General features: G+C 42.3%; 6 protein-coding genes, 2 non-coding genes and 1 pseudogene across 19 annotated transcripts; 3 read left to right on the forward strand and 6 right to left on the reverse strand.

Moving 5' to 3' along the window:
- Nucleotides 1-336: 336 nt before the first annotated feature.
- Nucleotides 337-107,089, forward strand: EYA3 (EYA transcriptional coactivator and phosphatase 3). 5 transcript variants are annotated; one of them, XM_036256720.1, is made up of 18 exons: nucleotides 417-441; nucleotides 36,834-36,934; nucleotides 41,790-41,833; nucleotides 45,188-45,267; nucleotides 49,680-49,746; nucleotides 54,148-54,284; nucleotides 62,678-62,815; nucleotides 68,806-68,891; nucleotides 72,652-72,835; nucleotides 76,044-76,183; nucleotides 82,578-82,661; nucleotides 84,388-84,477; nucleotides 86,546-86,604; nucleotides 89,062-89,222; nucleotides 91,425-91,539; nucleotides 92,969-93,090; nucleotides 99,502-99,602; nucleotides 103,387-107,089. In XM_036256720.1, exons 2-18 carry the CDS (start codon nucleotides 36,902-36,904, stop codon nucleotides 103,465-103,467), a joined length of 1,722 nt encoding a protein of 573 aa, XP_036112613.1. In that variant the 5' UTR covers nucleotides 417-441; nucleotides 36,834-36,901; the 3' UTR covers nucleotides 103,468-107,089. The 5 variants fall into 5 exon arrangements, with proteins under 5 accessions (XP_036112616.1, XP_036112613.1, XP_036112612.1 ...); XM_036256719.1 differs by lacking the exon at nucleotides 417-441 and adding an exon at nucleotides 34,556-34,592; XM_036256723.1 differs by lacking the exon at nucleotides 62,678-62,815 and having other exon boundaries at nucleotides 337-441.
- Nucleotides 73,707-73,814, reverse strand: LOC118627317. The gene has a single exon (XR_004959080.1). It is a non-coding gene; the product is annotated as a U6 spliceosomal RNA (small nuclear RNA).
- Nucleotides 107,090-110,877: 3,788 nt separating the features above from the next.
- XKR8 (XK related 8) lies at nucleotides 110,878-118,502 on the reverse strand. Its single transcript, XM_036257186.1, has 4 exons — nucleotides 118,443-118,502; nucleotides 117,481-117,839; nucleotides 115,235-115,431; nucleotides 110,878-112,398 (listed from the first exon to the last, which is right to left on the reverse strand). The coding sequence occupies exons 2-4, from the start codon at nucleotides 117,771-117,773 to the stop codon at nucleotides 111,689-111,691; spliced, it is 1,200 nt and encodes a 399-aa protein (XP_036113079.1). The 5' UTR covers nucleotides 117,774-117,839; nucleotides 118,443-118,502; the 3' UTR covers nucleotides 110,878-111,688.
- Nucleotides 118,503-118,582: 80 nt separating this feature from the next.
- SMPDL3B (sphingomyelin phosphodiesterase acid like 3B) lies at nucleotides 118,583-142,040 on the reverse strand. The gene is made up of 8 exons (XM_036257187.1): nucleotides 141,667-142,040; nucleotides 131,125-131,338; nucleotides 128,117-128,214; nucleotides 125,129-125,272; nucleotides 123,930-124,102; nucleotides 122,674-122,854; nucleotides 122,457-122,590; nucleotides 118,583-118,969 (listed from the first exon to the last, which is right to left on the reverse strand). Exons 1-8 carry the CDS (start codon nucleotides 141,725-141,727, stop codon nucleotides 118,604-118,606), a joined length of 1,371 nt encoding a protein of 456 aa, XP_036113080.1. The 5' UTR covers nucleotides 141,728-142,040; the 3' UTR covers nucleotides 118,583-118,603.
- An 11,064-nt stretch (nucleotides 142,041-153,104) lies between these two features.
- RPA2 (replication protein A2) lies at nucleotides 153,105-178,514 on the forward strand. 3 transcript variants are annotated; one of them, XM_036255934.1, is made up of 9 exons: nucleotides 153,105-153,154; nucleotides 153,413-153,519; nucleotides 160,320-160,421; nucleotides 160,517-160,630; nucleotides 165,651-165,725; nucleotides 166,430-166,546; nucleotides 174,379-174,486; nucleotides 174,665-174,759; nucleotides 177,349-178,008. In XM_036255934.1, the coding sequence occupies exons 1-9, from the start codon at nucleotides 153,145-153,147 to the stop codon at nucleotides 177,431-177,433; spliced, it is 813 nt and encodes a 270-aa protein (XP_036111827.1). In that variant the 5' UTR covers nucleotides 153,105-153,144; the 3' UTR covers nucleotides 177,434-178,008. The 3 variants fall into 3 exon arrangements, with proteins under 3 accessions (XP_036111827.1, XP_036111828.1, XP_036111829.1); XM_036255935.1 differs by lacking the exon at nucleotides 165,651-165,725 and having other exon boundaries at nucleotides 153,130-153,154; nucleotides 177,349-178,514; XM_036255936.1 differs by lacking the exons at nucleotides 153,105-153,154; nucleotides 153,413-153,519 and adding an exon at nucleotides 159,751-159,769 and having other exon boundaries at nucleotides 177,349-178,030.
- On the forward strand, nucleotides 177,168-177,263 carry LOC118627427 (annotated as a pseudogene).
- Nucleotides 178,515-182,237: 3,723 nt separating the features above from the next.
- THEMIS2 (thymocyte selection associated family member 2) lies at nucleotides 182,238-200,801 on the reverse strand. The gene is made up of 6 exons (XM_036255937.1): nucleotides 200,692-200,801; nucleotides 197,839-197,979; nucleotides 191,119-191,529; nucleotides 186,059-187,122; nucleotides 183,516-183,675; nucleotides 182,238-183,085 (listed from the first exon to the last, which is right to left on the reverse strand). The coding sequence occupies exons 1-6, from the start codon at nucleotides 200,783-200,785 to the stop codon at nucleotides 183,033-183,035; spliced, it is 1,923 nt and encodes a 640-aa protein (XP_036111830.1). The 5' UTR covers nucleotides 200,786-200,801; the 3' UTR covers nucleotides 182,238-183,032.
- Nucleotides 200,802-226,196: 25,395 nt separating this feature from the next.
- On the reverse strand, nucleotides 226,197-245,989 carry PPP1R8 (protein phosphatase 1 regulatory subunit 8). Of its 6 annotated transcripts, XM_036256983.1 has the most exons (7): nucleotides 245,886-245,989; nucleotides 243,683-243,743; nucleotides 237,587-237,740; nucleotides 236,084-236,304; nucleotides 234,257-234,401; nucleotides 230,254-230,318; nucleotides 226,197-227,643 (listed from the first exon to the last, which is right to left on the reverse strand). In XM_036256983.1, the coding sequence occupies exons 1-7, from the start codon at nucleotides 245,939-245,941 to the stop codon at nucleotides 227,290-227,292; spliced, it is 1,056 nt and encodes a 351-aa protein (XP_036112876.1). In that variant the 5' UTR covers nucleotides 245,942-245,989; the 3' UTR covers nucleotides 226,197-227,289. The 6 variants fall into 6 exon arrangements, with proteins under 6 accessions (XP_036112876.1, XP_036112881.1, XP_036112879.1 ...); XM_036256988.1 differs by lacking the exon at nucleotides 236,084-236,304 and having other exon boundaries at nucleotides 226,199-227,643; nucleotides 245,886-245,963; XM_036256986.1 differs by lacking the exons at nucleotides 236,084-236,304; nucleotides 243,683-243,743; nucleotides 245,886-245,989 and adding exons at nucleotides 236,349-236,527; nucleotides 240,480-240,974 and having other exon boundaries at nucleotides 227,280-227,643.
- On the reverse strand, nucleotides 240,776-240,941 carry LOC118627421. Its single transcript, XR_004959166.1, has one exon.
- Nucleotides 245,990-250,282: the final 4,293 nt, after the last annotated feature.

A 250,282-nucleotide genomic window follows, 5' to 3' on the forward strand; every position in this document is an offset into this window, starting at 1 on the left:
CTAAATCTACCAAATGCATTTCTCCTCGTTTTCGCTTTAGGGAGGCAGGGATTACACGCATTTTAAGAGACCTTATATAAAAATGAGTGCTGAAGTCCTTTTTGCCGGGGAACCCGAGCCTGGGCGCAGCAAAATCCAGCCTATCCGCCCGAGGTACCTTGGAGGCACCAAGAGAGGCGTAACCAGAGGCGGGGCTCGCCGGGGTGGAGGAGTGGGCGGGGCCTAGACTCCTCTGCCCCGCCCCGTGAGGCCTGACACATGCGCCCAGAGGCTTCTGGTGGAAAGAAGTGTGGATTGTGAGGTGACCCTGGATGGTGACTTCCGGTTTCTAGGGATGCGCATCCGGGTCACGCTAACGCCGCGGTTTCCTCCACTTGCTTGGTTCTACTGTGGGTCTGGACGGGTCCCCATGTCCTGCTGCGGGGCCTCTGCAGCCTTTGGGTGAGTCTCCGCTGTCGTCAGGGTCTGAGTGCAGTCGGACGAGCACAGCCTGTAGGGGGACGGGTCAAGAATTCTGTCCCGGTCCCTGTGGGTGGAGGTTCTCTTTGCCTGTCCCTTGTCCCTGCTGTGCTTCCCTCACTGCAGCCCTTTGCCTCACGCTGGCCTCGCTTCTTTCACCTCAGCCTATCCTTTCTCGCCTCCGCGCACCTTTCGCCTCGCTGTTTTTCCTCAGCCTCACCCGCTCCTTACAAGCCCCGGCGTCTTGTCTTTTGCCTCAGCGCTTCCGTCCGCCTCTGCCTCCGGTTTCCCCCCTCTAGCACCTCCCTTCCCCGACCCCTGATCCCGGGATCTCGCCGTTTCACCCAGCAGGACGGCCCGCCGCTTCATCGTGGTCATCCTCCTCCATTGCGGAACAGGGTCCTAGGTACTTGTCCTCCAACTTTCCTCACTTTTGACCCCTCCCTTAACTAGTAGGTGACATTTGTGCTTCGCCTGGGCTTCTCCCGCCTTTTCTTGGCTGGCGGAGGTCTGTGCTAAACCCCCAGTCTGGGCGGATTTACCAGGACTGGGGAAGTTTCGCCTTGAGGCGCTGGGTTAGACTGAACTCCGGTAGCTTCCGTCGTTGGGGAACAACAAAGGCGTTCCCAGTTCCTCGCTGGAGCACAGTTTTGGGGGCTCGCTCTAGAATAGGCTAACAGGTAGCAGGCTCACGCAGCTAGCGATGGGGCTTGAGTGATCTTGTTAATTGACAGATGGTGAGGCCGTTCTGTCATTTTGGTGTTTTCTATTCCATGAGAACGGAGACGTGCACCCCTAAGGCAAAAATGCCATGTTCTGGGACGATCAGCTCAGTTTTCTGCATGGACTTTACTTACAGGACAGTTGCTATGAGTTTCTTGGGAGATTACTAGCCCCAGATATATAAGTTTATTGCCAAAAATCTTAGTGTGTTGTTACTGAAACATTTTATGCTAAAGAGTTCACTATAATAATTTCAAATTCCTTTTTTTTCCCGTTAAACTCAGTGTGCACGTGCATCTTTATCCTTGCCTCCTATACGTTGTTTCTTCATTTTTTACTGTATTGACACTTTTCTGTTTTCCTGTTTCTTCATAAGCCAGACATTACAGTACTTTAGAATATTCTTTTTTTTTTCTTTACTTTTTCCATCTTAGACTTAAAACCATCTTTTTCTCATTTTGAGACTTAATTCTCTCTTAAATTTCTAAAGTTTTTCTGGAGGCATTTAGTTATCTCTAAAAGGGAGGGATTGGATTTAATAATTTAGTGTCCTGTTTCCCAAATTTTGTGATCTGAGCTATATTTTGAGTTACAGGATTGGATAATTTTTGGTTTTGTTTTTCCAGTCTTTATGGTGTATAGCTAGCATTTGATTGCAAATGTTTTTGTGTGATCAGTTTCTGTAATCATATAAATTGTGTTCTAAAATTTAGTACTTTGGTGAACAGCATAAATACAGCTTTTAGCATCTGCTTCTCTTTGACTAACGAGTTATAGAAAAATCTCCTACATTATATGATACATATACATCTGTGAACATAGCATAGACTTTGGCTTATTCCAAAATTGGGCTGCTGCCTTCATCTATTTTTAGCAAAGGACTTTGGAGCTTGGCCATATTAGTCCTAGAAGCCACAGAGAAGTACCCTTCTGGTTGGTTTTCAGGACTTATTTAACTGCTGAGGGAAGACCCTTTGAAAGCTCCTTATCAGTACCTCCTCCCCAGCAACTACACTGGAAACTCTTAGCTTCTGTTCAATGTGGTCTCATCATTTCCCATCCTTAAAAATTAACCCCAATGAATAGACTGTCTAACTGCTTCCTTATCTCCATGTTTGTGAACTTTATTTGGTTTGATGCAAGGTCCTCTTTTAACCTTTTTCATTTCTGAGCATTTTATTTCTTGTCTAAGTCTAAATCTAGATAGATTTCTACAGTTTTCAAAGTTCAGACTTAGCCCTTCATTTTATAAATAAGGGAATCAGGGCTTAAAGAATTAGTGATGATTTCTCCAAAGACACACACACACACACACAAATAAAGAAGTCCTGTATGTGCACACAGCGAGGGGGTTTTAGTTTCATCAAAGCTATAGGCTGGAGAACACAATATAGTATTTAGTAGTTTATTTCAGTAAATTTATGTCATAGGAATAGAAGTTTTAGGGTAATCTATGACATTTTTAAATTCAAAGCTGAAGTCATGTTGCCTTCAAAGGACTCTAGAAAGAAACTGTTGTGCAGAAGTAGAAGTTGAAAGTCTTGGGGAGTGTCTTTCTTTTTTCTTCTAAAATCTCTTCTACCTATTCTGATACAGATTCTGCAGAAAAGCCTCTACATGAAGTGAACATCCTATAGTCTCTTTGGAACAGTTGTATTCATGCTCCCAGTCTTTGTAGAGAACACTGATAGACTTTTTAATTACTGAAAAGCCTGCACTTCTAACCTAGCTGCCAAACAACAACAGAAAAAAAATTACTAGAGACAGTTTGGTGTGTACAGTAAGTCCTCACTTAACGCCATTGATAGGTTCTGCGACTTTAAGTGAAACGACATTTAATGAAACCAGTTTTACCATAGACTAATTGATATAAACAAGAGTTAAGTTCCTGTGCATCTCATCAGTGATAGAACCAAGTGACATTATTTGAGGACCAGCTGCGTGTGTTTTTAAAGATAAGGAGAGGACTCACAGGCAGTTTTATATACAAATTTCTACTTTAGTTTAGCAGTGTTAGTTTATAGCCCTGAGGGTTCAATTTAAAGTATATTTTTGCATATTAGTTTTGTGCCTACCAGTTAGTTGTTTTGTTTTGATAATGGTTTGCTTATTTTTTTGTTATCTTTTGTCATTTTACTTTCTTCTGTATTTTGTTTAGCATGTTTTGAGATTTATCCTTGAGCCGAGGATATGTTTTGAGGAAAATGCAGTTTTAAAAATTCAAGAAACAGCACTGGCCGGTTTGGTTCAGTGGTTAGAGCGTCAGCCTGTGGTCCAGAGAGACCCGGGTTCAGTTCCTGCTAAAGGCACGTACCTCGGTTGTGGTTTGTCCCTGGCCCTGGTTGGGTTGTGCAGGTGGCAACCACTTGACGTATCCCTTTCACATCGATGTTTCTCTCTCACTCTCTTTCTTCCTCGCTCTCCCTTCCACTCTATCTGAACAAAAAATGGAAAAAATGCCCTCAGGTGAGGATAAAAAAAAAATTAATAAACAAATTACACCTCTACCATGTCCTTACCATTTGTACCTTGTGTTATGAGTTTCTGTGATCTGCCTAAGACACTTCACAGCTCCATTCTCTTTGTTTTGCTTACATATAAAAGGCTCATAGAACTTCTATTTTGGTAGATTGTATAAAAGATTTTTGTGTTCTGCATATAAAAACGGGATATTTTTGCCCTGGCTGGTTTGGCTCAGTGCTTAGAGTGTTGGCCCTTGGACCGAAGGGTCGAGGGTTCGATTCCCAGTCAAGGGCATGTACCTGGGTTGTAGGTTCAATCACCAGCACTGGTTGGGTCATGAGGGAGGCAACCAATTGATGTGCCTGTTTCACATCAACATTTTTCTCTCTCCCTCCCTCACTCCCTTCCCTCCCTTTCACTCTATTAAAAAAAAAAATCAGTGGAAAAATATCATTGGGTGAGGATTAACAAAAATAAATAAATAAACAGAAACAAAAACATTTATTATGTAAATAAACAAAAACATGCTATTTAAATGGAGTAAGAATAGTTCAAATTAGTTCAACGTAGAGATAGTTATTTAGGAATATTAGGAATAGTTCAAATTAGTTCAACGTAGAGATAGTTATTTAGGAATATTAGGAATAGTTTATTCTTCCCATACATTCACTTAATTGATTTATACCAAGGGGCTGAATTGTTATATTTATAATAAAGTAGAAATTAAATGGGCTTTCTATCTGTTGATTAACTTAAAAATACAAGTGCATGTTCTTGTACAGAATATATGGCTTAATATAAACTGACTTACTGATATGTTTTATTGGCAGTGAACATAGTAGATGGTGGAACATCAGCCATATCATCCTGTTGATATTTTTATTTGGTTCCATACACTTAAGTCTTGGAGTATCTAATTATTAAATGTAGAAATAATTAGGTTGTTTTCTTTGTTACCTATATTAAAAACCAGATAGTTGAAATATGGGCTTCATAAAATTTATCTTTATTGTTTTCCCCTTTTATGTAGTAGTATTTTAAACCAGAAAAGGAAATGTGTAAATAGTGCTGACTTATTGTAAGTCAACAGATCAACCCAAGGCAGTAATTACTTAATATCTTAAAGATCTTACTACAGATTGTGATGGATGCACTTTAACTTATTAGCTTGGTTAATATTTGTATTAATTAGAGTTCTTTTTATTCACCCCAGAAAATAGCAGTAATTTTTGTAATACATTTCTTTCAGCATATTTCTTTTGGATACCTACTATGTACAATTATAATAATGTATGAATAGGCTATACATGTGAAGTAGATTATACAGGGCTGACATTTACATTTAGATACTGAATTTGGTTTTATTTGTACATATCTGAATTAAACTATAAGACCTAGTATAACCTGCATCTCCGAGGTGTAGCAAAAAGAGACAACATAATTAGAATTTTAAAAGTTTCGCCCTGGCCGGTTTGGCTCAGCGGTTAGAGCGTCCGCCTGCGGTCCGGAGAGACCCGGGTTCGGTTCCCGCTAAGGGCATGTACCTCGGTTGCAGTTTGTCCCCGGCCCTGGTTGGTCGTGCGGGTGGCAGCCACTCGATGTGTCCCTTTCACATCGATGTTTCCCTCTCTCTCTCTTCCTCTCTCTCCCTCCTACTCTATTTGTACAAAAAATGGAAAAATGTCCTCGGATGAGGATTAAAAAATAAATAAATAAATAAAAGTTTTAATCCTAAGAAGTTATTGCTTCTTATCAATGTCAATGGTGTATGATTTTTTAAAGCTAGATTTTATGATTTTCTGTTGTTTTCAAAACACTGATTTCTCATTATTATTTGAGTTTAATTAAGGTTCTTGTGTTACTCTGCATCACAGCTTAATATAAAATTATGCTCCTTATAGGTACAATTAAATAATTTTCATTTAGAAAATTTTTTTACAATTGAACTCTACAAATCAATGATTGTAAACAGTAAAAATAAAAGCCAACTCTACATAGCACTTACTATGTGCCAGAAACTATTCTAAGTGGTTTATATATATTAACTTTAAATCCTCATGACCCTATGGAGTATTATTCTTATTTTCATTTTATAAATGAGAAAATGAAGGCACAGAAGTTACATAACGTGCCCAAAGTAACAAAGCTAGTTAGCAGGAGAGCTGGATTTTGAACTTAGTCTTTCTGGTTCCAGAGTTCATGGCCTTTTTGTACAAAGTTCTACTGATTTAGTGAATACCTTTATAGGTTAAGAGAAAAATCCAATTTCTCTGAAACAAAAAAGACTACTGCTTCTGGTTGGGAATCTTGGGGTGGAGGTGGCAGTTGCCTGGTCTTTTTATTAATGCTGGCTTAGGGCAAATAGCAAACCCTTTACTACCATTTTTTAGATGGCAAAATCATGTATTAAGAAAGCAAAACAGGACAAGATCCTTCACTCTTTAAAAAATTACCTATGAAAGTTCATTACTTTTGTGTTATTTAGAGAACAGGCAGTATAAGTGAAATGTATTCTGTATTACTAAAATGACATTGATTTTCTTTTTTTGATTTGTAGAATATTAAATAACTTTATGCAATAGTTTTAAACTCTGGTGCTCGTTTTGACAGCACATATACTAAAAATAGTTTTAAACTCTGAAATATTAATGTTTTCAATATGAATTTGACAACTTTGAAATATAAAAAACAGAAGACTGAAATGGAAATCTTTGACTTATCTCCATTCTCATTTCCAAATTTGGAAATTGCAAAATTAAGTACATTAATCACTTTAGGACTACCATGTCTAGAGTAATATATTTAAATTAGTGTTTTTATTTTTACTTTAGAAAAGACGAGGGGACTTTTCATAAACCAGTTCTGTTTAAAATTAAAAATGCAGATAGTGATTTAGAATATTATTCATCATATTAATATTCTTTTATGCTTCTGTTGTTTCCGAATTTTAAAAATTGTTGCACCTCTAAGGAAAGGAGATGGTTTGATATTAATTGAGGTGCACTTAATGCAAGAGTCGGGAACTCAGATGTGATAAGAAATTATTTTTACCAAGTATTTTGAAAACAATTGAGAGTTATGGAATCTGGTTAACAGAAAAAAAATAATTATTTCTGGTAAGAAGTGACATTTGGTTAGGGATACTACTTATTTTAATTCTTATATATAAACTTCACTTAATCAGACATTAAGTACCCTGTTTTTGTTTTGTTTTTAGTATCCTGTTTTTTACATTAGCTTTGGTCTTGTTTCCCCTGCTTCCCCTCCACTTGGTGGGAAAAGTATTATATGGAGCTGAAAAGTATAAGCTTTGTTATGATGGTTTACTTGTTGGTATTTAGAATGTTCTTTACTTTGATTTAAACATTTAATTTTTGTTTCAAAAGCAACTTTTTTTGTATGTGGATTTGATAATCAGTTCATGTTCTAAAATTTTGAGTTTTCTTTCACCTGAAATTTAATAATGTGGCAATTACTGAATTTAAGAAAATTGGTAGTTTATTGCTATCAGCACCGTTACTATGGGAATAAATTAGAATGATTAGCTCTTAGGTGGAATTGAACTTTATTCTTTAGTTTCCATAGTAGTTGAAAAGATTTAGGTCAGATTCATCTGCTGTTCCTCCTTTTTTCAAAATAAGAGGGAATTTTAATTTAGCACAATGATATTAATTTTTTTTCTGTTAGATTGATGATCATCTCACCCTTTTTACCGACACATAATCCAAAATGTGTATATGATTTTTTTCTTAGAATATTTCAGAATTAGAGAATATTAAGAAAATAGTACATACATGTTGTATAAGAAAATACCCTAGTAATCAGTGTGTTATTGCTAAACTGAATTTCCCAAATTTACTTTTCCTTTTCACCAGGTCTTTACTATAGATTTGGAAGCAGTGATTAGATAACACTGATGAATAAGTGTTCTTTAAGGTGAGAATGAGAGCTTTCGAAAAGAGGATAGGTCATCTCTCATATTGATGTGGCATTTAATAGCTACATGAATTGAAAATCTTAGCTTTATCTCATTTCTATGTATCTCTTGTTAGTATATATTTATTTAGTTTCGGTATTTCACATTCTGTGAAATTGTTTATTTGGATAACTATGTTAAACTATTGATTTTTACCCAGATGGTTTCCCTTTTTTTGCTGTTCTTTTTCAGAAGCTTGTCTTTAAAAAACTATAATTTAGAGAACCACCCAAACTGCAAATGTTATTTTAAATAGTTTCAAGTAAATATTTTCCTTCTTTACAATTGGCCAGTTTTATATCTTCTGGCTTTCAAACTTTTTTCATGCACTATAAGATGCATTTTTGTTGTTACCCAGTATTTGAACACACATACTGTATGTGCATATTAATATTTAAAATTGAAACAAGTTTTATGAAACAATACTTATCTTTATTACTGGTGATACATTGTAATACTTTCTATTCTATTTTGCTTTCTTGTATTTCATTCAAAAATTTTGGTATACACTAAGTTGATACAACCTATTACTAATGTGTTTTCACCTGCAATTTGAAAAATTCTAGTGACTGCTAGATTTTTTTCCAATTTTGTCTTCTTTGAATAGAAAATATTTGAGTTTGCTAGTTTCTTCCCCTGAAATGTATCTTGATTCTTTTAAGCTTTTAACCTAAATAATTGCAGAACAATTGAGAGAGGGTGACCCTATTGCTCTGATTATTGTTGCTGTCATCTCTGTTCTTTACTGTGTCTAGATATATCATTTTTAAAACTGCAATCATCGAATCATGAGGTTGAAAATGCTCTCTCATATGCAGAACTTTTCTCATAATTCTTTGCTAGTTTTCATCTAACAATCAAAGTTTTAGCTGGTTAAGTTGCTTTTCACAAACTTTGCTTCTGCTTTTGGCAACTAGTCAAAAGGTTACAAAGCTGCTTTTATTCTTTCTTCTGGCTCCAATCCAGTCTTTGTAAATCAAGAAAAGAGAAGTGAGGAGTCAAGAAGTATGCTCCTGCCCTGGCCGGTTTGGCTCAGCGGTTATCCTGTTATCCCGCCAAGGGCACGTATCTTGGTTGCTGTTTGTCTCAGCCCTGGTCGGGGTCGTGTGTACCTTGGTTGCCGTTTGTCTCAGCCCTGGTCGGGGTCGTGCCGGAGGCAACCGGTCAGTGTGTCTCTCTCACATTTTGATGATGTTTCTCTCTCTCTCTCTCTCCCACTCTGTCTGAAGATAAATGGAAACATTTCCTCGGTGAAGATAAAAAAAAAAGTTTGGTCCTGTGTATGTGGATTATGGTCAGGTGAAAGTAACAGATTGAAGAGTAATTTGGGTTTGTTACAATGGACTGCGTGTATTGATTGTCCTGATTCATTTCCTGTTGACAAAGGGGAAAGGGGGTAGAGATATCAACAGTTCCTATATATGCAGCCATTAGACTAAGGCAGGGTCAATAGGCATACTCTACTATTTTTACCACTACTACCTCTTAACACAAGGAGCACTTACTATTTGCCAGGCACTACTTAAAACATTTCACTTGTATTAACTCATATTTACTTGGGAGCCTAGGAGAAGAATGAAAATAAAAAAGGATAAAGAAGAAAACTTGACTTCTTAGTATCTTCTCATTACTCAGCTTGTGAATTCTGGCTGTTGGTGATGTAGCATGGCATGGCACACATTTTTAGCTTCATCAGCTTTTTAAAATCATCAGTCCTCACTGTGATGTTCCATATTGAGGCATGCACTCGTGGTTCGAGACCTCAGGCTTTGAAGCTAAGCTGCCTGGGCTTAAGTTCTAGGTTGGTGACTTACTAGATGTATAACCTTGGGCAAGTTACTCTCTGTGCCTTAGTTTTCTCATCTGTGAAATGGTGATATTAATAAATAGTACCTCTCTTAGACTCATTGAGAAGGATTAAATGAGTTGATATATGTAAAGTATTCAGAACAGTGCCTGAGTCATAAAAAACATTCCATCAATGTTAGCTATTAATAGCTCATAACTCACAGTTGGATCTCCTAAAAGTGTTTGCGACCATGATGTTGCATATTTGCTAAGTAAGAGGATGTTATTGACAGTCAGTGTTATATTGCCCAGAAGTTTGAAAACAGCTTTCCTTGAGGACTTGTAGGGAAAGTTCTTGTATAGAGTATTTAGAGTCAAAGCCAACTGACAAAGGGTATCAGAGCTATAGACCCAACTTGTTTGATCTCTCACAGGAATCTTTTGTTATTCGGACCTTACCCTTAATGATTTTAATATTTTGCCCTTTGAAAAACTAAGAGGAACTAGTTAATGAGTTGACTTTTACTCAAGACCAGATTTCTTTGCTGAGTCTATCTTATGTATAAGATACTTATTTTGTTTTTCTTTAGCAAATAGTGTGTCATGCATACTATATGTCAGGCACTATTATTCTAAACTTTACAAATATTAACTCATTTAAACCTTATGACAAGCTTATGAGAAAGACACTATTATTTTTCCCATTTTACAGATGAAGCACCTGAGACCCAAGAAAATTAAATAAGTTGTCTAAGTTCCTGCACCACTTGTCAGTGGTGGAGTAGGGATTTGAACCTAAGTAGTCTGGCTCCAGAATTAATGCTCCAAGCTTGCCAAACCTGCCCCTTACAGAGATTAATTATGTTGAAAAGGGTAAAATAACAAGTGTTAAAATTTGCTTCACTATTATTCACTCTCTGTGCTGAAATGACAGCACTGAAATTATGGGTGATGGATTTTTGAAGGAGTAAATAAATTTGGAGAAATAAAAGAGTAAAAGAATTGAACCTAGACTTTTTTTTTTATCCTCACCTGAGGATATATTTACTGATTTGAGAGAGAGAGAAAAAAGAGAGAAGCATTGATGTTAGAGAAACATGGATTGGTTGCCTCCTGTACATACCCTGACCAGGGATTGAACCTGCAACCTAGGTATGTGCCCTGACCGGGAATTGAACCCACAACCTTTTTGGTGTATGGATGACACTCCAACCAACTGACCCACCTGGCCAGGACAAACCTAGATTTTAAAGTTCTTCTGACAGCTAACGACATATCAAAAGATTTCTTTCTGTTAGTATAGTATATAGCAAATTTTATCCAGATTACTGGAGAGCTGATTGATATGTGTAGAATGATATATATAATTTTGACTTTTAATAAATGGATGAAATAGGGTACAAATAAAAATATATTACTGGAAGCAACACATTTCTGGAATATTCATGTTGAAGTATACCATATGTCAGGCTATAGCACCTACAGAAAATATTGCAGCTCTTGTAGAAATGTTAACTTCACAGATTAAAGGAAGATGAAGATAAAGTTTTGGAGGCTGGGAGTTCTGTGGAGTCTGGATCTCCACACATTAGAGAAATTCTTATGCTTTATGACTGACAAGTTAAAAAGTAAAGAGAAATGGCCAGCCAGTGTGCCTCAGTGGTTGAGCATTGACCCATGGATCAAAAGGTTGCTGGTTTGATTCCTGGTCAAGGCACATGCCTGGTTTGCAGGCTCCATCCCCAGTAGGGACATGCAGGAGGCAGCCAATCAGTGTTTCTCATGGATGTTTCTATCTCTCTCCCCCTCTCCCTTCTTCTCTCTCTTAAAAAAAAAAATCATTAAAACATATTTAAAAAGAACACAAAAAACTGAAGAGAGGTCTGCCTAAGAAGGGTTGGAAGGAATGTAGTAGAACTGTTGCATTATTATTAATCTCACTTTGACACATCTAATTCAGATGAACTCATTCCTTCTCAAAACATTTTACTGTGGCTTTGGAATTTTTCCTGTGGAACACATCTCCCTATTTTAAAGAAAGCTTATGGGGGAAAGTGTTTGTTAAAGATTAGTTTAATAGATAATGTGAAAGGATGACTTTCCAAGAAGTAATATTAGTAATTATAAAAAACAATTCTACTTAGAGAATTTATTCCTCATGAAATATTTTTCCTATTAAGAATTTGGTACAGCTCTGGCCGGTTTGCTCAATGGTTAGAGCATCAGCCTGCAGTCCAGAGAGACCGGGTTCGGTTTCTGCTAAGGGCATGTACCTCTATTGCAGTTTGTCCCTGCCTGGCCCTGGTTGGGTCGTGCAGGGGGCAGTCACTTGATGTGTCCCTTTCACGTTGATGTTTCTCTCTCTCTCTCTCTCTCTCTCCCTCCCCCTCCCTCCCTCCCGCTCTGAACAAAAAATGGAAAAATGTCCTCGGGTGAGGATTAAAAAAAAAAAAAAGAATTTGGTACAGCCTAAGTGTATTTTTTCTCAGTAAGTTCTAATAGTGTTCTGTTAAATGTAAAGTTACTATAAATATTCCTACAGCTGCCCTGGCCAGTTTGGCTCAGTGGTTGGAGCATCGTCCTGAGGACCAGAGAGTCCTGGGTTCAGTTCCTGCTAGGTGCGTGTAACAAAAAAATAAAAGTAAAAAAATATATTCCTACAGCTGACAATACCGTATGTTATCAGTCATGCCTCCCAAATAAAGAAGCTAGAAGAATTTATCAACTTTACCACAGTCAGTTGACTGGACTGTTTATTTATATGGAAGGAGTTGTCCAGTATGGTGATGGTTTTTGCCTGTCTGCAGAAAGTCCAGCAGGGAAGGTATAGTTGGTTGCAACTTTTTTGGCCACAGAAATGTGATTTATGCTGATGCCTGAATTATGAGAACTAAAATGTTCTCTTAAAGTCACTCTTTAAAAAAACGAACCTTAAGGGAAGTCAGCTGAATGTAGATCTGCTGGATATTTGTTTGTACTTTAGCAGGACTCTTGAGTACAAAGGACTCTTAAGTAAATTGTTAGTAGGTATGTTAGATGTTTTTTTAAAGGTGGCAAATAAAAAACAGTTGCCATCAGCTGATAAACTTTAGTGAATTTTTGAAAGATAAACAGGTTGGATTAGTAGACAAACTAGGAGTAGAAATCACAGCTGAAAGTAAGTGTAGAAGTTTCAGAAATGTACTAGACTCTAAGTAAACAAACATGAAGAATGGAAGGGTGCTTGGAGGATTCATCAGTTTCCTGGCTCTTGCTCTCAATTTTGATCATCTGATATTTGTCCCCTGAATAAAGCTCAGAGAAATGCTTTCCAAACATTGAACAATCTTCCTGGAGAGGGCATATATTTCCTTATAGTCTATTCTCCCCACAGTAATTAGTATATATAAATTAAATTATGTTATTCTCTTCTTGAAGCACCCATCGCCTTCCTAAACTCTGTATTGTATTTTACCAGGCTGTGTGATCTGGCCCTTTGCCTACTTTTCAGGCCTCATTTCCTACCCCTCATTCACTTGCTAACATTGACCTTCTCAGACATGCCTAGATGCTATCCTTTCAGTTTCTTCACACTTGTTATTTCCTTCTGAAAACCCTCCTTCACATCTTTTTTTAAAAATCCTCATTGAAGATATTTTTTTCATTAATTTTTAGATAGAGTTGGGGCGGGGGGAGAAAAAGAAAAAGAAACATCTATGTGAGAGAGACACGTCAATTGGTTGCCTCCTGCACGACCCCGACCAGTGCCAGGAATCGAACATGCAACCGAGGTACGTGCCTTTGACTGGGAATTGAACGCACGAGTCTTTGGTCCATTCTAACCACTAAGCCAAACTGGCCAAGGCCATATCTTCTTATATAGCTCTTTTCATTATTCAGATCTCTAATGACATGTTACCACCTCAGGGATATATCACTCTATCTAAAATACCTTCTCTGGCCTGGCCGGTGTGGCTCAGTGGATTGAGTGTTGTCCAATGCACTGGGAGGACCCAGTTTGATTTCTAGTCTGGGCACATGCCCGAGTTCCAGGCTCGATCTCCGGTGGGGGTGTGCAGGAGGTGGCTGATCCATGTTTCTCTCTCACATCAATGTTTCTATCTCTTTCCCTTCTTTTCTCTCTAGAAAATCAATATTAAAAAACATATTTTCAAAAATAAAATAAAATACCTTTTCTGTAGTCACTATTCTTTGTTTTATTTTTCATAGTAGTTGTGAAATTATATTACCTTATTTACCTTATATATTTATCTTTCTATTAGAATATAATTCTCCTTGAGTCTGGGGACTTTGTTCATCACTAAATTCCCAGTTTCTAAACTAGTGCCTGGCACATAGTAGACACTCAATAAACATTTTATAAATGAACGAATGAATTTTGAGATTAGAGAGAGTAGCAAGAATAGATTGATGCAACTATAGACGCTATTACAAAAGCAGAGGAAGCAAAAAGCAAAGTGAATTTCTAACTTCAGTGCTTTTCCAGGATAAAGCTCTGATAGCTACTCTCTCTGAAGTCAAAGGCCTGGCATAAAAGACCAGATATATCCCTAATAATTTATATGATTTCAGAACAGATAGGGATTAATATCCAGAAAGCACATTACCTGCAGATACTGCCTAACTGCTTATTTCACCCCTCTTCCAGAAGCACTAGAAGTAGATGTATATAACTAGAATCTGCATATATCAACAGATGAACAAAGATTTTCATCCACTCTGAGGAAAAACTGTTTAGTTGAAACTTCCAACTACAAATATGAACTAATAATCTAGATTAATTAGTCATTTGAGAAAAATTAATACTTTGAGAGGTACAAATGCAATCAACACTAAAGGAAATAGTGAATAGTATAAACTGAAGGAAATTTTAAAGATAAGCATTATTAGTGATTTCAGAGGAATTAAGAAATGTAAACATTGAAATTTTAAAGATAAACAATTGACTGAATAGCAGATTAATAAGCATGAAGACTGAGCTGAAGGAGTTTCTCAGATTTGATGCAGAGGATATCAACAATGATGGCAGAGTCCAGCCGGTGTGACTCAGTGGCTGAGCATCGACCCATTCACCAAGAGGTTGCCGGTTCTATTCCCGGTCAGGACACATGCCCAGGTTGTGGGCCCAATCCCCAGTGGGGGGCATGCAGGAGGCGGCCAGTCAGTGTTCTCTCTCAATGATCTTTCTATCTCTCCCCACGCCCCTCAAATCAATAAAGAGCAAAAGAAAATTAAAAAAAAAAAAAGGCAACAACAATGATGGCAGAGTAAGAACCTCTGAAAATTTTCTCCAAGAGCAATGAGAACACTGACAAAAATAGAATCAACTTTTTCAGAACTCTGAAAATTAACCACAGGCTTGCAGCAATCTGTGAACATTTATCAAGAAAAATGGCTGAATCTCAGCAAAAACAGTAAACTTTGTACAGCTTTAACTTGTTTTGTTTCCATCCCCCTCTCTCCAGCTCCACAGTAACCCTGAAAACCAACTGTCCCCAATTATGATGAAAACTAGCAGCCCCTGGAAACCACTGGAAATGGCAGAACAAGATTGGAACTCCAAAGCCCCATTCCCAGAGAATTGTCATTACTTGACCTGTCTGGTGGTTCCTTGAAAGACCTCATTTGCAAGACTGTATTTGACCTGACATGGAACTCATCCTGTATAAATAGCCCTTTCCCCATCTGGTTTTTCACTGAAAACAATTAGAGGCAGTAGTTGAATATCTTCACTGCCTGTGACAGTGAATAACAGTTGGGACAAACAACAGGCTAACCAAAAAGCTTAAAAGGAAAAGCTGAGGAATCCATAAAGGGGATTTGTGAAGCTCTGATATGTTTCTGGGAATCTAGAAGACTACACACACGTAGGGCTGTGTGAATGTTTAGGAAAGATCTGAGAAAGCCCCAACCTCTCAGTTCTGGTTCATCTTGAGACGCTGTGCAAGCAGGTAGTGAAGGCTAAGGCAGAGTTGTAAACTGACTGGCTGAGTGTGCCCTAATATACATACAGAGCCCATCAGTATAGACTGGAAGATTTATTGCTTAGACAGGCATCTAAGCAAATTTTGGTCTAATCATTAGCTGACCATTAATATTAATAGAGACTTTAGTGGCCACATGACAAAGAATGCAGACTCTATATCAGTGGTTCTCAACCTGTGGGTTGCGACCCCTTTTAGGGGTCAAACGACCCTTTCACAGGGGTTGCCTAAGACCATCAGAAAACACATACTATTTCCGATGGCGATTCATAACAGTAGCAAAATTACAGTTATGAAGTAGCAACAAAAATAATGTTATGGGTGGGGTCACCACAACATGAGGAACTGTATAAAAGGGTCGCAGCATTAGGAAGGTTGAGAACCACTGCACTATAGAATTAGTTTCTCTATTTGTTTGCCCTATTTTATTTTTCTCACCACTGCTTGAACAAAACTTGACTGGTTAACTGTCTCTTCCTTCCAATTAGAATGTCAACATGATGAGAGCAGGGACTTTTTTTTGCACAGTCCTTTATCTCCAGTGCTTAGAACAATGCACGACACATAAAATATTTCTTGAAATAATGAATAAATGAATGACTCAGATATCAATCCTCTATCCACTTTCTGTCTTCTAAAAATTTGAGTCTTTTGTTCCCTAAAAACACTGTTTTTATTTACTTTAGTCATGTATTTTATCTATTTCATTCCTTTACTATTTTTATGGGGTGGACAGGGAATGTAAATGGGTATACTTTGTTAGCTCTCTTGAACTATAGTGTTCTGATCTCTGATTTTGATCAACAGGAAGGTCATTGAGAGTAAACTGATTGGGATGAAGTTTAGGTTATTTCTTGTGAAATAACCACACACACACATATGTATCAAACCCTATACAAATGATTTTGACAATCTGGATGAAGTGGCTATTTTATTTTATTTATTTAATTTTACTTTATTTTTTAGATTTTCAGGTTCTATTCATTACTCTCTCTTACTCCCATGACACTTTTATTAAAGTTAGGCCACACATTAAAAAAATTACTTAGGCCCAGTCACAAGATAGGTTATTTGCTAAAAGGAGAAATTATTTGCTAAAATTTTATTTGGGGAGGTGTGGGTAATACTTCTTTATGTTTGCTGTAAGGTTTTAAAACATGCATTGATTGGTCTAATTAGTTGATTTTTATTTCTACAGGCATATGTGGTCATACTAAAAATGTGATGTTATAATTGCAATGACTTGGTGTATCCTTCTTTTATAATGATTGTTTTCTCATGCACGAAGTGGCTATTTTAGAAAAATATTACCAAATTTGATCCCAGAGGAAAGAAATTTAATAGACTAATAATAATAATGAGAATAAAGTTGTCTAAAGACTGCTCTATAAAAACCTATAGACCTAGATAATATATATTTTTTTAATTTCTTATCCAAGGATATATATTTTTTCAATTTATCATCAGATAGAGTGGGAGGGAGGGAGGGAGAGAGACAGAGAGAAATATCGATGTGATAGAGCCACAACTGGGGCTGGGGATCGAACATACAACTCAAGTACATGCTGTTGACCAGGAATCAAACCCGTGACCCCTTGGTCTATGGGCGGATACTCTAACCACTGAGAAAAACTGCCTAGGGCAAAAGTTTACAATGCTTTTAAGAAAGTCAAGGAAATGTTAATTCCAAAACTTCCTGGACAGCACAAAATACGAAAATATGGGGAAATTTTACAAATGTTAATGTAGTTATCTTAAATTCAGTACTAGAAAAAAGAATTCAAAAGTACATTAAAATAGTCTACAACCCCAGGGTTTCAGTACTGAAATAAATGCATATGTGGTTCAATATTAGAAAATCTATATACATGTTATATTAATAGGTGAGAGGAAAGCCACATGATCATCTTTTTGATGCCAAAAAAGCATTTGACCTAATTAATATCAATTCCAGATAAGCATTCTCTGTATAATTAAAACAGATGAATTCTTATTTCACATGATTAACAAAACGTATTTCAAACCAAAACCACTGTCATGCTTAGTGAGTGGCATGCTAGAAGTATTCTCATTAATGTGAAGGACAAGAAAAGGATGCCCAACATTTAGCACTGTTGCTTAATATTATAGTGGAGATTTAAGCCAGTATTCTTAGTGAAGAAGAAGAAATGAAGAGGTTAATACTGGGGAAAGAGGAAGCAAAGTTTTTGTGCAATAGGGGACAATGTGTACATGAAACTCAAGGATCAAACATCTTACGGCACTCATTGTTAGAAACAATAAGAGACTTTGGTAATATAGCTGTTTACAAAATTAATGTAACAATATAAACAGCTTTCCTATATATAAAAAACAACTTATTTATAAAATATAATAAAAAATATAACAAACAAAAAGATAAAATATCAACATAAATAAATGGAGAGGCTCTACTAAGAGACATTTTTAAAAGATTAACTGGAAATACATACTGTGCTCTTAGGAGAGCTCAATTTTGTAAACATTGCCCTGGCTTGTTTGGCTCAGCGGTTAGAGCGTCACCCCACAGACCAGAGTTCCGGGTTTGGTTCCTGCTAAGGGGCACATACATTGGTTGCAGTTTGTCCCCAGTCCTGATTGGGGTCATGTGAGTAGCAGCCACTTGATATGTCTCTCTCACATTGATGTTTCTCTCTCTCTCTTCCCCCTTCTCTCTCTCCCGGTCTATCTGAAAATAAATGCAAAAATGTCCTCGGATGAGGATAAAAAAATATATATATATATTGTAAACATTGCTTTTCACGTAATTATTTTGCTTAATGCAATTTAAATTAAAATATTAGTTTTTAAAAACTTGACAGCATTACTGTGAAGTTCATTTGGAAAGCATAAAATAAAATAAAAGATAATAAAGAAGAGAGTATAACCTTTTAAGTATTAAAACACATGAAATAAAAAAGCCTCTACAACATGTTATGAAATTATAATAATTCAAGTTGGGTTCTGAGAAAGTACCAAATAGACTATGAAACAAATAGACTAGTGAACAAAATCTAGAAATTGCATATATACAGGAATTTTAGTTTATGCATTGTAAAATTGGCATTGCAAATCCTTGGAGAAAATGGCAAGATTAGTCAATGGTGTTAGGACAAGTGGTTAAGTATTAGGTAGATCAATCAAATAACACCTAACACTTATGCATCAGGGTTACTATTTTAAGCTCTTTACATTTATTAACACATTGAATTCTCCCAACAGCCTTGTGAGATAGATACTATTTTGCCCCATTTTATAGATTGGGAGATTGATGCAGAGTCACACTGCAATTAAATGGCAAAAAAGTAGGGTTCAAATCTAGGCAGTGTGGTTCCAAGGTATGTTCTCTTAATCACTATGCTGTTGCCTCTCTAAGCACATATGTGAATGTAAATAATAAAGCCATCAAAGTTATAGAAGGAAAGATGAATGTAATTATTTATAAGTTGGTCTTGCAGAAGCCTAAAAATAGGGCACAAAACCTAGAAACTGCAAAGGAAAAAGATTGACAAATTTTATTTCCTAAACATTATAACATATTTGGCAAAACATGCCATAAACAAAATTGAAAGACAAACGACAAGGTGAGAAAATGTACATATAAGTGAAAGGGCTAATTTCTATAGTTTACAGTGAGCTAATACCAAATATTAACAAAATGATCAGCAACCCTGTAGAAATTGGCAAAAGATATGACTAGGCAATTTACCAGAAATAAAAGTCAAACAACTGAAAACACTTATTTTTATTCATTTATTTAATCTTTATTGTTGAAAGTATTACAGATTTACCCTCCTTTCCCCGCCCCCCCATTGACCCCACTCCTCCCTACTCACACTCTCCCAACTGCCTTCCCCACACTATTGGCTGTGTCCATTGGTTATGCATATATGCATATAAGTTCTTTGGTTTACCTCACCTCACTTTCCACCTCCATTCCCCTTCCCTCTGAAGGTTGGCAGTCTTTTCTTTATTTCCATGTCTCTGTATCTGTTTTGATCATCAGCTTATTTTGTTCATTCTATTCCACAAATAAGTGAGATCATGTAGTACTTGTTTTGTTTAGCATAATACTCTCCAGGTTCCTCCATGTCGTCTCAAAGGATAAGAGATCTTTCTTTCTTACAGCTGCATAGTATTCCATTGTGTAAATGTACCATAGCTTTTTCATTCACTCATCTACTGATGGACACTTGGGCTGTTTCCAGATATTATCTATTGTTTGGTTTTTGTTTTTAAAAATCTTACAGATTTTTAAATAAAAAAAATTTTTTTTTCCTTATTGAGTTTGAGAGAGAGAAAGGGAGAGGGAGAGATAGAAACATCAATGAGAGAGAATATCGATTGGCTGCCTCCTGTGTGGCCCCCCACTGGGGATAGGGCCCCCTACCTGGGCATGTTCTCTGACCAAGAATTGAACCGGCGACCTCTTGGTGCATGGGTTGATGCTCAATCACTGAGCCACACCAGCTGAGCCAGATCTTAGCTAATTGTAAATAACACTGCTATGAACATAGGGGTGCATATATTCTTTGTGATTGGTGTTTCAGGCTTCTCAGGATATATTCCTAGAAGTAGGGTCACTGGTCAAATGGCAGTTCTATTTTTAATTTTTTGAGGAAACACCATATTGTTTTTCTTAGGTGCTGCACCAGTCTGCATTCCCACCAGCAGTGTACTAGAGTCCCCTTTTCTCTATTTCCTTGCCAGCACTAGTTGTTTGATGATTTGCTAATGGCAGCCATTCTGGCAATTGTGAAGTGATACCTCATAGTTGTTTTAATTTGCATCTCTCTGATGAGCATTTTTTTTATGTTTCTTGGCCATTTGTCCTGTTTGGAGAAGTGTCTATTCAGGCCCTCTGCCCATTTTTTAATTGGGTTCTCTTCCTTTTGTTGAACTGTATGAGTACTTTGTTTATTTTGGATATTAATCCCTTATCCAAAGTATCATTATTTTTATTTATAACTAATTATATAGAGCATGCAATTTGGGATCATGTTTTACTTATTACATTAGGCAAACATTTTAAAAGATTGATGGTACTGCCCTGGCTGGTTTGGCTCAGCGGTTAGAGCATTGGCCTGCTGTCTGGAGAGACCGGGGTTTGGTTCCTGCTAAGGGCATGTACCTCAGTTGTAGTTTGTCCCTGGCCCTGGTTGGGTCGTGTGGGTGGCAACCACTCGAATGTGTTCCTTTTACGTCGATGTTTCTCTCTCTCTCTCTCTCTCTCTCTCTTTCTCTCTCTCTCTCTCTCCCATTCTCTCTCTCTCTCTCTCTCTCCCCCCCACTCTATGTGAACAAAATATCAAAAAATGTCCTTGGGTGAGGATGAAAAAAAAGATTAATGGTACTTAGTACTAGTTAAGGCACAAGGAAGTGTGCACTAATTGTTGGAGTCTTTTCTGTGGGTTTTCAGGGTTCCTTCAGTCTGGCAGATATGTCAGGGTTCATCAGAGAATTACTTAGGGGAAAAAAAAGTACACATATATACGGGTGTGTGTATTTATATAAGGGTTAAAGGGCTTACCCTTGTGGGTGAAGAAGGCAATTTTCAGGTATCCCAAAAAGAACATAGTACAGATGGGGCATTCTGTCTGCATCATCTAATCCTGCAGAAAATACAAATAAGATGTGGACTGAGAACAGACCATTAGTGAAAAGTCAGTTATAACTTCCATAGAAAAAAATTTAAAGCTTTTAATTTTGAAGTCAAATTTATCCTTTTCCCCCTCTTTTATGGATTTGCTATGGTGTCATACCTAAAAAATCCACTGAACTGTGAATGCTTTATGGAAATGGTCCTGATTTATTCTTCCACTCTTAGTGCCTAGCAAGATGCCTATAAATGCAAAGGGGACTAACATTTTTGGGTACCTATACTATATTTCTGGCACTGTGCATGGTACTGGACTCTTTTCCTAAATATTCACTGATTGGATTAAAATAAAATAGGATAAAATGAACCTGTGTTTACAAGAGAAACTAAAACTGATTTACCCAAGATTTTATAGCTGGTAGGTAATAGAGCTGAACCCTTTTAACCCTGAAAGAAAATCTCATCTCTTTTCCTTGTCCTAACTTGCCTCATTAATTAGTCAGCTCCTATAGTGCATTTGGAATGAGTGACTTTATAAAAATGTGATCACAAACTTCTTAGAAACATGTCTCATAAAGCAAGGTTGTTTAACAAGTTTTTATTTCTTTTAATCCTCACCCGAGGACACTTCTCCATTTTTTGTTCAGATAGAGTGGGAGGGAGGGAGAGAGAGAAAGAGAAACATCAAAGTGAAAGGGACACATCAAGTGGCTGCCACCCATACGACCCAGCCAGGGCCGGGGACAAACTGCAACCAAGATACGTGCCCTTAGCGGGAACCAAACCCGGGTCTCTCTGGACTGCAGGCCGATGCTCTAACCGCTGAGTCAAACCGGCCAGAGCAGCTTAATAAGTTTTTGCACCCTTTTGCTATTTTGCCTATAAGCCCTTTAAATATTTTTTAAAGAAAACAGTGCTATTCAATGTTAACAACTATAATGATACTCAGTCCTGATGTGGACTTTTCGGCAACTTTTCTGTTTTAAAACTGAAGAATTCTCTTTGGGATTTTTTTTCCTCTTTATTTTTTGTCACATAGATGTTTTCATGGTATCATGGGATTTACAAGGTATTTTGCTGTAGAATAATTCTTCTTGCTTGATAAGTCTATATTTGTTTTGCAGAGATGTCTTTTAGTTGGTTCATTTTCTTTCTCAAGTTCTTTTTTTATTGATATTCTTTCATCCTTTCTCGCTTCGTCTCTCTTTCCTGTTCTCTCTTTCTCTGTTTTCCTGTCTTTCAGTAAATATCAGCTATTTTCAGTGTCATTGCTTCTGAATTGTATATTCTATAGATCTACCTTTAGTGGATTAGAATATGAGTAGAATTCTTCCATCACTCCCATTTCGGTAGGGAAAGAGTGTCTTTTTGAAGGTAGTAGCATTTAAAATAAAATTTTAAAAAAGAATTTATACAATTTGACCTTATTTAAGTCATCTAACTAATGGGAAACTCTTCTGTTACAATATCAAGTAATATAGCTAACATTTCAAATCTCTGTATTCATAAATAAACTGTTGATCCAACTATGTTTATAATTTTATTAGCCAACATTTCAATCTGTGACTCAAAAATAAACTTTATTGATCCAACTATGTTTATAATTTTGCTTGTTTATATTAGAATTTTATTCAACTTCAGGTGATTCATTTTTGTTTTAAAAAAATCTAAAGAGATCCTAGTATAATTTTTAGGTATAATTTACATACTGTATATTCATCCTTTTAAGTGTACAGTTTTGTGAGTTTTATGAATACATGTAATCATGTAAACTACCAATACAATCAAGGTGCATAACAGTTCCATCACCCTAATAAAGTTTTCCCTCATGCCCCTTTGGAACCAATTCCTTTCCCAGTCCTCAGCACCTGGCAACCACTGATCTGTATTTTTGTTCTTGTAGTTATATAAAGAATGTCATATTGCCCTGGCCGGTTTGGCTCAGCGGTTAGAGCATCAGCCTGCGGTCCAGAGAGACCCGGGTTTGGTTCCCGCTAAGGGCACATACCTCAGTTGCAGTTTGTCCTTGGCCCTGGTTGGTCGTGTGGGTGGCAGCCACTCGATGTGTCCCTTTCACGTCGATGTTTCTCTCTTTCTCTCTCTTCCTCTCCCTCCCTCCCACTCTGAACAAAAAATGGAAAAATGTCCTCGGGCGAGGATAAAAAAAAAAAGAATGTCATATTAATGGAATTTTATAATATGTAGACTTTGACCCTTTCCTCTCTCTCTCTCTCTCTCTCTCTCTCGTTCATAGAAGAGATACAGTAAAAAGAGTCTGACTTTTTCTATTTAACATAATGCATTTGAGATTCATCCAAGTGTTCCATGAATTGCTGTATAGAATTCCATTGTATAGATGTATTGCAGTTGTTTATCCATTCACCAATTTGAGGGACATTTGAGTTGTTTCTAGTCTTTGGTGTATGAAAAAAGCCTCTATGCACATTCATGTACAAGTTTTTTGGGTGAGCATAAATGTACATTTCACGCTCTGGGTGGTATTGCTGAATGGTTAGCGTGTTGGCTCACACAGTGGAATGTCTCGGGTTTCATTCCTGGTCAAGGGCACATTACCTGAGTTGCAGGTTCTATCCCTGGCCTGGTTGGGGCATGTGCAGGAGGCAACCAATTGATGTGTCTATCTGTCTCTCTCTCTCTCTCTTCCTCTTTTCTCCCCCTCCCTTTCACTCTCTAAAAATCATTGGAAAAATATCCTTGGGTGAGGATTAACAACAACAACAAAATTTACATTTCACTTAGGTTGATACTTCAGAGTGGGATTGCTGGGTCATATTGTAAGAGTATGGTTTGATTCCAATCAAGGACACATACCTCGCTTACGGTTCGTTCCTGGCCCTGGTTGGGGTCATGTGGGAGGCAACCAATTGATGTGTCTCTCTCACATCCGTGTGTGTGTCTCTCTCTCTCTTCCTCCCTCCCTTCCTCCCACTCCATCTAAGATAAATGGAACAATATCCTCAGTTGAAGATTTTTTTAAAAAAGAAAGAATCTACCAAACTTTTTCATATAGGTGTACTACACCTTTTTGTCTTCATACCAGCAATGTATGACAGTTACAGTTGCTCCAAATCTTGGTCAACTTGGCACGGACCGTTTTATTTTTTTAACCATTGTAGTAAGTGTGTATTACCTCATTTTTTTAAAGATAAGCTTTTTATTATGGAATAACTATTTTGTAATAATTTTAAGTAGGATATCATATGATAATATTCTGGAATAGAGTTCCAGAACTGTTTCAAAGATAGAACAGAAAGTTTCCATATACTCCTTACCCAGTTTTCCCTCTTGTTAATGTTTTTTTTTTTTTAATCTTCACCTGAGGATATGTTTACAGAGAGGAAGGGAGTGAGAGCAAAACATCAATGTGAGAGAGAAACATAGATCGGTTGCCTCCCATATGCACCCCAACCAGGGATCAAACCTGTAACCGAGGTATGTGTCCTGACTGGGAATTTAACCCACAACCTTCTGGTGTACAGGACAAAGCTCCAACCAACTAACCCATCTGGCCAGGGCTTACATAACTAGGGGTACATTTGTCAAAACTAAGAAACCAACATTGGGACATTGCTACTAACTAAATCCAGGCTTCACCAACTTTAGCTTTCACTATTTTTTCCACTAATGTACTTTTTCTATTCCAAAATCCAATCCAGGATACCACGTTGCATTTAGAATACTTTAATTTTTATTTCTGGCTTTAACATGTTATATCCAAATTATAAGATACCACTGCTCGTCTTTGTTCTGTTTATTGCAAGAATATAGGTTTCAGCCTGGCCGGTGTGGCCCAGTGGTTGAGCGTCGACTCATGCACCAAGAGGTCACCAGTTCAATTCGCGGTCAGGGCTCATGCCCAGGTTGTGGGCCCGATCCCTAATGGGGGGCATGTAGGAGGCGGCCAATTGATCTTCTCTCTCATTGATGTTTCTCTTTCTCCCTCTCCTTCCTCTTTCTAAAAATTAATAAAGAAAAAATTTTAAAAAGAAAAGAAAAAATACATTTTTTAGTTCATATCTATTCCAAAATGCCATATATGTCATGTACTCTTCTTTTGGCGAATGAGTTTAATTTGCATATAGTCCTTTTTAAGTTGCAGTTAGAAGAGATTCCAAAGTTTGAGACTGCTGGCCTCTAGATTTGATCCCTTCCTTTTAGACCAACCAGAAAATAATATCAAGAACCTCTGGGAAAATTGTTTCAATTAAGAGTCTTTCTCAAGAAAAAAAGTTCTTAAAATTTACTATTCTCATTTACTTTCTTGCTTGAAGTTAGCATTAACAGCTTTTTTGTTGTTAAATTAGCCAAGCCTTTATATTTTTATTCTTTTTAATCTATACATTTTAGTGTTAAGTGGGATTTTCAAACAGCAGCCAAAACACACGAAGTAATTATGATTTCTTTCAGAATATGTCTTTAATACCTGGTATGTTTTATCCTGTATTCTATTTTAGTGTTTTCATCCTTGTTTGAGATATTCTGTGAATATTTAGTGTTTAGAAAGAATTTTAGGGCTCTATTTAAAACATACAAAAAAGAAAGCCCCAAAGGAAGAAACACGCGCACACACAAAAGTCTTTGCTGAGTCAGAAAAGTCACATTTGTTCTAATAACAAAAATTTCTGATGATTACTACCATTCTGTGATCTGTTTATAACATTCTTGGTACAGTGCTTAACACAATGTTACAAAATTTAAAATGAAATGTTCAATAAATGCTTTTATGGAGAAGCATAATACTCTATAGATATTAAAACATGACTTTAAGAGAGAAATACAAAATAGGAACTTCACTCGAAATAGAAAAATATGAGCTTCAATCTTGATGCATAGTTTGCCTAAGATTGTTAGTTAAGATCATCTGGAAAGGAGGACTTGTGTATCTTTCAAATTTAACTAGCAGTAATTTTTTTTTCTAAGCATAACACATCAAACAATATAGTGATTGTATCCTGATTTTAAGTGCTATCTTACAAATAGTACAGATGCTTCTCGATTTACGATACAGTCACATCCTAATGAACCCATCATAAGTTGAAAATATCATGTCAAAAGTGCATTTAGCCCTGGCTAGTTTTGCTCAGTGGTTAGAGTGTCAGACCATGGACAGAGGGTTGGATCGAAGGGTCGTGGGTTTGATTCCCTGTCAAGGGCATGTACCTGGGTTGCAGGTTCAGTCCCCGGCCCTGGTTGAGGTTGTGCAGGAGGCAACCAATCAGTGTGTCTCTCTCATGTCAACATTTCTCTTTCTCTCTCTCTCTCCATCCCTCCCTTCCATTCTGTCTAAAAAAATCAATGGAAAAATATCTTTGGGTGAGGATTAACAAACAAAAAAATGCATTTACTATACCTAACCTACAACCTCATAGCTAAGTCTTGCCTACCTTAAATGTGTTGAAAACACAATGTCTTAAAAACACTGGCAACATAGAGTTTCAGTTCTTTACCCTTGTGATCATGTGCCTGACTGGGAGCTGCTGTTACCCAGCATCACAAAAGAGTTTTGTACTGTGTATTGCTAGCCTGGAAGAAGATCAAAATTCAAAGTACAGTTTATACTGAATGTATATTGCTTTTGCACCATCATAAAGTTGAAAAATCGTAAGTTAAACCATCATAAGTCAGGGACTGTCTGTACTTGAGTTTGTTCTCAAGATATTAGATCACTAAGGCTTCTCAAGATCCATGAAACACCTGGGACTGCCAGTGTTATTACTATGTTAGCTGGGAATTTCTTCCTCTATAAATTTAGGATTTGGCCCAGAGTGAAAACATGAGAATGCTAACTTAGTAGTTATGTGACAGTTCTGTTAGGCAAACTGTATATTTGGAGAGTTTTTGAGTATTTTATGTTTACTCTATTCTTCTTAATGTTTGGGAGCATTTTTGCAGCTGTATGTATAATCATGTTCTGTCTTATTTATGTACTTTTCTTCATTTCTCACCTTTGTTTTCAGCTTGTGTATTTCATTCAGTGGCCAGATGGCCAACAAACCCAAGTAGAGAGGTAATAGCAAAAACGAATAAAAAACAAAATAAATTTCTATGCTATTTGTATTAATTTCCTGTGACTGCCATAATAAATTACCACAAATTTGGAGGCTTCAAACAACAGAAATTTATTCTCTCACAGTTCTGGAGGCCAGAAATCTGAAATCAAGGTGTCGGCAAGGGTGTACTTCCTTCTTGGGCTCCAGGGGGAGAATCTGTTCCTTGCTTCTTCCAGCTTCTGGTGGCTGCTGGCAGTCCTTGGCCATATCACTCCAACTTCTGTCTCCATCTTTTATTTCGCCTTCTCAGTGTGTGTGTGAGTTAATTTTCCCTCTGCCTTTCTCTTCTTATAAGGACATGAGATGGAATTTATGACCTACCTAGGTAATTGAGGATAATCTAATCTCTGAAACCTTAATTTAATTATATCTACAAAGACTCTTTTCCAAATAAAGTAACATTCACTGGTTCTGGGAATTAGGATGTAACTATGTGTGGTGCCATTTGGGTACTGGAAATATCAGGGGGAACACTTTATAAAGTATATGATTGTCTAACCACTATGCTATACATCTAAAACTAATACAAAATAATATTGAATGTAAACTGTAATTGAAAAAAAAAAAAAAACCTTTAGCCTATTAATAAGGAGGGCAACCTAAGGACTCCTAGCCTCTAAGTAAGTAGTACCTGTGCTGTGATCCTTTGTTATAGATATGATTTTAAAATTTGAAATAAAGTTTATCATTCCTTGCTTTTTTTGGAAGGGAATTTTTCAGTTAACACAAGCTTCAAAATGATGTTTTTCAAACCAGTCAACAAAACCTTGTAAAGAATTAAAGTTGTGATTTTAGGCGTCCCTGGTGAGAAATAGGAAAATGGAAGATTTTAATTTTTTGTGCGTCTAAATATATTGAAGGTTTCTAATGAACTGGTTTAAGTAAATGTTTAGAGGAATCAAGAGCCTGCAAATTGTGTTTGATTGAATGAATACTTATTGAATGCCCAGTGTGTACCATCAGATTCTAAAAAGAAGGTGGTATCTGCCACTGTGGAATTTAGGATCAATGTTCTACAGAGTCTTAGAACCAAGGGAAAAATGAATAGTTTTTACAGAATTAGCTGCCAGATATACAGACCACAGTCGAGGTCAAAGGAGTGAGTAGTTTTGAAAACTTCTTAATTATTTAATAATAAAGCAGGGAACTCTCACTAAAAACATTGAGGTTTTAGTAGGTTGGGAGATATTTTGGCTTTCTAAAATGATGATGCTCTTATCTCTGACTAGAAATGGTAAAAAATTTTTTTCATATACTTTGTAATTTAAATTACCCGTTTCATTAACAGTAGAACAAAGTCCGTTAATTTAAGACGTATAGTTGTAAAGAGAAATCAAATTGTTTTTGTAGGCTGTACAAGTTTTAAAAACTAGCATAAAAAATACTCATTTTAGGATTTTAAAGAGGTCCTTAAAGTGCCAGATAACATTTAAAAACAAGTTTTAAGTTTAAGAACGTGTTACTAAACCACAAGGTCAAAGTAATATATCAGAATAGTTGGAGAATTAATGAAAGAAAAGGAATAAATAGCCTAAGGTAATATTAGGAATGTAATTTTAAAAGAGAAGATTGTATGCTCAATTCTACAGAAAGGGAAAAGACAAGGGAGTTCAAAATCTTGGGTTCCACTACTGGTTCTTCTTACAGACTTCATGAAGCAATGCCTTCACATCTTTGGTTTTAGTTTACTCAACCTTAAAATAAGGATTACCTCTAACAATTTAATAATCTGTATTCCTTGTAGCATCATATATTATAAATTTTCTTGCATTCAGAGTGAATAGTTTCTGTCCAGAAGGGTAAAATTGAATGTGAAATGTTTTCTGATACCAAATTCTTTAATTATTGGAAGTTGAATGCTTTTGCTCAGAACCATAAAATGAAGCAACCCTGGGTTTGTGTGCAGGAGATGACAGAACAAGAAAATTAAATGAGTCTTTGTGTTATCATGAACTTCTTTAAGATTTGGGGGTAAGGGAGGATCACTGCAATTTAAATTGCTTTTCCTTCAAAAGTAGTTTTTTTCCTGAGGAAAATGGATGAGCGAGAATGTAGAATTTATGTCTAATTTTAGCTTAATACTTGAGGAACATTTTTGTAGAAGCATTTTTAAAGTAATGTACCTAAACATTTTACTACACAAACCTTAAGCATCCAGGATTGTATTCCTTTGTATATGCTTTTGATTATTACCAAATTATATTTAAGCTATTATTATTCTATAATTAGTGTAAAATCTTACATTTTTTTCATGTTTTAAATGAGCATGTATTGAAATAAGTTATAGTTTTCATTTTATTTTTAAAATTTTTTTTATTAATTAATTTTTGTTACAGATGTTTCTCCTTTTCCCCCCACTGATTCCCCCCTCCCCCATAGTTTTCATTTTAATATAGAACGTTCAGTTGTAGAATTACAACATAGGTAAACCATTCTCCATGTGTTGGTTGTTTCTAATTTTTCATTTCTGTAAACAACAGACTTTTTCTTTTTAATATTTTAACTCTATTTGTTAGCTTCTTATCCCTCTTTAATTTTAGGGAAAAAAGAACAAGAAAAATTATTCAGGCAATTTTATTACCTCTTTTATACTCTTTAACTGGAGAACAGTCTGATTTTAAAGCTGTGCCTGAATATTTCTTGTCTTTTTAAGAGTCCAGATAACTCTAGGTTTTTTGTTTGGATTTATTTTTGGTAGTTTAATAGGTGTAAAGTGGTATCTTAAAAATATTAAAATTTATTTAGTTAGTAGTGAGACCCTTTTTTCCCAAATGCTGTTTGATCTTAAACTGTATCCTTTGATGGATGTGTATGTTAGTCATTGTTTGCCACATAACAGATGATTGGTAAATGCTGAAATGGTTGGGTTTATATTGTAGACATTAAGCTTTATCAGTTGTAATTATTGCAGGTATTGCTTACATTTATTATACCCTTTTAATTTTAGGCTTGTTGTTTTTTCATTGCATGAAAGTATATTTTACATAACCGGATCTGTTGATTAGTTGTTTATGCTTCCATTTCTCAAAAAATGTATCTCTTTCTACAGATGAGATAAATATGCTGTTCTATTTTTTCCATTTTTTAAATGCTACTAGTTCTTCATATATTTAGAATTAATTATAGTGTATGATGAGGATATGTTTTTCTCATTGCTATTCAGTTTTTCTGACAATATTTTTTTTAATTGATTTTTCTCCACTTATAAAGCACCTTTCAGATTTGATCATTGTTTTGGTATTTCTAGTCTCATGGTTTTTTTTTTGTTGTTGTTGTTGTTTGTTTGTTTTAAATATGCTTAACAAAAACTATTTTAACCCTTTTAAAGTATACTATTCAGTGGCATTAAGTACATTCACAATGTCAGCCATCACGACTATCCTCTAGTCTCTTTACGTGATGTATTTCTACTTAAACCTGAGACATGATTGCTATTATTCTCAGGCAAATTGTTTAAATGTCTGAATCCCAGTTGCCCTGTCCACAGAATGAGGATGATGCCACCTGTGTCTTAGGATAGTTGTGGTGATAAAATTTGGTAAGACAGCAAATATAAAAATACTTGGGCCCTGGCCAGTTTGGCTCAGCGGTTAGAGCATCAGCCCGCGGACCGGAGAGTTCAGGTTCTGTTCCCGCTAATGGCACGTACCTTGATTGCAGTTTGTCCCCAGCCCTGGTTGGGGTTGTGTGGGTGGTGACCACTCCAAGTGTCTCTTTCATGTCGATGTTTCTTTCTCTCTCCCTCCCTACCTCCCTCTCTCCTTCCTAATAACAAGAAATAAATAAATAAATTCTTGGTATAGTATAAATGCTTGGTAAATTATTAGCTCTCTTATCCTCACTATAGTTGGTTTTAAAGATTGGTGTAATGCAGATATTCCTCAATTGCCTCTATTATTCCCCTCCTCCAAGATACTCATTGTTATTTCTACCTTATTTTTAGTAAGACATTTGTAGGTATTGGAATAAACTTTTGTTTACTTATTTGAAACCTAATGTATATGTTCTATAGTTTATGAAGTCCAAATTACTAATTAGTATCATCCCCACCAACACTTACTGCAAATAAGCACTGTTCTGAAAGAGACCACAGAAATGTTTTGAAACCATTTTTCCTGACATCTTTCTGATTTTGCCTTATAAGCTTCCTAGTTTATAAATTAGAATTTATTTTGAAGAGATACCTTTAGGCTTTATGTTTGGTACTTTGGGTGTTAGGACACTTGCTTCTGAATTCCTTAATAGATCCCCTTTAGAATAGATCAGTTATTGTTGAATAACAATACTTGAAAGCAGTCATCTTAAAGCCAGTAGAAGAGGGTATTTTGCTTTGTTTTCATTCTTGAAGGCATATACAAAATTATATTTGAGGATACCATGGCAAACATTTGCTAAGTACTAATTTTTTTTTAATCCTGAGTCAATCCACATATTAATAAAACTCTTAGGTGGTTATAGACCACTTTTTTTATACTTCTTTAGGCTGCTATTGTTTATAACTATTACTGCTGAGATATATTTAATTTTGGGAGGGATGCTATTGTTTTCTCCAGGAAAACTTTTGTAACCTTTTCTTTGGTGTATTTTGAAAATATATATAAGGTTCTGGAAGTTGTAAATAGACTTCTAAAATACCGTGTAGTTGATGATCAAATTTACGAGCTACCTGTTCTACTTAGAACTGTATCAGAGATATTCAGTTAACTCCTGAATATCTCTATGAACACCTAGCCACATGCAAGTTCCCCTTCTAGGACCTGTAATCAGACTGTTTTGCTCTATTTAGACACTTCTTTTGATGTTATAATTAAAAGTGATATATACTGTGTTTTCACTGAGAAAAAATAACCTTCATACCGTGCTTTAAAATATTTATATAATTTCCCTTTCTATGTTTAAGAGTTATAATAACACATTGTATTAACCTAAGTTCTTGATTGTGGCCCTTTACAAATACAGGGTAAATAGTATGTTGAACTTAGTACAAAACAGAAATTATGATGTTGGACTCTCATTAGAATTTTGAAGTAAAATATTTGTCACTAATTATTTCCCTTCTAATTTCTAAGAATTAAACATTATGGCTACCATATTACAAAATGATCCTGCTTTTATTTATGAGCATGTGAAGTAACAATATTTAAAATTGCATGACCTTTTGAATCAGACCAAAGTTCCTATTTTTTCACTGTCAGCATTTGCAGGTAGGGAAATACGATTTCTGTTCTCAATTGTAAATTCTCCCAGATTTCTGTATATGAAGGCACATAGATACTAACAAACTCCAAAAAAAAGGAGATGAAACAGCTGTATCTAGAAACCAATTATAAAAATTGAAACTAGAAAATTGTGAAAAGACATAACTATCCAGATGCCTTATAAAGGTGCTTACAACAAAAAACGATTTCAGAGTGTTTTGTAATTTCATCAGCTGTTTGGCTAAGTTGTAATTATATTCATTTACATTACATTAAGAATCCACTTTCCACTCCTGTGTCATGTCATTATATTAAACTCTGAAACTAGTACGTGGAAATGAGAATACTAAGATTTGTATCTAATTTCGTACTTTTTGTTATTATCAAGTATCAATCACAGTGTCTGTGTTAATATAACACTTTCATCTGGTTCATCGTAAACTCGACTTCTGATTGTAAGTATGTGACACTGTATAAAATGGTGTAAGATCTTAATATTAAAAGTTTTAGTACATTGATAAAATGCTAGGAACATGGTAAATACTTGCATTCTTGTATTTAGTATGTTCTTATATTTCAGATCTTTTAAATTACAAATATTTGGAAGGAAGGAAGAATACTGTGTTGATGGAAGGTAGTATCTCAAATGCATGTTGCAATGGAATTATGTGATTTATGTCATTATTAGTATATTTTATATACACATGTACCAGAATGTATGTTTGCATACTTAATACATATCACACATAACTAGAAGAATCCCAGAAGATTTCGTAAGAAATCATGTGCTTTGCTTGTAGATTGCTTTTTTGTTGTTTTAAAATGATCTAAATTATTGGTGACTATTGACCAATTACTTTATTTTTAAAGTTTTTTTTCTAAGTATAAAAATTATCTGTCACTTTTATTCCCGAGAAAATAAAGGTAATTTTAAGGATGGAAACAACAAAGGATGCTTCTTTTTACAGAAGAAATAGGAGAGGTAGAAAGGAATATCTTCCAATTAGTCTCTTAAAGAAGGTTTTCTTACAACTTACCATAGAATTTATCTCGAGAAAAATAGAAAATCAGTCCATTTCCGTAATAAAATCACAATAATATCATATTTCTAAAAAACAAAATCCAAGAATTTAACATTGTTTTATATGGCTTGAAAATTTATTTCCCCACTATTAAGAGTAGTATTTCTTAACTTTTAAAACGCATAACCCATTTTGATCAATAAAAACCTGTTCTTTAATGTTGTTCATATTTTTAAAATAAATTAGTTTTTGTATTTAAAAACAAAGTACATGTTTTTGAATATCCTTTAAAAAAATTTTTTTCCCTTACATTCCTCTTACCCAGAGATAGATTTTATAATGTTACATTTTTAAGACATCACATTTTCCTGGTGATTTGGCCCTATTTTGCTCTTCCTTATTATGTGTTGAAATCATAGATGTACATTATGTTCGTTTAGGCAGTATTTCAATCTCATAAAGTAAAGACTTTTCAATTTAAAACTAAGATAGATATAAATTGGTGAAACATAAAAATGTTTCATCTTTCATAATTGTGAGTCAGTTTCACGTCACATTGATTATGCTATTCTGACTAGAGCAAAACAAACGCAGGGAAGATAGCACCTGTAAGCTTTAGTTATTGGACGCTGTAATTCTGCAGCACTAGTTACCTACGTCAGGTAGTATGAGAACTCAGCTTTTGAGGCTCCGTGAATGAGCTACACGTGAGTGCATTGAGCATCCAGTGCTTCTGACCTTTAAACTTATTTTTCTTTTGACATTTTAGATCAGGGCAGGGAATAAAGCTAGGTCAGGGTTGGACATTTTTTAATCTAACTGTCTCCCTTACATGTGTTTTCCCATGCTGGAGTGTAGCTCTAAAAGTGTGTTGTATTGCACCAAGACAGAGCAATGGACGTGCAGTGTTGGTATATTGGCATAACTGAAGTTTTTCATTTCCCTTTTCATGTTATTGATCTAATTTCATTACTTCTGCAATAAGATTCTATACTTGCTTTAGCTTTATATATTAAGTTGGTTATAGGGGATTGCTAGAAATGAAAACCGGTATGACCTTAATTAAAAACATAAGCAATCACATCTGTTTTGGAGAAGTGCTCGTTTCATTTTTGTCAAATAGTAATAGAGTTTTTCTTTTTTATAATGTATTTAAGTTTTCTAAAGTCTATCCATCTCTCTTGCCAGAAGGGCACAATAAGGTGTTTTTACCAGTAAATGTGTGGCTTAGAGTCCTATTTTTTTCTTTGTTAGTTTGAAAATCAGGACAGGAAGAACAGGATCTAAGAAGGTAAAGATTTTCCTTAAATAATTGACTAAGCAATATATTTAGTGGAGCTCATTATTTCAGACTAAAATTGGGTTCCAGCCCCTGCTGGGTGGTTCAGTTGGTTGGAGCGTTGTCCCATACACCAAAAAGGTAGCCAGTTCAATTCCTGGTGAGAGCATATGTAGGTTTCGGGTTCCATCCCTGGTCTGGGCTCATAAAGGAGGCAACCAATTGATGTTTCTCTCTCACATCTTCCTCCCTCTCTCTTTCAAATCAGTAAAACATATCCTCAGATGATGATTTAAAAAATAAATTAAATTGGTTCCCAGCTTTACATAATTGTTTTTCCTTAATTCTAAAATGCAAACTTTTACTTATTTATTTGTATTATTAAAGTAGATCCAGAGAATTGAGTTTTTCTTTAAATTAATTATATATACAGATAGTTGGTTGTGAATGTATTTAATTGATATTTCAATTTGTTATATTTAAAGTGAGTCTTCAAACAACAAGTGTTGGCGAGGGTGTGGAGAAAAGGGGACTCTAGTATACTGCTGGTGGGAATGCAGACTGGTGCAGCCACTATGGAAAACAATATGGTGTTACCTCAAAAAATTAAAAATTGAACTTTGATTTAACCCAGTGATCCCACTTCTAGGAATATACCCTAAGAAACCTGAAACACCAATCAGAAAGAATATATGTACCCCCATGTTTGTAGCAGCTCTTTTTACAATAGCTAAGATCTGGAAACAGCCCAAGTGTCCATCAGTAGATGAATGGATAAAAAAAGCTGTGGTACCTATACACAATGGAGTACTATGCAGCTGTAAGAAAGAAAGATCTCTTATCCTTTGAGACTACATGGAGGGACCTGGAAAGTATTATCCTAAGCGAAACAAGCCAGAGAAAGACAAGTATCATATGATCTCACTTATTTCTGAAATATAATGAACATAACAGTCTGAGGAATGGGGTAGTCCCAGAGACGTGGAAGTGGGGTACAGACTGACAATCCTCAGAAGAAGGGGTGGTGGGAGAGAGATAAACCACAGATCTTATATGCATGTATGCATCAACAATGGACATGGACAACAAAGCTGGGGACAGGGCAGGGAGGGAGAAGGAGGGGGAATCGGTGGGGGGAAAAGGAGAAACATCTGTAACAAAAATAAATTAATTAATTAAAAAAATAAGTAAAGTGAGTCTGACACCCTGGCAGGTTTTGCTCAGTGGTTAGAGCGTCGGCCTGCGGTCTAGAGAGACCTGGGTTTGGTTCCTGCTAGGGGCACGTACCTCGGTTGCGGTTTGTCCCCGGCCCTGGTTGGTCATGCGGGAGGCAGCCACTTGATGTGTCCCTTTCGCATTGATGTTTCTCTCTCTCTCTCTTCCTCTCTCTCCCTCTCACTCTATCTAAACAAAAAATGGAGAGATGTCCTCGGGTGAGGATTAAAAAATAAAGTGATTCTGACCTGGAAAGTATTATCCTAAGCAAAACAAGCCAAGCAGAAAAAGACAAATATCACATGATCTCACTTATTTGTGGAATATAATGAACATAACGGTCTGAGGAATAGGGTAGACCCAGAGACGTGGAAGTAGGGTACAGACTGACAACCCTCAGAAGAGGAAATGGTGGGGGGAGGGAAGAGATAAACCACAGAATTTATATGCAGGTACGCAATCAATGGACATGGACAACCAACCTGGAGACGGGGTGGGGGGGATGGGGAGGAGGGTGTCAATGGGGGAAAAAAGGAGAAACATCTGTAACAAAATTAAATTAATAAAAACAAAACAAAATAAATAAATAAAATTTTTAAAAAATAAAGTGATTCTGTGTGTCTTTTAACAGTTATGTAAATGTTCCACATGGGAGCAGGTTAGATATTATCATAACTTACTGACTTGCTAGGCTAGTTTTTATCATTAAAAAATGTAACTAATCCTAAAAAAAATTGTCCTAGTTATCAGCACATTGTAAAATGTTTAATGCATTAGGCACGATAGTAACCATGTTTTAAGTACAGCAAGTTCCACGTGTTGGCTTTTGCAAGATATTATAAAAATCATTGTGTATACCTATCTTGACTTGGTGTAGCATGTCAATTTTGAAAAGCCATGTGCAAGTTTGAGATTTTGAGATTGGAACTCACGTGGAAAGCTTGGGGTAGCAAAATATTTTAAAAATTATTCTCTGATGGCCTGAATGATAATTCTTTAAGAGTACATAAAACGCTGAATTCCCCCTTTTTTAAACAGACTGTGAAGAGTGCTGAGAGGCACTTGCGATCCAGTCACATAAGTGTGATAAAGAAATATTGGTCCTCATGGAAGAAGAACAAGATTTACCAGAGCAACCAGTAAGTATTTTCTTTAACAATTTAAAGTTGATTGTAGAAAAGCTAATCTTAAGTGATTTTAAATATTATTTGGTTATACTACAGATTCCAAATTAGAAATAAAAATAAGGAAAAGACCCCTTTATACTTTCCTTCTAAGAAAACAATTCTATATGTTCTTAAATGCATAGTTTGTTAACAATGCTAAGGAGTCTGCTTAGAAAATTCAGCATTACATAGTTAGCATCGTATTTGGAAATGCCATTAAAAAAAAAAATCAATGGATGTTTCCTTTAGAATAATTGCTGAGTCTGATCTGTGGCCTGGGGAGCTGTTTGGGAAGGGCAGAACAATTGCCCTTAGTGGTAGGTGAGATGGCTGCAGAATGTGCTATGGGTTTCAATTAGTTGTGGGACAGACCAGAAAAAAAGAGCATCTATTTACCAAACAGTATACACCACTTGTGACAGAAAATTTAGTTTTATCTTACCTAAATTTTCCTACTTACCTAATTTTTAAAGAAATTGTAGTAGTTGAAGAAAGTATATTCTGATCACTAGCTAATTCTTTAAAAGATTAAGACCCTAGAGACTAGGTTGAATTCTTAATTTCTTTTAAGTATTTAATATAAATAAATAAATAAAATCATTTGAAATGTCCACAAGTGATACAGATTTACTGCCTTGTCATGGCTGCTGCTTCTTTTTTTTTGGTCTGTTTTTTGATTCTTAGCATTTAAAAAAGGAAAGCAATAATCATTCTCTTAAGATACTTTTATGTTAAAGAATCTTTCCTTTTTATCACAGTTTTTTTTTCTGAAGTTAGATAAATATTAATTCAGTTTGCTATCTGGAGTGAGCCTCTTGCATTTCATATTAAAAGAGAATATAGGGTGGTACATTTTACTTTTCTTTACGAAAATCCAACATAGAAAATTTTGAATTTTGAAAACAGGTAACGGTATGTTTTTCATGTACAGTACTAGATGTATTCTTTACATTGCAGAAGGATAGACACCAGCTTCCATTTAACTATTAAAGTCCTATAATATGTTTTTAATGTTTTTCTTTATATTGAGAAATGTATACTGATGATTACTTTGCCATTATATTTTTAGCCCTCTCATTTAAGGTAAGTATAAAACTAGGAAGACATAAGCAATTGTTAAGACAACCTTTTGAAATATTTGGAATGTCATTCCCTATCCCTGATGGGACATTAAAAATCAGGAAAATGGTAGGGTTAAAAATCATCCTCAGCATTGTATCTAGGATATACACTATAAGAACAAAGAACTGAATTAGAGATACTAAATGTACCAAGGAAAATTATGTAGTTGCATGAGGTTTGAATGTAGTAAAAGGTCTAGTCAGAATTTCAAAACTTATATAAGTTGTTGAAATGGGTGTTGTTAGTTACTTCTTACTTATTTAAAGTTGTGAGAATTGTGAGGTTGACCTGCTGGTGGGTCGTCTTCTCTGCTGTGCTTCATTTCCTTGCCATTCTTACTCAATTTCTGTAACATAATGTATAAAACTTGATTGTTACTTCAGAGGAAGGTGAGAAATTAAAGTACTTTAAAAACAAATTTTCTGCTGTCTATAAATGGTGATTGTCTTGGGGCATCGTTTTCTTACTGATTTGTGCCTGGGTTTAATTTATAAAGGTGACTGAACGACAACACTGAGAGGTCAGTGCCATTTGAGAGAAACGTTTAATGTTACTCACAGTTCCCTTAGAAATGAGAGGCATGGTATGCCACACAGGCCCCCTGGTGGGGGGGATGGATGGGGTGAGGAAGAAGCACCAATTTTGATCTGGAGGCGGAAAGGAGCTAGGGGAATACATAGGCCACTGCCTGTATTGGGGTTTCCGTAGGCAAGGAGAACAAAGCAAGGCTGGCAAGGCAAGGCAAGGCAGTGTAAACAGTTTAGGATTAGTTAGCTTGAATAATTCCAGGGGGTTTGGGGTCTTGGGGCTGTCACTAGGTGTCTGGTATCCATCTGGCCCTGAGTTGATTTAGAGCAGGGGAAATATTGACTTCGTGTGTATGAGTTAGATAAAGGAGGTAGTTCAGAATATGGGCTCTGGATCGCAAGGGAGATCTAAACAACTTTGGCTTCGTGATTAATGGACACCAAATAAACAAATATGGAATCCAAGAAAACACAGAACACTTATAAAAATAATTAGGAGAGTAAATGTCAGACTTTGAGGAGAAAAATAAATTTTCACAGACTGTAGTAGAGATATAAAATTTGAGTGGAAAGAATGATCCTATCCCAAGCTGATGATGATAAAGCTAAGATTTTTAACCCTACTGTTGACCTGTATATAGAGGGAAATGTTACTCATGGGCAATTTTTGGAGTTATTTTAATCCCATTGTCTCTTGTCTCATCTTTATTAGATTATCCCTCTTATTTCTCTACTTCTTACTTGCTCTGTCTTAAGATTTAAGATTTGTTCAGGTCATTGTTAACAATGCAACATAAATCCTAGCCACAGGTTCTATCTTTCACTTTCCCTTATTGCCAGTCAGTCCTCAATTCTCTGCAATCAGAAATGATCTTCTCTGTCATCACCATTTATATTCCTGACTCGGTCTTCTGCCAGTCTTCATCTTTTTTTTATTTTTTTATCCTCACCCGAGGATATTTTTCCATTTTTTGTACAGATAGAGTGGCAGGGAGAGAGAGGAAGAGAGAGAGAGAGAGAAACATCCATGTGAAGGGACACATCGAGTGGCTGCCACCCGCACGACCAACCAGGGCCGGGGACAAACTGCAACTGAAGTACGTGCCCTTAGCGGGAACTGAACCCGGGTCTCTCCGGACCGCAGGCCGACGCTCTAACCGCTGAGCCAAACCGGCCAGGGCAGTCTTCATCTTTTTAAACAACGTAGAAGCAGCTCATATTATTGTCCAACCTGGAACTCTTTAAAAGAGTCAAAGGGGGCACTAACCAGACTCAGTTTGGGATAAGAGATATATAATCCAAGACTATCTCTGGCAAACTGGAAACACTTAAAAAACTCCTTTATGGCAGAAATGGTTTCTGCCTCATATGCATAGGAAAAAATTTAGAATGTACATATCAAACTCAATACTCATCGTTCTATTTATTTATCATTATTTTATTTATCCATTTATCTATTCATGGATACTGGGATTGTTTACAGTTTTTGGCTGTTTTGAATAATGCTTTTATGAACACTCATGCACAAGTTTTTGTGTGGACATATGTTTTCATTTTTCTTGGTTATTTAGCTAGGAGTGGAATTGCTAGATTGTATGGGAACTCTAACTTTTTTTGGTCCGCGGGTTGATTCTCTAACCACTGAGCAAACTGGCCAGGGCTCTCTGTTTAACCTTTTGAGGAACTAAAAAATAATAAAGTAGCTGTACTAGTTCACATTCTGTCAGTCTGTATTATATTGTTTGAACCCTTACTTTTGTAATCCAGTGAAACATGTCTGTTTTCTTTGAGTTAGTTTAACTGCTTTCGGTGCTACAGTGGCACATGCTTCCTATCCCTGACTTACAGGGGTACATAATTGCCCAAATTAAGGTGAGCTGTATCTAAAGTGTTACATATAATCATATTAAATAGCTATATTCCTGCCTGTTATGTTTATTTAAAATTATATAGCAGCACGTCTGCCTTCTTTTGTTAGCTTGAAATACTTTTAAGTATTCATAATTTGTATGGCTAAACATACTAAGAATGTTTCTACTGTAACTAGTTATCCTAATCAGAGAACTCTAAAATCAGATCCTTTTGTAATACAAAAGTAGGGAAATCCATTATCAATATTAAACATTGATTTTTCATTTGTGGATTAAACTGTTTCAGTATAAATGCTTTTACTTCAGAATAAATTAGAAAAGATGAAAATCTGGGGGGAAAACAGATGGTGTGAAGAATATTTTCTAAATTACTGGTAACTTAATAAGAATTTATCTTTATTTTTGGTATGTAGGTAATTTAAGCATAAAGACATTTCTGTGAAATAAATTTTGAGATGATAGTAAGAGTTCCATGATTAGCCTGGCCAGTGTGGCTCACTGGTTGAGCATTGACCCATGCACCAAGAGGTTGCCAGTTCGATTCCCAATCAGGGCACATGTCCAGGTTGTAGGTCCAGTCCACAGGGAGGGGCATGCAGGAGGCAGCCAGTTAATGTTCTCTCTCATCGATATTTATATCTCTCTCCCTATCCCTTCCTCTCTCTCTCTCAAAATCAATAAAGAAAAAATATTTAAAAACAAAGAATTTCATGACTACTGTTTGATAATATAATTATGTATCTGTTCAAATTTAAAACGAGTTTATATCCAAGTTTAGATATTTCATCCTTGTAAACATTTTATCTTGAGTAAACATTTTACCTTAAATCTGATAAACACTTTCTTCATTTTAAAAAAATCTCCATGTGGCCCTGGCCAGTTTGGCTCAGCGGTTAGAGCGTCGGCCTGCGGTCCGGAGAGACCCGGGTTCGGTTCCCGCTAAGGGCACGTACTTCGGTTGCAGTTTGTCCCCGGCCCTGGTTGGTCGTGCGGGTGGCAGCCACTCGATGTGTCCCTTCACGTCGATGTTTCTCTCTCTCTCTCCTTCCTCTCTCTCCCTCCCACTCTATCTGTACAAAAAATGTAAAAATATCCTCGGGTGAGGATAAAAAAAAAAAAAAAAAAATCTCCATGTGAAAACAAAGTTCACTGTTAATTCAAAAATATAGTAAGGGTTAATTAAATAAATCTAAGCAAGACAAGACAGTTATCCTGAAATTTATTAGTTAATGTTAACATGACACTTGAGTAGCTAGATGATTTCGAAAATGATCACTACATCATTCCTTTGTATATATATTTTTGCAGGTTAAAAAAGCTAAGATGCAGGAATCGGGAGAGCAAACTATAAGGTATGTAAAGTTGAATTTCTTTTTAATGATCTGCTTATATATATTTTTCACATGCTGATGATAGACATGATTTAGGTTGACTACCCTCTTTTTGTTTTTTAACATCAATCTTTAAATTTTGAAATTATTTGGTTTAAAATGAAAATTTCCTCCCAAAGTTTGTTCTTGAAACACATAAGTGCTAATTTATTTTTTTATCCATTCATTATTTATTCATCAATGTATACCAAACTCATGTTATCTATCAGATAACATGGAGGAGACACAATGGTGAATATTCTTTAGTCACATGTACAGAATATGAAATAGGAAGAACAAGCAGAAGTAAGGGAAATGCAAGGCATTTGGCATTAATTACCACAGGGATATGGGATGCTTCAGTCATTAGCTTCACTCCCCTTATTGGAAAGGCAACTTCTATGCACCTCATTCTCTGGCTTCCACAACACCACGGATTTTAGTTTTTCACAGTTCTTATCTCCTGTCATTTGCCAGTCATAACTGCATCACCTTTAACATCTTAATTTCCAGAATTCTTCTCTTTTACTACCACACATTACATTTCAGCTCATTTACTCTACTGCCACACTATCCTTATGTCTTACTATGCATGTTCAATGAAATGATCTATCATATTTTCCCTATCTACCATTGACCCTTATCTCAAAAAAGACTTAAGTATCTTTCATATGCTGCTTAAATTATAAGATCTATTACTTTAATCAGTCCCTTATGAATAGTCTTAACTTCCTTCCATTTTCCTCTCTGTTGTACTTCCCTAGAAAAATCACAACCCTGGCTAAACTTATCTGTCTGTCTATTCCATACTTATTTCCAATCACCTGAACATTGTGAGAGAAAAATATAAAACTATGCCAACTGGTCTCAGTTTTCACTCATGATTACATCTCAGACAGGCACTTAAACACTCTCAGTGGTCCAACTACCTTTCCTGGTGTGTTTTATTTCCAAGTCTCTAAAATTATCTTTCTTCCCTTTCTCTCATGTGAGGAAAAATTGTTTGACCATTTAGAATATATCAGGTGGGGAGTGGCTGTTGATATTATAGTTGAATATTAGAGGTTTGTTCAGAAAAGATATGAGAGCTTTAAGAATTTGGGTGCTGTGTATTTTTTGTTGTTGTTGTTAATCCTCACCCAAGGATATTTTTTCCATTGATTTTTTTAGAGAAAGTGGAAGGTGGTGGGGTGAGGGGACATTGATGTGAGAGAGACACATCTGTTGGTTGCCTCCAGTATGCTAACTGAGTGGGGCCAGGGGTCAAGCCTGCAACCCAGATATGTGCCCTTGACTGGGAATCGAACCCACGACCTTTCAGTGTGTGGGCCAACACTAACCATTGACCCATACCAGCCAGGACTGGTGCTATGTATTTTTAAATACAAGATACAAGTAACATTTCTTTTTTTTATCCTCACCCGAGGACATTTTTCGATATTTTGTTCAGATAGAGTGGGAGGGGGAGAGAGAGAGAGAGAGAGAGAGAGAGAGGAGAGAGAGAGAGAGAAAGAAACATTGACGTGAAAGGGACACATCGAGTGGTTGCCACCCACACAACCCAACTAGGGCCGGGGACAAACTGCAGCCAAGGTACGTGTCCTTAGCGGGAACCGAACCTGGGTCTCTCCGGACCGCAGGCCAACGCTCTAACCGCTGAGCCAAACTGGCCAGGGCTACAAGTAACATTTCTTTAAAAAATTTTTTCTGTGTAGCCCTGGCTGGTTTAGTTCAGTGGTTAGAACGTCAGCCCGTGGACCAATGAGTCTTAGGTTCGATTCTGGTCAAGGGCATGTACCTCAGTTGCGGTTCATCCCTGGCCCTGGTCTGGGTCGTGAGGGAGGCAACCAGTCAATGTGTCCCTTTCATGTCGCTGTTCCTCTCTCTCTCTCTCTCTCCTTGCCACTCTATCTGAAAATAAATAGAAAAATATCTTTGGGTTTAAAAAAAATTTTTTTTCCCCCTGTGTAGAAATTACTCTCTTAGTGGTGTCTTTCCAGATAGATGGATCCTCTGGTACGGTATCCTCCATTTCTCCCTAGACTGTAGAGCAGCAAAGCAGATTTCTTTCTAGGGAACATGAATGTGGGAAGCATGCCTGGACTGGGAAGAAGTTGTAAAATAGTAATACTAGCTATAGTTACATTGTACTTACTCTGTTTTTTAGTTTCTGCTCTAAGTACTCTTGTTTTTTTAAATACATTTTTATTGATTTTTTAGAGAGAGGAAGGGAGAGAGAGATAGAAACATCAATGTGAGAGAGAAACATCGATTGGCTGCCTCCTGCACTCCCCCTACTAGGGATTGAGCGTGCAACTCAGGCATGTGCTCAGGCTGGGAAATCGACCAGAACCTCTCAGTCCATGGGATGAGGCTCAGTTCACTAAGCTACACCAGATGGGCTGCTCTAAGTACTTTTTATATATAACTCATTAATCTCTATAACCACTTTATGAGGTAGGTTCTATTATTACCCCTCATTGACAGTTGAAGAACTAGGGCGCAAAGAAGTTCAGTCACTTGCCTAAAGTCATAAAGCTAGATTTGGCAGAATGGAATATGAACTCAAGCAGTCTGGTCCTAGAATCTGTACTCCTAAACACTAGGTTGTACCAGTAGTTGAGGGAATAACTGGAGAGTAGAAAGTAAGGTAGAAGGAAGAGGAAGGACATTGTGAGTGATGAAAATTAATATAATCTCCATTTCAGAACTTCAGTGAGAATCTTCCCATCATTAAAGTGTTTAACATAATGACTGGTCCTCCCAGTTTATATGATTTACCTTTCTCAGTTTCTCTTAATTTTATAAGTTAAACAAGGGGGGAAAAAAGAAAAAGATGTTGCTCAGTTTTGGATATAACAACAAATTAAAAATTGTCATGGTTTTTTATGGGGGGTGGGGAGAAGAGAAATACAGTGAAATGAGCCATTTAAGGTTCAGAACCCCTTCTTGGAAGCAAGCATGTATAACTTGGAAAAAACTTCTCAAATTATGAGAACCATTGTCTTAAAGCATTTTTAGCTGTTGTGGAACTTCTCTTTTACCACAATATCTTTAGAGAAAAATCTAACTTGCTTGTGACTTAGCTGGAGTTTCTGAATGATATAAAAACTGAAGGGGTCTCAAGATGTGAGAAAGAACAGTAGAATGCTGTGGGTATTAACTCTGGGGTTAGCCCTTCAGGTAGCTGCTAAAAACCAAGAATAAGGATATCATGAAGAAGACTTACTTTGCCTCTTTCTTGTATAGTCTCAGAAGAAGTTGGTTTGATTTAATCACTTTTAGCAATGTAGTACATCAAATCAGGGGCTAATGTATTCATTTTGGTTCTCCCAGTCAAGTAAGCAACCCCGAAGTCAATGATCAGAAACCTGAAACTTCAAGCCTTGCTTCAAACCTTACCATGTCAGAGGAAAGTAAGTACCAGATTTTCTGTATGACAGAAATGGTATTCTTATAAACCAGGTGATGCTGTTCTTTTATAATTGGTTTTCATTGATTACCTTGTTTGTCCCAGAATGCCCAGAAGCCTTTCTTTTCCTTGTGTGTGTGTTTATATGTATATATATGAACACACACACACACACACTTGTGCTTTTCTATAAACCTTATTGATAAACCAGCTAAGGAACAAAATCACATGGAATTCACTCAACCAAGGAGTCAAACTTGATGATTTTATTTTTGCTTTGATGTTGGATGTTTTAAAGATAAGAGTGCCTTACTCAAAATCAAAAAAGTTTGTGGGCCAACCTCCTACTGCCACCCCAGAGGGCTTGATATTTTTATATCTTTCTTATAACTAAATGATACTACCTATCAATCCAAGCCAGAAAAGAAAAAGTAATCATCTGAGAGCCTAACACTGATACTGGACCCTGAGGGAGATTCAACTCAATAAGATATACCTTCCACTTACTAACCCTAACTCTCCTGTAGAATGTTATATTCATGCATTACACAAAAATGGGTAGTGTTCTGTTTTTGTTTTGTTTTTCCTGTGAAGAGATAAGCTTTCTCTAGCATAACCACTTCTACAGATTGCCTTTATAGAACAGATAATCATCCCTGAAAGTAAATGTCTATGTTCTTCCTTATTTTACCAAACACTTTAAAAGAATAAATTTATGTAAGACATTTTAAGCAAAGACACTTGTTTTGCGTATATTTCTTCTCTTAGGATGATTATACTTAATTGTATATACTTCCCATGTATTAAAAAATACCATGACTTTCCCTGGCCAGTTTGGCTCAGCGGTTAGAGCATTCAGCCTGCAGACCAGAGAGTCCTGGGTTCAGTTCCTGCTAAGGGCACATACCTCAGTTGCAGTTTGTCCCCAGCCAGGTTAGGGTTGTGTGGGTGGCAACCACTCGATGTGTCTCTATCACACCGAAATTTCTCTCTCTCTCTCTTCCTCCTTCCCTCCCTCCCACTCTATATCTCAAGATAAAAAAAATACAAGAAAAAACTCTAGTTTCTTTGAAGTCTGCATTTATGTCATCCCCTTGCCTTTCTTTTTACCTCAGACTGAACTCCAAGTGATTTTGCTCTTTAAAGGCTAGTTCTTTGTTTTCTTCTGCATCAGACTCTTACTATTCTCAGTGATTTCAGCATCCATATAGATGACCTATCTGGTGCCCATTATATCCCTCTTATCTTCATGTCTTCATGTCCCTTCTTACTCAGCATAGATTCCATGATTTTTTTTTTTTTTTTTTAATCCTCGCCCGAGGACATTTTTCCACTTTTTGTTCAGGTAGAGTGGGAGGGAGAGAGAGGAACAGAGAGAGAGAGAGAAACATCGACGTGAAGGGACACATCGAGTGGCTGCCACCCGCACAACCGACCAGGGCCGGGGACAAACTACAACCGAGGCACGCGCCCTTAGCGGGAACCGAACCCGGGTCTCTCAGGACCGCAGGCCGACGCTCTAACCGCTGAACCAAACCGGCCAGGGCCCATGATTCTTTATTATAATTACTCCTATTTTTCAATAACCTTGACTCTTGTACATTCCTTGCTAAACCCTAGTTCTAATTTAATCCAACTTTCTACCTTTCCTCTAAGTGCATTCAAATAGACAAACATTATCAAATAAATTATATACCTAGCTGACTACTCACAGGGCCTCAAGCAGGGACCTACCATGTTTGGAAATGTTACTACATTTCCCTAATGAGTTTTACCTTTTAATAATTCACACCACTTCTTTTCCCCTCAAAGGACCCATACTCACTCACCTTTTCTCATTCTTAACTGATGACTCCTTCTCAATTAGAAGCTGTGAGACAGAAAACTCCTTTATCATCCCACCACCACCAAATCTTCAAACCTACCTGTGTTTGTGCTCATGTTTTCTTGCATCATTTTTGTCAGATGGAAATAGTATTCTTGCTTCTGTCAAAAGTAAGGCGTTTTATTTGTGCTTCGTATCCTATCCCTTTTCACCTTCCCCTAGGACCTTGGTACTGTGGTTATTCTAACACCACTCCTGCATCATCATCTTCTTTTTATTTATTTATTTATTTTTTATCCTCACCTGAGGATATTTTTCCATTTTTTGTTCAGATAGAGTGGGAGGGAGAAAGAGGGAGAGAGAGACAGAAACATCGATGTGAAGGGACACATCGAGTGGCTGCCACCTGCACGACCAACCAGGGCTGGGGAAAAACTGTAACCGAAGTACGTGCCCTTAGCGGGAACCGAACCCGGGTCTCTCCGGACTGCAGGCCGATGCTCTAACCGCTGAGCCAAACCGGCCAGGGCCATCATCTTCTTTTTAATTCTTCCTTTCAGTAAAGAGACATGATCTGGTGGTCTCTACCATCTTACTTCAAACAAAACCCTCCTTTGGCTTCCTATCCCCACTAGTTGTAGTCCTCTTTGTTCTATGACTCATTGAAACCTCTGAAAAGAGTTGCCCTCATTTGATTTCTCACCTCTGGAATTTACCACTCTTTCAATGAGATTGCTCTTGTCAAGGTTAGTTACTGAAAGTAACTGCCGGTAGTTCTAGTGGACATTTCTCTCTTCTCATATTCTGCCCTGCACTACTTTTGCTCCCACCTTTCTTCTTTCTGGCCCTTCTTTCTCTGTCTGAACTCTGAATGTTGGTGGGCCTTCAGGATTGTTTCTAGTCTACCGTCATTTCTTTTTCTGCATCCTCTCATCCATTATTATATTTCCAGTCTAACTTCTCCTGATTTCATTTGTGTATTCAGCTGCCTGACATCTCTACTTAGCTCTAAAAGGAAATCCATACTTAAAATGTGGGAAAGCTTTTTATTCCCTTTAAATTTGTTCTTTTCCCAAACTTTCCCATCTTAGAAAGTGGTTTCATTATCCCTCCAGTTGCTCAAGCTGCAAACCTAGAAATTATATCATTTTCCCATGTTTTCCTCATTCCTTACATACTAATTCATCAGAATGTCCTGTTTGCTTTACCTTCAGAATATATTTCAAGTTTTTGCCTCATCTCCTCTGCTGTTACTCTGTTATAATAGCAGATTGTGCCTTGACTCTATAATCCTTTCATGGTTGCCAAGTACTACAAAGATCAAGGCTCATTCATTCTCTAGAAAAGTAAAAATTGGCCTAAATCTCCTAGGATATTTTGTCGATCTCTTCTAGAATTAACTTAAATCAGAGGAGGAGAAAGGTTTGGGTTTTTTAAAGTACTTGTCAGCAAAAAAGGAACTATCATGTAGAATTCAAATGAACTTAATTTTTTTGTGATGGATAGTTGCTATTTCCTTCATTTCTGTCAAAATGTTATGGATGAATGTGACCTATACATTTCCAGTCATTATTGTTAAAGACCTTGAACAATGGCAATGGACAAGATCTTCTATGATAAATCACAGGTGTTGATTTGTCTTATTGTTGGGCATGCATGAATATTCTCTTCATCTGCTCTTGACCAGAGTTCCTTTTTGGGTTAGACACTTAGGGAACCCAGCTAGACATAAATTTAGTTGGTTCACTCTGAGTCCCTATTTATAGTAGAGCAACCACCTTTATAGATGTTGAAGGAAGTTCTTGGAACAGTTCAGGAGTCTGTACAAGCTCTGTGATAAAACTCAGTCTACCACATGTCTGAAGTAGTGCCTAATGAATAGGATTTTGCTTTCTGTCAAACTTGAGTTGACTTTATGTTTCTCTAAGATGAATTCAGAAGGGTCAAGCCTTCACAGCAGCTACTCTAGATGAAGTCTCTTTACTTGCTAGGTTATTAGAGCATCACATCAGTTCCTCAGGTCTGTCTCTGCTTTGCCATACTTAAAACCTTTACCACAAAGCTGAACAAAATAGTAATGTAGAAGCATATTTGTATCTTTCCTACTGCTGATTATACATAGCAGTAGCAACAGTTTTCTAATAAAATGGGCTATTTCCCTCTAAATCTGTCTTCCTGCAAGTCATTCATTCACATGACCCTAAATAGAGAGTAAGCACTCAGAGAATGAATAAAGTGAAGAAATATAATATGGTTTCCTATATATGGATTTTGCTTTTTAAATTTACCTGTAGGCACCGCTGAGAGCTTAGGATGCTCCATCTGTGGCTTTAAGTCAGTGAAGGGTAAAGGCAGAGATCAGTTGGTAGTAACCTTTAGCTCTGTACCTCTCACATTCTAGCTTCTTTTACTAAGTCTCTAAATCTCTTAATAGATGAGTGAGGTTTTTTCTACTACATAGTCTTTCTAAATTTCTGATGTCCAGCTGTATTCTGTGATTTAGTTAGAAAGACTATACAGTGAAATATGTAATTTTCCCATTTTATTTTTGAAATGTTCTAACTTTTTACCTGGTGATATCTTTCTTTCAGTTATGACATGCACCGATTACATCCCTCGCTCATCCAATGATTATACCTCACAAATGTATTCTGCAAAGTAAGTTGAATAATTGTTTCAAAATATATATGCTTTTTCTCTAGGTTCATTACAAAATTTAACTTGATATTTAACTCAGTAAGTTGACATTTAACTTATTTTCACCTCTCTTGTTCATTTTTTTAATTTCCTCCAAATATAGTGTCTATGTAATATCCTTTTATGTATTTTTTTTTCCTCACCCAAGAATATGATCTTTATATATTTTAAAGAAAGGAAGGGAGGAAGAAGAGAGAGAAAGATCGATTTGAGAGAGCAACATTGATTGGTTGCCTCCTGTACACACCCCAATCAGGAATCGAACCTACAACCTGCATATGTGCCCTGACCAGGAATTGAACCTGCCATCTTTTGATGTATGAGATGATGCTCCAACCAACTGAGCCACACTAGCCAGAGCTGTAATATCCTTTTTTTTTTTTTTTTTTAGTTTATCCTCACTTGAGGATATTTTCCCATTGATTTTCTAGACAGAGTAGAAGGGAGGGAAGAGGGGAGAGAAAGGAAGAGATCGATGTGAAAGAGACACACTAATTGGTTGCCTCCTTCAGGACCCCAACCGGGGCTGGGGTTGAACTGGCAACTGAGGTACATGCCCTTGACCAGGATCAAACCTGGAGACTCTTCAGTCTGTGTGCCGACGCTCTATCTGCTGAGCCACATTGGCCAGGACTGTAATGTCCTTTTTAAAAGTAAATGGTTGCCTGGAATAGATCATTATTACCAGAAGCTCACTCTGAATGGGCACTGAAAATGAAAAATACTGTTAGTGATTAAAGCATATTGCTGATTGACCTCTGATCATTTTCTCTTTCCTTTACTTTGATAGACAGATTGATAAAAACAGCTCAAGCCAGCCTCATACTGGGACTTCTCAGCCTAATCTAGGTTCAGTTTCTTGTCTTAGGAAGTCCTCAAAGTAGAAGTGGACTTGAAGTTAGACAGTTTTAGTGGGTTGAAGTCACTAAGAGGCAACAATTTGAGCCTTCATGGTGTTAAGATCAGCATTTAAGATCCACCAGGTTAATCATCTTCTGGTTGAGTAGGTGCAGAACAGTGTGTGTGCCAGGCTACCAGTTGTGCATTGATAGTGAACCTATACGTACATAAATACATACAAGTGTGCTTATTAAACTAGGATATATTCTTATGTGCTTACAAAATGCAGGATACATAGAAATTGGTAACAAATGAGTGATCCCTATGTGGCTGTTGTAAAAAGAGAACTGGCGTGTTTTTTTTTTCCCTTTTTTGCCCATTTGTACCTTGACTTTGCATTAGTTAAAAAATACACTAATTATGCTTTAGCCGGTTTGGCTCAGCGATTAGAGCGTTGGCCTACGGTCCAGAGAGACCCAGGTTCGGTTCCTGCTAAGGGCACATACCTCGGTTGCAGTTTGTCCCCGGCCCTGGTTGGGGTTGTGTGGGTGGCAGTCATTCGATGTGTCCCTTTCATGTCGATGTTTCTTTCTCTCTCTCTCTCTCCCTCCCACTCTATCTGAACAAAAAATGGAAAAATGTCCTCAGGTGAGGATAAAAAAAAAATACACTAATTAAAAAGTTAACTCTGCCCTGGCCAGTTTGGCTCAGCGGTTAGAGCGTTGGCCCATGGACCAGAGAGTCCCGAGTTCAGTTCCCACTAAGGCATGTACCTTGGTTGCAGTTTGTCCACGGATTCCGTTGGGGTTGTGTGGGTGGCAACCAGTCGATGTGTCTCTCTCACATCCATGTTTCTCCCCCCCCCCCCTTTCTATCTGAAGATAAATGTAAAAAATGTTCTTGGGTGAGGATAAAAAAAAAAGTTAACTGTGAGTTTTTTTCAAATTCTGATCTAGTATTAACATTAATAGTATCCTTGGGCCAGTCATTTTCATGTGGTTTTCTTCTGTGAAATGACAACTATTCTCTGAGGTCACTATGGAGATGACAAAATACTTTGAGCCCTGGCCGGTTTGGCTCAGCGGTTAGAGCGTCTGCCTGCGGTCCGTAGAGACCCGGGTTCGGTTCCCGCTAAGGGCATGTACCTCGGTTGCAGTTTGTCCCTGACCCTGGTTGGTCGTGCGGGTGGCAGCCACTCGATGTGTCCCTTTCACATCGATGTTTCCCTCTCTCTCTCTTCCTCTCTCTCCCTCCTACTCTGTCTGTACAAAAAAAATTGAAAAATGTCCTCGGATGAGGATTAAAAAAACAAAAAAACAAAATACTTTGAGCTGTAAAGACACTGTGGGAAAAAGGGTATAATCTTCAATATATCTGGAGATTAATCACTATGACTTTAAATAATTCCCAATATAATTTGATTAACAACTATAACCTGAGCTATTTTCTGGTCTCAGATATGGCTAAGAAGAATACAAATTTTCATATTCAGTCTCTTAGAATCCACTGAGGTGGGAATATGTTGCATATTCCAAATTCACTTACTCATTCAAAAAAGGTTTGCATACCTGCTTTATTCAGGGTACCTTTATTAGCTATGCTTTCTATCTTAATTCAGACTTCCTGTATGACTTTTTTTTTTTTTTTTATCCTCACCCGAGGACATTTTTCCATTTTTTTGTACAGACAGAGTGGGAGGGAGAGAGAGGGAAACATCGATGTGAAAGGGACACATCGAGTGGCTACCACCCGCACGACCAACCAGGGCCGGGGACAAACTGCAACCAAGGTACACGCCCTTAGCGGGAACCGAACCCGGGTCTCTCCGGACCACAGGCGGACACTCTAACCGCTGAGCCAAATCGGCCAGGGCCCTGTATGACTTTTTTAACTGGACTTCTAGTCCCATTTTTTCTCCCTTCTAATCTATTTTACAAAGCAATGTCAAACTAATCTGTATTAAAGAGCAGTTCTGATCTTGTCACTCTGCTCAACAATTTCAGTGACTCCCACTTGTTTCAGATTTGTTTCTTTCAGCCTGGTATTCAAAGTCTTGGCTACTATCTTTCTCTCTCACTACTTCCCTTCCCTTTATATACCTCCTTTAATATAATCTATGCTTCTTGCAGGTTGAAGCCCTTGCTTTCCTTCCTCTCTACCTTTTCTAGAATTTTTCTATTTTCCTAGAACACTCTTTCTCTCCCATTCCTGCACATCCTATATGCTCAGCTCACATACCACTTCTTTATAGCCTTCATTTTCGTCTCTCCCAAACCTGAAAAAGACCATCTTGCCTTCTGAAACACCCCGTCCCCAGTATTTAATTATTACTTATATGGCACATGTAACACTTTTTCTTGTATTATACGTGCAGCATAACTCACCATTTAATAAAACTGGTATCCAAAAATATAGTGCATAAAATGTGGGGTCATGCCCTGGCCGGTTTGGCTCAGCAGTTAGAGCGTCGGCCTGCAGTCCAGAGAGACCCGGGTTCGGTTCCTGCTAAGGGCATGTACCTCGGTTGCAGTTTGTCCCCGGCCCTGGTTGGTCGTGTGGGTGGCAGCCACTCGATGTGTCCCTTTCACGTCGATGTTTCTCTCTCTTTCTCTCTCTCTCTTCCTCTCTCTCTCCCTTCCACTCTATCTGAACAAAAAATGGAAAAATGTCCTCAGGTGAGGATAAATAAATAAATAAATAAATAAAATGGAAAAATGTCCTCAGGTGAGGATAAATAAATAAGTAAATAAATAAATTATTTAAATTAAATTAAATAAAATGTGGGGTCATTTTATTGAATTAAATGACCAGGTCTTCTAGCTAGTCTAAATTCCTAGAAGTTTCGCTGCTGAATTAAAATTCCTAGTTAAACCTGATGTGGTTGGCACCAACAAGTAGCAGTATACTCTGACTTAAATAAAAGTGGGGAAATTCTGAGTCCTATCTGGGACTCCTCAGATTTTATTAGTTACCTGGCCCATGTTCTATGGGCTTGATCTGGCGATATTGGGGCCCTCTTTTACTCTCTGTTTTGTAGCATAGGTACTTGCCTTTTTTCTACCAGCCTCACCATCTTTTACAAACCCCACTTTTATCTTAGAACTTTAGTTTGGCCCAGAGGGTTGGGTGGAGAACAGGAGTCAGTTGCAAAGGCTGTTCTGCCCAATTTTCTGTTTTATTCTCTATGTAGACATACAGGTATAAAAAAGTTTAATCCATCCTAGTGTTTCACATAGGGCCTTACATATAGCATACCAAAAATGTTTATAGCATAGTAATTGGATCTTGGGAGGATATTTGAAAATAATAAGTGTTTCATAAAAGTGTTTCTTAGGTAGGTTGTAATAGAACCTAGAAAGGAAATATTAGTGCTAGTTTTTTTACCATAGTGAGAGACATTTTGTGGAAGGTTAGTGACCGCATTACTGATTCTTTGCATTTAGTGGTGGTAGCTGTTTCCCCTGTTTTTCATTACTAAAATAAGTCACACATGCAAGTTTTTGTTTTCTTGAACTTTCCTAGACCTTATGCACATATCCTCTCAGTTCCTGTTTCGGATACTGCTTATCCTGGGCAGACTCAATACCAGACACTACAGCAGTCTCAACCATATGCTGTCTACCCTCAGGCAACCCAAACGTATGGACTACCTCCTTTTGGTAAGGCATCCTATTATAAGCAGTTTTTAAGAGTATTGATTTTTATCCCATGGAATGATAAGTTGTTCTTTACAGAGCACCTACTCAGTTACAGGTGTAATAGAAGTTGGGTGTGCAACTTCCCAACATTATATTTTGATGCATGTCATATAACATCATACTTTTTCAGTACTCATTTGTTTATCTACCAAGGTTGGCTACCAAAATTTACAAATACTAAATTTGGACTATAAAACTTGGATTCTTTAAGTATTTTTGGAAAATCTTTGAGAAATTACTATTGATTTTACTTTATACAAATCATGGTACCTTGGTTAAGGAAGCATAATAAATATATTTTGAGATGGCTAGTTTCTTGCTAAAGCCAGGTAATATAAATATCCAGATAGAATATGCCTTACAGTGGGGGAAATCCCCGATTTTGTACAACCTTATGTACATAGAAAGTTTTTATTCTTTGGTTTTAGGTATCTTAGACATGAACTATAAATTATAATGATTTACCAGAAGACAGTTTGAGATTCTTTGGACACTTAATATCTGCACTCATTTTTGTGTGTGTGTGTATGTAAATTGATAGATATATTTAGTTTGCTTTATTACTTCTTCCCTGCTTTCCTAACTGGTTTCAAAAAATTGAGAGAATATAGGTATTATTTTTAAATGTGCAGTATGTTAATAAAATTCTAACTCTAGCCTTTACTGAAACTAGCTGGGAATTAGAAAAATCTTCCAAGCATATCAATACAGGTTATGGATCTATTAGTGTTGCCTGCTTTTGGTTTCTACATTGCTACTTTTCCTGGCCCATTTGGCTAATATTTTATGATAGAGATAGCCTTCTTTCTTTTAAGCATTCCTTGCCTCCTAATAACTACTAGAAACAAAAATTGGGGGTTTTGTTTCATGATAGTGTCTGTGGGTAACTTCACAGGAGAAGAGAAACAGAAATGCCTGTTTCCCCATTTGTAGTCGATGCCTACATGCCTGCCAGTTTCAGCCAGTATACTAAAATCTTAGATTTATGATATATTTAATGAGCCAAGACAGAAGTCCTTTTGGAAGAAGAAATTTCTGTGATTATGTTTGTGTTTATTTCTTTTTATGTATATTAAACCTGAATTTTTATTAGCTGGCTAAGTAATAGGCTAGCAAGTATAAAATAAGTATTTTCATATTGTCTTTTAACTCTCTGTTTTAATTTAAATGTATTATTAGCAAGGCCAAAGTCCTTTATGATATTGCTGAACAATAAATCATTCTTATTGTTCAGTGTTAAATAAAACTTTTATTATATCTCCTAGCTCAGATTATGGAATGCCTAACATAGTTCCATGTGGATCTAGGTCCTAGATATTAGAGTATCTTTTGTGATCATTGCATTTCCCTTGTATTAAAGAAAAAAAGAAAGCTCTGTAAAATAGATCAAGTCTTGTTAAAAACTTGAAGAAAATTGTTTATATTGTGAAGTAATATTATTTATAACAGGGTCTTTTATTAATCTGTTTTTGTTTAATATTAGGGGGCCAGGGAGACTTGTTTTATAAATTCATCTATCTGTAATTCAGAGAGAAAAATCATTAGTTTCATTTGACTTTAAGTTATATATGAGACTTACTGGAGAGAGAATTAGGTGGAAGTAATGTGAATGAAACATATAGCATGTTCTCATAATTTATAAAGGACATTATCGAGAGATGTTTGGAATATTTATTTATTTTTATCCTCACCTGAGGACATTTTTGCATTGATCTTCAGACAGCGGGAGGGGGAGAGGAGGGAAGAGAGAGAAACATCAATGTGAGAGAGACACATCGAGTGGTTGCCACCCACAAGGCCCCAACCGGGGCAGGGACAAACTGCATCCGAGGTACGTGCCCTTAGTGGGAACCAAACCCAAGACACTGTGGTCCACAGGCCAGCGCTCTTTTTTTTTTTTTTTATCCTCACCCGAGGACATTTTTCCATTTTTTTGTACAGATAGAGTGGGAGGGAGAGAGAGAGAGAGAGAGAGAAACATTGATGTGAAAGCGACACATCGAGTGGCTGCCACCCGCACAACCAACCAGGGCCGGGGACAAACTGCAACCGAGGTACATGCCCTTAGCGGGAACCGAACCCGGGTCTCTCCAGACCGCAGGCCGATGCTCTAACCGCTGAGCCAAACCAGCCAGGGCCACAGGCCAACGCTCTTAACCGCTGAACCAAACCAGCGAGGGCTGGAATACTTTTTTGATGTGTTCGCTCAAATATAGAATACTTCATTTCTTCTTGTGAAGGTTTTGGAAATGTTGTCATCTTAATGTTGCCTAATAGCACTAAAACTAGATTAGTCAACCTGTTATTTTATTTCAGATATAAAGGGACTTCAGAAAATCTCATTGTAATAATATTATCTAATATGTATTGAATGCTCACTGAACCAAGTAGTATGTTAAGAATTAGTTCTTCACACTTTACATTTTGTCTTATTTAATCCTCTGAGCAGTCCTATGAAGTAAGTAGTAACATTATATATTTTTTTAAAGATAAGGAAAATGGTTTAGAAGGACTAAGTGAAGTGACTAGCCTGAGGTCAAACAATTAGTAAATGCCTAGGATTAGAATTGAATCCAGGTCTGTTTAACTCCAGAAGTGCTCATGGTTTTAGGTCAGCGATTTTCAACAGGTTTGTCACAAGAATTTTTAAAACATGCAATACCTGACTGTTTAGTCAGGGGCACTGACTTCTTTTCCCTTAGACTGTCAAATGAAGAAATGACAACAGCCAACACAACAATAGCTGTTCAGTGTGAATGCCCTGTCTTGAACCATAAATATATGGGTCATTTAATAGAGTTGCATGTTATTGGTCACATCATGTAATAAGATTGCTTTTGATTGGTTAATCCTATATATAGGTATAAGCACCTGATTTTTAAAAAAATCATTTTGGAGCAAAAAGAGTAGGTTATTGTTGTAAATCAATCAAAATTATACCTATTTTTTTGTCAGTGTGCCGCAGAATTTTAGTAATTAGTTTATGTGTGCCATGAGATGAAAAAGGTTGAAAATTGCTGGTTTAGGTCTATATGAAAAAGATAGTCTGAGTTGAGTTTGAAATTTGAAAGTTTCCTCTTCTTGAAGAAAGGAGAAAAGACAGAGGAAATCGAGAAATTCTATGAGTAATCTTTAAAAGTAAAGGAATAGTAGTCATATTTTTTTCAGAGCCATACAGAAATGTGGTGAGATGGCAGAAAGAGGATGAGAAATTGAACTACCAGAGAGACCCGAATCTGTGAGAAAAAGGGAAATCATTTATTTTAGGGGCTTATAAAAGATTGCCTTAGCTGCCACTGTTTAACTTCTTTTTAAAAGAACTTTAGCCTTGCCCTGGCCGGTTTGGCTCAGCGGTTAGAGCGTCGGCCTGCGGTCCGAAGAGACCCGGGTTCGGTTCCTGCTAAGGGCACATACTTCGGTTGCAGTTTGTCCCCAGCCCTGGTTGGTCGTGCGGGTGGCAGCCACTCGATGTGTCCCTTCACATCGATGTTTCTCTCTCTCTCTCCCTTCCTCTCTCTCCCTCCCACTCTATCTGTACAAAGAATGGAAAAATATCCTCAGGTGAGAATAAAAAAAAAAAAAAAAAAAAAGAAATTTAGCCCTGGCCGGTTTGGCTCAGCGGTTGGAGCGTCAGCCTGCGGTACAGAGAGACCCGGGTTCGGTTCCCGCTAAGGGCACGTACCTCGGTTGCAGTTTGTCCCCGGCCCTGGTTGGTCGTGCGGGTGGCAGCCTCTCGATGTGTCCCTTCACATCGATGTTTCTCTCTCTCTCTCTTCCTTTCTCTCCCTCCCGCTCTATCTGAACAAAAAAAAAAAGGAAAAATGTCCTCGGGTGAGGATAAAAAAAGAAAGAACTTTAATGTTAAATGGAGATTTGACTATATATTTAGATCCTTAAGGATGTTCATGCCATTTCTTTCACTTCAAGGAATTTATCCTATGGAGTTAATTAGATATAATGGCAAAAGATTGGATACAACGTACATATTCGATGGAAAGGTTTCAATTGTGTTCAATTGCAGCATATATACAGAATGGAAAACTATGTAGTCATTATAAGTAACATTCTTTTTTGGTGTTGTTTTAATCCTCATAGGAGGACATGCTTAGAGGGGGCGGGGGAGAGAGAAACTATGAGAGAGAAACACTGATCGTTTGGTTGCTTGCTTTCTGTAGCTTCTTGACTGGGGATCAAACCCAAAACCCAGGTATGTGCCCTAACTGGGAATCAAACTGGCAACCTTTTGTATATAGGACATGATCAAGCAGCTGAGCCATTGCCTCTGGGTGTAAGTGACATTGTTGTTGTTAATCCTCACCCAAGGATATTTTTCCATTGATACTTTTTTTTTACTTTTTTTTTTTTATCCTCACCCGAGGACATTTTGCCATTTTTTGCACAGATAGAGTGGGAGGGAGAGAGAGGAAGAGAGAGAGAGAGAGAAACATCGACGTGAAAGGGACACATCAAGTGGCTGCCACCCGCACGACCAACCAGGGCCGGGGACAAACTGCAACCGAGGTACATGCCCTTAGCGGGAACCGAACCCGGGTCTCTCCGGACCGCAGGCCGATGCTCTAGCCACTGAGCTAAACCGGCCAGGGCTGATACTTTTTTTTTTATGAGAGAATGGAAGGAAGGGAGAGAGAGAAAAACATCATTGTGAGAGAGACACATCAATTAGTTGCCTCCAGAATGACCCCAGTTCAAGGTTTGAACCTGCAGCCCAGGTACATGACCTTGACTGGAATCGAACCTGCGACCCTTCAGTTTTCAGGTGGACACTCTAACCACTGAGCCATACCAGCCAGGGCAGTAAGTCACATTCTTAAGAAATCAGATTATTATTATTATTACTTTTTTAAAAAAATTCTCACCCGAGGATGTTTTTCTGTTTATCTTCAGATAGAGTGGGAGGGAGGGAAAGAGAAAGAGAGAGGGAGAGAGAGACAGATACATCGCCGGTGAGAGGGACACATCCACCGGTTGCCTCCCGCATGACCTGACCGGGGCCAGGGATAAACCACAACCCAGGTATATGCCCTTGACCAGAATCGAACCCATGACCCATTGGTCCACAGGCTGATGCTCTAACCACTGAGCAAAACTGGCCAGGGCAGATTATTATTAATTGGGGAAAAAAACTATGTAAAACTGAAAATACTATATAATATCCCCAGCTTATATATTTTTAAAATATGTATATTAAAGACTAACTTTGGGGGGGAATTGTGAACATCATAGTACAAGGATTATACAGATTTGATCTTAGCACAGAACCATGCAAAGCACAAACTGTCTATATTTTTTCTGTGTGATGAGACTGAATTTTTCCTTACACTCTATATTTTCCTAATTTTCTATAATATACATCTACTTATTTTATAATTAGGATAAGTACTCAGATTAAATTACTTAGTATTTATAGTAGCTCATCCCAGTGAGCTATTAAATCAACAAACCAAGATAGTCTTTCATGTGTTTTTTTGTTTGTTTGTTTCTAGCATTAACATGTACTTCAGTTCCTAACCAAATTAATTAATTTCTAAAGATCCACTACTATGATATGTGTTACTATAAACTGAACTGCTCAGATTGGTTTGGTTATTGACTAACCCATGGTGACACATATTTGTGCTTAGAGACTTGGGTAAAGTTTACAATAAGATGCCCCCAGCCCTGGCCAGTTTGGCTCAGCAGTTGGAGCATCAGCCTGCGGACCAGAGAGTCCCGGGTTCGGTTTCTGCTAGGGGCACAGACCAAAAGAAAAAAAAAGACCCCTCCCCCAGCATGGGACAGCAGGATAGCACTCAGAGACAGACTTCCTTTTTCGTTATTAGACCAGCTGTTGCTCCACATCAGGCTTTTTGTGCTTCAAATGACTTGAGAAGCTTTGTAGTTGTAGGCATAGAGCAGTGGACTAGTAGTCAGGAAGTCAGGGTTTAGTTTCATTTGCTATGGACAGTAGTGTTCTTCAGTTAAATCATACTACCTATTACTTGGAATTCTTGGAAGGATACTTTTAAAGAAAGATGTTTATATTCTTAAATACAGGGCTACAGTGATGCGGGAGGCAGTGTCCATATTGTCCTTTATTCCTCTAGTGTTCATAAAATAATTATATATTAAATATCTACTTCATGTTTCTGGGTAAAAAAATATTCAAAACTATTTCCCTATTTGTGTTGGACATTTTGCCCTGATTTTTGACCTTATAAAAAGGATCAGTTTATAGACATTTTACATTTTAAAACTTTAAAAAATACTAAATAATGAGACTAGCAAAACATTCTTAGTTAATACTATTTTTACTAATAAGGTAGTATTTTAGTACAGTGTAATAATAAACATGTTCACAAATCTGACACTTGTTCAGAATCTATTTAGAAAAAAACACATTGATTACAATAAATCTGAAAGTTATTATGATATTGAAATAGTGGTTTGTTAACTAGGAATTGTGATACCATTTGGAATCATGGCACTAATATTCACATTTTACATCATAAATGTTTTAAAAAAACATTCTCAAATTTTTTTTGTTGAAAATTAAATATAGGAAGAACTTTAGCAGTGGCTAACCTGGACAAGATTTTTTAAATGATCACGAACTGGGGGGCCAATCCTCCTAATTCATACTAGAGATATTGATATCCCTCAGTATCCTCAAAGTCATTTCATGTGTTTAATAGGTAAAAAAAGAATATGGCTTTTCTTCTTTAATGCTTTGAGTTTGGGCCAAGGCAGTTACCATGTCCCATTGTCAACCTTTTAAAATTTTTACATCTCTCTTTTCTATTCTGATATTTACTTTTCAACAAATTTTACAGATCTGAGTTGCACTAAGATATCTCAGTGCCCTGGTGAAGCAGAGGTTCTTATTATTAAAGCATTATATTTCTGTAAATTCCTTATCAGAATAGGAGTAAATTAAATGAGTTAGTATTGAGTCAGCTGTGGCTGACATGATATTGACTTCTTACCTGGAATGTTTTTGATTGATGAACCTTCTTAAACCAGATTGTCAGCTTCAACTACACTGATCCAGTAACTGTAGCTATTCAGAGCAAAATGAATAAGCAGACAGTAAGGTTTTTTTTATAAATAGACTTTTGTATAGCCAAAATTATCACAAAAAACTATTCACTCATGAAGGACATCCTTAGGCTCTCATGTAGAAGCAAAGCTTTGTTTATGGTTTCCTAGTTGACTAGAAATGAAAAGAGAGATAGATACAGCCAGAGACAGGAGATTGTCAAGAAGTGACAGATCACAGAGAAAAGACAAAGTGATACAAGAATCTAAAAATCATAGAACCATAACTGAGTTCTTTTTAGTACTGAGCAAATATCTTCACGTATCACAGTAGCCTCTGTTTCTGTAATACATGTAGCACAGCACAATACTGATTTTTGTAGAAATAATTCTGAGAAAATCTAAAGGTATGCTCACTATTTCCTCTCTGCCAATAAGGCAGGAAGAGATGTAAATATATTTTAGAAAGTTTGTCACTCAGGAGCATTGTAATAAAAATAAGAGTGAATAGCTATGATGTCTATCAGTATGAGATAGATTTATATGTTCTGACATGGAAAGATGTTTCTTAGAGGTATGTGGAAAAGCAAATTATGAATAGTATGTGTAATATCTTTTTAATTTTTATTTAAAAGAAGAAAAATGATTAGTGAGTACATAAAAGAAACATGAGTGACTTCTGCAAACTTAACAGTGGTTAAGTCTGGATAATGGGATTACATGTGGCTTTGTTTTTTCTAAATTACATATTTCTATGATGTTTTTAATTTATAAAAATAAGCAGGTGTGTCTTAACCAGAAGAAACAAAGGTAACAAAATAACCAGCTTAAGAAGGCAGAGAAGTATTTAATACATTTTAGAAAAATTTGGTGATTGTTTAATGGGTAAGTGAATTTTAAACTTATGTAGAATGTCTCCCACCTTGACAATGCAGATAAATAAATTATTGCGGTACCTGAACATCAGGCACTCTTTACAACAAATACTCTGGTTGGGTGTCAGTAGCTGTGTTTTGAATCCTGGTCAATTTCCCCAAACCACTGAAATTAACATATATATATCACTATTGATACATATATATATCACTATTGGGATTTTGACAGAATTTTTGTTTCTATGGCCCCACTCCGTAATTCTTTGAAATTGTATTTGCTTGTGGTTCATTATAAGTGGGAGAATCAGTAATCTTCTCTCACAAGCAAAATTTTTTTTTTTTTTTATGATTTAGATTTTAAACTACTGGCTGATATTTAAAAGCATAACCATGCTCCTCAGTCCCAGTGTATTGTTTGTAATTGGTCCAATTTATCTGATTCAGGTGCATTGTGGCCAGGTATGAAACCTGAAAGTGGTTTAATTCAGACTCCATCTCCAAGTCAACACAGTGTTCTTACCTGCACTACAGGGTTAACCACAAGCCAGCCAAGCCCAGCACATTATTCTTATCCCATTCAAGGTAAATAGGCATGGGTGTGTGTGTGTGTGTGTGTGTGTGTGTTTGTGTGTGTTTTATTATTGTTGGTGTTTGTTTTTAATCTACGTGTATCTCCAGACAAATTGGGTAATAGGAGTTCTGTCTTCTAAAATAGAAGGGGGTGATATATGCATTTGTGCATGCTTTCCATGTTAGGCAAACCAAAACCTAGGAGAGTGGTTTGTAAGTAATGTAACCTTTGTGAACTGCTTAGTAGAATTGAAACCTTTCCTTTTGCATGTTGGTGTTCAGAAAACCTGTCTGTTGTCAGTGGCATTGTGTCCTATAAATGAGAAGACTCCATGGGTTAGAACTTTGCTCAGATTTCTTTTATATGAAATCCAAATAGAGTGGAATGTGAGATGAATGCTGCTTTTTGAGATTTGTCCTGCTTTTCTGCTGTGGTTTTGCCATACCTCTACTTCCTTTTACCACTTCTTGGTGAGAGCATTTATTTTGCTCAGAAAGTTGTCTTGTTTCTATTTCAGGATGAAAAGCATAGCATTAAAGCTTGAACTCTAAACATCTCTGCCTTCCCAAGTTCTTCCCCTAACAGGTTAGAAGTATGTTAGGACTATTAGGAATGAAGACAAAGAAACTCAAAAGGCACTGTGGAATTAATTCCCAACTCTTCCAAATTCAGTGCAAGCAATTTATCATTGATCCAGATTGGGAATTAATATCCATGTACTTGGCTTCTCATTTGCTTCCTTTTGCCTGATTTTTCCCAGCTTTTAAATTTTATTTTTTATAAAACGGATGCCCAAGAGGTAAAGGCAGGACAGCAAAAACTGGTCTGAGGTACTCTAAAGATATATAGTCTTTGGTGATGAAAAATGTTTTGATGTAGATTGTATTAAACAAAATATTTTGGTTTTCAGTTAAATGATTGAGAACTACTTCTGCTTGGTCCATTGCAAACAGAAGTGGTCACTACATTCTAAGACATTGCTCTGAGTTTCTTTTACCTCCTATTGTTTACCAAGTCACCTCGTTTCTTATTTATTTTCCCTTCTTTCTGTGTTTATCCTCCCCCTCACCCCTTCTTTCTTTCTAAACTGAGAACAAACCAGGAGAAAAAAATAAAGAGCATGATTTTGTCTGTCTTCCCCTCTAACCCCTTTCATTTTTATAAAGTATTTATCTAGGTTGGTAGGCCTTTTGTGTCCAACTACAGGCAAATTTAGTTGCGAAGTCCCTGTAAAGCAGCGGTTCTCAACCTGTAGGTCGCGACCCCTTTCGGGGTCAAACGACCCTTTCACAGGGGTCACCTAAGACATAACAGTAGCAAAATTACAGTTACGAAGTAGCAATGAAAATAATTTTATGGTTGGGGGTCACCACAACATGAGGAACTGTATTAAAGGGTCGCGGCATTAGGAAGGTTGAGAACCACTACTCTGAAGGAATATATCCCTGATGACTACACCTAGGTCATGAAAGAAAAGTAGGGCATTCTTTTTTTTATATTACTAACTCTCTTACAAGGTGTAGAACCACCACTTCTCTGTAGTTGTATCTTGAATTTGAGGAACCTAATAGCTATGCTTACTTCCCCCTCCTTATAAAGTAAGAACCACTTTGGGAGGGCTTTTAGAACTCATTGCTTTAAAAGGGTCATGAGAATATCCTTTAAACTTATTAACCACTATCTTAACTTATCTGTTAGGACATTTTTCTCCCTTTTGATAGACTAACCTGGTTTTCTCACATTTTGCTAATAATCATTGTTGGTGTTTATTAAGTGCTTACTGTGTTCTTAGTATTGTTTTAAGGTAATAGATAGGTGTTATTCATGTAATCTTCACAACACACTTTGAGGTAAATACTATTATTTATTTCATTTTAAAGAAAGGGAACATAAGATACAGAAAAGCAAAGTGGCTTGTCTAAGGTCACAAAGTTAGTAAATAATAGTCAGGATGTTAGCTAGGCAGTCTGACCCCAGAGTATGAGTGATCTATGAATGAAAACATATGATTTTTAATATTGAGGTCATGGTATCAATGTCAGCCCTCCCACATTTAAGAACCTGTAATGACAAATATCTAAATTCATTTTTCATCCCCTTTTCTGGTTAACCTATTGGTCCATTGTATTATTCATTAGAACTTTGGCACAGAAATTAAGACAGAAGTTCACCAAATTAAGTGTAAACTATCATTGAAAAGAAAATTTTTAATTAAAAAAAAGTTTACCATTAAGTTGATTATTATTATTATTTTGCCACCTATTTTGAAGAAAAAAAAATGATAGAAAACAAGTTGAAATAATTGGCCAAAATGAAATATGGGTATTGTAGGCATATTTAAATCACTTGGGTTCTCCACTCACTCTCCTTATCCCCACTTTTCATTTCCTTTACCATGGACAATTAATGTTAGCTGTCCAGAGCTTCTTCCTTCCTCCCCTCTAACTACCCAGTCATTCTACAGAATAAAAACAAGGAACATTGTACTGATTTTTATTTTTAAGTGGTCAAAATACCAAAGTCCCCTCTTCCCACCCCAAAGCAGTCTACATTTGACAATTGCCCTTCTTGGGAAAGTTAGGGAAATTATCTCAGAAACCAAATTCTACTTCTGGCTTGATCAGCTCTGATCAGAGCTTTTAATTTATACCTCAGTGCTCATAAACACCTTTTTATTAAGTAGATCTGTCTTCTTTATATCAATCTTTTCCTAGACTGTATGTGGCCTAATCTCTGGTTATTTTCTTCAGCTGAGATAGTTAAAATGATTAATATTCAAGTGGCAAAATTAATTACAGAAATTTAAAAATTAATTTTAACTCAATATTGACTAATATTTTATTTTATTTATTTTAATCCTCACTCAAGGATTTTTTCCATTTATCTTCAGATAGAGTGGGACAGAGAGAGAGAGAGAGAAAGAGAAACATTGATGTGAAAGAGATACATCAATCAGCTGCCTCCCGCATGACCCCGACCAGGGCCAGGAACCAAACTGAAACTGAGGTACATGCCATGCCCTTGACCAGAATCAAACCCACAACCCTTTAGTCCATGGGTGAACACTCTAACCACTGAGCCAAACCAGCCAGGGCTCAGTTTTGACTTTTAATGAATGTGTTTGGACTGCAATGTTGTTGTAATATACAGTAGTCTTTCATTGACCAGATTTGTTTATTATAGCCTTTTTAAGAATAGTTTTAGATTTACGGAGAAATTGAGCACATGGTGTATAGAGTTATATATATCCCCCACCTTGCATACAGTTTTTCCTATTATTAACATCTTATATTAGAGTGGAACATTTGTTGCAATTAATGAACCAATATTGGTGTATTATTACTAAGTCCATAGTTTATTCAGAGTTCCTTAGTTTTTAACCTGATTTCCTTTTTTTGTTCCAGAATCAGAATCCTGTCCACGATATCATATTTCATTTCTTTCTTTTTTCCTTTATTGATTTTTTAGAGAGAGAGAAAGTGAGAAGGAGAGAGAGATAGAAACATCGATGAGAGAGAACATTGACTGGCCGCCTCCTGCATGCCCCAAATTGGGGATTGGGCCCACAACCTGGGCATGTGTCCTGACTGGGAATTGAACCAGCGACCTCTTGGTGCATGGGTCACACTCAACCACTGAGCCACACCAGCTGGACACATTTCATTTCATTGTCATGTCTACTTAGGCTCCTCTTGACTCTGCAGTTTTTCAGACTTTCCTTGTTTTTCATGACCTTAACATGCTATACATGAATTCTACAAGTACTTACTGAGCATCACCTACTGTGGGCCAGTTGCTTTGCTAGATATTGGAGATAATAAGATATTAAGATTCTGCCTTCATGGAGCTTACAGAGTAGTAGAGAGAAGACAAGCAGGTAAATAAATAGATTTTTAAAAGTACTCTGAAAGGAATAAAGAATAGATTTTATGATTGAGAAAACAAGAGAGGAGTTAGTTTTAATAGAGGGGTCAGAGACGGTCAGAGCCATCATGCTGGGAGGACAAGAGGGACAGGCCAGGGAGAACAGTCCAGGCAGAGATTCTCTTGTTTTGAGTAACTCAAAAGCCAGGGTGAGCAAGGATGGTGGAGAAACATATGTAAAATTAGCCCTGGCCGGTTTGGCTCAGCGGTTAGAGTGTTGGCCAGCGGTCCAGAGAGACTCGGGTTCGGTTTCCGCTAAGGGCACGTGCTTCTGTTGCAGTTTGTCCCCAGCCCTGGTTGGGTCGTATGGGTGGCAACCACTCGACATGTCCCTTTCACATTGATCTCTCTCTCTCTCTCTCTCTCTCTCTCTCTCTCTCTCTGTCTTCCTCCTTCCTTCCCTCCCTCCCACTCTATCTGAACAAAAAAATGGAAAAATGTCCTTGGGTTAGGATAAAAAAAAATATTAAAGGGGTGGGTAGAAACTAAATCTTGTAGCAACTTTTATGTGCTATTAACCCTCCCTTTTGGGGGCAAATGTCACCTAATTCAAGTGTCTCTCACAGTTCTATAACCACAAAGTCTTCTGATTGGAGCTCTCTGTATATTGACTATATTAGGTGGACCTCTAGGTGGGCATGGTTCTCAGATGCTTTGTCCTTCTATGATTTCACAGCTCCATTGTCAAAACAGGAGTGGAGACTTATCCAGAAAAAGTTGGCTACGCAATTGGCATTTGGAAAGCTAATAGCTTTTAGATATATAACAGTAGGAGGTACCACTTGTGTTTTATTTGATCCTCTAAATTTGTACCCTTTGTTGCATATCTTATTGCTGCTGCTTTTGATTTTAAATTTGCAACTGATGAAAAATTGGGAGATCCCAGTTTTGTCATCTTGACTATCTACCACTAGCTCCATGACTGTGGACAAATTACTTGAACTCTTCTTTGTCCCAGGTTCTTCATCTGAAAGCTGGCATTGCAGCACTGGCTGTTCCTTATATCAGATGTACCCTAATTTCTTCTAGTGTTTCTTCTAAGCAGAGTTCCCTTAGGAAAGGGATAAAAATTTCAAGCTTCTACTTCATTTGTCACCTGCCCTATTTTTAATGGAGGTTTTCCTGTTAACTTTCCTTCTAGAGAACTTTGTTGGTAGTGGGCTTGATAGTCAAGTCTACCTTGATGCTGAACCCTTATGGTGTATGTGACCGCAATGGGAACCATGTCGAATGTGCTTATGATAAGTGAGTTAGAAGAATTCAAGAGCAGTACCTCAATCTGTTACATTGTCTACTTGAAAAAAGTCTCTGTGGCAAACACTAGTCTCTGAGGATTTGATTAAAACCCTAGTGGAATCTGTGATAGAAGGGTGTGGAAAACTTAATTCAAATTCCTTCTCTCAAGATAGGCAGCCTGATTAGCTTATATAGTACATTTTTACCTGGCCAGAATAATACTTAATATTTTCTGAATTTTTTTAGACTCATTGGTAAAAATCATTAAATTCCAGATCATGATGTTTGTTGATACACACCAATAACTCATTGAGTAGTGCCCAAGAAGCAACTTCAAGTACTTTAGAATTTGGAGAATCATCTCTTTCTCAAAGTAATTATGTTGCATCAGAAAAGGCATAATTTGGGGCAAGTGATAATAAATGCCATAGTATATGATTTACATGTAGATTTACAGAGCTCTTGTTTGTACAGATTGTCAGTAGGCCATATTGCAGGTGAGTCATTTTTCAACTGCTGGAGAAGATGGACTGCAGTCCTTTGGTTTAGCTTCTGGTTTTATTGGTATCATTAGTATGAACCAGTGCATTGTATATGTATCCTTCGAGGACTTTAGTAGGAATAGTTGAAGACTGAAGTTGAAACAAACATTTTTTAACTTTTATCTAATCAAGTCTAAATTATGGTATAACATGTAAGAGAGCAAAACCTGTATTTGCTTCCTTTGCTAACGTTCTTTATATCCTTATAGATCTGTTTATTTAAGATACAATATATCTTAAATTTCTTCTAGCCTTTTACATAATATCTTTAATATTTCTTAATACTTTCAATCCTATAGCTTCAAGCACAAATGCCAGCCTGATATCCACTTCATCTACAATTGCCAATATTCCAGCAGCAGCAGTGTCCAGCATCTCAAACCAGGTATGGTGCTGTTTTTGTTCATCCTATTTGATATGGATAATCTGGCTAGCTCTTCCTTTCTTCCTTTCATGGTCAGTTTGCTGATCTAAAAAATAACCAGTATGGGCTATAGAGAGACATTTCTCTGGATGCCCTGAGAACCAGAACCCTGGATGATTTCTCAGGCTACCATCCAGTTTCTGTCATTTTTCTACTAAGCCTCTCAATGATATGGTCTTATCTGCTCCTTTTATCTACTGTGTCTCTACCTCCTACCCCAGTACTTCTAAAATGTAAGCTTCATGAGCATAGGGACTTATTTTTCTATTTTGTTCACTTACATATTTCTAGAGTTCATAAAAATGACTAGCATTCACATTAAAGGCACATAATAAATATTTGTGGAATTAATAAATATTACTTCTACTTTTTAAAAATAATTTTTTCTTTATTGATTTTAGAGAGGAAGGGATAGGAAGAGAGAGAGAAACATTGATTGGCTGCCTCCTGCATGCCCCACACTAGGGATTGGACCCACAACCTGGGCATGTGCCCTGACCAACGACCTCCTGGTACATGGGTCGACACTCAACCACTGAGCCACACCAGCCGGGCTTGCTTCCACTGTTTATTTAGATACTCATTCCTTTGTGAATTCTTTGTGGTCTAGTTTTGATCGTTGTTCTATTCACATTTTATGCTTAGGTCATTAGTAATGTCTTCAGTGCCTTTGTTGTTATGTTTTTATTTGTTGTTTTTCTGCAGCAATTAGTATTATCAACCACTGTATCCATGGATCTTTTTTTCTGTCTGCATTTAACATACTACTATTCTGCTTCCTTTTTTTTTTTTTTTTTTTTCAATGTTTCCCCCCCCCTGCATTTGTTCATTCTTTTAGTCCACAAATATTTATTAAGTTCCTACTATGTACCTGGCATTCTTCAGGGTCCATCTGTCTCTCCCCTTTTTAGCATTTTGTTGTTGTTGTTAATCCTCACCTGAGGATATTTTTCAATTGCTTTTTAGATAGAGTGTATGGGGGAGAAGGGAAGAGAGAGAGAGAGAGAGAGACACCGATGTGGGAGAGACACATTGATTGGTTGCCTCCCATACAACCCTGACCAGAACTGGGGATTGAACCTGCAACCCAGGTACATGCACTTGACTGGGAATCAAACCCGTGACCCTTCAGTCCACAGGCCAACGCTCTAACCGCTGAGCCAAACTGGCCAGGGCCCTTTCTGAGCTTTTATTTTTTATCCTATCTTCTATCATGGAGAGTCTCTATTTAGTTTTCCACATACATTTTTTTATTAAATCCTCAGGATATCTTTCCATTTATCTTCAGATAGAGTGGGAGGGAGGGAGGGGCGCACGCACGAGAGAGAGAGAGTGAGAGACATCAATGTGAGACAGACACACATCAACTGGCTGCCTCCCACACAACCCTGACCAAGGCTGGGTACCAAACTGCAACCAAGGTATGTGCCCTTGACCACAATCGAACCTGTGACTTTTTGATGCGTGGGCCAGCGTTCTAACCATCGAGCCAAACTGGCTCGGGCTCCAAATGGTTTTGTTTGTTTATTTGTTTGTTTGTTTAATCCTCACCACAGGACACTTTTGCATTTATCTTCAGATAGAGTGGGAAGGAGAGAGGGAGGCAGAGAGAGAGAGAAACATCGATATGAGAGATACACATCAAGTGGCTGCCACCCACACGACCCCAACCAGGGCCAGGGACAAACTGCAACCGAAGTACATGCCCTTAGTGGCAACCGAACCCGGGACTCTCGGGTCCGTGGGCCGACACTCTAACCACTGAGCCAAACCGGCCAGGGCTCCATATGTTTTTTATACCCAGGAATGTTTCACTACTTACTACCTCTGAAATAAAGATTCTAGTCATAACCTTACAGGCTTCCTGCTGCTTGGTGGACATTTTTTCATTCATGTCCTGCTATTTCCTTAAGTTTACCATATCCAAAACCAGTCTTTCATTCTACCCTTTCTTCGGTCTCCTTGTTCCCCAGCAGTAAAACCACTTTTCTCTAGAACTTCTCAATCTTGTCAGTTAGACCATTTTTATAATAAACTGATACATAGACTAGTTATCTTCAAATTTTTTTCCTCACTTATCCCTAATCCAGCCATTTTTGGAATTCTTTTTTGTTGTTGTTGTTATAATTTCCCTTTTATTTATATCCCTTCTTAATCCTGAATTACTATATTTAACTATTTGTCTCATATTTTTTACTATGTACATTTTCTAAAACACTGCCTGATTAATTTTCTCTAAATACCACTTTTTATCCTGCTCTCACCTGCTCATTATTGTTTTGTATTTTTACTTATAGGTTTGAATTTTATAATCCCCATTTCCTTCCCCCACATAAACTAATCACTATTGCCCAAACAATCCAAGTTATATTCCTTAACCAGTCATTCAAGCCTACAGAGATCTTTTCAACCAGACTGAACATCTCTGGCCCTTTAATAAAACCTTTTCAGAATCTATTCATGTATTTATCCCCTCTGCCTATTGATCTCAGAAAGCTCCCTAACTACCACAGTCTTCAGTGATAGTTGTCCTCTTCTGTATTTCACACATCTGACATAAATTTATTGCGTATTGGAAATGTTTTTGTCTTAGCTCCTGCTAAATTTTTAACTCCCTTGAGTACAGGTAGTATGACCTTTTCTTTTCTGTAATATTCCTTTTTCTCACCCATGCGCACACACGCGCGCACACACTTAGGGTAGATGCTTATATACTTTTCATAAATAATTGGTCTGATCAGTTAGCATTTTTCTGCTTGTCACCAACGTGAGCTATCAGTGGAATTTTTTATGGTGTGTTTTTGAGCTGTACGTCATACCCATTTTTTAAACAGCTTAATTAAGGTATAATTGACATACAATACACTTTACAAGATTAAATTTGTACAGTTTAATAAGTTTTTGACATTTATGTGCTTGTGAAACCACCAAAAGTTCCCTTCAAATATATTTTTTTATTTGTTATATTTGTTTATCCTGACCTGAGGACATTTTTGTATTTATCTTCAGATAGAACTAGAGGGAGAGAGAAACACATCAACTGGTTGCCACCCACATGACCCCTACTGGGGCCGGGGACAAACTGCAACTGAGGTATGTGCCCTTAGTGGGAACCGAACCCGGGTCTCTCTGGATCACAGGCCTACGCTCTAAACACTGAGCCAAACTGGCCAGGGCCCCTTCATACATTTTAAAGAAACATTAATTATTTTAGGAAGAAAGATACTTAGTTTTTAAACTGAGAACCTTTAATGTAGGATATATAATTTTTTTTTGTTTAATGTCTTCTGTTGTTAGAAGCTCTACTGTCTAGTGCAGTGGTTTATAAATTTGTTAAAAAGTAAATCTTCCTTTAAGAATTTTATGCAGACATTTACCCAGAAATTTAGTACATAAAATAGAATAGAAAAGAAAGGAAAAAAAAAAAGAGCTGTTATAATAGAAAAAGAGACATTTATTATATAGAGTGCATGGGACCTTTTTGTCTCAGCCTTCGCCTCATCCCAGACAGCCCTGAGGTATCTCTTCTTGATTTCCATCAGAATGCATTTTGAAAATCTTTTGTTTAGGTGGAAAATATAGATAGGCAAATGAGAAGTCAAATTAATGTTTTACAAACATAGTTATGAACAAGAGGGACATGAAAGTCTCTTGTGTTGAAATTAATGTTTTGACTTTTCTAAAAGTCTTGTTTTCTTTCCTTAATCCTTTTGGTCTACAGGACTATCCCACCTATACTATCCTTGGTCAGAGTCAGTACCAGGCCTGTTATCCCAGCTCCAGCTTTGGAGTCACAGGCCAAACTAACAGTGATGCCGAAAGTACCACATTAGCAGCAACCACATACCAGACAGAGAAGCCTGGTGTCATGGTACCTACACCTACAGCACAGAGACTTTCCTCTGGTAAGCACCGCAGCTCTAAAAACTTTGGCTTAAGGGCACTTCATCCAATAGAAGATGGTGAAGATTATTTTATTCTCTTCTAAGTTACTGTTACCGTGCTATTATTGGTTTTCCCTCTCTGGAGTATTTAAATATTGCAACCCAGACTATAATGAGTCATTGGCAGGCTGAATGTAATATTGATGCTGTAAATAGAAAAGTATCAAGAATGAAAAGACTATATTTATGACTCCCACTTTGCCCTCCCTATAGCTTTAACATGATTGTCACAGGGAACCTCAGAATCATGACATATTTTATAAAAATTGGAGGATTCCAGTTTTAGTGTGAATATTTTAGACTTCTGCTCAGCTTCAGAGCAGTAGTTCTTTTTTTTTAAATCCTCACCCGAGGACATTTTTTGCATTTGTCTTCATATTGAATGGGAGGGAGAGAGGGGTGAAGAGAGAGAGAGAGAGAGAGAAACATCGATGTGAGAGAGACACATCGACTGGGTGCCACCCACACGGCCCCAGGGCCAGGGACAAACTGCATCTGAGGTACGTGCCCTTAGCAGGAACCGAACCTGGGACTCTCTGGTCTGCAGGCCGACGCTCTAACCATTGAACAACCGGCCAGGGCTGAGAGTAGTAGTTCTTAACTGTGTCATGGATCCCTTTAAGATTCTAAGAAAAGCTAGAGAAATACATGAAATGTAACCTACAAATTTAGATATGTACATTTAGCTTTGAAATGTATTGGTGAATTATGATGTTCAGGTTTTTAAAGAAGAATGCTGACGTGAAGGTTTTATGCACACATTCAGTAAACATATGCACATACTTTTTCTTTTTTTAATCCTCACCCGAGGATGTTTATCCATTGCCTTTTTTTTTTTATGGAATGCTTCACGAATTTGCATGCCATCCTTATGCAGGGGCCATGCTAATCTTCTCTGTATCGTTCCAATTTTAGTATTATGTGCTGCCAAAGCGAGCACGCCATTGCTTTTTTTTTTATGTTTCTATTGATTTTTTTAAAGAGAGAGGAAGGAAGAGATAGGAACATCAATGTGAGGGAGCTACATCGATCAGCTTCCTCCTGCACACCCCCTGCTTTGGGATTGAGCCCACAACTCAGGCATCTGTCTTGACTCAGAATCGCACTGGGACCTCTCAGTCCATGGCACAACTCTCAGTCCACTGAGCCACACTGGCTGGGCTTTCCATTGCTTTTTAGATAGAGTGGGAAGGGAGAGAGAGAGAAACATCTATGTGAGAGAGACACATTGATTGGTTGCCTCCCACACGACCCCAACTGGGGCCGGAGACCAAACTTGCAGCCAGGATCCAAACGTGCCCTTGACCAGGATCAAACCCACCACCCTTCCGTCTGCGGGCTGACACTCTAACCATTCAGCCAAACCAGCCAGGCAGAGCTGATGAATTTTTAAAAACAATGCTCTACATCAACTAAAGCAGTTTGCCTTCACCAGTCTTCTAAGTAATGGACATACAGATAGTCACTTCAAACTTACATAGCTTTAAAATAATTACATGTACTGATGCTTTAGTTTTGAATTAGTTTCTCTAAATATCTTTGTTCTTTGTGACAATTTTAACTTTAATAATGGAGAATTTCAAACATAGAAGTAATCAGAGTAGTATAATGAACCCTTATGTATCCATTAACCATCTTCAACAATTAACAGCTCAATAGACAATCTTGTTTCAGCTATACTTCATCCATTTCCCTTCCCAAATTCCAGACATTGTATTTCTAAAAGATAAACACTCAATATAACCACAATTCTATTATCCTATCTAAAATAATTCAATAACAATTCCTTAATATCATAAAGTACCAAGAGGTATTCATATTTCCAGTTTTAGTATAAATATTAGGAGTTTTGTTTTTCTTTTTACAGTTTGTTTAAATTAGGATCCAAGTAAGGTCCATACATTGTGATTGGTAGATACATATGTTGTCTCTTTTAACCTATAAATTCCTCCATCTCCTTTTTTCTTTCCCCTGTGTACTTTTTGTATAAGAAACTATTGTTTATCCCATAGCATGTCCCTGAATTTTGTTGCTTATTTCCCTATAGGGTACTTTAACGTGTCCTGCTGCCTACTGTATGTTATTGTAAATTAGTAAATGGATCTAGAGCAGTTGTTTTCTTTTTTTTTATCCTTACCTGAGGATATTTTTGCATTTATTTTCAGAGAGGGAGGGAGAGAGAGAGAGAGAAACATCAGTGTGAGAGAGACACATCAACTGGTTGCCACCCACACAACCCCAACCAGGGCCAGGGACAAACTGCAACCGAGGTATGTGCCCTTAGCGGGATCCAAACCCAGGACTCTCTGGTCCGTGGGCCAATGCTCTAACCACCGGCCAGGGCTAGAGCAGTGTTTTTCAATTAGAGGCAATATTGTGCTGTGTGCCATCTATCCTACCCCCTTTGACATTTGGCAGTATATAAAGACATTTTTGTTTGTCACACTGGGTGAAGGTGCTACCAGTTTCTAGAGTGTAGAGACCAAGGATGCTGTTTAATCAGACATCCTACAACACACAGAAGAGAGCACACTCACAACAACAATTGTCTGACCCAAATTGTTAATTGTGCCAAGCTGAGAAACTCTGATCTAGAAGCTTGATCAGATTCGGGTTTTTTGTTTTTTTTGTTTTTGGCAAAACAACTATATAGACGTGTTGGGAGGCAGGCATATAAATTCTAGTTATAACTCTCTTTGCAATGTTAGAAGCTGTTAATGTTCAATGTCCAGTTCTGCATTCCCAGATTACATAGATAAAGTTTGGTTATTTATCCTTTATCTCTGCAGTATGATTCTTTTGTTGTTGTTGTTGTTGTTGTTGTTAATCCTCCCTTGAGGATATTTTTTCATTGATTTTTAGATAGAGTGGGAGAAGGCAGGGGGAGTGGGAGAGGGAGAGAGAAACATCAATGTGAGAGAGACACATTGATTGGTTGCCTCTCGAATAACACTGACCAGGGCCAGGGATCAAACCTGCATCCCAGGTATGTGCCCTTGACTGGGAGTTGAACCTGCCATCCCTCGGTCCTTTGGCTGACACTCTGACCGCTGAGCCAAACTGGCCAGGGCTTCGATATGATTCTTAAGGGCAGATGCTAACCCTCTTCCTGCTCTGGTTCTTATAGCCTGTGACTACTGGCAGTAAATGTCTTGTTTTTTCTTTCCAGGAGACCCTTCTACAAGCCCATCTTTGTCCCAGACTACACCAAGTAAAGATGCTGATGACCAATCCAGGAAAAACATGACTGGAAAGAACCGGGGCAAGCGGAAAGCTGATGCCAGCTCTTCCCAGGACAGTGAATTGGAAGTATGGGAAGAAATTCCTTTGAGTTACCTACTTTGGTTTTTTTCCTCATTTCTTAAGTATATCAAACATGTCTGAAACTCACAGGATAATATGGTTCTGTGTTGTGTACCCTTTAATTCCTGGACAAGAGAAACTGTGTTGGCCAAGTGAAAAGAGAAATGTAAAGATACATTTGTCTATGCCCATAACTTTCCATATTACTTCAGATGCTTTTACCAAAAACATCAAAAAAGCTGTTCTCTTTAAGGGAAAGAACAAACTGTTCTCTATATTCCAGAGGAGAACAGAAAGAACAGTGCATCCTATTCAGAAAGCAGAGGGTGTCACAAGTAATGTCATAATTGTTTGCCATTCAGAAATCTCAAAGTAAAATGAGAAGACTAGAGGGCTTTAGGCCAGGTTTCGGTGAAATATGCAACCAGATCTGGTAACTTATTAATGAGATTTACACTCATTTATTCTGTGGTTAAGCACTGAATGTATTTTATAGATATTCATTTGGCTTCATTATTAAAAAGACTAGAAAGTCATACAAACTACTAATAATACTAAAGTTATTATATTATTCTTTTTGGTTTTTTTTTCAATTTTTCTATATCATTTAGTAAGGAGAAAAACTGTATTTGAAAATGAGTTCATTCATAGGTGCTCTGAAGACATAGTAAATTGAAACTGTATTTGGAGCCTCTCTTCCCCTTTATTCGTGGTGGGGGATAAGAAAGAAAGAAAGAGCCCTAGCTGGTTTTGCTCAGCAGTTAGAGTGTCGGCCTGTGGTCCAGAGACCTGGGTTCGGTTCCCACGAAGGGCACGTACCTTGGTTGCAGTTTGTCCCCAGCCCCATTGGGTCGTGTGGGTGGCAACCACTCGATGTGTCTCTTTCGCATTGATGTTTCTCTCTCTCTCTCTCTCTCTCTCTCTCCTCCCCCCCCCCCCCCACTCTATCTGAACAAAAAATGGAAAAAAATGTCCTTGGGTGTGGATTAAAAAAAGAAAGAAAATCTAAAGTCCTAATATATTTCTTGGGAAAAACAGAGAGAACTCACTCATTTTTAAAAATTGTGGCAAAGACCTAACCAGTTTGGCTCAGCAGTTAAAACATCAGCCCGAGGACCAAAGAGTCGCGGGTTCAATTTCGGTCAAGGGCACCACCTCGGTTGGGGTTCAATCACTGGCCCTGGTCAGGGGTCATGTGGGAGGCAGCCAATCCGTGTGTCTTTCTTACATTGATGTTTTTCTCTCTCTTTCTCCCTCCCACTCTATCTGAAAATCAGTAGATAAATATCCTCAGGAGAGAAATAAATGAATGAATGAATGAATGAATGAATGAATGAATGAAATGAAATTGTAAGATATACATAACATAGTATTTACTATTTTTAAGTGTGATTTAATGGCATTAATTATTTTCACGATGTTATTTGATTGTTACCACTAGTTCCATGATCCTAAACAAAAACTCTGTACCCATTAAACAGTAACTCCCTATTCTCTACCCCACTCGCCCCTACTAACTAACCTCTGTTCTACTTTCTGTCTCTTTGAATTTGCCTGTTCTAGATCTTGTAAATCTTAAAATATCCATCCTTTTATGTTAGGCTTATTTCATTTAGCATGTTTTCAGGGTCCTTCCATGTTATAGCAAGCATAAGAACTTTGTTCCTTGTTATGACTGAATATTTCACTGTAGTATTATATATATACCACATTTTGTTTATCTGTTCATCTCTTGATGGACACCTGGGGTTTTTTCACCTGTGAAGTATTGTAAATAATGCTGCTATGAACATTGCTATACAAGTATCTCTTTGAGTCTCTCTTTTCGATTATTTTGGGTAAACCTAGGAATAGAATTGCTGGATCATATGGTAATTCTATGTTCAACTTCTTAAGGAACCACCAAAATGTTTTCCATGGTGGCTGCACCATTTTACTTTCCCATCAGCAGTGTATGAGGGCTTCAATTTCTCTACATCCTCACCAACAGTTATTTCTCATATTTTTTATAATAGGCATCCTAACAGGTGAAGTGGTATCTCATTGTGGTTTTGATTTTCATTTCCTTAATGACTAATAATGTTGAACATCTTTTCCATATATTTATCAGCCATTTGTTTATTTTTTTTTTGGAGAAATGTCTGTTCAAATCCCTTGTCTTTTATTTTCTTAACCCTCACCCAAGGATATGTTCATTGATTTTAGAGAGAAAGGAAGTGGGGGAGAGAGAGAGAAACATTGGTTACCTCCCATACGCACCATGACTGGGGATTGAACCAGCAACCTAGGTATGTATACTCTGACCAGTAATAAAACCTGAAACCTTTTTGGTGTAGGGGATGACGCTCCAACCAACTGGGCCACCCGGCTAGAGCCCTTGCCCATTTTTTAATTGGGTTGTTTGTTTTTATTGAGTTTTAGGAATTTTTTTGTATATGCTAAATATTAATCCCTTATCAGATATATGATGTACAAATATTACCTCCCATTCTGTAGATTGTCTCTTCACTCTCTGGATGGCATCCTTTGATGTACAAAAATTTTACATTTTTATGAAATTGTTTTTCTTTCATTACTTTGCTTTTGGTATTATACCTAAGAATACAAGGTTATGATCATACTTAAGTTTTCTCCTAAGAGTTTTATTGTTTTGGCTCCTAAATTAGGTCTTTGATCCATATTGAGTTCATTTTTGTTTTTTTCTTTTGTTTTTTTAATCCTCTCCTGAGGACATTTTTCCATTTTTTGTTCAGATAGAGTAGGAGGGAGAGAGAGGAAGAGAGAGAGAAACATCGATGTTAAAGGGACACATCGAGTGGCTGCCACCTGCATGACCAACCAGGGCCGGGGACAAACTGCAACCGAGGTACATGCCCTTAGCGGGAACCGAACCCGGGTCTCTCGGGACCGCAGGCCGACACTCTAATCGCTGAGCCAAACCGGCCAGGGCCATATTGAGTTAATTTTTGTATATGGTGTAAAGTAAGGCTCTAATTTCATTCTTTTTTTTTGTTCTTTATTGATTTTAGAGAGAGGAAAGGAGAGAGAGAAACATTGATGAGAGAGAACATCAATTGGCCGCCTCCTACATGTCCCCCACTGGGGACTTGGCCCACAACCTGGGCATGTACCCTGACTGGGAATTGAACTGGTGACCTCCTGGTTCATGGGTTGACGCTCAACCACTGAGCCACACTGGCCGGGCTCAAATTTCATTCTTTTTTTTTTATCCTCACCCGAGGACATTTTTCCATTTTTTGTTCAGGTAGAGTGGGAGGGAGAGAGAGGAACAGAGAGAGAGAGAGAGAAACATCGACGTGAAAGGAACACATCGAGTGGCTGCCACCCGCATGACCTACCAGGACTGGGGACAAACTGCAACCGAGGCACGTGCCCTTAGCGGGAACTGAACCCGGGTCTCTCTGGACCGCAGGCCGACGCTCTAACCACTGAGCCAAACCGGCCAGGGCTCAAATTTCATTCTTTTTGCACATGAATATCTAAATTTTTCCAGCACTTGTTGGAAAGAATTTCCTTTTTCCATTAACCGGTCTGGGTTTCCTTGTTAAAAAAAAAAAAAGTCGCCCTGGCCGGTTTGGCTCAGCGGTTAGAGCGTTGGCCTGCGGTCCAGAGAGACCTGGGTTCGGTTCCCGCTAAGGGCATGTACCTCAGTTGCAGTTTGTCCCCGGCCCTGGTTTGGTCGTGTGGGTGGCGACCACTTGATGTGTCCGTTTCACATCAAGGTTTGTCTCTCTCTCTCTCTCTCTCTCTCTCTCTCTCCCTCCCACTCTATCTGAACAAAATATGGAAAAATATCCTTGGGTGAGGATTTAAAAAAAAAAAGGTCAATTGACCATATATGTCAGGGTTTATTTCTGGGCTCTCTTCTATGTCATTGGTCTATGTGTCTGTCTATCTTTATGTTAATACCACATTGATTTGATTACTGTAGCCTTGTAGAAAGTTTTGAAATCAGGACGTATGAGTCTTTCAACTTTGTTTTTTCAAGGTTATTTTGGCTATTTGGGAACCCTTGAGATTCTATATGAACTTTATAATGAGTTTTTCTATTGCTTAAAAGAAAAGAAAACACTTGGATTTCTGATGGGGATTGCATTGATTTTGTAGATTGCTTTGGTTAGTATTGTCATCTTAACAAAGTTAATTAAGTCTTTCATCCATGAACATAGGGCATCTTTCTATTTAGGTCTGTCTTCTTTCATTTCCTTCAGCAATATTTTATAGTTTTTAGTGTATACGTCTTTCACCTCCTCAGATATATTACTAAGTATTTTATTACTTTTATGCTCTTGTAAATGGAATTGTTTGTTAAATTTCTGTTAGAATTATTCATTGCAAGTATACAGATATATAACTGATTTCTGAATTAATTTATTGGCTCTAACAATTTTTTGTGGATTTTTTAGTATTTTCTACATATAAGATCATATCATTTGCAGAGATACTTTTACTTCTTTCCAGTTTGAGAACCATTTTTTTCCTTTTCTTGCCAAATTATTCTGTCTAGATTCTCTAGTACTGTGTTGAATAGAAGGGGTGTAAACAGGTATACTTGTCTTATTTCTGATCTCAGAGGCAAAGCTTTCCATCTTTCACCATTGAGTATATTAGCTGTGGGGTTTTTTTTTTTGTTTTGTTTTGTTTTTATCCTCACCCGAGGACTTTTTTCCATTTTTTGTTCAGGTAGAGTGGGAGGGGGAGAGAGAGGAACAGAGAGAGAGAAACATCGATGTGAAGGGACACATCGAGTGGTTGCCACCCGCACAACCAACCAGGGCCGGGGACAAACTGCAACCGAGGTACGTGCCCTTAGCAGGAACCGAACCCGGGTCTCTCAGGACCGCAGGCCAACGCTCTAACCGCTGAGCCAAACCGGCCAGGGCTAGCTGTGGGTTTTTTATATATGGTCTTTATTATGTTGAGGGAGTCCCCTTCTGTTTCTAGTTAATTGGATTTTATCATGTAAGTGTGTTGAGTTTTGTCAGATGCTTTTTCTGCATTAATTGAGGTGACCACGTGTGTTTTTTCCCCTCTATTCTGTTAATATGCTTCTTTGTTACATTGATTCATTTTCATACGTTGATCCGTTCTTACATCCTGGAAACAAATCCCATTTGGTTGTGATGCGTAATTCTTTTAATATGCTGCTGAATTTTGTTTATTTGTATTTTGTTGAGGATTTTTGCATCAATGTTCATATGTATGTTTGTTGTTCTATACTTCTTTTTTTTTTTTTCTTGTAGTGTTTTTATATGACTTTGGTATGGGGTAATGTTGGCTTCATAGAGTGAATTAAGAAGTGTTCCCTCCTCTTCAACTTTTTGGACTAGCTTAAGAAGGATTGGTGTTAATTCTTCTGTTTAATGTTTGGTATAATTTACCAGTAAAGCCATCTTGTCCTGAGCTTTTCTTTCTTAGGATGTTTTTGATAACTTATCCAACTACCTGACCAGTTAAAGTTCCATTCAGAATTTCTGTTTCTTCTTGAGTCACTTGGCACTTTGTGTATTTCTAGAATTGTGTCCATTTCATCTAGATTATTTGTTGGTATACAACTGTTCATACTATTCTCTTATAATCTTTTTTATTTCTGTAAAATTGGTAATAATGTTCATTTCTGGTTTTAGTAATCTGATTCTTCTCTCTTTTTTCTTAGTCAGTCTAGCTAAAAGTTGTCAATTTGGTAGATCTTTGTAAAGAACTAACTTTTAGTTTTGTTGACTTTTTTGCTATTATTTTTCTGTTCTGTACTTTATCTCTATTCCAACTTTTATTATTTCCGTCCTTCTGCTGGCTTTTTCTAGTGCCTTAAATTGTACAGTTAGGTTATCAATTGAGATCTTACTTCTCTTTTAAGGTATGCATTTACAGTTGTATATTTCCCTCTTAACACTGCTTTCACTGCATTCCATAAATTTTGTTTTGTTGTGTGTGTGTGTGTGTGTTTTTTTATCCTCACCCAAGGACATTTTTGCATTTATCTTCAGGTAGAGTGGGAGGGAGAGAAAGAAACATCGATGTTAGAGAGACACATTGACTGGTTGCCAGCCACATGACCCCAACCGGGGCCGGGGACAAACCGCAACCGAGGTACATGCCCTTAGCGGGAACCAAACCCAAGACTCTCTGGTCTTGGGCTGACACTCTAACCGCTGAGCCAAACCGGCCAAGTCTGTTTTGTTGTGTTTTTATTTTCATTCATCTCAAAGTATTTTGTAATTTCTCTTGTGATTTCTTCTTTGATCCTTGGTTACTTAAGATAGTGTTGTTTAATTTTCACATATGTATGAATTTTTCAGTTTTTCATTAACTTCTTGCTTTATTCCATTGTGATTAGAAAAGATGTTCACTCATTACTTTTTATATTTTCCTCCCTCAGCGGGTATTTCTGTGGGACTTGGATGAAACCATCATCATCTTTCACTCCCTTCTTACTGGATCCTATGCCCAGAAGTATGGAAAGGTAATTTGAGTTTTTCTTCCTTTGTTGTAACTGTCCCTCTTCTGGCTATAAGAGCAGGTAACCAAAATCACTTTCTCTGCTACTCTACCTTACCTTTTGGCCTTTCCGTGTTAAATTTTACCTAATAGCTTGTACCAGGCAGGTTCCTTGGTCAGGCAGAGTTGATGATAAAGCTAGAGACTACCCCTAGGACAAGTGCTGAAAGCTGAAGTGCTTTGATGGGTATTTTGTATAAATAAAGTATGGGAATGATGCTCAAAACAGAGTGGAGTTTTGGGATTATGTATTCCAAAGACCAATTTATTATTCCTTAAGTTACTTTTTTTTTATCCTCACCTGAGGACATTTTTTCATTTTTTGTTCAGATAGAGTGGGAGGGAGAGAGAGGAAGAGAGAGAGAGAAACATCGACCTGAAAGGGACACATCGAGTGGCCCGCATGACCAACCAGGGCCGGGGACAAACTGCAACCGAGGTACGTGCCCTTAGTGGGAACCGAACCCAGGTCTCTCTGGACCACAGGCCGACACTCTAACCGCTGAGCCAAACCGGCCAGGGCTCCTTAAGTTACTTTTAACAGCCCAAACTGGGCATTTCATTTAGCTGAGTATATGCCAGATATGTAAGTTCAAAATACAGATAAAATATAAAGTATCTTTCTAAAATAGATTATATACCTTCTTAAATATACCAAGCAGAATTTAACTTGTTTAGTGATTAATATAAACATCAGTTTTAATGGAGGGATGAGCTATTTTTGAGCTATATATTTCTACACCAAATTACCTTCAGACTCCTATTTTTCTGTTTCTATGAATACATTTTATAAAACTATCTGCCTCTTTTGTTCTCTTATTATTCCCATTTATTCCTTACTGTCACTAATGTTTGTGTTAGAAGTAATTTCCACCAGCTTTTAGTTTATAGACTGGCTCATGTGCTATATAGCCAAGTTGTTTATAAAAGAATATAACAAGAGCATACAGCCTCTAAATGAATACCTGGCTGTTCATTTTAAAGCTAAGTGCATTGCCCTGGCCGGTTTGGCTCAGCAGTTAGAGTGTCGGCCTGTGGACCAGGGAGTCCCGGGTTCGGTACCCGCTAAGGGCATGTACCTTGGTTGCAGTTTGTCCCTGGCCCCGGTTGGGGTTGGGTGGGTGGCATCCACTCGATGTGTCTCTCTCTCTCTCTTCCTCCCTCTCTCCCTCCTGCTCTGTCTGAAGATAAATGTAAAAATGTCCTCAGGTGAGGATAATAAAAAAATAAATAAAAATAAAGCTAAGTGCATTGCTTTTCCTACATCTGTTTTGACTCTTCAGCCTTTGTTTATGTATTTCCTGGTTGTTGAGATTGTCGGTTAACTGACTTCTGTGTTATACTGTGTGTGTGTGGAAAATAATGGAAGATAATGGGTGTTACAATATTAATATTTTAGCAATACGCAGACTATCTCCTGAAACAGGAACTTTCCCCCCAAAATTAAGGTTTTGTGTTTTTCTTTTAAGTGGGTTTAGTTTTCTAGAAACGAACATCCTGAAATTTTTAACTTTTCACAATTCCAGATTCTTATAACTGTGAATGGAATTGCATCAGTAATAATTTTTGGAAACACTATTATGGGTCTGTGTTGTTTTGGCCTTGACCCAAAATAATTTTGAAATGTTTAAGGATCAGAACTAGTGCTGTGAGTACCAAGTCAAACAAAATGTTCTCTTATTGTATTCCAGGACCCAACAGTAGTGATTGGCTCTGGTTTAACTATGGAAGAAATGATTTTTGAAGTGGCTGATACACATCTGTTTTTCAATGACTTAGAGGTAAGCATTTTAAATTGTTTCTGTGCATCACTGAAACATTTTGTTCAATAACTATTTAGTAAACCTGTACTTATTGTATTTAGTGGAAATGTGGTTAGGGTGGGTATGGAGAGGCCAGCTGGCCACTTAGATCTATGTAGTCTTGCAGGAATAGTGCCTTGGTTAGGTCACCACCGTCTTGGTTCTGGCCCTCAGATTTTATTGGCTCAAAATTTGATTTTTGTTCTGGAAGTTATCTAGCTGTAGGGGAAATGCCAACCCATTAGGCAGAACACTGATACATAAATCAACATTCTAACTTATTTGTATATATTAAATAATATGTAAGGTGGGTTTGATTACTTGTGTTCTTAAGTACATTTGACTGTTCTCTATTTTATCTTCTTAAAAGAGTCTTTAAATTTGTCAGATCTATAAATGACTGCTGTAACTCATTATATTTTGTACATGCTGATTTTCCATGTATGAATTAGTCTTGACATCCAGAATCATTTTATAGTTAAGTAAAAGGAAAACCAAGAAACACTGAGAGCTTCTTGGTGAATTTTTTGGCTTTGACATTTGAGTTAACCTTTAAGGTAAACATGGTTTAAAGGAAAGAACACAACTGGGAGTCAGAAGACTAGAGTGTAAGTCCCCAGTTAGGAAAGTTATCTTTCCATTTTCGGGCCTCAGTTAAGCAGTTATTCTACACAAGAAACTAGTAACAATTGTTCTGTTTGGGGAGGGGGATACGTTGCTGGGACACAGAAGTAAGAGCAAACTTGTCACTTTATGTCTTTTTGAATTTTGAGCTGTGTACCACATATATTACCTAGTTTTAAAAATAGTAAAAATTTTAAAGTAAAATAAGATAGCATTTTATAAACACGGAGTGATTCTATTCCTTCTAAAATATAACCTAGTTCTATTTAACAGACAATTCTCCAACAAATTAAATTAATAGGGCTCTAAACTCCATACTTTTGTCTAAGCTCCACAATGCTTTAATCTTTCCTCAACTTCACATGTTGATAAGTTAGAACATCAGAGTTTTTATTCAGCAAACATTTGTTGAAAACCTACTATGTGCCAGTAATTATTGCCAAATTGTATTTGTAATGATTTTCTAGACATAGTCCTCACTCAGGACTGAAAGTTCTGTGAAGAATTTGACCTGAATGTGTTCCTGCCCCCCAGGTCAGTGGTTCTTAACTTTAGGGGGCATAAGAATCACCTGGGGACCTTGTTAAAAATGAAGATTCTAGGACTTCACTCCCAGAAATTCTGATTCAAGTAGGTCTGGAGTGGACCCAAGAATATACATTTTTTAAAAAAATTTCCCCAGAGGATTCTGATGCAAGTGGACATTACAACACTGCCCTAGGTGATGTTAGAGGAGTGAATCTGTTCAAGTTAGGCAGTGGGTGGCATTTTATGTCAGTAGTAATGTGGACTTGGTGGAAAGAACTTTGGATTTGAATTAGAAGGCTCTTTCTAGTTTCTTTCTACCACTCACTTGGGTAAATCATTTCACCTCACTCTTATAACATGAGGAGATTGACTTAGACAACCTCTTCCGAGTACCAAGTTTGAATATATAAATTTCTGTTTCGGTCACTTTCAGTTTTGATACCACACTCTACCAACATCTGTTTCTTCTGCTAGAATTTATTGGGTACATGCTGGACTAGACTAGAAGGGTACAAAAGCAATGTAAGATAGGGTCATGCCATAAGAGGCCTACAGTGTAATAGAGCTGTCAATCTAGTATGGAACATAGACACACCTGACAATGTAAGGGAACTTGTGCTCATACCAATGAGCTATTGGAAAAATGAATTATTGAGATAAGAGCATAAATGAGGGTTGGGTTGGTTAAGGAAGATTTCATGAAGACTGTGGTATATTAATTAGGCTTTAAAAGAAGATGGACAGCAAGGGGGGTGAGAGTGATACTCCACCCATAAGAGGTCATAAGGTATTTCATCATTCCACCATTGTTTGTGGTGTTTTTACAATACGTCATGGTGGCAATAACACTTCTTCTCACTGGACTGAAATAGTGTATGGTTTTGTCTTTTAATAGGAGTGTGACCAGGTGCATGTGGAAGATGTGGCTTCTGATGACAATGGTCAAGACTTAAGGTGATGGAAACAACGATGCCTTAAACATCAGTACACCTGTTATGCACAAGACACTGTCTAGGTTTAGAGGAAAATAAAGATAAATAAGACACAGCCTTGAAAGAGCTCACAATCTATTAGAGGAGGCAAACATAGTTAATGATAGCATGCAGTATGAGGTGACAATAGAAAATGTGATGGAGCCAGAAAAGAAAGTAGTTCTGATGGGTGTGGGAGCAGGTGGTTGCCAACATTAGAGCGGCCTTTTCTGTGCAGTAGATTTGAGTGTGACCTTGAAGAATGGGTAGCAATGATGGGATAAGGAAAAAGCATTCCACAGTAAAGGATATATTAGTTTCTCTGGCCAGATTTTCTGTCAGAAGTGTGCTTCCAGACTAATTAGTTTTAGATACAAATAAGCATCAGGAATTTTACCAAGAAAACTAATTGTGGGGGTCTGATGGTGTCAGGAATTGCCCCACAGAAGACAAGCTTAAACATTTTATCACAATGAACGCTAAACTAAGGAGATTCCAGTGGCCTGTATGGCTCAGTTATCCCATACACCAGAAGGTGGCGGGTTCAATTCCTGGTTAGAGCACGTGCCTCAGTTGCGGGTTCCATCCCCAGTCAGTGTATGCAAGAGGCGGTAGATCAATATTTCTCTCACATTAATGTCTGTCTCTCTCCCTCCCCCCCCCCCACCCTTGCCCTCTTAAATCAATGAAAGCATGTCCTCAGTAAATATATATATATATTTTTTAATGCTTTTCAGTCTCTCCATTTCTTTCTTGGCTTCTGACCCAGTAGTTTTAGCAAAGAACAACCTAACAATACCTAGCTTCTGTTTATTTAAAGATTTTTTTATAAAAAACCAGTCACATCTTTTCATGTTAATTTGTTTTAATGTTTATCCATTTTCATGGACAAAAAGTTCTTTGTGTCTACCTTAAAATTATTTCATTCATGAATTTGCAAATCCAGAGTAGACCTGGACATATCACTTAGTTAGGACCTGGTCCTGTAGTGCTAAGAAGGATTGTAAGGTCTCACTTCAGGAGCAGTATCCATTCGTTTATGTTGAGCATTATACAGTCATGGAGAGCGCTGTTCTTAGGAGATTTTACCGATCTTTTAAGGAAAATGCTTGGTCTGAAGCAGTTTATGATCCACTTTGAATCCTAGTTGTTTTTTCTCTTATACATGTGGCTAACCTGTAATTACCTATCTTATGTCTTGGCAGCTTTATTTTCTTAAACATAGAATATTGTACAACTTATTGAACTCTGTTTTGACTTGATTAAACTAAGTTGTCTCTAATTCTGTCAAGTCATTTTTAAATTTTTACTTAGGAAGTGTTAATCCATTCCAAACCTATTTAACTATACAAGCATACCTCCTTTTATTGTGCTTCACAGATGTTACATTTTTTACAAATTGAAGGCAAGCCCTGCACCAGCCTTGCTTTATTGCAATATTTGCTTTATTAGGGTGGTCTGGAACCAAACCCATAATATCTCCAAGGTATGCCTATATTAGTTATTTATTGTTGCATAACAAATTATCCCAAAACTTAGTAGCTTAAAATAATAAACATTTATCATCTCATCTCATAGTTTCTGTAAGTCAGAAACTTGAAAGTGACTTAGCTAGATAGTTATGAATTAGTGTCTCTAAGACTGAAACTAAGATATCAGCCAGAGCTGAAATCATCTGAAGGTTTGATTGGAGCTAGAGGACCTGCTTTCAGCCTCTCATCTATGGCTGATCACAGGACACCTCAGTCCCTCACTGTGTGCTTCTGCAAGGGGCAGCTTGAGTGTTCTCATGTGACAGCTGGCTTCTTTCAGAGCAAGTGCTCCAAGAGAGAGCAAGAGAAGCCTAGTCTCTGAAGTCTTAACACTATCACTTCTACCACATTCTGTTTACATTCAGATACATAAAATAATGGGGGGTGGGGGGGAACATCTGTAACAAAAATTAATTAGTTAATTAATTTAAACAATGCATAAGCCACCCAGTGAACTATGAACTTAATAAACTGAAAGAGAACATCCCCATTATCTTACTATTATTAGTATCTTACTATTATTAGTATTATTTTTCTACATAGTTGCAATCATTTTGTATGTGCATACACCAAAATTTTATATTCTGTTTTGTTTTGTTTTTCACTGCAGGATATTCTGTCATTAATGAACAGATGCTTCATGTCAAGCCAACCTCTGTGGGATTCTAATGCTTGAATTATTCTTACCTCTCTTTCCCTAGTCTTCATCCTTTCTTTGATAGAAGTAACAGGGGTGAGATAGAGGACTAGTGAAAGACAGACTGACATATGGAGATTAGGGAAAAGATTCTCAAAGCCATTAGCCTTGGTGTCAGATGCCAGGAATAGGACAGAGAATCCCAGGTAGCATTCATCCAAAAACCCCATGTGGTATAGATTTTAATTTTTATTATCTTCTATCTCTGCAGCAACTACAGTTTCTCAACAGATGGTTTCAGTGGCTCCGGAGGCAGTGGCAGCCATGGTTCCTCTGTGGGTGTACAGGGAGGTGTGGATTGGATGAGAAAACTGGCTTTCCGTTACCGAAAAGTGAGAGAAATCTATGATAAGCATAAAAGCAACGTGGGTGGTAAGTATGGCATACAACCAGTCTGATTTTGTTTTCTTCTCATTTCATGTTTTATTTTCCAGAGATTCCTTAGAACTCCCTGGCAACTGCTTATGAATTTGTACCACAGTAACATTTTAATTCTGTATTAAAAGACATGGAGATTTGATTTAAGCCCTTTGGGGAGGAAGCTCTGCATTTCTCATGGACATATCTTAGCATAACTTTGCAAAATCTTCTTGTTTTTTTTAGACAAATACCTTCTTAAAGGAAATGTGTTCCGTTGATTATATTTGATGACATGGGTTTTATTCTCTGGTCAAAACTACTGTCAGTATGGATTAATAGTTTGCCTTATTTTTTTTTTTTTACTGATATCTCAGGACAAGTCACATATAACTAGTCACTAGGTTTATAGTGGATGGAAAACTAAGTCCAGGAGTATAGGTTGGCAGTATTCATGTATTGTGATTTGAAAAACCTTGGAAATTCTTTCTACCTAGAATTCTCTCGTATGTCAGGTGCCACCGGGCCTAAGATTCTATTATTTGGAATTAATTATATAATTAATGGTGATATATCCTTATGAGAAAATATTTAAACTGTGAGCCATCACCCTCAAACTTCTATATACACACAAAAGTTGCCTGAAGTTTCAAGGATTCCATAGACTGCCTAGAGGTATATTATCCCAAGTCAAGAGAACCCTTCTACCATACCATGCTACCACTTTCTGTGAAACAGAAAGTAAAAATAGGACTTTGAAGGTCAGTTTGGTTCATTTCTGTTACAGTCCTCCAATACCAGGTAAAAATCACAGGCATCTGGGCTTTAGGAATTGAAGTTAAGTGTCTGCCTACTGAATGCCTGGACCTAATTTCCTGTAGAAATTAATATAACCTTCTATGAGAATCCCCTGAGCCTACCTGGGGAACATATTAAAAGTAATATCCACCTGTATTTTGTAAAAATTTTGAATTATTAAAGTGCCACATCATATTATTAGTTCAGTATATGATATATATATATATATATATATACTTATTTGTATATCATACATGACATAGAGGTATTGGTTTTGTTTAATTAGAAACATTGAGAGTCATCTAATTCTAGGCTTGCATTGTGAAACCATCAATCTAAAAAATTATATGTGGTTCTAGTCCTCATAGAAGTGCCTTCTGTTTTTATGGAATATTGGAAGTAGACTATAGGATTTCTCTTTTTGCCTTCACTATAGAAAAATGAGGGCCAAATTTATTATTTGAATATTATAGCTCAAGTGTCTGATAACATGCTCTCATTACATGAATTCTATTTTGTTATGCTTAATTGTCTGATATTAAGCAGTGTTTTTGGTCTCTTATTGGCTGGAGTTGTTCCAGAAATAAGAACAATAAAAGTAAATAACATTCAGAGAGTTGGTCATTCAACCTGGAACCTCAGGTTGATGTGATCTAAAAGGGGTAAAAGCATAGTTACCCTGGGAGCAGTATATGGTAGTGGAAGGACTACTGAGACCAAAAGCTGTTAAGTTTCTGTGTAATCTTAGCACCCCTTTCCTCCCTCAGTTCTGGTTTCTTTAGAAAGAGTTGGAAATGCTGCAGACTCTTCCAGCTATAACACTTATTTATTTATTTATTTAAATTTTTCTTTTTTTTAATTGATTTTTAGAGAGAGAGGGAGAGAGAGAGCCAGAAACATTGATGAGAGAGAACATCGATTGGCCATCTCCTGCATGCCCCCCACGGGGGATCTGGCCCACAACCTGGGCATGTGCCTTGACTGGGAATCAAACCAGCGACCTCTTGGTGCATGGGTCAGTACCCAACCACTGAACCACACCAGCCGGGCAATAACACTTATTTTTTTACCACTTTAGTTTCTGAGGTCATGTTTAAATCAGTGCTACTCAAGGTATGGTCCCCTAGTCTGCTGAGTCTGCTGCTGATTTGTGAAGAGCAAGCTTGTGCCAGAATCTAATCATAATGTCTTCATCAGCTGATTTTGTTGCTGTGCCCTCTAGCAAACATTCTGATGAAGGGAGTCAAAAAAGCACTTTTAGTAGACTACTTTAGGGTTTTACTAAGATGAGAGCTATATATTAGCTCAGCAGAAAATTTCAATAATACACTATTTCTTAATTGCATTTAGAAGTTGTTTCCTCGATGTCAGCAAGGATATATTGTCAAATGATAAATGTGTCTGCTTTTATTCCCAAAGGCCTTCTCAGTCCCCAGAGAAAGGAAGCACTGCAGAGACTAAGAGCAGAAATTGAAGTTTTAACAGATTCCTGGTTAGGTACTGCATTAAAGTCCTTACTTCTCATCAAGTCCAGGTATGAAAATGGTTCTTTTAGGTCTCATTCCTTCAGAGACACATTCTTTCCTACACCAGTCTAGGACAGGCCATTCCCTAAAATAGGATTTGGGGTGGGGTGAGAGAAGTTTAAATGAAGCAAGGAAGTGTTTAGGTTAGGTGGGAAGCAAGGTCATTTTATACTAACAACACACCTTAGAGTTTTAAGAGAATATATGAAAGCCTTTTTCTTTGCCCTTTTTAAAAAAAAAATATGTTTTTATTGATTTGAGAGAGAGGAAAGGAGAGGGAGAGAAATGCCGATCAGTACACCCCCTGCTGGAGATCAATCCCACAATCTGGGCATGTGCCTGGGACAATGCTCAAGCAACTGAGCCACACCGACCAGGGCTTCCCCTTTTTGCTCACAGAATTAAAACTCAGTAACTCATAATCTCTAGCCCAGGAGATGGGCCTGGTGACACCAAAGAATACATATAGAAGATATATGTCAAATATCCTAAGTATAGGAAGCTTCAGAGAAATGTACCAAAAATTTACTTAGGAAGGCAGGATTCAAAAGAAAGGGCTACATTAGACAGATTAAGGAGATTTCAGCTTGAAGCTTATACTAGAAAATAAATAGTCATATTTGTACTAATATCCCTTACTGATTCCTTCCTCAAAGCAGAAATTCCAGATCTATAACCTAAAAGAGCAAACAGTAAAAGTAACACTGAGGTTATTCAGTGAAGTTAATAAAAAACTTGTGTGCCCTGGCCAGTTTGGCTCAGCGGTTAGAGCGTCCACCTGCGGTCCGGAGAGACCCGGGTTCGGTTCCCGCTAAGGGCATGTACCTCGGTTGCAGTTTGTCCCCGGCCCTGGTTGGTTGTGCGGGTGGCAGCCACTCGGTGTGTCCCTTCACATCGATGTTTCCCTCTCTCTCTCTTCCTCTCTCTCCCTCCCACTCTATCTGTACAAAAAAATGGAAAAATGTCCTTGGGTGAGGATAAAAAAACAACTTGTGAAAGTAACATGTATTCTGGAATCTATGTTGCTATTGTGTGAAGAGCAGAGAGTACTTAAATCATATCTCATTTAAGGGCTGAGTTGCATTCAGATAAAACAGTATTGTAACTGAAAGTCTTTGTCATTTGTTTTCTAGAGAGCGGTATCAGTGACATGGGTTGGTGGTAATTGCTAACAAATGCAGTCAGCTAAAATAGTTAGGGAAATGAGACAGTAATCAAGTTGTTGCTCTGTACCCACTATAGAATATGTCCTTTAATTTGGAAAGTAAATAAACCTGAAATAATTAGAGCAATAACAACATTGGTACTGAACAAATATCATACCAGGCCCTTTAAAGTAAATTTTTAATAATTAGATCCTAAGGAAAAGATCCATTTAATACTTGCTCCTGGGTTGGTTCATCTTTTTGTTTTCTTTTCCTTCTTTCTCCCTTCTAGGAAAAATTGTGTGAATGTTCTGATCACTACAACCCAGCTGGTTCCAGCTCTGGCCAAGGTTCTCCTATATGGACTCGGAGAAATATTTCCTATTGAAAACATCTATAGTGCTACCAAAATTGGTATGGTTTCTATTCTGTGTCTTGTCACTAGCCTTACAATAATACTTCCTACTTATGATGCATTTATTATTTACTAGTCCTTCTGTTAGACACTTTATATATATTTATAATCCTCATACAGTCTTCTAATATTACTGATGAGGCAGTTCAGGCTTAACAGTTATGTAGCTTCCACAAGACTTCACAGATGGTAAATTACTTAAACAGGATTCAAATACCAGATCTGTGGAACTTAAACTTATCGTGCTCTTTTTCTTTATAGTATTTGAAAGAACATAATATCTGGTTTAGAAATCTACTTTTGCCTCGTTTCAGATTTCTTTTTCACAGAGAGAGCACTGCAGTATAGTATAATAGAAAAGTCACTAGATTAAAAATCAAGGACTAAGCTGTATGTTTAAAAATGGTTAAACCCCTCACACTCATTAGGATGGCTACTATCAAAAAACAGAAAAATAACAAGTGTTAGTGAAGATGTAAAGAAATTGGAACCCTTGATTACTTTTGGTGGAAGTATAAAATGATGCTACTGCTATGGAAAACAATAAAAATATATTTAAAAAGTTAAAAATAGAACTACCATATGATCCAGCAATCCCACTTCTGGGTATATATCCAAAAGAATTAAAATCAGGATCTCAAAGAAATATTTGCACACTGTGTTTATAACATTATTCACAATAGCCGAGAGGTGGAAGCAACTCAGATATCCATCATATGAATGGATAAACAAAATGTTGTATATACATACAATGAGATATTATTCAGCCTTAAAAGAGAAGGAAATCTTGTCACATGCTACCACATCTTTGAACTTGGAAGACATTTTGCTAAGTAAAAGAACTCACAAAAGGACAAATATTGTATGTTTTCACTTATATAAGGCACCTAGAGTAGTCAGATTTATAGAAACAGAAAGTAGAATGGTGATTAACAGGGCTTGGGGGAAGGGAAAATAGGGAGTTGTTTAATGGGTATAGAATTACAGTTTTACAAGATGAAAAAGTTCTGGAGATATATTGCACAACAATGTAAGTATAGTTAACATTACTGAAATGTACATTTGAAAATAGTTAAGATGGTAAATTTTAGGTTATGTGTTCTCTTATTATGATTTTTTGAAAAAGCAAAAAAAGAAAGGAATAAGGGCTAAGCTCCCCCATTTACTAGCTCTTTCCTTAGGCAAATTACTTTATCTCCTGATCCTCAGTTTTCTCATGTAAAATGAGAAACTAACAGAGAGGTTGTGAAAATCAAATGAGACTGTGTACATGAAATTACTTTTTGTTGATGTTGTTAATCCTCACCTGAGGATATTTTTCCATTAATTTTTAGATAGAGTGGAAGGGAGGGAGGGAGCGAGCGAGAGAGAAACATTGTGAGAGAGACACATTGATTGGTTGCCTCCCACACAACCGTAACTGGGACCAGGGATCAAATCTGCAACCCTTTGGTCCTTGGACCACTGTTCTAATTGCTGAGCCAAACTGGCCAGGGCTGAAGGTATTTTTTAACCCCCCAAAAATGTATTCAGTACCAAGTACAGGCATACCTCGTTTTATTGCACTCCACAGATGTTACATTTTCTCCTGATTGAAGGCCAGGCCCTTCACCAGCAGAAAGATTACAACTCACTTTATTATGATACTTGCTTTAATGCAGTGGTCTGAGATCCAACCTTCAATATCTCCAAGGTATATGAAATAGTGGGTACTCAATAAATAGTTGCTGATTTAACTAATTCATTGGCACCAGGTTTCTATAAAGCCAGCTTGTTTTACTGAGAAGGTAGCAGAACATCTCACTCTGATCCTTATGTGCTGACCAGGAACCTCTCAGTGCATAGGACAACACTTAACCAACTGAGCCACACTGGCCAGGGCAAAAAGTTATCTTTTAAGCAAAGGCATAAAGGAGGTGAGGGTGTTAACCATTAGCATATATGAGGAAAGAGCATGCCATGGAGAGGAAACAGCAAGTAGAAAAGGTTGGAGGCATGTTTGAGGAAGAAGAATGTTAGAAAATAAAGTCAAAGAGGTTAAAGGAGAGTGGGAAGATCCTATGGGGCCTTATAGACTACTTTAAAGACTTTGGCTTTTATTCTGATGAAATGCTATTTTAAGGTTTTGAGCAAAAAAGTGACATTATCTGACTTACACGTTAAAGGGATCAGTCTGGCCCTGGCCGGTTTGGCTGAATTGTTGGAGCGTCGGCCTGCAGACCAGAGAGTCCCGGGTTCGGTTCCCACTAGGGGCACGTACCACAAATAAATAAATTAAATTAATTCTTAATAATTAAAAAATAAAGGGATCAGTCTGGCTTCTGTGTAACATTTTGAGGAGTGGAGCTGGGAGTCAAGTTAGGAGGTTATTGTAATCCAACATGCAATCATGGGGGCTTGAACCAAAGCATTAGCTATGGAGGTTGAGAAGTAGTCAGTTACTGCATATATTATGAAGGCAGAGCTGACAGCATTTGCTGATAGTCTGGATGTGAGGTGTGAAGGAAAAGAAGTTAAGGATGACTCCAAGAATTTTCCCTAAGCAACTGAAAGGATGAAGATGTCATTTACTGAGATGGAGAAGGCTGTAGTACAAAGATTAGCAGTTAAGTTTGAAATAATTATTAGACATTCAAGTGGAGATGTCAGTTAGACAGTTGGATATCTGATTCTGGGTTTCAAAGGAGAGCTATACGCTGGAGATATGTAATTAGGAGTTCTCTGTGTACGTGTGGTTATTTAAGACTGGATGAGATCGAAGGCATAAGTGCAGATAGAGAAAAATAGATGTCTAAGAACTCAGCCTTGGGACTCTCTAACATTTAAATGTTTGGATCTTGACCTGGCTGGATTGGTTTAGTGGTTAGAACGTCTGCCTGTAGACCAAAGAGTCTCAGGTTCAATTCCTGGTCAAGGGCACATACCTTGGTTGTGGGTTCAATCCCTGGCCCTGGTCAAGTTCATGTGGGAGACAAACAATTGATGTGTCTCTCTGACATCATTGTTCCTCTCTCTCTCTCTCTCTCTCTCTCTCTCTCTCTCTCTCTCTCTCTCTCTCTCTCTGTCTCCCTTGCACTCTATCTAAAAAAAATCAATGAAAAAATATCCTTGGGTGAGGATTTGTTTTTTAATGTTTGGATCCTGAGGTATGTTGACAAAAGAATATTCAATGTAAGAAAAAGTCTTAAAAGTTTATTTGGGTCAAACTGACAATTGCCAGGAAACAAAAACTCAGTGGATTGAGAATACTGCTCCAGAGGAGGGCAGTTTAGCAGCTTATTTTATACATTAGAATCAAAGGAGGATACTGAAGGGGGCGGTTACATGAAATTCATTGGTGGGAGATTAGGGAGGCTGGAGAAAGCAAAGCAAGGAAATCTCTGAGATTGGATGAAAAGCAAAACAGAAAAACACATACTTCTTTTACATTGGTGGGTACAGGATAATTAATATTTACAGCATGTAGAGATGGCATGTGGACAACAAGATAACAATGTGGTTTCATGTTGTGGTGGTGGCAGTCATGCCTTCAAGGCATCCGGAAAAGATTATTACTGTGACATTTCAAAGGTATGTTATGTTCTTAGATGCACAAGACAATAGACCATTTCAAAGTGAAAGAAAAACTGGCCTTTGAAAAGGAAGCTGCAGACCTAAGACATGACTACTTTCCATGACTTGCTTTTAGTTAGGATGTACCAAACGGGATATCTGAGCATGGTTATATAGGTTCTTGTCAATTGCAGTGTGGTCATCTTAGATTTGTGAATGTGTATGTTCATCACAACAGTTTTCTAGCATATGGTAGTCAAGTGCCTTGAGGAAGAGGCACCTTTTTATTCACACAGGAACCCTGGTGTTAGGTCTCCAAAGACTTGGTTGTTCTTGCAGTTAGAGCTTCAGTTGCTTGACATTTGGTAAGTTGACTCACCATTGGCCTCATCTTCCTGAACAGGAAAACCTGTCTCCAGGATTGTTTTGAGAGTGTAAAATGGAAGAAAATTATTTACCATTCTGGTTGGTTTGGCTCAGCAGTTAGAGTGTCGGCCCGAGGACCACAGAGTCTCAGGTTCCATTCCCAGTCAAGGACACATACCTTGGTTGTGGGTTGAATCCCCAGCCCCTGTCCGGCTCATGTGGAAGGCAACCAGTCAGTGTGTCTCTCACATGAATTATCTCTCTTTGTTTCTCTCTCTCCCTCCCTCCCACTCTATCTAAAAAAATCAATGGAAAAATATCCTCGGGTGAGGATTAAAAGAAATGTATTTACCAACTATATTGGAGTCATTTTTTTATGTAGCTACTTCTTTACTTTGAGCTATTAGTAACTCTCTGTCTCTTAATCCTTTTCAAGGAGACATACCTAAGTGTATTTCATTCTTGATCTTTGCATGCCAGGAAAATGAAAACATTTCTATGTTCTTGTCCTCTAAATATGATACATTCCCTTTTTGGGGTCTTGGGAGAAAGTTTAAAATTCTGTCTTAAAAGGTTTTTATTTTCTATAGACAGAGCATAAATTAGACTGTGGGTCTAGCAGAGGTTGGCTTAAGTTGTGGGATGTAATGGTTAGAATGGAATTAGACAAATAACTCTTGAACAGTTTGAATTAGGGCTCAAGGCAGGGACTAGAATCATCCATTGAATCAGTTGTGAGATTAATATGCATTTACTCAGCAAATATTGAGTGCATGATATGAATGTAAGGCATGACAATGCTGTTGTAAAATATTAGCACTGAAAGGGATCTAAATACCTAAGCCAAGCCTTGTACTAAAAGTAGGAGACTAAAGTCCAAATTATACTAGTATCTGGTCCAGCTGACTAGTCAGTGAACCTGGTTCGAGGTGCCCCTTGGGCAAGATATGTCAAAGACTTTCAGTTACTCAGATGTACCAAACAGGACTTCTGAGTATGGATGGGTACTAGATTCTTGTTAATTCTGACATCGTCATCTTAGATTTGTGTATTTGTATGTTCATTACAACAATTTGCCAGCAGATGGTAGTCAGGTGCCTTGAGGAAGGAGCACCTTTCTATTTACAGGGGAACCCTGGTGTTAAATCACTGGATCTGGCAAGAAGAAAGGATGAGAAGATTAATGGAGCAGGATAAAGAAGGAAGCAGAGTTAGAACCTTGCTTAACTGAAGAAGGTGGCAGAAGCAGGGAAATAAAGTATAAGAAATGGCAAAGGAAATAAGTTCCTTTTTATTTATTTCTGCAAATAAAAAGCAGTATCATCTCTGTTTTAGGTATAGGTTCCAGATGGGATTTGAATTTTGATATATTGCCATATATCTAAAAAACAATCTGCAGTGGATTGAAATTACCCATTTCCCAAGGTCAGGTTCAGTGATACAGTATCTTAGTTGCAGTTGCAAAGTATAATAGTGAGGAAATTCCAAATATGATAAATGTTGCTGCCATATTTATTAGTATTCTGGGGCTCCTCCCCTGCTGAAAGACATATAAGATCCATGCCTAGGACTGTTTCTGGAAAATGAAGAATTAGAGGGAAATGGCTATTTGTTTATTTCTTATTACTAACAAGAAATCAAGGCCTTATGTTCCCATTTTTTTTCCTACACTAAAACAGTTTCCTCCTAGAAATATCCTTTCACAATGTCCAGAGCAGGGGTGAGGAACATCTGGCCTGCGAGTCTTATAAGACCTGCGGAATCAATACCAGCTAACATTGCGTGCCTCACCAAATTAGCCTGACCAAATATAACAGGCTAATTTTTTTTTTTTTTTTTTTTTTTTTTTATCCTCACCCGAGGACATTTTTTCTATTTTTTGTTCAGATAGAGTGTGGGAGGGAGAGAGAGAGAGAAACATCGATGTGAAAGGGACACGTCGAGTGGTTGCCACCCACACGACCCAACCAGTAACAGGCTAATTTTTAAGTTGATAATTTTGTATGGCCCTCGAATTATGTTATAAACATCCAAGTGGTCCTTGGCAGAAAAAAGGTTCCCGCCCTTGGTCTAGAACCTAGACTTGGAGTCAGGAGCCCAAAGTCTAGATGTAAGCTTGTTTGGATCGGGGACAAGTCACTAGTTCCATTTCATCTGTTAAAATAGGGAGTGATACCCGTCTCACTGGAATATTTTGAGGATTAAATAAGGATACCCTGAAAATGGCTTTGTAAGCTGTAAAGTACAGGAGATGGGAGATGTGGAAAAGGGAACCAGTGTACACAGTTCTCACACTGCCCACTTAGCCTCCCATTTATAGATGCAGAGGACCTACTGGACCTCTAGTTGCCACAGCCACTCCCATCAGGCAAAATTCCAGATCTGCCACTTACTTTGTCTAAGTACAGGCAGGTGAACCTAGCAGCAGCCCTTTTCTTTGTTGTCGAAGGTCGGATAGAATGTCCTAATAGGAAATTGCTTTCTCTCATCAGGTAAAGAGAGCTGCTTTGAGAGAATTGTGTCAAGGTTTGGAAAGAAAGTCACATATGTAGTGATTGGAGATGGACGAGATGAAGAAATTGCAGCCAAACAGGTAACCATGGTAAAGAAAATGGTCTATGTGGAAATGCACTGAACAATTAGAGAAATGATAAAACTCAGAAATATTAGACATCTGTTGTACATGTACATTGTTGTTTTTCTTCCTCCTCTTCCTCTCCCATTTTTCTTTAAGAAAAAGAGGATCATTTTGTTTCCCAGGAAGGAGTTTTCTCTATAAGTTGTTAGATTCTCCCCTTATCCCTCCTCACTGCCACTCAGAAATCTTAAACTCTGAACCCTGCTATGGGGACACCCCCCCACACATCATTAAACCTGATGTGATCCCCATCATCATCATAGAGGGCAGTGCCTTTTTTTTTTCTCCCAAATCATTTAATTTTATTTTTTAAATAGGTATAGCCCTGCCTGTGTGGCTCAGTGGCTAAGTGTTGACTCATGCACCAAGAGGTCGTCAATTCAATTCCCAGGCTGGGCACATGCCCAGGTTGTGGGCCCAATCTCCAGTTGGGGGCCTGCAGGAGGCGACCAATCAATGTTCTCTCTCATCAATGTTTCTATCTCTCTCTCCCTCTCCTTCCCTCTCTCCCTCAAAATCAATAAAAGGAAAAAGTTAATTAAAATAGATATAAATATATCATCTATAAAATTCTTATATCTCCAAACTTGAAGACAGATTTTTCTAACTTATTTTAAAGTCATCATTTTAAAACACAGTGTGATTCTAATACATTTTTAAAATTTGAAAATAGAGCCCTGGCCAGTTTGGCTCAACGGTTGGAGCGTTGGCCTGCGGTCCAGAGAAACCCTGGTTCGGTTCCCGCTAAGGGCGCGTACCTCGGTTGCAGTTTGTCTCTGGCCCTGGTTGGTCGTGCGGGTGGCAGCCATTCGATGTGTCACTTTCACGTCGATGTTTCTCTCTCTCTCTCTCTCTCTCCCTCCCACTCTATCTGAACAAAAAATGAAAAAATGTCCTCAGGTGAGGATAAAAATAAATAAATAAAATTTGAAAATAGAGCCCTGGCCAGGTGGTCCAGTTGATTGGAGCATCATTCCATACACCAAAAGGTTACAGGTTCCTTTTCAGTCATGGCACATACCTAGGTTGTGGGTTCGATCCCCAGGGTACATACGGGAGGCAACTGATCAATGTTTCCCTCACTTCTCTTACATCAATTTTTTTCTCCCTCTGCCTTCCTCTCTCTCTAAAAAACCAATAAAAAACATTCTCAGGAGATAATTTTTTTTTTTTTTTTTATCCTCACCCGAGGACATTTTTCCTTTTTTTGTTCAGGTAGAGTGGGAGGGAGAGAGAGGAACAGAGAGAGAGAGAGAGAAACATCGATGTGAAAGGGACACATCGAGTGGCTGCCACCCGCACGACCAACCAGGGCCGGGGACAAACTGCAACCGAGGTACATGCCCTTAGCGGGAACCGAACCCGGGTCTCTCAGGACCGCAGGCCGACGCTCTAACCACTGAGCCAAACCGGCCAGGGCGAGAATTTTTTTAAAAATTGAAAATATAGTACCTTTCAATTGTCAAGAACAGTTAATTAACAGTAGGAAAGGTAGAAATTTACTAAGTTTGAATAAAAACTTTTGAATAAGTGGATGGAATTGAAAAGTGACTATTGGATCTACATATCTTTGAGAGTACCTTTTTTTAATAACCAACTATCAAAATAAGCTGAACTTAGAACTCAACTTTTAGATTGTTGTATCAAAAAGTAAAAACCCAAGATTTTAAAAAATAATTATGCATGTGCACTTATCATTCACCAAAAATATTAATAGTAAAAGAAAAAAGGATTTTTGTACCATTAGTAAAATAAAATTGTTTTTTTTTTTTTCCTCACCTGAGGACATTTTTCCATTTTTTGTTCAGGTAGAGTGGGAGGGAGAGAGAGGAACAGAGAGAGAGAGAAACATCGATGTGAAAGGAACACATCAAGTGGCTGCCACCCGCACAACCAACCAGGGCCGGGGACAAACTGCAACCGAGGTACGCGCCCTTAGTGGGAACCACAGGCCGACGCTCTAACCGCTGAACCAAACCGGCCAGGGCATAAAATTGTTTTTAAATATATAATTTATAAGTATAATAATTAGATATATCCTTGAACATATTACTGTCTGGGTTCCTGTATTCTCTTATTTGTAAAATAAATGGTTTTGATGACAAAATCTGTTCAACTTGCTTGAAAATTCTCTGATTTTAGAATTCTATGCCTAGAGATGACTTTTTTTTGCCTGTATGTCTATATTTTTTAAATACAATCATTGGGTTTCTTTCACATGTTTAAAAACATGTAAAACTTACATTTTCTTTGGAATTTAGACAGCTCACATTTGCCTGCCTGATATCAATACCAAAGTTATTCAAGTATTCTCTGAGGTAAAAATTTGGGGTTTTTTTCCTGCTAGAAGCAAGGAGACCAGTTAGATAGCACCACTATCATTGAGGAATAAGGAGAAAGATTTACTTAAGACACTGGTGGAAGGGGGACAGACATGAGGAATGACAGAAGGATTTATTTTGAAGAAAAAAATCACAGAATCTGTTGAGAGTTAAAGATAATTTTGAAGATTCTAGCTTCGGAGATTAGGAGAAGGGTGATACTATGAGGCAGATTTATGAACATAGTAAGAAGATGCCAGTTTGTGATCATTGAATGTTGAGCTCAATTGCAAAAGTTGAATTTGAAGTAACTTTGTTACATTCAGTTATGATTTTTCTCTACTACTTTATTTAAAAATAAATCACAGGCCCTGACCGTGTAGCTCAGTTGGTTAAAGTGGTATCCTAACCCAGGTACATGCCCTTGACTGGAATTGAACCTGAGACCCTTCTGTCCTCTGGCTGACGCTATAACCGCTGAGCCAAACTGGCCAGGGCTTCTGCAACCTTTTTTTTTTTTCCCTGCAGCCTTTTTGAGAGAAGGCTTTCTAGACCTTATTTGAATACACCCAGGAATAAAGAGGCTTCTTCCACGTATCCTGTTCTACTGTGTGGTTGTCCACACTGTTAGGATGTTCCACCTTCCACTGAACTTAAATTTATCTAAATTTCATATCTTGGTCCTAGTCTGGCACTCCTGACTATAACATAACAACTCTGCCTCCTCTTCTCTATATTTAAAAGCCTTTTAAATATTATGTGTGAGCAGCAAGGTAGAAAAAGACACTGAGTTGCATGCCAAAAAAAACTATTCTAGAACTTCAAAATCCTGGCTAATTTGTAACCAGTTTGAATAAGACGATCAATAAAGCTAATCTCCTTCAGCTTCATAGAGCATAGTTTCTAACACTTGAATTTGTCAAAGCCCTTTTAAAGGCTTTCATAATAGCATATATTATTCTGAACATAATTGTGACCACATTATATAATGGGATTGTTATTTCTCAGATTTATATGTTCTGATTCTTGGCGATGGACAAGATTTGGGCGTTGTAGCTCTATAACTTTTAGGAAATTGACTATCTGTAAGAAAATGTAATATTAATACTGATTTCATATGTGGCTATTTTATTTGAACTTGAAGACCAATATATATAGTAGCTAGAATAAGTATATCTCATAAAAACATAGAGTTACCACTGAAACCTAATAAAAATCTCACATTTGTAGAGTGTCCTATAGTGTACAAAGTCCTTATACATATGATTTATTTGATCCTTATGACAGCCCCATGAGGTGGGCAGGAGTAGAAAGGATTACCAAGAACCTTGGGGAGAGATCTGTGGAGAAAGGGGTTTGGGTATATATGACATCCCAGAAGAAGTTGGGTTAACCAGCTAATCCCTGCTCTCTTCCAGCACAACATGCCTTTCTGGAGAATCACAAACCATGGAGACCTAGTATCCCTCCACCAGGCTTTGGAGCTTGATTTTCTCTAAGAACTGGAATGAAGAGCCTTTCCCATGAGCTGCTTTTCACTCCTGAAAGGAGCTGGAGACCGGAACCAACTGGGAACTCTCTCTCCATGGAATGCTGGCGAGAACACAATCAGAACCAACAGCTGCAAGGGATGAAGCTTATTTTTGTTAAGTGTGAGCTGCAGCCCCCATGTTCATCCTCATGCAGAAGCAGGAGACAACTGGATTGAAAGAAGAATAGACTCGAAGAATAGACTCACTGCAGCTAAAGTGCTTTTAATTCTTCTGTTTTTTGTTTTGTTTATTTTGTTTCAAAAAATGAAGAAAAGAAAAAAAAAAAAGGAAATTCTTGGGGCAGAGTTGCACTCTTCGTCCATGACCTGATTGAGAACTGCTGTTAACTTGTGGTGATAGGATAAACGTGGCAGACTTTTGTAATAACATCTCTTGCGGTCTTTATAATCTTAGCTGTAGAACATATTCCCAGTGAATGTATATGTAATTTTTATAGGTAAGAGTCTGGTCTCTGAAGCAGGTTTTCCCTCCTTTCTTTTTCTAGCGAGAAAGGGGTGTGTAAAGTTTCCTTGGAAAATAGTAATTGAAATATCTAAAATACCTCTCTGTGACAGTAGCACCTCTTTAGCTGCTCCAGTGGTCTGCTCTCTAGGATGGTTTCTCTCCTGTTCTTCCATCTCCTAGTTTGCTGAACTGTGGGGCACTGGACACTGATTAACTTTAGACTTTGGTATTTCCCATCCTAGAAGCCTTAGTCCCCTTTCCAGTCCCTCTTCCCCTTTAACCAAATGCCGCAATCCTGGAAACTCCTTCTCCTAGACAGTAAATGCTAAGCCTTCAGCTTGACTTTTATTCAAAGACTATGCCCCGAGGTCTTACCTCTAAACTGGAGAGAAGGAACTAAGGCTTCTTGTGAATTTCCACTTCTTTGGTTCTTGAAGCAGGAAGATTCCACCTTCTCCTTCTGCAGAGAATCACTCCTTTCCCAAAAGATGCTCACTCCTACAGCCTTCTCTTCCTTCTTAGTCATCAGTGTAAGCTCCTGTCCCTTTCCTGCCCTGCGTATGTCACAGCCCCCTCCATGCAGCTCTGGCCAATCCCTAGGCTTTGGACCCAAGAAGTCAAATTAAGTCTAAGAACAGGCTCATAACTACATATTGGCCAAAACTACCATTGTAGTTGACTTACTTGGAAGCTGTTAAGCCCTATGGAAGGTATTCTGGGCATATATTTACCCAGGTCTCTCTGAAACCGAAGAGGAGATTGCTGTGATCAAAACCCAATTTCCCCATGGTATACTCTTCCCACTTCTCAAATCTCATTCTAAAATGGAAAGCCAAAAGCCAGAAAGACTTTTCTGTTTAAAATGAAGTTGCTTCACCCCCTACTCCATGCCTGGAAACTTAATCCTGAGCCAAATGCAGGAACATCTATCTCCCTAGAGCTAAGGAAGTCCAGTCTCTACCTGGCTGAAAAGAGGGATACTTATCTAAGCACCTCAGAGAAATGTAGTCTGGGAGGCATCCTTGACCAACCCCAGCTATACTTGCTTGTCCCTAGAGAGATTGCATATTCATGTCCAGAGATGTTGCGGCACAAAGAGGCCAGACTCCTCCCAAGGCCAGGTCACTCATATGGCAGAGAAAGGCTGTTTATACACATTCCTTCAGAACTGATTGAGAAACTGCTTCATGACACAATTTTAGGGAAGAGGTCTTTGGAGAGGAGCTGAAGTCAGTGCTCATTACTTAGCTGCTTCCTTGGCCTTGTTTCCACTGGCAGGGTGGGGTCGTGGGTTGTGTAGTATGAGTCAGACCTTGCCTTGGTCTGAGTTCAATACAGTTGCCCAGATGCTGCTCTGCCTTGCTTGATAATTGATCTTAGAAAGCTCTATGGTGGTTCTTTTCTTTCAGGCCCCAAGCCCTCCACCTATCAGGAGTATAATTTTTGGTTTCCTGACCTGGACATAGGCCACCCAGTTAGTACTGCGCTTCAGGCTTGTGAGACTATGGAGTGGTACCCCACTTCATGTACCCAGGTTCACACACAAACCCCTCCCTCTCTCTGTTCTTTGGGAGAAGGTCTTTATTCCTAGAATATGACTTGGGCCCCCTTTTCAATGGCCTTTTCTCTCCTGCCCTGACTGCCCAGCCTAGATCTTTGCAAAAGCAACTTGAAATTGACCAAGAGAGGTGTGAAACTCTCTGAGCAGAGCAGCCTTCGCTCTTTTCTGGTTGTTGCCACCCTTGTTAAGAGGGCAGGCAGAAAATGGGACCTGGCTCCTCTTGCCAAAATGAATTGTCCAGGGAACACAGTGCTCTTCATTTACCCTGTGTTTTCCTCCTCCCCAGCACAAAGATCTGGAAAGGAAAATAAGTGGGTAGCACCAAGAGCTCTTGGAAGTTGAGTGCCCAAGGACACTGGGGGCTCTTTTGTCAAGGTGGAAACCCTCTTTACTAGAAAGAGTCCTGGTCAGATTAGCCACATGATGAATCCTTCCTCCAGCTGGAGACTGGGTTCTGGAAGATGGGCCTGCACATTTTGTGGTGAAGACTGTCTAGTAAGGGATCTGGAGTTGTCAAATGTGTCCTGGGTTTAAGAGGTGGCTTGACTCTCGAATGTAAAACTGACTGTGCCTTAGCATCACCCTGTCCAGTGCCCCTGGGACAGCTGGTGGTGTCCAGGAGAATGGATTCCTGCTCCAGATTTAGACGCTTTTATTTGGTTTGGGGTGTTCCTGTCTTCTGCTCTGCAAGTTGGGGGAGGGGCAAAGCTGGTGTCCCAGGAGACTTGTGCCACAGCTTGTTCGCAGTTTACACAAACTCAGCTTTAAAGCTCCCAAGTAGAATCTGACTGGCAAACTCCAGCTGCAGCATATGGAGCTTCTAGAGGTCCACTCCCTTGAATGGGTGTCAGTGCCCCTGAAGCATGGGGGAGAGGAGAGTGCAGAGCCATTCTCCCTCTTCCTGGGAGAGAGATGGTCTAAGCCAGGGGTGGTGAGCTTGGGGTGTTCCTCTCCTCGATCCTACAGGAAGGGGCAAGTAGGACTCCTCTTAAGCTAGCTCTGTTTCTTACCACTAGATAGGTTTCCTTTTCTATCCAAAAGTTGGAACTCCCCAGATTTACACTATACAAGCCAAATCATTGATTTTTAGAAAGGGAGAGAAACGTCGATCAGCTGCCCCCTGCACGCCCCCTACTGGGAATCGAGCCCACAACCTGGGTATGTGCCCTGACCTCTCAGTGCATGGGATTCTGCTCAACCAACAGCCACACCAGCCAGGGCAGATTCTAAAGTATCTTAAACCACAAGAGAGAAAATCTGGTTCTGTTCCATCCCAGTCAGCAGGCCCTCTGTCCCTTCCTCTCCTCTGAGTCGGACAGCTCTAGCAAGCAAGGCTCATTGGTTAGTTCCTAATGCACTGACAGGAGCCATCCCATTAAGGACGACTTCTCAAAACCTGACCCTCTGGATTACAGATGCCTCGTTTAGCAGTAAAAGGCATTGACTGAATTGGATATATTTATGTGACTGCGGGCATTCGTGGCTATAGAGTCTTTGACCATAATGTTATATGTAATGGGAATTATCTTGTAAACTTGAAAAAAATAAAGTTTTTATTTTCTATACAGTTTGCTCCTGTGTCTTTTCTGAATAGAATCAGCCCAGTAGCCCAGCTGGTAGGCGCCTAAGTAAGGCTTCATAAAAATCTGAACAGCTCATTAAAAGATAGCACCTTTTGATAACTTAGTCATTAATTTCACCAAAAAAGTAGAAACAAAATAACTAACCATTTGGTGTAAATAAATGTACATGGAAAAATAAAAGAAATATCTTAAAATAATTTGCAAGGGAAAGTTTATTTTTTAACTGTTTCTAAAATGAAATTTTATAAAGTTTAGGATTAGTATGATAAGAGATTTCATTTGCTGTCAAATATGCTGAAATTTAATTATTAAAGAGAGAGTAACTTGCTGTGCTGAGCTTACAACACAAAAGCAATAAAACAGACAAACTGACATCAAACCTTGTTTGGGCCTGATTTCATGTCACATCAGCTACTTTATCTCATTTCATTTCTTCACGTTTGGGTCTGACAACGTTATTAGTCTGGAAAAATCAAGAATTTTTTCGCCTTTTATTCCAAAGAGGGAAATCAGAATTCAGCTCTTGCTTTCAAGTACCATACCTGTCAGACTACAAGATGTATTTTTTCCCAAATTACCCCAGAAAAGTGGGGATTGCCATGTATTCTAGGCATTAAATCTTTTCATCAGAAGGTGCAAATTTTGGCCGTGGCCAGGTGGTTCGGTTGGTTGATGCATTGTCCCATACACCAAATGGTTGCAGATTCAATTCCGATCAGGGCACATACCTAGGTTTCGGGTTCAAATCCTGGTCAGAGCACGTATGGAAGGCAACCAATTGATGTTTCTCACATCAATGTTTCTCTCCCCCTTCCTCTCGGCATAGCCTCAGGTGAGGATTTAGAAAAAATAATAAACTCCCTGGCCGGTTTGGCTCAGTGGTTAGAGTGTCAGCCTGCGGTCCAGAGAGACCTGGGTTCAGTTCCCGCTAAGGGCACGTACTTCGGTTGCAATTTGTCCCCGGCCCTGGTTGGGTTGTGCGGGAGGCAGCCACTCGATGTGTCCCCTTTCATGCCGATGTTTCTCTCTTTCTCTCCCTTCCACTCTGTCTGAACAAAAAATGGAAAAATGTCCTCAGGTGAGGATAAAAAAATAAATAAATAATATTAAAAAAGAAGGTGCATATTTTGAACCCACTGTAGATGAAGCAAACTTGTGACTTAGTATACCCTTACTTGCATGTAAATACTAATATTAGAGTATTGATTGCTTCTCAAGTCCAGAGTAAACATCTTCATCTCCTCCTACAATAAGTATAACATCTACATATTTCTCAAAAAAAAACTTTTGGCCCTGGCCGGTTTGGCTCAACTGTGAGAGCATCAGCCCACAGTTCAGAGAAACCCGGGTTCCGTTCCCGCTAAAGGCATGTAACTTGGTTGCAGTTTGTCCCCGGCCCTGGTTGGGGTTGTGCCGAGGCAGCCACTGGATGTGTCCCTTTCATGTCAATGTTTCTCTCTCACTCTAACTGAACAAAAATGGGAAAAAGTCCTCAGGTGAGGATAAAAAAAAAATTTTGGTGGCAGGAAATTTAGGTTTTTTTATTCTTCAAAAACATGTTTCTTGACATTTTTTTTAAAAAATAATTGATGGGAATCTTCAAAGGAAATTTTAATGGCACATAATTGTTACTTGTTAGAGTTCTTGATTCTGTAAACTGTTAAGCGTATATACAAATTAAGCTTTTTCTATAGCTTTTTAGGTAATACAGTATACATTATTTGGAGTTAATTGCATACATATTGCCATCATTTGACAACTTCATCTAGAGTATAGATGAGAACTTTGGCATAAAAACAACATCTTTTTGGGTTTTTTTCAGGGAAAAATAGGGAATTGCCTAAAACTTTGCATCTTTCGTTGACATATTTGGTATCTCCCCTGAGCCTGGTCTCCACATATGACAGGAAGAAATGTGGAAAAGTAAATGGAGCAAATATTTGGTTTAGTGAAACTTAGGACCTATGTCCAAGGTCTCAACTCTTGATATTGCTTATGAATTGAGAAAAATGATAATTATTTCAGTGTTGTGTTTAAATGTATTCAATTAAAAGAATGGTCCTGCCCTGGCCAGTTTGGCTCAGCGGGTAGAGCATCGGCCCACGGACCAAAAAGTCTCAGGTTCGATTCCGGTCAAGGGCATGTACCTCAGTTGCAGTTCGTCCCTGGTCCTGGTTGTACCGGAGGCAACCAATCAATCGATGTTTCTCTCTCTCTTCCCCTCCCTCCCACTATATCTGAAGATAAATAGAAAAATATCCTTGAGTGAGGATTAAAAAAAAAAAAGGTCCTTTTCGTGGGTTCATTATATCCTTTCGTTTAGAGATGATGAATACAATAGATGCTGATAGTTTTTACCACCTTTTTTGTTAAAATTATGTTGGTGACCATGTTGGCCATTTTCTTCCTCTACTATATTATGCATGTAGAAAAGCACCAGCACCAGCTTCCCAGAGCCTCTTCCTTCTCCCAACCCTCATCTCTGTGTCATGTTTGGCTCTAGGCCAATCTCGCTGCTACAGCCCTCCATAAGTCACTGCTGGCTTGGTGCCTGGGATAAAATTCATGTGCATGGCTTTCTCATCTCCTTTGTTTATTTCATTATGTTTTTTATTGATTTTTTTAGAGAGAGAGGTAGAGATAGAAACATCAATGTGAGAAACATCGATTAGCTGTCTCCTCCGAACACTCCACCATCCTCACTGGGGATCGGGCCCGAAACCTGGGCTTGTGACCTGACCAGAAATCGAACCAGGACCTCAGTCCATGGGATGATGCTCAATCCAGAGACCCTCCCTCATCTCCTTTATGGCTTTGTTTCTTAGGGAGGCCTTCCCTGGCCATTCTACACAAAATTGTAACTCCCACACAACACACAAAACACACACACTCTCCCTTTCCCTTTATTGATTTGAGAGAGAGAGAGGAAGTGAGAGGGAAAGATAGAAACATCCATGAGAGAGAACATCCACTGGCAGCCTTCTGCATGCCCCCCGCTGGGGATTGGGCCCACACCCTGGGCATGTGTCCTGACCAGGAATTGAATCAATGACCTCTTGGTGCATGAGTCGATGCTCAACCACTGCGCCACACCAGCCAGACCCCTTCCCTTTGTATTTTAGCACTTAACACTGTCTGATACACTGTTTTACTTATCCTATCTATGTCTCCACTAGAATGAATGAATGAATGAATGAATGAATGAATGAATGAATGAATAATGGAACTGAGACTATCCTGAATCCTATGACAGTGGCAACTGTTTTCTTCTGTTTTCAGCACCCATTTCCTATTCCTTGTTTCTCCAAACCACAGACCTCCCAAGAGCAGCAAAAGGTTCCACCTCCCCGACACTATTATCTACTTCCGCATCCCTTACGCCACCTCATCACTTACACCCTCCCTGAGCTCCCAGCAAAAGAGCTTCACCTGGGCTCTTACACTCACTTCCTGGACCTAAAGGTGTTTGTGGCTACTCCAGCCAGGCCTGGCAGCAGAATCCAAGTCAGTCCACATCTGGGTTCTGATGCCCACCTGAATGATCAACCTCACCCTGGCTCAGCTCCCAAAACTTAGAACACAAGGTTAAGAAGTCCTGCCAAGCCAACCCTCTTCTCTGTCCCAGGGGCCTTTACCAATTTTGAGCAGTGGACTTTGTGTCTCGGATTCCTTCTTCCAAGTGGCTTTGAACTCTGTAGATTTAGTTTAATGACAACTACTTTGGAGGATTTTATAACGTTTTAATAATAACCTTATAATACTGTTCAACAAAAACAACACATGCGTATCTCTCACCTGCAGAGACATATGTGCACACCTTCTCTTCTTCTCACAATAGACTCTGAGGTAGGAAGTACACTGTCTAAAGTATAAAAAATACTCAACAGGCTGAGCCATAGCCCAGATCACAGGTTCACAAGGCACTTGGTTGAAAGGTGGCCCCGTGAGAGCAGGGGCAGAGGCTGGGCCAGCTGCAGTTAAGCCTTGGAGGGGTTGACAGACTCCAGCCAACTAGGCATCCAGGCTTCTAGCATATGAGCCTACATTGGGGCAACTGGAGATGGGAAGGGTGGAAGCTGATCTTGTTCCAGGTTCCAAGAACAGAGTGATGTTCCTGGCACACAAAAAATGCTCTCAGTAAACAGTTGGTGAATGAACTGAATGACTGAGGTGGGGTAGGGGGAAGAACTCTAGAGAACACATTCTGGAGGTCTTAGGGCCTTCTAGTCCAGAATAGGGGAACCAAGGGGTGAAATGTCACCTCCACCAATTATTTTGGAGGTGAAAATGCAAACACTGGGATGCTTCGGGCACCATACATACTGGTTGGAAGGAAAAGAAAAGGGATTTCTTCTTTCCTCCCAAAGTGTTTTGTATATAACTAAGGCTCTTGACCCTCCAGGACCTGGCCCTTCTCATCTTGTTCTTATCTTTGAAGGCAGGCCTCTGTCTTACTCATCTCTGGTCTTCTGTGTCTGGCAAGATCAGGCATCAAGTGCTTGTTGAGTGAATCAAGGCCCATAGCAGCATAATTAGCTTATCTTGTCCATCTGTTCTTCTGGCTGGGTCTGACCCTGCCTCAAAGGACCCCATTTGCCCTTCTCTCCCATTGCAAAGCAGCCTCATCCCTAGACTTGGGGAAAAAATTCTGAGCCAAATGGCCCGTGCGCCTGTTCTGAGGCAACTGAGAGCACTCGAGGAAGTAAAGGGCGCGGGTCCCATCCACCTGCGCAGGCTCCCTGCGGTAGCTGGGGTGCAGCCAGCAGTAGTAAACAAGCCGCAGGACCAGACCCAAAAGGAAGCTGATGCCACCCACAGGCAGCAACATCTGCAGCGGGATCCCCCTGGGCAGCCAGGCACTTTGAGTCACCCAGGTGACCACCATGAGAATGCTGTCACTCAGGAGAAACACCAGGTGGATAGTGGCGCGACCTCGAGTGCGACCCTCAGCCACATTGAACCAGGAGAAATAAAGGATGGTGGCCACTGTTGCCCGGTACAGCCACTCAGAGCGGGGATCTGGCATAAAGTCAGTGCCCTGAAACCAGACCCAGAACAGCAACACCAGCCACAGGCCCAAGAAGTGCAGAGCCACGTAGCAGGGGAAGAGGGCTGAGAACAGGGCCACAGCCAGGACTCGGGGCCACAGCAGCAGCAGGTTCCACAGGAAGTAGATCACGGAGGAGCCCAGCCCCAGGATGGGTTTGGAGGGGAGGCAGGTGCGCAAGGCCCGGTGGTAGTCAAGCAGTGCCCATGAGATACCCACGAAGGACGTGCAGATGCTGACCCCTGTGGAGAGGGAGAGGAAACAGTTGAGCCCTGTGGGCAATCTGCCTGGTGCTCCCCAGAGCCCACAGGTTCTGGAGGCCCTCATAACCACCCTGCGGTGGGTATTAGAACCCCCAGTTTGTTGAAGGGAAACTACAGCTGGAGAACATTGTTCTCACAACCAAAAACAGACCTGGGATTCAAATATGGGGCCTGTCCCTCCCCATGAAGCTTTACTTCTCAGGTGCTACCACAGTGATATTTTTCAGGGATGAAAGGGTGTGTGACATATACAGCCTTCTCTGACCCGTGGGCCTTGGCCACACCGTGAGCCCCTCAGAGAGCCCCAGAACCCTTCCTTTCCCGGAAGAGCCCAAGCCTGTCTTGGATCTGAGCATTAGCAGTCCTAGTTCCCCCTTTCTTAGTCTTAGAAAGGGAAGCTGGAAACCCCACTAGGTGGCCACAGGCCTCTGGCTGAAGGTGCCCTGCTGTATGGATGGGACGTCCTCGCTCCCCTCCCCTCCATGCTCAGACTGGGCCCTGGTCTGGATTTTCTAAGATTCAAAGTTTATGGTGGGGATCCCATCCCACCTCCTGGTTGTCCACCATGGACCAGAAGCACCAGGGGCCCCCAGGGAGGGAGGGAAGCAGCACTGGAATGCTTTTAGAATGCTTCCTCCCCTGCCTCCCTCCGCCCACATCCATTCAACAGATGTTTACTGGGAACCTGCTATAGGCCAGAACCCACACCCAGCCTGGAATCACATCTATGGCATCATCCTTTCCAACTCCCCACACTCTAGGCCTCAAAAGGATGGTGTTCTTCCAGCATGCACAGCACGCCGCATTCTCTGAGCTTTGCCCATGGTGTTAGGTAGTCCACGAGCACATGCCCTGTTTCTCCTGGCCTGTTCCTCCTTACCCTGCAAGTTCCAGCCTGGGTATCCCCTAGAGCCACCCATCTAGATCTGACCCCACTCACTTCTGTTGGAGTAATTTTCTATTTCCTTATCTCTAAGCTCCTTCAGGGTAGGAAACAGATTCTGCTCCGCTGGGATCCCCAGGCAGCCCAGTACCCAGGACATAATAGCAGCCGAATAAATGTTGGCTAAATAAAAAGTTGGGAAAATCTGTCTCTTCCCTTGCTCCTCTCCCCCACCCCCACACACATACAGTGCCAGCTGTATCCATTTGACTCTGGTCCTAGACACCCACTGTCCTCAAATAGACAAACAAAAGTGTGTGCCCAGTGAGTGCTGTGTGTCCCAGGACAAATCACTTCACCTTTCTGTACCTCTTTCCTCTTCTGCAAAATGGAGCTAAACATAGGACCAACCTGTAGGACTGTGAATGCGAGCACTGAAGACAGGGCACTCTGCATAGTACCCAGTTAATAGTGGCTGCTATTACTGGTCTCTTTCAATGCATACTACAGACTCAAATTAGCAAGCTGAAAGGGTCCTTGGAGATCAAGTCCAACCCTCTTGTACAGCTATGGAAACTGAGGCCAGAGAGGAGAAGACTCTCCAGGTCACACAGTGAGTGATGACGGAGTGGAGACTGGATCTTTAGGAGGCTGTGGTATTTACAGCAGGGGTGCGGGGGTGTAGCAGAGAAGGGGGAGCCCTGGACCTTGAATCAGACATGAGTTGGAGTCCTAGCTAGGCTACCAGCTGGTCTGTGACCTTGGACACATTACTTCCCTTTTACAGGAGAAAACCCTTCCAAAGCTCCTCAGTGTACAAACTTCTCCCATGGTGTATAAGGCCACCTGCCTCTCCTGTTTCAGATCGCTCAGCACACTACCTGCTTTACTGCCATCCCAGCAGGGCAGAGGCTGGTCCTTGTTCACTGCAGTGTCCCCAGCACAGAGACAGGCACAAAGGTGCTCAATAAAAACTTAAGGCCCTGGCCGGTTTGGCCCAGCGGTTAGAGTGTCGCCCTGCGGTCCAGAGGGACCCGGGTTCGGTTCCCGCTAAGGGCATGTACCTCGGTTGCGGTTTGTCCCCGGCCCTGGTTGGTTGTGTGGGTGGCAGCCACTCAATGTGTCCCTTTCACGTCGATGTTTCTCTCTCTCTCTCTGTTCTTCTCTCTCCCTCCCACTTTACCTGAATAAAAAATGGAAAAATGCCCTCGGGTGAGGATAAAAAAAATAATAATAAAAAAATAAATAAATAAAAACTTAAGTGAGCCCTGGCCAGTTTGGCGCAGCGGTTAGAGCGTCGGTCTGCGGTCCAAAGAGACCCGGGTTCAGTTTCCGCTAAGGGCACGTACCTCGGTTGCAGTTTGTCCCCGCCCCTGGATGGGTTGTGTGGGTGGCAACCACTCGATGTGTCTCTTTCATGTCAATGTTTCTCTCTCTCTCTCTCCCTCCCACTCTATCTGAACAAAAAATGAAAAAATGTCCTCAGGTGAGGATAAAAAAAACACACTTAAGTGAATGAAGTTGCTCAATAAACAAGTTGCCGATTAAGTGTCAGGCACCCTCCACACTTTATCTGTTGTCTTCAAAATAGTAAAAATTACAATTAAGATTTATTATGTGCCAGGCACTAGGCTGTATATGCATCTCCTCCCTTACTCCTTTCATCAATCCTATGAAGTAGGATTACTTATGCCATGCCCATTTTACTGATGAAAACAAACTGATACTCAAGAGAGGTTGAGTTATTTGTCCAAATTCATACAGCTAGTGTTTGGATTTGACTTTGGAATTGAACCCAGACCACCCTGACTAAAGGATGTGCTCCTGTTTTCTAAGCAGGCCTTATAAAAGAGTGAAAGTATTTCTGATATTTGTGGGAAATTTTCCCAAGCCATAAAATGGGGGCCAGCTGCTGGCAGGACGACTACTTACACTGGTAGTACTCGGCCTGGCCACTCTGCAGCATGATGGCCAGCACCAGCGTGAGCTGCGGCGTCTTCTCCAGGAAGGTCTCAAAGAGCCGCAGCATACTGATGTCCAGGGAGAGGAAGTCAGCGTAGGCCAAGTCAAACTCGGAGGGCACCTCCTGCTGCCACACCAACAGACCCTGCTGTAGCCCTTGCATGTACCTAGGCACATACAGATGACCCAAGGGGCCAGGTTAGTATGCTGAGGCATTGTTCCTTCCCCTACTTATCAGGTACATGCAGACAGGCTCCAATCCTAGCTCATCACTAACATGCTATGGGACCTTGGGCAAGCCAATGAATCTCACTGAACTTGTTTCTTCATCTGTAGATATGAAGATAAATACAACTACTTGCTGCTCCTGCTGGCCAAACACTGTATCAAGTTCATTACAAACCTTGTCCTATTTTTGCCTTACAACACCCCTTTTTACAGTTGGGAAAACATGACCAAAGAGCTAATAAGTAGTGATGTTTGAATATCAAAGGCACACAATAAAATTGCCTAAGGTGACAGTACTCAAATTTTAGCAAGCCTAAGAATTTCTTAAGGTCCTGTGGGGAAGGGGAGCCATTGAGAGTTTCTGAGCAGTTGAGACAGGTCAGATTGTGCTTTAGAAAGAACTCACAGGCTGTGGAGAAGAGGAAGGGTTGGAGGGGCTACACCAGAAGGAGGGATCTATTTAAGGGGCTCTTGTAACAATCCAGGGAGAAAGGACAAGAGTCCAGAGTGGTGGGGATGGAGACCAGGACAAAGCTGAGAGGCCAGAGGTTGGACAAACAGGCCTGGGTGACCCACTGGCGTGAGGGGAGAGTAGAAAATGCACCAAGGCTCCCCCACCCACAACTGGTCTCAGTTGGCTACTGGGAAGTGAGCCCATTCATTTACTGTGAATTCATTCATCAGACATGTACTGTTACCTTCCCTGGATGAACTTGACAACACAGTGAGGAAGTAGATGGGCAGGCCCAGGTTGGAGCTCTCCCTCAGCAGGAGCCTCTGCCTCTGATCCCCTAATGTCATGGCAAGACCCTGCCTCAGCCTAGCCACAGGCAGACAGAGGTCCCGTTTTCAAAACCAAAGCTCAGTACATTGTCTGCTTCACACTCAGCAGAAATAGAAGGAAGGTGTATGATGTAGTTATGGATTCGGGGCTCATTGAGGCCTGCCAAGATGGTAATAAGTGTCCCTCTAGATACTCAGTGCAGCTGTGTTAAGGCAAGATCTGGAGAGAATCTGTAAAAATGGATTCAAGGCAGATCCTGGCTCCAGCCACCCCATCCCAACCCAGACCACACCATGCCCTGACTTTATGACTCTGACCCCTTGGTGTCAGTTTCCCCATCTCTAGAGATCCCTGCCAGTTCTGGAAAATCCCACCCAGATTTTCCGGGATCAGGCCTATGCCCAGCCCTGGCTGGCTACATGGATGAATCAGACCCCATCTCTGCCCTCTTGCTTGGTCAGGTTGGGAGGGGGAAGAGTTGGGGAGAAAATGTTCAGGGAAAATAGAAATGGGAAAGAAAGGGTGGGAGGCACTCAGGAGTAAGGGAACAAGACTGCTGGGGGGGTGGGGTCAACGCTTCCAAAACTCTCATGAAGCTAGCTGACATTTGCATGCAAGTCACAGGTCTCATTTAATCTTTACCAAACAGAGGTAGGCACAATGACCATTCCCACTGGAACAATGAGTAAACTGAGACCTGTAGGGATCAAGTGACTCGCAGAAGGCCCCGCCCACAGCTAAAAGGAACACTGGTCTGCCTGCACCTCTTTGCCATTTCAATGGAGTCCTTCAGGAGCCGAGCACTGTGCTCTTTCCTTCACCCCTCACAACAGGCCTGCCTGCCAGACCTATCTCTAGATTACTACTTTTTAACAGAGAAGGAAACTGAGGCTGGGAGAAAGACAGGAATGAGGCCACAGGTGATAAAACCAAGATTGGATCCCTGAGACATCTGACTCCAAATCATGCCTTTCTTCTCTGGGCCTCAGTTTCTTCATCTGTGCCAGGAAGGGTAGAGCTAGAGGAGTTCTGAGGGCTGTAAGCCGGAGTTATATTTCTTTAAGGAGCTGTAGGTAAAGGTACCCACGAGGTATTTCCCCACCCGCTTCCCGTGTCAGGGCGCTGGCCTGTACTAGTAGCCCGGCTGCAGGAGGTACCTCTGGGCTCCGTTCCCCCTCCCTCTTCCCGACGACGGGGCGCTCACCTGTACAGGTAGCCCAGCTGCAGGAGATGGAGCAGCGCCAGGCAGCGGCCTGAGGGCTGGGACGAGTGAAGGCCGGCGGGGTCGGCGCGCAGCCAGACCCAGCTGAAGACTTGCAGTGCGACCGAGGCGAGACCCAGCAGCATCAACACCAGTGCGGCCCACAGGTAGCGACCGCTGAGCACATACTGGCTCACGAGCCACAGGTCGGCGCCCAGGTGGATCAGGAAGGCAGAGACGCCCACTACGTCCAGGATCAGGTCCCGAAGGAGAATGGCGCGGAGTGACCAGGGCATGACCCGTCAACCTCTCCCGCTCCTTCCCTTCGGGGCTGGGACCCGCCTTCCCGGCCCGGGTCCTAGCTGCAGGAAGGAGGCGGTTACAACCCTCGGAGCGTCCCAGGGCCCCGGCCTCCTGGGCGGTACTTCCCCGTCCCGCCCCGTCCGGGGAGGAGCGAGGACCGCGGACCCCGCCCCCGCCTCGGGACCCCTGGGAGTTACCCACCCAGCCCGGCAGAGCCGGGAGGACCGTAGGTCCGAAAGCGGACTGTGCGAGATGCGCTGCCCTTAGTTTAAAAAGCTTCTAATTGCCTTGTTTGCATTTGAGGCTCCTGGAGGCCCTGACGGCGAAAACGGCCTAAAGATTAGCGCCCAGGCTAGAACTGCGACCTCTCACATTGCATTGTTGTGAAACAAAACAAAGGCCTATTTTGATCCCAGATTGCTGGATTTCACGAACTAAGTGTGCCTCGAGTTTGGGCCACGAGCCAGGGGAGACCTAGGGCACAGAATCAAAGAGGTGCGTCCTCCTAGCGGCTCATTTTACTCCAGTTATCCGTGGAAGGACTTTGCTAACTGCAGGGGAGTTGCTTTAAACAATATTTACATATTGAAAGAATAATGCGCAGAATAAGATGCACAATTAACATTTTTAAAGATAAAACGTGAAACTTGGAAGAAATGTACTTGTGTAGGGTCTTTGGGCTTCATTTCCTGATCTGGCTGACCCATCCCGGTTCACTCTGCGGGCGCCGGTAAAATGGAAAAAAGTCCAGCCCTCAGTGGGTGCCGTTGGCCGGTTTATCCCGAGGAAGGCAAACCAGCGATCCGGCAGGTGGCGCCCAAGGTCACCGCGCGAGCAACGCGCTCAGGCCGAGCAGCGGCGCCAGCGGCAGCGCGAGCCCGGGTGCGAGAGCAGTGCCAGGGCCGCGCAGGCAGGTGGCGTACGCGTCGAAAGCTACTTCGCGAAGCGCGCAAACGTGCTCGGCGCGGCAGGCCTCGTCGCAGGCCCGCGTGTCGTAGCTGACGGAATTGTAGACATAGTAGCGCTGGAGCGTGCCCTGGTCGCTGGCGATGCGGCCCAGCGCAGCGTGCATGGCGCGGGCGCCTGCGTCGGGCACCCCGTAGGCCTTGGTCAGCTGGTACTCGAGCTCCCAGCGCGCCATCCCCTGCGCGTTCGCCTGGCTCAGGTTAACGAAGTAAGTCACCATGTCCTGGAGAGGGGCACAAGGCGGGCCGCCATGAGCAACTGCCTGCTTCCACCCCCAATCCTGCACCTTGTCTTTGCTCCCAAATTCTATATATCCGTACTAATGACCACTATAAGTTAATGAGCATTTACTACTTACCAGGTGTGTGTGTGGGGGGGGGGGGGAACAGCCATCGTGTGTGTGTGTGTGGCAGCCATCCTTTGAATCTAATGAGGTAACTGCTCTTATTACCCCATTTCACAGATGAAGAAACTGAGTCCTAAAGAGGTTAGTTCCTTTGCCCAGGGTCCTACAGGTGTTCAGTGCTAAGGTGGGAGTGGAACCAGGTGGTTTATCCCATGGCCTGCGCACTTTCTGTCCCAGCAAACTCCTAGGTACACAGAAGATGCTCAGTAAATATTTACATTATGAATGGATAAAAAGTAACTTGAAGAATAGAGTGCCAGGCTGAGAGATTATAGAACTGTGGTTGATTGGAGGCTTGGAATATACCAAGGACTCAGGTGCATCTTCAGGACAAGAATCGGGAAGGTTTTATCTGTCCAACACTTTCCATTTAAATTTGTGGATCTGCTTCAGGTCACTAGAGGTAGAGTAAGAAGAGCTGCCATGTATGGATGGTACTTCCATTTTACATATGAAACAAGGGAGGCCCAAGGAGCTCAAAAGCCTTGTGAGTGGTGGAGCTAGGATTCAAAATCAGGTGTGTCTGACCCTCCCTGAGAAGGATGTAAGGCATGTTGGTGGGGCCAGGTGCAGCAGGGAGGAGGGAGTCCCAGCCTGTGATTCCTCTTGCTAAGGCCCTCTGAGTGCCCATAAGAATAAGAGTCATACTCTCTCTCTCTTTTTTTTTAATCCTCTCCTGAGGACAGTTTTCCATTTTTTGTTCAGATAGAGTGGGAGGGAGAGAGAGGAAGAGAGAGAGAGAGAGAGGAACATCGACGTGAAAGGGACACATTGAGTGGCTGCCACCCGCACGACCAACCAGGGCCAGGGACAAACTGCAACCGAGGTACGTGCCCTTAGCGGAAATTGAACCTGGGTCTCTCAGGACCGCAGGCCGACACTCTAACCTCTGAGCCAAACCGGCCAGGGCAAGAGTCATACTCTTAAAAGTCCTCAGACCTCTTCTCCATCTCCATTTACTCCAGAATCAAGGACCTAGGTTATCTCAGTCTGTGGTTTAAAAAAATTTTTTTCTTTATTGATTTTTAAGAGAGTGGAAGGGAAAGGGAGAGAGAGAAATAGAAACATCGATGAGAGAGAACATCAATTGGTTGCCTCCTGCATGCCCCCCACTGGGGATCAGTCCCACAACCTGGGCATGTACCCTGACTGGGAATCGAACCAGCGACTAACACTCAACTACTGAGCCATACCAGCTGGGCCAGTCTGTGGTTTTATATGGCTTTTCTCAACTCCCGGATTAAATCTCAAGACCCCCCTCTTCCTGCAACTCCAGCTGCCTCCTCCCTCAGCATTTTCACTTGGATGCCATTTAGACATCCTGAAGTTAACAGGTCCAAAACCAGATTTCTGATCTTTCCTCCAAAATCTTCTGCAGTGATCCCATTTCAGTCAATAGCAATGTCATCCTTCCAGGTTTTCAGACTAAAGCCTTGGAGTCCTCCTTAATTCCTCTTTCTCTCACCCCTCTCATCCAGTCCACCAACAAATCCTGTCTGTTCTACCTTCAAAATATATCCAGGATCTGGCACTTCTCACCACCCAACTGCTACCACCCTGGCCCACATCCCCATCACCTCTTGTGGTTATTGTAGTCACCTCCTAATTCATCCTCCTGTTTCTGCCCTTAACCCCTACAGCCTGTCCTCTGCACAACAGACATGTGATTTTGTAAATTTTGTAAGTTAGTATATTTAATTCTTCTGCCCCAAACTTCCCAGATCCAGAGTCCTACTCATGACCTGCATGATCTAACCTCGTCCCCCCACTCTTTCTCTTTGTGCCTCCCGCTGGGGCCACACTGGCCTGCTTGCTCTTCTAATGCACTAGGCACGTTTCTACCCCAGGGCCTTTCACTTGCTCTTCATCCACCTTCCCCAGATGCTCATATGGCTCACTCCCTCGGTTTACTCAGAATTGAAATGTCATCCTAGCCCTGTCGGTGTTGCTCAGTGGTTGAGCATCGAAGCATGCACCAAGAGGTTGCAGGTTCAATTCCCAGTCAGGGCACATGCCCAGGTTGTTGGCCAAATCCCCAGTGGGGGGCATGCAGGAGGCGGCCAATCGATGTTCTCTCTCATCAATGTTTCTATCTCTGTCTCCCTCTACCTTCCTCTCTCTCTCTCTCTCTCTCTCTCTCTCTCTCTCAAATCAATAATAAATAAATAAAAATAAAATCAGTAAAGAAAAAAATAATAGTGAAAATAAATGTCGCCCTGGCCAGTTTTGCTCAGTGGTTAGAGCATCAGCCCGTGGACCAATGAGTTGCGGGTTTGATTCTGGTCAAGGGCATGTACCTCAGTTGCGATTTGTCCCTGGCCGGGGTCATGCAGGAGGCGGCCACTCGATGTGTCCCTTTCACATTGATGTTTCTCTCTCTCTTTCTGTCTTCCTCTCTCTCCCTCCCACTCTAGCTGAACAAATTGGAAAAATGTCCTCGGGTGAGGATAAAAAAATAAAATTAAAATAAACAAGTAAATGTCATCCTATCAGTGACACTTCCCTGCCACCGCTCTCTAACAGCACACATGCACACTCTATAACCATCACCACCTGCCTCTTCACTGTTTTCTTTTCTCCTTAGCACTTAACTCATTGCCATACTTAACTTTACCTATTTGTTTATTGGTTGTGTCCTATAAGAATGTTAGCTTCTGGAGAGCAGTGACTTGGTTTTTGTTCACTTATGTAACTCCTAAGCTTAGCGCAGGGCCTGGAACATGGCCGATAATGAATACATTTTGGTGAATAAATTAAGGAATAATATTTCTTTGTCATTTCAACAATCACAAGCACATTCCCGGAGGTGAGGGAGTGCTTGATGAGTTAGGGACCTGCTTTGGCTGTAGCATAATCAGTGTAGAGAAGACAGACCTGGGCAGTGGGCCTAAGGACACACTTGAATACCAGGCCTAGGAGATCCATCTTGACACTAGGGAGCCACTGAAGGTTTGTGAGCAGGAGAGAGACAAGTGCTCTAGAAAGATGAATACTTTCTGTAGTATGTAGCAGATGAACTACAGCAGAACAGTGCTGGAGGCAGAGAAATCAGGTAGGAGGCCGTGACAGTGATCCAGGGCAAAGGGAGATTTGGGGAAGAAGTGACCTGATTTGGCGGCAGGATTTGGAGATAGCACCAGGGGTCTGATCTTGAGCTCTAGAAGGGCGGAAATAACTTGACCTTCCTGAGGTTCAGTAGTTATTAGAGTGTGAACTAGCTGGGAAAGAGTTAGGGAATGTGGTGATGCATTCGGGTCCCTCCCCTCCTTCCTCCTCCAGCCCCAGCAAACCCAGGGCTCCTGACCTGCAGGCGCAGTGTGGCTCGGTCGTATTCGAACACCCGGATACCTGGATTGTTGGCCCCGTTGATCACTCCAGGTAATGTGGTTTTCCATGGGGTAACCCCAGGTGTAAGGAACATGACACTGATGGGGGCACCTTTCAGGAGAGAAACAGTGGGACTGAGAAGCTGGCGAGAGGAGGAGGGAGGTAGGCTGGCAGGTGCCCTCCAGGTTGAGTACCTGCATCATCATAGAACATCCTAAAGCTGTCCGTGTGGTGGTGCCCGAAGAACTGTCCTGCGATGACTCGATGGTGCTTCTGGACCACCTTCAGGTATTTCTCATTGAAGCCCTCCCGGAACCAAGCTTTGTTCCGCGTCTTCTCAAAGAACCCAGGGGGCACGTGGCCAATAATGTACACCTATGAAAAAGGGGTTCCAGGAAGGGCCCAGAGATGACCTCCCCAACCCTTCTTTTCCACCTCTCAAAACCTGCCCATGTCCCCAAAGGCAAGCAGACAGGCTCAAATGCACCTCCTCTCAAAGCCCTCTGCCTTCCCTCTTCCAGGCAGATTCCAGTATTTTCTGTGCCCAGTAACAGGTGTACACACGCTTCCCCAGCTCTGTGCCTTTGCCCATGCTGTGCCTGCCACCTGGAGTACCCTTCTCATTTTCACATCTGTAAATCCCACTTAGACTTCAAAACCCCATTCAAGGGCACCTCCTCGTGAAACCTTCCTGATCCTCACAGACTGGTCTTCTCTTGGAGAGCCCAGGCACTGTAAATGAACCTCCCTTGCATAACTGTGTAGCACATGCTATGTGTTCATATGTGATCACGTCTTATATTCCTTGAGTCATTCAGCTAACAATACCTAGGCCCTTGGCCACCACTGCAAGAGGTAGGATGGGGGTGAGGGAGAGGGCAATTATTAGGAGCAGGAACTTTGATGTCAAATTACAGCTTGGACACCAGCAGTGTGTCACCTCTCTGAGCTTTGGTTTTTTTCATCGGGAGCAGCACCTAACTGGTGGAGCTTTGGGAGTTAAATGAGATAATCCATAGTGAGTGCTCAGAAGCACCAGCCATGAGATCCTGCTGGGATATGCTGTTGTTCAGTGCAGGGACTCAAGCAAATGAGTGCAGGGCATCCCCCTGAGGTCTAGCCCATAGTGTGGGCTGCAGCCATGGAGTGTGGCAGTAGTGGAAAGAGCAATGGACTTGGAGTCTAGAGACTGGGGTTCTGGTCTCGACTCCATCACTTATTGTGTGAATTGGGACCATCACCTCCCCTTGGGAGCCTCACATCTGCAATAGACTTTGGGGTCCCAGCCTCACAAGCTGTTCTGAGGATGGAAGAAGCCCCCTCCTGATGCCAGGCTGATGAAGACCCACAGTGAGGTGGGCATCTGGGAGAGCGAATGAATCTGTGGAGGTGGGAGACTTGTTCAGGAAGTGACTTCAGAGTGGGAAGGGGAGGAGGTAGGAGCCCTTACCATTTCCCCAGCTCTGGATGCATTGCTCAGCACGTCTTCCAGCCACTGGAACTGCCGGCCAGGGTCAGCCATGCTGGCCGTCTGCTCGTTGTTGCTATAATACAGATTGGTGTTGAGGACCACAATTTGCCCAGTCGTCCTTGGCCCCGGCAACTTCTCAGAGTAGAACGCACCTAGGACATCAGCACCAGGGAAAATATGAAGGGGTCCTCTGTCTCTGACTAAACACACCTCTGCCCCCCTTCACTTCACTCTCCCTCCTTTTCCCTCCCTTGATCCTCCTTTCCCATCTTTCCCACAGGAGGGGCATCATGGGTTAAGACCAAAGGCTCTGGAGCCAGGCTGCCTAGGTTCAAGTCCTGGCTCTGTCACTTATTAGCTATGCAACCGGGAAAAGATATTTAACTTTTCTATGTCTGTTTCCTCATCTGTAAAATGGTGATAACAATGAGGTGTGTTTGCCCCTTCAGATGCACATCAATCCTTTTCCACTCAGCTCTGCCCCAGCAGCTGATCTGTGTGAACCCAGTCAATGGGCTTCTGTGCCACAGGTTGGTCTGACCAGTGGGGAGCCCAGCAGCAGAGGCAGAGGAAGGGACGAGAGTAGTCAGGGTCACCTTGGGCTAGCGGTGTCTTTGGATCAGTTGTCCTCAACCAGGTGATTTTTGTCCCCCAGAGAACGTTTGTCAATGTCTAGAGGCATTTTTTGATTATTATAATGGGGGGTGTTACTGGCCTCTAGTGGATAGAGGCCAGGGATGCTCTAAACATCCCACAGTGCACAGCACAACTCGATTACAAACCCTTATCTGGCCCAAAATGTCAATAGTGACAAGGCTGAGAAACCCTCACTGAACTGAATTGAAGGTCACTGCCCTTTCCTAGGTTTTTGTGAGGAGTCTAGTAATACGCTGAGAGTAGTGCCTGGTACACGGTAAATGCTCAGTAAATATTCACTGCTCACCCTCATTAGTGCTGTGAGGTTAAGAGCATGGGCACTGGGGTCAGGCCTGGATTCTGTGCCAAGTCTGCTTCTAAGCTGGGTGACCTTGGCCAAGTGGCTTGGTATCTTTAAGCCTCAGTCTCCTTATTTATATAATGGGGATAAATCAGTACCAATTTCATGGGGATGTTGTGAAGATTAATTAGATCAGACCCTGGCATACAATCAGTGCATATAGTAGCAAAGGTATTGGTACCTTCTTTGAAGAGAGCAATGGATTCATTACTGAGCCAGGGTCTCCACAGTTCTGCTACCTGATTGTAGATATTGTTGCTCCCTGCTGGGAACTGGTTTTTGGGATGAAAATCATGATTTCCCAAAGCAGCATATACTTTAGTATCTGGGAAAGAAAGGAGAAATATAAATATATATTTCATATATATTTTATATATTTCATATATATATATATGAAAGCACTTGGTGGAGTTAGTCATTTTCAGTTGGCCATTGGCCATCAGAGCTAATGGGGAAGAACAATGAGGAAAAATCCACAGATAAGCAAAATAGACACATAAACTGGAAACTTCATTTAATAGAATCTGGCTGTACTTTGTTCAGACCTGGGAAGGAAGAACAGTGAGTTCTCTGATCCTGGACCCTAACCCCATTCCCAGCAGAAAATTTCCTGGTCAGAGAGGAAGCATCAGCTGATGAGAAGAAGAAAGCTAGAAGATCGAAATAATCTTCAGATCCATTATCAGCCATGTGGTAGTTTAGTGTTCCTTGTTCTTGTCAATTCCAGATCCATCTTACTGTTAGGGAAGAGGTCTGGTTCACTCTGGGAGGCTTTAGGAGTTTTACTCAATCATGAATCAAGAGTATGTTGTAGACCTGGTACCAGGCACCCAGTCCCAGTCCTGGAGGCCTTGCAGTGCAATAGGATTGACAGGTATTGAGTGATGAGAGGTGTGTGGGCTATTACCAGGAGGGAAGAGCCGCTTGCTATGGAAGTTGTATAATGGGTGGAGGAGGAGTCAGGGGAGGCCTCCCAGAAGAAGCGGCCTATGAATGAGCCCAGGAGCGAGACTGGGTAGGAGGATGTCAGACTTCTTTCCTCCTTGTGAGTAGCCTCATTCCCATTTTATTTTACCACTGTGTCTGGCAGGTAGTAGTTGCTCAATAAATATTTGAGGATAAACAAAAACTCTGAGTTCAGAGCAGGGCCTTGCCCTTATGTGAGATTGGCTCACCCCAGGGAGTGACCTTGAACCAATGAGGGAGGCTGGAGCCTCCAGTTCTCAGCTGGGAAAATGTCTCTAACAAACCGTTTGTCCTGTATAGACTGCTGGGTCTGGAAATGCCGAGAGCTCTGCCAAAGGAGGAAGTTGTAGAATTCCCACCAGGAATTGTTCACAAAGCAGGAAGCCATCAGTGTAACTATCTGGAAAAACCTCATCTCTCTAAAGTAAATGCCGACAGCCGTGAAAGATCCATTTTAAAAGGCCCTGGTGGTTTTGCTCAGTGGTTAGAGCATCAGCCTGGCCCTTGGACCAGAGAGTCTAGGGTTTGATTCCCAGTCCCTATCCAGGGTCGTGCAGGAGGCAACCAACCAATCGATCTGTCTCTCACATAATGATGTTTCTCTCTCTATCTCTCTCTCCCCCTCCCTCTCTCCCTCCTTCCCACTCTATCTAAAAATCAATGGAAAAAATATCCCTGGGTAAGGATTTAAAAAAAAAAGATCCATTTAAGAAAAAACAGGATGTCCGGCAGGTGTGGCCCAGTGGTTGAGCATCAACCCATGCACCAAGAAGTCACAGGTTCGATTCCTGGTCAGGCACATGTCCAGGTTGTGGACTAAATCTCCCGTGGGGTGGGGTGGGGGGGCATGCAGTAGGCAGCCAATCAGTGTTCTCTCTCTCTTCGATGTTTCTATCTCTCTCTCTCCCCCCCCCCTTTCTCTCTCTCTAAAAAATCAATAAAAACATATTAACAAGAAAAAGAAAAAGACCAGTAATCCAACCAGGATTCCTCCTCCCCTACCACTACCCTTGCCACATGACCTTGACCAGTTTGCTGGACCAAGGTTCACATTACTTTTGTTGTTGTTGTTTGTTTTAGTTGCTGTTAATCCTCACCCGAGGATATTTTTTCATTGATTTTAAGATAGAGTAAAAAGGAGGGAGAAGGGAGAGAGAGAGACACACATCAGATTGGTTGCTTCCTGTACCACCTCAACCTGGGCTGGGGATAAAACCTGCAACCCAGGTACATGCCCTTGACCAGGAATCAAACCCATGACCCTTCAGTCTACAGGCCAACCGAATTATGAGGCAAACTAGCCAGGGCAAGGCTCACATTTCTCACCAGTAAAACTGAGACAGTAATGACAATGAGCTAAGACCTATTTTGAGAGGAGTGCCTGACACAGAATACACAGATACAGACAGTCACTGCTGCTGCTGTTAGTATTTATTTTTATTGTCATTATTTCATATCTGGGTCCTGGGGACCCATGCCTAAGACCCTGGAGCAAGCAGCTGTCCCAGAACAGCTGTGGCTGTGGCTGGCGGGCTGCTTCCACAGGTCCCAGCTGGCAGCCTGAGAGCCTGATTGAGCCCCCAGCACCCTGGGTTTGGCAGAGCTTGCCTAATAACCATTTTCAGGGGCCATTAGGTTGGGCTCCCAGACCCCATTCTCCCTGTCATAGCCCATGGGGCTGCCACCATAATCACTCACATTCCCCCTGGCTCTCCCACGCTCTGAAGGAAGGTCTTGGAAGCACCAAGAAATAGCACCTTGGCTGGAAATCAACATCCCCGGGAGGTCCTGGCAGCTGAGATGGTTTGAGGGCCATGGATAGCAACTCGGGGTGCCACAGCAGGACACAGGGCTGTGTACCAGCCCACTCGAGACTTACCCAGGGATTGTGCCTGTGTACAACTAGATGCCTTGAGCAGAGGCTGGGAGTCTGGTGTTAGGCAGGGCAGAAGGCAGTGAAATAGCAGGAATTTCCATTAATAGGTCTGTGTGTATCCACAAGCCACTGAGCTCTCATTTCCTTGCAGGGTTGTTGGAAGGTAAGAAATGATGGCTGTGAAGTGTCTGGCGTGGGACCTTTACCACAGCCATCACTGTCAATGGATGAAGGCCATTCCTCTACATCTTACTGCTATTGTCCCACGGTGCCAGGCACCACCTGGGGTTCAGGCAATGCTGTGAGGGACCGATGGCAGGGTCTTACCTGGAAAGACCTCTCTGATGAGCTTGGTCAGGCGCTCCACAATTTTCAGCACGGCCGCCTCTCCCAGCCTCTCATTGGGCACGTGAGGTGTGTCATCACTGCAAAACACCGCCCGCGGGGCCAGTTTGGTAGGGCCAGCTCAGGATGGGGAATGAGGTAAGGGGTGGGCTCTGCTGTGAGAACAGAGGCTGTGGAACTGAGAGGTATGGTCAGGCTGAAGTTGGGAGTCACACAGGACAGAGTTCAAACCCTGGCTCTGCCACTGACCTGCAGTGGGTCCCTCGGCTAGTCGTTTAACCTCTCTGAGCCCACATTAGCTCGTATGTAAAATAGGAATAATAAAAGTACCTACCTATAGAGTATTTGTGGACTTCAATAGAGGGGAAATTTTATATATATAAATAAATAATTATATATATAAATATATCTTATAAATATATATGATACAGAATAGTAGCTGCTGGGTTGTAGTTAGAGGGAGGCTCTAGGGTTCCAGTCCCATCTGCAAGCCCCCAGGGAGCTCGGGGTGGAGAAGCTATCCCTGAGTTCTGCGCCTTTCTCCAAGGTTTCTGAGAAGTCTGGAACTGACTGCAGAGTACAGGGTTCAGATCTACTCTGTGGCAGATCCTGGACCTGACTCAGGACTACTTAGCCATGCCCCCGCTCCCCGTTGTCTGACCTAAATTGCTGTATCCATCTTAGAAATGCACAGCAAGGTGGGAGAGCAGGGGAGGAGAATGGAGGAAGGTGACATTTGGAGTAGGCACCCCAACAGGCTGAAGCCTTAGGGCTGCTGGACTCCAGGGAGCAAGGCAGCTCTGCCCAGGTCCTTCCCAGGGAAGTAAGTTGGCTTAATAGTGCTGGTACTGCTGCTAGCAGCTCTCCCTGGCCTACTGTGTGCCAGCTACTTTCTGTGCACTGTACCCATATCCACTAATTTGTTCTTCATAATAACCCCACAACATAGGTTTTGTTGTTGATCCCATTTGGCAGATAACGAAACCAAGGTAGAGGAAGGTGAGGAATTTTGCCTAGGTGTATACTACTAGAAAGTGATGGAGTCAGGTTCAGCCAGTGTGGCTCAGTGGTTGAGTGTCGACCTATGGACCAAGAGATCACTGGTTCAATTCCCTATCAGGGCACATGCCCAGGTTGCAGGCTCGATCCCCAGTAGGGGGCATGTGTTGTTTCTATCTCTCTCTCCTTCTTTCCTCGCTCTCTAAAATATCAATAAAACATTTTTTTAAAAAAGAAAGAAAGAAAGTGATGAGGCAGGATTTGGACCCGGAGGCTTCAGAGTCTGAGTTCACACCCATTACATTCTACTGTGTTTCTGATCATCTCAAGGGGGCAGCAAGAAGAGCCTTGTAGCCCTGTCCCCGGGACAGGCCAGAAATTCAGATATTGGAACAAAATTCTATTTTTTTTCACTAGTTTGGAGAATCTACTTCTGTCTGGTGGAAAACACATCCAATTTCTACAGGTTATTCCCCCAAGAGATTACAACTCTCCCTAGGAAGTCAAATTTCTTTGATTGAAGAATTATAAAAAGTCCTAAAGGTCATCTCATCCAATGCCATACATCTCTGCAAGACCCCAGGGATTTCCCAGAAAAATCAGGCTTCTGTGAAAGGATCATGAGTTTCCCAAAGCAGTCACCTTTCCTAACGGGACCACATCTTTCAGAATGTTACACCTTTCTCCAAGGGCCCCTCCTTGGAGAATTCAGAGGCTCCCCCCGAAAGAACCCTCTCAGGAGCAGGAGTCCAGGGTCATGGCCTAAAGGTCTCACCCTTCTTAGGTTGATATCTGAGCCCAGGGAAGCATGAGACACTATCACATTTCTTTTTTTTTTTTTCCTCTCTTTTTTTTAAATCATCACCTGAGGATATTTCCCCCCCATTTATCTTCAGATAAAGTGGGAGGGAGAGAGAAGGTAAGAAAGGGAGAGAGAGAAACATCAATGTGAGAGGGGCACATCAACTGGCTGCCTCCTACACGACCCTGACTGAGGCCGGGGACAAACCGCAACCACAGTGCATGCCCTTGACCGAAACCGAACTCGCAACTCATTGGTCGGTAGGCTGATGCTCTAACCGCTGAGCCAAACTGGCCAGGGCATTGATCCTGCTTTTTGAGGTGTCCAGTGAGGCTGGAAGAGGGAGCAAGAAGTCAGAGCTCCTTCAGCCTTCCTCACGAGCTTCCTGGTTCACCACTTCTTGCAGGAAGTCCTCCCCAATCCTGCCAGATGGTCAGTGTCCTGTGAGGCTCCCACATTCACACTTCCCCACCGCAGTGACCCTCTCTCTCTTGTCTCTGGGATGTAACAGGGGGCTTGTCTGCATTGCCTACAAGACCAGGAGCTCCCTGAAGGTGGGTTGGGGTCTACATCATCTCAGTTCCCATTTCTACCCCAGGCTGGACAAGGGAAGGAGAGAAGGAGCCAGTGAGTGAAGGGGGGACCTCAAGTGGTGAGGACAATGAGCGCAGAGGAAAGTGGGAGGACTTACTTCCTTGGATGGGAAGCAGAAATGGAGTCTCTGTGGCCGAGCAGAAATCACCCCTCAAGCTCTCCTCACACAGGGCAGTGCTCTCACTGGTGAGAATACCCTAGGGCCAGGACACCCCAAGGTTGGCCAGCAGCTGACCAGGTTCCAATTCCAGACCACTTTCAGCCCTCCTACTTTCTCCCATCCCTGCCTTTGGATCTCTGGGCTTGCAATGCCTGAACCCCAGTGGGAGTGGCTGCAATATTCATCCCTCAACTTAAAATTTGGGAGTTCTCTACATGCCCAAAGGAGCCATGACCTTGTCCCCAGCCTCAGGGAGAGCCACGTTCTGCTGAGGCTGGGAGACAGAGATCACGGGCACAGACTTTGGAATTAGCCACGCCCAGGGTTCCTTTGAGCTTCAAGTGAGGACTAAGGCGGATAGTTCAGGAAGGTGCCAGGCAGCAGGTGGCACACAGCAGAAACCCGGTGGAGGTTAGCTGTTGTGACAGCTCTCACCCTGTCCAGAGGATGAAGTCTGGCTCCGGCTCGATCTCCTTCATGGCGTAGATAGAGGAGTTGATGAGGACCCAGGGAGAATCACAGAGGTAGTCACCCCAGGGGCCCGAGTTGGGCACCGGCTGGGAGCCGGCTGATGGGCATACCTGTAGTGGGTCTGTAGATACCTTGTAGTCAGGGTCAAGGTGCAGGTCAGAGATGTGCCAGAACTTTCCTGCAGGGAAAAGGAGATCCTCCTCAATGCTGGGCCCTCCCTGAGCCCAGATGGGGAGACGGTCAGGAGGAACCCTGGGCTGGAGGAGGGGAGGTTTCACAGGTGAAAGGCTCCAGAGAAAATGGGCCCCAGGATTTGCCCAGGGAGGCACTGGGGGCAGCAGAGCACAGGCTTAGCTCTGTCCCTCACCTGTGATCTTTGACAAGACCCTTTCCATCTCCCCACCTCAGCATCCTCAGCATTAGCGTGAGGGATTGGGCTGAGGCATGGCTCTCAAGAAGGCTTTGGGCGTTCCAAGCAAAGCAAAGGTGGGGGAGGATCAGGGTTAAGCACTCAGGAGTCACATACTAGCTGTGAGACCTTGGGCAAGTTGATTCACCTCTCTGAACCCATGCTCCAGGGAAATACATACAAAATTCTGATCTGGGAGAAGGCTTACACACCAAATGCATTGTAAGATTGCTAACTAATACCAGCAAAAACCTGGGGAATAGGTGTTGAAAAAGAGTTTAAATGCTAGACCAGAAAAGAAGGAACATAATTTCAAATTAGGCAGAATGTCTCCTGTGGGTGTACCCAGTGATTCTGGATGCAGGGTGGCAGCTCAGGCAGCCGGGGGTGGTCCTGTTTGCTGAAACCTGGTCTCAGCTCCAAACCAAGGGAGGCTGAAATGCCAACAATCTCTTGGTGTAAGAGAGAGAAGGGAATCCAAAGAAACAGGCCACATGAAGTGGATTTATCATCTGCACCCAGTATGAAGCCTGATAAAAGTAGTTTCAATGATCTTTATTGAAGAAGGATGAACAGGTTTGACCTCTGCCCTAAACCCTGTGTTTCTAGATAAAATAAGGGTGAGGCCTGGGATTTCCTCACCCTCCACCATTGCTGTCACTTCTGCCTCCATTTCCTGTGTCACTCAGAGCCAACAGTCAACACCTGCGCAACCTCAGGAAACGGCCTGGGCCTGGCGTCCGGCTTCTGTTGCTCTCAGGGTTGGAGAGCCAGGGCACACCCAGACCACAGGGCACTCAGTGTGCTCTAGAACAAGTTGGAAGGTCAAGTCTGGCCCCTGATCCTCACTTCTTGACTTTTCCTCCCAGATGCTTCTGAGCTTTTGCCTACCTCTCTGAATCCAAACCTTGTCTCAGGAAAGAAGCAGAAACTTGTTCACACTAAGGTGTACATGACTGACCAAGTAAATCCTTATCCCTCCCATGGTCATTATACAGTCATCCTCACCATAGCCCTGGAGGTATTATTGTTCATTATTCCCATTTTACAGATAAGAAAACTAAGAATCAGAGGTCCACATGCCTGAGATCACATGGAAAATAGTGGGGTGGGGGGAGTCCTATGGCTCCCCACGTTCTCCCAGGAAGATGTGATTGCTAAGGTGGGGAACACCAGCACCTTTTTATTTTAGATAGGTCTTTTTGTAGTCAGTCTACTTTTATTTTTTACCCAAACTGAGAGCCTTTGTTTATAATGGGGAGAATTTAAAATTTTCACACAAATTGTGATCACTGACACGTCTATATTACTTCTATGGGGCAAATTTCTAAACCAGAGGAAAGAGACTAACTGCCCCATTTCAATTAGTAAATGAACAAGGTGGTGGCTGTGCCAGGTCCCTGCTCTGAGACTGAGTGGGTCCCTCCTGCTCCTGCCTGAGAGCAGGCTGGCCAGGTCGGTCTCCTCTCTGAAGACCACAGCAGAGTCCACTCCCCTGCCTCAAGCAGGCTCTTTCCCGATGAACCACAAACATCGAGTTCTGCCCATTGATGTCAGCCCTCAAACTATTTAATAATCACTTTGCCCTTCAGAAATCACTTCTCCTCGTCCACTGATGGAGGCTCAAGTGCAGCTGTCAATTTGCCTCTTCTTGCAGCTCTGCCCAGTCAGTGTGGAGACCTGGAAGTCCCTCCAGCCTCCCTGGCACTCCCTGTGACCTCTGTGTGCGTGTGTGCGTGTGTGCATGCGCATGTGTGCTTGTGTCTGAAGACCCGAAGAGGCCAGGAGAGTGGAAAGAATGACAGAGAGAGCTAGAGGTCCAGGCAGGGGGCTCCACCTGCCTGAGCTCACAGCCTCCTCTGGTGCTCCACCCAACTCCCCACCACCACTCTCCTCACAGGGCCTCTTTCCTGGCTCCCCTGCTGCCTTCCTCAGTCTTCCCCAGGCCATCACACGGCTGCTTTCTCCTCATTCAGGCCTCAGCCCAAAGGTCACCTCCTCAGAGAAGCTTTCCATGACTACCTTTTCTCAAGTTTCACTTCCCCCAACCATCTGGTTACTAGCTATTGCCTCCCTCAATTTTATTTTCTTCAGGGCACTCTCCTATGTGAAATGCTCTTGTTGGCTTATTTATCCATCTTCCCTGTCTACAGTGTCAGTTCCATGAGAACATGAAGCCTATCTTGTTGATCTGTGTGCTCAGCACCCAGGACAGTCCCTAGGATGTGGAAGATGCCCAAATACATATATTCAATGCCTAAGCAAGGCTGTCGGGAGGATGATTAGCACTCAAAGAAGCTTAGCTAGGTGCCCTTTGCCAGCTTGTTTCATTTCACCCTTGCAGCCATTCTGTGAGATGGGATTCTTTTTTTTTTACTTTTTTTTTTTTGAGATGGGATTCTTATGCCCATTTACCAGATGAGGAAAGTGAGGCTCACACCCAGACCTCTCTCTGACTCCAAAGCTGAGACACAATGTTGACTCATTGCCTCCAGAAGGTGGCTTTTATAATACACATATGTTACCCATAAAAGAAAGGGAGCCACAGGCATCTATGAATAAGTCACCAGACTGTGAGGAATTAAGCTTTAATTGCCACATTGTGGAGAAGGGCGTGGGCACAATAACCATAAATAGGAAGGCAGGTTATCTGGTTTCTAACCCAGGCTCTTCCATGTGTTGGCTGAGGACTCTGGGCAAGCTGGTTGGCCTTTTTGAGCCTAAGGGTATTTCACACCTGGCCTGCTTCTCTGTGAGCATCAAATAAGATAGTGAAGGAGAAAGGGCTCGTAGAGAAGAATCTCAATAAGCCACTGTCCCTGATGATCCCCCCTACGGCCGGGAGCGAGCCTTGGAGTGTGTGGGATTCTGGCACTTTCATGCTTCACCTTTTATTTTTATTTATTTATTTTTTTTTTTATCCTCATCCGAGGATATTTTTCCATTTTTTTGTACAGATAGAGTGGGAGGGAGAGAGAGGAAGGGAGAGAGAGAGAGAAACATCGACGTGAAGGGACACATCGAGTGGCTGCCACCCGCACGACCAACCAGGGCCGGGGACAAACTGCAACCGAAGTACGTGCCCTTAGCGGGAACTGAACCCGGGTCTCTCCAGACCGCAAGCCGACGCTTTAACCGCTGAGCCAAACTGGCCAGGGCTCATGCTTCACCTTTTAGACCAGAGCTTCTCAAATTTTACTGTGCAGACACCCTCACCTGGGGATCTTGTTAAAATTAAGAGGCTTTATATATTCATACTGATAGAATCTTATACAGTAAGAAAGTATTCATGTATTCCTTGATTTTTAGAAAAGATATACCAATCTTAGCTGTCATTATTATTCACTAATTATTGAAAATATGACTAAATTGGGTATCAAGTATAATGAGTAGTTGAGAACACAGACCTGGGTTGGAATTCCAGCTCCACCACCCACTAGCTATATGAACATGAGCAACCTACTCTGTGCCTCAGTTTTTCTTGTCTGTAAAATGGGGACAAGAGCACCACCTACCTCTTCAGGTCATTGTGAGGATTGAAATGAGGCAATATGAGGTAATGCATAAGCACTCGGCAATGCAAAGCAGCGGGTACTCTGGATTTGGTCCCTGGGAGGTCCTGCAAGTCCCCCTTTTACCACAGGAGGGAGATGGGACCTGGGGGAGTGACTGCGTCCTTCTCTCTCTCTCTCTCTCTCTCTCTCTCTCTCTCTCTCTCTCTCTCTCTCATTTTTTCTTTATTTAGAGAGGAAGGAAAGGGAGAAAGAGATAGAAACATTGATGAGAGAGAACATTGATTGGCCGCCTCCTGCATGTCCCCCCCTGAGGATCAGGCCCACAACCTGGGCATGTGCCCTGCCCGGGAATCAAACCAGCGACCTCTTGGTGCATGGGTCGACGATCAATCACTGAGCCACACTGGCCAGGCTGCATCCTTCTCTTGCTTGCCCCACAGTCCCCTCAGCTGCTGTCCTCTGCAGGTCTAGGGACAGGAAATTTAAAGCAGAACAATGTGAAGACAGATGTCTTCTAGATGACCCTCATCGAGTGCAGGGACAATGGGCACAGCACACCCTCTAGTTTTAATTTTGACAGCCCAGCTCTGCTCCCTGTCCCTGGGTAGGAAAAACAGTCTGCTGGCCCTCCTCCTTTATCAAAGGGGTCACCAGGTCCCCTTTTCCATTGAGGATGACAAACACAGGGCCCACGGCCTAGTAGCTTTGTAAGATACATAGAAATGTCTGAGACCTGAAAAAAATGCATTGGCTCCTAAGTTTAGAGGGGAAAAAACAATGCCATCAAAATCAAGAAATCATTTCAAGAGCAACATTAAATATTAAAAATTTAATAAAAAGTCATATATAATGTGAGATCCTTTCACTATTATTTGTGATGTGGTGGAAGAGACTCACAAAAATCATTCCTGGAGCCTAAGAAGGTCTTAAACTGGCTAAAGGTGAGTTTGCTTATGGTCAGAGACAAGAAAAGGAAGGCAGGAAGACACCTGCCATTTACTTAGCACCTACTGAATGCCAGATATTGTGCCAAACACTCTATCCATGCAGCCTTAGGACAAAACTATGAAATACATTCTATTGTGGTACGCGTATTACAGATGAGGAAACTGAGCTAGGTAGCAGCAGATGTGTGGTTCACATCTAGTCAGAACAGATGATCATGGTGCACTTTATTTTGCCACTAGCTAGCAATGTGACCTTGGATATATTTTTTTAATGGTCTCTTAATCTTTTATAGAGCTTTACTGTGTACATGTGTGACCTCACTTAACTATCACATTTGATCTGACCTCTGCTATTATCCCTATTTTATAAATAGTGAAATAGATCTCTCTCTCTCTCTCTCCAAATTTTTTTGGGACACAACCAAATTTTTAGTGGCCTTAAAAAAAAAGTGAAATAGAGACTCGAGGTCACAAAGATATTAAAAGGTAAGACCTGCCTGGATGCTGTGGCTCAGGGGTTGAGCATTGACCTATGCACTAGGAAGTCCCCTGTTGGATTCCCAGTCAGGGCACATGCCCAGATTTTGGGCTCAATCCCCAGTGGGTGTCGTGCAGGAGGCAGCCAGTTGATGTTTCCCTCATCATCGATGTTTCTATCTCTCTCTCCCTCTCCCTGAAATCGATAAAATATATATATATATATATATATATATATATATATATTGTTTACATATCTAAGTGCATGGTTCATATATGTTTTTGAAAGCGCATGCATGAAATTTGGAATCAGGAAAATCTTATTTTGAATCTTGACTTCTGCACATAGGCAGTGGCAACTTGAACAAAAGATTTCCTCAGCCAAGTCTCAGTTTCTTTATCTGTAAAATGGGGATAACAATGTCAGTAGCAAAGGGGTGGATGTGTGGATGAAAGGAGAGATCTCTTTTGTCTCTTATTGTGAATAACCCACACCACCAAATGATCTTGGTCTTCAGTCCTTTGCTTTTGACCCTAAACAATAACCCCAAACACTTCCCTGGTTATTCCTTCTCTGTAAATTAAAGCCCGCCAAAACACAGAAGGTTCACTTGTTAAATCTGGCATTCACTGACCCCTTGCATTAACTGCATGGATTGCCCTTTCTCACAGCAGCCTCATGAGGTAGGCTTATTGTTCTTGAGGGAAATGTTTTCCTACCATGCTGACCCACACTGAAAAAACTTGTCTTGTACAGTTAGAAGCTGAAGGATAACAGTGTTGTATAGGGTATATGTGGGAGAAAAGAAGGAGCCAGCAAGTTGGTTACCCAAGCTCTTGGCTAAGGAAGATGGAAGCAGAAACCCGTTTTATGCAAAGCAGGGATGATTGCTATCTGATGGGGTGCCCCAAAGTTCTCTTGCACTCCAGGAAAGAGACTCATATTCTGTAAAAACATACAGGTGCTGTGGAATTCTTTATAAATTTAATTTTGTTTTAAAATTACAGATGTAGCCCAGCTGGTGTGGCTCAGTGGCTGAGCATCGACCCATGCACCAAGAGGTCACCCGTCCGATTCCTGGTCAGGGCACATGCCCAGGTTGTGGACCCAATCCCCAATGGGGGGCATGCAGTAGGTGGCTAATCGATGTTCCCTCTCATTGATGTTTCTCTTTCTCTCCTCTCTCTTCCCCTCTCTCTCTAATATATCAATAATGAAAAAAGAAAAGATAAAATTATAGATGTATACATTCCAGAAAGTTTGGAGAAAAGAAAACAATAGAACCTATAAAACTCATCATCCCAAGAGAACACATCAACAGGCATAATGCCTAAGGCAGCTAGCTGAATAGTGTGAAGATTAGTGAACAGAAACCTCATTTAAATTGAATTTGGGAGGGCCTGTAGGGGGTGCTCTCACACCTTATCACTCACCTTCAGTTATCCCAAAACAGGAAGAAACTTACTTCCCATCTCCAACAGGAAGAAGGAGGAGGATCTTTTTCTTGCCTGGCAACCACTTAGCCAATGAAGGACTGTTGCAACTCAGCCAATGAAAAGTAATGGAACTACTAGTTTCCTCCAATGGCCTTGTTTACAACAGCACCTTTGAAATCCTCTTTTCTATGAAAAAAATTGTTCCTGTCCTTTATTCTCTGGACCTACTGTAATTCTCTATTAGATCACGAGTCCTGAATTGTAATTCTTTGTTGTTCCGGATAAACCCACTTTGCTGGAGAAATATCTGGCTATTTGTTTAAGGTTAATAGTACAGATGTGTTATCTTTGGCAAGGGTTCTGTCCCTCTAATTCTCATTTTCCTCATCTGCAAAATGGGTATAATGGTAATAGAAACCACTATACAGGGACTAGAAAAAAATTAAATGAGTTTTTAATTTCATATTTCAAATAGGCTTTAAAAAGACAGCATATATCAAGCACCTAGCATAAGCATGGCCCATCATAACTCCTCCATAAACAAATGTTAGCTCTTCTTTCCTCTTGTCCTTAGTGTTTGGTTGTTTCTACATGGCATTATTTTAAAACAGATAGAAATTGCACAGCTTTAGTTCAGGTCCAGGCTCAGACATTAACCAGATGTGTAACCTTGGGTTAGTTACTTAACTTCTCTAAAGCTCAGTGTCCTTGATAATCCCTACTTCGCAGGGCTGTTGTGAGGGTATTATGTAAAAATTCCAGCAGTGTGTGGCACATAGTAAGTACTTAATAAATATTGCTTATTGTCAATTTTGCTATACTGTCTTGAATCTTTTCCACCAGGAGGTTTTACCATAATCTATTGAGCTCTTCCATTCTTGTTGTTAGCAGTTTTCATTAGTATATAAACAACCCTGCAATGACATCTCAGTGCATTTTGGGGGAGGAGAGATTCCTTTTAACCACTAAGACCCTGGGCTGGAGGGTTGCCCATTGGCATTTGGATTTCTAAAAAAAACATATTTAAAAGTGAAAGTGAGGGAGTGGAAAAGTCTTTCAATCATTCCCAAACGTCCAGTCAGACTGGTGGGGCTCTGTTTCCCCAGAGGGGAGCTGGGGGTCTGCCTCCAGCGGAAGGACTGCCGCCCCAGCCTTCACAGGGAATGATGCTTCCTCTCAGGGCTTGTCCCAGAGACATTTCTATCTTTAAGTCATGGCTTTGGATCTGAGTCTTTTCCAGGCATTTCGCTCTGGTCTCCCCCACCTCCCATCTCTCGCTGGCCTCTGAGATGCCTGGCCACACTGGCAGAGCACTTTGCCAAGGCTCTCAGCTGTTCCTGGGTAGGGTCTGAGGAAGTGGATGACCAGAGGGCTGACCAGGACTGAGCTCCACAGGGACAAGCAACAAGCACAACCCTGAGCCAGTCCTTACCCTCTCAGCCTCAATTTCTGCAGCTGCGGAAAGGGTGCAGGATCATCTCCGAGGTTCCATTCAAAGGACTAAAGAGAAGGGCAGTCGAGAATCCTAAGGAAAACTACAGGTTCAGCCCCACCACTGACTCCCTGCTAACTGCTTGGAACTTTAACCCTCTAACAGGGACCTCGGACTGGAGGTATCCCCAATAAAACTGCCATCTCCTCCTCCCACATCTCAGCAAATGACAACTCTGTCTTTCCAGTTGTGAGACTAAACCTTGGAGTCACCCTGGAGTCCTCCTGTCTTACACCCACCATCTGTCAACAGTCTTGTTCAGAATTAGACCATCTCCCACCACCTCTAATCCTACCACCCAGGCTGAGCCACCATCCCCTCTCACTGGGTGATGGCTATAGCCTCCTGCCTGGTTTGGCTGCTTCTCCTTTACTAGGGTGACCAACTGTCCCTGTTTTCTCAGGACTGCAGGAGTGTCCGAGGCACCAAACTTTAAATGCTAAAGTTTGGAGTATCTCAGGCAAACTGACACAAGTTGGTTCCCCTGCCTTTATGGCATTACAGCTTCTTCTCAGTACAACAGCCTGAGGTTCCTTTTACATGTTTATGTTAGCTCTAACTTCCATATTACTGTCCCAAGCCTCTTAAATATTTTACTTTCATATTGATGCCCCAAGCATCTTATCCTTTAACCTTGCCCTAAGCCTCTCATTCCAGGAAACCAAATCACTCCAGTCAGGCGGAACCACCCTAACCCACCCTAAACTGGAAAGGTCCTGTCCGAGAGCCTGGGAACTGGCACCAGGCAAACTGCTCAGCCGTTACCTCGCTTACCCAACCTAAACTCCCTCCCTGTTTCAGGAACTGTTTGCCCCAAACTCATAGATCAACTCCTGTCCCATTCTCCTGTCCTAGTCCAGGAACTGTTCGCTCCGGGACAATAGACTCACATTCCAGGGGCCCCCATGCGTAGCCCCTCAGGACCTAACCTAACAACAAGTTCCCTCTGCCACAGGCGCAGATATAAAAATCACAAACCCCAGCATCGGGCGCGGCTTCTCGGACTCGACCCCCCGAGTCTGTGAACCCGCCCGGAGTGTACCCAATAAAGCCTGATTTCTGCTTATTCGGCTGTTTGGCTCTCTGGTTTCTTCCCACCTCCCACCGGCGGCACCTGGCTACCTTACAGGTCCCTCGACAAGAAAAACAAGTTTCAGGAGACCCCAGCCCCGACCAATCAATCAAGGTCAACCTCGACTCCTCGGCTGAACGACCACCCACCCCAGCCCTAAGTTTAAAAACCCTTAGTCTGGACGAACCTGTTGCTATTTTCTCTTTAGAGGTAGCCTGGCAGGTCTTTCTCTCAATAAACTTGCGCTCTTCTGGTTACTCAGCGCCGCCTCGTTCTTATGTGTCAGATCACATCACGGCTCTGCCTATAACCCCCTAGTGATTTCCATTTCACGCTGACTCCTTAAATTGTCTACAAGTTTATATATGAGCTACAAGTTTATATATGGGTGCTAGCCCCCAACCGCACCCCTGTGGTTCCCTGACCTCATCCACCACCCTCCTGGCCCACTCTGCTCTGGCCATGCTGGCTTCCTTGCTTGTCCTCACACACATCACCTGTGCATCCAGCTCAGGGTCTATGCACTGTCCATCCTCTCTTACTGGAATGTTCTTCTCCAGATGGCCACACGGCTCTTTCCCTCCTTGCCTCAGGTCTCTGCTCAAATGTCACTTTATTAGACAGCTCTTCTCTGGCCACCCCACAAGTATCCCCTCCCCAATCTCCCTTTATTCTGCTTTTTTGTTTTCCATAACACTTGTTGTCTCCTGGAATAGTATGTATTTGCATGTGTCTTTTGGGTTGTTTCTTCCCAGGTGAAGGGATGCTTTAGGGGGACTGGGGCTTTGTTTGTTTTCCTTTCATTTCTGGTTCCTAGAATAGCTCATGGTACATGGCAGGCCCTCCCCAACCAATATTTGTTCAGTAGATTCATGAATCTTCCTGCCACCTTCTCCCGCTACTAGCTGCATAGCTCTTATGTCTCGACAACTCTTAGCAAAGTCAGTGTGCCTCCCCTGGCCAGCTGTCCCCTTCACTTACAATCTTCAAGCTCAAACCACACCCCCACCACCCACTAAGCTCTCACCGGCCTCCCAGCCCAGCTCCCAGCTCCTATTTTTAGCAGCACTTCCAGCTTTCTGGGAGCAGCTTCTGGCAACCCCGATCCTGAGTTCATAGTACAAAACAAAGACATCACAGGCATTTGCAACGCCTACCTGGTCCAGCCTTGGTGACTCCCCAGTGGGCCAGGAAAATCAGCAGCTTGAGCAGCCTCATCCTCGGGGCTCACGTCACAGGAGACGTGGGGTTCTCCAGCAGCTATTTTTTGCAACTCAGGCTTCCTAACTAGGTCTCGGTGGCCACGTGCCACCTGCCTGAGCAGAGCTTCCTCTCCACCTGCCTGAACAGAGCTTCCTGTCCGGTTACCTGGTGTTTCCAGTTATTCAAGGCGTCTAGCTCTGGCTTTCCCTCCTTTGCCCAGAAGGGTGTGAGCTGGGTTTGCCCAAGGTGATGCTCCAGTGAGGCCTTTGGACTCTGAAGTAGAAAGTAGCACTTGTCCCACAGTTATAGGCTAGTAAGAAGCTTGGAAAATTCCAGGACAAGCAGAATAGGGAAATTAAGACAGATAGTTAAACAGCAGTTTGCAGCCACCTAGTAAATTCTATCTTCCCTGAACCAAGGACACTTATGAGTAAATGGTTTGCACTTCTCTTCAGTAACCAGAGGGTAAGTAGCTTACTAGCTTACATCACTGTACTTAGGGAGACAGATAACACAAATCCAATTAGTGCCATTCGCCAACTACACCCAAGGACAGACAAATTAAAAGAATAAATCTTGCCCTGGCCAGTTTGGCTCAGCGGTTAGAGCATCCGCCTGCGGTCCGGAGAGACCCGGGTACGGTTCCCGCTAAGGGCATGTACCTCGGTTGCAGTTTGGCCCTGGCCCTGGTTGGTCGTGCGGGTGGCAGCCACTCGATGTGTCCCTTTCACATCGATGTTTCCCTCTCTCTCTCTTCCTCTCTCTCCTTCCCACTCTGTCTGTACAAAGGATGGAAAAATGTCCTCGGGTGAGGAAAAAAAACAAAACAAAAAAGAATAAATCTCATTTTGGTACATCAGCATAAAGCTGATGAATAATATATTGATCCTCCCTTAGGACCTCCCCTAAAGGCCCAGCCTTGCCCTGGCTGGTTTGGCTCAGTGGTTAGAGCATTGGCCCGTGGACTAGGGAGACCTGGGTTAGGTTCCCACTAAGGGCATGTACCTCAGTTGCAGTTTGTCCCTAGCCTCAGTTGGGGTTGTGTGGGTGGCAACCACTTGATGTGTCTCTCTCACATCAATGTTTCTCTCTCTTCCTCCCTCTCTCCCTCCTGCTCTATCTGAAGATAAATGCAAAAATGTCTTCGGGTGAGGATAAAAATGGAAGGAAGGAAGGAAGGAAGGAAGGGAGGGAGGGAGGGAGGGAGGGAGGGAGGGAGGAAGGAAGGAAGGAAGGAAGGAAGGAAGGAAGGAAGGAAGGAAGGAAGGAAGGAAGGAAGGAAGGCCCAACCTTTAAAACCCCTGGAAAGGCCCAGCCGGTATGGCTCAGTGGTTGAGCATTGACCCATGCACCAAGAGGTCACTGGTTCAATTCCTGGTCAGGGCACATGCCCAGGTTGTGGGCCAAATCCCCAGTGGGGGGCATGCAGGAGGTGGCCAATCTATGTTCTCTCTCATTGATGTTTCTATCTCTCTCTCTCAAATCAATAAAGAAAAAAATATTAAAAAGAAAGAAGCACAAATATCTTTTTTAAAAACCCTGAAAAGGAAGGTCCCAGTGCTCTCTCCCCCAGGGACCATGCCCATCCCATTCCCTTGTCCCTCTCTCCCCCCAACAGGCACATATCTCCTAAACTCCAAGGGACTCCACGAGACTTGCAATCAGGGGAGCAATGGGCAGCGGCAGCTCATACTGGGCTAACCCTTGAACCTGTGTCCAAGGCCCCCTTTTCTCTGACTTCCCAGTGAGCCAAAGCAGCCCAGCCTAGGCTCTCCTGCTGCTGCTTCTGCACCCTTCCTCATTTCACTGTCCTAAGTGTGTCTTTGTTGCAGTCAATAAATTCTTGCTTACTTTTCTACTCTTTGTCTCTTGATTGAAATCTTTCCATCAAGAAGACAATGAGGTATCATCATCCTGCCGGAAACACAGCCAGTTCCTCAGGGCATGTCAGTCCAGCCAGCAACTGGATTCTCAAGTAAACTCACCCAACCCAGTCACTGAGAGGCGAATGTCATAAACTCGGAGTTTTTATGTTGCCTCATGCAGCAGAAAAAACAAGCCTGTGTAACATGTCTGGTCTTTGCCATCAAAGGAACTTAACTGCCAGTTGGGAATGAAGCTGCTCAACCACAAATGAACCAAGACTAAGAATCATCCATTCATTCATGCTGTGAAGACACGAATGGGAGACATGCAGTCCCTGCCCTCAAGGTGGGGAAGTAAATCACAGCACTGTATTTTAGCATGTTAGGTGGTTTAACAAGCCCAGAGGAGGGATCTCAGACTGAGAAGGTGACACAGGCTTAATCTCTTATTATTGAAAGTGTCTGGGATGAATGTTGTGGGGATGGGTGTGTTATAACTCAGTGCCATTGACCTAAACTCCCAGAGGCCTTCACAACAACTAAAGGGGTTGTCAGTTTACTCTTTTACTGAAGAACATTCTTCACTAACTAATCCCTAAGTAATCGCTAACCCTGGGGTAATAACTAACCCTTGAGTAATCCTGGGCGGCACCAGCGATAATCTATTGAAAACATCTTGACCTTTGAGATGTCTGGGAAACTGAGTAACAGGTAATTAACTAACTGCTAAATTCCGCTTCTGTAACATGCTTACTTACACGTAGCAACCCCCTTACAAAATCCTATAAAAAGGAGCCATTTTAGCTCTCCGGGGCCGCAATTACTCCTGTGTGGGACATACTGCAGGTGCCTGCGGACTTAGCTCAATAAACTCCTTTTATTAAACCCCATCTCGGCGTCTGAGTTTGGTCGATCTCCTGGGTTACAACAGGTGAAAAGGTGAAGGGATTAAGAAATGCAACCCAACTGGTGTGGCCCAGTGGTTGAGCATCGACCCATGCACAAGGAGGTCGCCAGTTCTATTCCCAGGTTGTGGGCCAAATCCCCAGTGGGGGGCATGCAGGAGGCGGCCAATCAATGTTCTCTCTCATCGATGTTTCTATCTCTTTCTCCCTCTCCCTTCCTCTCTCTCTAAAATCAATAAAAAGGGGAAAAAAAAGTTTTAAAAAGTGCTATAAAAAAAGAAATACAAATTGATTATTACAGAACAACCATGGGATGTAAAGTACAGCATAGGGAATACGTCAATGATATTCTAATAACTACATATGGTGTCAGATGGGTATGAGATTTATCGGGATGATCACTTTGTGAGTTGCATGATGTCTAATCACTGGGGTGTACACCTGAAACTAATATAATCGTATCCAAACTGTAATTGAAAAATAAAAAGTGATTTAAATTTTTAAAAAAGGAAGTGTCAAACATAAATAGGAGTAGGGACCGTTGTAATGAACCCCAGAGTACCTATCCTCCAGCTACAGCGGTTTTGAATTTACAGCCAATCTTACTTTATACCCTCATCCCCAGACCCTTGGATTTTACAGCAAATTGCAGAGATCATATCATTTTACCAATAAACACTTATTAGTATATATTGCTAAAAGATAAGGACTCTTTTTTCCTAACATAATGATAACACTATTACCAGACCTAAAAAAATAATAGTAATTCCTATCACCAGGTAGGTATGTAGTCAATGTTTACAGTTTCCCTGATGATCTTGAAAGGGGTGGGAAGAATTATAGAATAGAGAACTAATCATAGTTGTATACTAGCCTTAGTTATAAGAAATGTTAATCATCCTTTGATTGCTTTGTTCTGATTAAAGAAAAGCCCATTCCCACCTGGCTGGGAGGTGTGTGCCTCAGGAGTTTACCTCAGGAATGCTGTCCATTGTCCCAGTTTGAGGACAAGGAGGACTGCCTGACATCATAGAAAGATTAACAACCTGATCATCAAAACACTGGACCTGTGACTGTGACTCACTGGCGACCAGTCCTTGCAGTCCCCAGCCCACATCCATCCCCCGTTGCCTGTAACCATTTTATCCATTTTTTTTTTTTTTTTCCCTTTTTGCCTGACTGCCCTTTCTCACATAGTCATCATTTCTCTGCCCTTTAAAAGCAGCTGGCAGCCCTGGCCGGTTTTGCTCAGTGGTTAGAGTGTCAGCCTGTGGACCAAAGAGTCACAGGTTCAATTCCAGTCAAGGGCACATACCTTGGTTGCAGATTCAATCCCAGGCCCTGGTTGGGTTGTGCAGGAGGCAACCAATTGATGTTTCACTTTCTCTATTTCCCTCTCTCCCACTCTATCTGAAAATAAATGGATTTTAATTAATTAGTTAATTTAAAAAATAATAAAAGCAGCTGGCAAGTTGCAAGTGAGGGTGGGCAGAGCAGCTTTTACAGGATGACCCACTCATATGATTCGACCTTGTTTGGCTTAAGTAGTGACAGGTGGCCCAGACCCAGTCATTGTCTGGTTTCAATCTCATAATTATTTTATTTTATCCTCACCCGAGGATATTTTTCTTTTAAAATTTTTTCCCTTTATTGGTTTTAGGGAGAGCGGAAGTGAGAGGGAGAGAGAGATAAAAACATTGATGAGCGAGAACATCGATTGGCCGCCTCCTGCATGCCCCACAGTGGGGATCAGGCCCACAACCTGGGCATGTGTGTGTCCTGACCAGGAATTGAACTGGCAACCTCTTGGTGCATGGGTTGACACTCAACCATTGAGCCACACTAGCCAGATCCAAGGATATTTTTCCATTTATCTTCAGATAGAGTGGGAGGGAGAGAGAGAAACATTGATGTGAGAGAGACACATCGATTGGCTCCTCCCGCACGACCCTGACCAGAAGGCCGAGGACAAATTGCAACTGAGGTACGTGCCCTTGACCAGAATTGAACCTGTGACTCTTTGGTCCACTGACCAATGCTCTAACTGCTGAACCAAACTGGCCAGGCTACTTTTTTTTTAAATCCTTACCCAAGGATTTTTTTCCATTTGTCTTCAGAGAGAGTGGGAGGGAGGGAGAGAAACTTTGATGTGAGAGAGACACATCAATTGGTTGCCTCCCACACAACCCCAACCAGGGCTGGGGACCAATCCATAACCAAGGTATATGCCCTTGACTGGAATCGAACACTCGACTCTTTGGTCAGCAGGCCGATGCTCTAAGCACTGAACAAAACCAACCAGGGCTCAAAATTATTTTTAAAGCTGGTTTATTCAAATCAGGATTTAAGCCAAATCCACACATGGCATTTGGTTGGTGTGTCTCTTAAGTCTCTGTTAATTTGTAGACTTTTCCACCTCTGAAAGGGTTAGTAACGTTTTAAAGGGTAAAGGTAAAAACTTGCAAAAAGTGGAAACTGTAGAAAAATGTGTTGCTTGCATGACCTTTGTTCATCCTTCTGTTGAGTACGGATTAGCTAGATTATCCGCAAGACAGTGAATCACCCAGCAGATGCAGGAAGAGATACCAGACTGGTCCAACAGCAAAGTGAACAATGGGCCAGGCAGAGTAGTCAGCAGGAACTGCCGGAAGCTAGAAGTAGAGTATATAACCTACACACCAACTGGTATTCGAGGCTGGCTCCCTTTATTTGGGCTCAGCCCGCCTGCACCCAGGCACACGCAATAAAGCTGTCTTGCTCTACATTGACCTTGCATTGTAGATGTGATCTCCCACCAGCTCAGACCTTTTACCCTCTTTCTTTTTTCTTTGCTTTTTGTCAAAGGAGCCAGGTCATTTATCCTATAAAATTTTGGAGGATTTGGCTGATTGCTTCTTGGTGGTATCATTTAACATGTTCCTCTGTCCCCCATATTTTCTCTTTTAAATCCTCACCTGAGGATATTTTTCCATTTATCTTCAGACAGAGTGGGAGGGAGGGAGAGAGAGAGAGAGAAACATCAACGTGAGAGGGACACATTGACTGGTTGCCTCCCACGACCCCGACCAGGGCCAGGGACTAACCGCAACCAAGGTACATGCCCTTGACTGGAATCGAACTCGAGATTCTTTGGTCTGTGGGCTTGATGCTCTAACCGCTGAGCCAAACTGACCAGGGCTTGTCCCCCATATTTTCTTTAAATTGATAGATTTAGAGGTTTGATGACATTCAGGTTTGATTTTTTTGTCAAGAAGACTTCTAGGGTAGCCTTGCATCCTTCTTGTTACATTGCATCACAAGGTATGTACTTGTATGGTTTCCCTAGAAGAAGGGGGAACCGGGAGGAGGGTGTCCCAAGCAGAAGAAGCAACCTCTGCTAAGACAGAGGTGCTGAGCCCTGGCCGGTTTGGCTCAGCGGTTAGAGTGTCGGCCTGCGGTCCAGAGAGACCCGGCTTTGGTTTCCGCTAGGGGCATGTACCTCGGTTGCAGTTTGTCCCCGGCCCTGGTTGGTTGTGCGGGCGGCAGCCACTCGATGTGTCCCTTTCACATTGATGTTTCTCTCTCTCTCTCTTCCTCTCTCTCCCTCCCACTCTATCTGAACAAAAAATGGAAAAATGTCCTCAGATGAGGATAAAAAAAAAAAAAGACAGAGGTGCTGAGACATCCTAGGAAGCTGTGTTGGGTGATATTGGGGCTTAGGGTTCTTAGCCAGGGAAGCAGGCAGAAGCCAGGCCATGCTCAGTTGTTGAGCTGAGAGCTGTGGGGAGCCATGGAAAAATCTTTTCTTTTTCAATCCTCACCCGAGGACTTTTTTTTTTTTTTTCAGATAGAGTGGGAGAGAGAGAGAAACATTGACGTGAAAGGGACGCACAGAGTGGCTGCCTCCCACACTACCCCAACCAGGGCCGAGGATGAATCGCAACCGAGGTACGTGCCCTGGACCATAATCAAACCTGTGACTCATTGGTCGTTGGGCCGACACTCTAACCGCTGAACCAAACTGGCCAGGGCCCATGGAAGAATCTTAACTAGGGGAAATACACAATCCAATTAGCATCTAAGAAAGATTGCACTGACTTTGTGGAAGATGGGTTTTTGGGGAGACCAGGAAGGAGCCTAAGGCAGAGAAGTCTTTGTGAAAAGTGTTGAGAGTCTACTCTAGGGAATTAGTGACTGTTAGTGGTGGTGGTGGTGGGAATGGCATCAGGCGATAGGCCGGTGGAGTCAGATGGGACCTGGGTTCAGCAACCTCAGTACTTGAGCTCTGGCTAGGAAAGAATTCAGGTGGTTCTGAGTGATGGTTCTTCTGTAGGTTAGTTGCAGTTTTTATGTAGCTAGGAAAGAATTCAGAGCCCAGACTCAAACTATAAGTGAACATTTATTTATAAGATCACAGAGGTAGAAGAAGTAATTTGTAGAAGAAATTGACTTAGAAAACAAGTTATAGAAGTAAAGGAAGGGCCCTTGAAGCTTAGAAGTGAGGAAGTTAAAGGAGACACATGTGGGGAGATGGGGAGGGGGTGAGGAAGGGAAAGGCACGGGGGTGCTAAGCCCCCCACCCCAGGGTCAGAGTTGCAGCAAAACCTCCAACCCTTCAGAACTATACCAGCTTAGTTGAGGGGTATATCAGCAGGGCTCACGAACAACTAAAGACTAAAGCCCTGTCCATGTGTCCAAGACAGAATTTTCTGCCAGTTCAGAGGAAAAGAGCTCAGAGACCAATTGCTGTTGATTTAACAAAAATTTCTTGCACCACAGCCTATGGCTTGATTCATAACCACTGGACAATATCTAGGGCACATTGAGGTATGCTTGGAAGGTAACCCAGGGGACTGGTGGGGAAGGAGGGCAGGCAAGAAGTCTAGGACAGGCGATTCCCAAAGGGCTGAGCACAGAGCTGGCAATGACTAGGCTAGAAATTGGAACAAGGGGGAGAGCTTTGAGAGGGCTTAGGTGTTCCTTGCAAACCCACTGAGGGGTGCTAGAGTCCTACTCAGCTTTTGGCTGAATGCAAAGACTTCTTTAAAAAATTTTTTAAAAATCCTCACCCGAGGATATTTTTCCATTGATTTTTAGAGAGAGTGGAAGGGAGGGAGGAAGGAAAAGACAGAGAGAGAGAGAGAGAGAGAGAGAGAGAGAGAGAGAGAGAGAGAAACATGGATGTGAGAAAGATACATCGATTGGTTGCCTCCCACACAACCCCAACCGGGGCTAGGGATTGAACCTGCAACCCAGGTACATGCCCTTGACCATAATTGAACCCTCAACCCTTCAGCCCATGGGCCAATGCTCCAACTGCTGAGCCAAACGGGCCAAATGGATTTTTTGGCCAAAGACTTTGTTTAAATACCCCAGCTTTGGAAAAAGGAGAAACATCTGTACCAAAAATAAATAAATAAAAATCATGAGAAAATAAATAAAATACCCCAGGTTTTTGGTCAGTGTCCCCAGAACTACCCCCATCACCATCACCACTACTAACCTACAAGGTATGTCTGTGCAAGTAGAAAAAGACACCCCTGTAGGCCCAGACAGACACAACCAGGGCTCAGAGTAGAACCAGGAGGGATTTCATCCCCCACTCAGCCCTCTGCCAGGATTTGCTACCTAAATTACAGTGGTTTCTTCCTGAGTTCAGCCTGATCAGCTGAACCCATCTGTGCTGGGTTTACTGGAAGAGGTGAGGTGTGGGAGACCATTTGCATGGCATCCATCTTGTTAAAGTCTGCTCTGCTGTCTCCGGCCCCAGGACGGGGGTCTCTCTGAATATAGTGTCTGCATTCCTCTAGATAATTGTTTTCTCCATTCTTTGCTTATCATTTGTTCCACCTGAGGTATTTACTGGAATTTGCTTCAGATGGGATACTCATTAACTGTTTCACCTGTTTTCCCCCTATATATTATGTGAACTCCCCCTGAATAAACGAGACTTGATCAGAATCCTGTCTTGTCTCCATTTCTCGTGTCTCTTGTCCCTCCTCATCCTCACTCCCCCTCTGGAGTCCTTGTTGATCGACCTGCGGGCCGGGTCAGTGAGGCAAAGAAATCTGAATGGTTAGGGCTTTGCCTCCTTAAGTGTAAACCAGTCCTTCTTTTTCAAATTGCTAATAGCATTTATTTCACTTTGGCAGTTGTAATCTCCAGAAAATCCCCGTCACTCTTAGAGAAAAGCATGTTGCATAAAAACTGTAAGAGGCAAGCATTCTTTGTGGTTTTGCTGTAGCCCTTTCAGGCCTTTCACCTCAGGAGTCATATGGAAAAAACACCTTGGCAACAAAGCCCTGGGGAGTGTGGGAAACAGCCCTCAAGTGCTTATGACCTTTGCCCATTCTTAGCCTCAGAGCCTCTGGGAAATCAGGCTGCTGCTGTGGTTGGCCTGGGGTTCAAGTCCACAAAGGGCTTAGTCCAAGAAGGTCAAGAATGGGACCACAGTAGAAATCCATCATGTTGACATCTAGTCCAGTCTCTCTAAAGCAGTGGTTCTCAACCTTTCTAATGCTGCCACCCTTTAATACAGTTCCTCATGTTGTATGTGGACGTATCTGCATGTGGGCGGACCTGCCTGGAGACGATAGAGGAGCGGTGTCTCTGTTCCTAAGACTATCAGAAATATGTGACCCCCAATGGGGTCGCGACCCACAGGTTGAGAACCACTGGACTAGTGGACGAAAAGAAGAAAGAGAGATTAATATGAGAGACACATTGCAAAGGATGGGGATCAAACCTGCAATCCAGCTACATGCCCTTGACCAGGAATCGAACTCAAGCCCCTTTGGTGTGCAGGCCGACACTATCCACTGAGCCACACTGGCCAGGGCTGGGTCCATATTCTTTTTTTTTTTTTTAATCCTCATCCGAGGACATTTTTCCATTTTTTTGTACAGACAGAGTGGGAGGGAGAGAGAGGAAGAGAGAGAGAGGGAAACATCGATGTGAAAGGGACACATCGAGTGGCTGCCACCCGCACGACCGACCAGGGCCGGGGACAAACTGCAACAGAGGTACATGCCCTTAGCGGGAACCGAACCCGGGTCTCTCCGGACCGCAGGCGGACGCTCTAACCGTTGAGCCAAACCGGCCAGGGCTGGGTCTATATTCTTTATGTCAGTTGTTGCTATTTACTATTGTGCTTGTGTGGTTGTTTTCCTTACTGTGGAGAAAAAACAAAAAAATTTCCCTTCTCGCCCTGGCCGGTTTGGCTCAGCGGTTAGAGCGTCGGCCTGCGGTCCTGAGAGACCCGGGTTCGGTTCCCGCTAAGGGCACGAACCTCGGTTGCAGTTTGTCCCCGGCCCTGGTCGGTCGTGCGGGTGGCAGCCACTCGATGTGTTCCTTTCACATCGATGTTTCTCTCTCTCTGTTCCTCTCTCTCCCTCCCACTCTACCTGAACAAAAAATGGAAAAAATGTCCTCGGGTGAGGATGAAAAAAAAAAAAATTTTTCCTTCTGTTATCCAACCCACTACATTTACATTTTTTCTGTGTAAACCCAGTTGTCATTTGAGTTTGTTTAGGATGTTCAAGAATTCATGGTAGTAACTGCACTGGTTGACAAAAATCAGGCTTTTGGGGCTTGAATGCAGGCTTTCTCTCTGTGCCTCAGTTTTCTAATCTGTAAAATGGGGACAATAGTGTACCAACCTCACAGGATTTAGTTAATAAATGTAAACTGCTTAAGACAGTGCCTGATGTTTTACTAAAATAAAATAAAATAATCCAGGAGCCCAGGGACCATGTCTACCTTATTTGCCATTGAATCCCAGTGGCCAGCACAGAGTTTGGAACAAAAGAGGAATCAATAAATATTTTTAATAAATAAATGGGAGGGAGATGTTTAACAACCTACAAGTGTTGAGAGCAGGGAACCGTTAGACAGACAAGCTCCTCTCTCTGTAGGAGAAAGAGAGTATATTTAGAATAGTTGAAGCAACCCAGGATGCAGAGCTGGATTAGGACTAGGGTGAGGACACGTGTGGGGAGCACAATCCTCATATTTTACGGAAGGCCATCCTGGGGAAAAGTGTAGATTTCTTATAGCTTCACTGGAGAGAATCGGGAACAGGGCGTGGCAATACAAGAAGGGAACTGGGCTCTCTATGTTAAAGATTTAGCAATCCCACAGGTGTTGCGACACTAGTACTGAGTTTCCCCGAACGCGCAAACCCCAGGCGACCGCGGGGTGGAGACTCCCAAGTAGGAATTCTATAGCGCTGTAGATTAAGACTTCGTGTGATTGGTGAAAATTTGGCGGGAACGGAGCGGGGCGGGGGGACGCTGCGCCAAACAAAGGAAGTGACGTCAGGTGTCGCTTATTGATGGGGGTGGGATCATATGGTCCAACATCTCGCGGGTCCTTGCTTTCGCTTGCGCAGCGTGTTTGCCCTTAGTAAAGGTGGCGGTAGAGGCTTCCGGCCCTACATGGTGTAGTGTGCGCGTCTTCAGGAGCATGGCCACTAAAGACAGGAAAAAGCGTAGAAGTCGCGAGCATTGATTGGCTGAAGCGAGAAGCGTTCTGGACACTGATTGGCTCCGCCATTCGCGGGAAGGCGTTTGTGGCGCCAGTGAGAAGTAGAGAGTGCTGCGACCGCAACAAGGTTCTGAGGCGTCGGGTGAAGCCAGCGGACCGGAACCTTTTGGGCGTCTTTCCTGAGGGAATAGTGACCGAGATGTGGAATAGTAATGATAAATGGGGCGAAGGATGAGAATCGCTGAATTTAGCAGAGAGGGCGGGGATCGGAGAGGCGTGTGGCGGCGGGAGGGGGTGGGGCGGGAGCCGGAGATTGGGCGTTTGGGGGCCGGGGACGGGTGGTAGGGAAGATTAGGTAGGTGCTGGGAGTGTTGGGGTTCGGGGAGTGAAGTCTGAGGGGACCTGTGGACTTTTCAGAAGCTTGGAGATCAGCTCCGATACTAATACTGTTGTTCATTTAAAACCAGGTGGATTTGAAAGCTATAGCAGCTCCACCTTTGGGGGTGCCGGTGGCTACACACAGTCCCCGGGGGGCTTTGGATCGCCAGGACCATCCCAAGCTGAAAGGAAATCAGTAGGTCGAAGGAGTGTTTCGTCTCGTTTTATCTGTCCTGAAGCTCGTAACTTATCCATGTGAGAAAATTTACGCAACGAAGGAAGGGTGTAAAATATAAACTGACTCGATAACGATCAATTATTATCTTACCGAATATTAAGTTTGAAAAAAGGAATCTCCCAACATTTTGCATCTACTGTTTCAGTGGCTTTATTTTGAAAAGTATTAATGTAGCCTCTATCTTGTGGGAAAATTGAACTTGTGTTAATAGCCTAATTTACGTTCTTTATGTAGTCAAACGCACTTTTTAATTAAACACAGTGAGGTGGTATAATGTGGAGGGAAGAGCATGTCTTTGTAGTTAAGTAGATCTGTTCTCTAACACTACTTGCAGAGATTAGTATCACTGAACAAATTTCTTAATAATACATGCCTTACAAGGTTGTTGTGAGACTTCATGTGTATGAAGTCCCTGCCCCATAGTCACTTTCAACAAATGGTCCTGAGTATTATTTATTTTTATTTTTTCCAGACAGAGTAGGAAGGAGAGAGAGAGAAAAACTTTGATGTGAGAGAGACATATCGTTTGGTTGCCACCTGCACTGCCCTAACCAGGGCCAGGGACGAACTGCAAACTGAGGTATTTGCCCTTGGCTGGGATCGAACCTGGGACTCCCTGGTCTGGAAGCCAGCGCTCTAACCGCTGAGCCAAACCATCCAGAGCCCTGAGTATTATTTAAAAGACCTGAGCATTGTAGCCATAATATATAGTGTCCAAAACCAATTTTGCCTTCTAACTGGCAGGATGAGTTTATTTTTTAATCCTCACCTGAGGAAATGTTTATTGATTTTAGAGAGGAAGGGAGAAAGAGAGATATCAATTGGTTGTTCCTCCGAACCCGCAACCCAGATACGTGCCCTGCTTGGAATCAAGCATATGTGACCTTTCAGTGTACAAAATGACGCTCCAACCAACTGAGCCACACCAGCCAGGGAAAACTGGCTGTATGAGTTTATTTATATATGTGTGTATATATATATTTTTTCTTTATTGATTTTAGAGAGCGATGAAGGGAGAGGGAGAGAGAGATAGAAACATCAATGAGCCCTGGCCGGTTTGGCTCAGCAGTTAGAGCGACGGCCTGCGGTCCAGAGAGGCCCAAGTTCGGTTCCCGCTAAGGGCACATACCTTAGTTGCAGTTTTTCCCTGGCCCTGGTTGGTTGTGCGGGTGGCAGCCACTTGATGTGTCCCTTTCACGTCGATGTTTCTCTCTCTCTCTTTCCCCTTCCCACTCTGTCTGGACAAAAAATGGAAAGATGTCCTCGGGTGAGAATAAAAAAAAAGAAACATTGATGAAAGAGAACACTGATTGGCCACCTCCTGCATGCCCCCCACTGGGGATTTAGCCCACAATCTGGGCTTGTGCCCTGACTGGGAATTGAACCTGTGACCTCTTGGTGCATGAGTCGATGCTCAACACTGAGCCACACCAGCCGGGCGTATGAGTTTAGTGTAGCAACTTGAACTCATGGTTTTAGTAGCCCTTGTTTTTTTTTTCTGATAATGATACTAGTACAAATAAGCTAATGTATAAGGAAGACATCTCTAAAAAGCTGTCCCAAGTGCTTGTTAATTACTCTTTCAGAAAAAGAGTTTGTATTTAACAGCTGTCAATTTTGTCCTTTAAATATGGGGTTAATTTGGCCTCTCTTTAGGCATCATTCAGATGTGGTGTTAAGATTCAGGATTAGCAGGTTCTGTGTTTTGTGAACAGGTTGATAAGCTATCACCCAAACTGTTGATTCTGGGGTGGGTGTTGGTGGGGAAGAATTCATTGATAATTCTCATACATTTGGACATTGCTTTATATTTTTCATATAACTTTTATTTCATATAATCCTATAAGGGATTAATTGCTTACTCCATTGTACAACAGAGGCTCAGGGAGATTAAGGGACTCTCTAAGCTTACACTGTAAGTAAATGGAACCAGCCAGAACATATATGATGCTAAGCAAGTCCAAAATCTGGTAAACAGCTTCTTCTTTCTCTTATATATAGTTTTCTTTTTCCCCGGGGAAGACCAGAGGGGACTCTAGTTCTCTAATTTTGTCTTCTTTGAGGCTGTGAAGGTGAAAAGAGAAGATAGAAAATTGGTTCTCATCTTTTTTTCTTAAATTGTAACTATTTTTCTTCATTCCAGTTGTTAGAATTTTTATCTCAGGATCCCTAGCTTAGGCTGTGTATTAAGACAGCTTTTCAGCCTGGCTGGCGTGGTTTAGTGGTTGAGCGTTGATCTATTCACCAAGAGGTCAATTCCCAGTAAGGGCACATGCCCAGATGTGGGCCAAATCCCCAGTCTGGGGCATGCAGGAGGTGGCCAGTCTATGTTCTCTCTCATTGAAGTTTTTAGCTCTCTCTTTCCTTCTCCCTTCCTCTCTCTATAAAATCGATAAAGGAAAAAACTTTTTTTTTTTTTTTTTTTAATCCTCACCTGAGGACATTTTTCCATTTTTTGTTCAGGTAGAGTGGGAGGGAGAGAGGAACAGAGAGAGAGAGAGAAACATCGATGTGAAAGGAACACATCGAGTGGCTACCACCCGCACAACCGACCAGGGCCGGGGACTAACTGCAACCGAGGTACATGCCCTTAGCAGGAACCAAACCCGGGTCTCTCAGGACCGCAGGCCGACGCTCTAACCGCTGAGCCAAACCGGCCAGGGCGGAAAAAACATTGTTTAAAAAATAAGTAAAAAAAGACAGCTTTTCAGAGAATGATGATGTTTATAAGTTGGACGCTCAAACCTAGGTCTTTTTTTTTTTTTAATTTTATTTTTATCCTTACCCGAGGACATTTTTGCATTTATCTTCGGATAGAGCGGGAGGAGAGAGAGAGAGAAACATTGATGCCAGAGAGACACATCGAGTAGTTGCCACCCACACAACCCCAACTGGGGCTGGGGCCAAGCTGCAACCGAGGTACGTGCCCTTAGAGGGAACCAAACCTGGGTCACTCTGGTCTGCAGGCTGACACTCTTAACCACTGAACCAAACTGTCCAGGGCTCAAACCTAGGTTTTTTGTGTGTATAATCTAGTGCCTTTTCCACAGTAAGTTATTTAAATATTTTCTATCTGCTATAAACCTGTTAGATTTGATTGAACCATGTGAAATTTCCAATGTTTTACCTATAAAAATGGTGGTTCATATAGCACTTAAGAATATCCTGTGGTTCATAGACAGCTAGAAGATAATTTTTTCAAAATTAAACATATTTGTGCTGCTATACTCTCTGAATCTCTTTGGAATGAATCAGGAACTCTTTGCTGTCAGTTTCTGGAACATAATAGATGCTTGTTAAAAAACAAACCATAGCCCTGGCCAGTTTGGCTCAGCAGTTAGAGCGTCAGCCTGTGGTCCAGAGAGACTTGGGTTCGGTTCCCGCTAGGGGCGCATACGTTGGTTGCAATTTGTTCCCGGCCCTGGTTAGGTTGTGCGGGTAGCAGCCGCTCAATGTGTCCCTTTCACGTCAATGTTTCTTTCTCTTCTTCTCTCTCCCTCCCACTCTATCTGAACAAAAAATGGAAAAATGTCCTCAGGTGAGGATAAAACACAAAACAAAAACCATAACTGAGTTGAGATGAATTTGAAGGTATTTCTAACACCTCAGCAATTACCCATACATAATTTTTTTACCTGAGAAATGATAATATTGAACCTACGTAGAGATTGGTATTATCACATTTATATATGTTATATGTTTCATTTACAGTTTGAAAAATAAATGTCCTCATTTTACAAAAGAGGTGGGGGTGTGTCTAGGGCTATAGAATTGGGATTTGAACACAGGTCTATAGCACTGTCTGGCTCCAAAGCCCATGTTCTTGCTGCTGTTACCATAGTGGTTCTTATTTTTCTTGTCCAGCAGATACAATAAAACTCTGTTTTGATAGGTGAAAACAAAATGTGGATTTTGAGAGCTAAATCTGGGACCTCAGCAAATTTTAAATCTGTAAATATTAATGTAGAAATAACTTCACCCATACAATACCTTAAAGTAAAATTGAAAAAATATAGTTGATTCCTTCACATCCTTATTAAAAGCTTTTGCATATATAAAGAGTGAGGCCCTGGCCGGTTTGGCTCAGTGGTTAGAGTGTCGGCCTGTGGTCCAGAGAGACCCAAGTTCAGTTCCCGCTAAGGGCGCGCACCTCAGTTGCAGTTTGTCCCCGGCCCTGGTTGGTCGTGGCAGCCACTCGATATGTGCCTTTCACATCGATGTTTCTCTCTCTCTCTACCTCTGTCTGCCTCCCACTCTATCTGAACAAAAAATGGAAAAATGTTCTGGGTGGGGATAAAAAAAAAAAAAAAACTACCTCTTTTGCCCTGCCCGGTTTGGCTCAGCAGTTAGAGCGTCGGCCTGCGGTCCGGAGAGACCCCGGTTCAGTTCCCTCTAAGGGCACGTACTTCAGTTGCAGTTTGTCCCCGGCCCTGGTTGGTCGTGCGGATGGCAGCCATTCGATGTGTCCCTTCACGTCGATGTTTCTCTCTCTCTCCCTTCCTCTCTCTCCCTCCCACTCTATCTGTACAAAAAATGGAAAAATATCCTCGGGTGAGGATAAAAAAATAAATAAATAAATAAATAAAGAGTGAGAAACAATAGCTGATATAATAATGCTAACATTTATTGAGTGTGTATGATGTACTACTTGGTGTTCTAGTTACTTCACCATATATTTAATTTTCATTACGATATTATCATTTCTAGTTTTATAGATGAGGAAACTGAGGTACAGATGAGTTGAGAAATGTTAACAAAAGCACACTGCTCCTGAGTAGTAGCCATTATCTTAACCTTCAAGTGCTGCCTTTTTGTGGCATGTGTTCTGGTAGTTGGCTGGGCTTATTTTCTACCACCCTGTCAATATTCAGCATTCAAAATTATGCTTCAGCAAAGTGAAATGGTGCTAGTGTCATGAACCTTCAGGGCAAAGCTGCAGCTGCTAAATCCATGAAGGCCAACAGTTTACTATGTTCGGTCCTAGTTGTAACAGTTATCAGGTTGCTTCCTATTGATTTCTGACAGGAAGAAATCTAAGCTTGAATCCACCATGCTTTTTCTGTTTTGTTTATTCCTGTAAGAGTCTGTGGGAGTGCATTTGGCCTAAGCCTGTAATGCTCATTCCTCAGCCACTATTTTTTCCTTGTCAAAATATTTGTGCTTCGGTTCAGTCTAAAATGCTCCCTTTTCTCGAAGTCACTAGTAAGTTTTTCTGCTATTCCACATAGCGCATCTTATTCTGTATTATATCAAGATCAAGTTTATTATTTATATTTTTACCTCCCCTAGATTTAGAGTTTGTTGAAGGCAAACTGTACTCATCTTTATGTCATCAAGACAACCCCTGGCAAGTAGTAGGCAAAAAATAAGAGTTTCCACTATTGTTAGACTGCTTCAGGATGTGATTTGAGTATCCTTACTAGTCACTCTTCTGTCCATCACATCCTGTCCCTTTTTTTTTTTTTTTTTTTAACCTCACCCGAGGACATTTTTCCATTTTTTGTTCAGGTAGAATGGGAGGGAGAGAGAGGAACAGAGAGAGAGAGAGAAACATCGACGTGAAAGGAACACATCGAGTGGCTGCCACCCGCACGACCGACCAGGGCCAGGGACAAACTGTAACTGAGGTACGTGCCCTTAGCGGGAACCGAACCCGGGTCTCTCTGGACCGCAGGCCGACGCTCTAACCGCTGAGCCAAACCGGCCAGGGCCATCACATCCTGTCCCTTTTTTTAAGATGCCTAGTGGGGCGAAGCTCTTATTCCATTTTCCCCAGGACATCCGATTGTCAGAACATCTTTTTTTTTTATCCTCACCCAAGGATATTTTTGCATTTATCTTCAGATAGAACGGGAGAGAGAGAGAAACATCGACATGAGAGAGAGACATCGAGTGATTGCCACCCACACAACCCCAGCTGGGGCCGGGACAAACTGCAGCCGAGGTACATGCCCTTAGCAGAAATTGAACCCGGACTCACTGGTCCGTGGGCCGATGCTATAACCGCTGAGCTAAACTGGCAAGGGCCAGAACATTTATCTTAAAATGTCATACCTCTAACTTTTTGTTACATTTTTTTAGAGCAAGTTCAGAGTTCTTTCTCCACTGGCCATTTCTCAAACCCTTTGTAAATACCATCTCATCTCATCAGTGATGAAGAGGTAGCTCCAGCTTGCCTTCAGCCTAAAGCTGGAGTTTTCTCTTAAAGGTCTGTTCAAGAAGCAGGGCATTCCTTATGCTGTCTCCATTCTAGTCTACTCATTTTGGTGAATCTCTAGTACAGAGGTGGGGAACCTTTCTTCTGCCAAGGGCCATTTGGACAATTATAACATCATTTGCGGGCCATGCAAAATTATCAACTTAAAAATTAACCTGCTGTATTTGGTCAAACATTTTATTAACTCACCCCTAATGCAATGGCTGGAACTGCTTCTCTTTGGTGAGGCGTGTGATGTTAGGAGGTATTGATTGCTCAGGCCTTATGTAGCCCAAGGGTTGGACGTTCCCCACCCCTACTCTAGTGCAACACAAACTTGCCCATTCATCAGGAGCTTTGGTATCAAACAAGCCTGGGTTTGAACTCCAAAGTGTGGCATTTGTTAGCAATATGACCTTGGTTTCCATCTGGAGCAAGGATAATGAAGTTTGTTTTTAAAGATTCAATGTTATAATATATGCAAAGTGCTTGGAACATGTAGCAGGTGTTAAATGAGTGGTCGTTATTATTTCTATTGAATTTAGGCATACTCTTCTTTCAGAGAGCCCGAGCCCAGCACATTGTACCCTGTACCATATCTCAGCTGCTTTCTGCCAGTCTGGTTGATGAAGTGTTCAGAATTGGAAATGTTGAGATTTCACAGGTATGAAGAATAAAATAAAAATCACTTTATTTAAAAAAACGTAAATGTTACTTTGGTTTCAGAGAAAGCCAAACCTTTTTTTTCTTCTGATCTAGGTCACTATTGTGGGGATAATTAGACATGCAGAGAAGGCTCCAACCAACATTGTTTACAAAATAGATGACATGACAGCTGCACCCATGGATGTTCGCCAGTGGGTTGACACAGATGTAAGCTGTTTTGAATCAGGGTGGGGTTACTTTGGGACTTTGGAGATGTTGGACTTCTTTAGGCTTTTTAAAGGTTTTTATAAAAACAATACAGAAGACATCAAAGGCAAATCCTTAAAATGAAAGGTTAATATATTTGATTTCATCAGAGTTTAAAACCTTTTAAAATTTTCCAAAATACTATAAATAAATTTATTTATTATTATTTTTCAGATAGAGTAGGAGGGGGAGAGAGAGAAAGACAAAGACAGAGACATTGATGAGAAAGGGACACATCAAGTGGCTGCCTCCTGCATGACCCCAACCAGGGCTGGGGAACGAATCGCAACCGAGATACATGCCCTTGACTGGAATCAAACCCGCAACTCATTAGTTCGTGGGCCAACACTCTAACCACTGAGCAAAACTGGCCAGGGCACTATAAACAAATTTTAAAAGCCAGTAACAGGAGGCACTAGAATGTAAACTCTGAAAACAAGGATTTTTATGTTCGCACTGTATCCCCAGCACCTAGAACAGTGCTAGTTACATGGTGGGCCCTGAGTATTATTTAAATAAATGGGAAAAATTTTTTGTAACATATTACAAACATTTAACTTTTTTTTTTTTTTTTTTTTATCCTCACCCGAGGACATTTTTTTATTTTTTGTTCAGATAGAGTGGGAGGGAGAGAGAGGAAGAGAGAGAGAAACATCGACGTGAAAGGGACACATCGAGTGGCTGCCTCCTGCACGTACAACCCAACCAGGGCCGGGGACAAACTGCAACCAAGGTACGTGCCCTTAGCGGAAACCAAACCCGGGTCTCTCTGGACCGCAGGCCGACGCTCTAACTGCTGAGCCAAACCGGTCAGGGCACATTTAACATTTTTAATAATAAAAGCTCATACAACCTGGTCGGTGTAACTCATTCGATTGAGCACTGTCCCATGGACTGTGAGGTCCCAGTTTGATTCCTGATCAGGGTACATAACCAAGTTTCTGGCTCAATCCCCAGTCGGGGGCGTGCAGGAGGCAGCCAATCGATGTTTCTCCCTCACTTTGATATTTATCTCTCCCTTCCTCTCTCTCTAGAAAATCAGTAAAAACTTTTGGTTTTGTTTTTTTGAAAAAGCTCTGGCTGGTTTGGCTCAGTGGTAGAGTGTTGGCCTGTGGACCAATGACTCGCAGGTTCGATTCCAGCCAAGGGCATGTACCTCGGTTGCGATTTGTCCCTGGCCCTGGTCAGGGTCATGGGGGAGGACAACCAGATGATGTATCTCTCTTACATCAGTGTTTCTCTCTCTGTCTTCCTTTCTCTCCCTCCCACTCTATCTTAAGATAAATAGAAAAATATCCTCAGGTGATGATTAAAAAATAATAAATTAAAATAAAAAAAAATATTAAATAAAAAATAGCTCTTACAAAGCAGGAAAAAGCAACTGCATTTTAGAGAAATGGGCAAAGAAGATGCACAGATAATGCATTACAGATGAAATATTGCTAACAACAATAACAAGCAGGTTTAATAAACATTAAGATGCCGTTTTTAACTTACTAAATTAGCAAAGAAAAAGAACGGCATTGCCCACTTCTGATGAGAGCAGTAGCTAGCACAGTGCCTCTAGCACTTAGTAAGCACTTGATTTGTTAATGATTTGTCACTATTTGTGTGGAGAAGTGGATACCATCCTACTCTGATGCTGTATAAGTACAACTTGATGTAGCCTTTCTCAAAAATCATCTGATGATCAAAATCATCCTTCATAAAATTGCTGACTGTATGCTTCAGTGCTAGAGGTTTACATTAAGGAAATGATGAAATACATGTGCAATGATTCAATAAGAATGTTGTTCATAGCATTATTTACAATAAAAAAAATTAGAAGCAATCTCAAAATGCTAGCGATAAGGTATTAATTAAATCATGGTATATTTATAAAATATTCCAAGTAATGTAGAATGTATGTATTATCACAAAGAAGTGTTTACCATAAATTGTTGAGAGGAAAAGAATATGTTACAAGATAGTATTCATGGTATGACCCTATTTTTGCAAAGAACCATGTATATGGGGAAAACAGATTGAAAGAAAATACATGCTTTTTATCCTTTGTTGTTGTTAATCCTCACCTGAGGATTTTTTTTTTTTTTTTTTTTTTTAGAGAGCGTGGAAGGGAGGGGGAGGGAGAGAGAGAGAGAGAGAGACACACACATAGATTAGTTGCCTCCCGCACAACCCCAACTGGGCCAGGGATTGAACTTGCAACCAGGTACGTGCCCTTGATCAGGAATCAAACCCGAGACCCTTTGGTCTGAACACCAACACTAACTGCTGAGCCAAACCAGCCAGGGCTATCCTTTTAATTTTTTAATTGGGCAGAAGACCTCTTGTTTTATGTTGTTATTTATTTATTTTTTTATCCTCACCCGAGGACATTTTTTCCATTTTTAGTTCAGATAGAGTGGGAGGGGGAGAGAGAGAAACATCGATGTGAAAGGGACACATTGAGTGGCTGCCACCTGCACGACCCAACCAGGGCTGGGGACAAACTGCAACCGAGGTATGTGCCCTTAGCGGGAACCAAACCCAGGTCTCTCTGGACCGCAACCGACACTCTGACCCCTGAGCCAAACCGGCCAGGGCTGTTTCATGTTGTTTTTAAAACACATTATAGATCAAACAGAATAAAATAGATGAAAATGTTTAAAAAAATACATTATAGAAAATTGGTATAATAAACACTTTGTATTCTATATTCACTTAAAAAACCGCAAGTCATCTATGGAGAAATAACTTGGTAGTTATTTATTTTTTGCTTTCAGAAAAGTACAGGATAATTTATTCACTAGTTATTGGAATACATATTCTAAACCACACTGCTTCTAGGTATACAAAGGTTGAAAAAGATAGTCCCTAATGTCAGGGAGGTAGATACTAAAGATACCTAATACTACAGATTCATACACAGTGTACCATGCTTATTTGAAAAACATTTTAAAATCGCCTGAAATCTCACATCCCAAGATGACTGCTGTTATCACTCATTTTGTTAAATACCTTTCAGACATTTCCCTCTGCATATCTGTACATATAATAGATGTATGCATACAGTTTTATATAAAGGATGATATGATATGCAACTGCTCTGTAATCTGCTTTTTTCATTCAAAACTGTGTTGTGGAACTGATTTCTTAATAGATTTACATTATCATTTTTAGCAACTGCCTATTCCATCATAAGGATATATCATCTCTTACTTAACAGTAGACCCAGTCAGGGAATATTTAGCTTGTTTCCAATTATTTGCTATTGTAGACAGGTGCCCCAAAGAATACCTTTCTGTACATCTCTTCATAATTATAAGGTAATCTCCTTAAGATGCATTCTTAAAACCAGATTTTCTGAAGAAATATGTATTTTACATTTTTTACTTTTAAAAGAAAATCTTACATTTATATTTTTACATGTTTGTTGTGTTTTCTCTTGCATAAAGGTACCAACTTCTATATTTCATTAGTGCATGAAAATGCCCAGTTAGCTCTTCACACCCTTTCTAACAGTGGGTTTTATGAATCTTAAATTTTTGTTGGATAGTTTAAAAAAACAATCTTTTCTTTTTCTTTTTTATCCTCACCCGAAGACATTTTTTTCCATTTTTTGCACAGATAGAGTGGGAGGGAGAGAGAGGAAGAGAGAGAGAGAGAAACATCGACGTGAAAGGGACACATCGAGTGGCTGCCACCCGCACGACCAACCAGGGTCGGGGAAAAACTGCAACTGAGGTTCATGCCCTCAGCGGGAACCGAACCCGGGTCTCTCCGGACCGCAGGCCGATGCTCCAACCGCTGAGCCAAACCGGTCAGGGCTAAAAAAACAGTCTTTTCAATGAGAATTTTCTCATGTTTTACTTGGGTTTTTTTTGTGTGTGTGTGTGAGATTAGATTTATTAAAATTATATTTAATATTAATTTTGGTATTTTATCTGGTATAGATTCAGCTATATAAAATAATAGGTGAGTAGAATGAGATGCAGAAAATAGTTGCCAATCACCAAGTGATAAGAATTGGAGTGCTGCCCTGGCCGGTTTGGCTCAGTGTATAGAGTGTTGGCCTGCGGTTCAGAGAGACACGGGTTCAGTTCCCGCTAAGGGCACGAACCTCAGTTGCAGTTTGTCCCCGGCCCTGGTTGGTCATGCAGGTGGCAGCCACTCGATGTGTCCCTTTCACATCGATGTGTCTCTCCCCCCCCCCCCCCCGCCACTCTATCTGAACAAAAAAAAAGGAAAAATGTCCTCGGATGGGGATAAAAAAAAGAATTGGCGTGCTTCTTATTTTTAAAGATATATTTTATTTTCTGTTTTTTTTTATAGTCATATATTTTATAATCAGAGAAATCTGTAAGATTCAGCTTATATATTTTTCTTATAAATGATGTGTACATATTCTAGAAAACCCCAATTATACCAGTTAACCATTGTTAACATTATGGTGTATATTCTCACCCACATGGGAAATAAACTTTTTACTGTGTCACAACTGTCCTTCCCAATTAATAGAATTCTACATTGTATGAATGTGTGTTTGTTGTTGGATATTTAGGTTGTTTAAAATTTTTTAGTACTGTAATCTATGCTATGATGAATATTAGTAAAGCTAAATCTTAATACATGTTCTTAACTATATCTTCTAATTCCTAAAAGTAGAATTGCCATGTCATTAAGTATATCCACTGTCCACCAGAAAGTTGTGTGCCTAAGAGCATTGAATGAGAGTGCCATCATTGTTTGCTTTTTTATGATGTGTATAACATAGAACTTTGGAACTGGAAGTTACCTTTAGAGATTTTTATTCTAATTCCTGATGTTACAAAAAAGTAAATCTTAAAAGGCAGGGCAAACTAGTTAGTGCCATGTTAGGATCCTGTGTCTCTCTCACTTTATAATTTTCTGTTTCTGTACCGAATTTAGAGATTTTAAAGAGGCTTTCACCAACATCACTAAAACCTTAGTAGTAATATGTTTATATTTTATCTGTTAGGATGCCAGTGGGGAAAACACTGTGGTTCCTCCAGAAACATATGTGAAAGTGGCTGGCCATCTGAGATCTTTTCAGGTGAAGTCAGAAAAAAATGACTGTTAAAATGTATTTGCATGGGCCCTGGGTGGGTAGTTTAGTTGGTTAGAGTGTTATCCTGATATGCCAAGGTTGTGGATTTGATCCCACATCAGGGCACATATAAGAATCAGCCAAAGATTCTCTCACTGTCCTCCCCCCCTTCCTCTTTTTGCTAAAATTAATATATAATAAAAAACATTTTTAATGTATTTGCATGAATAATAATTCTGGATTCATGCCTGCATTTGGGATATTTAAAACTTAACTAAATCAGCATGTTTAATGGACTTATATTACAGCTATTTTATTATTCTGTTCTTCAAAAGGAAATAATGGTTTTTTTACCTTAATATGAAACTAACAGAATGGTAGAGAAAGAACAGGATCGCTGCCTGCAATTGCCCTCTATGGCATCCATTTGGTGTAAATGGGCGGACACTGGATTTAGAGTGAAGATACTAGACTCTGCTTGGTTGTGTGACCTTGGGCAAGTCATTGAACCATCTCTGAGCTAGTTTAGGGTTTTTTTTTATTACATTTTATTGACTATATTTAGATTAACCTTGAGTTAAAAATCTTAAGTATAGAACACATTTCTCCCATATTAGCAAAATACTATAACCAAGAAGAGAGCCATACTGTTTTGACCTGAAATTGATTTGAATGTGCTTATCCGTTATTCACATTTTTCTCTTTAATAGAACAAAAAAAGCCTGGTGGCCTTTAAGATCATGCCCCTGGAGGATATGAATGAGTTCACGGCACATATTCTGGAAGTAGTGAATGCACATATGATGCTGACCAAAGCTAACACCCAGGTGAGCAGCTTCGCTCATAGTTTTCTTTTCCCCATGATTATAGACGGCCTCTGTGCTCTGGCTTTGATTAACTTGACATTTTGAAGGTTGAGCCAGAATAAAGGTATCAATCAGTACTTAAAACATTCTTTCCATGAGATTTGCCATGTTATTTTATTCCGATGAAGCACTCATATTCCTCTGAGCCCACTTGCATGGATGGCTGGGACCTAAGATAGCCTTCAGGTGTAGACACATAATTATAGGCTGGGCTCTTAGCGCCAGGATTGTCAGTCCATATGCAGAGAAAAATCTCAACTAGGACAGCGTTTTGCTGCTTTCCTTCCATCCTACTGACTAAATAATAGTTATGCACCATTATTTAGTCCCTGAAATTGTATGTCTTGCTTCATAGTGAAATTGCTCAACATTATTTTCTGTTGTATGAATTCAATCTGGCGAGTCCATCTAGGATCACATAAAGGGTTTGTTGATTCTAGTATTAGAATGCCCTTAGATGATTCTGATGGCAAGATGGAGGATTGATTACAGAAAGAGAGACTGATGAGCCATTAAGGACGCTATTGCATCCTATTCTGTGCCAAACACTTTGTTAAGCACTGGGGATTCAGAGAATTTATTCCTTCATTTGAAAAATACTTACTAAGCTTAATATTTGCCACTCATTATTCTAGGCTCTTGGAATACAGCAGTTAACAAGATGGATAAAGTGTCTACCCTCAAACTTAAATTCTTGAGAGAAATGGGCAATAAATAAGAAATATATATAATTTTAGATAGTTATAGGTGTGCTGAAATAAAGCAGAGTAGGAAAAGAGAGTGATGGAGGGAATAAGAATGGTACAATTTAGATGGGGGAAGAACATTTCAAAGAGAGGGAATAGAGTCAGAAGCCATGAGCCTGGAATAAGCTTGGCATGTCTGAGACCAGCAAGAAGGCCAGAGTGTCTGAAGTGAAGCAGATGACGAGGAGAACAGTTGGATGTAGGCAAGGAAGCAGGACCCAGATCATATAGGACTTTGTAGGTCGTAATAAGGATTACTTTATTCTAATTGATTCCAAACCTTTAGAAGGTTCTGTTCAGGGAGTGAGGTGGTCTGATTGACCTTTTAAAAAGTTCACTTGGGCTGCTATATGGAGAATAGACTATGAGGCACCAAGAATAGCAACAGAAGTAGTTTAGGGAATGGTAACAGCAGCTGGAATAAGCAATCGGATTTTGATATCGTTGGAAGGTAGACCTGACAGGACTTACTGGAGGATTATATATAGGATATAAAGAAAAGGAAGGGTTCAAAAATGACTACTAGGTTTGGGCTTGAGCAACTAGGTGAAGCTAGCAAGTTTGGAGGGTCTAAAGTTCTGCTTTGGACTGACCAAGTAAGTATGAGATGCCTGTTAAATATCTAAATGGAGAAGAGAATGGATGGTTAAATGTATAAGGCCAAGACTCAAGGAAGAGGTCAGGGATAGAGATAGAACTTTGGGAGTCGTTATTGTATAGTGATATTTATGAATATGGATGAAATGATACAACTAGGGAGTTAAGAGGTCAGAGACCTGAGCTCTGGAACACTAACCTTTAGAAGTCTGAAAGCAGAATGGGAGCCAGTGAAAGGTGGAGTTGCCAGTTTGTCAGGGGGGAAACCAGAAAATGTGATTCTATAGAATATTCTGAAAAGAGTATTTTAAGAAGGAGGCTTTAGGCCTGGCCAGTTTGGCTCAGCAGTTAAAGTGTCAGCCCACAGACTGAAGGGTCGCAGGTTTGATCCTGGTCTAGGGCACGTACCTGTGTTGCAAGTTTGGTCTCCGGCCCCAGTCAGGGTTGTGCAGGAGACAGCCAATTGATGTGTCTCTCTCACATCGATGTTTCTCTCTCTCTCTCTACCTCCCTTTCTCCTACTCTCTCTAAAAATCAATGGAAAAATATCCTTGGGTGAGGATTAACCAAAAAAAAAAAAAAACGGAGGGAGTAGAGAGATCAATTGTAGAACTTTACCTAGAAGTCAGGTAAGGTGATGGGAGGTGAATGTCAAATTTGGAAACATGGATCTTCAAAAGGAAGGCCTCAATAGAGGATAGGGACAAAGTATGTTAGAGAATGGGGTTGGGTAGAAAGTTTTAGGTTATTTTCTTTCTTTTTAATTCTCACCCATGGATTTTTTTGTCTGTTTGTTTTTTCATTTATCTTCAAATAGAGTGGGGGAGAAGGGGAGAGAGAGAGAGAGAGACATCAATTGGTTGCCTCCTGCATGATCCCGACCAGGTTCAGGAACCTAACTGTAACCAAGGCATGTGCCCTCGACTGAAATCAAACCTGCAACTCTGTGGTCCGCAGGCTGACGCTCTAACCACTGAGCCAAACCGGCGAGGCCTCAGGTATTTATTTTATCCTATATGTCATAACATACAGGGTGGGACAAAAGTAGGCTTACAGTTGTTCATATGGAAAATAAAATAATACAAGAATAAACTATGTTCATGTACCCACAACTGTAAACCTACTTTTGTGCTTCTATGTGTCTTTTTTTTTTTTTTATCCTCACCCGAGTACATTTTTCCATTTTTTTGTTCAGATAGAGTAGGAGGGAGAGAGAGGAAGAGAGAGAGAGAAAAACATCGACGTGAAAGGGACACATCGAGTGGCTGCCACCCGCTCGACCAACCAGGGCCAGGGACAAACTGCAACCGAGGTATATGCCCTTAGCGAGAACGAATCCGGGTCTCTCTGGACCGCAGGCCGATGCTCTAACCGCTGAGCCAAACCGGCCAGGGCTCTATGTGTCTCTCTCACATCAATGTTTCTCTCTCTCTTCCTCCTTCTCTCCCTCCCACTCTGTATCTCAAGATAAAATGCAAAAATGTCCTTGGGTGAAAATTAAAAAAATTTGTTTTTCATAAAGGAAGAATGGGTAGTAGGGATTAAAAACTGGGATCATAGGCAATTATATTGAGGAGTAAATAAACAATCATTTTCCTCAAGGAATTGCATTGAGCATTGGGGATTCAGAGCACTTAAGCAGTGGTAAGTGGCAAGTGTAGGGTACCACGGGACCAGAGAAGGGTTTCCTATCCTGACTTCCCATCAAGAAAGGCTCCCTATCCCTGGCTGGTGTGGCTCAGTGGTTAGAGCGTCAGCCTGCAGTCCAGAGAGACCCGAGTTCAGTTCCCGCTAAGGGCACATAACCTCGGTTGCAGTTTGTCCCCGGCCCTGATTGGGTCGTGCGGGTGGCAGCCACTCGATATGTCCCTTTCACATCGATGTTTCTCTCTCTCTCTCTCTTCCTCTCTCTCCCACTCTATCTGAACAAAAAATGGGAAAATGTCCTTGGGTGGAGATAAAAAAAAAAAAAAGAAAGGCTCCCTAGAGAGAAGGTTATGCCTAAACCAAGTCTTAAAAGATTCATGAGGTGGGACCACTTGAAGCAGAACATGCGGTCATTTCAGCAAAGGTAGCTAGCTGGGAAATAGCTTTCAGTTCATTATTACTGGATCATAAAATGTAAGGCTTCTATTTCACTAGCAGGCAATATAAAGTTGTCTAGCTTGAAATCAAAGGACCATACTGACTCTTGGTGTTTTGTTTTGTTTTTGTTTTTTTCTTTATTAATTTGAGAGAGAGAGGATGGGAAAGGGAGAGAGAGAGAAACATCGATTGGCTGCCTCCTGCATGCCCCCCACTGGGGATTTGGCCCACAACCTGGCCATGTGCCCTCACCAGGAATCAAACCAGCAACCTCTTGGTGCATGGGTCAATGCTCAACCACTGAACTACACTGGCCAGGCTGACTCTTGGTTTTTTGTTTTGTTTTTAACTCAAAGCAATAGACATCTAATGAGCATTTATTGAATGAGTGAATCTTCTGACTAGAGGGGTTTCTCCTAATGAGCTTCCACAGTGCTCCTGTATCCTTGTTATGGGTACTTAACATTTGTTACTGTCATCCTTACTTAGTTCAATAGATTAAACATAGACTGAGCACATACTGTCCCCCAGGCACTGTGCAGAGATGAAGGGGCTTGTGGGGGAAACAGCATGCAAACTGTGAAGGCTGCTGTGAGGGAGAATGGGCCAGGCCAGCGCGTGTGGCTCAGTGGTTGAGCATGACCCATGCACCAAGAGGTTGCTGGTTTGATTCCCTGTCAGGGCACATGCCCAGGTTTTGGGCCCAGTCCCCACTGGGGGTGTGCAGGAGGCAGCTAATCCTCTCTCTCTATAATCAATAAAGAAAAAATATTGTAAAAAAAGAATGGGCCAAATGCTATGAGAGACAAGAAGGAAGACCATGACTTGACTTGGGTAATGTCAATGAAGTGTTTACCAGGCAGACAAGGAGAGGAGCATTTCAGACAGGAAACCACATGTTTGGGGGGTGTCAAAGGCATGTTTGTAGATGGCAAGAAGTTCAAGTGCACTTGCAGGGTGATAAAGTGTGCTGAAAAGGAGTGATCAAGAATAAAATACATCCCTCACCGCAGAGGGCTCATCGGTTCCCATGCAGAAACTGCGTGATGCTGCAATGGCCAATGGTTCATTCTGTCCTGACCACGAGGCGTACGCCAGGTCTTAGTTCGCTTGCCTCTGCGCGGAGATGGGGATGTCAAACAGGCTGGGAGGGAGGGGAACGTGGGTGCAGGTGGAGGAGGTAGGGAAAAGGAGGAATGCCTGGGCCTTTTTTTGCCCAGTTAGCGGGCATCCCACTCACATGGCTACACTCAATGAAGTTCATATTATTCTCGCACAAGCTAGGGAGTTAGAGTAGGCAGTCTCCGGGATCCTTATCAGCCCTTGCAGCTAAGATATCTGAATCTTCACACTGCTGCTCCTTATCCCTGCCCACTACTCTGTGGGCCCCAGGAAAGCAGGGATCTCTGTTCATCTTCAGCACTTAGAACAGCCAGGTGAATAAGGTGTGCTTAGCAAATACTCAGCCCTTCATTGAAATCAGTCAACTAGAATTTTTGTTCCAGTTTTGCCACAAGCTTCCATTTTTGTCACTTCCAATTCATTTCCAGCAGAGGAGGTAGAGCTTTTAAAATAAGTTTGCTTATGCCCTGGCTGGTGTTCTCAGTGGTTAGAGTAGGCCCACAGACCAAGGGTTGCTCGTTCAATTTCGGGTCAAGGGCATGTACCTGGGTTGCAGGCTCAATCCCTGGCCCTAGTCGGGTCATGCAGAAGGCAGCCAGTCCATGTGTCTCTCTCTCCCCCTCCCTTCCTTCCTTCCACTCTGTCTTTAAAAAAAATCAATGGAAGAATATCTTTGGGTGAGAATTAACAACAACAACAAAATGTCTGCTTATAAGTCACTCCTGGATTCCTGTATTTAAAATAAAATCCAGCCTGGCTGGTGTGGCACCAAGAGGTCACCAGTTTGATTCCCAGTCAGGGCACATGCCCAGGTTGTGGGCCCGATCCCCAGTGGGGGGCATGCAGGAGGTGGCCAGTTGATGTTCTCTCTCATCAATGTTTCTATTGCTTTTTCCCTCTCACTTCCTCTCTCTAAAATCAATAAAGAAAAATTATTTAAAAAATAAAATAAAACCCAAAGGCTTACATTACATTATCTGGCTGCCACCTACTTGGTTTCATCTTGTATTACTTGACCTCAGTTACTATACTTTGGCTTTTCTGTTCCTCAAGGTCATGGTGGATATAGTAGTTCCCCACTTATCTGAGTTTTCACCTTTCTTCTTTCAGTTATCTACTGTTAACCACAGTCTGACAGTTGATCTGATAACCAAGACACCTATTAATTGATTAATAGGCAGGTAGCATATATAGCATGAATATTAATTTATATTAAAAATAGCACAAGAAAAAAAAATACAGACTTTGACTCTAGTTGTGGTAGGTTTTGAATGTCCAATAAGAGTTTTATATTGTTTTTATAGGCGGGGGGGGGGGGGGGGGGTGGCACTTGGAAGCTTTTAGGCAGAGGAGCAGCATGACCAGAAGTGATTACTTGGTAGCAATGAGGAGGGTTGATTGGAGTAGGAGAGACTTGCAGCTGAGATACCAATCAGGAGACCTAGGGTGTTGAGGATTTAATTGAGCAACACTGAAGAATGTATTAACAGACTGTGGTGAGGGTTTTGGAAGGTGAGCGAATGGATGGTTAGGTTTGGGTTTACTCATTCAGATGCAATATAGTAGGCAAGCAGGTTTGGGGAGGAAGGGAATGAATTTTATTTTGAAATGTGAGATATGTAGTATCTAGTAAAAGGCTGAGAATAAGGATTTGTACCTAGGAGGAGGTCTGGAGTGAAATCCTGGGGGAACTGTCAGTCTTTTGGGAGACAGGTAGAAGAAGGGGTTGATAAGAGAAATTGAGAAGGTGTAGTTTGAGGTAAGTGAAGAACCAGAAGAATATTAGGTATCAAGAAGCCCAGGGAGAAACTGAAAAAGAGACTTTTTTTAAAAAGCAGCAGCCCTGGCCGGTTTGGCTTAGCAGTGGACCACTGACCCATGGACCAAAGAGTTGTGGGTTCGATTCTGGTCGAGGGCACATACCTTAATTGCAGTTTGTCCCCGGCCCCGGTCGGGGTTGTGTGGGAGGCAACCAGTCGATGTATCCCTCTTACATCAGTGTTTCTTTCTCCCTCTCTCTCCCTCCCACTGTGTCTGAAGGTAAATGGAAAAGTATCCTTGGGTGAGGATTTAAAAAAAAAAAAAGGCAGCTGCTGCAGGCAGCCTAGGGAGGAGTACATTGCAAGAGAATTGTGCTCAGCAGTTTTTCCTTCTGAGAGGTCAAGTATTGTGAGGACTTAAAGACTATTGGGGCCCTGGCCAGTTTGGTTCAGCGGTTAGAGCGTCGGCCTGCGGTCCTGAGAGACCCGGATTCGGTTCCCGCTAAGGGCGCGTACCTCGGTTGCAGTTTGTCCCCAGCCCTGGTCGGTTGTGCGGGTGGCAGCCACTCGATGTGTTCCTTTCACATCGATGTTTCTCTCTCTCTGTGTTCCTCTCTCACCCTCCCACTCTACCTGAACAAAAAATGGAAAGAAAAAAAAAAGACTATTGGGTATATTGGTTTAAAAATCTTTGGTAAGCCCTGGCCGGTTTGGCTCAGTGGTTAGAGCGTCGGCCTGCGGTCCTGAGAGACCCGGGTTGGGTTCCCTCTAAGGGCGCGTACCTTGGTTGCAGTTTGTCCCCGGCCCTGGTCGGTTGTGCGGGTGGCAGCCACTCGATGTGTTCCTTTCACATCGATGTTTCTCTCTCTCTCTCTGTTCCTCTCTCTCTCTCCCACTCTACCTGAACAAAAAATGGAAAAATGTCCTCTGGTGAGGATAAAAAAAAAAAAAAAAAATCTTTGGTAAGAACATTTTCTGAATTGTATTGGGGAGAATCCAAATAGTGGGAGGTTGAGGAGTGACTAAGGAGAAGGGAAATGGAAACAGTGATTATAGTCTATTTTTTTTAAATTTGGTTGTAAAAGAGAGGTTGATAGAAGCTATTCTCCTTTTTTTCCCCCTTTAACGCCTCATGCCTAGTTGACACTCAGTGAATGCTTGAGTGATTCAACACCAAGGATATCATTATAGGAATCTTCTGGGTAACTGTCTTCTCAGTACTAGTTTTCCTCTCATTCCCCTCCTGTCACAGAATAGAAGGAGCCAAGAGGTACTTTTTCCTCTGTTTGATATGATGTGCTTTACCTTCCTTTGAAATATTCATCAGAAAATACCTCTCCCTTCCAGTGTAAATACTTGTTATTGGGAAAACTCTGCCTAAGTTGTTTTTTGTAAGCTACTTATTAATAAGCTCTTTAAAATAGCAAGGACTGTTTTTAAATTGGTGAATTTTGTAATGTTATGAACTTATTTCTTAATTCAGCCCTCAGCAGGGAGAGCGCCTGTCAGCAATCCAGGAATGGGTGAAGCAGGGAACTTCGGTGGGAATAGCCTCATACCGTCAAATGGCCTCACTGTGGCCCAAAACCAGGTAAACTCACTTGAGTGGCTCTGGAAATGCAAAACTTAGGCAGTCCTAAATTTTGTTATTTCCTTAATGATCCTGAGGCTAAATACCCAACTTTTTTCCTTCGTATAAGGGCACTTACGTTTTTAAAGGGGGACTGATTCAAAGTACTTGCTAAAATCTTTCTGATTTGAATGTTCAGGTGCTGAATTTGATTAAGGCTTGCCCACGACCTGAAGGATTGAACTTTCATGATCTCAAGAACCAGCTTCAACACATGCCTGTAGCCTCAATCAAGTGAGTATTTGGTTTCTATGATCTAGGGCTCCAGAATTATACACATATCATCTCATTAGTTTCCTGATAATGAGAAATGAGTCTTAAAAAACTGTGTCTTGCGCCCTGGCCGGTTTGGCTCAGCGGTTGGAGCATCGGCCTGCGGTACAGAGAGACCCGGGTTCGGTTCCCGCTAAGGGCACGTACCTCGGTTGCAGTTTGTCCACGGCCCTGGTTGGTCGTGTGGGTGGCAGCCACTCGATGTGTCCCTTCACATCAATGTTTCTCTCTCTCTCTTCCTCTCTCTCCCTCCCGCTCTATCTGAACAAAAAATAGAAAAATGTCCTCAGGTGAGGATAAAAAAAAAAACAAAAAACAAAATTGTCTGTTGGACTGAAGCCTGTTGACAGAAGGGAATTTATTTGGTCACGGAAAAATAGAAAAGAACTCACAAAGATGTTGCTACCTGTCACATCACTCATTTGTTTATTCTAAAAATACTGAACACCAGCCCTGGCCGGTTTGGCTCAGCGGTTAGAGCGTCAGCCTGTGGTCCACAGAGACCTGGGTTCGGTTCCCGCTAAGGGCACATACCTTGGCTGCAGTTTGTCCCCGGCCCTGGTTGGGTCGTGTGGGTGGCGGCCACTCGATGTGTCCCTTTCACATCGATGTTTCTCGCTCTTCCTCTCTCTCCTTCCCGCTCTATCTGAGTAAAAAATGGAAAAATGTCCTCGGATGAGGATAAAAAATAAATAAATAAATAATAAAAATACTGAACACCATTATGTACTAGAGATATAATTTTGAGCAAAAGTTGACCTGATACTTGTGTATTTAATGTGGAGGAATGAGTTACTTAGCTCCTGGTCCTCAAGTGTACATTCACATTTGTGTTACCATCTCCACTGTGGAGGTGTGTACATTGGGCTATCTGGACCTGAAACCGTTAGTCCTTCCAACATCCTTGTCCGGATAACATGTTAGACAACAGCTTCCTCATTCTAGTAAACTGATCAAACAAACAAACATGATGCTTGTGATAGTTGTTACCAAAGATCACTATGGTAGGCCTACATAGAAAAGAAATACTCAGCCCTGGCCGGTTTGGCTCAGTGGTTAGAGTGTTAGCCTGCGGTCCACAGAGGCCTGGGTTCGGTTCCCACTAAGGGCATTTACTTTAGTTGCACTTGGTCCCCAGCCCTGGTTGGGTCGTAGGGGTGGCAGCCACTCAATGTTTCCCTTTTACAACGATGTTTCTTTCTCTCTCTCTTCCTCTCTCTCCCTCCCGCTCTATCTGAATAAAAAAGTGGAAAAATGTCCTTGGGTGAGAATAAAAAAAAGAAAAGAAATACTCAGGTCTAGCCCTGGCCGGTTTGGTTCAGCGGTTAGAGCGTCGGCCTGGGGTCCAGAGAGACCCGGGTTCGGTTCCCGCTAAGGGCACATACTTCGGTTGCAGTTTGTCCCCGGCCCTGGTTGGTCGTGTGGGTGGCAGCCACTCGATGTGTCCCTTCACGTCGATGTTTCTCTCTCTCTCTCCCTTCTTCTCTCTCTCTCCCACTCTATCTGTACAAAAAATGGAAAAATATCCTCGGGTGAGGATAAAAAAAGAAAAGAAAAAAGAAATACTCAGGTCTAATTCCATTTCTTATAAAATGAGGATAATAGTTTCTGTCTCAGAGTTACATGATAATGAGGTTCAGAATGGCTGTCGCATAGGTATTCTGTAAATTGTTACTGATATTAAGTATGTTACTGACACTGATCCTGAGGGCCTTGAAGGTTTGAAGGTCTCTTGCCATTTCTGGAAAGAACTTTCCTTTACTTCTTGCAACTTGGCTTCCCAGAGGTGTGAACTGGAGGTTCAGTGAGTGGGTGGAGAGGGCCAACTTAAAAAAAAATTGTTTTTTCTTTATTTTTTAGAGAGAGAGGAAGGGAGAAGGCGAGAGAGATAGAACATCGATTGGCTGCCTCCTGCACACCCCCACTGGGAATTGGGCCCACAACCTGGGCATGTATGTGCCCTGACCGGGAATTGAACTGGTGATCTCTTGGTGTAAGGGTCCACACTCAACCAGTGAGCCACACCGGCTGGGGAGAGGGCCAACTTTTAAAAATAGCTCTTTATACTAGATTAATGTGCAAGCTGGACAACAGCTTTAGATCCTTGATTTCCTCTGGTATTTAAGTGAGGCCTTATTTTCTTGCTTTTATATAGTTTGGGAGAGGGCTCCAAGGCAGCCCTCTCCCAATAGCCATTGTCTCTATGGATTACCTCATTTTTGCAATTTTACTGGCATCTCTCTCTGTAAGAGCTTTCTGTGAGCAAATGGCTGTGAATTCTTAGCTAAGATAAAATGTGGGGAGATAGTGAAGTTTACATATTTGGTGATATCAGAAAGGTAGGTAGTTCCCTTTCTTTACCCTTTCCTGTGTCTTTTTAAGGGTGACACAGAAGGGTAAAATCATTCTCCATAAAATCCAGAGAAGAGATGGTAAAACTCTGGATCCTACCTAGAGTCACAGCTGAAAAAACTTTTTTTAATATGGAAAAAAAAATTATTATTATTTTTTTGTGTGTGTGAAGAAAATGATTTTTTTTTTTCTTTCTAGGCAAGCTGTGGATTTTCTGAGCAATGAGGGACACATCTATTCCACCGTGGATGATGATCATTTTAAATCCACGGATGCAGAATAACTGGATCTAATTGGGTATTCAACATATTTTCCAGCTGGACCTATTTTCACAATCTGTTGTGTCTAGCTGTGCATATGTTTTGACCAGTTGACCTCTAGAAAGTAGGTTTCGTCTATAAAAGGTCTCAGTTGACATCCTTTTGAAACTTACTGATCTTCTGTTTTTGTTGAATCTCAAAGGGAGGCAGCTGACAGTGATATGTGAACCAAAGTGGTATTTCTTTAAAAGTTACAAATTAGGTAATTATAATAACATCTGGATAGATGGAAGTGGAAGAGGGATGCTACCAAGAGAGTTGGGCAATGTTATGTAAATAATACTCAGGATTCTCTGTTCTTAAAATATTGCCTGTTGAGAGAAGATGAGTACGACTGGGCCTTGTCAGCCAAGAAAGCCAGGGAACCTGCTAACTTCTGCCTGGTTTTGTTCCCCATTTTGGTTATGTGTTGTTACTTTCAGAATTGCACTTTTCTTCAACTTGTCATGACTACTGCCAAGTGTTTTTGTCAACATGAGGTTCTAGATTGGTGGCCTCATATGGCAGAGGAGAGGAAGAAATACTACCATGTTTTGTACAAAATAAGTACATTAATGTGTTTAATAATAAAATAGTTATATTATTGTACTAACTTGTGAAAACGTTCTTATTTTTCTTCTTGATATAATTTGCTGCCTTATCTGATAGTATAGCATAGCTTGATTTGGATTTGACATGTTGGCTCTCCTTTTTAGTTAGGATCTTGAGCAGTGTATGTGAGCTCTGAGAGCCTCCGTTTATGAAAAGACAACTGTTATTTCCTTATAAGATTGTTATGGAAATTGAATGAAATGAAATTTGTAAAGCATCTGGCATTGCCATTAATGAGGATTATAAAGCGGACCTTAATCTTCATTGTTGCAGTATATAATCATGTGACTGGTCAAATAGCTACCATGTCACCTCAAGATGAAACTCGAAGGCCTCGGCTGTTTTTTAGCCAACTTAATCAGCTCTTTTTCTTTTGGGAGCGGAAACTAGTTCAAAGATGCTTCTGGCAACTCTAGAAAGTAAGCTACTTCTTGAATGAAAGAACTAGTTACAAGGTAAGTTAATGAAACATAATATGCAAATAAAAACTCTGTAATTGTTTTAACTGTTTTCTAAATGAGATCTAGGAGCTGTGGAGAAGGCTCCACTGCCCTGGTTTGTAACACTGAACAACAATGTGGCTGTTTCTGTATATGCAAAGTAACTCCTATCTTGGGAACAGTGCAGATGTTTAAAAGTCAGTCAACCAGTATATGTCTGTTTCTTGATTGTTTCCTATAAAGGACAGTACATTTAAAAATCAGACATTTGAATTTGGAATGCATGACAGGATCCTTTTATGGGTAGTGGCCTTCTCTTTCTAGTTATCAGGCTAGTGTCCTCAAATGGGCAGGGCAATAACAGTGGTTCTGGATAGAAGTCTTTTTTTTTTTTTTTTTTAATCCTCACCCGAGGACATTTTTCCATTTTTTGTACAGATAGAGTGGGAGGGAGAGAGAGAGAGGGAGAGAGAGAGAAAGAGAAACATCGACATGAAAGGGACACATCGAGTGGCTGCCACCCACACGACCAACCAGGGCCGGGGACAGACTGCAACCGAGGTACATGCCCTTAGTGGAAACCGAACCCAGGTCTCTCTAGACCGCAGGCCGACACTAACCACTGAGCCAAACCGGCCAGGGCAGAAGTCTTCTTTTTCTTTGAACTTTGAATGAGAAGATTTAGCAATTAAAAACTGCTTTTTCATTAATTGAGCATTGAATACCTGTTGTATCAGCCCATTGATCAGGCACTAGGAATTTATTTTTTAAATCCTTAACCAAGGATATTTTTCCATTTATCTTCAGATACAGTGGGAGGGAGGGAGAGAGAGACATTGACGTGAGAGAGACCCATCAACTGGTTATCTTCTGCATGACCCCAACCAGGGCTGGGGACCAAGCTGCAACCAAGGTACATGCCCTAGACCAGTATTGAACCCTTTGGTCCACAGGGTGACTCTCTAACTGCTGAGCCAAACCGGCCAGGGCAGCACTGGGAATTTAATGCAAAATAAGAGAGCCTTGGCTGGTTTGGCTCAGCTGTTAGAGCGTTGGCCTGCGGAACAGAGAGTCCCAGGTTTGGTTCCCGCTGAGGGCACGTACCTCGGTTGCAGTTTGTGCCCGCCCTGGTTGGGGTCATGTGGGTGGCAACCAGTTGATGTGTCTCTCTCACATCAATGTTTCTCTCTCTCTCTCTCTCCCTCCCACTCTATCTGAAGATAAATGCAAAAAATGTCCTCAGGTGAGGATAAAAATAAATAAAGCAAAATAAGAGATTGGTGTCACAAGACTTGCTGGTTCAGCATTCCCAGTAGCACAGAGCAGCTGCTCAGTGGCACTGAATTCCCTGCCATCTTGGCATTTACATAGTCTCACAGAAGTTGTGTAGTTTCTGAACACTAGGGAGGCCTGTGTGGCTGAGCACAGGCAGCCCATTCCTCAGCAGAATGAAACTCCAGCCTTTGTAAAATATCTACCCTGCTTGAGCAGGAGGCATTTGCATTTCGGGTGTTTGTGGTCACCTGGGATGTATATAGTGTTCCGCTAGCACATGTTGAGACAACGTGAACAAGTTCCCTTGTGACCCAGGTTCTTAGAACCCCCCCAGGGACACAGCCCGCTCTCCAGAGAGTCTTTCTCTAGGTATACAAGTGGGAAATGAGGCTCCTTGAAAAATAGTAGTACTTTATTGGGTTTAACTAAAAAAAGGCCAATACGCCCTGGCCAGTTTGGATCAGCAGTTAGAGCATCGGCCTGCGGTCCAGAGAGACCCGGGTTCAGTTCCCGCTAAGGGCACATGCCTCGGTTGCAGTTTGTCCTTGGCCCTGGTCGGTCATGCGGGTGGCCGCCACTCGATGTGTTCCTTTCACATCAATGTTTCTCTCTCTCTGTTCCTCTCTCTCCCTCCCACTCTACCTGAACAAAAAATGGGAAAATGTCCTTGGGTGAGGATTAAAAAAAAAACAAGAAAAAGGCCAATACAAATTAGTGTCTGATGTGAATTAATTGATTTGTTTTTAAAAATGCAGTTGAAAGAAATTCAAACTCATTGGTAAGTATTTCTGGGCATATATACCCAGTTTACATTCATTTATTTAGCATTTACATCTGCTACTGTATTAGTATGTTTTTATTATAAAACATTCAAAATATAATGAAAAAGGATATTAAAAAAATGAAGGGCTATACTAATAACTTTTATGTATCCCAGTGGATCACCCTGTGTGCTCACTTTGGAAACCACTGCTCAGAGGGAATCCTTATCCCTATTAGAGCACCCTCCCCACCTCCCAGTGGCTTATTCCAGAGGTAAAGAAGACAAAAGCACCCTGAGGGTGGTGTCTGCCTTTGGTCCATTCTCTGTCAGCTCTCATTGCTCCGATCAGACATGCACAATTGTGGTTTTCAAACATGATTTCCTTTTTTTTTTTTTTTTTTTAATCCTCATCCGAGGACATTTTTCCATTTTTTGTACAGACAGAGTGGGAGAGAGAGAGAGAGGGAAACATCGATGTGAAAGGGACACATCGAGTGGTCGCCACCCGCACGACCAACCAGGGCCGGGGACAAACTGCAACCGAGGTACATGCCCTTAGCGGGAACCGAACCCGGGTCTCTCCGGACCGCAGGCGGACGCTCTAACCGCTGAGCCAAACCGGCCAGGGCAAACATGATTTCCTTTTAAGCCCAGTTTTTCCTGTTGTGAAATGTCTTCCTTTATCATTTGGCCACTCAGAAATCCCCTTTTGTAAGAACTGGCAGCCTTCTTCTCTGCCCTCACCCCTTTTGTGATCTTGGTCATTGTGTTGCCAAGATGAAATGCAAAGTGAAAACTATTGGTATTTGCATGTGGGCTTGGCCCCTAGCGGCTTTGTGCTATGGAGGAACTTTGTGCCTCACTTTCTCACTTATTGTCTCTTCCTCAGGGTCCTCCTGTGCTGTTTAGATTGTCATTCTGGAGGAGGACATGAGAACTTTTGGGGGTGGAAGGAGGGTGAAGTGCTAGAGACTTCACCTGGAAAACTCCATGCTGGAGTATGGAGGCCAGGAGGCCTGGAAGTGCAGTGGTACTTCCTAACAGGCCTAACAGCCCAAAGGGATGACAGACTCAGATGTAGTGCCTAGAATCCAGGAGCTGGAAATTTGGCCCTGTTTTAATTATCACTTCAGCTGGAGACTCACCACCTTTTTGTCTGTTTCCTGTTCTCTGCTGACCATGGTGGTTACTTCAAGGAAACTGAAGTCCCACCACTTCAGGAAGTGAGGCCTGAGGTTTTACCTCACTGAACAGTCCTAAAATGACCTTGGAAGCTGAGTTAAACAGATGATTCCATGACTAGAAGAGAGTATGGGTGTATGGAAAGAGTGTAGGTTTGATCTTGGTCAGTAATAATAATACATGTTTATCAGGTGTTTATTTTGTACCAGGTACTATTAAATGCTTTACAGTTACCTGATTTGATTGTTAAAACAACCTTGTGAGGTAGGTAACTTAGTTTCGTTTTACATGTGAAGAAACGAAATCTTAGGTTAAAATAACCTGCTTATAGTCATAGCTGATAGGTGGTGAGCTGAGCTCTGGGTTCTTGAGTAGACTCCTGAAACACTTGATCACTCAAGCTTGTTTCCTGATCTTTAATACTTTATTGATTTTTAGAGAGAGAGAGAGAAACATCAGTGATAGAGAACATCAATTGGCTGCCTCCTGCATGTCCCCCACTGGGGATCAGGCCCATAACCTGGGCATGTGCTCTGACCGGGAATCGAACCAGCAACCTTTTGGTACATGGATTGATGCTCAACCACTGAGCCACACCGGCTGGACTATTTCCTGATCTTTAAAGTCAGGCTCTTGTCTATCTCAGAAAGTTGAGGATTTAAATAGATTTGTAAAGGGTCTGGCCCACAGAATAAGTGATGCCATGTCATTTTTCCAGAAGCTCAGGTGGTATTTTTATGTTATGCTTCTTGAGTGAAATAATCTTGGGTAGTCACCTACAACGATCATGTGCTGCAGATATGAGGAAGACGGTCCTGGTCTCTCCGGAACTTAGAGCTTTGCCAGTGGAGGGGGAGGAAGAATGGAGCAGAAAGTGGGGCCAGGGGTTGGCAAACAGAAGGCTCTCAGTTCAGTGTGATCAGGATTGAGTTGCCCTTTACCAAGAGGCAGGAGTTACTGTGCTGCCATTATCAAAGTTGGTGGCTTTGATTCCTTACTGACCAGTGGGATAACTTGTGTTGGGAACACAGGAGTGAGTAGAAACCAGTTGGCTCTTTTGGATACCAGTGTTCTGAGTCAGGACATTAAGTGTAGGGGCTGGGCCCAAACAAGCCAGCCTTCAATGGCAGGAACCTGAGGGAAGTTGGTGCAGTGTCCATCCCATTTCTGATCAGTCTTACAAAGTCAGATTCCCTGTCCACAGTCAGATTTCTGTGAGACTGTCCAAGGTCTTCTAAAAGCATGTAACAGTTGACTGGGATCCTGGATTCCCTGAGAAGCAGCAGTTAGGAAGTACGGTTCCTCCAGCATCTAGAGGGATTTCCAAAAGTGCTCAACTACTTCTTCGTAATCATGTTCATAATCTGCAAAGGAGTCCAAGTCAGTGAGGATCTTTAGCCTTAAACAGGTTCCTTACCCCACTTTACCACTTTAGGGCACACTTCCTTACGTGGAGACGGAAGGGGTTGGTCTAAGTGCTTTAAGGTTCTTGTTCTGACTGAACACTTGGAAAACATTCTTCCTGTATGCCTTGAGGAGGGAGGGGAGTGTGTTGAAAGGAACTCATTTTCCTTTCCAGGGTTCTGAGGCCCCCGGGAGATGGACAGTAGGGACCCTTCAGCCTAAGCCCATTCCATACAGGCCTGGCCAACCAGCTGGGACCGCAGAAGGGTTATCTACAGGCAGGGCCCTGCTGAATGTTTGGCCAGCACCACTGGTGGCGAAAGCAGCATCAGAGTGGAGTAAGAAGGGTAGAAGCAAGGAAGGAGATGAACAAGGGCTGATAGGACTTACCTGGATTCATTGTGTTGCTGGGCTTAGTGGTCTCGCAGCCCTTCTTATTGACAGAAATCTTGCTGTAGGTATTTGATCTGTCCTCTGTGACTGCTGGCAGGGTCTTCATCTTGAGTTTGGGCAACAGGGTGGGTTGCTGCAGTTCTGAGACTTCAGAAGACTAAGTAGGAGAACAAGCAAAAATCAGCAGGGTCCTAAGAAATAGATCAGCAGAATCCACGGAATGTAATTTTCTTCAAATGTCACTTCCTCTGCGCCCTTCTTTACTTCCTTTTCAGAGTAGGGCTTCTCACGACCCTGGGTGTTTTTGCTATAAGCACATGAAATGTCCTTTGGCAGGGGAGAAAGGAGCCAGAGTGAGAGATGATATGGTTGGGGGCTATAGACAGTGTTCCTGTTTCTCCACATAGGAGTTTGGTCAGTATCCTTCACACCTGTTGCTGAAGAGGGAAAAAGCAGCCACAGAGCCTCAGAACAGAGTGCCAGGGCTGAGAGGAGTACCAGAAGGAAGAGGACTTTTATTGAACAACTAACTCATATGTGCCAGATGTTATATGCATATCTGTTCATTTAATCCTCAGATGACCCTCTTAGTAGTTGGTTCAGTTCCCAATTTACAAACGAGGAAATGGCTTCAGAGAGAGTATGCCATGTCAGACCTCACAGGGGATCCCTAGCTGGGCCACCGCTCCAGCCCAGACCTTGTCTTTCACCTCTAAAGCCAGTGCTCTTTCCACCACCTCAGGCTTTGGAGAGAAAACAGCGCAGCTTCCTGATCAGCAGCAAAGAAGACTGATACCCAGAGAGGAAAAGCTGTTGATCAAGGATGAGAAGCAGGAACTGGGCCCAAAGTCACTTCTATCAGGAACCAAGGCTGGGACTGAGGTCTCTGAATTCTTTGTACTGTAGTCTTTCCAGCACTGTTAGAAGGCTTGTGTTTAAGATGTCTTAGTCCATACTTTGTCCTCTCAGAAAACGACAGCCCCTCCTCTGCAGATATGACACTCTTCTAGGCTGAGACCCAGAATTCATCTTTTGAACCTCCACTGCCATCCCACTACCTACCCACAGCACAGACTACGAGCAGAGCATGGTAGTGAGCTGCTCAAGCCTCGTGGTCAGACTGATTTCAAAACCCACATCACTACTTGTCAGCTGTATGATCTCAGATAAACTACTTTACCTCATGGTGCTCGTTTCCTCCACAGTACACAGAGATATCTGCCCACCTCAGAAGGGCATCGCAAGAGCTGGTGGGGCAGTGCATACAAGGTGCCTGCCACACAGTAAATACCCCACGGGTAGCAGCACTGAGTGGTGCCATCTCAGGTTCACGGGTGAGAAAACGGATGCTGAGTCCAGGCCACAAAGTGAGTAAATTGGGACTACAAGTGAGACTTTTCTGTCTCTGCTCCTTTTCCCCCTATTGTGATTCCGTTTCATTCAGCACTCTCTGGCACCTTCTCTGCCCACTTTGGAGAGGGTAAGATCCCTGCCCCCACAGAACTCTAATTCTAGCCAGAGGGACTCAGGTACAGCTAACTGAAAACTGCATGCTCCCCACCCCACCCCCAAGCTACATTCAACATGCAGTGTGAATACACGAGGAAGGACTCAGTGTATAAGAGGATGTCTGAGCTGAGACTTGCCTGTGAGCCTAAAAGAAAGAACATGCCTGGCTAACAGGCTGGTGTGTCTAAAGTGCTGAGGCAGGAGTCCTGGCACAGTGAGGGAGCATCAGGAGCTTCTCTGTGGCTGGAGTGTGAACTTCACAGTGGGTGGGGGAAGATGGGCCTGGGAAGGTGAGACAGGTCAGCTTAGAAAAGGGCCTGGATGCTCGGCCAGTGTGGCTCGGTGGTTGAACGTCAACCCATGCAACAAGAGGTCTCCTGTTCAATTCCCGGTCAGGGCACATGCCCAGGTTGTGGGCCAAATCCCCAGTCAGGGGCATGCAGGAGGCAGCCAATCAATGTTTCCATCTGTCTCTCCCTCTCTCTAAAATCAATAAAGAAAAAAACAACTTTTTTTTAAAGAAAGGGGCCTGGAGGCTATGTTAAAGGATCTACATTACCTCCTGGCAATGGGGAGCCACTGGAGGTTTCAGAAAATGGAGCCAAAACCCACTGGTGACCAGGGAAGGATTTAGAAGGGCATTCTGACATTAGTGGGGAGGGGCTGAAGAGGCTGCTGAAACAATTTAGGTGAAAAATGCTAGAACTAGGGCATGGCATCACAGGTAGTAAAAAGGCAAAGCACAGTGACCTTGGAATCAGAATGCTTATGCTCTGGTTTAGGCCTCCTGTTTATTAACTGTGACTGTGGGTGAATCTCAGGGTTTGTCATTTCTTCAACTATAAAACATGGATAATCACACCAACTTCAGGATTGTCAGGTTGGGATAAGAATAACGTGCAAAGTGCGCAAGCTTATAAGCTACAGGTTCTATACAATTGTAAGAAACATGATACTAGACAAAGGAGAATGGTCGGGCTTGTAGAGTTCCTAGCAGGTGAACCCATCCCCAACTTTGGTTATATTGGTACCTTGATGCGTATCTCCTGGCTGCTTTGTTTCTTCTGCCTGCTGAGGTCCTGACGCTTCGGGGGCCTGGGTGGGGGGGATTGGCTTTCGAAGGTTGGTAACTTCCTAAGGTGATAATAGAAGGCATCTGTCAGCTCCTCCACTGTAGCTCTGAGAGACCCAGCTGGCTGACCTGGCTGCTCCTTGACCTCTATAACAGTCAGGTCCAGCCACCGGGGAGGAATCTCAAAGTACATCCCAGGCTCAGAGTCCAGGCTGACCATCAAGAAGGGTTCCATGATTTTCTCCTCCAGCCTCAGGCCCGGGAAGAAGGACAGAGGGTCAGCAGGATGGCTGGTGTCCTTGGTCACCACCTTGACTTCACAGGGCAGAGAGAACTGGACAATCAGATCTTCCAGGCTATATCGTCGGCCATCACTCATCTCCTCCACGAAGCCACCAGAGAAGTAGAGGGGCAGCATGATCTGTTCTTGGTCCTCTGCCTCCTCTTGACACTCTTCCTCCCCAGCCTGGTCACTGAGCCGGTGACACACCAAGATGTCTATGTCCCTGCCATGAGTCCCATGGGTCTGACCAGACCCCACTACCTCCAGTCTGTCTCCCATAGCCAGGGAACCAGACCCAGGGATTTCCACGTCATCATCCTCATAGTCCTTCATGACCACCACCCGGAGAGGCCAGCCTGGCTGGAGAGCACCCAGGAGGTCATAGGCCGTGGAGAATTCTCTTGGCCGTCGCCGCAGTTTACCCTGGTAGGCTCCAGACACCATGAAATATCTGGGCACCTTCCGGCCCTTGGTTGAGGCCAGGACCCGCCAGGCTGGTGAAGCCAGGCCATAGATGCAGAGCTTTTGGCCTTTCTGCAAGAAGCCCATCCACTGGCTGAGGAAGATGGGGGGCCCTTCTGGAACTTCCACGATCTCTGTAGTCATGGGGAAGGGGCCTCCCTGGGCCAGGACCTCACTCAGCAGCAGTGGTTGGATGAAGTGGATGTGTTCAGAGGAGGTGGTGACATCCTCCACGTCGACCTCCAAGGAAGACGGGATGTTGACAATGGTCCTACGCACTGTGGAAGGGGGATGTCAGATCAGTGGCATGGCCACATGCCTCCTCAGAGGTGCACTCTCCACCCCCAGCAAAGAGATCTGGGCCAGCTGACCTCTTTCCTGTTCCCATATTTTCTTTCCTATCAGCATTTGCCTGCTGTACCAGATTCCTTGGCCACTCTTGCCTCCAACCTGTTTTGTTTTGTTTTAAGTTATTTTAGAAATTTAAACATTTATAAAAGTAGAGAGACACGTACAGTGACCCCCTCCACCATGTACCCAGCTTCAACACTGAACTCAAGGCTCATCTTTATTATTATTTTTCTTTATTGATTTTAGAGGAAGGGAGAGGGAAAGAGACAGAAATATCGATGAGAGAGAACATGGACTGGCCACCTCCTGCATGCCCCGCCCCTGAAGATTTGGCCCACAACCTGGGCATGTGCCGTGACTGGGAATCAAACCAGCGACTTCTTGGTGCATGGGTCAATGCTCAACCACTGGGCCACACTGGGCTCAAAAATCAATTTTTTTAAAAGATGGTGGTGTAGGTAAATTCCGTACTGAAATTCTTCCGTAACCACATCAAAATTACAACTAAATTACAAAACCATCATTCAAAACCAGCTAAAATGTACCTGAGCAGAAGTCCTACAACTAAGGATATAAGGAGGGAGCCAGATCAAGACTGATGTGCCTGAATGGCTGGACAGAGTGCAGAAAAATGGAGAGCTATTTTATTTGGAACTGAGCAAGCACGAAGAAAGCCTCCTTCCAGAGATCTGTGGTGAACCATGTTGGGTTCAGTGAAAATGGGATTACTATGGAAGAGAATGATTACAAAGGAGAAAAAAATATATACCTAAACTCAAGTGGTTTACCAAAATTTTAAAAAGTAAAAAGTAAAGTAAGCCCTGGCTGGTTTGCTCAGCGGTTAGAGCATCAGCTCACAGACCAATGAGTTAGTTGTAGGTTTGATTCTGGTCAAGAGCATGTACCTCGGTTGCATTTCAGTCCCTGGCCCTGGTTGGGGTCATGCAGGAGGCAACCAGTCGATGGGTCTCTCTCACATCGATGTTTCTCTTTCCCTCCCTCCCAATCTATCTGAATAAAGATGGAAAAATAGCCTGGCCGGTGTGGCTCAGTGGTTAAGCATCAACCCATGCACCAAGAGGTCGCTGGTTCGATTCCTGGTCAGGACACATGCCCAGGTTGTGGGCCAAATTCCCAGTGGGGGGCATGCAAGAGGTGGCCAGTCGATGTTCTCTCTCATCGATGTTTCTATCTCTCCCTCTTTCTTCCTCTCTCTCTAAAAATCAATAAAGAAAAAGAATTTTTTTTTTATCCTCACCTGAGGACATTTTTCCATTTTTTGTTCAGATAGAGTGGGAGGGAGAGAGAGGAAGAGAAAGAGAGAGAGAAACATCGACGTGAAAGGGACACATCGAGTGGCTGCCACCTGCACAACCCAACCAGGGCCGGGGACAAACTGCAACCGAGGTACATGCCCTTAGCGGAAACCGAACCCGGGTCTCTCCGAACTGCAGGCCTACGCTCTAACCACTTGAGCCAAACTGGCCAGGGCGAAAATAATTTTTAAAAAGGAAAAATATCCTCGGGTGAGAATTAAAAAAAAATAAAAAAAGTAAAATACAGTTTGATTCTCGGTCAGGGCACATGCCCCGGTTGCAGGCTTGATCCCCAGTGGGGGGCATGAAGGAGATAGCCAATAGCTGTTTCTCTCTCACGTCAGTGTTTCTATCTCTTGCTCTCTTCCTCTCTCTAAAAAAATCAATAAAAATTAAAGTAAAAGACTTTTACTCAAGCACTATAAAAAGTTTAAAAAGCAATTAACAGTGGGCCAGTCTCCATTCTAAAGCATCAGTACAATCAGAAAATAAGAATCGTTGTCCAACAGAAGTACAAAGACATAAATATCTATGTGAACCCCAAAAAGCTAACAGTCACCAAAGCCAAAGAAGCTCAAGCTTCATCCATCAGACCTAGTGGAGCTGGAGGAAAAACAGAAAATAGGCCAGTGGGGAGAGGCTTGTGGTTCACAGCCAGGAGGACCTGCCATGAAGAACGGTCAGGTATTAACTGATAAGTGCTGCTGCTGAACATCAGTCCTCATTTGCTGAGATATGTGATTAATGATGCCTTGTTAGGAACGTGATCAAATAGAACTATAGCCGGGGTTTCAACAGATTAAGGACTACTTGACAATATTTGGGGCTGCACTGAAATTGTTTAAGGGTGGGTGTACTGCCAGGCAAAAAGTTCTTTGTTGTTAATTCTCACTCAAGGATATTTTTCCATTGATTTTTTTAGAGAGAGTGGAAGGGAGGGAGAGAGAGAGAGAAACATCGATGTGAGAGAGAGACATCAATTGTTTGCCTCCTGCACAACCCCAACTAGGGCCAGGTATCGAACCTGCAGCCGAGGTACGTGCCCTTGACCGGGAATCGAACCTGTGACCCTTCAGTCCGAGGGTGAACATTCTAACTGCTGAGTAAACCAGCCAGGGCAGGCACAATGTTCTTAAAATTAACACTTCAGTGTCTTAAAAAGAAAATGAGTCACATTTTAAAGTAGAGGCACCTTGCCCTGGCCGGTTTAGCTCAGCGGTTGGAGCGTCGGCCTGCAGTCCAGAGAGACGGGTTCGGTTCCCGCTAAGGGCAGTACCTTGGTTGCAGTTTGTCCCCAGCCCTGGTTGGGTCGTGCGGGAGACAACCATTCGATGTGTCCCTTTCACATTGATGTTTCTCTCTCCCTCTCTCTCCCTCTCTTCCTCTCTCTCCCTCTTCCTCTCTCTCCCTCCCACTCTATCTGAACAAAAAAATGGAAAAATGTCCTCGAGTGAGGATATAAATAAATAAAATAGAGGAACCTTTTTTTAAAAAGAGGCACATATTGGAGTATTTAAGAAAGAAATGCTATGATACCTGGGGTTTGCTTTGAAATAAATCAGGTGGAATGGGGTAAGGAGAGGAGGGCTAGGAGAGAGGAAACAGGATAGTGAGTTGACAATTATGATGTTGGGTAATGGGGTCGTGGAGGTTTGTTATCCTCCCTGCTTTTGTATAGGTTTGGATTTTTGCATATAAAGTAGTTTTTTAAGTTTTTTTTTAAAAAAAAAACAGGGCAAAGATTCCCTACTTGGCTCTGTTGTCTGCCAGCAAGCCTGACTCCTCTCCTGGTACCTGCCAGGGAGGTGAACCCTCCAACACTGGCCTCCAGGGAAGAGGCCCCAGGTGCCATTCTTTTACCTCTGCTCAGGCTGAGCCTCTGACTGGACAGGTCCTTCTGCCTCTATGTAACCAACCCCGCTCTCCGTTGCCACCAGCCTGGCCTAAGAAATAACCCGTGAGCCTGGTTGGTGTGGCTCAGTGGATTGAGCGTTGTCCCAAGGACTGAGAGGTCCCGGTTTGATTCCCCAGTACGGCACATGCCTGGGTTTTGGGCTCGATCCCCAGGAGGGGGTGTGCAGGGGGCAGCTAATTGATGTTTTTCTCTCATATCAATGTTTCCATCTCTCTCTCCCTTCCTCTCTAAAAAAAAACAAAAACAATAAAAAACATATTTTTAAAAAAGAATGAAAGAACCTATGAAACAGCTGGGGGACTCGGTGCCTGTCACTGGGACAGAAGGACCTTCAAGAACAATCCTGCTCTCCCCAGAGGTAGGAAAACATGTTTCTCCTGAGCAAATAATCAAGATTTCACTTGGTAACATCATGTCTCTTTATCCTAGCTGCTAGTAAGCTCACAACCCAATTTCACCCAATTTTATAAAACCCCTGGGAACTTACTCTTAAATTACCCTATTTTCCTATCTCCTTTTACACCTAACTTCCCACTCTCTGAGAATCTTTATTCTGTTACTTTGTATATACAGTGTAAGCCACCTGGAATCTCTAGACTATGGGGGGGGGGGGTGTCTTCCATCAGAGCAGCTCTCCAGCTCCCCCCTTACCCTTCCCCACCAACTGCCACCCACCTGCCCTGACAACTCACTGTGCATGATGGCTTGAATCTCATACTGGGGCCTCAGGATCAAGCAACGCCAGGGGCAGGTGGGGCAGGTGAGGAGGAGGTCCCTCAGGGCTGGATCTTGCAGGACTTGCAGCAGGGTCCGAGGGGCACCAGTCTCCAGCTCCCAGAAGGGCCCCTTCGTAGACAGGGGCAGGTGCAGAACCTCCACCTGGGTTCCCATGCCCAGCACACAGCGGGCAGAGGAGGTCCCAAGGTGCATTTCCACAGCCTCAAGCATGAGGGGCTGCTCCTGAGGTACCACTCTGGCCTTTGTGTCAATTCTGTGGGTCGACATGAACCAGATGGGCAGCTGCTTGGAGCTCTGCATTATAGCAGAGACCAGTTTCTCCAGGGTTTCATAGCTCTGGGGGCCGGTAAGCGGACTGAAGAAGCCTGTGGGGCACAGCAGAGGGTATCAGAGTGGGGCAGGCCTTTGTTGGATCCAGGGCCAAATATACCAGGCCCCAGTCTGGCCAAAGAGAACCCAGCCAGATTCCCCCGAGGACAGGTGCCAAGGACAGGACAGCATCTGGACACCTGGGCCGCAGGACTGAGAGACAGGAGGCAGCAAGTGACCGTGTATGAATGGACAACGAAGGGCTGAGGTGGACAGTTCCTCTGACAGGCACAAACATGGAGATTGTTACCAGAGACAGAACAGAACAGGGACATGTTCCCTAACAGACACTGCCAACTGCCAACTTTTCCTACCTCCTAACCCCACCATCCTCTAATTTTGCCAACTTTGCCTCCAGATACCTCACCACCGCTCCAGTGCCACACATCCAACACCTGTCACCCCATCTTGGGGCAGTGCCATTGTCCTCTCTCCCAAACCAAAAACCCAGGAGCCACTGGCCAAATGAGTTCTGATGCCCCATCCCCCGCAAGTGTCAGTTCTGGCTGCTCTCATCCCTCTGCCTCTCCCCGACCCCATCCATTCTTCTCTTGCCACCTGACCAACCTAAATTAACCCCACATCTGGACATCACTTCTGAGATCTTTCTGCCCAAAACATTCAACATACATCCAATCCAGGAAACATCATACAAACCCCGACTGAGGGACATTCTGCAAAAGCACTGGCCTGGACTCTTCAAAAACATGGATGTCAGGACAAAGAAAGCCTGTGGATCTCTTCTAGCCCAAAGGAGACTAAAGAAATAGGACAGGCCCTGGCCAATCTGGTTCAGTGGTTAGAGCATCAGCCCTCTGTCCAAAGGGTCTCAGGTTCAATTCCGGTCAAGGGCACATACCTGGGTTGCAGTTTCGATCCCCTGTCAGGGTCATGCGGTGGCAACCAATCAATGTGTCTCTCACATCAATGTTTCTCTCTCTCCTGCTCCCCTCCTTTTCATTCTATCTAAAAATCAATGAAAAAATATCCTTGGGAGAAGATTAAAAAAGAAAAAGAAATAAGACAGCTGCCTGCGATGTGTGATCTGGGACTGGATTCTGGATCAAGGGAAAAACTGCTATAAAGGACATAATTAGGGCAGCTGGTGAAATTTGAATACAGACTGTGGGTTAGGCACTAGTATTTTTTTCCAGTAATTACCAAATTTAATCCATTCTTTTCCATATCTCATAAGGTCTCTAATTCTTTTTGTTTTGTTTTGTTTTTTTGTGTGTGTGTTGTTTTTTTTTTGATATTTTGTTCAGATAGAGTGGGAGGGAGAGAGAGAGAGAGAAACATCAACGTGAAAGGGACACATCGAATGGTTGCCACCCGCACGACCCAGCCAGGGCCGGGGACAAACTGCAACCGAGGTACATGCCCTTAGTGGGAACCAAACCCGGGTCTTTCTGGACTGCAGGCCGACGCTCTAACCGCTGAGCCAAACCGGCCAGGGCAGGTCTCTAATTCTAAAATGTTAAAATTAATACTAACATTTTTGCCCTGGCCGGTTTGGCTCAGCAGTTGGAGTGTTGTCCCGTGGACCAGAGAGACCCGGGTTCGGTGTCCACTGGGGGGCACGTACCTCCATTGCAGTTTGTCCCCAGCCCCGGCTGGGGTTGTGTGGGTGGCAGTCAATGCGTCTCTTTCACATCGATGTTTCTCTTTCTCTCTTCCCCCCCCCTCTCCCTCCTGCTCTATCTGAAGATAAATGCAAAAAAAAAAAAAAAAAAAAAAAATGTCCTCAGGTGAGGATAAAAAAAAAAATTAACAACTTTGTTCTTTAGCATGTTCTAATATCAGCCCAATCAGATTATCATCTAACTCCACTAAAAGGTGTTTCAGCCTGCCCCCTTTTCTGTGTATCTACTATAAAACATATCAATAAACCCAGTGCTTGAAACTAAGGTAAAAATAACTATTCTTAGTCTCACAGATCATCCTGGGCAATGATGGCACTGCACACCAGACATGTCCTGGAAAACCCTTCTCTTGGTGCCTTCTCATTCCTCTGCCAGATTAAACCCCTCCCACCAATTCTCTTGGTCCCATTACCTCCTGAACCATGCTCCATCCATTAATCTCCCTACCCTGGCTACTGTCCCTTGGCCTTTTCCATCCTAAAAAACCTTTTCCCTTGGACCTTAAATCACTGCCTCACATTCCCTCTTCTGTCAGCCGCTAAACCTTTTCAGTTACCTGCCTCCCTTCCCCAGTCAGCTGAAGTTGCTAAGGAAGCAGACACTTGCTAATTGCCAAATATAGTTGCCTGTTTTTACGCCTCATCTTGAGTTTTCTGCACCAGTCTGATAACTTTTCTTTAAACCTTTCTCCCCTGAATTCTTTTTTTTTTAAATATATTTTTATTGATTTTTTTTATCCTCACCCGAGGACATTTTTTCGTTTTTTGTTCAGATAGAGCAGGAGGGGGAGAGAGAGAGAGAGACATCGACGTGAAAGGGACACATCGAGTGGCTGTCACCCACACGACCAACCAGGGCCGGGGACAAACTGCAACCGAGGTACATGCCCTTAGCGGGAACCAGACCCGGGTCTCTCTGGGCTGCAGGCCGACACTCTAACCGCTGAGCCAAACCAGCCAGGGCATCAAATGTAATTATTTAAATTTAAATTTAAATTAATTAACTCAATTATTACCCTATCACCAAACTACCTTTCTTTTTTTTTAATCCTTACTCAAGGACATTTTTCCATTTTTTGTTCAGATAGAGTGGGAGGGAGAGAGAGAGAGAGAGAGAGAAACATCAATGTGAAAGGGACACATCGAGTGGCTGCCACCCACACGACCCAACCAGGGCCGGGGACAAACCGCAACCGAGGTACGTGCCCTTAGCGGGAACCAAACCCGGGTCTCTCTGGACCACAGGACGACACTCTAACCGCTGAGCCACACCAGCTGGGCATCAAATGTAATTATTTAAATTTAAATTAATTAAAACTAAATAAAAATTAGGTTCTTCAGTTGCACTTAGCCACGTTTCCTTGACTTTATCCTTCTAACCTAGTCTGCTCCACATTGTATTGTCCAGCCACATTTCAACTGCTCAACAGCTCAACAACTTAAAAGTGGCTAGGGGTCCCTTTATCAGACAAAAGTATAGAACATTTCCATGACCAACGAAAGTTCTTTTGGACAGTGCTGATGTATATACCCTCTTACCATCAACTCAATGTGCACCAGACACTGCTCTGGACTCTGGAGACAGAGCACTGAAAAAACAACGTCTCACTGTTCATGGAAGTAACATTCTAGTAGAAGGAGACAGACAATAAATAGTTTGTTAGACGAACAATCTCACTTATTCCCAAATCATCATATGCCGAGGACTCCGAAAGCCTCTCTTGGGCCCTGAACTTTAATTTCCAGCTTCCGCTAGATTTCACCGCGTAGATGCCTAAGAAGTACTCTAAACTGCATCAAAATTAAACATAGTATCTTCCCTTCCCTCTCAAACTTCCTTTTTCTGTATTCTCGATTTCTGAGTAACCCTGGATTTTTCCTCTTCTGTCCTACCACCAGTTGAAGTTTCTGTCTTGAACCACTTCATCTCTGCTAATTATCTCTTGGCCAGAAGCCTCCAAAATTCACTTCACTACCTCTGATCTTTCCACATTCACTTCACTCATGCCCAGTTCATCCTAGTCCATCTGCTAGTAGTTACACTTCTAACACACAAACCCGAGTCTGTAATTTCCCTGCTCAGAAATCACTGGATACATGCCTGAAAAATAAAACAGAAATCCCTTTGCACGAATTTACAGCACTACACACTGTGGTTACAACCTCCTTTATCCTTCTGACCTAGTCTCCTGCTACCCACTGTACTATCCAGCCACACCAAATTCCTAGGGGCCTTCAAGCAGCAATCCTTCCTTGCAATCATTTCATTTTCTCCACTGAAACACACAATCACAAACAAAAACATCCTCTTCACTCGTGAAGACGTAGTTAAAGTGCCAGTCTCTGAAATCTTTACCATCCTCCGTCTTAATGATTTCTTCTTTAGAGATGCTGTGCACATAACTACTGTGGGTCATAGTCTGGGCATCTGGTACAGTATCTGGGGTATAGCATTGAAGAATTGATTGCTTCTCTAGGCATTATGTCTGGGAACCAAATTTTCTATCATATTTTTAAAGCCTTGTTTCCCTTGTAGGACTCAACAACTTGATACGCTAGGGGTATTCAACAAAGACTCAGCAGCATGAGGCATTTTCTCACATTTGGAGCGAGCACAAAGATGCTGCCTGAATGGAGGCTTTGTCTGAGAACTGAAAATTCTGGGTCCTTCTCCTCACCAGCATCTTGGTTCTTTCTTCCAAAGGACAACTGGCAGAACAGGGACAGTGGCTCCAGCAGCCACTGGGCGGAAGACAATTTATGAAGATGAAAGGGTGGGGGGAAGGGGTTACAGAAAGAGTTGGGAAGAAACATTCCAACTGGAGAGAATGGAAACCCCTCTCCCTCGCCCTGTGAGGGGTCCCCTCACTGACGTCTTTAGGTTCTTCACTTCTTAGGCACTAGGGTTGTGTCAACATTAAATTTCCTAAATGTGGCCCTGGCCAGTTTGGCTCAGCGGTTAGAGTGTCGGCCTGCGGTCCAGAGAGACCCGGGTTCGGTTCCCGCTAAGGGCATGTACTTCGGTTGCAGTTTGTCCCCGGCCCTGGTTGGTCGTGCGGGTGGCAGCCACTCGATGTGTCCCTTCACATCGATGTTTCTCTCTCTCTCTCCCTTCCTCTCTCTCCCTCCCATTCTATCTGTACAAAAAATGGAAAAATACCCTCGGGTGAGGATTAAAAAAAAAAAAAAAAAAAAAATTTCCCTAAATGTGATCATTACACTATGTTTTATGATCAAATATCTTTGTTTTTCTGAGCAAATGTCCTTGTTTTCTGAGCAAATATCCTTGTTTTTAGAAGACACACTAAATAGTAGGAATAATATTTAGATGTAAAGGGCATCATGTCTGCAATTTACTTTCAAATGGTTCAGGAGAAATATATAGTAACATACGTTCACATATCTGTATATGTGTGTGTGAAAAGAAAGGAAGGGAAAGAGAAAGCAAGTGTAACAAAATGTTTAACAATTAGTGAATCTGGGCCCTGGCCAACCAGCTCAGTGGTTGGAGCGTCGGCCTGCAGACCAGAGAGTCCTGGGTTCAGTTCCCGCTAGGGGCACGTACCAAAAAAATAAATAAATATCTTAACAATTACTGAATATGGATAAGGGTAAACAGTAGTTCTAGCAAGTCTTCTGTAAATTTGAAATACAAAATAAAAACAAAATCCTCAAAATATAAAATAATACACATCACTTTCATATTTAAAATCCTCACTGGCTTCTTAGTGCCTTCAGAATAAAGACCGAACTCTGTCTGCCCCACACAAGGCCCCTGGGGTCTGACTCCCGCCACCTCCTACCTCACCTGGAACCCACACCCTCACCCACTGACTCATACTAAGAGCCAGCACTCAGAGGGCACCTGCTCTGTGCCAGGCCTCTTCTACATGCTTCACACATAGCAACTAGTTTCATCTTCACATCAAGCCTGAGTGCCCCTGTCACAGAAAGGGAAGCTGAGGTCCAGAGAGGTCAGGGGAACTGGCTAAGGCTACAGCTAGTGGTTGCAGAACCAGATTCCCATCCAGGCTGTTGGTTTCAGCCCGGGGCCCACAGTCCACCACACTACATGCTTCCTAAAATAACTGAGCTACATGGGGTTTCTGGAGCCCCAAATGTACACATGCTACTCCCTCTAGGGATCCTTCCTCCAACTCAGGTGCCACCTCCTCCAGGAAGCCAGCACAGACCACTGAGGCAGACCATTCCCGCCAGAACCCTCTCCAAACATGCGCCTACTTCTACTATCGCCTTCTACCGTGGGAGCTCCCCACTGGAGAGGGCTGCTCCTGGTTCATCCTGAACCCCACATCCCCAGCTCCCAGTACAGGGCCTGCCACACAGAGGGTGTCAATAAATGTTTAGTAAGTGAATGTGTGAGCGAACAGACAGGCATGTGGACAAAGATAAGGGTAAACAGTAGTTTACAAAGAAAATCCCAACTGAAGCGAGATAGACAGGGAGAAGGTGCAGCCAGCCGGGCTCAGGGCATTATCAGACCACCCTGAGGACATCCTGAGCCTTGAGCCCGCGGATGTGAGAGCCGCATGCGCTAACCCAGAGAGGTGGGAGTGCGTGCTGGAGTCGGCAAGCCCACGGTGTCCGCAGGTGTGCCTAGAGGGTGCCAGGGCACTCGGGGAGACAGAAGTGCTTGTCTTACCCTCGAAGTTGGGGTCCAGATCTATGGTCTGGCCCGTCCCTGGGTTCTCACAGACAACCTTCTGGAGCCGAATCTGGGTGACCTTGATCAGGTCCCCTGTGGAGAGGCAGCACTCGTTCCCCGAGATCTCGTAGATGGAACCTGCAGAGACACAAGCTCAGTTTCCCTGTTCAGCAAGGGCCAAGCACTGGGCGGCCTGTGCCCTGCTCTCCCACAGCCCCGCTCTGCCATGCCTTTGCACACGTGTTCCTGCTGCCCGGATGCCCTTCCCTACTTAATGGCCACTGGCTTAGCTGTCCTTAGGCAGCATACATGCCACCTTTGCCTTCATCTAGCGCTGTATGTACCCCTCTGTGGTACATCCTCTGGCCTTCTTCATATCCCCATGCCTCCTAAACTGAGCTCACAGAGCGGGGCTGATCCCTCTTAGCATCATGGCAGCCGGCACAGGCCTGGCCTCTTAGTACATGTTAAAGTCACTAACGAGTAAATAACCCAGTATCTCCCATTTCCTTATTGCACAGTTATTTAATCAGGTCCAGAGAGGGTGAGTGGCTACCCAAGGTCACACAGAGCCTAGCACCCACCCTGGTGCTTTCTTCTTTAGATGAATTGTTTTTAAAGGAAGTGCAGGAGAGCCCAGCTGGTGTGGCTCTGGTTGAGCATCAACTCATGCACCAAGAGGTCGCCGGTTCAATTCCCAGTCGGGGCACATGACCAGGTTGTGGGCCAAATCCCCAATGGGGGGCATGCAGGAGGCAGCCAATCGATGTTCTCTCTGATCGATGTTTCTATCTCTCCCCCTCTCCCTTCCTTTCTCTCTAAAATCAATAAAGGGAAAAACATTTTTTTTTTTGTAAAGGAAGCGCAGGAGAGAATGAAGAGCCACTGACAGGGTGTGCCCCGTAGGGAGGGTTCTGAGCCCTTAAGCAGTGTCTGGAACATAGAAGGTGCTCAGGAGAAATCTTGCTCACACATGAGGTACACAGGCTCTGGGTCCTGCTGCTGACTGAGTGCAAAGTACAGCTCAGTGAGCCTTGAAACCACTGGACCCCCCACCCTATTGCAGCCTCAGGAGGGCCCTCCACAACAGCCCTGAGAAACCTGTGAAAACCTTCCCTTTTACCCCCAGGAAAACGCACACAGATTCATAAAACACACAATCCATCTGCAATTTTGGGTGTGGGCCCTGGGGCTGGTGAGAACAGCAGCTGAAATGACAAGCACTGTGGTTAGTACTGCATATGGGTCAATGCATTTAAGACCCACGATGGGCCCTGGCCTGTTTGGCTCAGCAGTTAGAGCTTTGACCTGTGGTCTGGAGAGACCCTGCTTTGGTTCTCGCTGAGGGCACACACCTCGCAGTTTGTCCCCGGCCCTGGTTGGGTTGTGTGGGTGGCAACCACTTGATGTGTCCCTTTCACGTCAATGTTTCTCTCTCTCTCTCTCCCTCCCTCCCACTCTATCTGAACAAAATATCGAAAAATGTCGAAAAAAGATCCACGATGGCCCTGGGAAGGGCAGAGTTTCCCCTTTTTAAATGATGAAACAGCCTCAGCAAGGCTGCATGGGTGGCCCAAGATTATAGGTAATAAGAGGCCTAACTGGGACTTGAGTCCGGGGTGTTTGTCCCTAAAGCTGCAACTTCTAACCCCTTCCAATTGTCTGGGCAGCCGCCTGCCCCACTGGCCGACACTCACCCCCATCTCCATACTTGCACCCATCTGGTTCTTCTCTTACCCTAACTTCCCACCACCCAGCTCAGGCAGAATGATGAAACTCAGGTATTATGACACACAGAGAGAGGGGGATGTCCCGAAGAGAGCAAACAGAGCCAGGCATCTGCAGGAAGCCCCCAGAGGTGGTCAGGATTTGAACCCAGATCCATTAGATTCCCAAATGCACTTGGTCAGACCCACTGTATGGTGGCCTGTCCTGCCTCCTGTTTGCCTCTCCATATGTCTCACCATTGGTCTAGGACCCACTTGGGGCCTCAGAACACTTTACTGGAAGCTGCTGAAGCAGAGTGAGGGGACAGAGAGGGGACAGGACAGCAGGGGCACCCATACATTAACTTGCTCTCTAAGGAAGGAGCCCCCCCACCCCCACCCAGTGTCTTGGTTCCCTCTCTCCTCCACATCCTCCTTCCCCATTCTGTTTCCCACAGCTCCTCCTTCACTCTCTCGGCAGCCTGGGTTTCTTTTCCCCTCTGTTGAGCAGCTGTCCGCTCCCTTCCACTGCGTGTCAGTCCGTGGCCTCTTGCTCTTTCAGGTAATAGCTAGTGACTGAGGCCCTGCTGAGTACCGCCCCCAGTGAACAAGGCGGGCTGTGGCCAGGTGAGCCAGGAGCAGAGAGAGCCAAGAAGGCTTCCAGGACGAGGAGCCTTTTAAGCTGGGAACTGAAGAGCTGATCAGACAAGCACTGCGTATTACCGCCAAGCAGGGAACAAAGTGGGGATGGAGGGGCCCAAGGAAGGTGGTGGTGTACATGGGTGTCAAGGGGGAGTGGGAGGCTACACGGAGGGGAGGGCTGACCTGATTCTTAAGAATCAAACAACAACTATGAGTCTTGAGCACCCTAGTGCTGCGGCCCCGCACGCGGGGGCTTCAATCGATGCGCACAGCGGCTCCACCGTACTTGGCTCGGTTCCACCCACACGTGGGTGTCTGAGCTCACTGTTACCCGGGTTGAGTATGGCTCCAACTCACGCAGCTTGGGCAATGGCAGCGCAGGGATTAGGAGCTGGGCGCACTTTCTCGGATTTCTTAGCCCTGGCAACGCTCTGCCCCACACACCCAGGGAGAACCTGGCCGCGGCGAGGCTGAGGGTCGGGTGATCCGGCCCTTCACTCACTCTGGAAGTAGACGCCCGAGCAGATCCGCAGCACACGCGGGAGGGAGGCGGGGTCCAGGGCGCAAACGAAGTCCTGCAGCGGCACGGGCTCCATGGTCCGCCAGGCTCGCTGTACGCGGACCGAGTGGCGGGTCGCCCGTCCTCCCGCCAGAGCCGCGGCCCGCCCCGCGGGGTGGAGTCTCCCCGCCCGCCGAGTGGAGCCGCCCCGCCCCCGCCCCTGCGCCCAGCTCTTGGGTAAGCCGGTTCCCTCTGCAGCCTCAGTCTCCTCATCTCTAGAGTGGGGTTGCAATACCTACCTGTCACCTTGGTGGCACGATTTAGAAGGCCTAGATCAGAGAGGCTCGGAGTAAATAAAGCAGGACCCCAGGTCTGCATTCTCCAGTAACGGACCCCATGGTGGAGAGGAAAGACAGTGATGAAGATGAAGCCCCAGAGTCCCCCCGCCCAAGCCCTCCCAGTGAAACAAGGAAATGCGCCTGCCTGGATAGCTGTCTCGGAGAGAGCCAGCCCTGCCCATGGATCCGAGGAGGAAGATACGGTGTCAGGCCTCCGGAATCCCTCTCCAGGACCAGGACGCATTGCCTTTCCAGGACGCTCGTACCCTCTGGACAATTCCGGTTAAGAGGTCTTCCTTGGCCCTGACCGGCTGCTCCGTGGTTAGAGCATCGGCCTGCAGACCAGTGAATGAGTCGCGGGCTGGATTCTGGTCAAGGGCACAGTTCCTCGGTTGCGGGGCCCTGGTCAGGTCCTGCGAGAGGCAACCAGTCGATGCGGCTCTATCGATGTTTCTCTCTCGGTCTCTCTCTCTTTCCCTCCTTCCCACTCTGTCTGATGATAAATGGAAAAATATCCTCAGGTGAGGAATTTAAAAAAAAAAGTCTTCCTTGGGCTAAAGAGAAATCTACTTGGGAGAGAGTCCAACCTCTTCTTCTGGCCCCACAAGAATAGATAAAGCTTTTCCATTTCCCTGTCCCAGATCCAAGGTTCAAATCCCAGCTCATCATCTTGCTTGTTACATTACTTGGGGCAAATCACTTTGATTTTCTGAGTTTTAGTTTCCCCACCTGTGAAATAGGGGAATCTTATCTTACTTAGCTGGTTGTGAGGATTAAATGAGATGATAGGTATTTTGAAAAATGCTTTATTTCATTTTTTGTCACTATGAAAGTAATAGATGACTTCTAATCAGAAATGCAAATACAAATAATGAAAATTTAAAATAAAAGGAATAAAGCCTAAAGACATTTGATAAATAAAAAGAGGACAGGCATTCTTTCCCCACCACCCAAATATATTTACTACTAACATTTTGCTGTTTCTTTCCGCTCTATTCTGCCTGTGTGTTTGTTTTTTTTAATTTACAGTAAAGTTGCAAAAATAGTAGAGTTTTTTCATCTGTCCCTCAGCTAGTTTCAAATTCTCCCAATACTACCATCTCACATTATCATAGCACATTTATCAAAACTAAAAAACCAACATTGCTGAATTACATTTAACTAAATTGTGGCTTTACTTGAATTTTATTTGGGTATTTTTGTTTGTTTTTGCTTTTACTGTTTCAGAATCCCATTCAGGATTCCATATTGTATTTAGTCATCATGTGTCCTGTCTGTAACACCTTCTCAACCTTTCCCTGTTCTTCTCATGACCTTGACAGTCTTGAGGAGCACTGGTCAGGTATTTTGCAGATTATCCCTTAATTTGTGTTTTGTTTTTTTCTGATGTTTTCCTCATGATCAGCCTGGGGTTATGGATTGTAGGGGCGGGTATCACCAAGATGAAGTGCCTCTCTCTCTCTCTCTCTCTCTCTTTTTTCTTTGTTGATTTTAGAGAGAGAGGAAGGGAGAGAAGAGAGAGATAGAAACATCAATGAGAGAGAACATCAATTGGCTGCCTCCTGCATACCCCCCATTGGGGACTGGGCCCATAACCTGGGCATGTGCCCTGACCGGGAATCGAACCCACAATGTCTTGGTGCACGAGTCGACGCTCAACCACTCAGACACACCAGCCGGGCTGAGGTGCCCCTCTCATCACATTCTCTCAGGTAGGCACGTGGTATACCACATGACTTTTCACTGTGATATTAACCTTGATTGCTTGAGTAAGGTGGAATTTCCAGGTTTTTCCACTGTGAAGTGCTTTTTCTCCCTTCTCTATACCCTGTTGTTTAAAAACAAGTCACTAAGTGCAGTCCACCATCAGGGGGAGCTAAGTCGCACCTTCTGGAGAGGAGAGTATCCAAATAAATTACCTGGAATTCCTTTGTAAGAAAGATTTCATGCCAGCATGGACTCATGTATATTTTTTAATTGATTTTTAGAGAGATGGGAAGGGAGAGTGGGTAGAGGAGAGAGAGAGAGAGAGAGAGAGAGAGAGAGAGAGAGAGAGAGAGAGAGAGAGAATGCACTTATTTATGCATTCATTGGTTGATTTGTATATGCTCTGACTAGGGATTGAACCCGCAACCTTGATGTATCGGATGACAGCACTCTAACCAACTGAGCTACCTTGTCAGGGTGGACTCATGTATATTTATTTTATATTTTACTTAGACTCTAATCCTACACTATTTAATTTGTTGCTCAAATTGTTCCAGCTTGGGAGTTCCTTTAACTTGGCTCCTGGGTCCCTTTGTTGTGCCCCCTTCATTCTGTTCCCTGAGTCCTCACTGTCTGGTGCTACAAGACGCTCCAGGCTCATCTTCTCTTTTTCCTGCCCCAGCCCGGCCATCAGCCATTTCTCCCAGAAGGCCTGGTTCCTTTTATTGGAGAATGGTGTTTAGGAACCACAATCTGGTCACTGAGAGTGTTCCTTCCCACTGGAAGCCTATTGTTTTTGTCTTCTCCTCTTGCATAAACATTCAGAGACACCACTGCCCACCCAAGGACCCAGCTGTAATCAAGTCCAGACCTCACCTTCAAGCAGAAGAAGCTCTTGGGTGATAAAACTTGAAGAAAATTTTAAGTCCATCTCTTTCAGTTGACCTTTATCTTGTGAACATTTTCCCCAGATTCCTGGGCACAGAAGTGGATTTAACAAATCTATTAGGCAAAAGCCTACAATGACAGATATATCAAAACCATTTCAGCCCTCACTGGAGTGGCTCAGTTGGTTGATCATAGTCCTCCTGTGCACAGAAAGGTCATCAGTTTGATTCCTGATCAGGGCACATACTTGGGTTGTGGGTTCTATCCCCAGTTGGGGCATGTGCCAGAGGCAACCAATCAATGTTTCTCTCTCACATAGATATTTTTCTCTCTCTCCCACTCCCTTCCTCTCTCTCTAAAGTCAATAAAAAAAACACAAAAAACTGACTGGCCAGTGTAGCTCAGTGGTTGAGTATCAATCCATGCACCAAGAGATCACTGGTTCGATTTCCAGTCAGGGCACATGCCCAAGTTGTGAGTCAAATCCCCAGTGGGGGGTATGCAAGAGGCGACCAATCGATGTCCTCTCCCATCAATATTTCTATCTCTCTCTAAAAAAATCAATAAAGCAAAAAAACTTAAAAAAACAAAACAAAACAAAAAAAAACAGCCCTGGCCAGTTTGGTTCAGCGATTAGAGCATCGGCCTGCGGTCCAGAGAGACCCGGGTTCAATTTCCACTAAGGGCACGTACCTTGGTTGCAGTTTGTCCCTGGCCCTGGTTGGGTTGTGCGGGTGGCAGCCACCCGATGTGTCCCTTTCACGTCGATATTTCTCTCTCTCTCTCTCTTCCTCTCTCTCCCTCCCACTCTGTCTGAATAAAGAATGGAAAAAAGTCCTCGGGTGAGGATTCAAAACAAAAAACAAAACAAAACAAAAAAACCCCAAAACATTAAAAAAAACTATTTTCTTGCCACTACAATTTGCAGTTATATATATATGTGTGTGTAATTATTGCCTTAAAAATTGGCTAAATTGCCCGGCCAGTGTGGCTCAGTGGATTGAGCGTCATCCTATGTACCAGGAGGTCGCCAGTTCAATTCCTGGTCAGGGCACATGCCCAGGTTTCAGGGCAATCCCCAATGTGGGGTGTGCAGGAGGCAGCTGATCAGTGTTCTCTCTCACTGATGTTTCTATCTCTCTCTCTCCCTCACCCTTTCTCTCTTTCTAAAATCAATAAAGACCCCAAAAATTTTTTTTTAAAAAGGCTACATCTCCTCAGCAATTAGACAGTTGGCTTCTGGGGGGCAGAGACTGAAGTACCAGACTGCTTTGCTCCCCAGTGTATCTCCAGCATGTTGCACAGGGCCTGGCACACAGTAGTTACTTAATAAATCAGCACTGACACTAACTGAATGAATGGGTAAAAATAATTCCTTGAGATAGATTCTTGAAGTGGCATTTCTGGGTCAAATGGTATGCTTTTTTTTTTCTTTATTGATTTTAGAGAGAGAGAGAGGAAAGGAGAGGGAGAGAGAGATAGAAACATCCATAAGAGAGAACATTGATTGTCTGCCTCCTGCAGGCCCCCCACTAGGGATTGGGCCCACAACCTGGGCATGTGCCCTGACTGGGAATCAAATGACGACCTCTTGGTGCATGGGTCGACACTCAACCACTGAGCCACACCGGCCAAGCAGTATGCATTTTTTTTGTTTGTTTATAGCTTCTAAGGGCATATTTTAGTGGTACTGAAAGGGGGCTGACCCTCCACTGGACCTGATAAGATGAAGGAGCCCTGACCAGTTTGGCTCAAAAGTTAGAGCATTGGTCCTCAACCAAAGGGGTTGCGGGTTTGATCCAGTCAAGGGCACATGCCTGGGTTGCAGGTTTCCCCAGCTCCAGCTAGGGTCATGCAGGAGGCAACCAATCAATGTGTCTCTCTAACATCGATGTTTCTCTCTCCCCATCCCGCCCTTCCATTCTATAAAAAAAAAAAATCAGTGGAAAAATATCCTTGTGTGAGGATTAACAACAACGAAGATAAAGAAGGAGCTGAGCAAGACACAGGGGCCCAGGAGGAGGGTCTGCTAAGCAAAGGAGATGGGACAGAGAGGGCATCTCTAAATGTTTCCAGAAACATCAGCAGATGTGATTCTCTGAGCACCTACTTCAAGCAGGCACTGTACAACCATTTGTTCACTTAATTCTCCCTACAAGCAGGCAAAACAAACATTATCATTCCCACTTTACAGATTGAGGCTCAGAAAAATAAAGGGACTTGCCTAAGATCATGCAATGAGAAATGGAGATACTAGAATTTTTAAAAGTATGTTTTTATTGATTTTCTAGAGAGAAAGGAAGGGAGAGATGGAAATATCCACGTGAGAGAGAAACATTGATCGGCTGCCTCCTGCACGCACCGTACGGCGATCGAGCCCGCAACCCGGGCATGTACCCCGACCCAGAATGGAACAGGGACCTTTCAGACCATGGCAGGATGCTCAATCCACTGAGCCACACCATCCATATGAGATACTAGGATTTTATTTATTTACTTTTTTATTTTTATTTTTAAAAGATTCAAGGAGCCTCCTTTTTATTTATTTTTTTAAACATTAAAAAAAAATTTTTCTTTATTAATTTTAGAGAGAGGAAGGGAGAGGGAGAGACAGAAACATCGATGAGAGAGAACACTGATTGGCCGCCTCTTGCATGCCCCCCACTGGGGTTTGGGCCCACAACCTGGACATGTGCCCTGACTGGGAATTGAACTGGTGACCTCTTGGTGGATGGGTCGACACTCACCACTGAGCCTCACTGGTGGGGCGAGATGCTAGGATTTTAACCCAGCTCTGCTGGGCTTTTCCTGCAGGCCAGAGACCATGACAGTTCTTCATCTCTTCCCAATGTGTAGTGGTTCCTTTTTAAGTTGAAGAAGGGAATGAACATAGAACACAAGACACACAGAACACAAGACACACGGAACACAAGACACACATAGACAGGACATGGCTGCAGCCCCAAGTGCTTGCAGCAGCTTATTTTTAAAGGCAAAAGTTTGGCAATCAGCCCTGCTTACCTAGCTTTATTGCACTTTGTTCCTTATTCTTCCCCTGAACCCTTTATCTGAATAACATAGTCCCTTATCTGTTCACGTACTGTTCTTAGTAAGAATGTCCCCAAAAAGGTCAGTGCGTCCAACTGCTCCTTCAGGCTTCCCCTGTTTGCAGCGTAGGAAGCCTGAGCTCATTTGCAAAGCCTCAGGCATGATCGTGGGAACGCAATAAGGTTCAGCTGTTTGCAGCTGCCCTTAGTTGACTTTCGTGATCCTCAGAACTCCTTCATCTCTCCCTTTTGTGTTTTCTTATTTTGCATCCTTCTGTGATTGCATATATTGTAGGACTGCCATAACTTCTCCGCGCCTTTCCGTTTCTCTTCTCCTTTTGTGCCATCCTCGGAAGACTGAAAAAGCAAATAACAATATGATTATTAACAGTGTGGCATTACTTAAGATGGAGGTTAATAATGCCTTGGTTTGTCCCAAAGGATTCCATTGAGACAACCCTTGAGCTTCTCCCTGAAATAATTCTTCCCCAGTTAGTTCTGGCAGCTGACGCCTCGAGTTTTCACTAATTTGTCCCTCTAATTGCTGGATTGCCTTAGTAGTGTTCTTTTGACCCAATAACAGCTTTGATTTCTTGCCAGTCATGGCTTACATCATAAGAAATGAGTGACACAGATTCGTGTACATTCCATTCACAACGTAAAATAGATCGGGTAGTTAAGATTTGCATTCGATCTCCTAACCATTGAGCAGTCTGTTGTAAGTGCAAAATGTTCTCCTCCAGTTGTGAATCAATATCATGTTGTTGCCATAACAAATGTGAGTCCTTATGCCAGTTTTTTACGAATTCGGCAGTCTGCAATCCTTGATGTAAAGCTGTTCCAGCGATGGCTGCGGTGGAAGCGACAGCGGCGACTCCCAGGACGGTGACGACAATGAGTCCGATGGCTCTTCTGGGTCGGTGGGCGAGATCAGGAATAGCTCGATAAATTGCAGTTAGTCCAGCGGATTCATTGCAGGGTCACGTTGGATTCACAGGAAGCCAAAGTTCATTTCAAGCTCTTAGCACATACACATTTGCAGTCCTTTTGGCCATTTCGGAGTTTCAGCCGATGAGTGGGTGGCCGTTCACCTCCGTTACCTGTGGAAACATAAGCAAATCCTCGCCCCCATTGGAGGACTTCATTAGGTTCCCATTCTCCAGCGACAGCACAGTAATATACCGGAGTAGGAGGTCTCGAGGCTTTTAGTGAACTACTGAAATGAGTTACGGACTAGTCAAGGGCTTGCCATTGATTCAAAGAATTAAGGGTAAATAAGACTTTTTATATTTGTCTTTGAGGAGATTCTATCCCATCTCCCCCTTTTTGTGTTTGTAATTGTAGCTTCAAAGTGCGATTAGCCCGTTCGAAGAGGCCCTGTCCCTGGCTAATGCCAGTGATCTGGCGAATGGAATAGGAGGTGAGAAAATTCTGCAGTTTTTTAGATACGTCTGCTGGGGCATTATCCGTTTTCAGCACGTGTGGCAGCCCCATGACAGCAAAACACTGCAGCAAATGAGTGATAACAGTGTCTGCCTTTTCAGAACGAAGGGGTGTTGCCCATTGGAAATGAGAGGCAGTGTCATAGTGTGATGAATATATTTAAGTTTCCCAAAGGGAGCATAATACGTAACATCCATTTGCCATATCTGATTACTGGATAAGCCCCTAGGATTACATCCTGGAGAAAAAGAGGGTAGACTAAGAGGAGCACATTGAGTGCACTGGCGAACAATAGCCCTTGCCTGTTTTTGGGAAATGGCGTAACGTTTCTGTAAGCCCAGTGCATTGGTATGATGTTGAGCATGCTCATGTAAGGCTCTCTCGGATGAGGTGGTAAATAAACCTGGGAAATTAAAGAAACAGTTAAGACAGCATATTGAGAATCACTGATAATGTTCAGCCTGTCATTAGGCCAATCTTGTAGCATTAAGAGAATAGCATATAACTCTCCTTGTTGTATAGAGCAATAAGGGGAATTCACAATTTTTTGATGCTCAGTAGACCAATATCCTACCTTACCACTACTAGAGGCATCAGTAAAAAATGTCAACCCTTGAATCGGTTGAGGGACGACAGGGTTAAAAGGCAGTACATGAGTAGTTTTTAAGAACATAAACAATTTAGCCCTGGCCAGTTTGGCTCAGCAGTTAGAGCGTCGGTCTGCGGGCCGGAGAGACCCGGGTTCGGTTCCCGCTAAGGGCACGTACTTCGGTTGCAGTTTGTCCCCGGCCCTGGTTGGTCGTGCGGGTGGCAGCCACTCAATGTGTTTAGCCCTGGCCAGTTTGGCTCAGCAGTTAGAGCGTCGGTCTGCGGGCCGGAGAGACCCGGGTTCGGTTCCCGCTAAGGGCACGTACTTCGGTTGCAGTTTGTCCCCGGCCCTGGTTGGTCGTGCGGGTGGCAGCCACTCAATGTGTCCCTTTCACGTTGATGTTTCTCACTCTCTCTCCCCTCCTCCCTCTCCCTCCCACTCTATCTGTACAAAAAATGGAAAAATATCCTCGGGTGAGGATAAAAAAACAAAACAAAACAAAACAAAAGAACATAAACAATTTAGAGGTAGGATAATGATTTTCAAATTGTCCTATATAATCTATATAAGCAATCTGCCATGTCTCATTAAATTCAAGACTTTGCAAAATTTGTGTATTAGTTAATTGAGTGATGATCTTGTCAGGATTAAAACTCGAGATTTGCCGGCATCTATGTCGTCCTTTAGTAATCAAGGCAGCTATTTTGTCAACATATGTGGTCAGTTTCTTATTCTGTTTGTTGGGGAGGAATAGCCATTCTAAAATAACTTCTTCCTGCCCCAGGCAGGCAGAGGGGGAATGAGGTGTATGAAAAATGTATAAATTAAGAGGTTTGGAGGGATTATAGTATTGAATAGCAGCTTTGGAGATTCATTGTTCTATTAGTTGTAATTCTACTTCAGCTTCTGGCGTAAGAGTTCGAGGACTATCCAGAGCTGAATTTCCCTCTAAGGTTGCAAATAGATTCTCCAAAGCATACATAGGAATTCCTAGAGAAGGTCGGAGCTAATTGATGTCTCCCAATAGTTTTTGGAAATCATTTAATGTTTTCAGGTTGTCATGTCTAATCTGTAATTTTTGAGGTTTGATTTGAGTCTGTGCTAATTGGAACCCTAAGTAATTAATAGGTAATGTTTTTTGGACTTTCTCTGGAGCTATATAGAGGTAAAATTGAGTTAATTATTGTTGAAGTTCTTCATAATATTGATCCCTCAAAGGTTCAGAGGGTACTGCCAAAAGGATATCATCCATATAAAGATAAAGAAGGAGAGATAATAGGTAATGTTTTTTGGACTTTCTCTGGAGCTATATAGAGGTAAAATTGAGTTAATTATTGTTGAAGTTCTTCATAATATTGATCCCTCAAAGGTTGAGTGGGTGCTGCCAAAAGGATATCATCCATATAAAGATAAAGAAGGAGAGATGATAGATATTTTTCCCATAAATGTTGTAGAACTCTATCTACAAATTCCTGACACATGGTAGGGCTATTTAACATTCCCTGAGGCAGGACCCTCCACTGATACCGTTCAGTGGGTCTTTCATTATTGTATTCAGGTTTGGTGAAGGCAAATTGTTCTTTATCTTGTTCCCATAAGGGAATAGTATAAAGCAGTCTTCCAAGTCTGTAACCAGGAAAGACCATCCTATGGGGATCATAGCTGGTGAGGGCAGGCCCGGTTGAAGTGGCCCCATAGGTTTAATATATTTATTAATTTCTCAAAGGTCAATTAAAAACCTCCATTTGCCATTTTTCTTCTTAATCACGAACACTGGAGAATTCCAGGGCAAAGTAGAGGGTTCGATATGGCCTGCTTCTAATTGCTCTTGTATTAGAGTCTTTAAAGCCCCTAATTTCTCTTTTGGTAATGGCCACTGATATTGGTGTCTGCGTAGGCCATTCTAGGGCCAAAGTGCGGGGCTTATCGGGAGCAGTGGCTACATGTATAAAAGTCTGAGATGGAAGACGGTTATATCCCATGTTGAACATCATGTTCTTAACCTGGGGGGAAAGGCAAGGGATACTAAGGAATGCTCCAAACTGTTGGAGCAAATCTCTTCCCCAAAGATTAGTACTAATATCCATAATGTAAAAAGAAACAGTAGCCTTCTGGTCTTCAGGTCCCTCACAAATTAAAGGAGTCAGGCTCTGTCGAATTTTAGTTGCTTTTCCTAACCCAGATAATGTTGTATCTACTTGTTTTGTTGGCCCATCAGGGGGCCAAAGGGCAGAATTAATTACTGATATATTAGCCCCAGTGTCCACTAAACCTTCAAAAGATCGCTGATTTGCCCTGGCCAGTTTGGCTCAGCGGTTAGAGCATCGGCCTGCGGTCAGGAGAGACCTGGGTTCGGTTCCCGCTAAGGGCATGTACCTCGGTTGCAGTTTGTCCCCGGCCCTGGTTGGTCGTGCGGGTGGCAGCCACTCGATGTGTCCCTTCACATCGATGTTTCTCTCTCTCTCCCTCCCACTCTATCTGTGCAAAAAATGGAAAAATGTCCTCGGGTGAGGATAAAAAAAAAAAAAAAAAGATCGCTGATTTATTTCTAATCTCAAGGCAGGACGAGCATCATTGAGTAACGTTTCCCAGAAAATCTTTTTCCCTGTATTCCCAAATTCTCATATCGATTTGATGGGAGGAAAAGAAAGATATGGGAGTAATAATAGCTGAGCAATGCGATCACCCTCATGGACGGCCAGAGTGCTCAACATTTGAGCGACAATTAAAATTTCTCTAGCATAGTCAACATCTATAACTCCTAGCTGGATAAGTAACCCTTTCATGGTGGAGCTGCTTAGCCAATAATAAGCCCCACAGTGTGAGCAGGAATAGGACCATAATTACCAGCAGACAGTTTATAAAATCCCCCTCCAGGGGAGAGGGTATATGTTTGATCGACTGCAAGGTCAGCAGCAACACTACCTTTAGTTGTTGCTCTCAAATCTTTCACTGTTAAAAGTTGCTCTGCTGATGAGCCAGGCTTTGCTCATTGGATATTGTTGAAATTGAGCATTAGGGGCAAACCTTGCCGAGTGAAGGGAAATACTGAGAAAGGATCCTCAGGCAGTGGAGGAGGCCGTGGGGGGTCCTCCTCCTTTTTAGTGTCAAACAAAGGAGGCAAAGGAAAGTCGGTGGCATCCCATTGGCGGCCTACCCGAGGTAAGGCAAATGCGTCCCCAGGTATTTCAGGCGGAGGAGGGGGAGGGAGGCACTCCCACATCCCTCCCACCCTTCGGTCTTGACCTTCGGACTGCTGGCGATTCCCACTGCATCGGACCAATGTGCAGGTCACTGTAACCATCACCATCCAGTGCTGAGTCAATGTTAGGCCCCTTCCCCTTCTGGAAAGGGGGAAGTGACTAATGTAGAATCACCCAGCGCTAGTATGTTGCTGGGAAACACCAGGCCACATGAGACAACATGCAAAAGTGTATGGTGCCAGAGCAGCAGGCAGGGGCCCAGCACTCATCCCCCGTCACCCTGAGTCACCCTGCTACGGTGACCAGTAGCTGCCCACAGGAGGCCCTGAGCCATCACATTACAATTCCGAAAACTCAGAGAACGACAGTGGGTGAAACGAGGACCCCAGCCCTGAGGGTTGCAGGTATCTCACGGGGTTTCCTTTCCACCCTATTCCCCCCACCTCTGTGACCAGGAGCTTCCCCCCTGCACCCTGCTCAGCTTTTAGGAGCCAGGAGACCCAGGCCAGGGCTCCCAGTATGGGGAAGTGGAAAGGGCGTGGACAATGACAATGACAGGCCTGGCTTCAAATTCCACTCCCTCTGCTTGGTGGTCCCTGGTGCCAACTTGTCCCCACAGCCTGGAGGCCTCTGCGGGCTCCAGGGGACTTCCTCTCAGCACAGGTCCTGACCGCTGCTCTGAGGTGGCCTTGAGCAATGGTTCCTTTCACAAGTCCCAAGGCAGCCTGTCATGGAGGATACCTCTGGGTGAGAGGGCGCCCCTCCGGAGCAGATGCACGCCCACGTGTGGGCCCTGAAGCTGGGGTCCCTCTCCCTCTCCAGAGTTGCCCTCTCCCTGGGAGAGCAAGACCCCACCTCATGCCGGAGCCTCCTGCAGAGACAAATACAGAAAACTCAGAGGATGAGAAACCCTCCAGCCCTGGGGACCCGGGGGTGGGGCGGTGAAAGGTGATTTGTAGTCTTTTCTGTTTTCTAGATTATCTGTTTGTAAAGATCATTGAAACAGCTTCCTGCCAAGGATATCTGAGACCCTTTGGAGACAGTTGAGGGTAGCTCCCACCCCTCACAGATTTTCCGTGGTGGGGGGAGTCAGTTCGGTTAAAAGATATTCGATATACCTTCAAGGAGGGGAGCATGTAGTTGTAAAGCTTCCAAGGACTGACTTGAGCTCTGGTGTGATGGACAAGGGAGCGTAAGGTCTTGCTTTCTTGACTTTGTGAAGCTGGGAGCAGACAAAGGACCTTTGTATAGGGAGGAAGATGAGAAAGCAGGCAGAGGGTGAGGAGAGGCGGGAGGGGGGGGAGAAGAGAGGAGAGGAAGAGAGCTAGGGGAAGGAGAACTAGGGCCTGGCTGGTGTGGCTCAGTGGTTGAGCATTGACCCACGCACCAAGAGGTCAGGACACATGCCCAGGTTGTGGGCCCAATCCCCAGTGGGGGGCATGCAGGAGGCAGCCAATCCATGTTCTCTCTCATGGATGTTTCTACGTCTCTCTCTACAAATCAATAAAGAAAGAAAAAAGAAAATGAGGGGAGGGAGAGAAGAGAGGGGAGGTGAACACGGAGCTTCGGGAGCCTCCCACAGTCTGAACCCAGGGATGGCCTGAGGGATTCTGGCTGGAAGGAGGGGTGGTCCCAAGACACCTTGCAGTGGTCAAGATCAGTAAGGGCAGCCGCCCGGAACCGGCCAGGTCCCCAGGATGAAGCTAGGGGAGGAACAGAGCCAGAACACACAAAGTGAAACCTTGGGCTGAAGAATTGGCTTTGAGCCCAGAGAGAATTTTACCCCTGAAGCCGAAGAAGCCGCTGCAGCACATGGGGGGCACATAGGGGGCAGAGAGAAGGAAGTGGGCCCAGTTTGGTGGCAGGAGTCAGGCTTTGAGCTCCCAACACTACAAAAACCTCCATGTAATTTCTGAATTTGGGAAGTAGCTACGGTTTAACAAAAAGTTATCTCTTTCTGAAAATATGAAAAATGGAGTTACCATATGATCCAGCAACCCCACGTCTAGATATATGTTCAAAAGAACTGAAGCGTGATCTTGAAGAAATATCTGCACAGCCACGTCCATAGCAGCGCTGTTTACAATACCCAGGAGGTGGAAGGAACCCTTGTCCATCTGCGGGTGAATAAACAACATGTGATATATTCATACAGTAGAATATTATTCAGCCTTAACAAGGAAGGAAACCCTGCCCTGGTCAGTTTGGCTCAGCAGATAGAGCATCTTTGGTCCCCGTGGACCAAAGAGTCACAGGTTTGATCCCCTGTCAAGGGCACATACCTCAGTTGCAGTTCAGTCCCCGGCCCTGGTCAGGGTCCTGCGGGAGGCAATCAGTGGACGTGTCTCTCTCACATCAGTGTTTCTCTCTCTCGCTCTTTCCCTCCCACTCTAGCTGAAGGTAAATGGAAAAATATCCTTGGTGAGGATTTTAAAAAAAGAGGAAGGAAATCCTAACACCTGTTAGAACATGGATGAACCTTGAGGACATTATGTTCAGTGAAACAAGCCAAAAGACGAATACTATATGATTTCACTTACATGAGGTACCTGGAGTCAAAATCACCGAGGCAGACAGTAGAATGATGGTTGCCAGGAGGAGGGAACATGGGGAGGTGCCTAGCGGGGGCTGAGTTTGAGGTGTGCAAGGAGAACAAATCCTGGAGATCTGTTGCTCAACAGTGTGAATGTACTTAACACTACTGAACTGTACACTTAAAATGGTTAAGAACACATTTTATGTTATGTGTATTTTATCCAACCTTAAAAAAAGTTATCTCAGACTGTTTCTAATATCTAATGCATACAATTGCTTATTCTTCAACAATGATTGGCTGGTAATGAGGTCCAGGTTGTAAACAATGTCCCCCACACACACACACACATGGAACATGGCTCCACGGACTTGTAGTAACATGTCTGCAATTGGGAAGTCCAACGCCATCCTTATTCCAGACCCCTTGTGTGTGACTTTGGGAACCTCCCCTCTGTCCCAGTGTCTCATTTCACATGCTCCACTCCCCGCAGGTCTTTCATTCTCGCTTCTGGACACTTACAGACCTTTTGAATCTGGGGACCCACGCCCCTTGGTTATAGAAAGTTTTTGGTTTGTCTCTTTCAAGAGCTCCTTTTCATTGTGTGCTGTCTTCTGGCCCAACTCTCCATCTCCCTGCCCCTGTGTTCCACTATCTAGGAGATTTCATAGACTTCATCTTCTAACCGTTCTACTGCTTTTCATAATTTTATTTTAATTTTTTTTCTTTATTGATTTTTAGAGAGAGAAGAAGGGAGAGGGAGAGAGAGATGGAAACATCGATGAGAAAGAATATCGATTGGCCGCCTCCTGCATGCCCCACACTGGGGATGGGGCCCACAACCTGGGCATGTGCCCTGACTGGGAATCAAACCGGCTGCCTCTTGGTGCGTGGGTCGACGCTCAACCACTGAGCCACACTGGCCGGGAAATAATTTGATTTTTAATGATTTTCAAAAACTTCTCTGAAATTCCTTTTATTCCTGTTGTTCTTCTGTCATGGGTATTATATGTCATGTGGGAGAGAAGGAGTTGCCAAACATTGCCTTCTCCTTAGACCCACCCCTCCAAAGAAAAAGGCTTAGAAGTAATTAACAGATGACAATTGTAACAACATTTTCATGGCTCAACTTATCAGTGAAGGTAGCCGATTGCCATCCCCGGCTTGCATGTGGAATTTAAAGGTTACTTCTACAGAGTGCTGCATAATCTGAAGTCTGGTTGTCTTTCAAAACTCTTGTACAAACAACCCTTCCAAGGACGAATTTCTGTGGACAGTTAACGTGTTCTTCACGACTAGTCCCACAAATCCCCTCAGTGGGCAGGAAAATAGGACAGATGCTCTCGTGAAAGTTCTCGTTTTGACCCCTACCACATCTGATGTTTAAATCCATGTTTATGATGAGCGGAGTAAGTCTTTTTGTTTCTGCAGCTTCAGGAGTGAAAGGACAACTCCTTTTCATCTTTCTGAGGTTTATTTTCATAGCAGTTGTTAATTAGGAAGATTGTCATTCTTAGGGCAGGCATTGAAATTTTATTAGTTAACACCATAAGAAAGAACAGGCCAGAGGAAGCCAAGTTGTAGACCTAGCGAAAAAGATAAAATTATTTAATATTTCCATTATTTAACCATACTGGAATCCAGAGCATTTGATGCTTTGCTCTTCTCTTCTCTTCTCTTCTCTTCTCTTCTCTTCTCTTCTCTTCTCTTCTCTTCTCTTCTCTTCTCTTCTCTTCTCTTCTCTTCTCTCTTTTTTTTATCCTCACCCGAGGACATTTTTCCATTTTTTGTTCAGATAGAGTGGGAAGTAGAGAGAGAGAGAGAGAGAGAAACATTGCCGTGAAAGGGACACATGGAGCGGCCGCCACCCACACGACCCAACCGGGCCGGGGACAAACTGCAACCGAGGCAAGCGCCCTTAGCGGGAACCGAACCTGGGTCTCTCCGGACTGCAGGCCGACACTCTAACCACTGAGCAAAACCAGCCAGGGCTGATGCTTTTCAATAATACCATAGTTTGAGGTCAGAAATGTCTTCCGAGAAGATGGAGTTACTGTTTCTTGTTCTCGTTGTATGTGTGTAGGGGGTGATTTTTTTAGAATAAAAAGGAAAGAAGATGCCTCTAAATTTTATTGTACTGCTCACCACAGGACCTTTGCATATGCCATTCCCTCTGCCTGGAATACACACCACTCCCTTGCCTGGGTAACTGTAGGGGAAAACTCTGTTCTCTCAGATTTCTCCTTCACACCAAGTAATTCCCTGCAACCAGGTGGATGTCGTACAGTTCAACTCGATCCTAACACTATCTACCGAGAGACAGCATCAGATTCCACAGGTTAAGGGCTCGGTCCCACAAGACTGCCTCACATACACACACTTCAGATGCCAGTCGCAAACCCAGGTTATTATCTGACCAGCCAGCTATAGTTTGCAGGTTTCAATGACTCCCTCCTTTGGTTCAGTTAATTTGCTAAAGCAGCTCACAGAACTCAGGGAAATACATTTGCCAGTTTATGAAAGGATGTGATAAAGGATACAGATGAACACCAGATGAAGAGACCCCGAGGGTGAGGTCTGTGAGGGCCCTGAGTATAGGAGCTTCTGTCCCCGTGGAGTTGGGGTGCATCACCCTCCCAGTATGTGGATGTGTTTGCCCACCGGGGAGGTCTTCGAACCCTGTACTATTGGGATTTTATGGAGGCTTCCTTACATAGGCATGACCAGTTATTAACTCCACGTCCAGTCCCTCTCCCCTCTCTGGAGAAGTGGGGATGGGGGGAATGGAGGGTAGCTGAAAAGTCCAAGCTTCTGTTCATGGCTTGACAAGTCCCCATGCAGGAGCCCGCTTGGAGTCACCGCAGTAGGACAAGAGATGCTCCTAGTGCTCTCTTCACTTAGAAAATCACAAGTGTTTTAGAAGCTCTGTGCCAAGAACCGAGGGCAGACGCTACTATATATATAAAAAATATTTTTCAATCTCACAGGAACCTTTTTCATCCACTTAAGCATCACATCCTCAAGAAGACTTCCCTGAACCGCACCCTGCTCCAGACAGGTTATGGTCCCTTATTGTGTCCTGGCACAGTATGGACCATGAACCCCTCTCCATAACCCTCCTCACGGTTATAATGCTACATTTATTTGTGGTTTCTTTGCTGAATGTCTCTTCCCCAGTAGGCTAGGTGCTCCATGAGGGCTGGGGCATGTCTCTTTTTTGCTTATTTCCTCAGAGCCTGGCGTTTGTTGAATGATGATGGGAGGATTCTGCGCTGTGGCATCTGCCCCTCCCCACCAGACCCCACACCTACCTCCAGATCCTGCCAGGATAAGTCTCTCTGGAGTAGGGAGAAGGGTCCAGGGGAATCCAGAGCCCAGGGTTCTTGGCTTGTCTCAGTCACAGCTTCTTCCTTGTGACTTTGAGTCAGGTCATTGTCAGTCTGAAGCCCGTGCCTGCGTCATGATGTCCTGGGCCTGGCTCCCAGAGGTGCTGTCACACTCACCCGCCTTCAGCGTGAGACGTTCAGGAGAGAAGCTTCAGTGCCAAACCTGCCTCCAAGCAACACTCGAGCAACAACAGTGCCGCCACCTCTTAGCCTCAGTTTCCCCAGCTGCACAGCTGCAATGAAAAGGGATTGAAGTACAAGGTCAAAATCCCTCCTCCAGCCCAAAGGCCCTGTCCCACAGCCCACAGGCAGCACACCTACCCTGATGTCCTCTGTGCCCTCTGCTGGGTCTGTCCCATGCCATCCCCGCCTGGGCAAGGGCATGAACCTGCATTTTCATGCACGGGGAGCCCTGGGGGCCTGGAAGGAGGAACTTGGCTCACCAGGTACAGTGCTAAGTGCTTTGTGTTTCATTAAACTCATAACACCCTAAGATGTAGGTTATCCCATTTGTTCCATTTTACAGATGGGAAAACTGCCACCTAGAAAGGTTAGGTCCGGCCGGTGTAGCTCAGTGGTTGAGCGTCGAACCATGCAGCAGGAGGTCGCCAGTTTGATTGCCGGTCAGGGCACATGTCCAAGGTGTGGGACTGATACCCCGAGGGGGGCATGCAGGAGGAGGCCAATTGATGTTCTTTCTCATTGATGTTTTTATCTCTCTCTCCCTCTCCCTTCCTCTCTCTCTAAAATCAATAAAGGAAAAAAAAGAAAGGTTAGGCAGTGTGCCCAAAGTCCAACAGCCAGGAAGAGACTGAACCAGGGCCCCAGGTTCAAACCATCCCTCTGTGCTATCTGAGCAGGAAGACCTTGGGCCAAGTTCCCTTTCTCAGGGGAGACTCTGGGCCTTCCCCACAGGAACTCCCTGCCACCTCCTCAGTGCCCTACTTCCCCTAGGGGCTTGGGAGTCTTACAGAAACGTGACTTCCGTTTCGGTGTGTCCTGGGTTTGAAGCACAGCCTCTGCAGTCAGGCTGCCCCTCCCCGCCAGGAAGGAGGATACAACCCCACACCCATCCAGGCAGGATCAGGGCTGGGGAGGAGGGGTGTGGGGTGGTGGTGAAAGAGCTGAGTGACGCAGTTCAACGTCATCCATACTCCGGCCCCTACGGGGTTGCTGAGAACTGAGGTCAGCACCCCAGTCTGCCCTCCTGGTTCCCCGGTGGGGAAAACCTAGTGGGTGAGGGTTACTAAAGCAGAACCTCCGTCTGCGTCCTGGGCTCCAGGGAAGGTCACCCAGACAAAGTGACGAAGAGTGAGCTGGAGACGAGGCGAAGGGCACAGGGAGGATGCACACTGAGGAACTGAAAGAAGTTTCAAGTGGGAGCCTCCGTGGATGCCCCCACAGGGAGTGAGCTGGTGTGAAACACATTTGTAGCAAAACTCTGCTGGAGGTGTGGACAGAGACTTAGCAGGCAGGGAGAGGTGTTTATGAGGCCACCGCTATGCTCAGAGGGGAGAGGAGGCCCTGCCTGGGATGCTGGCACATGGGAGAGGCATTTAGGAGGCAGAAGGAAAGTGTGCAGTGGGGCCCCTGGGGTCTGGGTTAAGGTGCCCAACTGGGGCAGAACAGCCTCCAGCTCTGGTCAGCCTTGGGGGGCAGGTGGTTGGGACACTGGGACAAGGAGGGAGTATGCCAGGCAGTACCAGGCTTGTCCCCCAGCCTTGCTGTGTCCTGCTGGTAGTAACACAGCGCCTGGCCTTCCTAGGGTGACCACCCACCTCAGCCCCCGTTCCGAGCTTTCCCAGAACGGGCCTAAGAACCAGGGCCAGGCTGCCCCCTCCACCTCCAGCAGGGCTCTGCTTCCAGAGGGGCTACTGCTGCAGCTGTTTGGGCTGAGTGCCCCCCGAGCCCCCCGCTGTTCTGGAAAGAAGCCTGGAGCAGTGAGTTATTAGGAGAGAAAGGTCAAGACCTCTGTCCCAGCAAGTTATTCGAGCCCCTGAGGGCTCCAGAGGGCAAGGCTAGACCTAGAGCCGGGAGACAGAGAGGAGGAGGGGTGGGGGATGGGCCCTGCTTCATCCTTCCCTGCAGCCCTGCTGCCCTGAGCCCTCTGGTATGGTGGCCTCTCAGGCAGAAGTTTTCAGCATCCCCCTCTCCGCCAAGGCTTTGATACCTCTCCATGTCCCCCTTCCAAGCCTGTGTCTCCAGCCCAACGCTGAGCTCCAGGTGTATGCATATATAGCTGCCCACTTGACATCTCCCACGTTCACAGCGTGTGGTGCCTCAAACTCAGCCCCTTCCCGTAACCTCTCCTCTCTTTTGCCCTCTGCTGTGAATTGCACCTCTGAACACCTAGAAGCCCAGGACAGGGACTCAGGGGGGCTCTTCTTCCTTCTCCCTGGACTCTGCCCCTTCTCTCCAGATACCACTGTGGCCCACGTTACATCATGTCAGCCTCTGACAGCCTTGCCGTAGGTCTTCCCACCTCCAGCCCCATGGTACTGTCTACCTCCTGCTGCCTCTTGTTTAAATACTTCCATGGCTCCCCATGGACTTTAGGGTGAAGTCTGAGCTCCTTATGACCGGGCCCCTAAAAACTGTCCGACCACTTCTCTTGCCCTTTCCTTCTAGAACACTTCAGCCATCTGAAGCAGTGGTATTCCCCAAATCCAGATATACCCCCTTGCTTCCCCAGGCCTTTTGCACATGCCTGGATCACCTCTATCTACCCATCAGATACCAGCCCTGATAGCCTTTCTCCAGGGAGAGTTTCCTGATGGCCAAGCTGGTTAGGCGCTCCTGTGGCTTCCTTCTGTCCCAGCACCGACTTACTCACTCAACAAGTATTTACCGAGTGCCCATGATGCGCCGAGCCCTGTTCTAGCCATTTGGAATAGATCAGGAAACGAGAGACAAGCATCTCTGCCCCTAGTGGAGCCCACATTTGGATGGGGGTTGGAGGGAAGACAGACCATAAACAATACAGAGCAAATAGGTAGTTGGTCTGGTGCAGAGAAGGTGATGAGTACTATGGGGGAAATGGAGTCAAGGAAGGGGGTGAGGGATAAAGAAAGTGGGGCAGGCTGCAATTTAAAATGTTTTCTTTATTGATTTTAGAGAGAGAGGAAGGGAGAAGGAGAGAGATAGAAACACTGATGAGAGAGAACATTGATTGGCTGCCTCCTGCATGTCCCCCACTGGGGATTTGGCTCACAACCCAGGCATGTGCCCTTATTGGGAATTGAACCGGTATCCTCCTGGTTGATGCTCAACAACTGAGCCACACCAGCCAGGCGCAGGCTGCAATTTTAAGTGGAGATGGTGGTCTTTGGGTAAAGACATTGTCAATGCCCTCCAGCCAAAGAGCACCAGAAACACAGGGCAGTTAACAAATTGGGCGACTCAGAAAGAAGGTGTCAGGAAGGACTTAAAGGACTTGGGCTTGGGTTAGATGATTTGGGAGGGTTTAAAGAAGCACCTGTATTGGATGTTGTCAAGAAGCAGGGACGCCCTGGGCAGTTTTGCTCAGCGGTTAGAGTATCGGCCTGCGGTCCAGAGAGACCCAGGTTCAGTTCCCGCTAAGGGCACGTACCTCAGATGCAGTTTGTCCCTGGCCCTGGTTGGGTCGTGCGGGAGGCAGCCACTCAATGTGTCCCTTTCACATCAATGTTCCTCTCTCTCTCCTTCCCACTCTATCTGAACAAAAAATGGAAAAAAGTCCTCAGGTGAGGATTAAAAAGAAGAAGCAGGGGCAATTCTATGACTGGAGATCTTAAAATATTTAAAAGGAAGGAAGACCAGACCAAGGTTGCAGCTATCATTAGTAAGAAGCAGCATCTCTCATTACTAGCCAGCATAGGGAAGTAGCATTCATTTCCTAGGTTTGCCATAACAAATTGCCACAAACTTGGCTTCTAACAACAGTTCTGGAGGCTGGAGGTTTGATACCAAGGTGTTGGCAGGTTTCCTCCTGAGGGAGAATCTGTTCCTTGCTTCTCTCCAGCTTTTGGCAGCGGCCGGCAATCCGTGGCATCCCTTGGTTTGTAGACACATCACTTCAATCTCTGTCTCTATCTTTATGTCTTCCCCTCCGTGTCTCTGCGTTTTCTTCTTTTCTGTCTCTTTTAATGACATTCGTAATTGAATTTAGGGCTCACTCTAATCCAAGATGATCTCATCTCAAGATCCTTTCTTAATTATATCTGCAAAGACTCTTATTCCAAATAAGGTCATATTCTGAGGTTCCGGGTAGACATATCTTTTGGGCCACAAGTCTGATTGGTCCTTTCGTGGTTTTGACAAAGTTCATGTGTTTTCTGTGTTCAGACATGCTAACAGAGTTTGTCTTGGTCCATCAGTCACAGAGTGCCCTTGTCTGGTGTGGATGTCCCATGAACTTGTGTGCAGTCAGGAACACCAAGGCCCAGCCTGAAGGCCAGGGCCTGCTTTTCTCTTTGTCACTTGAAGGCAGAGAGGGAAGGAGCCATGCTGACATCTGGGGGAAGAATCCAGCCACAGGGACAGGGTGGGAGTGTGCCTTGAGGGTTGAAGGACCAACCAGACTTGGGGTGGCTACAAGAGAGTTACCAAGGGGAGAGAGGTAGAAGGGGAGAGAGGTAAGGAGGGGGGTGCACAGTAGAAAAACTGTTCTTACTTTGGAGAAAATGAGGGTCCTCTGAAGTATTCCTTTTAAAAACATTTTTTTATTGTTGAAAGTATCACAAATGTTCCCCTTTTTTCCCCATTGACCCCCTCCTTCCCACTCCCACCCCCTGCCTCTGGAGTATTCTGATCAGAGCAGTGAACAGACTGGCTGGGGTCATCAGCAGGTACAGTTTTAATGGCGTGTTGGCTGACTGGGGTGGATTCAAGGGTGAGTGGAGGGGGCACTGTAGACAGCAAGGTACAGCTAAGTTGTGGGGGGGTCACTGGTGGGGAAGTGGAGTCAACAGAAGATTTTTTGTTTTAACCAGAGATAAAGACAGAAGTAGGAAGTAGAGAGAAAAATCAGAAAGAGACCAAAAGCCAGAGTCACAGACCTGGGGCACAGGCAAGGCAGAAACTCCAGTCAATAGCTCCCCTGTGCTGTTCATAGCCAAAGCGACCAGCACCAGGTCGGAATCCCTGCTTTAGGCTTGCCAGCTGTGCGACCTCAGCTCTCTCTGAGCCTCAAGTTCCCCAGTTGTACAATGGGACACTGCCAACCTCCTCTCAGGGCTGTTGGGAGAAATGGGGGGATAAGGCACATAAAGTGCAGGCAGGTGCCCCGACAAGGAGCCACGTTCTTTTCTGCCCTCATCTCTCACCTCACAGCCCCGCCCAGGGTTCATACCGGTACCACTGCGACTCCAAGGATGGGAACAGGGCCCCTCCTGCTGGCTGACTCTGGAACTGAACCTTTGCCCCTGTTCAGAGGTGGACCGTCCAAATTCAATTCCCCAGCAGACAGGCGATGATTTTATTGCACAGCAACAGATGCCATCCGAAGTCAATAGGTGAGCACTCCATAGCCTTCCCACCATCCCCATCATGTAATGGAGGCTTTAATCCACCCTGCCCGCTTTGGTCCTGCAGCTGCCCCCGCTTGGAGTGCCCTCCCCTCACCACTTGGAAACACAAAGGTCACCCCTTTGAAGCTTTCCCCCTCAACCACCCTTCCCTCCTGCAGACCAAACTACCGGACCTTTCTCTTCCATATTCTCTTAACATTTCTGCTTACCACTAAATTCGCTAAACTGTATGTTCTAGTACACCTGTTTCACCTAAGGTCAGGTATTGTCTTATTCATCCACTGCCAGAGGGATTTTATAACATCTGAATCTGACCATTCACAGCCTCTACCAGAAATCTCCCCAAGGAAGTCTCCCCCACTGTTGGTGAGGTGAGGGTGTGTATGTGTGTGTGGTGTGTGTGTGATATGTCTCTGGATTTTCCAGTATTTCTACATGAGCATGTCGTTTTTTGTCTTTTTTTTTAATTTATTGATTTTAGAGGGAGAGGGAGAGAGAAAGGAAGAGGGAGAGAGAGAGAAACATCAATGAGAGAGAACATTGACTGGCAGCCTCCTGCACGCCCCCCACTGGGGATTGGGCTCAGAACCTGGGCATGTGCCCTGACCAGGAATCGAACCGGTGACCTCTTGGTGCATGGGTTGACGTTCAACCACTGAGCCACACTAGCTGGGCTGTGTCTTTCTTTTTTTTTTTTTTTTTTAAGAAAGAAAATCCTTCAATGTCTTCCTGGTGTTTTCAAATTCCCCAGCAAAGTTTATAGGGTGGGGTCTGGCCTCCGCCCGATTCCTCCCTCCTCCCACCCATCTGACCCACACGTCCCCCATGCCTCTCTCACGCTGGTTCCACTTAGCAAATTCCTACTTGTTCTTCAAAGCTTGGCTCAAATGTCATCTCCCTGGAAGCCTTGCTGACCCCCAGGATCGTGCTCATTTGCTGTCCTAACCCTGTCCACCCCTCCACTAAACTTCTCATCGACAGCATTGTAAGTGTGCACGCTCCCTCTCGAAGACAGGTCTCTTGTAAGCAGAGGTGGTGCACTTCCATGACCCAACTCCTACATGTTCAACCCTGTTTAGTTGAGAGAAGTGAGTCCCCATTGCCATGGTTTGCTCTCAAGCAAAATGAAGGATCCAGACAAGATCTCATAAATCTTTCTAACTCTTAAAATCCTATGATTAGCAGATAACGGTTGGCATATTTCAGGCAATTGTCACCGAACAGCAGATCCTGAGCCAGGATAGCCTGGAGAATGGGCTGGTTTCTGTCAACAGGTGTCATTCTCTAGGGGACTTACTGCCCTCTCCCGCCCAGGACAGGGGAACATGGTTTGTCCTCTCCCTCCTTAGCACATGGGCATAGGACTTTGGGGACACCCATGGGCACTTCTCATCCAGAGTGGACTGTGTCCTAGGATGGGGAGGGGCTATGCCCCTCAGGAGCATCATGCTCACCTGACTGATAATCATTTGCCAATCCTTGTGGTGAATGGGAGGGGCTTATCTATTTATGGTCAGTGTCTAAAGCTGCATGAAGGTTGAAAATCCACTCCTGCGGTGCTCACCTTTGAAGAGCACTAAAACATGATTGAAAAAAATCAGAAATACGGCTCCAGGCAAGTCAGGTTTCTAAACATACATGCTTCCTTATGTCATGTAACTACCAAATTCAAGCACTACTGTTTGCACTGAAGTCAGCTGGGCCCTTGAAGGAAAGATGTATAGATCTGCAGGCTTGATAGTCTGCTGAGCCTTCTTTGAGACACCAATGCAATTCCACTCTGCAACTAAATTGCTGGAACCAAATAAAGCAGAGCATAATCTCTCCCACCAGATTTATTTTACTATCTAAACTATATCTACATTATTTAATATACCTTCCAGTAAGTTGTTTGGAAAAAAATTAAGTTCAAAACAAATGCCTAGCTACAAATAGATACAGCTCCAGCCTACTGAGCACGTCTTCCACCTGTGGGCCACACACATCCTTCACTAACTCATCCTGGAGGCTGTGTGAACCTGTGCTCTAGATTCAGACTAATTTCAATCCTGACTTCACTACAGTGGGATCACAGGGAAGTTTATTTTGTCTCTGAGCCTGTTTTCTCATCTGTAAAATGGGGATAAAAACAATATTCCTTAGGGCTATGTGAATTAAATGACTTGCAGTAAACGATTGGCAGGGTAGGTAGGTGCTCAATGTGTGACTAATGGTAATCTTGCTACGATGAAGGGAAGGTATTCTCCTAAGATGAGGACACTCATTTTTACAGAGGCTCAAGTCAACTTCTGGTACACTTGTGATTTTATGGATCTTTCTGTTCTTATCAGGCTGCTCCCACTGTAAGTACACACTCGACCCTAAAGGATCTGGCACCCAGCCGGCATCTGCATCCCAAAGCCACCTATGTAATTCTCACACACACCAAGTGTACTTCCTGTAGTGAGGCTCCAGTATGCAAGACAACCATTCAACGCAAACTCTGGCCCAAATCCCTTCTAGACGAGCTCAACTTGTGTTTCCTTTTGCTCCTGTGCCACCTGAGCTGCAGCTGTTACCAAAGGGCAGGTGACCAGGTTTAAACCATGCCCACTCCAGGTCAAGTGCCCCAAAGCTCAGTCTCCTTTCAGATCTGCAGTGCTGCCTCCTGAGGAAGGGCAGCTGGCACCTCTTAACCCACTTGGCTCCGTAGGCTTCACCCTGGGGACAGAATTTCTAGAACCCCGCATTCATCAGTGGGTATCTTCATTTGTGGTTAATAAAATGGGGACAGAACACCACCTCCCAAGCCCCACAGCTGTACCTCTGGCAACATTCCCTAGTGTCAGTGGGAACTGGTGATGGTGACTGAATCACAGCTGCACCCGAATGACAAAAAGTTACGTTTAATTTACAATGTAATAAAGGTTACAGGTAAAAAGCTACACATAAAGCGTGAAAAGGCCTATTACACAAATGTACAAATCTCTGTACAAAGCTCTTATCAATGTTTCCTACCTTCGTCTCCTATGTTCGTTAGCCAGGTCTAGTCTTACAGCTCTGGATAACAAGAGCTCTCAAGGGGGGGAAAGAGCCTCTGAACCAACATCTAAAAATGTCTTCTTAAAGACATTAGTTACTTGCAAAGTAAAATCTTTTCCTTTTTAACTGGAATTGTTGTAACTGGTCAAATCCTTTAAAAATTGCCTTCATAACACACTTGAAAGGAAAATAAAGCATTAGAGAGTAGACAGCACTCTGGAATCAAATGAGAAACTTCAGCAAGTAGAGTACTCAGGTTTGACAAGAAAAACAGGTCAAGTTCAAACAAATTAGTAAGTTTAAAACCATCAACCAGTGCCCATGGCACTGGTCACAGACAACAATCAAAATGTTTTCATTCCAACAGAAAGGACAAAAAAGAAAAGCCTAACTATTGGACCTCAAAGACACTGAAGCAGGAAACCATTTTTGAGTTTAAACTTTAGCTTCACTGAAGAATTCGAAACCCTCTTTTTGATCAACCTCAGATCCATGGCAACCCAGTTGCTATGTGGGACACAGGGATAGTAAATATAAATTAGGCTGCTGGACCCACAAGGCTGGTGATGCGACTGTCACCTCCCCAGCTCTGAGTTCAACCTGAGGGCCTGGAGTCTCTCCCTGGGGTACACGAGTTTAAATAAAAATAATCCTGGAAAGAAAAAGGTCATGGAAGGCCTGGGAGGTGCCAGGGCATCTATTTAAAAGGATGTACGAAACATTTCTCTACACTACAAGTGTTCTGAAGACCAGTCTTTAGGGGATAGATACTTCAACCCCACCCCACCCCGTTTTGCTATTACATGGTTAAGACCCCAGGAGACATTCTGAAAGACGATACTGCACACATGTAAAATTTTTCTCCCTAGTTCATTAGCTCCCCCATCACCCTTCCACCCAATTCCCACCCAATCCCACCCTTCTCCATGACCAAAAATATCAAATCAGTAAGGAAGGTGTGGGCTTCTTGCCCGGCCAAGCTTCTTTTGCATATTTCTTCTTCTTGGGTTCGTTGACAGTGTCAGGGATATAGACTGCAGGGTTTGGTGCGGGATTCATGTTCACTGCTGATGGCACAACAGGAGTCAAGTCCACATCAGGGGCAAGGTTCGGGTATGGCATGGGCAAACCACCGATGAGTGCTGTCCCATGGATGCCATGTGGCTGGGAGCCGGCTTCACTGTGGGTGGGGGGCAGGCCCCCATAGAGTCCTCCACTGAATGCAAAGTTCTGTATGCGCCTGCTCCCCGATTCTTCCAGGCCCAGGGAGCCAGGGCCCTCCACCCGCTTCTTCTGTGGTTTACAAGGAACAGAAGAGACAAAAGGTGAGGCACAAGAGTGTTGCTAACTAGCCTTTTCTTTTCTAGCCCTAAAAAAATTGGGGAAGGCCCCTGAACTTCTCCCATGTTTTGTTTCCTAGAAAACCTATCTCACTGTCTGGAAATCTCAGGGTTTGAAGACACTTTACAGTGGTTATCTAATGTGATGGGTCTACACAAAGTATCACCATCCCAAGTCATACAGAGAAAAATGAGGACAGCGTGCAAGCTTTTCATAAAGTAAAACATCCAGTTTAAGTGATTATTCCTTTTTTTTATTAATCCTCACCCGAGGGCATTTTTGCATTTATCTTCAGATAGAGCAGGAGGGAGAGAAGGGAGAAGAGAGAGAGGAGAAGAGAGAGAGACACATCGACTGGTTGCCACCCACACAACCCCAATCGGGGCTGGGGACAAAGTGCAACCAAGGTATGTGCCCTTAGCGGGAACCAAACCCAGGACTCTCTCCTCCGTAAGCTGACGCTCTAACCACTGAGCCAAACCAGCCAGGGCTAAGCGATTATTTTTTATCCTTAGTTTGTCATACTTCTTTCCCTCTTTTTTTTTGGTGTTAAAATGCCCTTTTAGCAAACAGAGGTGATAATGGGTGGTAGGAGGCATTTATATCTGGGGGGGGGGGGGGCAAATAAGAAATTAGTATTTGCCCAGCCTGTGTGGTTCAGTGGTTGAGCATCGACCCATGCACTAAGAGGTCACCGGTTTGATTCCCAGTCAGGGCACATGCCCAGGTTGTGGGCCCAATCCCCAGTAGGGGGGCATGCAGAAGGCGGCCAATTGATGTTCTCTCTCATTGATGTTTCTAACTCTCTCTTCTCCCTTTCTCTCTCTCTAAAAAAATCAATAAAGGAAAAACTAACAATAATAAAACCAAATCAATAAAGAAAAAAAAGAAGTTAGTATTTATCTTCATGTTGGGTGCCCAATTTTTAAACATTAATCTCAGAGCAAAACAAATCTCTAGTGAATGAAAGAAGTTTCCTGGTTGTCTGGAGCTGGGAGTGGGAGGGAACTGACAGCAAAGGGACATAAAGGAACTTTCTGGGTCATGGAAAACTTCTATATATTGTGTATGGTGGTGGTAATCCAGGTGTACACACCTGTCAAAACCAACTGTTCACTTAATATGTTTTGTTTTTTTTTTCTTTATTGATTCTAGAGAGAGGAAGGGAATAGGAGAGATGGAAACATCGATGAGAGAGAACATTGACTGGCTGCCTCCTGCATGCCCCCACTGGGGATTTGGCCCACAACCTGGGCATGTGCCCTGAATGGGAATCCAACAGGAGACCTGAGACACACCAGCCGGGCTAACGTGTACATTTTATTTTATGTAAATTATACCACAAGTAATCTGACATAAAAGTAAAAATATCTGCTGGTTTTGTACTTTAATGATAACAGATATCCAAAAAGAGAGAAAAGAGCTTAAGGGGAAACGTGACATGAACACTATGGAGTTGCACAGAAAAATTTCATGTTGTCCCTTTTCACACAAAACTAAAGAAAGTTCATGAAAGATCCTCCTTACTTCTCTATTCCTTTTGGATTAAACAAAGACTAACCAAGAATTTGACACATCAATCTAGCCTAATGTATTCTATTCTAATATATTCTATAATAATATATTCTATTCTTTAGAATGTAATATATTCTAAAGACTTTTTAAAAATAAAATTCTATCATTGCAAGTATATAAAAATATAATTGATTCTTGTGCACTGAAAACAAATACAAAAAATTCTATAGCATCTCTAACCAGCATCTTTCAATTACTTTTTCAATACCTCTATTTACAGGGAGCTCAGTACTTAAATAATTTTTTGTTTCTGGCTGTCAGGTAGTTCACATAGTGAGCAATCAGAATATCTTTGTAATTTCCACCTCTTGGTTCCTCAACATATCTGGTCTTTAAACCTAATCCAGGTCTGGGTTGGCTTTCCTATCTGTGCCACTCCCACGCACAGAGAATAAAAGGCACAGCAAAAGCCAGAGGTGTCATGCAGAAATGCAACAATGCCTCTTCCTTGCCTTACAAGTTATTCTGAGTCAGAAGGGAAAGGCTAAAGAAAGGTGGGCCTCTCTGCAGCCTGCTGGGAGATAAATTTAGACTCATATCACATCATAGTTTACATGCAGCATCAAGCTGGCTGGTCACTTGCAGCCTTTCTATGGTCTCCAGGATTCCCTAGACATAGATGGAGTAAAAGTATTTCCACAGGGTAAAAAAATGGGAGAGGAGCAAAGAATGTTATAAAATTAAGCACACACTTAACACTTACCTACACATAAAAGAATGGATTTAAAAAAAATTTTTTTCTTGATTTTAAAGATGGAGAGAGAAACATCGATGAGAGTGAACATCAACTAGCTACCTCCTGCATGCCCGCCACTGGGAATCAGGCCCACAACCTGAGTATGTGCCCTGACTGGAAATCGAACCAGCGACCTCTTGGTGCATGGGTCAACATTCAACCACTGAGCCACACCGGCCATGAAAAGAATGGATTTTTAAACCAGACCATATGAAATGGCATTTCAAACACTGTTACAGTGTGCTTCCTACCTTTACAGGGACCACTGCAGTCTGTACCATGTTTCGGAAGCGTCCAACTGAGGGATCCACATCCTCTGCAAAAAGACATGAGGGAAGGGTTAGTTTGGTACTCCACTGGGAGGATTAAGGGTACAGGGCTCACCCCAAACAAGGCAATCACAACAATTCATATTACAATAAAATACAGCTAACACTTCGAGTGTTTCTGTGTGCTGAGCACTGTGTTAAATCCTCACAGCAAGACTATGAGGTAAGCACTACTACAATAAACATTTAATAGAAAAGAAAACAACTCAGGCTTAGAAGAGTAAAGTGACAGACCCAGTCACCCTATAGGAGAATGGAGGAGCCAGGGTTTAGTCCAAGCAGCCAGAAACAGGACTGGACCACTGTGCTGTGCTGCCTTCCCCGAATTCTTTCTCATTCCATATACTTCCCTCTTTTGAGGGAGAAACAAAACAGCAGAGATTAGCAATTCCACGTTAGTTATAAAACAATGACATGTCAAGAGGTCATACACTACCTACTTTGCCAATGCCCGCCAATTAGTAAATAATAGAGTTAAGATTCAGAGCCAGTGCTTCCAACTCAATTTGGCCTTTTGACCTGAACAACTGTGTACAATCAAGTCTTTTACTGAAAGATATGAAGCCCCCTTCTAGGCAGGGTGGGAGAGCAGCTCCCTTTTCACAGCTTACACACACGTTATTATAATACCCTACAAAGCTTCTAGTTTCACTCACTCTGCAGGGAGAGAGAGCTAAGACCAAGTAAGGGACATATTTGCAGTCAGTCCACTCTCTCATGCCTCATTTATTGGACATTAGGCATGGAAATAAAGAGCAAAATACCGCCCCGCCTTTTAAGAGTTCACAGTTACAAAGCCAGAAAGGCTACAACATACTCAAGGGGCTTCAAGACAGATGGCAAAACAGTGTTCTGGAAGCACAGAAAGGATGACTGGGCTGGATGACTGGGCTGGGTCACCTAGGATGAACAGGAGTTTTCTTGCTGAAGGCTGAGTATGTGAAAACAAGCAGGCCGACTTATTAGTATTATTAGAGAAAACGACTCCAAGTGTCCTCTATCTTAATGTAGTGACAGGAAAGGAACTGTTTCCTTAATAGATGCTGTACATCTTTTTTTTCTTTTAATTTTTTTTTTTAAGGGAGAGAGAGATAGATATAGATACATCGATGTGAGAGAGAGACACTGATCGGCTGCCTCCTGCACGCCCCCTACTGGGGATCGAGCTGCAACCCAGGCATGTGCTCTTGACCAGGAATTGAACAGAAACCTTTCAGGCCCTGGCCGGTTTGGCTCAGCGGGTTAAAGCATTGGCTTGTGGTCCAGAGAAACCTTTCAGTTCATGGGACAACACTCAATCCACTGAGCCACACTGGTCGGGCTGTACATCTTATTTATTTATTTATTTTTTATCCTCACCCAAGGACATTTTTTCATTTTTTGTTCAGATAGAGTGGGAGGGAGAGGGAGGGAGAGGGAGGGAGAGGGAGAGAGAGAGAGAGAGAGAGAGAGAGAGAGAGAGAGAGAGAGAGAGAGAGAAACATCGACGTGAAAAGGACACATCAAGCGGTTGCCACCTGCATGACCCAACCGGGGCCGGGGACAAACTGCAACTGAGGCACATGCCCTTAGCAGGAGGCCAACGCTCTAACCGCTGAGCCAAACCAGCCAGGGCTGTACATCTTATTTTAAATGCATTGAGGGAGCTTGCTATTTTTCTTTTAAAAAAAGCATTCGCACGAATTTCTTTGGAAAATAAAGATTCCCTATTTAATTTGAGTAATTAACACCTGGTTGATTAAAGTCTGGCTTTTCATTTGTTAGCATGCTTCTAAAGAATATAACCTGAAAAAAAAAAAAAAAGAAAAAGAAAGAAAGAATATACCCTGGCCCTGGCTGGTGTGTGGTGTGGCTCAGTTGGTTGGGTGTCATCCTGTACAATAATTTTCCAGGACAAAAACAAAGCAGACCAGATGCTGAGTCCTGAGAGAGACTTAAATGATTGTCTTGTAGACTAATTCCCAAGTTATTGGCTGTTCACCAGGACAACAAGAGCCTGTTTAAAACTACAAATTTTTAGGTCTAACCTCTAGAAACTCTTACTCAATAGGTTCTGGGGCCCAGAAATAAGTTTCCTAGATTCATCCAGCCCCTCCCTAACCATTTCCCTTGGACATTCACTACTTTTAGGAGTAATCCATTCCACTTCACATGTCATCAAAGGTAAACTTGTCACTAGAACAAATGTTCAAATCTCTTTCACAGGATCCTTTAAAAAAAATTTTTTTCTTTACTGATTTTAGAGAGAGAAGGGAGAGGGAGAGATAGAAACAACGATGAGGGAACATCGACTGGCTGCCTCCTGCATGGCCCCCACTGGGATTTGGCCCACAACCTGGGTATATGCCCTGACTGGGAATCAAACTGGCGACCTCTTGGTACATGGGTCGATGCTCAACCACTGAGCCCCACCGGCAGGGCTTTCACAGGATCCTTTTAATTCTTCTAAATATAAAAAGGATTCGTTGTTACTTTTTATGTTGAGCCAAATACTTGCTACTTACCGGCTCTGGTTTTGCCCACTGTTATCTTCTTAAGGTCAGCCCTGCAAATACCCAACCACAGTGGCCATGCCTCCTCTAATCTGCTCTCCCTCATACATGGTTCCCTATATTCCCAGCATTCAGGAGACTATTTTCCATACCTATGAGTCTCCTCTTCCCCACTCAGGACTACATAACACATTTGATGGTAAAGGCCATGCTTCTATTTAGTAACATATTTGTGTGAGTTCTACCCAGAACACAGACCAGTGGGGTTACTGTCCCCCATTCTTCTATTAATGTATCTTAAACTGTACTTTATTAGTTTTCACATACCCCTAATGACTAAAACTGCATTTTCAATTAACTAAAATCCCTTGATCTTTTTTTTTTTCATGCTGGAAGAGACCATCTCCATTTAAATAATTGATATTTTGAACTTAAATGCAGGACTTGAAAGTGATTCTCACTGCATTTTATGCTGGAAATTAAAAGCAACGTGTTAATCTGAGATCCTTGTTTCTATCCTTTGAGATTTATTTTCAAACACGTTTTTTTTAAATCCTAATTCCATCTTCACTGTATAAACTATACCTACCAGCTCTATGTCATCCATCTAGCAGAGTAGTTAAGATATAACACAAGCCCAACAAATAAATGTTGAATGATGGAACAAATTGGGAAAGTTAGTGGCCTTCCCATAATCTGATGCTCTTATCTTGTTGACATTTCCATACAAACCATCTTTAAGTTATTTCCTTACAGAGACAAGTCTTCAATGCAGTTAATAATAGTAACAGGAGGTTCCCCAATCTTAAAAGTTACCAGTCATACACAGAACTCCATTAAGACAACAATGTTCTGCCTTGACATAAAGACAGAAAACACCTATGCTTAACTTAAACCTTCACTATGACATAAACACACTGGATCAGCAGATAATTATAGCCATGCTCTGTATATTGAGTTATATGGGCCCTCTCTTTAGCTATTTCTTTTGTTGTTGTTAATACTCACCCAAGGATACTTTCCCATTCATTTTTAGATAGAGTAGAAGGAAGGAACAGGGAGACAGAGAGAGAGAAACATTGATGTAAGACACATTGATCGGCTGCCTCCTGCACAACCCCAACCAGGGCCAGGGATTGAACCTGCAACCCAGATACATACCCTTTGACCAGGAATCAAACCCATGACCCCTGAGTCCTCAGGCTGATGCTCTAACCACTGAGAAAAACTGGCCAGGGCTAGCTATTTTTTTCACATTGCAAATGAATAATGCCTGAGTGTTAAGTGTACTCCACCAATGAACTGTGAAAACTCTCCTTAATATAGCACCTGTTATCCGAAATCTTAGAAACATTACACTGACCTATAGGTGGTATACACTATTCTCTCAGACCACAGCTTTTTCATCAGAAGAAACTAGGAAGATACCTCACCTGGGTTGATGATCTCATCATCCTCACTGAAAGTCACCCGTGAGTTCTTCCTCTTCCTCTTTGGTCTCTGAATATCCAGATTCCCCTCCTCAATGGTGAGAGTGGAAATCCGCTTGTTGTGGGCAGTGTTGAACTCTGTCAGGTTCTAGGCCAGGGTTCACACAGGAAAGACAAGAGTCAGTACACAGAAAATTTGAAGGAGAATGTATTACTAAATAAATGGCAGAAAGGCCTTACGAGCTAACCTTGACTTCCCCAGGCAGACAAGATTCTCTTCTTCAGGAAGAACCCATTACTGTCCCCAGACTGCAAATATTTACAAATCACCTTTGATATAATGTGCTCCTCTTTGACTAGTGTGGCATGATATTCAAAAGGAGGCGAGGGCCTTAAGCTGAGAATAAGTCATCTGTACAAACACCTCTGAGTTGAGGTTTTGAGGGGTTTTTTTGTGTTGCTGTTTTTTTGTTTTAAAAGAAAAGTTACCATGTCTTTATGCTGAGAAGTAAAGGAATGTGACTGGAAGGAACTCCATGAATTGTTTTAAAGTAACAAAAGAGATGAGAAAAGATGATTGACAGCTTTCTTCCCAGTACCTCTTTTTCAGAACTCATAAGGACACTGTCTGTGCACTTAATACTTGGCATTAATATTTTGTCACTCCCTATTCCTGTGTATGGCCCCATCTCTATTCATAACCATCCATCCATCTCAATGATTAACTTGGCCTCAGCACTGCTGCCTGCCTCTTTCCAATCTTCTGGTCTTATTCCAATCTGCATTGCAGTTTAAGATATTCAAGGCCTCTCTGGCTATGAGGCTACTTTTTTAGAACAAAATGACTTCTAAATTATAAGATTTCCATGGTGCTTCTCTTCTTAAGGGCTGGGAAACTGCCTTAGTGTACTAGAACAGTAAGTGCATGTGGGGGTTAAGGACATGCTTGCAGATGGTCTATCCGAACAGACCAGTCACACCAGTGCAGTAACAGACATGTAAAGAATGACAGCCACATTATAGACTACTGGGGTCAGCCTCTAGAAAAGGAAAACTTTAGTATTTTAAAATAAAATGTTATTTTAAAGTGTTTACGTTTTTATTTTATTTTTTTTAAAAGAGAGAAGAGGAGAGAGATAGAAACATCGATATGAGAGAAATATCGAATGGCTGCCTCCTGCACGCCCCCTACTGGGGATCAAGCCCAATGTGTCCTGACCCAGAATTAAACGGGGACTTCTCAGTCCATGGGATGACGCTCAATTCACTGAGCCACACCAGCCGGGCTAAAATAAAATATTAAAAATTCATAGCTTTTGGGGCAGCCAGGTCCATAAGAACAAAAGCAATCTAGTTCTATTCAGAAGATTACTGGGCTATTTGGACAATAAAGAAAGCAGTGGAAATGAATGAAAGCTTCAATCTAAGTCAGTGCTGTCCAACCGAACTTCCTGAATGATGAAAATGTTCTCTGTGCTAGTCAACGTGGAAGCCACTAGTCACATGTGACTACTGAGTACTTAAAATGTAGTTAGTAGCTACCACATTGGACAGTGCAGCTCTAGAAAAATTTAATTCATGAGGGTCTATTGGCAAGAGACCCAGTCTCTTTGTTATCCCTGGTCACACATAAACAAATTCACACAATGCAGCCCTCCAAAGTATGTCACAGTTGACCACCTTATACTGACAAAGTGGCAAAGGCCCATTACTGGGCTCAAGAAAACTTCCTGCCGCTAAGTCATTAGCATTTCAAGCTACACAGAACAGCTACATAATGCAAAAACTAGAGTCCCAAAAGACAAAATAATGACAGAGACGTGGAATTACATCAAGTTCGGTTTCCTCCTCTGGAAGCCCCAGTAAGCCCTTGAGTTCATCATCCTCTCCACCCATCTTCTCATCTCCTTTCACAGCCGATGGCAATGTCTGAGGCTTCTCACGTAGAGTGTATGCCCTTGTGGATGCACCAAATGAGACTGTGGAATCGATGGGAATTTGCTGAGGCTTGTGAGGTTCCAACCGAATGTGACCCAAGAAAGTGCCGTGTGCTGGGAATAACCAAATCAAAAATGTAAGAGAGAAAAAAACCAACCTGAGTTGTAGAAGGGAGAGCAGCTCCTCCCAGCATATCAGTTCTGCTTTTTAAAATGAAAATGACAGTGGGTCCACTTTCCATCCCTTGTCATGGGTCACAATGAAAAGGAAAACTCCTTCACTGAGTCTTGAATCTCTTCAGTGGAATTCTTACACATCTTCAGACCTGCTGTTACCCTACATAACAAATACCACTGCTTGCTCTCTTCTGCCAGACAGGCTTGGCTCCATTCTGGGTCCAACAAGAATGGCTCCAACCCAGCAATGACCATGCCACCCAAGGAGGAGACAGGCATCGCTGTGGTTTGACCTCTCTAGCCCCATGTCTAAGGAACACAGGCCCTGGTGGCAGTTATGCTTGGGTTTTCCCCAGGACAAGAAAGGAGGCTGGCTAAAACAGGTGCAATATAAATGCCAAAGCAAGCCAAAATCCTAAGGCAGAGTCTGAATATTTTTCCATGTCTGCATTCTGCATGTTATAAAATGGAGAGAAAAGATGAGATAAATTTGCAAGCACTTGTGAGACAAGGCTCTCCAAAATCATTATATCAGCAAACTGGAGAGGGGTCTGCATTGGAAAAGCAGGGAAGGAGAACATGGTCAGCACAGAAAGCAGGATCCTTTACATTTTACATTGTATTTATATATGGGAAAAGTGAACAAACTTCAGGGCTCCATGCAGTTAAGTCCCAATTGCATTTCTGGGATTACCTTTGGCAAAGTTGATAATCTTTAGTTGAAGTATGTTCATGAAATTAAAATTGATATTATTAGTGATCAAAGCAGAATGTAGCTGGGATAAAGAACCCATTATAAAAAAATTAAATTTTGTTCAAAACAAGTCTTTTTAAAAAAAAATATCTGGCACCACCGCTCCATTATATTAATAGAGCTAATCACAGTTTCATATCGGATGACCACAATTTATTGTGGTCCTGTAAACACTTGGATACCCATAGTCCCTAGCTCCTAAGTGTTTTTGCTGTTGTTTTTCTCTATATATACCTATTGCCTCCTCAGGACAGTCCTCCCCAAAACCCTCTTCCTCTCCAGTCATCAATTACTTCAGGAAAATAGGCGATATCACAGGAATTGAGAAGGGCTGATTTAAAAACCAAATGTAAACTTCTTCCTTGATGAATAATAAAACACAATTTTGAAACTGAGGAACTTAAAGAACACTTTCACATTGCCCAAAAGAAATATATGAGATAGGATGGGATGTGAGTTACTTACTACTGTTGAGATCTATTAGGAAAACTCTCTTCAGATGCTTGTGGTAGACCAAGGCAGCGTGAACCCGAGAGCAAGACTGGTGATCAATGGTAAAGTCACACAAATCAGGGTTTCTCCCAAATAAGTAATATTTCTTCTCATCAATAATCAGTTTCTAAATAAACATTAAATTAAATATTAAATAGTTGCAACAGGGTTTAGCAAAAATTCTTCCAATCAAATAAATATAGTAGAGGATCTTGAATAGATAAAATTCCTTGCCAAGGTGAAAAAAAATTACTTCCTATTATTCTTCAAGATAAAGAGCTTAGAATAATTTGCCCTGGCCGGTTTGGCTCAGCGGGTGGAACATCAGCCTGCAGACCAGAGAGTCCCGGGTTTGGTTCCCGCTATGGGCACGTACCAAAAAAAAAAAGAGCTTAGAATAATTTACTAACATTTTGAGGGGTAGATGACAATTAATTTCCCCAAATATAGTGATCAAATGTCTAGTGTTGATATAAAAAGAACTTGTTCTAATTCTTTTTTCTTCTTCTTCTTCCTTTATTTATGTTAGAGAGGAAGGGAGAGAGAGATAGAAACATCAATGAGAGAGAACATCGAGTGGCCATCTCCTGCATGCCCTCCCTGGGAATTTGGCACACAATCTGGGCATGTGCCCTGACCAGGAATCGAACCGGCAACCTCCTGGTGCGTGGGTCCACACTCAACCACTGAGCCACACTGGCTAAGTCTTGTTCTAATTCAATTAGATAAAAGTGACCTGCAAAAGGGATCGTCGCCTGTCCACTGGAAATTTAAGATTTCAATGGATCTTAATTTTAGATCAAGCAGGAAATAAGAACACAAAGCATATCTATAAAGTTATGACTGTTTTTTGCCTGACTGGTGTGGCTCAGTGGATTGAGTGTCGTCCCATGGACTGAGTAGTCTGGGTTTGATTCCCAGTCAGGGCACACATCCAGGTTGCAGGTTCATATCCCAGTAGGGGTTGTGCAGCTGCTATCTCTCTCTCCCTTCCTCTCTCTCTAAAAACATCAATAAAAACATATTTAAAAAAAAAAAGGTTAAGACTGTTTTTCAGAAGACAAATTATACAAAGGAAAATTACCAACTGGTTAGAGAAAAGGAAGGGGGGTATAAACACTATCTACATTCTAATCATGCCATCATAGCCCCAGAGCACTTTTGAAATACTCTGAGCTGAATTTACCTTTATGAAAAACTCACTACACTGCCCTTATTTTTTCTTCTAATCCTGGATCAGTAAACCCTGACACAATCTGGTTACAGACTGGACTGTCATAGATGACTCAAGATAAATTTTTGCTAACACTTCTTCCAGTTTTATTTATTTAAAATATGTTCTTATTTTTTACAGAGAGAGATAGAAACAGCTAAGAGATCGATCAGCTGCCTCTTGCATGCCCTCCAACTGGGGATCCAGCCAGCGACCCGGGCATCTGCCCTGACTGGGAATCGAATCGGGACCTCTCAGTCCATGGGATGATGCTCAATCCATTGAGCCAAACTGGCCAGGCACTTCTTCCAGTTTTAAAAGTCTACAATTTGACCATTTTAAAGAATAACCCTTATTCAGATATATGATGTTTTTCCTTTCTTTTTTATCCTCACCCGAGGACACTTTTTCAGAGCAGGAGAGAGAGAGAGAGAGAGAGCGCGCATCGATGCGAAAGGGACACATCGAGTGGTTGCCACCCGCACGACCAACCAGGGCCGGGGACAAACTGCAACCGAGGTACGCGCCCTTAGCGGGAACCGAAACCGGGTCTCTCCGGACCGCAGGCCGACGCTCTAACCGCTGAGCCAAACAGGCCAGGGCTGATGTTTTTCCTTTAAAGGAAAACCTTATAAGGTCTCATTAAGCTCTAGTTCGTTTCACATGATACTCCTTCTAAAATCCCTGAGAGAAGACAGCACAAAGCTGAGTAGAGAAGCATAGTATAGTACTAGGCTAGGAATCAAGAGGTTTATATTTCATTCCTGGCTATGTCATTGAACTCACAGTGGGCTACTATTCTCATGTTCCCTTTACACAACCAGAAATATACCTCATGCACTGATAACAGTAACAACTGCTGAGAACTTATATGTGCCACACGTTGTGATATGAGTTTTATGCTGTCATTTCACCTTCAGAACCACTCTGGTGAGGTGGGTAGGTACTATTATTACTATTTTTATAAATGACAACATTGAGGCATAAAGAAATTAACACATTCAAGTTCACACAGCTAGATATTTATAAGCTGAATTAGAAACTCAAACAGCAATTCTGTCGGACTTCAGAGTCTAAGCGCTTTTAACCATATTGTATATTTTCAACACTCTACATAAAAAAATGCACCAAATGGGAAGGAACATTTTAACGAGTAAACAAATACTAAGGGCCACACTCTTAATTTTTCTTTAAACAATCACTTACCCGGTTTCTTTCCAGCTTAGCCTTAAGGTTCAATTAGTTCAAACTAGTATAGATACGTGGGTCATCTCTGGGAAACCCTGTCCAGTAGAGCCCATCTGCTACTGGCAAGGCTTGTTCCAGGGTCATACTATACTGCTAGGCAGCACCAAGATTTAACAGCCTGACAACTCAATAAGACAATCATCCCCATGTCTGCTTAGTCTTAAGTTTTAAGACGGGTTAAATATAAGACATTGCTTTAGAACTGAGAGGTCTGAAACGTCAACATCTTATTCTCTCTAGGTAATATATGTACAGGTTGAATCTCACTGCATTTCTCATTCATATTTATATGCACAAAGATTATGCTCTCACAAACTTAAATTTGCTAACTATAGTGCCCATTGGATAGTTTCAAGGAAACAGTATATAAGACTACCAGCTCTTGGGTTCTAATATAATACTGACCAAATTTCCAAGATTCTAAGGTGCCGAAGGCGTACCAGAGATCTAGGTGTTTAAAGAGGGGAGAAAAGCAAAAGGGCCTCCAAATTAAATATATACATTAATTATTAAAGGCATTTCAATTACAGAAACATGAAAATGTAGCAAAAAAAAAAAAAATAGTATGTCTTAGAATTAAGGAAATTTGTAAACTCCTGGACAATGTGCTTCTTCTGTCCAAGTAAATAAAATAAAGCCTGGTCTTTCAATAGTCACTAAAGCCACAATTTCTTGACTAGCTATGCCTAGTACCATTATCCAGTTGTGCCACTGAGTAATAACTCAGTGTGTCTCTTTACACACTGGGCTAAAAAGACTCATGACTTTTGTTTTAATATTGCACTTCTTAAACCCAGCTATCACAACATATCACAAGCCTCTGACACAAGGCTAGGATATAGATAGCTCGGTTAGTATCAAGTGCTGCCTAAATCCTTAAAAATAAGCACATCTCAGATCGATTCCTCTCAGAAACAGCACAGTAATGTCTAAAGATCGTAACTTAACAATTGTGTGGCAACTCAGCACACCTAAGAGCAAAAGACAGAGAACATTATCAGTTCATGGAAACTATGTCTGACAACTTAGAGCGCTTTAAAAATATAAATTATTTCACAAAGGAATATGATATCATCATTAAGGCTAGGACTCCTTTTCTGTTTCTTCCTACTGCAAACTGAAGATTTACTAAATTCTGGTTAAAAACATAGATTCTTATGTCTTCAAAGCTTCATGCTATTTTTTTAAAAATACGTTTTTACTGATTTCAGAGAGAGAGGAAGGGAGAGGGAGATAGAAACATCGATGAGAGAGGGAAATATCAACATCAATTGGCTGCCTCTTGCATGCCCCCTGCTGGGGACTGACCCTGCAACCCAGGCATGTGCCCTGACCAGGAATCAAACCAGCAACCTTAGCGGTCCACGGGTCGACACACAACCACTGAGCCACAATGGATGGGCTATTTTGTTTTTTAATCCTCACTGGAGGATATTTTTTCCATTGATTTTTATAGAGGAAGGGAAGGTGGAGGGAAGGGGAGAGAGAGAGAGAGAAACATCTATGTGAGAGACACATTGATTGGTTGCCTCCCACACACACCCCAACTAAGGCTGGAGACCGAACCTGCAGCCCAGGTATGTCCCCTTGACTAGAACTTGAACCAGTGACCTGTCAGTGCACGGGCTGATGCTCTAACCACAAAGCCAAACCAGCCAGGGCAAAGCTTCATGCTATTCAGCAATAATATTTTATATCTGTGGGACAGTCTATAATAAATAAGATTTTACACACATTTTAGTAAAATTATTTCATTGAATAATCTTGATGTTTTATAACTTTTAAGGTAGAAGAGCTCTATACAGATGATGTATTATAAAATTATACAACTGAAACCTAAATAATTTTTTTAACCAATGCCACCCCAATAAAAATTAAAAATAAAATTAAATTAAAATTAAAAATAAATGAAATAAAAAAAATAAAAAGACAGAAGAACTCATAACAACGGGGTTCGAAACTGACTGGGTTAGGGCATGATGAATTAATTTAAAAAAATTAATCGCAGCTCAAGTCTTAATACTTTGTAAAATACTGGGGTATCTCTACAACATCCTGAAGTGACAACAATATATTTACAGATCATCATTCAGGAAATCTCACACACAGCTTTTCAACAATGGAATGATATATTTTTACTATATATACCAAATAAAAACAACTGCACTCAAAAGTGGGACCTTGAACCTAAATTATATCTGAGCAAGCAAACAAAATTGGTATAAGACATGGAGACTCAGAGCTCCATGGTCACAGCAGGCTTAACCTCCATTTCTTTTAAATAAATGGTGCCATAAGAATTAAAAAATAAAAATATCTTACAGCTCTGCCAGTTTTGATCAGTGGTTAGAGCATAGGCCTGCAGAACAAAGTTGTGGATTCAATTTTGACCAAGGGCACATACCTCGGTTGCAGTTCATTCCTGGCCCCGGTTGGGGTCATGCGAGAGACAACCAATCAACATGTCTCTCATCCTGTTTCTCTCTCTCTCCCCCTCCTTTCCTGCTTCCCACTCTATCTGAAGATAAATGAAAAAAATATCTTCAGGTGAGCATTAAAAAACAAAATCTTATACAACTTAATAACTAATCAAAATTTATCTTCCCTTTAAGTTCTTTGTGGTGTTCATTCTAGAGATTTGCACAAAATCTGGAATTCTGCTAAAGTTTTCCTTTATAGTGCTTATTTCATGTAATTTTTTATGTGGTGTGTCTTTCCCACGCGGGCCGAAGCTCCAGCCGCTGAGTCAAATGAGCAAGAGCAAGAGATCGGATGATTTCTTTGAGGACCAAAACCATGTTTGTTGTGTCCACTACTGTAGTCCCTCCCTATGCCTAGCACAATGACTGGAACACAGTTAAGCATTCAATGTTTTGAATAAATAAATGAATCCCAACACCATTCCATTCTCTTCTTTTAAGGGCTTAGGCCTGAATACCATAAAAGCAACTTAAAAGTTAAACTCAATCTACATCATTCACTTTCTTCTTCAGTTATTGCATATCTTGCACCTTTCACACAACTCCGTATACTCAAAGAGTGGGAATTCACCAAGTTATAGGGCTTCCAGTTGGATTAGGGCCCATAGGTCCATGATCTATTAAAACCCTTCATTTAGAAGGTGAGAGAAGCTGCCCTGGTCGGTTTGGCTCAGCGGTTAGAGCGTTGGCCTGCGGTCTGGAGAGACCCGGGTTTGGTTCCCGCTAAGGGCATGTACCTCGGTTGTAGTTTGTCCCCGGTCCTGGTTGGGTAGTGTGGGTGGCAGCCACTCGATGTGTCCCTTTCACGTCGATGTTTCTCTCTCTCTCTCTCTCTCTTCCCCCCTCCCTTCCTCCCTCCCTCCCTCCCACTCTATCTGAACAAAATATCAAAAAATGTCCTCGGGTGAGGATAAAAAAAAAAGGTGAGAGAAGTCATAAAAAACTGAGTGTCAGTGGGAGATAAGAGGTTTGAATGTGTTATATCACCATGCGATTTTAACAGAAAAAATAAATCAGGACGAACGAAAGTAGCTTTGCTGGAAAACAAAGCACAGGAGAGGGGGTGGAAAAGTGAGTCAGTATAAAAATCTAGTGTGGTGGAGGAAAAAAGGGAAGACATCTCCATACCTCAATTAATTTGTCTCCTTTGACTACATCCAGATGTAATCCAGGTGGGGGTTTACCTGCCCTGAAAAATAAGAAGGAAAAAGCATATTTGGGATGAGTTCGTAAATGCCATTTACAATTACCGTCCCATTCAACACTGCAGCTCTCCTACCAGCCTATAATTAGTTCATGTTCAAGCAGAAATGTCATCTACTTCACTGCTATTACAGCTCCTTTCTAAGTTTGACACTTACTTCCCCAGTGATTCAATTGCTCTAAAACAGATTTTAATGGATCTGTATTTGGAGCAGCACCAAAGAAACCTATATTTTAACATTGGATATCTACCTCAGAAAGAAAGCAGCACAGAGTGCAAGGACTCTGGGGTAGTCTGATCATTTGAGTTTGAAACTAAGCTTTGCAACGACTGCTAACAGCATATAAAAGTTTGAATAAATCGCCCTGGCCGGTTTGGCTCAGCGGTTAGAACGTCAGCCTGCGGTCCCGAGAGACCCGGGTTCGGTTCCCGCTAAGGGCATGTACTTCGGTTGCGGTTTGTCCCCAGCCCTGGTTGGGTTGTGTGGGTGGCGACCACTCGATGTGTCCCTTTCACGTCGATGTTTCTCTCTCTCTCGCTCCCTCCCACTCTATCTGAACAAAATATAAAAAAAAAATGTCCTCGAGTGAGGATAAAAAAAAAAAAAAAGTTTGAATAAATCAGTTGGTGTTTTGAGCTGATCAAGATTAGTCTCATCACAGAATAAATAGAGCTCTGAACTCTGAGACCAAATCAGAGGCACATAATTAAGGAGTTAGGGCAATCCAACATCATGTCCATGAAAGCAGGTAACAATAAATACAATAGATGTTTCTTAACCTTGAACAAGCTTTTCTATAATGGCTTGTTTAAGGGAATTTTTCCTCTATATTTCTATAACCATAGCATTCAAGAGGGATACACATGTCAAAGCACCTAACACAGTAGCTGGTGCATAAAAGACCGAGGAAATGGTAGGTGACCTGTCTCTTCTAACTGTAAGTTTACCATCCTGGTCCAACCTCTGAAATCAATGAAGCAGGAAACCAAAATGGACAAAAATATTTGTAGACTGAAGCAACTGGATGCTACAAAAATGCAAAGGGTCCCAGAAAACAGCCATAATTCATTTGCTTCCTATGTTTGCTCCTTTGAAGTTTGGGGGGAAAAAAAAGAGAACATTCTTGCCAGTGTCCTTATATTTGCATACAAAAAAAAAAAAAAAAAAGCATACAAAAATGTATCTGTCCGTCTAATTTGAAGATGCAACATAGTCACCTCACAATCCTGCCCCAACTCCTCTATGGCAGTTGCTGAAAGGACAGTGCATCGGACAAAAGCCCATTTTGTAGGGGAAACAGGGGAAGCAATGTTACATCCCAAACATGCTTGCTAAACTCCTACTATGTGCCTGGCTAAGGCCTCGGAGCTGTAACATAAAGATGCATCAGACAGTCCTTGCCCTTGACGATTTCAATATAACGGGAGGTAGAGAAGAGTAACATAAACAGGACACTTTGGTGAGTTACAGCAGAAATAGCTCTAAGTCAGGCCTTCTTACAAGGCAATTCCTAATGATTCATCTTCTACTCCACTCAAAGACTATATTAAATTATTCCATCATTCCCGAGACCCTGAGAAGGGATGAAAGGGCTCCTTCCAACAATTACTGATGCCCACTCGTGCCCGGCTTCGCGCTGGTCGCTGAGAAGGCAGGGGTGGGTCAGAGCCGTCCCTGCTCTGGGAGCTCCCAGTCTTCGAGAGACGAGCACTGGACCGGGTGCAGCACAACAGAGGGACACAGTTCCCTGAGGCTGGGCTAGGGCCGGGAAGCCAGCTCGTGCGCGTTCGGGACAGAGAGCAGGGGGGCAGGTACGGTGCTCCACAAGAGCTCTAGGCATTCAGTCAGGAGTTGAGGTAAGTTCAGGGCCGCGTTCCCGAGGCGCCCAGGCAACCGGCCGATTGCCGGAAGGGCTGCGTAAGCGAGCGCCTCAGAGATCCCAACTCTGGGTTTCCTCAGTGCTTGGGCCCGGGCTCCCCGTTCCTCCACACGCCGCCGGCCTGACGAACTGTTCTCCCTCAGTCATCCCAAGATGTCTGAACCGTTCGGCCTGCTGCGAGAAAGAAGCCGCCCGAACAGCCCAGGACAGCCCAGGCCACTCCAGCCCTGGCCGCCCCACCACTCACCAAGTCGGGCAGTCGAACAGCGGGAGGCTGGAGCCGGAATTCGTGGCTGCCGCCATCTTGCGTCTCCCCCTCCCATTTGGCGGGCCCGAAGCACGCCGGGAAACTGGAAGACTCAGAGGGGAGAAGCGGCATCCCAGTGGCCTGTGCGTACGCGCGCGCGCACGGACGCACGGACGCACGCACGTACAGGGCACTTTTAGTGATGATGGAGACGAGGGTGCGATCTTGAAGTGTTTGTCAATGTTTGAGACAGTTGGCCTTCCCTGGAAGTGTCTCCGAAGACTAGGGTTTTCCATGGCTGGGAGGTTTCTGAGGTAAAGGTGCTTGTAAGGATGGGTGGTCTCCCCCCTACGTCCTCCTGCAAACACTGCTGAGCTCTTAAAGCTTGAACCCCCCCCCCCAAAAGCTTGACTCCCATGCTTGCTACAGACTTGCACCCCAATCTAGAGAGAAGCAAGAGGACAGAGCTCAGAGATTGCAGTGATCACTCAATCTGTTTCTCATCTGGCTCTTCTCTGCAGAGCTGCATGCTCACCTCCCCTTCCTAATCCAGATCTGGACCTTGTGGACTAATGTGTATTATCTGGGAGTCTGCTTTAGGGGGTCATCTAGTTCGTTTATGAAAAGTCTGGACAAGCTGGAGCCAGGAAGGAACCAATCAGAAGGCAGACGTACACATCTTCAACGGTTAATCAAGTTGTGACCTCTTTAGACTTTCACATTTTGGTCACGATGACTACAGCATGAAAGGGAGCATTAAGATTCAGGCCTGTCCTAGGCCAACAGATGGCTGAAAGAGACCATCAGCAGGGCCTCTGTTTATAATGGCTTTGTCTGTTGGATTCTTACTTCTCTGGGCAAGTAGGTATTTTATATGGATCATCTCATTTAATCCTCACTCTTGAGAGAGGTATAATCCCTGAGAGGAGGCCCAGATTGAGTTGCCCAGCCTCACCCTAAAATGAGCGGTGAGTGGAATTCAAACCTAAATCTGTATGATGCCAAAGGCCATACTCTTTAATCACCACTGTCTCTCACAATTAGATGTTAATACGATTATATTTACTTCATGCAACTGATGCCCAACACTTCACTTTTGTAGAAAGCATGGGCTACCTGACATGTTTTTCTCTCTTTTTTAAAGAAATGAATTGAAAAAGAAATGAATTACATCAGAAGGAGGCACTGCACATGATCAGGAATTTTTTCTTGATTCCTTTGCTACTGGTTCTCTAGATTTTAAATTGAACATCAGCCTGTTCAAAAGATTTTGCCTTTGATGACATCTCCAGGGATCAGTATTTATTTTTTATTTAAAAAAATTTCATTTTCTTGATTTTTTTTAGGGAGAAAGAGAAACATCAATGAGAGAGAACATCAACTGGCCGCCTCCTGCATGCCCCCCACTGGGGATTTGGCTCACAACCAGTGACCTCTTGGTGCACGGGTCCACACTCAACTACTGAGCCACACCAGCTGGCATCCAGGGATCTAGATTTAATTGCAATATAATGCTAACTTGGATTTTAAAATGATCAACTCTCAGGCAGGTAGGAGAATCACTTTCCTCTTGGCCTTCAAAAGCACAATAAACTCATCCAGCAAGGATTTTAACTGGTCAGATGACTTATCAAATGACCTGTTAATATCCTCCTTTCCAGTCTTGCTATTCCAAAGACTGGGCTGATGGAGAAAATACAAATTCTAAACTTGATTTCAAGAAAACAGGCTATGACTCTCTCCTTTTGAGCACAAGGATATGATTCTTAAGAAGGAATTAAATAGTGTCAAGTTTTAAGTAACAGAAAAGAACAAGTTCCTTTTTTACTACAGAGATTGTGCCAGCCTTTGAATTTCCATGCCCCTTTCAGGCATGAGATGTGGTTGAAACCATTTCTAGCTGTGAGTGACCAGATAACATCTATTGTCAACTTTGCCTTTTAATTTCTCAGCTTGTGTGTGGTCCATTATTTAATCCCTCTATTGCTGACTATACACCCAAGAAACCTAAAGCTATATTCTTACCCTAATAATTTTTTACTCTTTGGTCGTGTTCTCTGCCTTCAGCACAGCTGATACTCACACTGCCTTGTGATGTAATGGCACCTTATACTTACCTAGGCCTTATAAAGCAAAATGCTCTGTTTGAGCACAAATGATGTCAGTATAGTTCAGCAAATTGGAGGGCAGCAGTCTAGACTCAACCTTTTGAAATGGAAAGACTGATAGTCTAGCTGCTTTTGGATTTTGGTATCTCAACAAAGACAGATTAATTTCTTAGACATTGAGACTTCCTTAGAATAAAACCTAAAGATATTAGGAGCATATAGATGTCAGAAAACTGTCTTAAAAACAAAGTGATCAAATGGAGACACTGAAAAAACTGTGTGTATATAGTACAAGCAGGAGGCTTCATTTATCAGGATGGTCAATGAAAAGTTCACAAGGTACTGACAAAAGAAAAGGTATTCATGAAAAATTGGGTAGAAACTGCCGCTACTCCAGATATTTAGAGAAAGCTTCATGAAAGAGATGGTGAGTAGGATAGCTTGTATCAGTGATGCGTAGAGACAATGTCTAGTATCTAAAGATGTGGTTTTGAAGTCTGAGTGATTGAGTCAAATCCTGGCTCCATCACTCCTAAACTGTGTGCCCATGAGCAGGTTACTTACTATACCTCCTTTTCCTAATCCATAAAAATAGGACAAGAAAAATCTAGATGGTTTTGTGGGTATGAGATATTAAATATAAAATGTAAAACATTTAACATTTAGCATAGTAAATTTCTGGTAGCAAGAACTCAAATATTACCCTACATATGACCATTCAAATGTAGAACACTTCCTTAAGCCTTTCAATTCCTGTAGCAGACTGCCATTCCTGGCCTCAACTTCTTCAGCTGTAAAGTAATGTTAATCTAAATGAATGGTTCAGACGTTAGAGATGTCATGGACCAGGAAAAAAATGTATAGGAATGTCGACTTTTATTTTGCCAACTAAGTAGATTTAAAAATGAATACTGCCAACTAACATCACCACCTTTTCATTTTTATAATCTTGAAATATCCTTTTTAAAAAGTTGAAAGGTCCCTGGCCAGTATGGCTCAGTGGTTGAGCATTGACCCACGCACCAAGAGGTTGCCAGTTCAATTCCCAGTCAGGGCACATGCACAGGTTGTGGGCCAAATCCCCAGTGGTGGACATGCAAAAGGCAGCCAATCGATGTTCTCTCTCATCAATGTTTCTCTCTCCCTCTCCCTTCCTCTCTCTCTAAAATCAATAAAGAAAAAAAATTGGAAAAAGTTTAAAGATCATTAGCTCAGCCTCAAAGATGGTACTTAAAAAAGCCTAGTATGTCATTTTTCTCATTTTTCCATGGACTGGTAAAAGCTTGGTCCTTAATCACAGTCCAGCATTAAAAATTATATTATTTCAAGTTTATCTTTAAAAATTAAGTGCTGTCCTGGCCGGTGTGGCTTTGTTGGATGGGTGTCATCCCATGCACCAAAAGGTCACTGGTTCAATTCCAGTAAGGTCATATGTCTGGGTTTCAGGGCTGATCCCCACTAGGGGGTGTGCGGGAGGCAGCAGATCCATGTTTCTCTCTTTTCCTCTCATTCCCTTCTCTCTAAAATCAATTAAAAAATGTTTTTAAAGAAAAAAAAAGAGCGGGGGTGGAGGGGAAGATTGGTAGGAGGGTGTCAATGGGGAAAAAAGGAGAAACATCTGTAACAACAACAAAAAAAATTTAAAAAGAGCCCTGGCCAGTTTTGCTCAGCGGTTAGAGTGTCGGGACCAGAAGAGTCCTGGGTTCGGTTCCCGCTAGGGGCATGTGCCTCAGTTGCAGTTTGTCCCTGGCCCTGGTTGGGGTCATGTGGGTGGCGAACAGTCCATGTATCTTTCTCACATTGATGTTTCTCTCTCTCTTCCTCCCCTCTCCCTCCCACTCTATCTGAAGATAAATGCAAAAAAATAAAAATAAAAATAAAAAATAATAATTAAGTGCTACATTGTCAATCAAATTTCATTTTGGATAAGTATTTTAAATGAAATATTCAACTGGCTTAAAAGTAGGATCAGGGGTTGGGAATCAAAACCTTTCAAACTGTTTCCTGGGTAAATGGAGATTTTAAAGTAGTTGTGTTTCATAGCACTAAAGGCAATACTGAAAAATTCTCTGAAACCTAAGGATAAAATAAACATGCTTAGAAACGTCAGAAGAAAGCAGGTGATTTCTAGCCCTAGGAAACAGGACAGACTGAAACCTGAACTAGATTCTGGTCTGTATTAACCAAAAGCAAAAGCTTTATTCCCATGACTGAGGACAGCCTCTGAAAAGAAGAAAACCAAAACTGAATGGAGGAGCCCTGGCTAGTTTGGCTTAGCAGTTAGAGCAC

Source organism: Molossus molossus, unplaced genomic scaffold, assembly GCF_014108415.1.
Source record: "Molossus molossus isolate mMolMol1 unplaced genomic scaffold, mMolMol1.p scaffold_m16_p_12, whole genome shotgun sequence".
Taxonomy (NCBI): Eukaryota; Metazoa; Chordata; class Mammalia; order Chiroptera; family Molossidae; genus Molossus; species Molossus molossus.

Excerpts from the sequence above, each read along its gene's own strand:
- EYA3 (XM_036256720.1), top strand. The coding sequence starts at position 36,902 with ATGGAAGAAGAACAAGATTTACCAGAGCAACCA. Across the intron at positions 62,816-68,805 it reads TTATTCTTATCCCATTCAAG|CTTCAAGCACAAATGCCAGC; the intron begins GTAAATAGGCAT and ends TCAATCCTATAG. Across the intron at positions 86,605-89,061 it reads GACAATGGTCAAGACTTAAG|CAACTACAGTTTCTCAACAG; the intron begins GTGATGGAAACA and ends CTATCTCTGCAG.
- XKR8 (XM_036257186.1), bottom strand. The coding sequence starts at position 117,773 with ATGCCCTGGTCACTCCGCGCCATTCTCCTTCGGGACCTGATCCTGGAC. Across the intron at positions 115,432-117,480 it reads CAGCTGGGCTACCTGTACAG|GTACATGCAAGGGCTACAGC; the intron begins GTGAGCGCCCCG and ends GTATGTGCCTAG. Across the intron at positions 112,399-115,234 it reads CCAGGCCGAGTACTACCAGT|GGGTCAGCATCTGCACGTCC; the intron begins GTAAGTAGTCGT and ends CCCTCTCCACAG.
- SMPDL3B (XM_036257187.1), bottom strand. The coding sequence starts at position 141,727 with ATGAGGCTGCTCAAGCTGCTGATTTTCCTGGCCCACTGGGGAGTCACC. Across the intron at positions 131,339-141,666 it reads AGTCACCAAGGCTGGACCAG|GAAAGTTCTGGCACATCTCT; the intron begins GTAGGCGTTGCA and ends TTTTCCCTGCAG. Across the intron at positions 122,855-123,929 it reads CATCCAGAGCTGGGGAAATG|GTGTACATTATTGGCCACGT; the intron begins GTAAGGGCTCCT and ends CCTTTTTCATAG.
- RPA2 (XM_036255934.1), top strand. Across the intron at positions 160,631-165,650 it reads GCCAGTGGGTTGACACAGAT|GATGCCAGTGGGGAAAACAC; the intron begins GTAAGCTGTTTT and ends TTTATCTGTTAG. Across the intron at positions 166,547-174,378 it reads TGACCAAAGCTAACACCCAG|CCCTCAGCAGGGAGAGCGCC; the intron begins GTGAGCAGCTTC and ends TTCTTAATTCAG.
- THEMIS2 (XM_036255937.1), bottom strand. The coding sequence starts at position 200,785 with ATGGAGCCCGTGCCGCTGCAGGACTTCGTTTGCGCCCTGGACCCCGCC. Across the intron at positions 191,530-197,838 it reads TCTGGACCCCAACTTCGAGG|GCTTCTTCAGTCCGCTTACC; the intron begins GTAAGACAAGCA and ends TGTGCCCCACAG. Across the intron at positions 183,676-186,058 it reads GCCAGGAGATACGCATCAAG|TCTTCTGAAGTCTCAGAACT; the intron begins GTACCAATATAA and ends TCTCCTACTTAG.
- PPP1R8 (XM_036256983.1), bottom strand. The coding sequence starts at position 245,941 with ATGGCGGCAGCCACGAATTCCGGCTCCAGCCTCCCGCTGTTCGACTGC. Across the intron at positions 243,744-245,885 it reads CTGTTCGACTGCCCGACTTG|GGCAGGTAAACCCCCACCTG; the intron begins GTGAGTGGTGGG and ends CTTATTTTTCAG. Across the intron at positions 237,741-243,682 it reads AAGGAGACAAATTAATTGAG|AAACTGATTATTGATGAGAA; the intron begins GTATGGAGATGT and ends ATGTTTATTTAG.